The sequence below is a fragment of the Pteronotus mesoamericanus genome, unplaced genomic scaffold, assembly GCF_021234165.1.
Source record: "Pteronotus mesoamericanus isolate MK-2021 breed Mesoamerican mustached bat unplaced genomic scaffold, CSHL_Meso_final contig_169, whole genome shotgun sequence".
Classification (NCBI taxonomy): Eukaryota; Metazoa; Chordata; class Mammalia; order Chiroptera; family Mormoopidae; genus Pteronotus; species Pteronotus mesoamericanus.
This window is the reverse complement of record NW_026555068.1, coordinates 228,320-516,677: the sequence shown is the minus strand read 5'-3', so window position 1 is coordinate 516,677 and position 288,358 is coordinate 228,320. Positions and strand designations below refer to the sequence as shown.

The 288,358-nt window shown below is 41.0% G+C and overlaps 2 protein-coding genes and 1 pseudogene across 6 annotated transcripts; 1 reads left to right on the top strand and 2 right to left on the bottom strand.

Annotated features, from left to right (window-relative positions):
• Positions 1 to 71,138: 71,138 nt before the first annotated feature.
• On the bottom strand, positions 71,139 to 83,274 carry TEX29 (testis expressed 29). The gene is given in 6 exon segments (XM_054565861.1): positions 71,139 to 71,179; positions 72,484 to 72,563; positions 72,565 to 72,642; positions 73,495 to 73,564; positions 80,270 to 80,380; positions 83,217 to 83,274. Coding segments are annotated over 6 exon segments (438 nt in total).
• A 7,922-nt stretch (positions 83,275 to 91,196) lies between these two features.
• ARHGEF7 (Rho guanine nucleotide exchange factor 7) lies at positions 91,197 to 226,214 on the bottom strand. Of its 5 annotated transcripts, XM_054565856.1 has the most exons (22): positions 225,730 to 226,214; positions 195,793 to 195,879; positions 172,181 to 172,265; positions 170,099 to 170,229; positions 162,357 to 162,558; positions 156,758 to 156,846; positions 141,392 to 141,486; positions 141,036 to 141,131; positions 130,148 to 130,270; positions 124,137 to 124,275; positions 123,345 to 123,404; positions 122,465 to 122,611; positions 120,381 to 120,467; positions 117,313 to 117,391; positions 116,974 to 117,113; positions 114,350 to 114,574; positions 111,501 to 111,594; positions 107,264 to 107,353; positions 103,971 to 104,147; positions 96,019 to 96,118; positions 95,601 to 95,655; positions 91,197 to 93,965 (listed from the first exon to the last, which is right to left on the bottom strand). In XM_054565856.1, exons 1-22 carry the CDS (start codon positions 225,892 to 225,894, stop codon positions 93,843 to 93,845), a joined length of 2,589 nt encoding a protein of 862 aa, XP_054421831.1. In that variant the 5' UTR covers positions 225,895 to 226,214; the 3' UTR covers positions 91,197 to 93,842. The 5 variants fall into 5 exon arrangements, with proteins under 5 accessions (XP_054421831.1, XP_054421832.1, XP_054421833.1 ...); XM_054565857.1 differs by lacking the exon at positions 103,971 to 104,147; XM_054565858.1 differs by lacking the exons at positions 195,793 to 195,879; positions 225,730 to 226,214 and adding an exon at positions 174,404 to 174,431.
• Positions 226,215 to 249,692: 23,478 nt separating this feature from the next.
• Positions 249,693 to 250,955, top strand: LOC129064667 (elongation factor 1-gamma-like; annotated as a pseudogene).
• Positions 250,956 to 288,358: the final 37,403 nt, after the last annotated feature.

Genomic DNA, 288,358 nt, shown 5'->3' with positions numbered 1-288,358 from the left:
CTCAAATTTGTGCTATTGTCCACTGTAGGGCTCTGAAGGAAGAGAGGACAGAGGAAACAGCCATCAATCCCCTCTGACTCCTACCCAACAAATGGTGTCTGTTGTCCCTTGGGGATCTGCCTTTGCATACTTGCTGGCAAGCTGGAGAAAGAGGGGAAGCAGGGCAGTTGCCCAGTAGATTGACTATGTTCATATATACTCTCTCATTGTGCTGGGCTCATAAGCCAAGTCAGAATTAAGGGAGGCAGCTAGGACTCTCATATCCAGGGCAGATGATGGGAGAGGAAAAGTGAATTCCTCACCTTGTCCAGGTGGTTCAGTTGGTTGGAGCATCATCCCCTACACCAAAAAGGTTGAGGGTTCAATTCCCAGTCAGGACACATACCTCAGTTGTGGGCTTGATCCCTGGTTGGAGCATATATGGGAGGCAACTGATTGATATCTCTCTTTCTTTCTCTCTCCCCTCTCACCTCTCTCCTTTCCTCTCTCTCTCTCTAAAATTAATAAACATATCCCCAGGTGAGGATTAAAAAAAAAAAGAAAAAAAAAAACCCTCCTCATACAAATCTGTGCCACACCCTGTAGGGCCCAGAAAATGCCTTTTTCATAACATAAGCCTGAACTAAGTCATTAATCTTTCCCAGAGAGCTCCTGTGAAATGTAAAATCCTCAGAAACACAGAATTGCCTAATATGTAAGCACAGGGAAAAAGAATCAGAAATCCAGCGAAGTGCCTTCCCCTAGGTGGGAAATAGATTGAATATTAGAAGAAAGGGGAAAACAAAATGTCTGTTTAAAGAGAACACTTCGCCTAAGAACAACTTATCATTGACAGGGGAAATATAATTTACAGAAATATGAATACATGGAGAATTTCTTTATAATTGGCAATTAATATAGGCTCATTATGCTAATCCAAGAATTAGGAGAAGGCCAGGACTGCCTTTAATGACTTTTAATTGGGTTAATTTGAGGCTGCTAGCTTATTTCCCACAGAGTGGGACTGCAGTTGGGGGAATACAGTGCATAAATCACATTGGGGTTGGGCGGAGCCTCCATCTTAAGGACAGAAGGACGGAAGAAAAAGATGGGAACACACTGTCCCTGTGACTTTAGCCAATACCCCTCCGGAGCCTATGCTCAGTCCAGGGCAGAGGAGTCCATAACACAGCTAGTGGCAACAGTGTCATGGACCCCTAGACAATGACACTGTGTGATGGGGGCAGAAATGGAGGAGTTGGTACAAACAAAGCCCTCCACAGCCTTTCCCTCACTGGGTCATTAAACAAAAGGCACTTAAGTCTGTGAACTTTGTCGTTCTCTGGAAACTGCCTCTCACAGTGTTGGGTTTATTAAAATCATTGGTTCAATTGACTAAAATTTGCATGTCTCCCAAACATGCCTTTTTATTGGTACCTACACAGGCCCATCCACACTGAACATCAACATGTAGACTTGCTGAGGGTAGACTCTGGGCCAATGACTCTGGTACCACTTTACACACCCATTTCACCATCCCCACAACAGCTATACACTGATTGCCACTTGAAAGATGAGAAAAATGGGGTCCAGCCAAATTCTCAGAGCAGGTCAGTGCCTGAGCCAAAATGGCCTGCTCCCTTGGCCACTAAGCACCTCCACCCCTCACCTAGAGAGTGACCGCCTTACTCCTGAGCCTTGAGAGGCCAAGTGTTCCTGCTCACCTTATCTTCTGTGCTGTTGACCCAGATGCTTCCTGCCTGGCCCCTATCTACCCCCTAAATCACAGAACTAGGAGCAGTAAGGTTCCATCTGTGGCCCAGATTCATTATGTTCCAAGAAAGGATGGCTGCAACGATTATAATAGGTTCTCCCTTCATAGGAAACAGGTGCACAGGCATGATGACTGCATATACCGGGAGAAGCAGGAAGACTCTGTGGGATCAAGTACGGTGCATCCCAGCACATTCTATTCATTTTGGCAGAATGGGCTTGGGAGGAACAGGGGCATCAGAGAAATGAAGGCCAGCCTAGACATGCTAAGTTTGGACTGCCCAAATTTCAGAACATTTGGCCGAATACATTTACTAGACAGTAGGAATATAGAGCTGATGCTTAGCAAAGAGATGAGTCTAGTGATAAAGATTCAGGGTGAATTTAGGTGCAAATTAGAATTGAAGGCATGGGAATGTAAAGCAAAAAATAAAGAAGGCCAGGGATGGAACCTGGAGAAGGAGAAATTTGAATGTTTGCCCAAAACCACACTTTGAGGCCAACTAGTCCCTGATAACCTAAATAACCTAACCTTAGCCTTTGCTCTTCATTACTTATTTAGACCCTTATGTTTGCAATAATACATGTGACCTTTTTCCTACTCAAGTCTCAAATTTTGAAAAAAATATTCATAGGAGCAAGAAAAGTTGTCCTCTTTAAAATGAGAACTTTTAAAATCTGGGATTGCATTACATAAAAAGACAGTGGTATGTAATGATTATACTATCCCCTCTCAAATCCTTAGGAAAGATAAAATAAAGACTTCCAGGCAAACAGAGAAAGAAGGCACAAAGGCCACCCCCACTGCTCACCTCCCACTGCAGCAGAGGTTGACACCAACCTACCCGACATCTCCACATGGTAATCAGTAGTTAGCATGTGCTGGGAGTTAGGGAAACAGTCTGAAAAATGATGCAAGATCTCCTCAGTATTTAAAGAAAAGGAAGAACTACAGCCTGTTAACTCCCATGCCACAAATATCAGATGTTTCATAAAAGTCATAGCTAAGGTCACCAATAGTTCCTTTGCTTCTACATCCAGTGTCCTTTTTGAACACCTGACCTGACTGCCAATGTCATTTCACAGAATAAGAGTCCCTTCTGCTCTTTGGGTGTTTCTCCTTCGTGATTTTGGTCAGTTTCTTCATTCCACCCATTAACTTCATGTCAGTGTCCTCAGACCTCTTTCCCAAGCCTGTTTTTGTTTTCACAATTCATGCTCTCCCTGACTGAGGGAGTCACTCTTAACTTTCCCTCAATCACTCAATCTCCCCCTATACTCAATCAGTCACCAAGTCCTGTTAATCATAATTCCTAAACATTCCTCATATCTGATCACTTTTCACCATCATAGCTGTTGCCCTACATTAAATCAATATATCCCATTTGTTTCTGCAGCAGTTTTCTCATTCATCTTCTGTCTCCAGCCTGGCAGCTCCATTTCAGAGCTCCCTTTTCATCCATTCATTTATGTATCTATGTATCTATGCATCTATCCATCCACCTATCTACACCCACTCATCCACCCATGTATCCACTCATTCATCCATCTACCCATTTATTCACCAGCCATCTACCCATCCATTCACTAATCTACCCACTGATTCACCCACCCATTTATCTATCCATCTACCCATTCACTCACCCATCCAACCACTCATCACCCATCTACCCACCTAACCAAACATCCACCCACCCATTCACCAGTCCATTCATCCATTCATCCACCCATCCATCCCCCCATCTATTTACTCATCCACATATACATTCACCCATCTATCCGTCCATCTATCCAACCACCCACCCAACTACCCATCCATTCACCATCCACCCACTCACCATCCACGCAATCATCCATCCGTCCATCCATCCATCCACCTATCGACATCCACCAACTAACCTGCCCATTCATCCATTCCCTTCATCCACTCATCTACCCATCCATCCCCCATTTATTCACCCAACCATGCCCACACCCACCTATCCACCTATCCATCATCTACCCATCTGGTGGTTATACCATAGCCAGTGTGCCCCACCTAGAAAGAGGGCTTACATCTTTTCCCACAATGTCTCTTCACTACTCTCAGATGGAATAAAACTTTTCAAAGTGATAGACAATGTCCTTTATGGTTTGCCCTTGCTTACTGTCCTGACCTCATCTCTTACCATCCTTCCATTTTTGCTTTCCAAGCTCCACACAAGTTCATCTCATTCCTAAGCAGGTTACACTCTGAGACTTTCACCTCTATCCAGTTTTCAGCACACCTGTTATAAGGTGCTATCTTGATTGCACCCATGCCCTAATAGTCAGCTACAAGGATGGAGTGGGGGGAGAAAAAGAAATCTTAAGGTCAGATTGAGGAAGCCCTTGAATTTTTAATTAAGGAAGTTGGCCACTTTTAAATTAACTACCTAACCTTATTTATGGAATTTCATACATTTAACCTATTTTTTTCTAATAATAAATAGTGTGTTAGAGTAAACTTATACATGAAAACTTTCCACAGTGCACTTTCGGTGTTAAAACAAAGGTTTGTGGAGAGATTCCACACATGCAATGAGGAAGTCTAGTAAGTGTTTTTCCACTAGTTTTTTGATTAGCCAAGTAAGCTTCCCTGATCATGATGCAAGGCACCATCTGAGATGCACCTGCGGAGAGGAATGAGCAAACAAATAAAGGCAGTCACATCTGCACCAGATGCTCTTCTGCATAACACTTCATCCAAGGAACATGATAAAGAGAACACCAGGTACAGATTTTTTTTTTCAGTATTTCCAAAGCAGAACTCATTTGAAGGACCTGACTGTGGTATGATGCTCAAATGTGTGGTATTGCCATTGTCAGAGTGCATATGAATGGCTTCTGTCATAAGGTCCCTTTGGCTCCATCTGACAAAACCTAAACAATGCCTTCCCTCTCTCCCTGTGGCTGAGGGTAATCTGCAAGGCTGATTTTCTCTACTTCTTTATTAATGCATATTACAATGATGCTGGATATCTAAAATTTATTTTCATTCCAAACGTCACATCTTTTTTCAAGACTCCCTTCAAATTCAGCACTTTTAACAACTCATTTTAATAATTAATGAGGTCAAAAGTGCTAACTCATTGAAGATATTATTTCCATCTTCACTAAGATTTCCCATGGGATCCAATTCGATATTGCTAGTATGACTCCACAGAGACATTTCCTAAAGACTCAGAAGAACATTTCATATTCAAGTTGAAGCAGATTGTCTATGAAAAACAAATAAGCAAACAAAACCCAACAAAAAGTATGCTAAGGCTTAGTGGTAGTGGTTACAAACTATTTAAATATGCAAAGGTGCCTGTGTCACAAAAACAAGTAAATCACAGAATGACCTCTCTTCTGTTGGAGGTGGTTTATATGGGGTCCTCCATAATGGTGGGAAAATGAATCGTTTCAAGTCTTTTTAAAGTAGTTGATTTTCTAATAACAGCTGTCATTCTGCTGACATTTTCTGTTTAATCCTGTTATATAAATTTTTCAATCATGCTGTAGGTCATTAAGTTTTCATCCAGCAAAGCCTTATTGAACATCAGCTATGTGTCAAGTACTAATCTAGGTGGGACAGACTTAAAGATGATTAAAAGATAAGGACAAGTTGCTAGGTAAGGACAGTCTACTGGGCAAGACCTAATGTAAACAAGTAATTAAAGTCTGGTAAGATGTATAACCTAATAGAGGCTGGTATGATAAAGTGATCAATGCTTGGGGGAAGGGCAGGGAGGGAAGCAACCAGTAACTGTTTCACAGAAAAGAAAGGTTTGGCCTGGTACTGGCCATGTTAGGCAATAGCTATTTACAGGCAGATGGGAAAAGACCAGCATGGGCAGCACCCAGAGAAAAAGGAAGCTGGAATGGGCATGTTACATTAGGAACAATAAGTACTGCAAAGCAAACAGGTCATGGGGGTCATTTGAAAGAGCACAGGAGATGGGGTTGGGAAGGCCAATGGGAAGTCTTTGATGTCAGCCAACCCAAACAACCCAGCTTGCACCAGACAGGAAGAGATGAAAGAGGTTTCAACAGAGGAGTAAACTAGGCAGGTTTGCACTGGAAACAGCCACTCCAGAAGCATAATGGAGAACGGACTGGAGTAAGTGAGAAGTACACTAGACATTGAGTCAAATTATGAGACCAGTAGAATTGCTGCAGCTAGAGTAGGAAAAAATAAGGCAGCAGCTGTCGGAAGAGGAAAATATAGGGACTTGATATGATGCAACTAAACTTGCATGATTTTTTAACAAAAAAAAAAGTTAAAACTTCAAGGTTTGTTACAAACAATAAAGTCATTGAGATAAGTAAAGACCAGATTTTGATACTGCAAAAGAGAGAGATCAGAATAAAGCTCAGTGGAGCCAAAGGTATTAAGTATCAAAAAGTTGAATAATAAGATGCATGGAAAATAAGACCAGCAACACTGAAAAAGAAAAGAAAAGAAACCAACAGAGACAAGAGGGAAGGAGGGAGGGCTGGGCAGGGAAAAGGAAGGAAAGGGGCAAGTCAAGGAACATATAGCAAAGACTCATGGACAAACCCAAAGTGGGGAAGCATTGAGGGAGAGAGTGGGGGAGGGGGGCAGGGGGAAGTTGTTGGGGGTAGGCGGAGACAAATGTATTTGAAAAAATAAATTAATTAAATTTAAAAAATCTACCTTTGATGACAAAGATAATTTTTAATTAAAAGTAATTCTATTTTCTACAACAAACATTTTAAGAAAAAGAGATTTCTAAAACAAATATTTACTTCTCAAGGTTACACTTCAACAGATTTTGGAACTAGTAAAACAAAATTTTAATAAACGTAGGTGTCTTTCTCTCTTCATAAACAGATTTAGAAACTCAACTTCATGATAATAAGACATGGAATACATATGGTTTTAACTTGAATTTTTAAAACAACAATTATACAAGTAATCACTAGCTTATTCCTTATCTTCTTAACAATATACAGTGACTATCCCAAGATTTGTTCTCTCAGAGCAAGTTCTTCATTGTTTCAATGAGCTTCATCAAACTTCAGATTAGAATTATAATTCCTAGCCAGTGTTAAATTAAAGATTCTAGGATTTCTGACATTATGTTCATAACATAATATGAAAGTTGAAGAAGGAAGAGTCTAGAATGACTCTAGCTTGGATAACTGGGAAAATGGCAGTACCATTAACTGAGAGAGTTAATAGAAGAAGAACATGAAGTTGGTAAGAGAATAACAAGCAATTCAGGTTAGGTGCTTGCAGACCTTCAAGTAGAGAAGATTGGTAAGCCTTTTTGACATTCAGTCTGGAGTTTGAGAAATCTGGACTGATGATATCTATTAGGAAGTTGTTAACCTAGTGACAGCAACTAAAGGCATAGAAGTAACTGAGGAGCTCAGGATACAGTTAAAATGAGAACAGAAGAAGGGGGCAAGCTGACCCAGTACCTTAAATAAGGACCAGGTATGCGAGAGAATCATCACTCAGGAGAGTTGGGGAACAGTAGAGAGAAAGAAGGAATCAGACTAGAGAAAGTCGTACCACAGAGGCCAAGGAAAAAGGAGTTCCAAATGTAGCAGTGGGAATTGTAACCCACCCCGCCATTCTTTTCACATTGTTTCTGTAAATGCTGACTCTGATTAATATATAACTTGTAGATGAACAACATGTTTGTATAAGAATTCTAGGAACTAACTTCAAAAGATACAGACTCCAACCTTTAGTCATCCCAGCTCCGGGAGATTTGCTGGCCTTCAACCATAAAACCAGAATGAGGCACACCAGACCATCGCTTGACCAGTTTCAAGGTCCTTATCAGGATGGACTGTGCTGGTCTGCATGCAGGGAACTTTACAACCCACCCCTCCAATATCTTTTTTCTGCCTTCTCTCTCCCTTATTAAAACCTCTGCCAGCACAAAGATGTTAAGATGGGCTTTGGGATACAAGTCCACCATCTTCTTAGGTGGCCAGAACTCAGATAAACACTTTCCTTCTCACCAGTACCTGTCTCACGAGTTTGGCAGCCAAACCTGGCTTTGGTTGCACAAGGACAATGTGGTCAATGGGGCTGCAAGCTCTAGAGCAGAATAGACATGAGAACTGGAAAGTCTCCATAGGGTGCAGCAAATAGGAGGGCATTAGTGACCATAACAACACACAGTTTAATTCATCAAAATGTCCTTTCCTGATGTCAAGTTTTGTTTTTCTGGGAAGGTGAGCGGAACTGTAGATCAGCTTCAGTTCCTGGCTGCCAAAGATCTCATGACCATAAGGTAACGCAACAACTGAACAAATTTCATAGGCTCCCCCGATGGCCAAATCTGGAACAATTTGATTGTCAAAATAAATAATAATAGTTATGAATTATAACTCATTGACTAAAGTAAGAATTTAAAAATCTGTAAAGATGTAAATCAATAATAAACAAATGGGAGAAAGAAAGCTCTTTCTGAGAGTAGAATGCCTGTCTGTCTCATTACATGATGTGATACGATATGATATGTGATATATTTTATTATGTTGCATTATATCATATCTTTTATACATATATTAATACCTAATAATAGATAAAGAAGAAATGAGAGGGTTAGAAAATCAACAAGAGATATTAAAATTAATGAATAAAAATTGAATGAGGAACAGAATATATCTAGGCTCAGTGAATGTCACCACAAATTACTAATTAATTTGGGTAACATGTAACTCTACAGTAAAGAAGACTGATACACACATTAACCAAGTGTTCAAAGCCAGTACCACCAAGATTGGAGCAACCAGGGTCAGTGTCTCCTGGAGGCAGACACAGCACACTTCCGTGAGCGCCTTGCCCCGAATGCAGAGCTTGAATCCAGTCAATCGGGAGCACCAGAGAAATCTAAGGAATGAGCTGACCTCTTCAAAATCAAATGCATCAACGTCAAGAAAGACCAGGAAAAGCTGAGGAATTGTTCCAAATTGAAGAGCTCTAAAGAGACAGAACAGCTAAATGTACCTCATAATCAGATTGTAGGTGGGGAAAATATGGATATAAATGATGTTGGGTTGCTTGATAAGGTTTGAATATTGCCTGTGGATTAGACCAATGGTTCTAAAATCCTCCCTGCAGCAGAATCACCTGGAGGCTTGTCAAAATTAAGCTTTTTGGGCTCCATCACTAGCATCTCTGATTCAAAGGGTCTGGGGTGGGGCATTTCTAACAAGAATATGCTGATGCTGATGGTCCAGGGAACCTCACTTGGAAAACCACTGGATTACTAATGTAACTGGGTCAATATTAAATCTCCCAATCTTGATAACTAAACCATATAATGTGAAAGAATGTCCTGTTGTAGTAAATAAACATGGGATAGACGGATTTGACTTAATTTCATTAATTTCACATGGTTCAAAAAGTATGCGAGTGCGTCTGTATAAAAAGAGAAGAAACAATGATAAACAGAGGCTGCACAATGTAAATAACTGATGAACTTAACTAAAAAGTATATGGAAGTTTATTGAACTATTCTTTCAGCTTTTCTTTAAGATTGAAATAATATCAAAATTAAAATTTGCCAAAAATATTTTTTAAATAAAACATCATTCCTTGTGTAGTCCCCAGCAGTGGTTAAAGCTGATTGCTACCTGGCTCCACTAACATGGAATCAAATACCTGCACGGGAGGTAATAGAATTGTGTTTTGTCTACTTCACCACTGCAGTTAAAGTGCTCTGTAATATGTAAGAACTTCAACAAGTCTATAAACCCTTCTATTTGTAAGCAACACTGAGTTTGTGAATACCTTTTTCTGGAGAGAGGGTCATCAGTTTTTGAACTAAGAATATCACACTACAGTATGTTTAAAAAAAAAAAAAAGAATTACTGCACTACAGAAAATACCATAAAGTCAGCAGCCCTTCTTGCCCTCTTAGCTCAGTAAGACCTGGCTGGGAGAGCTGACGATTATTTGAGAAGCTGCTGTACCAATGTTCACTGCGGTCATCCTTTCTGGCTAGTGGGTGCCCAGGCCCTACCAGTTGCTGAATATTTAGAATATCACCCTAGCATGTAAGCTACCAATTGTGCACCCAAGGAAAAAAGCAAAGGACTTCCTTTGCATACATAAAAGTCCAAATAGGTAGGCAAAGTTTTAGTTAATGACAAGCACACAAGACACAGGGTGAGTCTGCCGCCCTCAGTGAATTTAGATAAGTCAAAGAATCTGAATGCAGTGATGTTTGTCCAAGTCCTCTGCAGTTATCTCAGTCATTCCTTAAAAGATACAGGAAGGGATAAATCTCTCATTAATGCCTCCGCATTTAAGTATCTTCAGGTGTATGCACAGACCAGGCTGTTCTGTAATTACTTGGGAAAGAAAGGGAATTTGCTGCCTAAAATATTCTGTTTCTCCAGTACCTCCTTTAATACCCCCAGCGCAGAACATTATAAAGGCGCTTGCAAAACACAAAGCATTTCTATAACCATTTGCATCATACATCACAGTGGCTGGCTAACCTGCAGGCACCGAGCAGGCAGCGCAAGCTCAGAGGAGCTCCATTTCCATAATGAGAGGCCACTTTATGCCTCGAGAGCCTGGCGGTTCTAAAACAGTTGGAGTGGACACTTGGGAGTGCAACTTCTTAGTCGAGAGTCAATTTCCACTTCACCTGCCCCCCCTGCAATAATTATGTAACACCATTAATTACCTGCCCTGTTATTTTGCTGGCAATAAATGAGAAGAGAAGTCCTGCTATTTTTATATGAACAAACTACCTGGTCCCCATTCCCTGCAGTGGGGTAAATTCTGCCATTTTCTCTCTGCTACTGATATTACAGAAGCCCTGAACAGGCTGAGATGGATTTTTTTTGTTAAACAGTGGCCTATTAAAAATTTGGTGTTTAACAGTGGATGGAAATAAAAGCAGTTAGAAAGAGCCCATGGCTGTAAACCTGGGCCCAAATAGTCAAATGATTATCTTGTAGGGTTACTTAACTTCCCAGGAGAGGCATGTGTGAGGTTCTAAACACCTTATTGTACTTGGGGAAACTTGAGTGTTCGTCTAAGGCCCTCTCCACCATGAGCAAGTTTATCCTTTAACAATGTAAAGTCATCTTTCAACATGCTATTTAAGCTTTACTTTTGATACCCACCACAGGTTACATATCTAATAGGTGAGTTTTTGTCACCTATATTTTTCTTCAATTTGCTAGATAGAAAACAGAAGAGAAAAACTGAGGTTGGAAAAACTTTTTTCCCCAAAATGTATCTTTCTTATAATTGGAGAGAAAATGCAATTTTAGAAAAGTATGATTTCAGTGCACAAAGGGGAGCCGTGGGCTGGGACACACCACAGTCAGTTCAGTCAGAAGTCCCGTGGGACCGACCCTGAGACCTGGGGTTATTCCTGATTCCTGCACGGACCGACGGTGAGGCCCAGGCAAGCTCAGGATCTGTCAGCCTCTGTCTCCTTGCCCATGAAATGCAGGTGACCAGAGCAGCATGTTACTAATAGGCTGCGTGGATTAAAGAAGATAACATTTAGCAAAATGCCAGGTGGATATTAAATACTCAATAAATGTGAGCAATTGTGTTTTTTAAAACTGGGCAAGGCTGCCCATGTATCTCTCCATTCCTTGTTGACTTCAGCCACATTTCTTTCCACAGCGGTGCAGGCAAAGTATCCCACAGCAACCAGAGGACCCGTCTATCCAATAACACCCACCTCTGACGGAGTCCCTACTTCCTTTGGTCAAAAAGTCTGAGATTTTAACAACTGAGGTTTTCTTTAAGACAGGTGAGCCCCATACCAAATGCCACTGTAGAGACAGGGGCACTTCTGGGTTCTGTGAGTGGTTGTTATGGGGCAGGAGGTGACTGGAAACACCAATTGCCAGATAGCAGGTCCCCCCAGCAGGGCTGCAAGGACTGGAGGGCGGGGTCCAATACAAAGTGCCCATCAGCTGGAGAGCTGTGGGCACACAGATGCATCAGGGTCCTCAGGAATTGGAGAGAATTAAAGAAAGAAAAGTGAGAAATCTCACAGACTGACAGCCCCATCTCACTCTCTTACCTGTGATTGTTCCAAGCCTATAACCCACCCCTCATATTACTCACACCAACTTTCAACTTCTGTGATGAGTTAGTATAGTCCACGGAACACACTAATCACAGAACATTCTCCAAGGACTGGGCCTAAGAGGTCTGCACTGTCCAATATGGTAGCTGCCAGCCATGTTTGGCCAATTAAATCTGAATTAATTAAAATTAGGAACTCAGTTCCTCAGTCATATCAGCCACATTTTAAGTGCTCAGAAACCACATGTAGCCCATGGCTATTGTAGTGGACAGCACAGCAAGAGCATTGCCATCATCACAGAAAGTTTATTTACTACATAGCACTGTTACTGATCCACAAAAATACACAAAACAAAATGTGAAACAGTGCCCAGCTGGAAGGACTGAGGGGAAAGGGTAACAAATGAAATAAGAAGATATAGCAGGCAGAATAATGGTTTATTTAGATTTTTCTCTTCTTTCTTCTTTTTATTTTATTTATTTTTAGAGAGAGGAGAAGGGAAGGCGAGAAATATTGATATGAGAGAGATACATCATTTGGTTGCCTCTCATATGTGCCCAGGCCAGGGACTGAACCTGCAACATAGGCATATACCCAGACTGGGAATTGAACTGGCAGCCTTTCACGCTGAGGGACGACGCTTCACCAACTGAGCCACACCAGTCAGGGCTTCTTCATCTTCTCCCAGTTCTTCTTTCCTCAGAATTTAATTAGATTTTATGTATGATTTATTTCTAAAAAAAAAGACATGGAATATAAAGGAATTTTTTGAGGGTCTACCATGGGTCAGGTGTTTTCATGTTCAGTTTATTCTTATTATTTGTGGTATGTATGTTGTATAAAGTTGCCTTGCAAGCTGAATTACCCCCAGGAGAAATACAGGGTAGGTGCCTACAAGGCTCTGGTCACAACGTTTTTTCATCAGCAGATCAATAGATGGTCATGTATTTATGTGTATTTCTTTTCAAAGATACACGATGGTTAATTTTATGTGTCAAATTGACTGGGTCATGGGTGACCAGATAATTTGGACAAACATTATTCTGGGTGTGTCTGTGAGGGTTTCTGGGTGAGATTATCATTTCGATCAGTGGTAAAGCAGAGTGCCCTCCCTAATGTGGATGGGCCTCATCCAATCAGATGAAGGTCTGCATAGAACAAAAAGCTAGGTAAGAGAGAACTCCTGCCTACAGAGCTGGGATGTTGATCTTTTCCAGCCTTCACATGCCAACAGAAACATTGATCCTTCCTGGGTCTCTAGCATGTTAACTACAGATCTTGGGACTTCACAACCTCTATAATCACATAAGCCAACTTCTTATAATTTGTTTTCCATATATATATATATATATATGCCCATTCTTGTTGATTCTATTTCTCTGGAGAATCCTGACTACTTCAGACACTTTATTTAGTACATACTGTTGATTCGTTAACATGGAACTCACAGTCAACAACACTGTAACAGATTATTGGACAAAGTTTATTTAACATATATTTTCCCTGCAAGGACTACCACGGCCTTCCAATGTTTAGGAATACTAGACAGCACTTTAGCACTATGCTTGGAGACCAATTTAAGTGACTAAATTACCAACAAAGTTCATGAACATGTGACAAATAGCACTAAATAAACAACAAAAACAGACTGTCTCCTTCAAAGTAGGCACCTTGGGACCTCACACAGTTCTCCCAATTGCAACACAATGTTCCTTCTGCTCTCGTAGCAGAAGCCATGGAACAAATTTTGCCACAACATGATTCATGCCAAGAGCCTGCATCAAAATCTCAGACACAGTAGTTTTGGAACCCCTAGATCAGCCTCTGGTTCTTGCACTGTCAGTCACTGATCTTTGTTGATTATAGCCCGTAAACAGTCAATATTCTCAGGAGTTCTGCTTGTTGCAAGCCTTCCAGAATGTAGATCACTTTCAACAGATTCTTGACCATCTTTGAAGCATTGTGCCATATTTTCACTTGTGCTGCACTCATGGCATTGTCCCTGAAAGCCTTCTGAATCATCTCAATAGTTTCTGTGGAGGAATGTTCAAACTTAACACAAAATTTGATGCAGGTTCATTACTCTACTCACTCAGTCAGTCATTTTGAATGTGATGGCCACACAGTAGACATGCTCACTCAGAAGCATCTACTGCCCCCACTGACTAGTGCAGTGAAGTTGTCATTGTTCATGCATGCACATTCTAGTCCACTCTCCTTGGCTGCCAGGTTATATCAGTGTTGTGCAAACTGTTCTCATTATATTAACAATGGCTGGTCTTTTTCTGGACAGACCTCATTGTATATTGGGAAAGTATGCAAATCCTTTTGCACGCAGCTCTGTATCACTCCTCTCAATCAGTATTAATGTCAGTGCTCCTCTAAGGTTTTCTTTCCTATCCAGGTGACCCTGAAAATTTCTAAGTACTTACAGATGAGAGTTTAGAAAAGGGTACACATGGAGAACCTGGCACACAGGAAAGAATTGGAGATCTGACTTTTCTGTGTCCTCCAAGTGACCTTCCCAACATCAGAGAGACCTGGATCTCTTCAACCTCCACCCTTTATGTCCAACACCACTCCAGTGAGGGCAAGCCCCTGCAGTCTGTCCAGCATCACAGACCACACACTGAGTCTTGCTCAAAATTAATAAGGTGGTGCCATTCTCTTTTCTTGGGTAGTGGCCACAGAGCACCTATTTCTCATTTTCTGCAGAAAGCATTTTTTTGCAGCTTCCTCAGGAACAGAATGTGGCTCTTTGGAGAGAAGGAACCAGGTTCTCTGATGGTAAAGTGCAGCAGGGGCAGAAACCAGACAGGCTGTGTAGAATGTGAATGCTACGATTCTAGTGGGAGAGGAAGAATACGTGGGGTCCTGAGGGTGCTGCTTTGAAGGAGTTTAGCACGTGAGTGAGTATAACCAGTAGCCCTTGACAGCACTGAGCCCTAAAACAGGGTGAGGTGGACATGAGAAGCTACCCTGGAGGTCTGGCATGGGCTGTCCTTGTGTTTGGAATGAATGAGAAAGGTGAGGGTTCTGAGAGAACTTTTGCTTTGTATGCAATGCTACATCCTTAGTATAGTTGATCTCCTTCCAAGGAATGAGTGAAAGATTTCAAGTCAATTATCTTCTGTTTGTAAATTCTGTTTCTGCCCAGGACTGAAGACAAAATGTTTTGTCCCTTTCAAAATAGAGTAATTTGTGTTTTCTTGAACATGAAATTCTCTGGCAATGATTGTGCAGTTTATTGCTTCAAAATGCTGTTTGCTCAACATCTTAGTTTTAATGATTTGATCATCATATATCTAAACACTCAATCCATCATTCTCTTTACCTGAGCATTTCAGGGAAATGGATTTTGGAAGACAGATTTTCAACAATAATTAATTCAGATATCTTTCCCTTCTCAGAAATGTAACTAATTCTCAGATTAACGAAATCATTCATTGTTGAAGAGTCAATCAGATTAACCATATTCCAGCAAATCCAAGATATTACAATTGAGACATCCTGATTTCAAAAATATTAAAATCTTTAAACAGTCATGTTAGAATGGGCAATGACAATAGCCAATATTTAATAAGAGCTTATCATATACTAACTGTAATTCTAAACACGGTGGATATATTAGCTCATTTAAACGTTAGCACAAGCCTCTGAGTTAGATCTTATTGTCTTCCCAGTTTCACGGATATGTAAAGCCAGGCTCAGAGAGGGAAGCTGGTAGAGCTGGGGGTACCCAGACAGCTGGGCTCCAAGGTCTGAGGCTTACTGTTCCCAGGTCAATTATTCCTGCTACCAATTGAAGGGATGTCCACTCTCTATGGGCAATGTTATGCTTAAATTCCAACATCTAGTTAAGTTTCAACAAAGTCAGTTTGTTTGCTAAATGAAATAAATACCATTTTGAAGATAAATAGCCCTTAATAAGAACAGTACTTCCCAAGAGTTGAATAACTATAATATCAAGACTTCAAGACGCAAGAGAGATGCAGCCCACAGTTTTGTATTCTGACCTATTTTCTAAAGAATGACAGAGCTAAAGAGATCATTGATTATCCTTAGACCAAGAACAGAGGGTGGTCCCTGCCCTGGCCACCCTCTAGTCAACCCACCCCAATGGACAGCAAGTGTCTAAGAGAACATGCTCACTCAGATTGGACCCTCATACCACATTAGGGTTGCGAGGACCTCAGAATTCCCTGGGTAAATGGACACAAGCCCCATTCCTGGGCCTGCACAGACCATTGCCTCACCTCATCTTCCCAAAGAAGGATTAAGACAAAGCTGCTTGTGAGTTACATAGCTGAGATTTTCAGGGCAGGAATGGAGCAGCTGGCTGTGGCTCTGCAGCCAATTTGCCTGGACCTACTAGGTTCCTGCACCAAGCTCCCAAAGGTTTAGATTCTACATTCATACCAGGCCTTCAGGTATGAAGGTATTTCATCAAGGTAGGAGGCAGAATCTACGTGTGTTAGCTTCATTTGTAACTGAAATGTCAAGACATGTAATGTGTGGGCCTCCATTTGTACTCTAGCTTTGGGCCCACACATATTAAGGGCTGAGAATGCAACTCTGCCTGCTTTGAAGTATGGCTATTTGAGTGCTGTGTGTGTGTTCATTGAAAACAAGAATTGTGAGAATTTAAATGACCCCAGGGACCAGTGCAAATAACTCCTTTATTTTCAGCCAAAGGTCATAAGGCCCAGAGAAGCAGCTAATGTCAGGAATGGAAAAGATGAGTGGTTTCAAATAATAAACAAATCTGAAAGAAGGAAAATTATCAATTTATATGCAATGGTAATAAACCATTTTTTTATTTTTAAAGAATTAAAATGACCCAGGGGGAAGGGACACTCATGCTACCAGACTGCATACTTAATGCTCAGTGTTGTTAATTGAGAGCACTGGTAGAGTTTCTTTAATTATTTTTCCTTTAAATTTATGTTTTCAAATCTCTACCTCAAATCTACTGTAGGTTAATGACAAAAATGTTTTTTAGCAGAACTCAACTACAGTTATTTAAATAAAACCAATTAAGTCCAATTAGATAGATGATATATGTTATAAAAGGCACCCTGATACACATTCTTTAAAATTAAAGCTACCTGCCATATAAGTTAATACTAAGAAAAGAATAAAAAATTAACTCTAATTATAATTAAAAAACATTGTCTACAGAAATAATCACACTTGTAGGTCCTTAAACATCAATTCTTTTGAGTGAGGGACACTCAAAGCCATGATGCAGCAAATAATTGTTCTCTATATTGGAAATCACACTAGATATTTCCAGAGTGATTTAAACCCATTCTCTAACTGAATGCTTCATATCTGGCACCAGAAATTTTGATATAACAACTACATCCAAAAACACTATTTTACCCTTTAAAAAAGAAAAGAAATAATATTTGGAAAATTTATCCAATAATTTCCAAAGAATGTCAGAGTCATTTTTTTCACTTTTGAGATAAAAACATTCCAGATACCTAATAGATGCCATCCTCAGTAGTGTACACTGAGGCAATACTAAAACTGGGTGAAATAAATGATTGCATATTTTCAGGTTTGTCTTTCAGTAACTTGCAATTTTTCAGAAATAGCCGGAGAGAGATTCAGCCTTTAGATTTATGAAATGTGTGCTTGGGGTGAGAATACAACATAAAGTGAGACTTGTAAATCTTATCTGTTGGCAGTGTACAGGAAGCAATCATCTGTAAATAAGCTCTTAATTTTCAATAGCACAATGAAATCGTCAAAGTCATAACAGGCTTTGTACCAGATCTTTGACCTTTAGAGATGTGATTTGCATAGGGCAGTAGAAAAGCATTTAACCTAAGCCCTTAAAGTTTCAGAGAAGATAAGGTCAAGTAGTGCCAATTAAAATATTTTTAAAAAATAGAAACACCAAATTCAATTTTTGACAGATAATTATCTGCATAATATCCTTTGAAACAGTTGATGTTGGCTGTTAGTTTTTTAAAAACTGCCTATTATGCACCAATTTGTATCTCTACCCTTTTTCTAATGATCAAAAGCCATCATTAGTTTTCATCTATATTCTGATTCCTTAAAAAAATAAAAATATGAATTCAAACATTTATATTACATACTTAATACACTGCCTTGTCTTGTAGAAAAGCTACTCTGTCCAAGGTAACCAAAAATCAGGGCTAATCAAGGTTTAAATGATGTTAATGAGAGAACAGAGGTCGATGAAAATAAATAATAAAATGCCTTTAGACTTCATTGACATTCACCTTAGTGCAAATTTACATTATTTGCCCTCACATTTATAGATCAGTTCACCTTGTGATAGGCAACATTACTGAGATGAGACAAGTCACAATGGAACATTTCAATGTTTTCCTCCAAGGATTTTTACCTCTTTTGCTTTCTTCCTCCATCCTCCACCTTTATAGTCAGTTCTACCTTTAAAGTAAAGATCATTAGAAAATCAGCCAATCTCTCAGTGCTGATCTAGGTCACCTGCACAGTGGGAGAGGCAAGTGACTGTCTATGTTCCATGGAGCAACCTCCCCGTGATGGGGGGTCAGCCTCCATCCCTTCATGGAAACCAAGGAAGCTGCTGCCACTCATACTGGTCTCAAGAGCAGGTGGCCCCAGAGCATGAGGTAGGAGCTTTGAGGTGGTAGTGGACACTCAGCCCTAACGGGCCTGCAGGTTGGAGACCAAAGACTTGGTGTCACCATACAAGATGAGATTAACATGATGCTCCTGTGTCGCATGAGCTGGGGCGGGTCTAGAGGAACTGGCAGAATCTAGAGCAACAGACCTAACCAGCAGTTGGAAGGTTTACCCAGACAAGTTTGTGTCTCACCTGAGAAAACTCAAGATTAAGACCCTGCCTTGTCAGTGTGTCTGCCCTCTGAATCCTTGAGCCACTCATTCTCCTCACCCTGTCTGCCCTGGGATACCCAAATTTTCAGGAAAAAAGAAATAGCTCCTCTTCCAACAGAGACGGGCACTCATCTCTTGGGTGTGAGACTGCCATGGGGGCCTCAGTAGGAGGACGAGTTTCCTTATCACCAGATCGAGGCCAAAACCAGAGTAAGGATAGGAGTGTGGGTATAGCACACAGCTGGGGAGTGAAAGAACTGACTTCAGTGGTCAGCAGAGAGGGAGAGAGGACATTTTTACATTCCCCCCTCTACTGTTACACATTTTATAGACAACACTATGCATCCAACTTGTCTGGTAGGAGACTCACCCTCCATGGTGACATTCAGTCTATGCTTCCAGTCTGAAGGCTGCTTGGGTGGAAGGTCCACCATGGCCTTCAATGCAGCCTGTTTCTCGTGCTCTGAGGCAGATGTAAGGGGCTGTGCTGGGATCGGTAGGGCATGTGGACACTATCGCCTGTAACAGCTTATGTCATGACATCATTCACTGCCAAGAGATGGAATGCAGGGAAAAACGCACTTGGCCATTCAAAGCAGGGGACAATAAGTATAACCAACTTTTCTCTTTTTAAATAACTGGAGGGAAAAATCAGACACAAGATCAGAGTCCCAAGCACCAATGTCCTCCTTTTCAAACACCTACTCACTGACTAGGCTCCCCTCCTGGCATCGTTGAATCCCCATAACCACCCAACAGAAATCTTTTACTTCCCCTCCCCTTGCCACACAAGTGTCAGGTATAAAAAAGCAAAGCCACTGCACATTAAAACAGGAATTAATTATTAAAAGGAGAACATTTCATCAAGGCCAGCAAATAGTTAAAATGAAGAAAATTATAATTTTCAAGTTGAAAGCAGACTATGATATTTTGTCAATGGTTTCCATAATGAATAAACTCTATTTCTTCATCATTTCTTCCATAGTAAAAATACCCATGAACTTTTCTTTGTCATTTCCTTTACATGAAGCTGAAAGGTAATTCTTCGACAATTAGCAATCTTCTCTTTCACATGGATTCAACTTTAGCATAAGAATAAAGCCACCATGCAATGCAGCTCTGGCAGTGGTAAAAAGTAAGAGGAACTTGTCAGGGGGTTTCTGACAAAATATATAATGAAAGCCAAAAGAATCCTGGCTTCTTTCCCCACCAAAATGAATGATAGATTTAAAAATCAAAATGTATTAAGGTGCTCAAGATTCTGAAAAGCACAGAAGACTAACTGCAGCAGATTATAATATGTACAATTAGAATCCTCATTTTTGAAGACTAATGAAAGTCATATTTGTTAGAATTGAAAACACACAGAGGTGTGTTAAGTAAAAGCATAAAAACATACACTCATGTAAACTAATTGGATAATGGCATATATTACCTCGACTGTCAGTTTCCACTGTGCCTTTAAAAGTTCCTTTTGTTAAGCACACAATTTCATTGTTAAAATATCCAAACAACACAAAAATACCTGTTAGCCAGCATTAAACCTAGCACATATCCCTGCCATATCTGAGTGCAAATAAACACTCTTCTAGTCTCTCATTTTCTGTTTTCTGATTGTTTCCACAGGATAGGCTTACTGTTTATTGATTCAGCCTCTTTGAAACTGTCAAAGTTTAGTAGTTTAAAACTGCACGCTGTGGTATTCATTTCAATTTCTCCATTCTTCACTTCTGAACCAAGAATGGAGTTTGCAGAACCTTGAGGCTAAGCCAGAAAAATATCCGTTATTCCCTAGTACCCTCACAAAAAACGTAACCCAGAGTGAAACTATCAGTGGACATAAAAGGACCATTGTCCACCACCAAACAATCAAAATTCAATGAGAATGACATTATTCTGACCAGTGTTAACCTGTCCAAACCGCCCCATACAATTCTCAGTACTCAAGGGTTTTTTCCTCTCTCTCCTTCTGTTAGTCCATTGAACTATTTTCAGATCCAAGAAACTGGAACTTAAAAGGCAATCAAAAATGATTCCCAAATGAACAACTAAAGCATTCTATCAGAAGGAACCTCAGTGGTCAAGTTAATGCTTCATTACAGCTCTGTGTTAAATGGTAATAGAAAATGACCTCCTTTATCTGACTGGCCCAGTCCTTTAAATCTGGGTCCAAGAACACCATGGCTATTTTAATAATCCAACATAAAGAAGGGGCTTGCACACATTTTTTTCAATCACCAGAACCCAACTTTTTACCAACTTGATAGAGAGAACAAAAGTCACTATTGCCTAAGTAGCAACAGTCAGTGATGAATCTATGCATGGCGATTCCAGCCCCACCTAAATCCCAGTAGCATGTTCCTCCTACACAGAGGGGCTTCCAAGCTGAGTTCAGCAAAGACAGATCTCACCAGAGAGTCGTTCTGCCCCCAGGTCACACCATGCACCCAGGTTCCACCAGGTCTTCAAGGGCTCCAAGCGTGGTCCCAGTGGCCAGCAGACATGCCCACGGGCTCCATCAAAAAGATCCTGCACCATCTCAGCAAGAACCGTCCTGGCTCCACCTGTGACCCAGTTGGAAGTCACCGCAGTTCAGACAACCAGACACTCTCTCCCTCCACACCTCCCAGCACTCAGTGAAAAGGCACAGCAAATTGTTCCCCCAACATTCACCCCTCTTCCCATGGAGCCCGAGGACATCCTCCTCCTCCTGCCGCCTACCTCCCGTGCCCACATCCAGCAGCCTGTCTGGTCCAGGGCTCTGGGACTCCAGTCCTCGTGGGTGCTGAAAGCCAGCTCCTGAGAATTGCAAACGTCCTGTAGCAGCAGGCTGGGTCTCTAGCAGCCGCAGCAGCCGTGGCCGTGATGAGCACAGCTGGAGACCAATTAACCAAACATTGTATGGCAGCAACAAATCAACAACGAAAACCTGTGCACAAATCAAGCAAAGTACCATTTCAGAGGGATGCTGAAAGCTGAAGTCACCGACCGCTACATTTCTTCTTCAAGATCATTCCAGCCAGCTCCTTCTGCTATTTTTACTGTACCATAATGCACTAGGTCTGGCTTTTACCCTATTGAAAGAACATGAATATATTATTATCCACACAAAAGAGCAGGTTATTGTTTATGAATTACCAGCCTTCCCAGCAACAAAGGCTATTTTCATAAGAAAACTCAATTTCATTTTAGCTCCAATTTGATTACCAGCTGAAGAAAAGAAGCTCTGCTCCTAACCCTCAAAGGATTTTTATTCATACCATTGAATGGGCTTTATTGCTTCCTTTTCAAAACTGACGTAGAAAGCTTTTAGAGTAAAACATTGACAAAAAATTATTGCGCTGCTATTTTGTGCAATAACAGAGCTGAAGAGGGCAATGATTTCTCAGCCATCCTTCACTGTACTTCAGAATAGCAAAGGCTGGAATTAATGACAGACCAGAGAGAGGAGGCAAGCTCAGGTCTCACAATGCACGTCAAATCTAAATGATCACTATACATTGAAAGGCCCCCAAAAAAGCCCACAGCTGATTGATTCATGGCTTTCACAAGAAAGACAGGCTTGAAGAGTTTATTGCACCACAATTTACTCGGAATTATCATAAAAATAAATGTAGAGGCTGAATGTCACCCTGCACACTCCAAAACACACACCCAGGGACAAAGTTCACGCAGGCATTATCGTGTGCACACTGTCGCAGCCGGAGCTGAGGCTGCGAGGGTGTCCATGATTGGGGCTTAACTCGCTGTTGACATGTTGGCCAGCTTCATTTGGACTCTGTGGAAGAGAATTTTACTGCTCCACTAGAATATTTTTTCCATCTTCACAATTTAAATGGGAAAAATCTGCAGCTGCAAATAATAGCCTGGTGTCCCAGTGGCCAGGCCGGCTTGCTTCACACCTGGACTGTCCTGAGGCTGCTCTGGAGTGTGTGGGTCTGTCGGCTGGTTTGTTTTCATTCCCCAAGGAAGCTGTAAGTTTGCAAGAACTCGATTGCCCACAAGAACAGTTTGGGGGTAAATGTTTAAATGATACAGGTAATTGTCGCTTAAATGGCTTTCTCCACATGCACAGCACTTCTCTTTTCATTAAAATTTGAGTAATAATGGCTAAGCTAGCAGGGTTGCCAAAGAAACCTGCACTTGATATTATGCAAATAGAGTCTACTGTGTAATAACTTGGTGTTCCATGTGCCTCAGCCAATGGCCTTGATCACATAGGTGCCTCAGGGAGGGCTAAACCAACCAAAACTGAAAGGATGTTCTTAAAATCTCTTTATTAGCCAAGAGGTGAATTCCTCTACTTGCTTATATTTCTGACATAATTGGGATTTATAAGTGAAGAATGTGCCACTCAGTGTTGTAACAGCAAAGCAATATTTATATTTAAAAACAAACAAACCAGTGAAAAGTAAACTACCCCAGTTGGCCATGTCATTTTTTAAAGAATATTGAATTCATAAGTCAAGTGATGGTGTTTTGCACTTCTTTATCAGTCGTGATCTTAGCTTCACTGTTTAGTAGGAAATAGGAAGATTTCCAGTTGTTATTAGTCATTTTCAATGACTCCCCCCACTCCACCCCCTTTATTGCTCCAGAGCGGCCACTATGTTGCAACCACTAGCACTGTACATCAATAATGTCAAAGCTGATATTTAAAAAACCAAACTTCCATAAGGCATTCATGTGCTTACAGATAGTGCTCAGCTTTGGCTTAACAACAAAAAGCCAAATAACTAATGTATATGTTGCACCTTTCTTTAGGTTTCTTGGCATTCTGCATACACAGCCTGTTCAATTAAAAATATACATCAATTCTACTGTCGAATATTCAAGGTAGTTGTTCGATAAAGCCACCGTGATCAATGAGTTAGCAAATACTGTCCATGGCCCCTGGAGAAATAGAAGTTTAGGTTCTTGTGAGCCTCTGGTCATAACATGTTCATCAACCAATCACATCATAACCTTGTTTTACATGTTTCTGTTTATTATACAGTGTTGATTCATTAACATTGAACTCTATATGAGCACCAAAACTCATGCACGAAAGAAGCTTATCTAATACACACATTTTTTCCATGAGACACATCACAGCTTCTTGACTTAGTAACACCAGACAGCCCTTCAGCACTATGTTTGGGCCATTTTAAACAGCAAAAATCAGCCATAAAAAAAACAAAGCACAAAAATTTGAACAGTGTGGCACTAAGACTGAGAAAAAGACATGTGTTTACCGCACTAGAACTGAAACAAGAAGGGAAGATATTGTCTTGTTCCACCTCAGCTAGGAACTTCCAGAAGATCAACTCAGATTTTTTCACTATACACACTACACATGTCCACAAGTAACCTCAAGAGCTCTACAACTAGGACGTTGGGTTGCAAATAAATTTTAGCAAGTAGGCAAATTTTTAGATAGAGAACCCATGAATAATGAGGATCAACTTGATTTCTTTTTTAATTTAAGGCCATTTGCTATGGATTGAACTGCGTCCCCCTAAAATGCATACGTTAAAGCCCTAAAACCCAATGTGATTGCATTTGAAGGTGATAGATCCTTCAGGAGTTATTTAAGGTTAAATGAGGTCCTAAGTGTGGGGCCCTGATTGGATAGAATTGGTGGTCCTATAAGAAGGGGAAGAGAAAGAGAAAGCTCTTGTATTCTGCATAAATATACTGAGAAAAGACCATGTGGGGACTCAACAAGAAGACAACCATCTACAAGCAAGGAGAGAGCCCTCACTAGACACCAGCCCTGCCAGCACCTTGATCTTGGACACCTAGACTCCAGAACTGTGAAAAATAAATGTCTGTTGTTTAAGCCACCCAGTCTATGGACTTTTGTTAGGGCATTGGAAGCTGATTAGGACAAAAGCAAAAAATGGAACAGAGATGTGGCATTGTCAATCAACCAATAATTGCTAATTGAACTACAGTTTATGGTCCACAATGAGAGGATAGGAGCAGGCTTATTGGGGGGTTATAGAGAGATGTAGGTTGTACCTTAGGGAACATGCTGGGCCTGTCCTTGGAGAAAAGGTTACACTTGAGGCTCATGTGAAGGAGTAATTGCTCTGAGAAAAGAAAGAGCAGCAGTGCCCCAGGTCAGGGTCTTGAAATGAGCGCCCTCTCAGCACCAGTAGTTCATTCCTCACCTGACCCACACCCACCAGTGTTTACATACCCTCAGCCAGGTAGCTCGCAGGAAAGTACACTCAGGTGTGTTTATTGACACTTAATTGAGAAGTCAGGATGTTCTTAGTCTTTCACAGTTAACTTCCAGAGGCAAAGAAATGCACTAAATAGATGGGCAATACACTCCCTAATCAATGGTTTTATGCTAAAAGTGAGTACAATAGAAATATTGAAAATGGAAGGAAACTTTTTTCCAAGGTGTTGCTGTTTTTCCAGAGAGTCGAAAAAGATCATATTTCATCATCAGACCTGCAGTTTGCTTGTGCCCAATTTGCTCAGCCTCTTTGTTAAACTATGAACTCCTCAAACATCAGGAGCCCCTTTCATTTGTCTTTAATTTACAGAACCTAGCACACAATCAGTGCTCAATGAAAGTATTAAAATGAAAAGGCTTTAGGCATTATAACTCAGCTAGAGATATAATAAAGATAAAATCCTGAGCATCACATCTTATGTTGACTAAGGCCAAATGCCAAAAAGTAATATAATTAGAGAAGAGACCATGAGTTTGTGACCTAAAAAAAAAGAGATTTAAAATTATGAGGTCCCACGTACATTTTCAAACAATTTAGAACTCCTTTCACTCACACTGAATTGGTTTTTTCCCCCTCCTTCCTCATTATCCATACATATATATAAGCCTCCATTCAACTGAAAACTTTCTTCTGACTCCTGTAATTTCATCTGACTTCTAGAAACACTGATTGACAAGAAAAAGCCTTATCCCATAAGCAGCTCTTCAACTATATGAAATCAATAACCATAGAATTTGGCTTCCAGAAAGTCAAATGATCTTTGAGAGGTTCAGAATGTTTTGCTACTCCTTACATTTCAGCCCTGCAAGCAAAATTGACTCCCATGAGAATCCAACCTCTCCACCAGGTTATAAGCAAGGAAGCTAAGGAAATGAAATAACCATATTTTCACAAGGGTTAAAGTCCCTGTGAACCCATCTTCTGAGTGGTCGCATGCATCCTAGCTGACAGTGACATGCATTAATGCCATTATTAGAACATGACATAATAAATCACACTGTTTCCTCCAAGTCTCCAAGCCTCCAAGAAAACAAATAACTTCCTTGAGAAGATATTTTCTATAAGTCTGACAATATCATAGGAGATATTCAATGGTCACTGAAGAGTTAAGCAGGTAAAACTGTTGTTAAACTTGTTATTCATCTGCTGCTCAAGAAGAATATTTAAAAATTACTCCAGGATGAAATCACTTTCAATTCTTTTATTGATTGGCCACCTTTTATCTTAATACACTTTTGAAAATTATGATCTAGACGATTTAAGTCTATGATTTGATTGCATACGTACCCCTCTATATTCTCCTTCCTCCAATTATCCAAAGATAGGGAATCTGGCCTCATGTCACTGGCTCATGGGCTCTTAAAATAAATGTTAACAAGTTAGAATCCAGATGGGTATGAGCCACTTTCATCTTTATTTACATATACAAAAGAGTAATAAAATGAACCAGACTCAACCCATAATATAAATTTAGGAAATTCTAACTGAAAAGCCTTCTGAATTTTGACAAGAATCTTTTGAACTTGGTCCAGTGCTGTTGCTCCATTGATGGGCTAGGTTATTGGCTCAAAGTCTTCTCAGGAGACACATGAGAACATGTATGGCCATCTTATGCTCTTCCAATAAAGTACATACCGAGCTGTATAGATCTGCAACCTGAAGGGAGAATCTTGCCCAAAATGTGTACTGGATCTGTCCTCATTCTCCCTTTCCCCCAGAACACGCATCCAAACAACCTAAAGAATGGCCACTGAAGCCTCAGGAAATGTGTTCCCAAGCACCCACTTCCACTCAGCCCCTCAGGAGCCTTGCTGCTGAGTTAGAGCCTAGCTTGGCCTACTGATGGGTTTCAGGGCAAGCACTATTTTAATATGAAGAACACACATGACTTGGGACTAACAATGCATAGTATTAACCAGCCATGGAGCAGTCATATTTTTATCCATTATGTTGTGACAGCAATTCTCCAACATCAACTGGGTATCATAATTCAACCCAATTCTGGCACCAACTACCCAGAATTAGCTTATACCCCATAGGTTAAGGGCTCAGCCTCAAGAGACTCCCCCACCTCAGATGCCAGTCCCACTTTCCAGGTCTCTAGACCGCCAGCATTTCTGTCCAACTAGCTACAAAATTAGGGTTCCTCCAACCCCGCTTTGGGTTCAGTAAATCTACTAGAACAACTTATGTTACTCAGGAAAACACTGTATTTAGGATTATGATTTTTTAAATGAAGGATACAAATGAATAGCCAGATGAACAGATACCCAAGGTGGCAAGGTTTGAGGGAGAGAGGGTGGGCAAGAGCTTCCATGTCCTGTCCAGGCACAGCACCCTTCCAACCCATCAATGTACTTACCCTCCAGGAAAATTGCAGAACCTCCTGAGGGCAGAGTTTTTACATGGAATTTCATTACAGGAGCTTGACTGACTGAATGCTAGCTCCAGTCCCTTCCGTTCTCAGAAGTTCAGGGAGTAGGTCTGAGAGTCCTAACCCTTTTATTGTCTCATCTGTGGCTGGTTCCTGGAGACACAGAGGGGCTTATTATGAATAATAAAAAGCACTCCTATCACTCTGGAAATTCCTAAGGTTTTAGGACCCCTGTGCCAACAACTGGAGCAAAGACCAAATACATTTTATATTCTACCACACCTAGGCCAATAGCTGATCCCATATCCTTGGAATATCTCCCAAGCACACAGTGGGCCTCTCTGAGCATCCCAACAAGGCTGGCCTAACTTGAGGTTTTTAGTAACATGAGATTGACACGAAGAACAGAAGTGGTTCAAGTGGGTAAATTGAGGGTTGGAGCCATTTTGTCTTGGAGGCAGAATCTTCTCACTGCCTCTCCTTTCCTGGGTAACACGCCCTGTCCCATCAACACCTCCAGACCCATTATGGCTGACACAGGACTGGTTACCTGTGTCCCATTTCATGCTTCTCTCTCTCTTCTAGTTTATACCCATGGGCATGAGGATGAGGACTGGCCTCTGTGAGAGGGGCATGAGATCTAGAGTCCCCTCAAAATGCAAAATGACACCCTCATCTTATTGGTCATTATTTCTTGTATGGGTCCTAATAGAGTGGAGTTGTGTGGACATTACAGGAGAGCTGGAGTTAATGCCAAGTACTCCCAAAATAGTAAACTTCACCAATATTATAGGGTGAGTCCTATAGTGTATTAGTCAAGGTTCTTTAGAGCTAAAAGGATATAGATAACACAGAGATTTATTATAAAGTATTAGCTCACACAATTATGGAGGCTGAGAAGTCCCACCATCTGTCATCAGCAGGCTGGAGACCCAGGAAGGCCAGTGATATTCAAAGGCCTAACAGCCAGAAGACCAATGGTACAGATTCCCATCTGGCTCTGAAGGCCTGAGATCAGGAGTGCTGTGGGCAAGAGAAGATAATATCCCCACTCAATAGTAAAGCAGAGAGAAAATTCAGCCTTCCTCCTCCTTTTGCTCTTCAGGCCCTCTACAGATTAGAGGAGGCCCATCCACACTGGGGAGAGCAATCACTTCAATCAATCTAAAAATTCAAATACTAGTCTCATCCAGAAACTCCCTCACGAACACACCAAGAATATTGTCTAACCGGACATTTGGTCACCCTTTGGCCCAGTCAGATAGACAGGCAAAATTAACCATGATATGTGTGCTATGCTGTGCTATAAGTGCTTTATGTGTCTTAACTCATTACTCTCACAACAACCCTGCCATTCCCCTGTTTTACAGATAAGAGTCTGGGTGCAGAGGGTAAGTTGTGCAGCTGAGAAGTGGCTGCTATGGGATCCCCAGGAGAGCCACCCAGCAACCTGCTCTAGTTCAGACTCTGGCTTGGAAATTCCTCCTGGGTGTTGGTGCTCCCCTAGTCCACTGGACCCCACAGCCAGACTTAGCTTTAGTATTACTTCATTGTATTCGCTTGTCCTCAGTCCCTTCCATTGTCTCTGTTTGCTGGGAACTACCTGACCAAGGTGGCTTTTCCCACTACAGAGGTTGCATGCAGCAGTGCTCAGCAGCCTTCAGAGACTAGCAGGAGGCAGGGGCCCCACATCCCCTTCTCCCTGACCTGCACCAGAAGGCTGGTTGCACATCTATGTGCTAATGAAAAGCAAGCATGGAGCCCAACTTCCTGGCCTAGGAGCTCAGGGAAGGCCCAGCTCCCATCCCTCAGAAGCTCCAGGTGCTCTGCATAACACTTTCACTCCAAGGGGACAAGGTTCAAGTTCAGTCTCATCGAGGCCTCTGTCTGGTAAGTGTGGGAACCCAGAGCCACAGACTGAAACCTTCACTGAGTCACAACAGAACCCACACTCCCTCTAGACTTGATGCTACCAAAGGTGCCTTTATAAATTTATACCTATTTGAATTGTGCCAACTAAGGGATACTCCACATTATCATGTGGTAAAAGGTACTGGGAGATGAGGTCCTGTGACCTCAAACGCTTTCTCCATCATCCTCCCAGATGTGTGCTCCATGAAGTCCAACTGGAGTTAAGGCCCTGTGCAGTCTGTGCATGCGTCCTGCCCTGGGCCTGGTGAGGCCAAGAGGGTGGTGCTCTTGAAAGCACATCACGAGGGCCTGGACTGAATGGGAGGGTACTATACAAGGTGCTCCATGGGCCCTGCTGGGATGGACAGCCACATCAACAGAGGGGCCAGCTGAACAAGGATGAAAAGGGTATTTGGTCAGGATAGAGGAGAGGAGGCCCTGAGAGCTGAGAGGCAACATTCTGGGACAAGCTGAGGTCAGGTCAAGCTGTCCAGATATACCCGTGGGCTTTGGGGAGGATGAAACATAGGCCAGTGTCTTTGATTGTGGCATCCAGTTAATATGCTTTAACAGTGCAAACAAGCCCCAGGTTGGCCAGCCAGGTGCACCTTTTCCCAGAGCATGATGGATGGGGCCTGAGGCGTTGGGCACGAACAAAACTGGCCTTGAATCTGGCTTTTGGTGGCCTTTTTACATCCACAAGCCAGGCATCCTCAACAGTGAAATAGTCTCCTGTGGTCCCCTGTGGTCCAATTGTGGCTCACATTTCCCCTGTCCCAGGGACAGAGTCCCAGAACTGTTACTCAGCACTTATCTATTCTTTCACCTACTTTAAGAAGAGCAATTTGAGTGCAGGCTCTACTCACCCTAGAGCATTTCACATGGAAGAAGCAGTGTGTGGTCCATATTATCAGCGGAACTGCCCCATCCTCCAGAGATGCGGAATGCAATAGACATGCTAATGTGTCCTCATCTTGGACATACCTGGCACTGTGGGTCACTTCTGTGTTCAGAATCTCTTTATATCTGAACACAAGTTCATTCTGAAAATAATCAGCCAGTACATCAAGAACAGCTAGTTAGAGGCATTTTCTTTTACTAAAAAAAAGATCAAAAAAGCCTAGAGCAAGTATAAAAACCAGGGACACAGAAGAATAAGGATTTGGAAAGAAGAAACAAAGGCTCAGATATAAGAAAACATTGACATGGGACAAGAGTACAGGGAAAATATTGGGGGTGGGAGGTGAAGGGCCGGAGAAATATTAGGAAGCTCATGAAGACCAAGGGCCGAGGAGAGGGATCAGAAAGAAGGGAATATAGTATGATTATCTCTTAATGGGGATGGTGTATGTAGACCCCATTAAGCATAGGAGAAGGCAGCAATCACTAACAAAAACATCTCTTAGAGAAATCAAAATATTACTGCAAAAGTCATAATCCCCCTTGTCAGTTAGGCTTACAATAAGAAAAACCATGACTTAATGGTCAGCTAGCATAGAAATAGCTGAACAAAGTATTGACACCAAGTTCATTTTCATCACACACACACAGAGCTTAGAAAGAAAGTACTAGAATTGCTCTTGTGTATCCAAATCAAAGAAAGGAAATAAATATTACTGAAGGTTTTTAAATGGGGAGGCAAAGCTGTTAGAGAGAATTAAATGGCAGAAGCACAAAGCCTTTTACAATGTAGAAAAAAGTAGCTGTCAATGGGAGGAATATTCTAGAGGAAAAAGAGGGGATAAAAGGCAAAGGAAAGGTTGGTTCAAAGAGGGCTATGGTAAGTGATGGCCTGAAACAGATGTGCATTGTGGAAAGTGTCTTCAAGAATAACAGAAAAGACCTGCCTTCTACAAAGGCCTCAAAGCAGAGTTGGAGACACACCTGAGTCCTGCCTGCAGAGCTGTTCCAAGATCATCTGGGCAAAACTGGTGTGATAATGCCTGGGAACCCAGTGAAAGCTGAATGAAGGAGAATCTTAAATTTCACCTGATAATCCGTCCCCAGATGAGACAGCTACCTTGTCTTATTGCTTATGCATCAATGGAGACGTTAACGCCTGACCCCAGGTTCAAGGTTCAGGCTCCCCTCTGTATCATTTGTTCAGTCAGCAGCAATTGAGCAGCTACTATGTGAAACCAGCACCCAGCCTTCAAGGCATTGAAGCATTGTCCCCATTTTACAGGCAAGGAAACCAAGGGCTCTCACCGCAATATAACAGCATGATTCTGACTTGGATCACCAAACTCCAGGCCCAGCACAAGAGACCTCCCAAAGGAACCCTGCCCTCTGTCCTCCACTCTTTTCTGGCCCCACTGGATTTGAGGGGCTCTATGGTGACCAAGTGGGACACCTTAGAGAATATAGGGGGATACAAATGATCACACCAGGCATTAGGCTAGAGCCGGGACTGGCCTGGGTGACCAGAGGTGCAGGGATCCCACCCACAGCCCAGATGCTTCAGCCCAAATGGAAACGGGCATTTCCCTTGCTGGCCTCTGCAAGTTCTCAACACACATTCCATTTTGCTTGTGTGTCAGAGTGACTTGAGAAAAGGGAAAGATGGAGGCTTGGGAGAGGCCAAGCTGAGGCCCAGCCCAAACACGGACACAGCTGGCTGCCATGCAGATGCCCTCCCAGCCCAACAGTCACTAAAAGCAGGGTGACAATCAACATACTTCACAACCATTGGCATAGGCACTGACCAATCAAAGAAAGTACAGACACTGTACAAAACCAGGGGCCTAAGAGCCCTGATTAACCAGTTATTATGCCTCCAGCTGCCCCAGGGGTCCCAGGTGATGTGGTGGCAGAGGAGTGGCGACTCAGGGGGCCTAAGAGACTGTCTGTTACCACCATTGCAGGAGAGTTTCAATGTCTAACAACCAGCACAGCTGAACCTCAGTCACTAAACTGAGATAAACCAGTAAAACATAGGCAGCAACCTGCAATGGTCAGTTTTTGCCTTATAAAAAAACAAACAGTGGCTTACACAACAGCTATTGATTTAGATTAAATTATGGTTGAAGGAATCAGCAATCTGGGCAAGGCTCAGCTGGGTGGCACATCTTGTCCTTCTGGGCCCTGTCACACATCTGCAGTCAGTGATCATCAGCTAGTACTTCTGCAGGTTGGCCAGCTCGGGGCTGTGTTGGATGTGGCTGAGCTTGGCGTCACCACCTCCAGCAGGAGAGCCTGCGGGTGTCCACAGGGTGGCGGCTCCCTTCAGGGAGGAGGAGGAAGAAGCAAGACCTCCAGAGGACTGGACCCAGGACAGGGACAAGGACAATCCTACCTCATTCTGTGAGCCACAGTAAACCACAGCATTGGCCCAGATGCAAGGGATAAAGAAACAGACTCAGCTTTTGTGGGAGGAGCATTGTAGAAGGAAGACAAGAACCATCTCTTCAATCTATCACAACTTTCTAGAAACAAAAGATGACCCTGTAGCCTTGAGACTTAGTGGGGTCACAGAGAGGATAGCAGGCAGGGCCTGATGTGGAGAGCTATTTAATTTTCAAGTCAAAATGTTAGAAAGGGTTAGGAAGAGGTGGTTCTTCTGGATATTTCTGCCTGGAGACCAAGAATAAAACCTAAGGCCAGAGAAGTCAATTTTTGTTCAATGTATTTGTTATTTTTTCTTTTACTTATTTATGAAATCAGCTGAGTCCAGGAGTAATTTTCTTCCTGTTTTCAAATAAGGCTTTTAAAGGGTGTGCCCTGGGCTTTGTATTTCCTTGGCAGAGCCACTGAACATCACTTTGCAGAGTTGAGGGTGTATTTATATTTAATGCAGTCACATTTGATGGGTATTTGGGTGAGGGTTTTTTAAGTAGAAAAAAACGACTGGGTGTACAAAAGACCAGAAAGGACATGCAAAGCAAAGGCTGAAAGAGGCATAAAGAAGGCCTGGGATTCCACGTTTGTTCTTCAAGTGCATTAAGCCCATTATGACAAAAGCGAGTTTTACTGCTCTCTGTCCAACCTAATGAAACCAGAAACTCTTGACAGTGGACAAAGCCATTTTTTTCTTAGATAAAACAAAATTCTTCTATTGATTCGTTTTGCATTTAACCTGAATAAATCAGTTTTTAAAATGCATTTAGTTTGATGAAAGATTCACCATTTCATGTAGAAAATGGTTGCAGGCAGTTGGGATCCTGTTGGCATACCGGGGAAGCATTTTTTTTATCTGTGTTTTAATCACAGCCCTCCAGTTAAAGACTATGGCACCTCCAGATTGCAGAGCATAATGCCAAAGGCCAGAGATGCCCCAAAGTCCTGGAAAATGCCCCTGCTGGTGCTGCCTGCGGGCATGGCGTGTGTGAGCTCTCCTTCCTATCACTGCTCTGTCTGCTTCCCAAGGATGACCTCAGACTCCGGATCCATGACCAGCCTGAAGAACACACCGTGACAGTTCACTTCAGCAAAATGTCCCCAAGCAATGTTTATTTTTTTTTCCCTTTAATTTGATTCCATGAGGTGATTATCATACAATTCTATCCGGGCTGGTTATGTGTCAGCATAGAGTGTTCTGCCTGAAACGGAGGCTCTGAGCCATGGGATTAGCTCAGCGTGCTCTTGGGAGACTCTCTGTGAGCCCACTCTCCAGGAAGGGGCACTGCCCCAGACCAGCACCCAGCAGATCTGAACGACTGGGTTCTCTAGCTTCACCAACGACTAAATGTAGATGTAAGTTTTGTTTTCCCTCTCGGGGCCCATGTTCTTGATAAGATGAGGAGCAGGCAAAGAACTCCCTGTCAGTCTCATTGCTCTGGGAATTTTCTCCCAGGGATGTTGACATCATCCTGGCCAACTTCTTGCAAAATCATTAGACACAATGAAAACTTTCAGCTCTCAAAGGGTTAGTCTTAGACACCTGAGCTGAGAGGATTTGTGGACATGGCCTTTGTCTAGTACCTTCTCCCATCTCAGAAGGGATAAATGGAGGCTCAAAGAAGTGACATGACCTAATCGAGTGGCCCAATTTCTCAGACAAGAGCATGGAAGAATCCAGCCAGTTTTTTATTCTGCATGGGGGCAGGCACCTTGTTGGGCTTAGTCTGACACTTCGATTTTCCCAGGGTGGTTGCCCACATGAAGTACAGAGCCATCTGTGGGCACGAAGAGGGCACCCCGACCCTGGTTTATGAGACAAGGACTTTGTTGAGAAGTGACCAGGGGGTGGGGCCTGAAGCTTAAATAAATTGGGGAGTCCTCTTTTAGGAAATAAACCCAAATTGCAAATACAGAATCAGGCACAGGCCTTGGAGAGGGCCTGAATTTTTCCATATCCATAGCTCCATGGTAAATCCACTTCTGAAAGTAATTCAAAGTGAGAGCGAGGGAGAGAATCGGACCAGGAGTCAGACCTATCATGTGAATATAAAGAGCAGTCATCTTCAGATATAAGTCCCTCAACCCTGAGAAAGGAAAGGAAAGCAGCCCTGACAGTTGGATTGGCCCACAAGCAGCCAGGTGGAATGTTCTCCTGTTGAACATACACAGGTCCACAGAACAGCAGATAAGCCAGTGATGGTCAAGAAGGAGCTCGAACCACTCAGTGCTCATGTCTGTGCCCAGACAAAACGTGAGCATGGCCCAACAATGACAACACACCCTCCCATCCTGGTTAACATGGGCGATGCTGCTTCTTCAACAATCACAGCTTCAGCCTGCTCTGGGCTTTCCTCCTCACAGAACAGGCTTATGAAGATTATCCCTGCTTCCTGACAGGATCCAATCCAGAGCAAAGCACTTCCTGAAGCCCTCCCTAAAATCCTCAGTTCAGTCTCCTGATGAGGCCCTCTAATCCCTCTCACCAAGATGCCCCACAATTCCCCACATACGTGCTTTCTGCAAGGAGGGCTCACCCTTCTGTGCCTCACACCACCTCAGGTGTGCACTGAGCTCTTTGCTGAAGGTACTAACACCACAACCACTATTGCCAAAGCCAGCAGAGGCTGGCTTGCCTGACGTTTATTTGAGCCTTATCCCACCCCCTCAGAGTAAAAAGGAAAGAAAGGAGAAAAGGGAAGAGGTAGGAAAGGAAGGAGAGGGGAAGAGATAGGAGGGGAGGGAACGGGAGGGGAGGGGAAGAGGAAGAGACAGCATTTCCTGGACAGTGGAAGAGCGAGGAGTACAACTTCCTGGGGCACTGCGCCACCCCACCCACACCAATGTCCAGGACCACCCACACCCAGAGAAGACCACAGGGCATGCCTCTCCCCTCGCTGACAGACAACCCAAGGCTGAGGGTCTTCCACCTCAGCTTTGGCACCTTAAGACTTAATCTGTCCACTAGAACCCACAGCATGGCCTGGAACGATGCCTGATCCCAGAGTTTTGGAAGACTTCCAAGGTTAGCCCCAGCTCCCAGACCACTGCACTCCCAGCCTCTCTGGATGGGCTCTATTGGACCCTGTGTGGGCTCCTCAAACACCCCTTTCCCATGAGACACCGAGCCCAGTTTCCCTCAGATGGACGCCACCACCCAGAACCCCCGCTCTCATTAGAGCCCGGACCCTCCACTTGCCCACACACCTGGAGGTAACTTTCTGATTAGGCCAATTCAGAAGCCCCAGGGCAGAGCAGTGAGGAGGATGGATGGCGGAGAAAGCTAATGTTCGAATCCTGAACTATGTGGCTGTGGGACAGTTTGTTAGCCTCTCTGGGAAGTGGGAGTGATTTTTGTACCATATCTCATGGGCTTGTTGTGAGGATTAAATTAAATAATAAAAGAGGAAAGCCTAGGACAGGGTCTGGTGTTAAGGAAGCACCTTAAATGTGTTGGTGGTTGAAGCCATTATCAGAAGGGCTATCATTGCTCTTCCTGTCAGAGCTATTTATAAATAAATAACTTTTAAGATCACATAGTGCTGATGCTGTATCAGCTCTTTGTCTTCTCGCTCATCTTTCCCCATTTTCTCCATGATCTCATCATTGCATTCTTTAGGATTCATCCCACCCTATTCAGTTTCCACTATGCCCAGGGGACTGTGGTTGACAGATTCAATCCACCTGGATTCTGGACGCCCTGTTTCCAATTTTGATTCTGCCATATAGATGAGCAGAATTCATCCTCACTTCTTTATGTCTCAAATTTTCCATCTGTGAAAGAAACGTCATTCCTGCCAAATACCTGTCCTCCCAGAGATGAGGCCAGAATGAAACGTGTCTGCTCAACAGCTTGACATTTGGGAACGAAAGGAGCCACAGAAGCAGAAACTATTGTTTGCATGTGTGAGGGGTTTGGGCTTTTTGTTTTTAACAGGATGGATGTATCCTGCAGAAACAATGTGAATGGCAGTCTTTACTACCACCTCATTCCCATGGGAGAGCGCTGGTCCAAATCTAGCCTCTCGCCTCAGGAACCCTCCATGACTTAGGTTGGGACATGCCTTCTGTGCCACAGACTGGACGCTTGCCCCAGACCCTGGCCAGAGACTCCCATCAGCCCTGGCCATGAGATGATACAGATGACATTGAGAACATGGTTGAAAGTTCCTGTCCTACTATTAACAATCCTTAGAGCCATCTTCACACACACTCCTACTGTATGGCGACATTTCAAGACCGTACATTATGACATCTCACATGCCATGAGTTTCACCTGCACATTTTGAAATTCTAAAACCATTCATCTTTTCACTTACTAATTCAGTGCTAAGCATATTGCATCTTTCTATTCCTGAGGTGAAAAAATTCAGGGTGAGTACCTTGGTCCTCTATAGATGGAAAAGTATGCTGGGCCTGACCTCACAAGTCCTGGATTACATTCTCTGCAGTTCATAATTTACTCAGCAATCTCTTGTCTGATTATCCTGAGGTCAATGAAGAATCTTTCAAAAACCTACCTGTTCTTTTTAGGCGGTTGACCAAGCTGACGAACTGTTGCCCTGACCTCTTCCCCTGGAGCTCTCTCACATGTCCACACCCTATTTGTTACTCCATTCTGTGAATCTTGAAGAAGAGGAGAAGGAGGAAGAGGAGGAAAAAGAAGAAGAAGAAGGAGGAGAAGGAGAGGAAAGAAAAGAAAGAAATAGAACAGGGCCCCAAAGTCTCTATTTTTCAAAAGCACATTTTTGTTCTTGGAGGAACAGATTCGGTCAACGTAAACAATGCCAGGTTCTGGAGGGAGGCATCACTCGTTATTCTTGGCCTGCATGAAGCACACTACAGTGCTGTGTGCCATGGAGTAAATGATGGTTTACTCCATGAGTTACCCCAGGAGTTACCCCAGCACACAATGAAAAGCAGAGTCTGCTACCTTCCCTCATTGGCTGTCTGGGCTACATGTACTTCTGTTCCTAACAGGTGAGGTTCTACTAACTTCAGGAGCAGAGCGAGTGGGAGGTTTGTGGTCAGCAATTATTATAGAAATCATTTAAAAAGAAGATAAAGCAGCCCTATGGAGAGAGCAGAAGGGTTTGCTCTCACACCATTTATTCTTCTGAATGTGAGAGGCATCTCTGAGGTACATCCTTCAGGGTGTGTCCAGAATTTACACGCTGACTTGGCTTCACTCAAACGAGTGCCCATGGGTGCCCATTGGACTGAACTGACAAGAGAAATTAAATGAATGAAAAGGCAAACAAAGGGGGAAAAGGAAAAGGAGAAATCAAGTGGACAAAGAGTAAGAAATGGGAAGGAATGAGATGTGTATACTCCTTTTGCTATAGCCTATAAAATTCATTCCTCCTAAGAACTTAAATCTGGGGCCCACGTTGAAATGTGAGCAGGGCCCCCTGGCTCTTATGCTAACAGAAGGCAGTAGCTCACCCTGCAGTACTTTCATGCTTACCTTTTTAGGTTCCTGTCACCTCTCAGTCACAAAAGCAAACAATTGTATAATGGTGGGAAAGAAATCTGTTAATGGATTAAGAATTGAGATCATATCCAACCCTCTAAAATTCAATACAAGGAATACTGTAATATTTATTAATGAAATTCATAGTGTATTTTCTTTCTTTTTGTGGGGGGTGAGGGGTCAGAAGCACTGGGTTTTACAGGATCTCTAGCTGTGTTCCCATGTCTGCAAATTAAAGATTTATTAATTTTTTTTTTCACTTAACACAGTATTCTACATGGTGCTGGGGCCTGGAGATGGGTAGGGGATGGGGCAAAAAAGGAACAAACCACAGTTCCTGATCCTAACCAACTTAGAGATTAGATGCTTGAAAGTTTATATCCAGGTCATACAAGATGTTGCCCAGGAATATAGATAAACAAGAAAGCACATGAGAGTAGAGCTGGCCTGCTAAAGTGGGGTGGGGGTGGAAGGTTGGACCTACAACTCAGGCATTGGGGGTTCTCTCATCTCTGCATCTCCAGGATCCAAGAACCCTTAGGGTTCCTTGGGCAGTTAGGGTCTTCAAACTGCCAGTCAGCTCACGACAGTGCTTTGTTAGGAATCTTGTCACTGCCCTTGCAAGGTTATGTGCAGTCAGAAATGCCATTCATCCTCACTGCCTTCATGTATTGAATACCATTGGATTATGTCTTTCATTTGCAAGTGACAGAAACTCCTCAAATATTTCAAGTAAAATAAAATAAACAAATAAAAAAGAAAGTAGAGAAGACTCATTTACTCATGTACCTAAAAAAAAAAAATTAACAACCATGTTACAACTTTGTTAAATTAATATGTTTGTATATCTACATATGTGTATATATGTATATTATTAAATAACATGTAGTTAATAGTTAATACTGAACTTGAAAATTTTTTAACAGAAGGACAACCTTGGACCACAAACTCCCCAGGTGACAGCAGTTTCTTCTGACTTTTCCAAGGAAGCCCTATATAGATAGAACATACGAGAAGAGAAGCCTCATGTATAAAGCGTTTTCTCCTTGACTCAACTAAGAATGCTCCAGAAAGCTTGCCTTACCAAACAGGAATTGCAACTGTGGAGGTTCCCTTGCCATGAGAGGCCTCTGAACCCCTGCACTTACGCAAAGAAATCCTCACCTCCTTGGGTCTCAGCTTCTCCTGGCCCCGATCTTGACATTAACCCTCCAGCGCAGATCCCTGGAGGCCATCTGGGGTGAGCACAGTCATGTCCAAGCACACAGCACAGGAGTCTTTGTAGGCAACTTGAATGCCAGGCAGTCCTGGACAGAAGGAAAAGCCTCACTCTGGACTCCCACAGCCTGGCCATTGTCACCCACCCATAAGACCAGACCCCGCATTAGCCTTGGCAAACCCTCGCCACAGAGTGGCACACCCGCCCTTCCTGCCAATGTGCTGTGCTCTCAGGAATTCAATCCTTTGTAAATATGAGTCATGAACTCTTCCTTAGATGGTTGTTCTGAGGATGAGAAAGAATGTGTGGAGTGTGTGTGGTACACATCTCACCCAACACTTGATGGTATGTGGGATAATGGAGCTCTTTCCTCCTACTTTCAAGAAAAAGTCAGTTGTAACAAAGCTACCTCTTCAGTGGATCTCAGCTCAGCCCAAAATATTTCCCTAATCCAGTCGGTGCCCAGAGCAGGAGCATCAAGAGCACCTGAGATCCTGTTAGAAATGCAGATTCTGGGGACCCTCCCAAGACCTGCTAAGTGGGTAGGGCCCAGCCATCAGGTTTTAATGAGGTTAAGGCAATCTTGAGTTTGAGAGCCTCTTCCCTAACCCAAGCACCTTCTTATAATTCATACAAATTTTAGAATCCAGAGAATGTCTTTCCAAGGATAACTCCTCTGCTTATCATTTCTGTCTCCATCTTACTGCAGAAGCCACAGAAGGCAGCTGTTGTCACCAGGCCACAAACAGAATGTACAAGGCTCCAAAAGCAAGGTTTCTTCACTTTTCATCAGCATGGACCACTCTGGGCAGGGCCTTGTATCCAAGGAATGTTTAAACTCTTCATTTACATTTACAAAGCATTCATCTCCATAGTACCAGGCATTGCAACAGCAATCATACATGAATGAAAATCTATTTGTCAATGTTTTAAGCCCCCCTAGGCGCTGGGTGGGCATTAATTTATAAATAAAAGATTAAACTGCTTTCTAGAAACCCTCGCAAGAATAGTCACAGAGCTGAGATAAGCTTACCTGGGTTTCTGGATCCACAGTGGCACCCTACTGGGTGCTGCCTCAGGAGATAATAAGGGGCCAGAAGTTTGCTAGGAACCTTGTCCTTCCATTAGCTTGTGCAATGCTATCAGCAAGGAACCAGTCAATAACATCCCTGTGAGGGATATTAAGCTGCATCCCTGGTCTTGCCTTCTCCATACACCCTCATTTTTAACATAATAATATGACCAGGGAGGAAGCACACAGGAGAAGGCTTTTCCCTGTACCTGCACCCAGAGGTTCTTGAACTGAGGACTGACATATTCCTATATCACTGAAAGTTAAAAAGGAAAACTAAAGGCAGTGACAAGTGTCAAACAGGGAACCTGACCCAAGCTCGTGGTCAGATCTTGGTGGTCCCTAATTAAACTAGTTGATCTTTATCACAACGGAGGCTCAGTCAGGAGGCTATTTTGACACACCAAGGAGTGCTGGAGCTTGGTTGGGCTAGAGCTGGGAGTGCAGATGGGGAGGGGCAGGGACACCCCAGAGAGGTGGGGGGAACCCTCTCTTTCCTTTCTCCACTGCAAATCTGGACAAAGAAGTTAAATACACATTGTCTCCAAATAAAACTGAGGGCAAATATGTAGGTGTTTCCAACTGTTCTACAACTGAATTATAAAATCATGTTTCAGACATGGAACAGCATCTAGCAGTGGTTTTCCACTCAAATGACCAAATGCCCCCATTTTTATGACAATATTTTGTAACAGCCCCTTTACTGTCTTGAAACGAAAGTTAACAATATGTCTGCCTACAGATATAGGTCCAAATATATATATACACACACATATATATTATAAACAAATATATATTTTATATATAATCCTGTAATATAATATAAATACGAAATGAAAGTAATTCACAGTCAGATAACACGTGCACCCAGACCCAGGTGTACCCCAGGCGTAACAAAGGGCTTGCCCCAAACCTGTGCGTGCTATCACTGCGCATGCGCTGACATGTCCTTGCAGGAGCAGCTCTGCTCCCGCGGACACTGTACGGCGCTGAGTGACTCCTGGTCAATCCCAAACAAAGCATATCTCCATTTTACTATAACTGCATTCTCAAAAAAGAAAACTAGTGCATGTTAAAAAGTGTGCAAAAATGCCTTGTGCGCATATGTGAGATGCGGTTAAATTTTAAGTTCACCTAAGGAACGACTGTTTATCACCTGCATGCATATCTGGCAGAATTGTCAAAAGGCACGAGGGATGCAGAACAAATCTGTTTTTTTCGACACTGCCTCACGAGTTAGCTGAGGTCTGGCATGGCTGAACTCAACCCACTACATGCCATTTCAGCCCACCCCACATCATTAGAACATCCAAAGTATACCCTATGGTAAAAAGCACTGGCCCAAGCCTGTCGTGGACATGCAAGGACACGGACACCCAGAAAGTGAGTGATTTGTCCACGGATACGCAGTTGCTCAGTGGCAGTGCTGAGACAGAAACACAAACCTGCCTTCCGTCTCCCAACACCTCCCCAGAGTCTTCCAGTCCCTCCCACCCACCCCCAACCCGTGCTGACCTCTCCGGTGACACATTGGGAAGAGGAGGAGCTCCCTGATATCCCGGGAAGAGGGAAATGTCAAGCACTCAAATGTATCACTGTTGAACCCCTGATCCTGGAAATACCAAGTGTGAAGTGGATTTCACACAAAAGACTTGGGATTCGAGTTCTAAAAATGTTTTTTATGTATTATTTCTCATTGCAAAATAAAATGTGCTCATTGCAAAAACAATTAGAAAATGCAAATATACAGAAAAAAATCACAAACAGGTAAGTATTTTGTTGTATTTTCTTTTAATTGATCTGAGAAAGAGAGAGATCGATTTGCCATTCCATTTGTTTATGCATTCATTGGTTGCTTCTTGTATTTGCCCTGACAGGAGATTGAACTCACAACCTTGGCTTATCAGGACAACACTCTAACCAACTGATGTATTTTCATGCATATTAGTGTGATGGTTAATTTTATGTGTCAACTTGGCTAGGCCATGACGCGCAGATGTTAAGTCAAAGGTCAGTCAGTCTGGACATCTCTATGAAGGAATTTTTTTACATGTGCTTAAGATTGAAATCAGTAGACTTTGAGTAAAGCAGATCACCCTCCATAATGTCGATGGCCCTCATCCAGTCAGCTAAAGGTCTTCCGAAAAAAAGACTGAGGTTTGCAAGGAAGAGGGAATTCTGCCTCCAGACAGACTTTGCAATTGCACCTGGGCTCTTTCCTGAGTCTCCAGACTGCCAGCCTGCCCCGCAGAGTGTAGACTTGCCAGATTCTATAATCATGTGCTCCAATTCTTTAAAATCTCTCTCTCCCCTCCGCTCCCTAATATGTACATATGAAATATTATATTATATTATATTATATATAATGTTAATTAAAGATACATATTATATAGCCATATGTCTATTTAACTGTAGACAAATATACACACATATTCTATTGGTTATGTTTCTCCAGGAAACTAGAGAAAAATAGTTTCCTAACTCATACATACATACACACACATACACATTTTTTAATAGAAATAGAATTTTATTTTTCCTGTTGAAGTAAAACTTGTTTTATTCATTTGAGAGTAATGTAGATATATTTGTTCATCAGGAATGGTTCTCCCCACCTTGCTTATTTCCAACAGCTGCATAGAATTCAACTGCATGGATATGCCAGAGTTGTTCAACCAAGGGCCTACTGATTTTACAGATGACTCTGCTTTCCTACCTTTTTTCAATGTTTCTTACAAACTCCCTTTCAAAGCTGACAAAGGGAAAGCCATCTGGGGCCCAATTTGAATCAGCACAAGGCTCCTTCCTGCCTAATGTTGAGGTGTCTCAGAGTTAGTGGCTCTTCTGCCCTTCATTGATTTTGGGAGCACAGGATATGGAGTGGTCTGAGGAGACCAGTTCCTTCCATTGGCACCAAAGTTCCCCTTCATGAAGCACTTAGACTGGCTGCTTGACAGGTTTTCCCAGGTAGGTGGTATGCACCCCAATGACAGTCTATACCTAGACTGCACCCTCATTGATAATGTAATTATCAGGAGAGTCATATTGCTGCACACACACCATTTTCAACCATTTATCACAATGTTGATCTTTATTTTAAATATAAATCAGGCAATCATTTATGTCTTTTATGTTCTTTGTATTTATTCAAGAATATTTAACTGTAGACAAAAGGTGACTTATTCATTATTCATCCTGAACAAGGCAAGTATAGCAATTTGAAAAGGCTGACATTTGAGCTTTTTGCCAACACTAGCAAAATTATATCCTTCCCATTGTAAATCAATGAAGTAGAATCATTGTGCACAAAGGAATTAAATTGCCTTGTCACTTTAATAAGGCCACCTTATATACAACCTTCAACCAATGCCATTGTGTAGAGAAAGGGTGAATCCTCGTCCTCAGCTGCCTCAGATCTCAGCTGGCTTTCCAATTACACGGGCATCCTCTAAGTCCTTCTCTTTCCTAAAAGACCATGTCAGAATGTCACAGCACAACTTGCTATCAGTGACAGGCATGCATCAGAGCAAATTAGCATCCCAGCCATAGCCTTTCTTGGAATTCTGTAAACGTGTTCAGTAGGTCTTCCTCGACTTGGACCCCTCTTCTATCATCGTCTCCTACTTCTTCCACCCATGAACATCTCTCTCTCTCTCTCTCTCTCTCTCTCTCTCTCATACACACACACACACACACACACACACACACACACACACACTTATCCACTATTAACTCATTTTTTATTTCATTGAGAAAGGTCCAAATTTTCCAGGCAGGAAACATTTTGTTAACAACAAATGACAACCTCCCAAAATTAAACATCTTAGGTACATAGTCCAGAAAAAAGGGAAAGTAGGTTTGAGGAGCAAGGCAAAACTATAAAATAAAGAAATCTTGATGGCAGCACAGAAAACAGCTTCCACTTTAACACAGAGCAGAAACAGCCTTCATCCCTGCTCCTCCCCATTAAATTCATCACAACAGAAGGGAAAAGAAGGGCACAGCAAGGACAAAGGGTATGGAAAAGGCACTGTTAGCAGATACCCGCTATCAATGCATTTTTGAAAGATGGCAATCAGGCAGATAACTGACATAGAAAAATAGATAACAGTGAGATCTGAGAGCCTCCAGAGTGGAAAAGGCAACGAAAGCTAGCTGAGTCATCCCACAGGACCCCAAAAGGCTCAGGAATTGCAGATAACTGTGTCTCTCACAGAAGAGGTATGAGAAAGTGTTGAGGACAAAGATTTGTTGAAATTCTGATGAGACATATTTAGGCCCCAGATCCTTTTCTCTGGCTTCCGCCACCAGGAAACAGATCCCTTTCCACTCCAGCACAGGGCAGGAATTTCAGTCTCTGAGGAGGGCGAATCAATAAAATCTAGACTGAAGAACAAGAGGAACACCTGAGGGTGAAGAATGTGATAAAAGACATTGTTCAGAAAACAAAAGAGAAAATATGAGGCTTTTTCTTTTCAAGTGAATTGGAGGAATAAAGATAGAGAAAAAACATTCAGATAATGGAAAAGACATGGGAATTCAGAGAGAAAAAGTTCAAGATCACTCCAGGAACTTTAGTATCTGATTTCAATTAGAATTTAAAAAATAAAAGCAGAGAAAGGGGTGGTGAAGTGTCCCCTGTCCCAGAGAGCTGAGGCCTGAGTCCTTGCTGGGGTGTGAGTCCCCCGAAGTCACATCCTGGGCGATGGCTTCTCCACTCCAGGCCAGAGAGAGTCTGAGCTGGGGACCAATTCTGCCACCCTGCGAACTCCCTATGTGGTGACTCTAAGCATCCAAATTCCCCCTCTGGGCCTTGAGTGCCTCATCCCAAAGCTGGGGGCGGGTGCCAGCCCCTACACCTAACAGATAAGCAGCAGCGTGCTGAGGAAAGGGAGGGTTCCCCCGGGAGGAGCAGAGGACGCAGGACTGTTTTCTCTGCAACAATGAATTTCACTTTGGAACCAGGATGGCTGTGAGGATGGGGGGTTGAGTCACATCTGCTGGGTGAGTGGGCTTGCTCGGGGACATAAAATAACTTGTTCAGGTCACCCAGTAGATCAAATAGGAGTCACCAGATATCATTTGAAGCTAATAAACAGAAAATAAGGGATGCCTAAATAAGAGGAAAGCAGACTAAAGGCATTATAAAAAGTTAAAAGTTTTAGTATAGAGTATGAAGAAATAAGCCTTCTAAACCAAAAGAAAACAAATTATAAAAACAGAAATGAATAGAGTGTATTATGATATAATATGCACATAAGTATAACATTTAATAATAAAATAGAGTTGAGATCAAACATAACATTGAAAACTCAAGATTTTCAAGTTGGTTCACAAAGTAAAACCCAACTATATATATACAAGAAACATGTCTACATGAAGTGTTTCCTACTGTTAAATCAGCAAATAGTTACCAGTACATGCAACCAATAGGAAAGCAGAGATGTGAACAGTAACCATAAAACTGAGAACATAGTCCTCTCAAATGCTCGTGGAACAGTCACAAAAATTTACCCCACATTAGTCACAAAGAGAAATTTAACAATAAAATGCAAACATAAATAGAAATGCAAAAAGGTTAGAAATTAATACAGAATGAAAATACCAAAAGGCCTTTTCTCTTGAAAATTAAAAGAAAAAACCAACACTGTATTAAACAACAATAGACCAAAGGCAAAAGTATGAATAAGAATTTAAGAATTATTAAAAGTTAATGTGATAAAAAATACTGTATCAGAATCTATGGGATACAATTAAAACAGTGATCAGGGGAAATTTTATAACTTTAAATAATTTGCCAATAGAATAAAAGAATAAAAATAAAGAGCTTAAGTTCCTAACTCAAAAAGCTGAAAAAATAACTATAAAATAAACCAAGAGAAAGCAGAAGGAAGAAAATAATAAGGCTAAAAACAAATGGGACACAGAATAGAAACTTAATTAATATTTACTTAATAGTTATTAAATAATATTAAATAGAATTGATAGTTGTTTTTAACAAATTAACAAATAGACACTTATAATTTGCCTTATCAAGAAACTAATTAAAAAAAAGAGAAATAATAAGGGAGAAATAACCATGAAAAAGATGAACATAAAAACCTCGTAAAAACTATTTGGTACAACTCTATGCAAATTTATTTAAAAATCTACAACTTTTTAGGAGAAAACAATTTGCTAAAATTGACCAAAATAAAGATACAAAGCTTAAACAGACCTACCTCCACAAACAAAATACAGAAAATTATGAAAGGACTGTCTCATAAAAAAGGACCAGACCTAGATGGTTTCGCAGGGAACCTGCTAAGCAAAGATGACCTGGGTGTTATGTAATTTGTCCCAGAGTATACAAAGAAGGAATCTTTCAAATTCTTTCTTAAAGCAAATATAACATGATATCTAAGCCAATAAAGGTAGCTACAAAAAGAAAGCTATGGACCTAGATTTTTTTATAAATAATGCAAAAAATTCTAAATAAAACATTAGCACACAGAATTCAGGAAGACCTTAAAAAATAGTACATCATGTCCAAGTAGAACTTATTCTAGAAATGTGAGACTGAATCCGTATTACAAAATCCATTAATACAATTTGGCATACTAATAAAAACTATAAGGAAAATTATATAATTTTCCCCATAATACTAAAAAATACCTTCAACAAAATTCAACAATAATTCCTAACAAAAAATAATCAATAAGAATCCATGGATACTTCCCTAAATATACATATACACAAACCTCTATCTATAGCTATATATCTATATACACATGTATATGTATTTACATAGATGCATGTATGTATATAATGTATTCATAAAATCAGCCTTTAAGTCTTAATTTCTCAATAGGAAAACAATAAAGGTATTTCTCACTAAGGTCAGAAACAAGGGACTACTATTTAACACTGCACTGAAAATAAAATGAGTACAATTAAATAAAGAAAAGCCATTATAGAATTAGAAGTTTTGAAAGAAATAAAACTTTATTTGCAACATACAATAATAAAAGAATTCCAAAAATAGAATATAAAATTAATCTATAAAATAAATAGTATGTGAGAGTCTGTGTTTATATATAGACACAAGCAATAAACAATATAATAGAAGAGAAACTCTCTTTGTACCAAAACAACAAAAAGGATAAAGTACTTAGGAATATACTTACAAAAAAAATGCAAAGCCCATATGAAAATAATTTCAAGTCAATTATAAAAAAACACAAAATGACTTAAGCAATTGCAAAACATCCCTTGTCCTTGGATAGAATAACTCAATATTAAAAAAAATTCCTTCTAGAGATAATATATACATTTAACAAAATTAAAATAAAACTCCCAGGAAATTTTTATTCTGGACTAACACAAGTTGATTCTAAAATTTAAATGAATAATTAAGCACATAATAATAGCTATAAAAACTCTAAAATAAAAGCAATGAGGGAGGATTAGTCCAAATAGTAAGCATACTTTAAAATCTCAATAATTAAAACTGTGGTATTGGCAAATGAATAAACAGATAATGAAAAAGTCTAGGTAGAGACCCAAGTGAATATGGAAATATAGTGCATGATAAAGGTGACATCTCAAATCACTTAGAAAAGATAGACTTTTTGACAATAAAGAATATTGTGATCACTGGATGGTCATTTGGAAAAAGGTAGAAATGGGCACATACCTCACAGTGTACAAGGCCTACCCAGAAAAAGTTCAGCCATTGTTAATATATCAAGAGTTGTTTGTGTGACATCAAAGTAACTTGGCAGCCAAGGAGGGTGGACTAGAATGTGCATGCATGAACAATGTCACCCTCACTCTACTAGTCACTGGGGGCGGTAGACACCAATGAGTGAGCATGTGTACTGTGTAGCTGTCATGTTCAAAATGACTGAGTGAGTACAGCAAAGAACCTGCATTAAATCTTGCATTAAGCTTGAACGTTCCTCTGCAGACACTATTCAGATGATTCAGAAGGCCGCAGCTATGGGCAACTGGTGATTGGCAGCTTCATTACAACACGATGCCAGCTCATGCATCATGTCTCATCCTAAGTTTTTTTGTGAAACGTCAAATCACCCAGGTGACTCAGCTCCCCTACAGCCCAGATTTGGTGCCCTGAGACTTCTGGTTTTTCCCAAAACTAAAATCACCTTTGAAAGGGAAGAGATTTAAGACCATAAATGAGATTCAGAAAAACACGACAGGGCAGTTGCTGGTGACTGGAAGAACTGTATGAGGTCCCAAGGTACCTACTTTGAAGGAGACTGAGATGTCATTGTCCTATGTACAGTGTTTCTTGTATCTTGTATCTTCTTCAATAAATGTCTCTATTTTTCATATTACATGGCGGTATACCTTCTGGACAGATCTTGTATACCAGAATAAAGACCAAACGGATCAGTGATGCTAATGAAAAAACTTTAGGAAGAAAACATGTGAATTATCTTATAATCTGGATATGATGGATGTAAAGAAAGGTTTTAAACCATGACATCATTAGCCCTGGTTGGTGTGGCTCAGTGGATTGAGCACTGGCCTGCGAACCAAAGGGTCACTGATTCAATTCCCAGTCAGGGCACCTGGGTTGTAGGCCAGGTCCCCAATGGGGGGGATGCTTGAGAGGCAACTATACCTTGACGCTTCTCTCCCTCTCCTTTTCCTTTCCTTCCCCTTTCTCTAAAAATAAATAAAATCTTTTTTTAAAAATCACATAATTAATATGCAATGAAAGAAATAAACTCTTAAACTTTTTTGGAATTAATTTTCTATTTCTTTTTTTTACATTTATAAATCATGTTTATTCTATTACAGTTGTCTCAGTTTTTACCCCTTTACCAGCCTCTACCCATCCCAGCCCCACCCCCCGCTCCCACAGTCAATTCCCACTCTGTTGTCCATGTCCATGGGTCATTCATACATGTTCTTTGTCTAGTCCCTTCCCCTTCATTCCAGCATTGTCCTCTTTCCCTATCCCCACTGGTCACTTTCAGTCTGCTCCATGTTTCCATGCCTGTGGTTTATTTTCTTCATTAGTTTATTTTGTTAAATAGAGTCCATTTACAGGTGAGATCATACAGTAATTGTCTTTCCTCAACTGGCTTATTTCACTAAGCTTAATATTCTCCAGTTCCATCCATGTTGTCACAAAAGGTAGGAGTTCCATTTCTCTCTCTTTCTTTCTTAAATGCAGATTGATTTTATTTTTATTTTTTAAATGTCAAAGTTAATTATAAAATATTTTTTAAAATTTTAAACCATTAGAAAGTCTCAGCAATTAAAACAACATGACACCAGCACAGAAATAATCAAGTAGATCAATGAAATATAATGAGTATTCTAGAGAAAAATGTATATATCTGTCTAACAATATATGATTAAGTTGATATTTTGAATCAATGGGTAAAATAAGGCTTATTCAACAAATAAGTGCATGGGTCACTATTTCTTGAAATAAAACAAATATAGAGCCCTATTTAATACATTATGCAAAAAAATATTCAGGTGAGTTAGAAATCAATATGTAGAATCTAAAGAGTTTTAGAAGAAAATAGAGCTAATATTTTTCATGACCTGAAGTAAAATATTCAAACCCAGAATCTATAAAGTAAATATTAAAAATATGACTATATTAAACATTTAACTATATAGTAATATAAATATAAAAAAGTTAAAGGACAAGAGATATAACAGAAAAGTATTTGCAACACATCTAAAACATGGGTAATAGGCTTTTTGGTTTTTTGGGGAGGGTTTTTTGGAAAAAAGTTCTACAAACCTTTAATCAATAAATGGATAAGACTACCAAAAAGTCATTTAAAGTTTTTTTTAAATAATATAAATAGGCAAGAAATATACTAAAGCAAGTTTAGTTTCAACAAATAGTAAAGGAACAATTAAAATGACATTGTTGTCACAATCAGATTAATGAATATTAAAAATATTGGTAATATCAAGTATTGGCAGCTCTGAAAGGAACTGGGTATTCATAGAAACTTTTTCTTCATCTTAAAGCAGTCCCTTTAGCATATTTTGCAGTGCTGGTTTGGTGGAGGTGTATTCTTTCAGTCTTCTTTTGTCTGGGAAACTCCTTATTTCGCCTTCCATTTTAATTGAGAGCCTTGCTGGGTAGAGCAGTCTTGGTTGTAGGCCTCTCCTTTTCAATACTTGGAATATTTCTTGCCATTCCCTTCTGGCTTGCAGTGTTTCTGTTGAGAAGTCAGATGCTAGCCATATTGGGGCTCCCTTACATGTTGTTACCTCTTTCTCCCTTGCTGCCTTTAGGATGTTTGATGTTTGCCATTTTAATTCTGATGTGTCTTGGAGTGGGCCTCATTGGGTCCCTCTTGAATGGGACCCTCTGTGCCTCCTGGACTTGTGTGACTTTTTCTCTCCTCCAATAAGGGAAGTTTTCCATCATGACTTTTTCAAACAGGTTTTGTATCCCTTCCTCGTCCTCTTCTCCTTCTGGTATCCCTATTATACGGATATTATTACATTTCAAGTTGTCCTGGATTTCCCTCAACACCTCTTCATTCTTTTTGAGTCTTTTTTCATTTTCTTGCTCTTTCTGGGAGCTTTTTCCTACCTTGTCCTCCAGCTCACTGATTCAGTACCTGAGCTTCATTTAGCCTACTCAGTACTGGATTCCTTCTACTGTGTTCTTCAATTCAGAAATTGTATTCTTCATTTCCTCTTGTCTCTTATTGAAAGTTTCTATGTCCTTTTTCATCCTGATATAGTTTGCAGTAAGTTCCTCATAGTTTCCCTGCAGTTTTTTGTAATTCTCTCTGAGCTCACTGAGCTCATTGAGCTTCCTTAGAACCATTGTTTGGAACTCAATATCTGATAGTTCACTTGCCTCTATTTCACTTAATTCTCTTTATGGGGATTCCTCCTTTCCCTTCGAGTGGGACGTATTCATTGTCTTCCCATTATTTATAAGACTCTTTTTTTTTTTGCTTCTGATTCTTAAGTTGAGCTCTCTTGATTTCTTGACTTTGTGGTGTGAACTTCTATGGTTGGAGACCGCTGTTTTTTTTACTTTGCATCTGCCTCTGATGATGTCAGATGTTGACCCTGTCTGACCTGAGGCAGTCTGTTTGAGACTTCCAGTAATCTACTGTCTGTGGCTGTCTCTTTCAGCTGTTAATCTATTCACTCTGTACTCAGCAGGCCACCTTAGACAGCTCAGGGCTAGACGGAGTCCCCCCTGAGAGTGGGGTTCTTGGGTCCTTTCACGCTGCCGCCATATGGGGGAGAGTTCCGCACTGGGATCCTGCCAGCTACTCTCTCCCTTCTCTCCCCAAAGCCTCCATCCCCAGTCTCTCCTCAAGTGTCGTCAGACCTCTGTGTGCCCCCTTTAGCCAGGGATCTACTGTCTGTGGCTGCCACTCTAAACTCAGCAGGAGGCTTAGACAGCACAGGACAGGGTGGAATCCCACCTGGGGATGGGGCTATTGGGTCCTTTGACGCTGGTACCGCTCAAGGGGCGTGGTCTCTGCCTGAGCAAGATGGCTGCTGCCGCATGGGGGATGAGTCAGCATCGAGATCCCGCCGGCTACTCTCCCAGTTCTCTCCCCAAAGCCTCCTTCCCCACTCTCTCCTCAGGCATCTCTAGCCCACTCTGCCCGGCCTTTGCTGGAGACCAGGGTAAGTGGCTACAGACAAAAATTTATGAGTTGGCCCTTCAAGCAGTTCTTTGTGTCTCCACCCGCCTGTCTCTGACAGAGAGCAACCCTGCTGCTTTTTGCAGCTGGCCGTTTTCTGTGTACTTTTTGGGCTCTAGTGCTGTGGGCTAGAGATCCCTGCTTTTGGTTTATACCCCACTCTCCTCAGGAGGATCCAACTGGTGTTTCAATATCCTTCTTGTGCTGCCGCCTATGGGCACCCTGCCCGCCTTCTCAGGTCTGTACCGCACTCCTTACCAGTTAGATTGCGCTAAAGCCAGTTCTTCTGTCTCCAAGGTTACAAGGCTCCTCTCTCGCTATTGTTCAGTTGTTTGTGCCAGGTGATTTCTCCACAATTTAGTTGTAATTCCAGGTTCGTCCTGGGAGGAGGTCAGTGTGACTTCCACACACTCCTCCACCATCTTGATCTCTTTTAAACTTTTTAAAAAACACTTTAAACCAAGTCAAATACCAAGAGAGAACCTGGTAGAAAGTCTGTGCAATATTTCTCACAAATAAAGTGCTAATCTCCCTGATAAAAAAAATTCTCAAAAATAAAGGAAAAGAAAGATTAAAAAATCCAATAGAAAAAATGAACAACACACACAAACAGTTCACAGAAAACAATATACAAAATGTTGTTAACATATGAAAAGATGCTCAACTTCACCCATAAATAAAAATTAAAACTATACTGGATACTATCTCTCACTTATCATGTTGGCAAAAACTCAAAAGTGAGAATACGCACCCTGTTGGCAAGATTATGTAAGAAACAGGCAGCTGGATACATTGCTGGTAAGAATGCAAAATGGTACCTTATCTATGGAAGGGAGTTTGGCAACAACTAAGAAAACTATGCATTTACTCTTTGAGAAATCCCACTTCTAGAAACTGGACTAGAAAATATCTTCACATATACATGCCCAAAGTTATTCATTGTGGCAATACTACAATATGTAACAACATAAGTGCCCATTTATAGTCAACAAGTTACATAAACTATTAGCACAGATGCAAAATGTATTATACTAAACTCGAAAACATTACCAACTAATACAGAGAGATTTCTAGGATACATTTTAAGTTAATAAAAGCAAAATACAAAGGAGTATATATAGCATACTACCTTTTGTGTATAGAAGAAAGTTAAATAAGAAATATATATAATATGTATATAATATACACATATATTCATGTATATACACACATATTTACACAGAAGGATTAACCAGAAACTAAAAATATAATTATTACTCTAGAGGCTGCTGGATGGGAAATAAATGAAAGAGATGTAAATGGGAATTAGAATTCTCTGACTATAATTTTTCATATAGTTCAATCTTTGGAACATGTAAAAGCTTAACATGTTCAAAAAGTCAAGTGTGATGATAAATGGCATACTTAAAACTGTAAACCCACAGAAACTAATGAACTTAATGGCATAACAAACTGATAACACAACCACATAGAAATAAGAATTAATGCAAGTAAATTTCTAATCAAGTTCCTTGACTATTCACACTTTGTGTTATATATTCTAAGGACAAAAATTATTACAATGAAATCTTGAATTTTTCTTTACAAGTTTGTTGTTAGTAGTGGTTCTGGTATAGTAATCCTGAAATGAGTTTGTGTATGCAAGAGCAATTGGGTGAAATATATTAAGCTTTCTGAAACCCAGAGTCTTAAGAGAAGGGAAATAAAGATAAGGAACAAGAGACAACTTGTGGTATTGGACATTGAATTGGAATATCAGCATGGATATTTTTATCTAAAGGGCCAGAAGCAATGACATCCCAGTTGTAATTAGCACATCTAATATACCCAGATCTTTATTTATAAAACCACTCCCCACACAAAGTAACCAGGAGTCCTGAGAAAATTAGCAAACTCCAGGTCTTATGCAGAGAAAGGGCAAAGTGACGTTGAACCATCTTTTATGTCAGGAAGCAAAGAAGCATTTCAAGATGAATGGGTATGTCATAAAGATATAAGAACCTGACTGAAGAGGCTCCTACCGGCCAAACTTGGAACAACTTGATAAAAAAGAATAATGACTGTAATCGATTATAATACATTGAATGAAGGAAGAATAATTGAGTCTATAGTGAATTAATTTTTTAAAAAATTGTAGAGATAAAGCTATTCTTTATGGAAGAAAGTTAGTTAATAAATGTGGGAGAAATGATAGAATTCTAATATCACCATTCCACAACCATAATTGATTTAAACAAAAATCATTGAGTAAAAGGTTATTGGGGAATAGAATATTAATACACTTCAATTTATCATCCTACAGACCTCTTACCAATTATAAAAAGGAAAAGGTTTATACACTACAGCTATCTGATAGTCATCCTAAAAAAATGATTAAATATAACAAATTGTTATACACTCCTAAAGCAATGAGACAGGAAGTACACAATATCACCTATGTAGCAGTCTTGCCACAGTATTTGACATCAATCAAATTATAAGGATATTACCAAATAATCCCTATTGCAGACATTAATCAAGACAACTTTCAGGGCCTTGATGTCTTGAAAGGGGGAAAAAGGAAGGGCATGGGTACAATTCTAGAGACAATATAAACAACTGTCATGTGTGATCTTTAATTATACCTACATTGAAAAAATATATAAAAGATATTTTGGGGCCAACTGAGTACATTAGAGTATGGACTGTCTATGATTTTTGGGGATGAGACTAGCGCTGTGCGTTTGGAAATGTCGCTGATCCTAGGAGACACAGGCTGACTATTTTCAAATGATTCAAGAATTGTGTGTGTGCCTCAGCCTACAAGTGTGAGAGACAGAGGCAGACAGTGACAGAGAGATACCAAGAGAATGCACAAAGATGCACCAATCAGAGTTCTATATAGGAAAAATAAAGTGAAGGAGAAGTATGAGAATGGAGGATATGAGAGTAATCTTGACCTCCCATGACAATAAGTCAATACCTAATATACAACACTGATAAATCAAGAACACTGCTGCCAGAATGTCGGGGTTCAGTTCCCCATCTTTGCCTTTCACTGTGTGTTTGGGCCACCTGCTTAACCTCTCTGTGCCTCAGTTTTCTCAGTTTTCAATTTGATAATACCTACCAGATTGAGAGAATTGATAGTTATGACATGTAAATAACTTCGGAGACTGGTACAAAGTAAACAATGGTGAAAGAGCTACTTAAGTAGAGCTAAGTAGCTATTCAGGGAGATTGTTTAGAAATATGGAGACAAATACTGGAAGCCACCACTGAAAACAATTAGCAGTAGCTGCCCCTGGAGAGCAGGACCTAGGGTGGGAAGGAAAGGGGCAGGGGCCTGCTGTTTCTCATTATTAACTGCAGAGAACTCTTTGCCTGTTAAACTATGCTCAAATATACATATGATAGAAGGTAATTCTTAAGAAAGAGGAAGCACAAGATTAGAGGTGCAGCTTTCAATACCATCTGTATAGAAATTAGCTCAAAGCCTGAGGCACCTCTGTGCTTCCATTTCTTCCCTCAGAAAGTAAAAGGGTGAAAGATCTGAGCACCAAGAACAGAGCTTAAATGGTTCTTGTTGTGAGAAACAAAACCCCATAGAATATTTAATATTATATATATAAATATAATATATATAATATATATAATATATATATAATATATATATATATAAATATATATAAATATATATATAAATATATATATATATATAATATATATATAAATATATATAATAATATATATAATAATATATAATATATAATATATAATAAATATATATATATATAAATATATATAATAATATATATATAAATATATATAATAATATATATATATAAATATATATAATAATATATATAATAATATATAATATATAATATATATAATAAATATATATATATAAATATATATATATATAATATATATATATATTATATAATATATATAATATATATAAATATATATAATATTTATAGAATATAAATATTATATGAAGTCTTGAGATTAAATAGAAAACAACAACTACAAAAATATATTCTATTGCCTGACCCACTGCAGGCTTTACTGTAACACCCAAAGTTGTCTGGTCTGCCCAGCGTCACCTGTGGTTTCAGCTCTGTGGAAGTCAGCGCCTCTGGAAGCCACTCTGCCCGCAGGGTCATCTTCCCGATTAATTGGTCCCAGGCACCCTCCACGTCTGACAAGAGCAGGGTGCCTCTCTCAATCTCAGCCCACACTGGGATCAAGGAAACGGCAAAATGTCATCATCAAAAGCCAATAAATCTCGCCCTGCCACCACATGAACCAAAATAAATATATATAGTTTTTCAAATTTAGAAACACACATACATATATGTTGTAGCATTAGAGCTCTTTCTACTCTCAGTATTTAGTCCTGTTTTGAGAGTTGCCTGAAATTACATGACTGAAAACATAGACCCACAGAAGGACAGTATGTGGTGGCAATGTTCTTAACACTACTTACATTGCTAGTTTCCGTTGGAAAACGTTAATACCAAATGACCTTTTTCTGAAGGGTATTTTACAGAGACAAAGCAATTTTTTGTAATATGGTTACCATAGTGATTGGTCCTTTTAAAAGGCTGGAGGAGAAATGATGTACATCTGTAACCGACAGCCACTGAAACAACAAATGGTTTGATAAAGCCACATTTGGGGATTAATTTGAAGCAGAATAGATAAGTGGGTTTTTAAAAAGTCAACCAAAAAAAAAAGAAAAAAAAAAAGAACTCTGTGCTGCTGCACAGCAGGGCTTGGTGATGGCACGGACCTCTGCTCGGGAAGAAAGGTAACAGCTTAGGGACCCAGGCAGGGCTCACTGACGCTCAAAGGTCAGTGGGTTCCCGCAGGTGACTAGTCAGCAGCGTCCTGCCTGCAGAGTAAGGAGAGACCCTCCTGCCCCCTCACCTAGCCGAGTTTGACTAGAGCTGGCATCTCCTCTGTCTGAATACAGGAGGCACCACTAAAAGGAATCAGGGCTTCCTGGAGAAAAGACTGATACCAGGGCTGGGGACAGGCAGGTACAGGAGGAGCCTGAAATGTTGTGTCAGAAAGCAGGAAGCTGCTCAAGGAATGGGAGCCAGCTTGCAGGGGCTTCCTCTGACCAAATGTGAGAGGATTTAAGCATGAAAATAAATAATGATAGTAACAGATTATAGTCCATTAATTCATCGCACCATGAGTCCATATGGATTGAATGAATGAATGAATGAATATACAAATTGGAAGTTTATTGAGAATACTTACACAATTTCAAAGTACCTACACACAAAATACTAAATAAGAAGGAGAAAAGAGTAGCATATGATGCATTAGCCTTGGAGATGTCATCTTAATCTAGTGATTGAAATGACAAATACTGTATGATTTCATTTATATGCAGAATCTGAAAAACAATATAAATGAACAAACAAAACAGAAACAGACTCATAGATAGAGAACAGATTGATGGGTGCCTGAGGGGAAGGAGTTTAGGGGAATAAGTGAAGAGACTGAGAAATACAGATGGGTAGTTACAAAACAGTCACAGGGATGTAAAGTACATCATAGGGAATAAAGTCAACAATATTATAACAACTATGCATGGCATCAGGTGGGTCCTGAAAATATCAGGGAGAACACTTTGTAAAGTACTTGATTATCTAACCACTATACTGTACATCTGAAACTAATACAAAATAATACTGAATGTAAACGGTAATTGAAAATAAATAAAAATTAAAAGAAAATAAAATGACCATCACCAGCAATGGATCTACTTAAAAGTGATACCCGATAGACGCAGATTAGACACAGCACCACTTCTGTGATATTCACTACAAAGATGTGCAGCCTAAATGTATTCATGAGAGAAACATCAGACAAATCCAAAGTAAGGAATCCTACGGAGTAAGTGATCTACACTCTTCACAAGTGACTTTTCTATGGTGGTCCAAGCAAGCCTGAGGAATGCTCCAGCCTGAAGAAGACTAAAGGGACCTGACAGATAAATGTAAGGTGCGCCAAACCAAATCCTTTTGATATAAATGGCATTTTTGGGAGAATTGGAAACATTTGAGTGGGGTCCAAGGATTCAAATATCCCTGGATGGTAGTAAATATCAATGTTAATTTCCTGATATTGATGGTTGGATTGTTGTTATACAAGAGAATATCTTTGCTTATGGGAAATACACATTAGAATATTTGGGAAGAAGGACATTATTTCAGCAATTCTGAAATGGTTCAATGGAGAAAAAAGTTTTGTAATGTAACTTGCAACTTTTCTGTAAGTTTGAGTGTTTTGAAAAATAGATTTTAAAAAGGAGGGAAATTATTAATATCAAGAATCAAAGAAAGGACATCACTACAGATCTCATGGACTTTGAAAGGATAATAAAGGAATACTATAAAAAACTTTATGCCCACAAATTTAATAACCCAGATGAAATGGACTGATTCCTTTGAAGAAAATCTAGAAGAATTTATACAAATACTCATGGAACGAATAAGCAGTTATACCAAGGTTGCAGGGTACAAAGTCAATATGGAAAATCCAATTCTTATGTATCAGCAATGAACAAATGGAATTTGAAATTAAAAACACAATTTGAAATTAAAAACACTAATTTCATTAGTACCTCCTCAAATGAAATAGTTATAAATCTAACATAATATGTATGTACAAACCTATATGAGGAAAAACTACGAAATTCTGATGAACAAAATCAAACTTAATAAATGGACAGCTATTCCATGTTCATGGATAGGAAGTCTCAATATTGTCAAGATGTCAGTTCTTTCCAAATAGACCTACAGACTTAGTGTAATCCCAATCAAAATCCCAGCAAGTTATTTTGTGAAGATTAACAAATCTAGTTGTAATCTTTTAGTTGTAAAGTTTATGTAGAAGCCAAAAACCCAGCATAGCCAACACAATATTGAGGAAGGACAAAGCTGGAGGACTGACACTACCTGACTTCAAGACCTACTATGAAACTACAGTAACCAAGACAGTTTGGTGTATTCAGGGTGATCATTTTCAGGGTAAGTTATATAAATGTCTAATCATTATGTTGTACACCTGAATTGAATATAATATTGTATGTCAACTGTAATGGAAAATTTTTTAATTTAAAAAAGTAATAAAAATTAGAAGTGTGGAGTTGCTAAATGAATAGACAAATAGTTCAATGGAACAGAATAGAAGGCCAGACATAGACTCACATAAATATAGTCAACTCACCTTTGCCAAAGGAGCAAAGAAAATACAGTGGAGCAAAATATCCTTTTCGAAAAATAGTGCCAAAACAACAGGACATTCATCAACATGCAAAAAATGAATTTAGACACAGACCTTACACCCTTCACAATAATTAACTCAAAATGGATCATAAACCTAAGTGTAAAATGCAAAACTATAAAATTATTATTTTCCAAGGTCCTTTTATGAGAATTTCCTCTGTACATCCTTAAGCCCCCACCCTTCCTCCTTCTATCATTGTACTCGACTGGCTAAACTACAAACCTACTTGATCCAGTTGTACATCATGTCCTCACTTGCACCCACAAGGCTAAATGAGCTGATGTAACCTGCAACTCCACTAACTCATCTTGCTTTAAATTCACAGCCACTTACCTTGCAGGTACTTGGAGACACTTGGAGTTCCTACCTGTCTATATCTATCTAGTCCCTACTTTCCTGACCCAAGCAGGCAATTGCTGGGGACACTTGTAAATGCACATTCTGACCTTTCTGCCTTGTGTCGGCACTGGGGGCCAGCATTTCTAACAAGCTCCTAGGTGACGCTGATGCAGTTGCATCCTGAATCCACACTTGGTACCCAAGGTCCTAGGTGGAGACTTCATGGGGGCCCCTCTCCCCTGAAACTTCCAACATCACTGTCTTGGTTTTCTATTGTTGTCATAACCAATTTCCCAAGATTTAGTGGAACAATACAACACAAATGTGTTATTTTACAGTTCTGCAGGTCAGAAATCCAACATAGTCTCACTGAGTCAAAGTAAGGGTGTTGACAAGTCTGTGTTCCTTCCAGAGAGACTCTGTGGAGCATGTTTCTGCCTTTCTCCAGCTTCTAGAGGTACATGCACTTTTTGGCTCCTGGCCCTTCTTCCATCTTCAAAGCCCACGAGGAGACATCCCTATGCCTTCCTTCCGTGGTCACTTCTCTCTCTGACCCCCATCGGGAAAGCTCTCCACTGGTCAGGACCCTTGTGACTAGTTGGGTTCTGCCTGGATGATCCCAGATTATCTCCCTACCTCAAGGTCACGATCCGCCATCACATCTGTGAAGTGATTCACATGTTCACTGGATCCGGGCATTAGGAAGCAGACACCGGAGGGACACTTATTATGCCTCTTGCCTGCCCTCTCTCCCAGGTGAGGACAGTGCCTTATCCTCAGGATGCAGGCAGTTTCTCTCTCACCCCTGTGGACCTGGGTGTGCTCTGTGTTTCCCATAGATCTCACATAGAACCTGGCATACGCAGCCGCTTCATCAAAGCTGGTTCCTTCACTCATCTGAAAGGGTTGATTCTGTGCTGCTCTCAGTCAAGATGAAATGGTCTGTTTTCAGCGACCAAGCCAGTGAAAAGGCTTCACTCCACCTCACCCCACATCGCCCATTGGCCTTGTTCACTCCCTCCTATGATGCCACAAACAATACCCCAGACCTGGGGTTTCCATACTGAGCGTCCCCAAAACCTACCTCATCCCATGCCTCAGCCATTTGCTTGCTTCTCTGTTTCTGTTTAAAGATATATCCACAGACATGAAGATACAAACCATGCTTAGTCCACTTCCCAACCACTCTCAGAAAAAAGAAAAAAAGTCTCCAGGTTAAAGGGAGGACAAACCTTTCCCAGCAGAGGGACCCCTGGTGACCTATGTTCTAAACATCCACATTTAATTTATAAAATTCTCTCTATGAAGGCAAGAGATTGAGATTTGTATTTTTAAATCTATTTGCAAGCTAAAAACAATTTTTAAAAACAGACTCTGAAAATTGTCAGGGGAGGGAAGGAAGGGGTTAGAACCAGAGAAAAAGCTCTGACTTTATTTTTCTTTATGAAGAATCAATAGCAGACTCTGAGTGGATTAGACCCAGAAATTGCCATGTCCCCATGGGGTGACATGTCAATACACGTGTACACACAGAGAATGGGGGGACTTGCCGAACTGCCTGAGGCAGTTAAATGCACTGGGTCCAAATTAAGACTTATCAGCAAGTTCATTATCTAAAAATAAATCAGCTTTTCTTTGCTTCATCAAAAGATCAGATTATAGTGTATGTGCAGCCTTACTTTCAGAATAAAATGCTTTTATTCTTAGACAAGCGAGGAGAGCAAAAATTATTACATAATCTGTTAGGTACTGTATGGGCGTGAAAGGAGACTGTCCCCCTAAAAGAGGGTTATCTGATATTTTCCCCCACTGTAAAAGTGCAACAGACTTCAGCAGTTAAAACCAAAAATAATTCCCAAGTTCAGCATGTAAAATAGAAAACATCAATTGCAAGCATCGGCTAGGACTTCAGATTCCGTTCAGTCACAGACGGTCCTGATGCACCAAGGTCAGACGTTGGTCCTCTACCATGTTCTGCATGATTTTGGCTAAGCCTCCTTTGTGTACATTTACAAACCTGAGATGACTCTACCTGGACCTGTCCCCGTCCAGTATGATGAGAGCAAAAAAGAAGGTGGGTCTATCTTCCCACACTGTGAGCACGAGCCAATCTCTGCATAAGCATGTATGTCTACCTCCTGCCCCAGCCAGTGGGTGGGGCCAGGCAGTAAAATTACTGCACAATGTGACAGGGGCTACAAGGGACTCTCATCAAACTGCACAATCTGAGAAACCAATTTCCACAAGATTGCATCATTTCAGGTGCCAGTGACACATCAGGGGGTCCCCAGACCACCCACACACGGCAGACCAGCTGATTGCAAATTCGAGGGTCTTCACTATTCGAGAGACACATCACTCATGTTCCGTAATTTGCTAGAACAACTCACTGCACTCAGGAAAACACTGTAATTATTACTTCAAATTTATCATAACAAAAGGATCAAATAGGACCCAGCAAAAGGAAGGGTGAGGTGGGAGAGTCCCACAGGGAAAGCTTCCATGTCCAGAACACATCTCCTGGCACAACAATGTAGATCACCAACTAGGGATGCTCAGCCCAGCCTCAGTGTGCAGGGTGTTTACTGGGGCTTCATTCTGGGGACATGACTAAGTGAATCGATGCCCATGTATTTGAACTCAATTGCCAGCCCTCTTCTCTCCCAGAGATGGGGCTGATATCACCGGTTGGTCTATTTGGTGTGACCATCCCCCATCCTGAGTCATCTCATTAGCATAAACTCTCTAGGGGCCCACCCTGAGTTACAAAAACACTCCTTGCATGAGAGAAACTCCAAGGATTTAGAGGTTACCTCCCATCCATGAGGGGGAAAAGGCCAAACCTCTCTTTGGATTGAGGCCAACTTCTTTATTACACAGCAGGTAAAATGGTCAGCATTCTCCAGATAAAGACGACCAACAGGAGATTTATTTATTTACTTATTTATTATGAGAAATTGACTCACACAAATATGGAGGCTGCAAAGTCCCAAGGTCTGCAGTCAGCACACTGAAGACCCAAAAAGCCAATGGTATAAGCTCCAGTCTAAAGGTTGGCAGGCTCTAGACCCAAAAAAACGCATGTTTCAATTCAAATCAAAAGGCAAGAAAAAGCTGGTATCTCAGTTCAAATGTTATCAGGCAGGAAAAGTGCCCTTCTACTTCTAAGAAGGTCAGTTTTTATGTTATCTTCAGGCCTTCCGCTGATTGGCTGAGGCTCACCCACAGTGAGTAGGACAATCTGCTTTCCTCAGTTTACCAATTTAAATGTTAAACTCAATCAAAAATGGCTTCACAGAAATACCCAGAATTATGTTCAACTAAATATCTGGGCAACCCCTGGGCCAGTCAAGTTGATAAGCAAAATTAACCATCACTGGGGACAAAGACAAGTGTCTATTATTTTCCCAGAGGACAGGATAGACTCAAAATGATGAGCTGTTAGGGAAAGAATAAGCAGCAAACACCACGTGCAATCAAATATTAACTATGGTCGTCTGAGATCCTGGGAATAATTTATTTTTATCTTCTTTTCTGGATTTTTCATTTTTCTTCTTGAGGGCAGTATGGCAAGTAAAAGAAGTCAGAAGAAAAAGGTAAATACCATATGATCTCATTTATATGCTGAATCTAAAACCAAAAAAAAGAGCTCATGACTATAGAGAACAGATTGGTGGTCGCCTGAGGCACAAGTTGAGGGGTGAGCAAAATGGGTGGAAGGAGTTAAAAGGTACAAATTTCCAGTTACAGAATGACTAAGTCCTGGGAATGTAAAAAATATTCTATATCCTCTTTCCCAGCTTATAAGTTCTAAAAAGGCAAGACCTTTGTCCTAATTTTATCCTGTCCATTATGGTATTTTTCATTCACTCCATCCCATCTCCTACTGCCAATTTGAATATAAACCTATTCAAATTTATGTGACCTTACTAAAAATTCAAACTTAACTTAAAAATTAAATTTGACTTGTAAATCACAGAAAATATTCCCAGTCAAAAGACATTGCTTCCCTTCTCTATCAGAAACATCTTTCCCTCTGAGCATACATATACTAGCCACACAATATTTTGTAGTTGTTCTTTCCAGCTTGTGTTATGTGTGGGATTGCTTTACAGACTTGAGTTTTTTAAGGCCAAGAATGTAATCCAGTCTTGACACCTCTCAGATCTCTGGTGTTCTTCATGTTATGGAAAAGGTATATTAATTCATGGAGGTGGCCTGTGAGAGCTCACATCACATTCTAGAATTGAATGGACCTTGTTTCCATCCCCAACATCAGAGGAAGACAAGAGGACTAGGCTACTGTTTGCCAGAAGACTCACACTTTTCAACATGTTATTCCATTCTTTGTGTAGCTGATGTCTCTGTAGCGTTCATTTGAGTGCACTCCAAACAAAGTAATGTGGACATAAAACACTGCAAGATATTTCCCACCTTCAAGAAGAATCACTGCAGTTCCTAATCCTAGGGGAGATCTGAATCAACCCTTGGAGCTTCTGCCAACATTCCAGGCTCCAGAATCAAGTGAGATCATGGTCCCAGTAAATCTGGAGACCTATGGGGTCAGCTACATAGCCATGTTGCTGTCAAGAAAACATTATCCACCCCTGGCTGGTGTGGCTGAGTGGATTGAGCGCCAGCCTGCAAACAAAAGGGTCACTGGTTCGACTCCCAGTGTAGGGATGTCTGGGTTGCAGGCCAGGTCCCCAGCAGGGGGCGCATGAAATGCAACCACACATTGATGTTTCTCTCCCTTTCTCCCTCTCTTCCCCTCTTTAAAAAAAGAAAAAAAAAATCTTAAAAAAAAAAAAGAGAGAGAAAGCATTATCCAGCCAACTGCCCTCTTCTGTTCTAAATATTTGCAAAATTGTCAGAGTTTCATTCCCCAAACACCCAGATATTCCATCATGCAGTATTTCTTTGCAGTATCCTCCTCCAGTCATAGGATATCTCTTAGACATAATGAAGTTCCAACAATTTGTGGCTTCTTGAGAAGTGTTCCACTCTCACAGGCTTTCTTTAGGATAGTAAGTTTGCAGGCAGTTATACTTTCTACCCTTCTGCCTCTCCTACTACCCACAAGAAAAGTGGCATGTTTCCTTGTTAATAATTCTTTTATCCTTATTGTGTAAGTTTCCACATTACCACCTAATCAAATGTCATTGCAAAATCTCTGGCCCCCCTATTTATTGATGTTTTCTTCTTATGCAATGACATTTTACAGATTACTTTTTTTGATAAGTAAATATGTTTTTGCCATCACTTAATTTGCAAAGTTAAAATATCTAAAGCAAGTTCTTCATAAAGGATTTACCATAAAAGTCTATTTATTCTGAAGTATTTGGGAATAGTTTTGGAAACTGGGAAATATAAATCACCTGCATTGGAGTTACAGTGAATGTGATTCTAGATGTATTGAAGGGGAAGGTTCAAGTACATAGGTAGCCCATTGTTATGAACTCAGAGTTCACAGTCTAAGAAAGAAAAAAGAAAGAAGCAATGTTCAATGTACCAGGCTGAGTTTGATCATTTAATTAGAAATTGAATAAAAGCAGGGTCAAGATAGGACACTAAGGTACGTTATTACAGAAGTGACAGAGGAGAAAATAAAGACACTTGGCAGGAGGTAGGGGAAGATAGGCAACATTTGGGTCAATGGACATATAGAAAAGAAAGGCCGTGGACTAAAGAATTTTTACACAGGGGTCTGAAATCTTTTATAGAAGAGCCTTTTAAAATTTTTTCTTTTTATCAACTTCATCAATATGAAAAGATGCTCAAGCATAATTAGTACAACAGTCTAAATGTGGAAAGATTTTTCCTTCTTTCCTTTTTTGCAATATTGTATCATAGTGAAAAGAAAAGATGCAGGATGATTAAGGAACGGTGAATGATTGCAGGGAACTCTGTGTCTTGTTAAAGATTCATTGCTGACTTCTAAAAAAATAAAGGATTGTGTGGGTAGGATAAAAATCAGAACTCCGCTCCAGGGAACAAAAAAGACATATGATAACTATCACATGTGTTTGTGTAAGTTATTAGAATTATAGTGCAGGCCTGTATTTTATCATAGTAGTTTAATTCTCCTCAGATTTGCAGCTCTCAAAATGTACAGTAATTAGTACCTTCCTTTTGCTATTAAGACGAATATCACACCCATGTTTGTGATCTCTATAGACTAGTTTCATGCTCGTTGACTTTGTAGAACATTATGGCCATTTCATTGGCTTTTTCTTCTATATCAGAAAGAGTTCTTTTAACATTTTTTAACTTTTTATTTTGAAATAATCATAGGTCACAGAGGTTGTATAAATAGTACAGAGGGGTCCCTTATACACTTTACTCAGATTCTCCCAGTGGTTACATCTTACATGTCTATAGTAAAAAGTCAAAACCAGGAAAGTAACTCTGACACAGGGTTTGTGTGTGGAGCACTGCGCCATATTATGCCATGTGTATATTCATGGGACCACCACTGAAATCAAGACACAGGCCATTCAGCAATCAGAGACCTCCTTTGCATACCTACAGCTTTCCACCCCACGCAAAACATTCCTAACCATGGCAACCATCTCTGCAATTTTGTCATTTCAACAATGTTATCATCTGAATGAGATCATACAGTATGAGACTTTTTGAGGTTGGTTTCTCACTCAATGCCTTTGAAATCCATCCAAATAATTGCATAAAGCATTCATTTTTCTTTTTTTTATTTATTTTTTCAAATACATTTGTCTCTGCCTACCCCCCACCACTTTCCCTTGCCCCCTTATTATTGCTGAGTAATATTCCCCGGTATGGATATATACCACAGTTTTTTTTTAATCTTTCACTTATTATAGGGCCATGTTTCTAATTTGGGGCTATTACAGATAAAGCTGCCATGAACATTTGTGTACAGTTTTTTTTGTATAAACATTACACTAAGTTTTCATTTCACAGGAGCACACTTGCAAATTGTGTGGTACATGTGTGTTTCAATTTTTAAGAAACTGCCAAACTATTTTCCAGAGTGGATATACCAGCAGTCTAACTGAAGAATAGAAACTGTACTTCCCTTTTTAAAAATTTTTTATTGTTGTTCACTTGCAGTTGTCCCTATTTTCTATTGCTCTCCCCTGCCCTGTCCACCTCCCCCTCCACCACATTCAATCCTTCCCCACCATTGCCCTTGTCCAAGGGTCTTTAATGCATGTTCCTTGACTTGACCCTTCTCCTTCTTTCTCCCATTATCCCCCTCTCTCCTTCCCTCTGGTCACTGCCAGTTTGTTCTTTATTTCCATGTCTGGTTCTGTTTTGCTCACTTGTTTGTTTTGTTGATTAAGTTCCACTTATAGGTGAGATCATATGGTATTTGTCTTTCACCACCTGGCTTATTTCACTTAGCATAATACTCTCTAGTTCCATCCATGCTGTCACAAAAAGTAGTAGTACTTCCTTTTTTATCACTTTGTCCTCATCCATTGCTGATTTTAGTTATTCCCTTTACATACACTGAAAACAACATTATAACAGTGTTATAATTTTTACTTCAACTATCAAACATAAATGAGAAAACTCAAGAGGAGAAGAAAAATCTATTTTTCCCATTGCTCTTTCTTTCTCTCTGATGTTCCAAAATTCCTTCTTTTACAACTTCCTTTCTATTTATAGAACTTCCTTATCCATTCTTTTAGGGTAGTTCTGCTACAGACAATTCTCTCCATATTTCTTCCTCTAAGAATGCCTTCATTGTCCTTTCACTCCTGAAAGATATTTTCACTGGATATAAAACTCTGTGTTGATGGTTCCTTTTCTTTCAGCACTTGGAAAGTGCTGCGTCCCTTTCTGATGACCTCCATGTTTTCTGATGAGCAGTCTCTTCTCATTAGAATCATCTTTCCTCCACAGGTAAAGTGGCATTTCTCTCTCACTGCTTTCAAGGTTCTTTTATCTTTAGTTTTCAGAAATATGGGGTTCATTCAGCTTCTTGAATCTATAGGTTTATAGCTCCTGCTAAACTTAAAAATTTTTGAGGCATTATTTCTTCAAATACTTTTTTAGTCCCAATCTCTTTTCCCTCTTCTTCTGGGACATTGATGACATGGATATTAGATCTTTTTGTTTTATCTGACAGATTACTGAGATTCTATTTTTCATTCTATGTTCTCACTCTTGTTCATATCGGATCATTTCTATCCTCATATTCACTGATTCTTTTTCTCTGTCCTTTCCATTCAGATGTTTATCCCATCCACTGAATTTTTTATGTTGGTTATTATATTTTTCAGTTCTAACTCTTCTTTATATCTTCTCATTTTTTGCTGAAATTTTCTATTTTTCATGTGTTTTGAGCATGTTTATAATTCCTCATTAAAGCATTTTGCATGATGGCTGTTTTAAAACTCTTGACAGGTAGTCCCAGCATCTGTATCATGCCCATGTTGGCATCCATTGTCTTTTCTCACTGATGGGAAGATTCTTCTGCTTCTTCATATGATGAGTAATTTTCAATTGAATCTTGGACATCTTGGCTCTTATGTTAAGATTCTCTGGATTTTATTTAAGTCATGTGTTTTAGCACCTTCTTCTGATGCTGTGCTGGTGGGAGTTGAGGGGCATCACCTTGTCATTTCCAGATGGGAGTAAAATCCAGCTTTCTCTCTCAAATTCCATGATGCCATGACATAGGAGGTCTTGCAGACTTGTTGCTGCTGGCCTGGAGTAGAAGTCTAGCTTCCCCTCTCAATCTCTGTTGATCTTCCACCAAACTGAATGCATGGTTCATGGTTTGTCAAAGAAATAGAAAATATATTCCCTTCCAACACTCTCTGGGATGGACAGAGGTGCCTTTTCACTGTGCCTTATGTGGCCTCCATTGACTGTGTGTGTGTGTGTGTGCGCGCACACACGCGCACATGCAGTGGGGAGCACTGGGTCGTAGTTAAAGTCCAGCCAAATGGGCTAGAAATAGGACTCTCCATGTGGTTTCCACTGACACTATGGGGGGTGGAGGGGGGGTCTCATGACCTCCCAAAAGGAGGAAAGTCCTGATTCCCCACTTGGCCTTCTCCAACCACTGCCCCCCACCCAATAGGTGCACCTAGTTATAGCCTACTGGGGTGGAAGTCAATTTTGCTCATCATTATTGCTCATTGTAAAATACTGGATAGAAGAGAAGTAGTTGAAATAAAAAGCTAAAATCCTTTGGGGAAATCTCTGAGAGTATTAATTATATATGCTAATGTATTTCAGAAGGAGTGAGAGTTGGGGAGCAATTTGGTATATACCCAGTGGGTGACATGGTATATTCCCCAACTATTGTAGAAATACAGACAGAAGCTGTATCCAGCCTACATTACCATGGCAAAATACTATGTAGTATTAATTAGCTTTTGGTACTTATGAGAATTTTTGGACCTGTATACAAAAGTAATAAATTATATTTAAAGTGTTACATCTGGATTACAATAGTTCTCCCTCCAGAATCTTTAATCATTCTGAACTAAGCATTATCACTGCTCCTCAGTGCATGATAATATGAAACATGATATAAGGATCAAATATTTGTTTCAAATAGGAAACATATGTGAATAAAGTAAAAGACTTAGACAACACAGCAGTGGGTTGTATTGAGCCAAGCCACTGGGCCGTGTGCCTGGGAACTGGAAGCAGACGTCATTCTCGTCTTTCCAGATGGTCCCAAACACCACCAGACCCATGGCTAACCATCCTCCCAGAATTGCCCTCCCAGGAATCAGCCCAGCCCCTCTCCAGTGAAAACAGCTCCCTCAAGGCCTTTTGCTTACAGTTCCTCCATTGAAGAGGAGAGCTGAACCATAGGCCTGACCAGAAATGGTGTTAGAAATGATGCTTCGAGGCTACCATTTACCTGATGGATGTACAACCCTAAACCCTACTCCTATCCCTTTCTCAATTATGGGCAGTTCAGAATTTCTTTTTTTTTTTTTTTTTTCCTTCTCCTTCTCTGTGTCTAGCTAGAAATTGTAACTGATTTAAATGTTTAAAACATATATTTACATACTTTGGCATTTTAAAAGTGTTACTACTCTTTATAAAAATGCTGCTTTTGTTAACTAATCACCTGTCATACCACGAATACAACGCATAAACAGCTGGATAATTCTCTGTTGTGGGGCTGTCCTGTACACTGTAGGATGTTTCGCACCTACTAGATGCCAGCAGTGCCTTCCCCCAGTTTTGACAAGCAAAAATATCTCCAGACATTTCCAAATGTCCATTAGGGAGCAAAGTTGCTCAGGATTGAAAACCACTCACGTAGAGGAAGGTGAGCAAAGATGGGGATGCTGATGGATATTTTATAAGCCACTTGTTCAATCATACCTCAAGAAGAGAACCAAGGGCACATGCCATTCACACTGGCATAAAAAGTGCATCCCAAAAAAGCTCTTCGAGGGCTGCCCTGGGCAGGAGGTAGATGAATTAATAATGTAATTCCTGATCTTTTTGGAATAATGGGATCTCAGCATGGAAAAGTCTATTGGCAGCTAGCAGAGAAGGTTGGGCACAATTACAATAAGCTATAGGAATAAATTGACCATTAGAGGGATCACAGAATTGGCTAATTGTGGAATCCCTAGAAAAAGATGGGCAAAAATATAGAGTTGTCAAGCCATGGCTTGCAGGCCAAACCCAGCCCATCACCTACTTTTATATAAAGATTTACTGGGACCTGGCCACATCCATGACTTTCCATTGTCTTTGGCTACAAGCAGCGTCAAAGAGTTGTCAGAACTTATGGCCCACAAAGCCTAAAATAGTTGTTGCCTGGTCCTTTACAAAAAGTATATTGACACCTGATTTAGGCAAATATTAGGGCCAATGACTAAGGCAGTAAGGCTTTGACCAAACCACCATTGGTCACATGCATTGAATTTACCAGCTAGGGGGAAAAAAAAATATATATATATATAAAAAATACCTACAATGTATGAATATATGAGTCATAGCTGCTCTGCAGAATGCAAGCTTCCAGGGTTAAAAACAGGTTCTCCCTGGGACAGCTTGCATCGCCCACGGCTGGCATTGCCAGTCTTTCTGGAACACATGTGCATTCTGCCCTGGATGAGGGGCTTTGAGGAAGAAACTGCAGAGGATGGTTCTAGGCCTCTCAGGAACTGACGCTGCTCCTCTCCCTAGCTCAACTTACTGCTGGGCAATTCCTGAATTTCCTGCAAGTCTGACTGACAATTGTACCCTGTGAAAGTGTAGCCTGCCTTCTGAAAAAGGGGGCCTTGGTAACATCACCTTGTGTCACTGCTATAAGCTGACTTGATTTTGGTATCAGTAACAAACAGCGCCATTGAAAAAAATCAAAGCTTCCAGTAATGTTCTCACACTCCAAAGTCTTTCTCTCTCCTGAGATAAAAATACAGCATTGACAAAGGCAACATGAAACAAAAGCAGTTAAAATACCTTTATTTTTCTTTTTCCTAATTTGGTACTCGTTCCATCACACACTTTAACAGTGGTTGACCAGCTCCACCATTTCATTTGGCTATTTCTGCCATGCTCCACATTTTCCTCATCATGCATTTCAATCTTCAGTTTCTTCATCATTCATTATTGTCACCGTTGCTGAATTTAAAGCAAAAATAAGTGTTTTTTTTTTAAATGGCATGTTCAGCAATGCCAAGGAAATTTCTTCAAGATCTGTGAATACGTCTATATGGCCTACAACTGGCCATGACTTGCTCAATTATGTTTGGTAGGTGGGTTTGTCCTGCCCGTCTCCCCACACATTCCTGGGGGAGACCGAACTTACTGAGGGGATAAACAGGCACCCCCTTGTGACCCCACTTTAGGGAAGCACCCTGAGAAGGCAGCATCAGGCCCTGTGGGAAAGTATCCTTGCACAGACACAACCTCAGTTAGGGGAGAGCATCCAGATCCTAAAGGACATTTGCACAGGCCGCTTCTCCCTGCCTCGTCCTTTTCCCATTTGCTCCAGTAAAACCAAGTCGTTGTGACTAATGGATAATAAGATACCTTGATAAAGTTCCCATACAAACATCACCTTAGACTAAGCTGATCATTTGGGATGTTTTCTTCTCTACCTGGCAAGTTGCTGACCTGCGAAAAGCATCAGGCAATTGCCAAAGCCTCCTAAGAGTTCATAACATGCAAGAAACTTTGTTTCCCAAAAGCCAGAGGTGTTCAAAGACCTAGCTGTTGTTCACATCTCTTCAACCACAACCACGAAGCCGTCATGAAGCCACAACAGGAAGTGGTGCTAATCAGGCACTACAATTGCTTCCAGGTGCTAACTGGAAGGTGCCAGGAAGCACCTTCCCTAAATTTTCCGGGGTCACAGATACATGCCAACACCACTGCTACCCCTGACCCATGGCCCAGCCACACAGCTGGCCCAACTAGGGAGGCTGGGATGACAAAGAGGCAAAGAGAGGGGGAAGAAAATGTAGAAAACAATATCTATGGAAGGAAATGTGCCTTTATTTTATGTTATTTATTTATTTTTAATCCTCGCCTGATGATATGTTTATTGATGAGAGAGAGAGAGAGAAACATTGATGTGAGAGAGAAACATTGATTGGTTCCCTCCCACATGGGCCTTGACTGGGGATGGAAACTGCAGCCTTTTGTTGCTCAGGATGACGCTCCAACTGACCAAGCAACCCAGCCAGGACAAAATGTGCCTTTAGTGCAGGAAACCCAAGCTGAGTGCAGATTCTACCTTATAAACTAGACCCTCCTAGTTGGGAAAGGATAGATTATAAGTAGTCCAAACTAATAAATAAGTGCAACTCTTGTTGAAGGACTCATGTAGCTGCTGAGTGCCATTCACAGATGAGATCTTTTGAATGGATAAATCTGTGCCCTTTGCCCTGAGTCCGGGACAATCCACATGTCTTACCACTTACCATCCTTCCCTTCGGGTTCATCACTCTTCTGTGCTTTGCCAGTCTGAGCCTACAATGCCGCCTGCTTCCCGAAGGGGGTCTCCCTTAGCTTTACCACTGGGCTTGCATGACAGAGGTAATTTTGTATAGACTTCCTCTTCTCTCCTCTCTTGAACAACTCTGAAGGGAAGAGAGTTTTTATCACAATCAGAGAAGTCGAAGATGGAAAACTATGGGCCATCCAGTCCTCCTCCAGGATGTCCCTCCTAAAAATACAGGGTTCGTGTTCACACTTGTAGAAAATTTGCCATGGTAAATGCTTTGCCTTACTACTTCCCATTTCAGTTGCTTGTACAAGCCCTGAACAGACGGTCTGTATGTGGCATTGAGACTTGCAAGGACAAAAACAGGAGTGGGGAAGGTGCATATTGTGTGCAGGCTACAGCCAGGTCAGTCACTCAAGATGCCGCCTAGCACCTGTCAGAGCACGAAAATAGTTTTCCTTGTTGCTGGACAAAGTGACTCATCTAATCTCAGTGGCTTTTATTCACGTCACAGCAAGAGACTAGTGGTAGGAGACCCCCGAGTCAGAAAGCTGAATTCCAGGCCTGCCTGTGGGCAGCCACCAGCCTCTGCGGCCTTGCTGGGTGGGCGTGTCTTCACCATTGCAACAAGAAGAGGAGGAGTCAGAATACGTCTACTACACGTCTCCATTGCAGGATGAAGGGACGTGATCAGCCTGGATTGGGCATGTCATCCAGCCAGGGCCCTGCAGACACAGCCAGGTTGAAACCCCCACTGCTGTTTGGAGGAGGGCTGTGGAGTGAAGTGTTAGGTGCTCATTAAATACTGGCTGGTATTATTATCAAGTTCTGGAAAAAAACCCTGGATTCTCAGGCCAGCTGGCTCACGGCCCTGGCAGGCTGTCCTAGGGGCCCCAACAGCACTGGGGGGAGGAGGGGAGTTGCCCCAGTACCCACTCCTCTCCCATCCAAGTTCTGCGTAGGAATTTGAAAGAATAAAATGACTAACCTGTAAATAATGGTGAAAATAAAGGCCATGGCGATGATCACAATCAAGGCAAAAAACACTTTCACATAAGCTGGAAAATAATGTCCGTTTATCATGATTTGGGTTAATGACAAAAAGGCAGCCTCCACCCCCCACCCCCAGGCGGGCCATGGCCCCCCACCCTGCTGCCCTTCTCTGCCAGTCATCCCTGAGCGCTGCCTCTCCCCACACCTGCTTCCCCCCTGAGACTCCTCTGTGGGATCCAGGTCACCCACAGCAAATGAAGGCTCCACATGAAAGGTACTCAAGGTGGTGGCTGGTGGCTACCCAGGTGACACCGAGGACCATCCACTGAGGGGAGCACTGCAGAGATGGCTCCCTCATCTGTTCTCCAGGAAACGGCAACATTGGCCTCCCATGATCTGGGCACCTTGCACTGCCCTCAACTCCATGAAAATGGTTCCTTAGTATGCAGATCAGTTATCCCCAAACTGAATATAAGGAAAATAAATGCTTTTTGGATGATAAATTCCATAAGTCTGATTTCAAATTTTATTGACTGAGTTTTTCTGTATTAACAAGGGGCTTCCGCTGTGCTCAACTGCTCACTAAACCCATCCTCAAGAGAAGAATCCACCCCCAACAGAAGAACCAGAGCCATCGAAGTGACTCCTAGGGGGCAGCCTCTATTCCCAGTTCCTGTGCATGGTGGTGTCAGCCGGTATAGACTCGCGGCCCTTCTCCACTCCCAGGGAAAGAGTGGGAAGGAGGACTGGGCACAGCCCACCCCCCTGAGCTTTCACCTAGGGATATAGCCAAGGGCACAGAGAAAGTGCATTTTAAACAATGTTGAATGAAATGAATTGAAATGAACACAGTTCACTTCATTTGAAAGAGGGAAATTAGAAGGTTTTAAGGTACAAGAAGGTAAACCTCAAATTCTTGAATTCCCGGGAATGTGTGTTCCTTAATATGATCTTGTGTCTTGGTTCATGAAATAAACTCAGGATTAATATGTGAGTGAAATCCTGTTAGAGAGAGACACATATTTAGATGACATTTTAGTATTTAATTATAAGCATATCTTCTATTTCTTTGTATGTACAAGCATTTTTGGTCCTTGATATCAAGCTCCTGGAGGCAAACACTAAACCTCTCTGATTCTATCTGTACAGTGTCTGGCCAGCATACTACTTGTTATAAACAATATGTATGGTTTTTAATAAATTCAGAAATAGCAGCAACTGAAGAAAGCATTATTTTCTTCAAGTAATATCTTGGGAAATTCCCCCCGCAAATATACTTAAACAAAAGTTTTGAAACATCTCAGCAAGTCTCATGAAGAAACTGAAATCAAACACTTAGAACAAATGACATGTTACATAATCAACCCTAAGTCAAGACTGAAGAATGAATGCAAGTCACTGTCTTTGAATCTCTTGATTCTTTCTCAAAGATCTAATGCTAATTCCCCAAGTTCATATCCTTAATAATACAGATTATGCCACAACACAATGTGAACTTCAAACCAGCCAATTTAAGAAGTTGGTGAAAGGTTTTCATAACATGGAATTATGTGCACGAAGAACTCATAATACCCTGTCACTGAATACTACAACTTACACAGCACAAAGGTTCATTCACTGTCTTGAATAAGTAAGATGTCAAAGAAATGAGAAATAATTTGAGGGCACAGTGAGAACCAAATGTAGGGCTCACTGCCCAGACTCTTCTCACAGATGGCCCAACCCTCACACTCGAAAGGAGTCAGAAGGTAAGAAAAAGCCTAACCCACACAACTCATGTGTTAAAATTGAAAGGCTGGAAAGAGGATTAATACTTGTTCTGTGCAAAAATGACATACCTACTTACAGAACAGTGGGCTCTCTACAAGGAGGAAAAAATTTTTGAGAGTCTGTGGGGGTTTTAGTGGAAGGAAAGTGGTCCTTAAAGACATTAATAATTAATGTGCTGTAAGGAATGTCTCATTTTTCAAATAAATGACAGCCATAAGATGATTATACTAATTTAAACAATGTGTGTTATACATACTAACATTTACGAATGGCCAAATCCTACAGAAAATTCTGATGAGAAGATGCTCAGAGGAAGGGACGGCTGGGGGAGAAAAGGAGCCGCAGCTTGGATTTGCATCCCCTGCCAGCTGCAACCTTCCTTGAATGATGTTTCACCACTTCATGCTGTTGAGTCTCTGTTTCACTGGGATATGAGAAAACTGAGATAATTAATGGCCAAAGACTACAACCCAGTTCTATCACTTACCTGGAAATTGAATGTCTTCTACATCTTTAATATGTAGGAGATTGAAAGAACAAACACAAATACCCTTTGGGTGTAAATGTTTCCTGCTTTTTTAGAAGCTCCAGTAGTAAAAGTCTCAGAAAAAATAAGCTGCATAAGTGCCTAGGATACTGGAGTTCTCTAAGAAGCAAGCCCTAGAATGGAAATGAAGTGAGCTGGATTGTAACCATCTGCTGCTCTCCACATAGATGCATGTGTCAAACTACCAATACCACAAAACAGAAATAAAAAGATGCTAAGTTCCAAAAGCAGCAAGTTATGGCCAAAGCACCACCTAGTGCCATGAACTCAGCTCTGGAGTACCTGTCACATACTCTAGAGGAGAAACTGTTAGAATGTGTCAATAATAGGCCATTTAACATTGGAAGACCTGGAGCTCCAAAAGATCTCTCAAATAAAATTCTGGCTAAGGTTGGGGTTTTACGATGAGATAGGTGAAAGATAATGAACTCCTTTAAGGAGAAAAGGACGATGTCTTGTAGCTCAGTTGTGTACCCAGTTATGTACAACTGAGCTAGAGCTTCATTAAAGCTCAGAATTACTTTTCAGGGTGATATCAGCAAAAATGCCTTACAAGAAATACTAAAGGGAGTCCTTCAGGATAAAAGGAAAAGACACTTGACAAAAACAAATTCACATGAATAATAATTTGATAAAATCCAACATTCTTTCTTGATAAAAAACACTTGAGAACTAGGAAGAGAACGGAACTCTTTCAACCTGATAAATGACATCTAGCAAAACCCATAACTACCATCGTATGTAAAGGTGAAACACTTGAATACTTCCCCCTCAAATCAGGAATAATATGAGAATGTCCATTTTCACTGCATCTATTCACCATTGTACTGGAGGTCCTAGCCAGGGCAACTAGGCAAGAAAATGAAATAAAACCACCTACATTAGAAAGGAAGAAGTTAAACTTTCTCTATATGCAGATGATAGGATTTGTATGTAGAAAATCCTAAGTAGTCCACTAATGAAGGTCACAGAATATACAAAGTAAATACAAAAAAAATTGTATTTCTATAAACTGGCAACCTTTCAATTCCTTGGGTATGTACCTAGGATTCTATATACAATCTAAAAATAAAATTAAGAAGACAATTCCATTTACAATAACATCAGAAAGAATAAAATACTTAGAAATACATTTAATTAAAAAATACAAACTTTATAAAAAGAAAACTACAAAATGGTGCTGCAAGAAATTAAGGAAGACCTAAATAAATGGAAATACATCCCCTGGTCATGGAGCAGAATACTTAATATTATTAAGAAGGCAATAACTCCCAAATTATTTATAGATTCAACACAATCCCTGTCAAAAATACCAAATGGATTTTTTTTTTTTTTTTGCAGAAATTGAAAAACTGATGCTAAGTCCATACGGAGATGCAAAAGACACATAGTAACTAAAACGATCTTAAAAAATAACAGAACTGAAGAACTTACACTTCTCAATTTCCACACATGACAAAACTACAGTAATCAAAGCAATGTGGTACTCACTAAAGATAGCTTGATATATAGAATAGAACTGAGAGTCCATAAAGAAATTCTCACATTTATGGGCAATTGATTTTCAACGAGGGTGCCAAGACAGTTCAACAACAACAACATCTTTTCAACAGATGATGCTGGTATACCTGCATAGTTGCATACAAAAGAATGAAAATGGATCCCTGTCTCACACCATATACAAAAACCAATTCAAAATGAATGAAAGACCTAAATGTATGAGGTAAAAAGATAAAATTAAAAAGCTCTTAGAAGATATTACAGTTATAAATCTTTGTGTCCTTGAATTAGGCAATGGTTTTTTAGATGTAACACTGAAAGCACAACAACCAACAAATAGATAAACCAAACATTATCAAAACTAAAAACTTTTGTGCTTCAAGGACACTATCAAGAAAATGAAAAGCCAAGCAATAGATTGGGAGAAAGTAGTTGCAAATTATATATCTGGTAAGGGTCTGCTATCCAGAATATATGAAGAGTTTTTACAACTCCATAAGAAAGACCCAATTAAAAACTGGGTTAGGGATTTTTAAAGATTTTTCTCCAGAGAAGATATACAAATGGCCGATAAGCATATACAAAGCTGCCCAATATCATTACCAATTAGGGAAATACAAGCCAAAACCACAGGCTACAACTTCATGCACATTATGATGGGTATAATAAAAAAAGACAGACCACAAGTGTCAATGAGGATAGGGAGAAAGTGAAACCCCCATATACTGCTGGTCACACTGTAAAACGGTGCAGCCACTTTGGAACATAGCTTAGCGGTTCCTTAAAAATTTTAAAATAGAGTTAATATATGATTCAGTAATTTCACTTCTGTAAATACCCAAGAGAATTGAAAACATGTTCATAAAAATGTGTACACATCATATTTATAGTAGCATTATTCATAATAGCTAAAAAGTAGAAACAGTCCAAATTTCCATCAACTGAAAAATGGATAAACAAAATGTGGCATATCCATATGAAGGAATATTATCCATCTTTTAAAGGAATTAAGTACTGACACATGCTACAACCTGGATGAACCTTGAAAAAATTATATAAATGAAAGAAATGAGACACAAAAGGCCACATATTGTATAATTCCATTTATATGAAATATCTAGAATAGGTAAATCCATAGAGACAGATCAGCTCTTGTCAGGGGCTGGAGAGAGATAGTAATGGGGTGACTGCTTAATGGGTACAAGATTTCTTTAGAATAATGAAAATGTTCTAAAATTTATAGTGATGATGGTTGCACAGCTTGGTGAATATACTAAAAGCCATTTTTGAAGGATGTATTTCATGGTATGAGAATTTGATCTCAATAAAAATTATAACCAACTAAGAAGTAACTTCCAATTGTTTCTGTCTGCAGGTCCGGGGGAAGGTGTGGGATCCCAGGGAGGCTGGGGTCTCCAGAGGGTGGAAGATGGGAAGAGTAAGGAGATGTGCTGCCAAGACTTCTAATTCAAGATCTAAAGGAGAAATTGCCCTCAGAAAATCCTCCCAGCTATAAACAGCATTCCTTGTGACCTCTTATCTGCCACTTTTTGAGAAGCCATACTTCCTTTTTTTTTTTTGCCCTGAGGGCCAAATCTTCACCATGAAACGACAGATGCCCTTCCTTTGGGTGATCCAGGATCCTACTAATACTTTAGCTTCTTGAATCATTTTGCCCAGAGCATCACTTACTTCTTAAAAGAGCTGGCTTTGAGTTTTGTGTCTTTGGGATTAGGCAGCCCCGTGGGCCAGAAGCTGGTAACACTCATCAGCCACTTAATGTCTCTCGCTTTCTGGGCTTTTTGAGTCCAGGGATGAGAAGGCAGACTCACTATCTTGTGTCTGAGGGGCTCAGCGGAATTGGGACTTAGAGGAGAAAGAAAGAGGAAATCCTCCTGAGCCACAGAGCACAAGCACACCATTAGCCACTGTGGGTGGTGAGGATAGGGGAGCAGCCTGGAACAGGGAGGGCCCAGGACACACCTTTCCACAGCATCGGGGCTGGTGAGTGCCCCCAGCCAGCAGCCAGCTTTTCGTATCTGCAGGGACGCTTTCCTCCTCTTTGGTGAGGTCTTGTGTAGGCCACCCTGGTCCATGGACTTGTTTGCTACCTTCCCAAACAGCCCTGAAGCCTGCTCACCCTCATTTCTGAAAGGGTCACAAACAGCAGGAAAACGTATCGACCATCAAGTGGAATTTTTGAGCATTTGGAAATATTAATTTAGAAAATTCCACAGTCACAGAAGGCCAAAGCTCTGAAGTGTGAGAAAATATCCAGAAGATATATTTAGGACATCCCTTCAGGGCCAGGCATCATGGCTTATATCCTCCTCTGCACCAACTTCCTTCCCCTGCCCGCTGATTGCTTCCTCTCCATGCACCTCCCCTGGTGGACTGATGGGAAGCAGGCCCTGTTTGGAGGATGACAGACCCTCCACCAGTCCCACAGCTTCCCCATTCCAGGAGTGCCTGCTGGCCCTGCCTCCCCAAGCACATCTCAGACTAGAGTGCCTGTCAGGTCTGTGTCTTTGTTCTGACAATGATGAACCACAGGGGTCCTCCATCACCCTCATGGGCCCAGCTCTGCACTCTGGCTCCCGCCCTGGTCAGGTCTTACCTTTTGCACAGCTGGCAGTCAGCCCCCACCCTGGACCACGTGCTTTCCCAGTATTGTGTCCTCAACACCCCCCAGAATGACGCAGGTCTTCCAAGGAGGAGGGATCTCCATTGGTCTTCTTCAATAGCAAGTCTGCCCATCTGGGAGTGGACTTTCTCTGGTGGCCCAAGTCTTAGTCTCAGTCCTTCAAAGCCCTCTGCTCCCACTACTGCAGAGAGATGTGACCCGGGAATGACACAAGGGCCTGTCCAGAAAGGGAGACCCAGGACAGGAAAGCAGGCCCCTCCTGGGCCTCTGGGCCTTTGTCCCAATGGGTGGGCCTGGCCCAGTACTTACTGGGAACTGATTTTTCATAGCAGATGCCTTTATGATAGCAGCACCCAAGTCTCTGACACCGATCTCTGCTGACATTGTAGTCACATATCTCGTAGAGAGGAATGTCACACACTGGAGAGCACAGGCACACACAGGGCAGTTATCAGCAAGAAAACAGCCACTGCTCGTAATTCTAAAAATCATGGGACTTGGACAGGACACTTAGGGGCTTCCGTTGTGGGTTTTGTTATGTTTTTAATTATGCATCATACAGACCTCACTTTGAGACTAAGATCTGGAATAAATTGGGTTGCTGAACAAAATAATGTCAAGTTAATTACACAGAATAATGCAGAGTCCGCTGATGATGAAGGAGATACTACATCTCAGTGGGGCGCTCGCAAGGCTCAGCGCTCTACAAAGAAAATGAGAAACAAAGATCTAATACGATGGATATTTGGGAGTTCAGGTTATAATGTGTAATTAATTCACTTGTAAGTAGACGGTGAATTAAAATTATCAATATGGGCTGAGGATTACTTTAGAATTTAAAAGTTGAATCAAAAGGACAGAAAGTTTAATGCCAGTTTTGACAAAAAAGAATACAAAGATAATGAATGTGCAATACACTGTAGGGGACAAGTTGACTATTTTCAGCAAAGCTCAGCTACCTAACATCTAAGAACACTGTTAGCTTCGGGACATGTGATTCCCCCAGCTGGCAGCAAGCAATGTCTGCCCCAGCCCTGCTGCTCTCTCTGCCACAAGGGCAAGGGGAGGAGGGGAGCCCTCCCTGTCTTGGACTTCCTGGTGAACTCCAGTCGTTCTCCTACAGTTGATTTAGACTTTCACACGAAGGGTTTCCAGAGAAACCGCTGTCCCTTGTGCCCTTCCCTCCCTTTCCAAGACCCCCGACTCCAGGTTTGCCCAATACTGTTGCCACGGCCGCCCATGCCCATCAGAGAGGTGATGGAACTGTGGCGGCCTCTGAATGCACTGCAGCCCCAGGAGCACACGGCTGGACACGCCCGCAGAGTCAGAGGATGAGAGACCCAGCTGTTAACCTTCTGCACCGCCGCCCTCTCCTAAAGCTGGGTCCTAGGGGCGAGAGCCTGGCTTGCTGCCCGGGAGGGGCGAGGGAGTGGGGGCAGGCAGAGAGGTCTGCCCTTGGCACAGCCAGACCGGAGTGGCTCAGAGCTGGCCCCAGGGGGACCGTGGTACGCCGGCCTCCCCAGGGGCATCTGTGGTCACTGATCTCTCAGTTGTTCTGCAGAGTGCCCATCGGTTTAAGTGAGTGGGAGCTGTGCTGGGTTTTGCTTCTGGTGTGGTCCGGGCTGCAGGGAGCCCCACCTAAGGCCCTCAGGGAGGTGATGGCGGTCTCAGGGACACAGCACAGGGAGCACCCCATGCCCGCCTATAGCTCCCACAGAATTGAGATGGGGCTGCTGATGGCAGTCATGGTGGCAGCAAACATGGCGCCTGTGCGTTCAGGTCCTCAGCCTCATCCAAAAAGACCCAGGAGACCCAAGACCACACAGCTGGTGGGCAGAGCGGGAGGCCCCTCACCCCCACTATTTCCACCCCGCCCCCATGGGGTGGAAACACTGAAAATACACATACACCTCCCCATAGCCTAGAGGATGAGGGTTCCGAGACGTGCTCTAGGTGACAGAGGAGGTTTATTTCAGCAAACACCATGGGCAGGAAAAAATTCAGTAAGAGAAACATTTGTGTTCATAGCGATTGTTCTCTTTAACATCATCACACAGGTGAGAAAATCTTGTTACGTATTTTCCATTTTGGCTGCCTTACATGGGATATTTTGGAACAGCAGCTGGTCCCCTACCCCGACCATTGTGGAAGCTCAGTCTCCCCATCATATCTGAGACCCCTGTGAGCCTCCCTGGCCTCCTTCTGCCCACTGCCCCCAGCAACTGTTTTATTTGCCTGGACCTCCCATGATGATGTCTCAATGCATCTCTTTCAAGTCGCCGCACAGAAGAGTCTCTCACATCTCCATCCCTGGTCACCCCAGGAACCTCCCTAGTCAGTCCTTGTTCCAAGCCAAAAAACAGAAAACCAAATTTCTTTTCCTTCTATTTCTTTATCTTTCCTTATGACTCTAGTCACACATGAAGAAAAGCTCAGCTGAGAAAAAAATTCAAGAAACACACATCTGCACAGTGGGAGTGACACCTCCCCCTTCTGATTCCCCAGTGGTCTCACTCTCCTGGGATTTTTCTCCACATTGTTCTAAGTGACTGCAATCAGACTGTATCTACACACTAACCACGTGCCTCGGAGAAAGTCACATTTACATAAAGTTTCCTTCAATACCCAGGTACAAGTGTCCAACTTCACACCCTGGGCGGGGCTGGGGAAAGGTGAACTTTGCTGTTAAGAAACATTTTTTCCTAAAAAAAAAAAAAAGAAAAAAAGAAATCACTCTTGCCCTGGCCAGCGTGGCTCAGTGCATTGGAGAGTTGTCCTGTAAACTGAAAGGTTACAGGTTCAATTCCAGGTCAGGGCACATGCCTAGGTTGTGGGTTGCATCACCAGTCAGGGCATGCGTGTGAGGCAACAGATTTGTGTTTCTCTCACACAGCGATGTTTCCCTCCCCGTCTCTCCCTCTCCCTTCCCCTCTCTCTAAAGTCAATAAACATGTCCTTGGATGAGGATTAAAAAAATCTCTCTTGCCGTAAAAATTATGAAGTAGCTGAAGTATGTTTGGCAAGTCATATGAAAACATCTTTAACCTTTAGCTCCCTGGGAAATAAATATATATCTTATGCTGAAAACCTTAGGTTCAGGGTTTTTTGCAATGAAATTTTAAGAAAATGAGGACTTCACAGTATTTTCCTACATTATTTTAAAAAACAAGTTTCTTTGCCTTTCCTTCTCAGCCTGGTGACTAATTGTCAATACCTTGGGTTGAAATAGACACCTATACTGGTCTTTTCTTGTTACCTGCAAATTTCTTCAGGGGATGCGAGGGGGACCTTTTGAATTCTGACGCATATCTCATTGTAGCTGGTGAAGGGCGGATGAGGGTTCAAGGAGACTTGGGAGAGAAGTTGGCACAGGCTGGGCCTTGCGGCGGCAGGCTGACCTGGGTCTGAGTCTCACCTGCTGATTATGTCCCTCAGCTGAGCCCCCAGCCCCACGTCTCCCAGGTGCACTCCAAGCGGACACCTTTTGAATCCAACAGGAAACTGACTACCTCCTCCCTCCCAGTGCTCCTGGCCAGGAGAGTATGGAGCCAGTGACTGGCCCACCCCACCTGCCGTGATGTCACACAGCCCCATGACATCACACAGAGGGCAGGACTGTGATGCTGGCCCCTGTAGGGTAGAAAGGACTTTACAAGGGCCAAGGGTGGGAAGGAGGGCCTTAGAGCAGGCATGGCATCAAAAACCCTGCCCTCCTCCAGACCTTGCACCCAGCCCGTTCCTGCGGCTTACCAGCCCTCGTTGCCCAGCCAGGCCTGGCTTTGGAGCCAGGGTTTGAGCCCCGCCACACCCATCCTCACGCCACACTTCTCCTTGGAGAGCCCACTTCAGCTGGCACTGCTGGAACCAACAGTGAGCAAAACAGAAGTCCCTGCCCTCAGGGGCGTATGTTCTCGTGAAAGCTGACAGGACAGACATGTCAGATCAGATACGTGCTGCGGAGAACAGGACAGCAGAGCACACTGGTCCGGGAGCACCTGGGGCAGGGAGTGGCTTTCTGTTTTACAGGGGTGAGCAGGCAGCCTCTAAATTAGATGGCACCTGAGTAGGTTTGGAAGGAAATGAAGAAAGGCATTATGTGGGTGTGCAGGAAGCATGGGCAAAGCTTAAGGAGCAGCAAGTGCAAAGGCCCTGGGGTGAGGCAGGCCTGGTGAATCTGAATACCCAGAAGGCGGCCAGTGTGGCCTTGAGTAAAATAAGACAGAGATGTCACAGAAACTAAATCATGAGCAAAGGAGGTTACTCTTCTCACTTTAGCCTCCATGCTAAATGAATAGGGCACTAGGACAGGATTTTATGCAGAGGAGAAACTAGATAATATTTTTTTATAATTTTTTTTGTAAGATTTTATTTACTTTTGGGAGGGGCAAGGAGGGAGGGAGAGAAACGTCAATGTGTGGTTGCCTCTAGCAAGCCCCCTACGGGGGACCTGGCCTGCAACCAAGCATGTGCCCTAGACTGGGAATTGAACCAGTGACCTTTCGTTTTGCAGGCCTCATTCAGTCCACTGAGCCACACCAGCCAGGGTGCAGAACTGGATTATATTTTAACAGCATCATTCTTGGCTATGCTGAAAATACATAGTAAGGAGGCAAGAGCAAACTTGGGTAATCATGTAATAATCTAAGAGAAAAATAAGGGTAGGACCAGAGTAGTAACAGGTTAAATGTTTTTTCTGTGTTGTTTTAGAGTCAATAAGATTGGCTGACAGATTTGTGAGAGGAAACAAGTCAGTGATGAATCCAAGGATTTTGCCTAAGAAGCTGGAAGGTGGACCTGCCAAGCAGACACTGTATGTGTCTCTGGTTGGGGCTGAAGTCCCAGCGAGGCATGCATGGTGGGCAGCTGGAAGAGAGAGCCATCAGCACACAGGAGAGCACCCGGGGGGGGGGGTCTGCATTGGAGAGGGTGCCCTGGGCTGCCAGGGACAGAGAGCCTGCAAACTGGAAGAGGCAGCCGGGGGCCCAGGGGGTGGGAGGCACAGTGTGGCGTGGTGCTCCAGAGACAGAAGAAAGCTAGTCTGCGAGAAGAGGAGGGAAGGACGCACATGCCTGGACCAGATGAGGGTGAGGCAGCGATGAGTTACTGATGAGGAGGGGAGGCAGGAGAATAACAGGAGGGGCAAGTGGAGGGACCACCACCCAGAGAAGCAGGCATGGCTGTTGGTTGACATGTCACACTAACCGTACCACTAGGGTGAGGAGCAGGGACACTGGACTTAACCAGGGTCAGGGTTTCTGCAGCACAGGGCTGGTGGTTCTGGCAGGATTTCAGCAGGAAGGAGATGCAAGGACAGGATGAGAGGTGGGTGAATCCATCGGAGGGGTTGCAGAGAGAGAAGAAACTACCTAGCCTCATTACCCAGCTATCCGAGTGGCTGCACCTTCTTACAGTCCCAAACTAAGGCAGTCAGGGTCTCTCCTGGGAACCTAAACCTACAGCAGCACACACCCTGCCAGGCGTCGGGCTCAGGTTCCTTTCTCAACAAGCCTCCAGGGAATTCAGAGAGACAGGGAGTCCAGCACGGACCTTTAAGGTCCAGGTTTGCACCAGGAGGCTGAGAAAGCCCTCAGGTGGGAGGAGGATGCTGACAACAGGCTTCCAGGAAGAGGCAAAAGAGGACCGGAAATTCCAAAGGATTTATTCAAGTGAAGACAGACCAGACAGGGCAGCCTGGGACACTGTAAGCGACTGCACTGGGGCAGGGAAGGCAGGCAGCCTCCCAGGGAGAATGCTGCTACACTGGGGATGGGTGGACCAGGAGGAGGAAAGAGAAGGGTTGCTCCCCCTCCGCCATCTGAGTCCACCCGCAGTCATGGGACAAGGACATGCCACTTCTCCCCTACCTGGACGGCCAGAACCTGCAGAGTGCCACTGTTTAGGGAGACACCCCCCAACCCTGCCCCAGGCATGTCAGTGCCTGAAGCCATTGTCCACTTTGGTGACCGACCAGGCCAGGCCTGTGGAGGATGGAGGCTTAAGAGTCCACAGGAGTGGGAGCCAGAGTGGCTGGGGCTCACCTCTCCCTGTGTTGGCCCCGAGTCCTGTTCCCAGGTGATAACCAGTGACTGCATCTCCTGATTTCATTTTAGCTCAGAGCAAGACACTTGCTGCCGTGGGTTCTGTCGTCTTCCCATGGGGAAATGTAGGTGTGGCCATGGGTTTTCTGAAACAGGAGAAGTACCTTGGGATCCATTACAACCTTGCAGACTCCAAAGACTAACCCTTCATTAGGTAACACCATAGTGGGATTTAAACAGCAAACTTTAGCAATACTGGGGCCTAACTTCTGGAAGGGCAGGTACTCAGGTTAAAGTCAGATTAGGCCAATGCCCAGACAGGAGAGTCCACTTTCCCTATTCTTATGAGACTCCAAAAAAATAAAAATAAAAGAGACATGTTGGGAAGTCCTGAGGCCCTGTACCAGTGCACATGGCCTTATGTAGAAATAGGGTGTTTACAGATATAATCAGGTCAGGATAAGGTCATACTCCAAGTGGGCCCTAATCCAATGACTCGTATCCTCCTGAGAAAACAGGCACACAGAGGTAGTGGCCTTGTGAAGACACATACACAGTAGACAACCATTTGCCAACGGAAGCAAAAAATGGAGCGACAACACCACAAAGAAAATCGGGGACTGCCGCAACCACCGGAGGCTGACAAGGCAGGAAGGATCCTCCCCTCGGCCTTCCAAGTGCGGGCCTGCCAATGCCTTGGTTTCAGACTTCTGGCCTGAGAACTGTGCAAGAGTCAAGTTCTGTTAGAGTCCATCCAGTTTGTGGCATTCCTTACAGGGGAAACAAACACGCCTGGGTTAACAATTTAGCTGGGACAATAACCAAAGAAGAAACACCCGTGTAATATTGCTATTAGAAAAGAAGACAATAAGCCCAAAGCATGTGGATTAAAGGCAGGCCTTGATCAGACAAGGGTCTGCGACTTCTGGGCCCCCTCGGGCACTGTGGGCCACCTCAGCCTGGGGCCCACAAGCCGGCGTGGTCTTAGGCCCAAACAACCCCAAGCCCTACTCCCCCACCCCCCTCTCTCCATGCCTCTGTCAACCACACATCACAAGAAAGCCAATCCAACTCACCAGCTGTAAAGTGACAGCAGATCGCCAGCTATGTCGACAGACCTCACACACCACTGTCACTGAGTGGGGCGTCCATGAATAATTCCCTCATATTATGCAGCCGCCAGCTTTTAATTTTGCAACACTCAGGAGTTGCCACTTGCCTACCTCCTTTCAGTTATTAAATGCCAACCTGTTTGGTTTATAAATAAAATCAAGTTAATTAAAGATTGCATCTAAGAAAGTCATTAAAACAGCATCCATCTCAGCCCAGGCAGAGCTCAGATGAGCAGCACCCAGCAATGTGTCATGGAAAAGACATCCCTGCAGGGGGTAACTTTTTAGAAGGGCAACACTTCATTTTGTCCTGTGCTGCTGCTGGAGCAGTTTACAGGGACAGGGCAGCATCTGGCTCCTTGGCCAGCTGTATAGCTGACAAGCTGACTAGAGGGCCTGGCTTCAGAGCTGCTGTCCCATGGGCTTGCTAACACCCCTCTTGGTAAGGACAGTCACATGGGCTTCCTGGGGGGGCCGGAGCCCCGCCATCCCCACCCTCCACCCTGGACGGACAACAGCAGTGTTCACTGTAGGTGAGCACACTCCAGCATCACAAAGATGACGACTGTAAACATTTTAAAAAAAAAAAGGGAAGAGGACCAAATCCGGTGGCAACAGAGAACGTGCACATCATTTGCAAGTGTGTAGATTCTTCTGGCAACTTGCCTTCAGCTCACACAGTCCTTCCCCAGGCAGGCGATGGGACGATGATGGGGAGAAAAGCAGATGCCACCCGAACTTCAGGGGGTAAGAGAGAATCCATAGAAGCATCACAGGCACATGCATGTAACCACCCCTAGGAAGGAGGGATGTGAGGACTGAGCTGGGATATCAAGGAATCTGGGTCCACAGGACTTGCAGACCGTCCCCAAGGGCAGGGAGGAGCAAGGCAAGCTCAGAACACACACCAGTGAGCACAGCTGAGTGGCGGCGTGAACCAAGAACTGAGGGAGCAGGAACACTGTGTACACATCTGTGTCATATGTAGACCCAAGCAAGGTCACCCGATGAGCACAACAGCAGCATGTCCTCGGCAGATGATGGGGGCAGAAGCTGAACCGCCGACACGACTAGAAGGGGAAGCCACGAAGTTACAACAGCTCTGCGAAAGCATGCTTAAAAGCCCATGGACACGACTTGCTCTGTTTACAGTAAGGCAACCAAGGCTTCCCCAGCACCATGAGGAGTGGAAGCCACCGCTCGCTCCTCCCAGCAGCCCTGGTCACAATGACAGCACTCTTGACAATCAGTTCTTCCCGACCACACTGGGAACAGGTGGCCTGCAATACTGACTCCTGCAGAGCAGTTACTATCACTTCATTTTCATATGGGCTTAATATTTTCCACAGGAAAGAGTTAAACACGAGAGCACCAAGAGAAGGACTTTGTTCAGTGGTTGTGTTCAGGAAAGAGGAATAAAGGGGCACGTGAGGTTAATGAGGTGGGCAGGGGTTGCGAGCAGGGCTGGCTAGGGCGAGGGCTCACTCTTCCTCTGAAACAAGAACAGGGCAGGCACAGTGCCACGCCAGTGGGTTAGGTTTTGTGGGGGGGGTTTTAATAAAATCTGGTGAGTTGTGTCACATTTAAGAAAGAGGTTTTTAAGTAGGCACTGAGAGCCAGAGACAGAACTACCAAAAAAATAAAAATAAAAAGCCCCATTTCATCTCATCTTCCCCCTGCTGCTGAAAGAACTATGACATCTTTAAAATTTGGACACACCTGAGAACCGAGAACCCTCTGCAACTGCAAGGGGCACTACTGTTCATAGGGACACAGCACCTGAGCTTGAGACACAGCAGGCCAGCTGTTAAGTCCTCTTCCACGTGCCTATCAGAGAGTAAACACACACTGACCGCACGCAGAAACGTGGAAGAGCTGAACAGGTCGGCCAGCCTGTCTGCGGACCCCACTTTTCCTCGGGCTTCCCAGGTAACTCCACAGAGCACTGGGCGGTCCTCAGATTACAGCCTCAGTGACCGTCCCCTCTGCCTGGCACCAGGCACTGACTTTTTCCATCAGCACCCAGGAACTGGGGAGGAGAGCAGCCCGCCCAAACCTCCACTTGCTGAAAACCTGTTTTAGAGGAATCTGGCAAGGAGAGAGGCAAAGCTAGAGATAGATTCATGGTGGTAGACAGAGGGCTCGTTTCATTGGCTTTATAAAGATAATGACTGCAACATAAAATCTGATGAGACTAGGGGCAAAAAAATACATACTGTAACGACCACAACCTTCTTTCCCAATGGCATGTTTATCATAAAGTTGGGAATGAAGCAAAGGTTTCACACAGCATTTATTACCTCAATTCCTTTTTTGAAAAACTCTTAAGGGTAAAACTGGCAGTGTCATTTCTAAAACATCTTCTAGGAATTTGGCAAATTCTATCAAAATCTAAAAAATGCACAAACCGGTTCTAAGAGTTAATCACATAGCTACACTCACATGGTTGCACAGCTGTTTACACTAGCAAATTCAGTGGAGCATTTTTTGCATTAGGAATAACCCCAGCCAAGTATTAAGTGACCAAAATAAATGCAATCCATTCAATCAACAAAGTATTTTTGTAGCTGTCAAAACCACAAGGTCATATAAATTCTTTTTCTAAAATTTGCAAGTTGTTTTTCAAATGTAGGTCTTTAATATATCTGGAATCAATAATTTTTGATATAGCATAGGGATCTTTTTTTTCCCCACATGGATTTTTTAAAAAGGTAAGAACTGACCTCATTTGTGGAGAACAAAATTGTACACACACACAACTACACACATTTGCATTTGCTGAAAAGAGTAATACATAAGACACATTGCATTGGTTACTTTTGTGGAAAGATATTGGGAGGGAAATACTCTTTTTACTTTATATCCTTGTGTAGTTTGTATCTTCCCTACAAGCAGGTATTTTATAAAGACTAGCAAGAAAAACAAATGCCTAAATTGCCCCCCTGAAAGATGAATAATTCAAATTAGAGGTGTCTAATATACCATGCATTCTATTCACAATGCAATTCAACACAAGTGATTTTTTTTAATGCAATCTCGTTTTGGTCAGAAATGGAAATTCTCTATAAATTTCAGATACCAGCTGCATTTGGGTTCTCAGCAGCCCCCTCCACCCCCGGGCTACAGCCACGCCACCCCAAGCAGCTGCGAGCTGAGCCACGTGCGTGAACAGACTGGGCAGAGGCTATTTCATCTTGTTCTCAGAAACTCCCTTCCAGAGACACGGATTACCCCACGTCCAGCAGGGACACCAGGCTTCCAGCTCCAGGCTCCTTCTTCCGCGTTGGAGGTCTAGACTGGGACGCACTATCATTCATAGCTGCGGGGGTGGCCTGGCTCTCTGTCCTCACTACCTTTGCATCCTACCTTCTGGAGAGTTAGAGGGGGCATTAGGGGACTGTGAAAAATCTGAACCACCACTCAGATGCAACTTACACCAGCATCGAGACAGAATGACTTTTCCAGAAGACACACATACTATCATTTGTCTCCTCAAAGTCTGGTAGAAAGATAACAAAATGGTGGTCACTGTTATCAAACAAAACTAAAGTGGCTGAGATAACTGCTATCAGCTGCATTCCATAGGTTTAAGGGTAGAAGTTCTGAGAGGGAAGAGCTTTCTACACACCCCCAGCTTTGCAGTTTAACTCGTGGCTTTTCTTCCGTGACTACTGTTCTCCCGCCTAACAGGACAGGGAGGCCCCGCCTGCAGGAGTGTCAGGAAAGGGCAAAGTTGGTAACAGACACACGAGCTTCGGTGTTGTCATGACATTCCTGTAAGAAATCCTGAAAAATGCCTTCACTTATTCAACCCCACATCATCATTTACTGACCATCTTTCAGGACAAAGTCATTATTCTACAATAACAAAGTGGAGGCCATACCTAATAGAGTCAATTCCATTTCTTAATCTACTATCTTCAAATACTCCCAAGCCCTACATTGAAAAGGCAAATGTGGTATTTTCCAATGTCAAAAATATACCCCAGAATTAAAAAATATAAAAGTCAAAATGAAGTGTAACGGTTACACACATAAAAAAAAAAAAAAAAAAAAAAAACACATCGTGGAAAATAAAGTGACATATTTGTAACGTAAGAAAAATAATCAGTTTAATAATTACAACGTAGCATAAGTAGTCAGTGCCAGGACAGTCTGTGGCATTTACGTGAAATGTCCCCATGGCTGTAAATGGGGCCTGTGTGTCCTGGAGACATGAAGAAGTGAGGGACATCAGAAAGTCCACGCAGAGCCAGGAGGTCTCCGAGGCCCGAGGCCCTGGCACCGGTGGACAGGCACGCACCGCAAAGCACAGTGGACAGGGCTTCTGATGCCACATCGCAGCATCGCGTGGAACTGAAAGTGCTTCACATCTCAGGGTAGGAATGGCTTCGTCTCCTCGTCCATGAAAGGTGAGAGCAGAGAAGTGACCCTTAGGGTAAACAGTGGCCCTTTCTACCTTTCCCATCAACCCCCAACACCTCGGAAGGTCACATGGAGAAATGTACGCAGTCTATTTACAAAATAGGGCAGGTTTGTAGAAAGAATTGCTCTCAGATGCATTTTCTCCACTCCCTAGAAAGCTTAGTAATATTTTGGATCCACAGGAAGGAAAGGTAATGCATTACAGAGGCATCTCAGCCTTCGCCCCCACAGGGGAAGGGACAGTGAAAACACAAGTGTGCTCATCTGTCACTTTAATCAACAGTTAAGGCAGGTTCTGTAAGAGACCCGTCCAGGATGCTGACGGCAACACTGTCGTCACAGAGCGGTGGAGAGATCAGGTGAATGAATGTTATTCCTGAGTTAAAATTTGCTTAGGACAGCAAACTTCAGTACACTCGAATTTAATTGTTTTTCACTGCAATGTCTTATGCATCACCGAAAAATACTACTGTAAAAATAGGGCTTACCAAAAAAAAAAAAAAAAAAAAAATCTTTTCTAGTCCTAGCACTAATGAACAAATGCTAAGTACAGAAGATTGGCAATTCTAGTTGAAAGGTCACATGTGGGCAGGTCAACACTGGGCCCCAAACACACCCACTCAGCTTGCAGCCTGGAGGGGGCCCAGCTCAAGTGACCACCTTCGGCAGGGAGATGGGTAGGGACAGGACCGCTTAACAAGGGCATGGAACAAGACCCATGGACAATGAGAAAACCAAATAGTTATAAGGTTGCCCAGTTCACAGGCATCAGAAGACTCCAATGCAGTTAAGGGGCACGTGACCAATAAAATTGATCGCAAATCACAAAACATTGCGTATGATGCCAAATGGGTGTTTCTGAGAAGTCTCTAACACAGAGTATTGAGGTTTTTCTTTTTAAAGATATAACACCTGTTCTAACGAAGAAGTTACTCACTTTAAACCTCTTTAGAAGAGGGAAATGGAAAGCTCAGTCCCCTGTGACATCATGATCCTCTCTCCAAAGCTGGAGGATGAGCGGGGCTCCACGGCTGACCTTCCTGCCCAGGCTGTTGAGGCTTCCAGAGCCCCAGCCCAGGAATCACTGGAGCCAGACTTAGGACTGGCTTCCTCCTCTGCCTGCTCTGCCATTCGGACACGGGGCAGGAATGGACCCACATTTAAACTTTCATTGCTTAGGTGGAATTTAAGGTGGCTATTGCTTTATTCTTGCTGGAAGAGGGAAACACTTCTCTTTCCCAGTGAGCACTGCAGCAATGCTTGCTGCACCCTACGGTTCAACAAAGCTTAGCGTTTACGTTGGCCTGACAAATCCTACCCAGCCAAGTCAGCTCACAGCATTGCCTCGATTCGTCTTCATCAGCTGCAGTGATATGTAATAATACATTTTATTTACAGGTTCTAGTGAAGCTTTCTCTTTTGAGGGAAGGACAAAACAGTGCACTTTGTCAAGTTATTAAACTAGTCTACACATAAAAGTTATGATCTCTCCAAGTGCAGTAAGTACACTCCGATGATCTCAGCATTCACAAGCAGACAAGAGCGCACACATGTAGCTGGACACGGTGGTGTGTGTGAGGCTTCCTTGGGTTCTTGGCTGAGGCCCAGGCTCTCCCTCAATCAGCCAGAACGTGGCACTCAGAGCCACCTATGTCGGTGACGGCAATACTGCTTCAACAGAAGAGTTTCAAATGGCATTCAAGTGTCTCTGCAGCTATAAATAAGGTTAAATTAGTTAGGCATACCAAAGTCGGAAGTATTTTCAGAGCACTGTGGACACTATGGCGGTGGAGAGCACTCAGGCATCCACCGAAAGCCATTCGGACGCCCTCTGCATCTCTGCCGTCCATGCGTCATTAACACGACTTCTACTTCAGGGGCCCAGAAAAATTAGTGGGGATGATGTCCTAGCATGGGTATCAGCCCAGATATAACAATCATGGATATGCATTCAAAATGGGATATTCACAAGAAACATGTATATATAATATTTATATATATTCAATAAAAGCCTGAAAGACCAGGATTTGTAGTCAGTCACTGCACTTATTGCAAAATGAGGTAATTAAGATGTTACCAGAGTAAGATTAATGCAGTTCACCCTCAGTGTTTACACCTCATGTTTGGATTCTTCAGGAACAATGTGACTGTTTCTATTCACGTGATGAACTCTGGCTTTTGCATGCACAGAAAGCAAGACGACTTTCATCAGCCCTGCCCTGTGGTCCTGAATGTTAATCAGCTGGTGTCACGGAGCTCCCAACTTGGTCTCGTAACTGGTCTTCAAGAAAGAACCAAGGACGTTCCTTAGAGGTTGGTCTCGTCCCAAGCAGGGTCGTTCATATTCTTTAGAACTTTCCTCACTAGCTTTTCCAGCTCTTTGCGGGCTCTCTGTTCTTCCTCCAGAGATTTCTTCATCTTCTTGTTATCCTGAAAATGAAGCAGACAGGACATTCACTCTGTTTGACACTGGGGAGGACTTTCTTTTCCCCAGGAGACGTGGGGGCCTCGCCAACTGAAATCCTGGGCTGGCATCCGCCCTGCACTGTGGTCATGAGTGTATTCAACAGGACTGTCTAAGTGTCTAAACAGACACTCGGGGCTTCTTACTGCAGTTGTTCCTGGAAACCAAGACAAATCACAGATGGAAAAACAGCCCTAACATCCCTTACAATTTAAGTTCCAACTACTGAAAGAAGAGAATCTCTGTATGACATACCATAAGCAAATGGCTTAAAATAACAAAAGAAACAACTTGCATCCCACCTACTCTTCGCACATTCGTAAAGATCTTGTGGAGTTATGCAAGAATGGAAGTAACAGCAACAGAATGAGTACGCAAGTGAATGAATAAGCGCCTACTTCCATACAGTCTGCACCCAGTCGCTCCTCTGCATGGAGAAGATGCATACACAAAGAGGTATCCTACTGCCACTGGGGAAGCACAAATCCAAAGGGAAGTACTTGACAGCAGGCCTGGACACTGCTGAGAATGGCTGGGAGGGGCAGCTCTGAGTGCATGCCCAACCCCTGGCTAAGCTTCACTCCCATCTCTCCTCGGCCTCCCCTCTAGTGGGGCAGCACTTACGACTCCCTCCTTGGAGAGCAAGGCCATGTGCACAAATAATATACATATACAAAATATATTTTGTCTGACTTGTTTTGGTTTCTCAAAAACAAGGACCATGTGTTACACCAGAAAGTGGCAGAGAACAGTCATAGTGGGTACTTAATAAACGTTTTAACTAGTTGGAATTTTAGATATTTTAAATAATTATTCTATCAGAATTTGAGATGGTTTGTGATGCCAAAAACAATAGAGTAAAAAGACTGAGTTTAAACAAGTCACTTAAAGATTCATTTCCTGGTCTATCACATTTACCGAAGACTGATGATTTGATCTACTGAAATTCTGAAAGGCAAGGTCTCCTTTTTATGTTATTGAGTTGGCCAAAAAGTTTGTTTAATTTTTCCCCATACAGTGGCTCTAATAGTGCTTAGTTGTCTTTATCTTTATTCAATTTTGTTAGATTGTACTGTGACGGCCATCATATTAGCGTGCATTTAAGAAAAAACTGAAATCAGTGAATTTTTGTGCAGCCATTTTAACGTTGAAGATGGAGAAGATATGCAACATTTTCAGCGTATTATGCTTTATTATTTTAAGAAAAGTAAAAACCCAACTGAAATGCAAAAACAGATTTGTGCAGTGTATGAAGAAGATGCTGTAACTGAGCAAATGTATCAAAAGTGGTATGCGAAGTTTCTTGGTACTACTGACTTTTTAGCCAAAATATTCTTTGCTGTGGAGCTCTCTTATGCGTTGGAAGATGTTTAGCAGCACCCCAGGCCTCTACCCACTAGAAGCCAGTAGCGGAAGAGAGCTGACATATTCAAAATATCCAAATCAATAGAAAAAATCTTTTATTTTACAGAAAAAACTAAATGGACTTTCTGGCCAACCCAATAATTTGCTTACAGAAAACTGACTTCATTTTTAATATAGTGTTTTCCCCTTTTCCCCCATAAAAAAACAAAAAGATTAAAAAACTGATTATGCTTCACCTGTCTTAATTCTTGGACTTCGTCCTTCAATGCATAGACAGTATCAACAAGACTCCTAGAACAGAAAACAGAATGAACACCTGAGCAAGGGTGAGAAAGGAAGGAGATCCAGAGAAGCACCTCACTGGGAGACACCAACGCCAGACAAAATAAACTGGGCTGTCCCGCCCTACTTACTAAATATCTAAATTCATATACTTTGGAACAATCAACTTCTTTCTATGGGAAGTTAGAGCCTGGTCAATGTTAATTCCAATCTATAAGAACACAAAGTAACAGTTTCTGAAGCCACACCCCAGCCCTCCTGGGATTCTTCTGACACCAGGATCCACTCCTCCCCGCCATCCCCGCCTTCCATGCACACCCCCTTCCCTCCAAACACACACACCCTGTTGTAAAATACTGGAATACATCTTACTTTTCTTCTATCACTGTCTGACCATTGCTTTTAGTTTCTTCAACTATTATTTTTTCTTCTTCTGGAAGCAAAACTTGTGGAGCAGATTCTTTACGTGAACCTATCATCATTGAAGAAAAAAAAAAAACCCACAGGTGAATACCACAGCAAAACTAAAAAGACTTTAACTTCACAATACTATTTAAATATTAATATTGAATTCCAGGGACTGTGCATTAAAAAATTACTTTCTATATAAAATAGAGAAAGGCAATTTTTACCAATTTTCTCTATTTCCATCTATTGAACCCCATCTTTTTCATTCCTAAAGTATTACAGAGGAAAGGAAACAGCCTTTTTCTAATTTATTAAGCTTCAGTATCTAATTCTGGATTATGGATCTATTAAACTCTGAATTTCTCCACAGACAGTAAGTTAAAGGTTCTGACCACAGTGCCTTGGGTATTTGGGAATAAATATCCAAATCAACCAAACTAAGCCATATTATTCCAGGAATCTTAGAAAGATGTGTCAGACTGTGAAGTTCATATATACTGAGTGTTTAATAAATTTTTAAAACTGGTAATTAAAACATTTAACACTGTAGTGACAGTTAAAAGCACAGCAGCTTGCCTAGGACAGTGTCTCAATAAATGTTTGCCACAAAATAAGTGCTTTAGAAATTAACTGAAAAATCCAAATATTTATTTTAAAAGGAGAATCAAATCTTACTTAAGGATACAAGGAAGAAAATCTTAAAGAAAATATTAAAGGTTATATAACACTAGAACACGCATCATTTATATTTTTTAAAAATTACATCAGATGCAATTGAGGAAGGACACAGTCTAGCAGAGAACACAAACACCTGCAAGTGGCATTGTGATAGACGATTCTCCATTAAAATAATACACTTGATGTTTGATACATGCTAATCACAAACACAGTGGCTCAAATTGCTTGATCTTGTTTTTCCTGGTTTATCTTTATTTTGCCTTCCTAAAAATTCATCAAATTATAAGATGGCACTTATTGTACATCCTTGTATTATGCGAACATTCAGCACAGTACCAGTGTTTTAACAGTTCAATTTTAAAGAATAATTTCACCAGCATTGCATTGTAAGATTTTACTCCTCTGAATGGAACAAGATTAACAACTACTAACAAAGCTTGATGAGAAAAGAGCTCATAAAACATTACTGACGTCCAGAAAGTACCTCTATTGTTCCCACGGCAGCACGCCACAGGAAAAAGGACTGGAGTTACAGGCCTCGGGGCCATGGCCAAGTCTCTGCCTGCTGCCTCTTGGACATCTGCGAAACTCTCCGTCCCAGCCTCACAGACTGGGAAGGGCGTCAAATACAAGCATGCTGGGAGACCATAAGGTCCAGAACAGCACACAATTAAGATGCTGACCTCCTTCTTTGTTATCTTAGATATAAGAAAATTAAGGTCTGGGTAACCAAATACAATTCTATGTTACACAGCACAGGCTTCTATACACATATTTTTTTACACCAATAAAGGGAAGGGCCTTTTTGCAGACTGAGAATCACTTTAGTACTATAATCACACGTCATACTTAGAATTTTGTCACAAGCCTTAATGAACTGGTATACAGAAGTATGTTTGTTTGTACATAGGTTTGTCAAATACTACTTCAAAGATGACCCTCTATAAGTGTTTCTGTGTCCACATGACGCTGCAAATCCTGGACCGGTAGATCTTGTTACTGTCAGGCAGAAGGAGGAGCTGCTTTGCTTATACCCCCCTCCCCGAGTCGTTCCCCCCCCCCCCCCCCCGTTAAAGCCACACTCTACCTTTTCACACAGTGACCTGCAGGGCCAGGAAATTACTTTTTTTCAGACCCAGGCTAATGTCCTTCAAGACATGATCCCAGAAGGAGACACAACTTTAAAGATTTTATTATGCTGGCAACTATCGGCCTCCCTGGGTACTGCCTGCTCCAAGGTGCCATGGAACCATGAGAGTCTGTGGGCACATCTTCTTCTAGGCCTTTCTGGGTTAATGGGGAATGCTGGTGGGACATCTGGGTTACTTGGAGAAATATTGCTTAAGAAGGAAACTAGTGTATGAAACAAATTACTGAGAAAGTACAGGGATACCAGCCAGCTAAAATATTCTGAAGGCTAAGGAAAATCCTGTGCTTCTGATACAAATGCAAATGTTACCCACATTTTTATAAGGAACTTAATTCATATGCTATTTTCCTAGAAAAAGAGAAAAGCATTCATAAAGATTCCGATACGTGGAAAACAAATTTAATTTGCGCTGTGAAGAAAACTGATGACATCAGACAATTTAGATGGCTCATAAATTTTCTGACTGGTATCTGCTTTGAGTCCAAACAGCTGTTGACTGTGTTACAGTCAAATCAAAAAAGTTATCAGTTGTGTTATCTGTCACATTCAGTTTGTAATAGAACAAATGGATTAATAAGACAAGAGATTGAAAGTGTTTATAATAGCACTTGAGGGAATATTAAATTCTATGCATTTCAATTATTTTTGCATCTTCTAGCTTCCTAGGCAACCTATTTATGTTTCCAGCATTAAAGTGTTCAAATAACATACAACAGGATCACAAGGGATGTCTACTTTGTGCAGAGGGCCAGGCAGCCGTCGGCGTCCTGAGGAGATGCGCACCCACACCCCACCTGTGCGAGTCCCACTCAACTCAGGCCCCTCGCATACACGGAGCCACACAAGTCCGTTATCGGTAAAATAGAAAAACAAAACCAACCACCTCTGCAGAGAGGTTCTGAGGATTAATTTAAAAATTACATTTTATAAATGTCTTTTATCAGATGAAGTCATAAAGATAAAAGCCTTAAATTCCATTATTAACACTTATCAAAGAAATTAAAACCTGTAAGAACTGGTACAACAGTTGCACATGCATGACGTCGCTCTGATTTTTAAATACACTTAAAGTATACAAGAAGAATTTAACAATATAAAATGTTAAGTTTGAGAATACTATAATAGATAGATGTGCTCATAAACTGCTTGATTCCCACAACATGCCAATGAAAAAAATTGGCATTTGCTGATCTGGTGGTGAGCCAGGCAGCTTGTAAATGAATATTATTTATTTCCTCCAGAGAAATCCATGGGATGCTAATAATCTGCCTAGATTCAGTATAATATATTTTCCTAAGATGACTGAAAAAAATGTTAGTCTTTCAACAAAATAAAGGAATATTCTCCAGCCAGATTAATAAGTTCACCACTTAAGAACAAAGTTTTAGAAAGTGAACAGATTTCACAAGTTACCTCAAAGACTACTGAAGTATTTTCAGAGGTACCACAGAACGTTTCACATTTCCCTGAATTACTTAGGTTGGAAAAACAATTTAACAGCGCAACTACCAAAAATGTTCTATCACTTTACTGAAAATCCTCTAAAAGGTCTGAAACACGGATAAAGAGGTTCATGATGGTTTCAGTACATTCAAGAACTGTTTCCCAAAATCTGTGTTTTATAAGAGTTAACAGGGGTTTCTGCAACACATCATTTTGGAAAATGCTGACTGCTACAGCTACCTCTTAGAGACTCAGTGCACATTTTTTAAGATTCTCAGAAGGTATGCAGTAAAAATACCTGTTGAACTTTAATTCAGCCATTTCCTAAATTCACCTGAGCACTGTTAAACATTTTTCAGTTTTCTAGGTAACAATTTGAAGAGGGCTAGACTAGCCTAAAATACATACACACAAATGCTGGTTGGTTTTGTTGTACTTCAATATGGGGTGAATATAAAGAAAGAATAATTTATACTTAGCACCAATCCAGCATTTCCCAAATGTGTCTGCACATGCTTGGGATCCAGCCCCTCTAAGGGCTGCTGACATACAGGCAACAGTTCCACACTGCCACCAGCAGGGGTCAGGCTGCACCACACCGCTAGAGAGACAGTAGGCACTGGAGACCCTGGGGAGTGCTCACTCAGCAGCGTGATCCAGAAGCTGGAGTAGATACGCTTAGAACCTTGCCCCCTAAAATTTTCACAGATCCCCACAGCTTAGAACCCTGTGCTCTTAAACATTCAGAAACTACCCCGCCCCCAACAAGAACTATGGGCCTTAGTTTGAAAAACACAGATTGATCAAACATTTCCATTTTGTAGACAGATGACGCCCAGACAGCAAGAGTAGGATTCAAGCCCCAGGGCACAATCATCTTGGCCGGTGGGACACCATTTAGGTGCCTGATCTCATAAGACAGGACTGTTAAATCCAGGGCATGCGTACCGGTGTATGTGCATGTACGCGAGTGGATGTGCTCCACCAAAAGCCTAGAAATAGTTTATCAGAAAAGAACGTCTGCCTATCTGGCCGGGGGTCTGGTGCATTTGTAGCAAAACTCACTTTTTCAATTTCATAGTCTAATATCTGCATCTACTTATACTCAACTGAAATTAAAATAACATTCAGAATAACGAATTTCACTTTAAAAAAATCTATTCAAAAAAATCTCTCCAAAGGGCCACTTTGTTACTTATTAGATTCTAATTTGTTTTCCTTAGGAAATGAAAATGTGAGGATTGTCTTCAGAGAATGATTGGCATTTGTTCTTTTGCAATTTGCCCTAGCTCCACACTGGCACAGCTACTTCTTTTCCTTTCCTTTTCCTTTGCTTTTCCCAGTAAGCTGTGCATGCACTTTAAAAAACAAAAATAAAAATTGGCCTTAGTCTAAATAAAAACACTATTAAAGTTGGGCTTCTTTTTTCTATTTATGCAGGCACAGCTTCCCCCAAACCAAAAATGAGAATGCTTCGTTCTGAAGACAAACCTCCCAGTGATTGAAAACTTGTTTAAAAAAAAAATTAGAGGAAAATAGATGATATAAAAATGCACTGAATGTACAAAGAGTGGCCTTGTATTGTTTAGAGCATATTTAACCTAAGAAGTGCAAGCTTTTCCATCAAGGCAGAGAGAAAGTGCTCTACTGCCTGGCCTTCCACAACAATGTTCAGGAGAACAGCCGAATCATTTTAAACTGCAAACTGTGCTACTCCCCTCCCCCCATGTAACAAATATTAAAAGCCACAGGCTAGCAAAGGCAAAATTTATTTCAACTGTACATAACAGATGTCTTTTTTTTAAATAAAACAAACACTTCATTGCCATATGCAACCACAAACAATAATATGATACTGTACAATACAATGCAACATTCAGGTATACATCCAACTGAGTCTTCAAATGGCAGTCACCCACTAAAAACGGCTTTCCCATTCACAGATAAAAAGCACAATATATAAATTTTTTCCAGGTCTTATACCACTATATACATATTACTGTGTTTTGGCAATTTTATGCAAAACACAATATAGCTTATATACTTGTGGCAAGTTAATTCAATGGGAACACCATCTTGGCCATTTGCAAAGGGCCTAATAATGGCTTAAACCTACCTTCTAGTTCAGATTCTTCATCCTTTCATTATAATACTAACTGTACACACAGATATTACAGAATTGTATAAACATAAAATACTATTGCAGCGTGACTAAAGTTCCACAAAAGTAAAAATACGGCCCTTTAGATGCCTTATCCACTGCCACACAAGAACTGTTTTCAGGCCTGTGGCACTAATACTTCCAACCAGGTCACAAGAGCTAATGGTGCCAGACATTCAAAACAAATCCAAACAAACAAAAAGCCAGGCTGTTATTGTGCAGTGATCTTGGCATCAACAAAAATCATCGTCCAAATGGCTTTAACTGGTACAAAAAGAAATGATGGGAAAGTGTCAAAACTTTGGTGTATAAAAAATGACAATGTCTCATCAAGACAACCCAAGAGATACTTAGTGTTAAAGAAAACTCCAAGTGCAGCAACTGTACTTCAATGCTGTGGTATATACAGCACACGACATAGGCAACCCAAGTCTACTAAGGCATGGCAAAGGCATCGAGGCCAATGCACCAATTATTATAGTCTCAAAGCAAACAAAAAGTGTTCTATTAATATTAGAAAAGATGACTGCTCTACATGATATAAAACAAAATTGCCTCCAAATTTCTGGCATGATATTGAGTAAGCGTATGAACTTCATAGTTCTCCAAAAATTCCATTTGCAATCTGGCTTAACATATATAAACCCTATCTCTAACATGGGTTAATAGGGGGCTCTAATTTTAAAAGACTGCTCCTCAACTTTCTTATTTATACTAATTGATACAAAAATATGAAATCTCCAGATGGCATAAGCTTGGAAACAGATAGATATTTGGAATTATCAGTTTCCCTAATGACCTCATTGCATGCAATACTGAAGCAGTCTGACTTTCTAAGCAATATGCTACTGCCGGGAGTTCACTAGCACCTCTGGGCTCGTGAGCAACAGGACCCAGCTCCCAGGAAACAATGACGTAGTGCATCAGAGATCTCTCTGTGCAAACGAGATCAGAACACTGAATAACATGGGGTTGGCGAAGGAGGTGTGGTGAGGGAAGAGCATTCACAGCCACCTGGAATTACAGCCACCCTGAAGAAAGGAAAAAATGTTATTCCCAATTTATTAGGCATCTTGTTTTCTGAAGCTGGTTTAATGAATACTTAAAACACAACCTTAAGGTTTCATTTAACACCAAATATAGCATGCAACGGAGAGAACACAGTTCTTCCCCTCTAGCAATGACCAGATGTGGATTTGGATGCTACAACTGAATGCAACATGTCACATTCAGTTCTTTTTGAAGCAGAAATTAGTCTGGAGTGAGGCCAGTGAAACCTCCTTACAACAAGTCCCGGGAAAGTGGGGAGTCTGCCCCAATCTGAGATTTCCTAATAAGTGAGTTACATGGCAACTTAGTAAGTCTTCAGTAGACTCAGATATCCCCCATTACAATCCAGAATGAGGATGACATTGGACAGGGTTGCTGTAAATGGAGTTTCACTGCAGCTAGTTGCTGAAAACAAACAATGTATCCATCACAGGCAGTATAAGTATGGATGTCAGGGTAAGCCAGGTTGTGACTGAAGCCAAGCACTCGCATTTTTAAGTATACCACATGCCTCTCTCTGAAAGTAGTCTAATCTATACTTTCAGAGGCCGGATGCTTCAGAGTTTGGACTTTAAACCTTCAGTAGAGTGGTACAGGCTTGCTAAGTGCCATTTAAGAGCAATTATTCCAATTAGGGAAAGTTTGGTGTGATGACAGTGTCTGAGCTCTGACAGTAATTTGGTCTTTGAAGAGGAAAACCCCCACCCCATAGGCCAATGTGGGGCACGAAGACGACCATATGTGGCATTCAGACAGGCACAGAGCTGTGGGGGTGCAGACAAGCTCTTCTGTGCTGCCAAGGCCCAAAACCCATGCCAACACATGGTTCTTTGCGGTCACCAAGCACCCTGAGGAATCCTCAGAGCGTGGCCGTCTGGGCTGAACTCACAGTACTTTTGTTGCATGCTTTTTTCTTCTTATCTCTCCACAACTGCTTGACCAGTATGTCCATTACACATAAAAAATTTAGATCCCTATATATATAAGGCCAGAGTCTCTGCCATGTTACTGGCACTTAGATCACAAACCTGTATGGTTTCAGTATAAAATATCAAAGTGTTCATACAGCTGTATCCAAAAAAGAAATGAGACAGTTGCTACACTGAGAATAAAAAACAACCACCATTTGGGGCTATAAAACCACCACTACCCACTAAGAAAAGAACCCTTAGGTATAGGCTGTGTGAATTCACCATCTCCTTCAACAATCAGTAAGTAACTTCAAATGGATATTTGAACTGGCAATTAAGCCTCCACAAAGTACAATGGGAAATATCAGAAATGCTCTCAAAAGTTGTTAAAATATCACATAAAAGAGACAAGGAACAGCAAGAAAACATCTAAGAAAAGCAGGCTGCGATACAACAAGCGTTTGTTAAGAAAGCTCAGAAGTGCATTAGTTCTGGTGAGAGATATATGAGCAACAGCTCTTACGAGATGTAGAACCCATTCTGTAACTATGGGCTGTCCATATACTGTCATAGTCAGAGTCTTCCGAGAGGTCTGAAGGCTCCAAACGAGAAAGGCTACTGCGACGACCCAAGGAGTCTAGACTTGATTGGTCATCATCAGCCAAGACGTGATTATGCATCAGGTCAGTGCCTTGCCATGCTAAGACAGGGGTGGGACGGAGTGACAGGTGTAACAGGCAAAGATGGGATGAGAAGGAGGACGGACAGGAAGAGCCACAACCAAAAACATGAAAACAAAAGCAAAAGGTGATGGGAAGAGAAGGAAAAGAGAAAATACTGTTAAAAAATGGCAACAATGTTCATTTATTTCTCCTTATTTATGGCTGAGTTTTAACAGCAAAGTTTTAGCACAACTCTCAGAATAAAACCAGATTATTTTAAATAAACCTAAAGCACGATACTGTTTCCAAATTGTTTCTTTTTAAAAATAGTGTTAAGTTCTCAGTTAAATCCTTTTCAAATTAATGCCATGTCCACAAATGATTCTATATATATCTAACAAGTAACCAATTCCATTCCACATTCTATTGACAAATAATCTCACTGAGGACATTATTTATAAAAGGAACCATTTATGTAGTTAATTAAAAATTGTTTCCTACTTATTAACTGGATACTGAATGCAAAATAGTTTCAAAGGATTTTTGACTTACTTCTTCAGCTATCTCTTTGGCAGACTACAAATCACCAGAAGTCATCTTAATGATGGGGGAAGGGAGTTGTCTAAAACTTACCTTATCAAACTATAACCACTGTAAAAATTTCAGAATGGAAAAAGGAATTAAATAAGGTCCACTTCGCTCTCATTGCCCCTTTCCCATCACCCCACATCTCCACTCCTTACAGCTCAGCCAGTGGATAATGGATAAAGTGGGAAGCCATAATCTGTCCAAATGTTACAGACCCTGATGCAGACCCTTTTACTGGCAGGAAGACAGACGTGAACTGGAAATGCCACGATGTTAAAAGGAGGACAACTGAAGAAAGTGGGCACAAAATGGGAGAACAGAAATAAGCCCATGAGTGGCTGGCACCTGTTAGCAATGACACTGGGCAGGCAGTTATGCAGGAGACATGCAGGCTCGTATGGGCTAGGGACAAAGGGTGCTAGAAGAACACACTCAGTGGGAACCAGGGGGCCCCTCTGTGATGGGGAATGGCACAGACAGCAACCACTGGACCCATCCTGTTTCTGCTTCTGATCAAAGTTAATTCCATTCCAAACTCATAACACGAACAAGCAGTGGACTGGTTTGGATTTCTTCAATTAAATCCCTATAGTCTATAAAGGTCATTATCTCCTTGAAACAGAAATCAATACCAAAGATGTTTGGTTTGCAGTCTTATTGGCATCTAAATGTATACTGAACTGAGCTGAATTTTAGGCAAGATACAGTATCCTAACTGTCTTCACTAAACATTTACTATGAAAAGAGCTGCTTTCGCTCTCATCCCATTTCCAAGTGTATCGTGGGTATCACCAGCACAAAGGATCACTTCCCCCATCCGACCTGTTCTTAGTTAGGTTTACGGCCATATATGATTGTGTACAGGAGGCTCCAGAGTGGTTGGCTTGTACTATCAGTTAAAAACAAAAACCAATTTTTTTTGTCCAATGCTTTTCTTGCACAGGAGAAATGGAAACACGTAAGAAAAGATCTGCACAGACTATGGGCCATTCCTTTCAGGCAGCCAGAAGCAAGGCCACAGGCACATCACAGGGCACTGTCTCTTAAATGAAGAAATGCAACTTGCACAAAAACATACACAAAGCCCAGATTACCTGGTCTATTCACCTGAGACTACCAGGTTAAAATTTTATTTCAAATGATTGAAGTTGAGATGAGTAATTCTTTAACATCTCAAATTCAAAACCCAAAAAACTATGGCCACATTTTATAGCTTATTACTTAAAATACAATCTCTTATCAAATATACGAAACTGTAAATAATATCTTAAATGACAATAATCTGTATTTACAAATTACTGCTTGATTTTATGCACATATACTCGACATTCATGCCTTTCCATTTCTCTCCTCTGCTGACTATAGTCACTATGAAAGGCATCTTCACTAGAGAGAGTATGGACAAAAATGTCATAAGGTCATAGGTGGGATATGTAATATACTCGCCACCAGGGAGTTTCTAGATTATCTGCAGGTGCCACTTGGGGGTTAATCCCGTTAGCCCTACCTTCATCTTTAACAAAAGCTAAAGCAGCTGAAATTCCTTTTCCCACCTTTTCTTTTTCTTTTTTTTTTTCATCATTAGTTTAAAAACAGGACAGGACACTGATTCCAATCACTGCACTGCAGGTAGTGAAAATGAAGGTGAAATAAGTGATTTTCTACATGTCAGCGTGGAAAGAGAACCAAAAATACAAAATCTAATAGAAGCCAGTTTTTATGTCACAAGTAGTATATTAACCATCCAGTTCTCAAAAAAGGGGGGAAAAAAAGCCCATGTAAGAAACAACAGTACCAAAGGACACACTGTGATGCCTGTGGCTCTGGCACCGGTAAAGGGCAAACTTGGCCCCGTCTTCTGAACAAATAGCATGACTACTCCATCTGCCCCGCAGTGGTGCACTCCACGCTCAAATGCCGGGGAAGTTTTTTAAAAAACAAAAAAACAAACAAACAAAACCAAACCCTTTTTATTGTTCTCACAATAGATCAAGATTTTTTTCACTTAACACATCATGCGTAAGATGCAGGTAAATTCAGTGGTACTGAAATCTAGTAAATTTATTAGTGTCTACTTCTAAAAAAGTTTTAAATGCAATCGTTTTAAAAATGGGGGTAGATTAAAAGAAATCTTGCTCTACGTTTATATTTTTAGCAATAATGCTAAGAAGCTAATAAATAAATAAAATCCCACGACCACACCAATAGCTTAGCTGAAATAATTGACCTGAATGAATCTTCCACTGATGTCTAAATACATTTTCTTTAAGCAAAAAAAATAAAACAGCTTTTTAAATTCTGGCAGTACCTTATATTTAAGGTGTTCCCAGTAGGGCCTTCTGTGAAATCAATTATTTTACTGACAGCTCGGACCCTATTCAATGATTTAGGGATGTCGGGCTTAAGCTGTTCTATACCAGGGCAAGCCACAGAACCACCACTCTCTGAGGACCATTCAGGCAGCACAGAGGAGCCGTGCACAGGCCTCCACAGCACAGGTTCCTTCCGACTATGAGTTTAAACAAAACCAACCACCACAATTACAGTACATTACTGTAAAACTTACTTGAATTGAGTGTTTGCCGTGTTTTGGCGCTTGTGCAGTAAGCTTCAATGACTTTCAGAATCTGCGCATCTTCTTCCAAAGCAGCTGTGCCTGTCGAGGGATACACAACACATCACAATCGAATTAAAAACAAGTATACCACATCGCAATCCAAAAATAACTAGTACCAGTAAGTAGGGCAATGCGAAGTCATCAACTCAACCAAAATGATGACAATCAAGACAATCTCTCCTTTCATTTTCTTGTTAGATAACTGTTTTCCAATATTTATAAGACAATTACATTCAAAATTATTTTTAGACTTTTAGAAGTATGTTTGGTCTGCAACATATCTCTGACAAAGATATATAATATCTTAAATATATAAAAGTTATCTTACTAATCCATAAAAAAAACATTATCCCACATCCTCAAATTGAACAGGCAAGAACTAGAAACAAGCAATTCACACAAAAAGAATACAGCCTGTAACAAAAGATATTTAATCTCACTAAGACATGAAAATTAAAACGAAGCATCAGGTTTCCACATACCGCACTGACAAAAAACAAAAAAGCCTGACAATTCTGTGTGTATGTGGACAGCAGAATGAAAAAGTCTTCCCTCCGTCCACAGCCGGTAGGAATGAAGACAGGCAAAATCCTCCCGAGAGGTGACCTGACCATATTTCTCAAAGGCTTTAAAAAGAACATTTCCTCTGATCCACAAATTCCTACTAAGAATTTCATCTAAGAAATGTGTAAGGCACAATCTAAAGCCTGAAGGTGCCATTCATTCCAGAACTCTTCCTTAAACAATGGATTATTCCAGGCACTGGCTTCTTACTCAGAGATCACAGGCACAGAGAGCAGAACCTTCCAGGCTAACAGCACATGGTGGAATTAGATGGGCACAGAGCCTCACACTCAGCTTAACCTCATTATGATTCTATGGTTAAATTGTTTCTCTGGTTTGTTTTCCTAGATTTTCTGTATTTTTCTACATTTTCTAAGCTATTACTTGGATATATACTTTTAAAAGGCTCACCTACTGTAATAAAAATGTGGAAAGAATGAAAGGTTAAATATGTATAAGCTGCATAATAAAGCCTCAACACTACATTATGATAGTAAGGTAGACATTTACAAGGTAAGCCAAATATTCCCACCTAAAATATAAATTTCAGTACCCAGAGTTTAAGAGCAACTGAGAAACTGACTTAAATTTCAATAATGGGGACCAATCATTTAACAGGTTTCCCATAATAAGCTCCTCTCTTAAGGAGTAGGAAAGATAACGTTTAACTAGTTTAATTTCAGGACATGTTGCAAGGTACTTGCACGGACAGGCCATTCTCTCTTGGCCAAAAGAAAAAGGATCTGTCCAACCGATTTAACTGGATTATTATTTTCAGACAGGGGTAAGTACAGTTGTATCATCCTCAGTGCCAAGGAAGCATGATGATGCCAGAAAGGGCACTGGCTTCCCTGGGAAGGTTGAAAAAGGGAAATCAACGAGAGAGCAGCACACATTTTCTTACAAAATTTCTTAGTCAGGTTTAGTAAGTATTTGCTTGCATGGGTACTAGTTACATAGAGGTGCACATGGATAAAGTTTCTCCTCCAACCCACACAAAAACCCTTGGTTTTCTTATTACCTCCTGCTTCCTCTTCTGCGAGCTCCTTAACCTCACTCATCTCCTAAGACTCAGACCCTTCTCTTCTCCATTGGATCTCACAGCTGGAGAAACCATCTTAGCATACAAATCAACTGAAATTCTCACCACTGGCCCAGACCTTCCCCTGGGCCTTGGAATCCTGTTACTCTGCCCTACCACAGGACCTTCAGGCTGAAAAGCTCGCTCTCACACCCTGGGTCCAATCCAACAGCACATCCTGTGGGCCTGGTTTCTCAACTGTGGGTGGCACTACTGACATCGGAAACAGTAAGTCCTCATTTAACATCAACAGGTTCTGTGACTTTAAGCAAAACGATACATAATGAAACCAATTTCACCACAGGCTAACTGATATAAACACGAGTTCCTATGACATCTCATCAAAATTGTAACAAAATGTTGTTTAAGGACCTGCTATAATTCTTTGCTGAAGGGCTGTTTTGGGTGCTGTAGGGTGTTTAGCACCATCCCTGACCTTTACCTGCACCCTCACCTGGCTGTGACACCAAAATGTCTCCAGACATCACGAACTGTCCCCAGCAGGACAAAGTCATCCCTAGTAGAGAACCGCAGCTGAAGGCTCCACTTCCAAGAAATCTGAACCCTGCCCATGTTTCACCTGTTGCCATCACCGTGCCCAGGCCACCGTCATGTCGTCATCCTGCCTGGACTACTGCACAGTCTCCTAACCTGGTCTTCCTGTCCCCACCTCTGCCCCTTTCTGTTCTCAACACAGGAATCGGCAGCCCTATTAAAACCCAAGTCCCATCAAGGTCTCTGGTCACAACTGGACTGGTTACAAGTTCGCTCAAAGCACCTTTGCGAACCATCTCCATCTCCCTGTCACCCTAGCCACCTGAACCTCAGGCCAGGGACTCCTTCCTTCCCTTGACTGTACCTCGGGGGTTCCTGGCTTAGGGGCTCTAGAGCCAGTGCCTGGAAGCTCTCCCTTAGACAGCTGCTCAGCTGGCTTCCTCGGCCTCTTTAAGCTGCTTATTCAGACAATACCTCCACACCCATGCCTCCCAGACCACGCTGTTAAAGAGCCCCACCGCACCACCCTCCCCTGCACTTCACACCAACACGCTATCATCTGCCTGTTCGGCCTTCCGTCTGTACCTGTATCTTTGTACGAAAACTGAGCTCCACGAGGACAGGGGTTTTCATTTGTTTACTGCTGTGCACCTGGCACACAGAGGCACTGAATAAATCTCTGTCAAGGGAATGGCACCTCATCTGTAGCCTGCCCCAATGCCCAGCACAAAGCCTTCACACAGAACAAGTGCCTGCTGACAAAGGGACCCACCAAACACTCCCCAGTCACAGCTGCTCGGTGTGGAGCAGGTGTTCGATCCTAGCTCTGACTCTCCTCACTAGAATGCACGGCCTTGCCGCTCCATTTTGTGAGCTGTCCTGGAGGATGGTACTGCTCTACATTGTTGAAATCTGAGGGAAATGACCATTGGGATGGCAAAACGTGCAGCGCCCACTGCAGCCGATGCCAGGTGTCCGGGGTGGTGAGAGCTCAGGTTCACCGAGCAGTCTCTGGGCCACTCGAGAGCAGGCTGTGGGGCCTCCAGGATCACTAACAGCCACTGCCCCCTCCTCTGGGTGATGTCTGCCACCTATTCGGACTGAAAACATCTCTCTTGGCAGCCTTCTTCTGGAAATGAATCCCTGAAGGGTCCCAAAGGGGTGTGGCAAAAATGAGGAGCAATGCTGCAGAGAATCAGACCTGTGACAAATCACAGGGCATGTGCGGAGCAAGGAGGTACAGGGATGGGCAGGCTGAGCAGGGACAGATGGGTGGGGAGGCAGAGCCCCGTCAGGCAGATCCCACAACTTCCCTAAGGCTCCACTAGGCAGGGCCATCTCCTTATCGAGGTTCTCCTGCAGTGCCCGACACCCCCCAGCCATCTGCTCACACGAAACCCTCCCTGCCTGTGGCAGTGGGAAATGGGCTCGACACTGGAAGAAGTGGGCAGGTGTATGCTGAAGCTCTTCGATCACTTGCTTCAAGAAACAGCTCTACTTACTCACACTCTGTCCAGTGAGTATCTCCTGTGTGTGAGGTGCTTCCTGTGAGAGGCTGAGAAATCCAGAGCTGAATTCGATGCTGTGCCTGGCATTTCACAAGTTAACACTTGAGCAGTGAAAGATGTGTGAGCACACAGGCCTGGGGAAAATGAGTCCAGTCCTACAGTGACAGACCAGTGGGGGAGTACAGCCCTGTCACATGAAAACCTCAGGGCAAAGGAGGACAGGAAGAGCAGAGGGTCCCAGGTCACTCTGAACCCCTGGACTGGTTTCCCAGACTAACTGATCAACACAGAGCCCAAGAGACGGCCAATGGTTCCACTAAGGGGAAAACCACACCCATGCTTCATCACTAGTGTCCCTCTCCTGCTTATGCGTATCTGCGCTGGTTTGTTGCGATCGCTGCTCAATTTCCTTTAACAGTGACACTAAGGCTCAGACCCTGACTGTGTTTGAAGTCACTGAAGAGCCACCTCCCTATCCCATGAACACTGTGCTGTGCCTGTGTGAGGCAGACTCGAGACTTTGCACACATGTACTCACTTTTCCTCAGTGCAAACTCTTCGTCTGAAGGCTTCCGCTCAGGTTTACGCTTAGGTAGCAGCTTTTTCATGGTCTTGGGACTCTTACTAAGATCCTAGGGAAAGAAAGAGAGAAAAAATGCCGACTATTCCCAAAGGCAGTAATTTTTACTGGCATATCAGTAAGGGTCACTGTGAAAGTGTGAAAAATTAAATCACTACAACTACTACTGTTAAAGAGTTTCCTACTTCGCTCCTATATTGATTTTTATTTGCCAACTGCTGAGCAATAATTTAAAGTCAATAATGAGGCAATGATTCTTAGGAAAATCCTCATGTTACTCATATCCATCAGCATGGTCACAACACAAAGCAGAAGTATTACAGGCTTGCAGGGAGGCTGGCAGCTTTTGGGGAAGAAAGGACAGCTGGCTGCTGCATGCACAGAGATCCACGCATGCTGCTAATTCTGGAGCAGACCCGTCTGCCGCAGCTAACTAGAAAGAGATAAGGAAACTAAGGCTATTTTTAAAGGAAAGATACGTAAAGAATGACCCCTTTAGGAAAACATTTGAAGCCTTAAGGGAGAAGAAAAGGGGGGAGTAAGAACCGATCAGCCAATCAGCCTTGAACACAGATGCACAGACCAGACACTGGTTATGGCATGTTCACGCTAATTCAGAACTATGTTCACAATGTAAAGGTCTACCTCTTGCCTCTATAATGCAACTTCTAAAAACTGTGCAGAAAATGAAGGTGCAAACCTGACAGCAGGACAAAGTCCAATAGAATGGGAGATGTTTCAATTGTCAAACACGTATTACATATTGATATCATTTAAATTACAAAAATCATTTGTTTCTAAACTTTACAGTGAGAAACCAAGATTCAGAAGGTGATGTGTGCTATGGGATGAATCAGACTGAGAGTACAGAGGGAGCAAAGCTTGATTTTTAAAGGTATCTCTTCAAAATATCTTCCATAAAAATTAAAAACCTTTTAGATATGCAGCACAAATCAATTCACGAAGCAATAAACACATAATGTGTTCCAGGTTTTCCCTGATTCACAGCAAATAGAGACGAGGCTCCTGGCAGTGCACCAGACAAGGCACCACATGTGCAGAGGGCAAAATCCACGCACACCGCACCCCGACTCCTGGACCCAGGCAAAGCTAACTGCTCCATTTTTTGTAACACTCTAAGATTCCTTTTCACTAGGTGTTTTGACGTGCTCAGTAATAGTACTGTACAATAATTAAGAGTATGAAACCTTTTGTCCAGCATTGGGTCCAGAAAAGCAACTGCAGCCAGACTCACCAAAACCAGACGCTCATGTTCACTGGCACACCTCTTCCCTTCCCTTTCTGTTCCTTTACTTAACACATTTATACCAATTTCCCGCCCCAATAATGAAATCTCCACTGGTGCTAGCCTGTGCTATCTGTAAACACTAAACTATGTAATAAAGTACATCAAGATTATTTAAGTAACTGCCCAGGATAAAGAAATTTCTGACATGGGCATATGAGCACGAGCAAGACATGGATCATAAAAAAACAAAATCTGCTAAGGAAAAAAACATGTAAAGAATTGATTATAATTTATGTAGTACTTTTCTAGGTGTTTTAAGATACTTAGGACTACCAGCAGGGATGGAGGGAGGGTCTGCTCCAGATTCTTTGGCAATTCGGTCCTTGACTGGATGTGGAGACTCATACCAAGCAACAGCGCTTCACCATGCTCATGTGCACACCCATGATAATCACAATCATGATAACCACGCTCACAATAACCATATTCACATGTTCACACAATGAACATACTGACGCTCATGATAACCATACGCATACTCACACTCATAAGCATATCCATACTCATGCTAATAACCACTCACACTCCTACTCACTCACCATCCTCACCCACAATCACACTCATAACCACAGTGACACAATAACCATACTCTCACTCACAATAACCATACTCACACTAAACAATAACTATCCTCATACTCACAGTAACTGTATTCACATTCATGATGAACATACTCCCAATTCATACCCAAGATAACCACACTCATTCACACCACTCACACTTGTGATAACCACACTCATCATTTCAATTATCAAGCTTCCTCGAGTACTAATATTTCTCAGAACATTGTTCTCAAGACACTTTCCTCATCAAAGCTGGTTAAGTGTATGAAACCTAGTATGAAAGTATAGGAAACTGTTAATACTTATCTATGGGTGGGAATAATATTTTAACTGCACATAATACATATAAAAACATTGGATTAGAATGGAAAAACAGCAAAGTGCATGACCATTCCTAACACAGAGAAAAGCTGTCTTAATTTTCTTTCATTGTTATTTATAAATGTTTTCATTTAAATAGATTCCAGGTATGCAGGGTTCCTGAGCAAGATCTCAAACTTGACAACGGGTTATTAAGGCACAGCAGAGTAGTATGCATAAATAAAGTGAGACCCATCACGACCAGAGGCTGGAAATAATTTCAGATTCAGCTAGAGCTCCAAAGGAAGCAAATGTGACGCCTTCTAATATCTCAAGGCAGGGCCACGGTGAGCACAGAAAAGGCCCCTCCGTGAAGGACATAGAGAGGTTCCAATGCTGCACTAGCACCCCCCAGTGAGGGTCTCTATGGCCCTCTCAGGCTTCCAAACAGCAGAGAAAATGAGAAAAGAAGAAAAGCAGACCATTCAGAGTTCAAAGAATCTGATCTGTATTTTTTATGCCACAGACAGAAATACATGATTTTCTGTATTTCTGAATCCACTGGAATGTAGCACAGAATGACCAACCTAACACGTCCAGATGTCAAGCCACGCTCGCTTTGTCTCAGACCTCACCTCCTTGTAGCACAGAGCAGCCGAAGGCCGGAGGGGAGGAGCAGGTCGCAGACAGCTCAGGCTCCACGGCTTTGGGGTCTTCGGAGGCTCCAGGGGCCCCCAGTTGATGGTGGTATGTGGAGTGCCATGGTGGGAGGGGTGGGGCAGTGTGTGGTAGGCAGGTGTCAGTGGCACGGGCTTGCTGTCTGCGTGCTTGCTGGATGGGGTGATTGAATGGGAAGGGAGCTGCCCAGGGAAAAGAACAAGAAAGAGCAGAAACAGAATATTCACTATCAAAGACATCTCCATCAAACATACTTAATTCTGCTGATTTTTAAAAATGCACCCAGTGAAATAACCCCCAGATCATTATTCCTCTTTAATCTCTGACTCCAAGCAGTCAGACTCCGGGATGCCCCATGGTTCTGCTCCAGGCTGCGACCAAGCTTGGGTTAGGAGGCAACAGAATGCTGGGGGCCTAAGACCTGGACATTCCACCGCCCCTTTTATTTGCCATGGAGTAACATCTGCAAACAGGTATTTCATTTAATATAGGTGTCAGAATTTTATGAAAGAACAGGCATTCCTGTACCAGGAGTGTGGTTAGGGAGAGGGTAATCTTCCCCAGTCAAATATTACTCAGTGCCTGGTGATTTAGGGGCGGGCAAAGCATATATTTAACAAAAAAGTGACACAGAGAGGCCCATTTCTGTTGATAGCTGCTTTTGCATTACAAAAGCAAAGTACAGTAGCAACAGAGACCAGGTTGACTGTAACGCTGAAAATATTTACTATGTTTCTTCATAGAAAAAATTTGCCACTCCCTGGAATAAAGCAAGTTTTCACACAAAAGTTTAATCAAGACAAAGTTACATAAATTTAATTTCTCAGAAGACATTATTAATGGGGTTTATATTCCTGGAAAACCCATCACACTGACAATTAAATGAGAAAGTGTTAAATAAATTATATAATTCAAATTAGCCAATGACCTCAAATTAGCCCAAAGCAGTAAGGCATGCTTAACTGGAGAAAGAATTCAGTGGTTCTGTGAGCTGGAAACTTGAGCGAGGCCATTATTAGAAAGAACAGAACAGTATTTGAAACACATGCTTAACATAAGGAAACCCTAGCTCTAGCTGATGCCTCGGTACTCAGGAACAGAAAAATAAAGTTTCTGCAGAAACCACATGCCTGTCTTGGTGTATGAATGAGTACCTTGTGATATGCAGCACTACTCCTACAAAATGTTTTCAAACTAAGTAATTCACAAAAGGAGAAAATTGTGCAAAATACCATTTCTAACAATAATGTAGTAGAAAATATTTGGTGGTGTTTCTCCTTACTTGAAAAAGTCAAAAGAGGCATGTTTTGTGCTAAAATTAGAGTAATATTCAAGCTAGATAAAGCCAGATCACAGGGAGAATACATAATTACTCAGAAAAGCAGCTCCCTAAGAATGCACGTATCAAAAGCCTGGATGTGAGGAACAGTCCTAGAGGACAGGGTGCCTCCCTTGCCACTGAGGGAAATTAAAAGGAATATGAGAGGCCAGGGTCCAAATACAGAACAAACTTTTATCTGATACGAAATTTTATAAAGTTTAGTTTCAGACTGTTATTGACAATCTGAATAAAAAGACACTTCCATTTTTTTTTTCTTTATAAACGTATACGGACATACCTATGTCTTTGGAATAAATTTAGTACCATAAAAGCTAAACATCTTTAGTATTTTTTTAAAGTACAGAGAAGTTAAAAATGGCAGAGCCATTCAAAATGTAACATCAGCTAAAGCAAATGAGTAATTTTAGCCTCTAAACTGCTGAGAGATTTCAATAAGACTATGATACCGTGATCAGAATGTTATGCTACAGCCACCCTTCCAGAGTTAAAACATTAATGCTAAAGACAACAAATGCAGAAGTAAACTATACAGTAGGAAAAGTCCTATTAAAGATCACAAGAATCTAATAAAAATGAGAAAAACCTACCAACTGGAAATGCTATGTAATCGTTAAGTCACTTGTAAAAAAGGTACGCATGGTTCTTCAATATTATTTGATAAAGATGACAAATGATTCCGTATTTAAGCAGAGAACACCAGTTAAGAGAAGTTTTAAACACTGACACTTAGGTACTGACCTATTTTGAGATGTCTTAAGTATCTAAAATGCTGATCAGCTGAGCTGTTGAGTTTTCTAAGTGGATTTTTTTAAATCAAAATGAGTCAAAAATTACATTTTAATACCTTCAACATGAATCCAGTCCTTATCACCTTCATATTTACTAGTTTTATTTTTTATGAAACATAATAAGTACAGTTAAAATGCCTAGGAAAAGCATCAAAGTACCAGCTATTCAGTCTTCAAAGCCCACTCTGAGCAGAGAAGCAGCCTCCCACCCAAGTGCCACTGAACTATATGTGACAAAGCACAATTTAGGGCTGTTTCACAAGAGTGATCACTGTGTGGCTATTCACTATTCAATGGAGATAAACAAGTATCTGCAGAGAAATACAAGGTAAGTATTGTACATTATGGATCCAGATATTGATAACTCTTTAAATTACTTGACACTTCCTGACAACTCAATCAAAAGCTGACCCTAGAGTTTGGAGGCCAGGAGAAATATGGGGGTCCTTACAGTATGAGACGGCACAGAATGAGGCTTAATTGGGGGGTTGCTGACAGATGTGACTTTAGTTTGCTTCTGTAGATGATCCACCCATTCATGGAGATCCTGCTGGTTGTTACATGACACTAATATCCGCTCAATCATGCTGCCTACAAGAGATGAGAAAAACAGAGTGAAATGGGAATATAGGTACAAAACATACATATGCACATACAAACACCCAGAGTATAATTCAACAAGATTTAAACATCAGCCCTCTGAAATAATCAAACAAAGGAATCTGCACACAAATGGTAAGTGCCTCTCATCACCGTGACAGATAGCATCCACAAAGATTGTGCCTATCACCTGATATTTCAAATGCATTTCTATGATTTTCACTGTCCTCAAGCTTTGTGATTGTCATTCCTGTCGTTGGTAGCTTTCCCTAAAAAAGAACCCCCCACAAAAAAAAAAACAATTAGTGCTTTTCTAGAAAAGAAAATACCATTATTAAATACTAAATTATTTTAGAAATAGCAGAGGAACTGCATTTGTAAACAACAAAAGCTATTTTGTTTGTCCCAGATGCATGCATAACACAAAAACCTCTATTGCAAATGAGTAATCATAATAGTATAATCAAAAAATTAAAGCAGCAAAAAGGTACAGAGCAGCAAACCAGAACACAAATAAATTCCTAGAACACAAATTTCAACCAATGAGTTACTCTAAACATAAACATGAGAACACAGAAACATTACACGTTACGATTAAAAAAAAACACACAAAACGAGACTGTGGTAGCAATTTTAAATGACATGTTTATGGAATGGAAGCGCTGATCTGCCTCACAAAAATGCAGAGAAAGTCCATGTTTGAAGGCAAAATAAGGAGGAAATTTGAGCAAGAGGAATTATACAACAGTTATACTTGGTTGTCCGCCAGACAGGAAGTCAGTAGCTGTGCCGAGCACTGCACAAAATGCAGAACACAGCAGCCAACTCATTCATTCTGAAAACAGAGGATTTGGGAACCAAAATGGGAAATGTCACTGGAGAGATACCAGAAAAGATCTACAAACAACCTTGCAGGACATTTGGTCCTATTCAAATCATCCACTGAGACATCTGGTTCACACCAAAAGGTCCTTGAAATTTGGTCCTGTCAAAAACATCTACCTTTAAGAAAATGTCTCTGGGTTCAAACAGCCCATATCATTTATTTTTACTTTTGGTTTACTTTCGGGTTACTACATAAAAAGTTATCATGTCTTACTGGTCCAATGACTGTGTTGTGGATAGATGGCCAATGATAACTCTCCTTGCCTTGGTAGCTTAGCTGGTCACGGCAAGTGAGGTTAGGTAGATGGGTGGGTGTGGACAAAGTATCTCCATGGATACACCATGGTACCTGGTGACTGACCAAGTCTTTAGGAAAAGTCCCTCAGTGTTTAGGGCCAAGCTGCCTGTGAAGAACCTCCAAAAGCAGCAGTTCCCAGTAAGATCAAAGGCTGCCCTGCAGAGGACACTGGCCAAGTCATACAGCTGTGGGTGCTACTGATACCTATAGAGATGCTGCTGAACATCCTACAGTGCACGGGACTGGAATGAACCAGTCTACCACATCAACAGTGTCCAGGCCAAGAAAGCCTGTCCTGACATTCGGTAGGTGGGACATCAGACAGTGCTTGGTCCTTCAGATAAATGTGAAAAACACTATACACTCCTTTCCAAGATTCATAACACACAGAAGTGCAGTAGTAGCTTTGAGAAATCGTACAGAAATAAAGCTGCATGACTGCATCTAACCTAGCAAATCGACACCAAGGGACAGAATGTTCTGCTTGTTGCTAGATTTAATGTTTCTTAATGTCCCTCAAAGCCAAAAATAAATATTCACAATACACAGGTCACAGCACTCGGAGACACGTCCCAGGATATTGTGCAGAGTGAAAAAACAGGTCCTACTGGTGGCATATCCATGCCTACCTCCACAGCAAATACACCAGTCTCGTCACTTGGGGCCTAACCTAACCCAAAGAGCAAACTGCTGCTTCCTCAAGTCAGAGAAGGGCCCCATCTCAGCCTCTTGAGGCAGAAAACATGAAACCAGAGAGCACTGATGAAAAAGGGCTCAGCTTTATGTTTATCAGGGTCATTTAATAAAGCAGGAGCTGCCAGTGTGAGGGAACTTAAGTAGCTGCTGTATTAGTAATAGGTATCTACTCAGAAGCAGCCTTACAAATTAAGAGACACTATTTTTCTGGGTTGTTGATATACACTGGCTTTATTAATTTTAAAGTACTCCTTTTGGAATAAAGTGTGATGACAACTCCTGTTTGGATGGCAGGCAAAGCTTTCTGAAGATACAAACAAGTTGTAGACATTTAGACTCAGGATTCACTAGTGTTTTTGTTGAGAACAATACAAAACAACACACTATGTTCTAAAAAATGAAACTCAGAGGAGACAAAGTGGTGGTTGATGCTGAAGCAGTACGGTGATTAGCCAGGCCCTTACATGTTGATCGGAGAGGTATAAGTTTTTATAACTGCACAGGGGAAAAAAAAAAAAAAAGGCAATAAAACCTTGCCAAAAGCACCTACTAGATATAAAGGGAAAATATAATCTACTTAATACCACCATTTTACATTACAGTCGGACCTCCGTATCCATATGTTTCACATCCACAGATTCAACCAACTGCAGATGAAAAACAGTATTTTCTATCCATGACTGGGAATCTGAGGATGGGGAGGGCCAATTGTATGCATTGTCCTATGCCATTTTATATGAGACTTGAGCAGCACATGCAGATTTTGGTATCTGAGAGGGGATCCTGGAACCAGTTCCTTGCAGATACTGAGGGCAACTGTCAAAAAAACAAAACACCAAAAAAAAAAGGTCTCCCCTTGCATTTTCTTTTTAAATCAGCTCTCACATCCTCTCAAAGAAAATCAGTGAAATTATTAAATATAAAGAGGTTAAACGATCACACACTACTACTTCCATCACCTGACATCAATCAATGTCTCTTACAGCTGACGTAACATCTCGTATATCGCTGATGGAACATCTCAGCCCGAAGAACTATCCCACTCGACCCAGACCACAGGGGCACCCATGATGGCCCCACAATGACCAGGAAAGGAGTAGCAACTGCAAGACATGACTTCAGGGGGTGACAGAGCTGGCCTTGTACCTCAGTATCTGTGTCCTTAGGAGATAGCTCTATAATGTAAAGTGACATCAAAATACAGAGACAGGAGCTGTGTCTCTGTATTTGAAGGTACAACACTATACACATAACAGTACACACACACACACACACAAATAGATAAAGGTAGTATTTCATGAAAAAATTTAAAATATGTCTGGAAATGATTCTCAGATCCACAATAAACAATAAAATACAGATTTAAAATTGTGTTTTACCTGATAGATAAAACCACTCATCCTGGGACTAGCAGACAACATTAGCAAAATATTTGGGAAAAGTAGAAGATATCTCTCATTCTTTTCCTAATAACAAATAGAATACAAATAATTTCTTTAAAAACATATACTTACATATATGAGAACATATATTTAAATTAAGCCTTAAAACACACTATATTTCTTGTTTAGATATTTCTCTCTACCAAATTACATTAGCTCAATTAAATGGAAACAAAATTACTATGAATTTTACTATGAATAGACTCACAAGTAGCCAATGTAACATCTTTTTTAAAAAATTGGTTAAGGAGTACAGCTCTGCCATTAACTCTTTTTAATTAAAGTTTCCTTTTTGTGATTGAGAGAAAACAGAACAAAAGAACCTATAAAATTTTAGTATGGGAGGAGGAGAATAGGTGGACATTTCACGCTAAAAGATGAGTAGGATAAAATTTTAAAATCAATTTTGGTCTATTAATAATTCCTAGCACATACCTAAAACTCCCTGTATTATCAATTTAACGATGTTTGCATCCATCCTGTAAACTTTAATCTAGTTTACATGAGAGACTTAAAAGTATTATTTATGTATTAAAAATTATTCAGTTCCATAAGGTAAGAAAAGCCTGAGATGACAACTAAAGGACAAAAATTCCCAGAACCTAAAAGGAAACACAGAAAGAAAAACACAGAAATCTCTTATCACAAGCTGCCATTTAACTACTACCCACAAAAGTTAAATAATGCTAGGAAGCAGTGTCCCCAAGCAGGCTCCAGAACATCAGCCACATGCAAAGTGCTTTGAAAGGGGGGGTTCTACACTCTAAAAAGTCGTTGAAAACAACTATTCTATACCCCTCTTAAAGATGCACAACATACATTGTGATTATTCAAAGCACAGCTCTGAGAAACCCTGTCAAAAACAAACCTTCACAACTAATTATCTCTTCAGTCATGATCAAAACGTTGAATCATTTTTTGACTGGCACCTATTAATGTTTTATAGATCTAATATTACAAAAAAAAATTTTGAGAAATGTTTTCATAGATTTTTAAATAAAATTTAAAAGTACATAATTTAAAAACAATCTGGAGGGCTGATATCATTTTTAAATTTCATAGGCAGGAAATAATATGCTTGTGAGTGTAAGTTTCAGGTTTTCTTACTGTCCTAAAAATCTGATGTTTGAAATGGGTCATTAGCAATTTTGATCATGTTAATTATTTTTTACAAAGGTAGAATAAAATTCAAAAAGAGGTACTAGCTTAGTGACCCAATGAACATAAAACTCATGTGAATGCTGAAACACAAACTGCTCAATTTCATTGTGTGAGGGATATATCACAAGAGTCTGGTTTCATCTCTCGCTTAAACCAAACCTGTAAGATAATTCTAATTCCCATAAGCAAACACCAATTAGTATACATAACAGAAAAGTATAATGAACTAACCATCAAAAACAGTAGATTTCTTAGAATGTCAGTATTGGTAAAAAGTCCATGGGCAGAGAGACACATACTTCTCTGTGGCAGATATCTGCAAAACTGGACTCCTAATGAGAAATCTAACATCCTGTTTGGACACCACCTGTTAGTTGATACTGATACAGACTTTGATCATAACTGCTCTTTGGCTAATCTAAACTGGTTAAGTAGCCCACAATCAGCTAGGCCTCTCTAACATACCAGAAACCACTTTCATATTTGGCAACGACAAAAGGTAGACAACAAATATAAAATAGGAGTCCTATTAAAATGTCGCCATCACTTGATATTCCTCAGAAATCTTGTATTACACAATCATAAAACCATAACATTCTAAAGTATTTATAATCTTGACTGCAACTGAGGAAACTTAAAAACCATTTATAAAATAGAAATCACATTTAATGCAAGTTATGTTCAGCTCTTAATTTTTATACAAGGCATTTTAACGACTTCAGGGGGAAAAAACAACTGAAAGATGGAATAAGAACGAAGTCCAACAGCACATGGCTGGTGTCCCCTCATGTGTTTCCTCCACTGCTGTTCCCATCTACCCTCTGCACAGTGGGACAGAGTCACAGCATGCAATGCAGTACCTCACTTCCAGCACACTGAATCATGACCTGGGACATGTAAATGACATTGCCCAGGGTCTTGATGTCATCTCCCTCCCAGCTCCTGATGGCTTCTGTCAGGATCTGCAACTCCAGCTCTTTCCTCTTCCGCACATCTTGACACTGGGCCTGATGGACATAGAGGAACACTCTTAAAAGAGACAAACTTCCAGGATCATTAAGTTTTGGCCATACTGTTTTGTGTCTTACTTCATCGTAAAACAGGTAATCTACTGAATGATGTGTTTAATTCACAGGTATGGAATCAGGTCAAGAGAGGCGAAACGCATTACCCTCCCTGGAATAAGAAACACTGAATGTTTTAGAAAAATATAGATCTTGCCACTTTTAGAAGAAAAAAATGTAGACTGGACAAGAAAAATATTTTCTGATTTTATTAGTATTTGCCAACACAGAAGACTGAAAAGAGGGGGAAAAGAGTAAGTAACACTTGTGCTACAAATAAGGTGCATATCTCAGCAACGGTAGAACAGCATGACAAAAAAATAAAATGGAACCATCAGGACTCCATTTCACACCCCATCACTTAAGACACTGGATGGAGGTTAAAAACACTGTTTTCAAGTAACCACGTCATCAATTACGTGGTACCCTTTAAAAGGTTAAACAATTATCATTTCATTGTTCTAGTGTCCAAAATCTAGTAAAGCATGAGAATTTATCAGTTATGGAATAACTACTATATGTATACTTATTTTTATTTCATCAAAGTAAACCTGAATTATACTTCACAGGTAATTTTTTTTTATTACCGAACTTTTTTAGCTGATAAACAACTTTTCTACATTCATTTGCCATAATAATATCTGTAAAAACACCCCATAATATCTTAATCACTTACTGAAAGGTTTTTGAAAGCAGTCATGGATTTCTGAATATCTTGTCTGTCTGGGTGATAATCCTTTGAATAAAAGAACACACCATTAGCTTTCATAATGAAAAGATTTTTTCTTAAAAAGGCACTATCTATAGACTATCTTGAATTTTCCAAAACTTTTCAACCTATGATATGTCCTATTTTTCCCAGCACTGAAGTGCCACCTCTTATTCTTTAAGGGAATTATGGAGCCAATGTACTTAGGGGAACAATAATTTGGAAGAGAGAAGCTGAGGGCTAAAGTCAGGGAAACTTCTGCTGTGGTGAGTGGAAATAGCACACACCACGCCCAGTCCTTACACACAGCCTCTGCTGCTTCGGCAGTTGTGGAGGAAGAGTTCACCAAACCCTAGCCAGTTAAGTCCTAATCCAGATTTCTGCAAGGTCAATAGCCTGTTATTCAGAAATAAGATAACAGGTATCTTTAATTAAATGATGGTTTTAACATTAATATTACTCTACAACTTCTGCATTTTATATTTGTAGCTAAATTTTCCTGATGTGATTCCTCAATGCTATTAGCATCTTCTATCTTTTGGACCTTTTTCTGACAGCAACAGTGGGTGAAAGAGGAGATAAAAGATCTGGGATAAGAAGAAAAAACTCAATATTTAACAAAGTCATTCTGAAAATCCACTGAACTAAAAACCCTGGTAAACTCTTGCTGTTGGTTCTGACCTCTAAAATAAATCATTAATAATAATTTCTTTGACAGTGGCTAACAGCATCCAAATGAAGACATATGATAAGCAGTACCTCCATGTGCCTCTCCAGCTCCTTGAGCAGAGTCGGGTACTTATCCAGGCGCATGAACGGTTTGCTGAGGCCAGTCGTCAACACGAGAATCCCAGGACTGTTGGCACCTTTCATCTCCATGAACTCGCCCAACTCCTCACTGAGCAACAAGCAGCCAGCAATAAAAGAGTAAGACACCGCTGTTAAAAGAGTTCAGCATGAAGACGTTCTTTTATCCCCACTAGCAATCACAAGAATATGAAATATAACAGGGTATCTTTAATATTGTTAAAACCGCCACTTTTCCAGCCAAACATGTGCTAGTTATTTCCAAACACCAAAGGGGAACCCCCAGAAGGTTCACATTATTTCTCTCATTATGAGCAAAAACAATCGTACATAATATAGAATACATGTGGTTTCCTATGCAATTCCACTCATGAAAGGCCATTTCAGCAAGTCAATCTCATTTGGAAGTGTTCAAATGTAAGCATGCATTCTTAGAGCTAGAATAGATTTCAGTTATCTGGGAACTTCAAAATGGTGGGGGGGAAAATGTAAAGAGAGAAGACTCTAAAACTACAATAAACTGAATCATAGCATTAACACTCTAGATGCTTATCAGTCCAACAAACGCCCCCGAACAGTGACTGCACCCTACGGCATTCTGTGAGAGGAAAACAAGCCTTTCCTGACCTTCAGAGTGCACAACGTGGAACAATAAAATCATTAATACTTATTCGGGCTTTAGAATTTCCCAAGTATTTTCACACCACCATCCATTTAATCCATACAATATGCAAAGAAGAGAGTTACCTCCATTTATTTAGTGTTGAGGAAACTTGACTACATATTCAGAAATTCTGAAAGCTTAAAAAGAAGTTTTTAATATTTTACTATTCCTCTTTCTCTATCAACTTCACTATTATTTGTGAACCTTTTCACAACCAACAATGCCCTCCTGAGGCCTCTACTGTTATGCACACCATGTTTGTCCTGAGCTGTCCAGTTCAGCAGCCGTGGCGTTCAGAATGACCCAGGAAAGCCAGAAGTGCAGTGGAGTCAACCTCTGTCACTGACACATTTATGGCTCGTATCAGTGACTGAAGCTCTGCATTTCTGTCTCTCCACTGCAGGACAGACATGTTTAGGGTCCATGCGAGGACCTGAGTCTGTGTTCCTCACTGCTGCTGCACATGTCATTCCAGACATAGGAAACTGAGGGACAGGACAGACAGGCTGGGACAAAAAGAGGTTGCCCACTGGGAAGAGAACAGGGTAAACTCTGGGTCCCCATGTCACCTACTGGGAAGAGCATCCCTCCCGCTACCCAGCTACACTTGGCCACCTGCCCAAACTTCTTGGGAACATACCAGCCACACTAAGGGATCCTAGTAAAAACATATACAATATTTAGGTTAAATGATTTGAAACTGCTGGCTTAAAAGTGGTGAATGTAACAGTCTCCTATGGTTCAACCTAAAATCACTTCATATGGAAAGGTGTGAGAACAAAAATTGGTAGCTGTACTCCCTGTTACCTCACCCTCAACTGATAATCTAGAGATGATTTCTTCTTACCTAACTAAACTATCTTAGAAATATAAGGTTTCAAATATCAGGTTGAAAACAAATTAATGAATCACTAGGAAATTAGCCTCACATTGCTTAAGCATGTAAAACCTCTTTGGAAAACTACTTCTATCTAAACTCAGGTTTGTGGAAACTCAGGTGGCCTGGTAAGCAAGGTGCACTGCATTTATAAAAAGAGTGCATTTCTGGGCTGCATTAAAAAACACAGTAATAACGTTGTTAATAGTACCTGCTAACTATCTACCACCAATACATCACATATTTTTGGTATCAACTTTATAAATAAATATACACACATCTACAATTAGCAGATATTATCAAAATCAAAGCAACTTACAAAAAAAGTGAGAAACATAATCCTAATTATAAAAGCACATATATAATAAACATTTTTTCATTTCTGTTAGAAATAAGGGTTAATTATGATTTCCTTACTGTAAGATAGCCATCATGGTGATACAATTCAAAATGTTACAACCATAAAAGCTGTCTAACTACTTTTAGGGTTGTGTGTGTGCTTGCTTTCATAATCAACACACAGTTCAATATCTCTGTGTATACAGCTTTGTGCTTTCTAAGAACAGTTTTTTCAGGAAAATCACAGGGTTGAGATTCCTGAAACCAAGAATAGTGATATTTCAGAACCTTGCTCTGGATTAGTCTAGTGTTTATCCCAGAGGTCATGGTGATTGAAAAGCCATGAACAGTATCTTGGAGTACCTGTTTGTACAGTCTTATCATCATTTTCCATTTTCCCTTCCTTAGCATCAACTTCTTCTCACAAGAGATGGGTGGGGTAAGCGAAGAGTGCTCCAAAACCAACTTTCACCTGCTGCCTCCTCTCCCACACACCCCCAGCCCTCTACTGAGCTCAAGCAAGAGTTAAAGCTGCAGACAGAATGGTCACAAAGGACTGAGGAGAAGGGAAAGACACTTCGGGACAAGCACTCAGTGCTGGGCATCAGAGCAAATGCTTCTGAACATGACTCTTGCAAACATCACTCTGGGCCTGTGATGTAGTATTGTCGTGATTCTTTACAGATGAGGACACCCAGGGAAGGCCACGACCTCTGTTCTCATTTCGGGCAGGACGGCTGAGCCCAAGCAGAGCCCCAAAGCCTGAGGAGACACACGGCGTCTGGTCTGGCCCCCCTGACCGCACCATACTGCTTTGTCTTTCGCACTCGCTGTGCCCTCCTCACATAAATCCTCACTCAGAAATGCTCCTCTTCAAATTACTCACTCTGTCAATCCCTAAAGCATGAGTAGAGTAAAATGATGAATTTAAGAAGGAGCTATTTATAGTTTTTATATGCATTTCTCTAATTATCGAACAATTCATCAAGCAAAACCCCATAAAAATGAAACTTTATGGTACCAGAAGTACATTTCAAATCCTTTAAATATAATATATGCAGGGCCTTTTCTAACACGAAAAGTCACAGAAATGTCTATTCATGTTGTTTTTTACATTTCAGAATTATATCTTAAATTTTGTACTATAGTTATAGCAAAGAAAAATTAACAAAACTAAGTAAGTTACCCTTATTACCCTCCCTCCAAAACCTTACCACTTAAATGTAAGTGAAAATTTTTGCACACAAAAGTAACTTCTTTTTGTAAAACACATGACATTTTTGTAATGCTAGAAGAATATGTATGGTTAAGAAAAAACAGAACTTTATAAATCTTTATAAGTTACTTTCATTTTTTAGTTTTTTTTAAATTTAGTACAGTAAAACAAAACAGTTACAGCTATTTTGACAAAACAATGGCTCTTTCAGCTTAATTTCTACTGATGTGAGCAATCCTTATACAGTGTAGCTCTTCTGTATTTACTGAAACGACACTATGGGCTGCAAGAAGGCAAAGAAAAGGAACACTAATAAAGAGAACTATCGTATAGCCAAGAAAAAAGTAACAATGTGCTAAAAAAAAATTCATTTCAGAGACTAAATTATGAAACCCATAATTCATTCAAAATAGGCAGCCATTAACCTACGATGTCTACCATCATATGATAAGGCAGAAAGTACATATCAGTTATAATCCTAGAATTGGTGGTTCTGTAAATGCATTCACAAGATTCACACTAAAAATTTAAACTAACCCATTAAGATTGCACATAGACCTTAAAACTTCAAAATACACTTAAATCAATCCTTAAAAAAACATATTCAAGCATAAAGATCTATTAATCTACCCATAAGTGTGGCAGCTTTAACACTTTAACAAATATAGGGAAGCAGGAAGGTGGTTACAAGTTAAGATCCCAGAATGAAAAGTGGTGAACGCTGCCAGAGGCTGCCAGCCAACTGCGACCTCATCTCAACTCATGGACTTACGCTTCAGAAGCGGGGTCTGAACTGTGAACAGAGCGGGGACTCTCACTGCTCAGGGACCTCAGGAGGGCACACAGGCAATGCATCCTGCCATGTCCACTCTTGGGGCTTACACTCCCAGAGCATGACCTCTGTCCACCCACCTCCCAACACTGGGACAAGCCCCATGGAGGAGGCAGGGTATCCCCCCTCAGAAACTTATCTGTATTCTTTCCCTGTTATTTTGGGAAAATGCTACACTTAGATTTCAGCTATGGCACAGTCATTAAAGTAATAGTACAGAAGAGAGGGTAAACAGCACATACTTGTTAAGTATGTCCCTTGAAAGTATTATTTTAGGGAATTTTATGAGTCTGAATGTCCTTTCAATGTTATGTTCAGGACAAATCCTCACTTTCATGGGGAAAATATTTAGTTAGAATTCTTCCCTAAACTTGTTCACCTCCCTCCATACTTCCAACCGAATCCTAGAGACTCAATCCCCTAAAAAAAGAGGGAGGGAGAGAGAGCAAAGATAAAAATTATAATTTTGCCCTAACATTCTATTTACTTTCTGTTTCTCTCCCTCATCACTGCATCAACAATTCCAAAATTTTTCAGAAACACATTTAATCCTTGCATTTCACTTTTGTAAAAATTTCACTTAATTTGTAATTCCCAGGAGTACACAGGAGAGAGCATAACTGAATACATGTTTCATGGTTTCAGAAAGGTGCATGCTAACACAGCCCACCCTCCCGGAAAGGTGAGGAAGGGTGAAGTAATGGGGGAGGGTCCGTTTGGGTTTTCTGTCCCTGTTGGACACTGTATATCCTAATGCCCCTTCTCTTCATCACCATGTCAAAGACTGCAGCTGCATTTCAGGACTTTTATCATGCTTGTTCACTTCTGATTAGTTTATATGTTTTTTGCTTAATGCTTACAATAACCCTACGAAATAAGCACTTTTAGAGGGGTTATGTGACCGAGGCCCACCAGCTTAAAAGTCATAGTTAGGGCTCAAACAGGGGTGACTGATCCAGAAGCCCTGTCACCACTTTTATACTCACAAGGACACTACACTTGAACTTCAATTCAATCTCTAAACAGCTCAGCAACACTTGCTTACCAAGAGTTTCTAGGTTTTAAGGTGAAATATTTAGAGTAAGATGAAGTTAAATATAGAATTAGAAGCACAGCGGCACTTATCTTGATGCTACTAAAACTATTTTTCCATTTATGGTTTAAAAGATATTCAAATGTTTTCAGCCCTGGCTGGTGTGGCTCAGTGGATTGAGCGCTGGACTGCGAACCAAAGGAGCTCTGGTTCAATTCCCAGTCAGGGCACATGCCTGGACTGAAGGCCAGGTCCCCAGTTGGGGGCATGCAAGAGGCAACCACACACTGAAGTTTCTCTCCCTCTCTTTCTCCCTCCCTTCCCCTCTCTCTAAAAATAAATAACTCTTTTCTAAAAAATAAAATAAAAATAAAAAATACTGAACTGTTTTCAGAAGAAAACCATAAACATTTTTCTAAAACACTTATTAATAAAAAATCTGTGCCTCTGTACCTTCTAACATCTGCTCATGATTGCAAGGTTCCCCAGTCTTCCTATAATTTTCAGGAAATAGACACAGCCTTGTCTTAACAAACTGGCAGAAAATTTGTACACTCTGTTTCAAGTGTTTTAATTTTGCTTCAGGTCGAAAAGCTAAAGCTAATGGTGTCCAATGTAATGCTTAATATGCCTATAAAACCCAATCTTAATTTTGAAATGGAACATTTTCTCTTAAAGCAAATCTAATTCAGCCTCATGTACTTCCAGTTTTATGACCTTAGAGAAATGTAGCTTGCAGCTACATTCGAGAAATATTACCATCTCCTTCAACCCACTGACCAAAGGGCTCTATGCTGAAGGGGAGACTTCAAAAAAATATCCTTTTCTATTGCAAAAATACTAATATGCATTTCGAAGACTTATTACCAGTACTTTTCAGGCACTAATTTTAAGGAGTAACTAAAATTTTCATTGTTGAATAATCAAATGATTATTAGCATTGTTTTGGAAGGAACCCCAAGAAGTCCTTTCCCTTCAGATAAGGTGTCTAAGTGAACGCACCTGTGTTCCGTGAGAACATTCACTGCAGATGGGTGATTGGCACAATATGCAAGGTACAAGGTTTTCATTTGTGGCATCAGATTTAAAAAGCAACCTCCAACTCTCTGCTGAGTTTCAGGCATCCTGGAGACATGCAACACAAAGAAAATAATCCTAAATTTTACAGGTAGAAGGAAAATTGCTAAGTAACAAACACAGAGTATTTTGAGTAAGAAACACCTCCTTGTGTACCAACCTATGAAAACAAAATATACAAATCCCAGAATATATCTGTTCACAGCACAGTTATAGCAGGGAGAAGCACCTACCTTGAAAGCTGCTCTGCTACAAAACGGTGCACTAATGCCCTACTTTTTCTCCAGCATTCAGATGCCAGGACCTGTGCACAGCAGAGCTACAAACCCACAAGTCCAGGCTTCTTTGGGCAGAGATAAAACAGATGTCATGAAGCCTTACATTTTGCATAAAACAAGGAGAATTATAAAATGTGGCTATTTGGTTAGTAAGTTTTTCTACCAAACTAGCATCAAGATAGGCACACAAAAAAATACAAAAGCCCCCTTTCCTTTCAGATGAAGATTGGGCACTAAGCACATCTAATAAGCCCTCTACTGCCCAAATCCACACTATGACGGTTGTCTTGATTCTTTAGAAGGCATAAACTGCCCTAACTGGTGTAGCTCAGTGGACCGAGCACTGGAGTGCGAACCAAAGGGTCATCACCAGTTCAATTCCCAGTCAGGGCACATGCCTGGGTTGAGGACCAGGTGCCCAGTAGGGGGCACATGAGGGCCAACCACACATTAATGTTTCTCTCCCTCTTTCTTCTTCCCTTCCCCTCTAAAACAAATAAAGGATTTTTTTTTAAAAAAAGAAAAGAAAATAGCATGAAAAGGCACTGACCAACCCCAGTCTCCTTTAACCACCAGAACTCCAGAGCACTGACAGGAAGGATTATAACCTTCTAAGCAGGAAATCTGAACAGCCTTCTCTTCTCCCAAGGAAATCTGACCCAAAGAAAAAGTAATCAAAAAATAGTAATACTAGAGGTACCCCAACAAAACAGTCAATAAGTTTTAACCCAAGGCCAGCACTTTCACTTGTGTTTATTGCACCAATGTTATTACAAAAAGACACAAAAATATGACCAAACGCTTTTGGGGGTGGGGGAAGCAGATATCTAACAAGAATGAGAAAGGGAAAAAGGTAAGCGACAGGAATGGGGAAAAAACACAATAGTTAAGTATTCAAGGAGCACAAAAATATTCAAAGAATTGTAATTAATCCTGGGAAAAATAACATAAGATCTATGAAAAAAGAAAAGGATGCTTCTGTGGATGAAAAAAAAAAGGTGCTCTACACAAAGTACCTCACACGGGTGATCCAATCAGAAAGTCCTAACTGAATAGGTCCTGGTGGGTAGTCATGCCCCAGGCCCAAACGTTTTTAGTAAAAAGTTTACCTTTCCTTAAGCAAACTGTCCATGGATTCCGTGTAACAAGTTTGACCCCACACATTTTAAGTAACCACCCTCACAACACGTAATCTTGTTAACTATCCTGCAATCCAGTCTCCACCTTGCTTTCTTCCCACAGACAGCAGTCTTCCTTAGTTCTCTCTTTAATCTCAAATGCGTAAAAAAGAAACTACAAACTCTTATTCCCAAATGCATTTATCTCAGTCTGCTGACAGGATATTGCTTCCAGGCGTATCCTAGGTTTGGCTCAAGGAAGTTTTCATGAAAATTCTCTACAGGTTTGGATGTTCTTACATTGACACCTTGAAAATAAGAACATTCAGGACAAAAATAAATGAGCTTTTGAAAACTGAAATGAAAGAGCAACTGAAAAAGTCAAAGGAAATCTGAAAAATGAAGTTCTGAAATCTCCCAGATTGATAAGGAAGAGAAGATGTGAAGACCAGGGCAAGCAGTTCCAGGTCAGGATAAAAATTCCAGCTACAGAAAACAAAATAAACAGAAGTAAATTGAAAAAAATGACCATATCATCTGTCAGACTAAAAGACATGAATCTCCAGATGGGAAGAACTCAAAGTGCCAGCAGGAGGGATGCAAAATGACCCCAGCCAAATGAGGCAGCTTCAGAGCTCAGAGATCTAGAGACAAAGACCCTAAATGCTTTGAGGGAGAAACACAAGTTTCAAAACAAAGAATCAAGAATTAGAATAGCCTGGGACTTCTCAACACTGAACTTTAACAGTGGATGGAAGTATCTTCTAACAATTCTATCTCCACGCATCATAACTGGTATGAACGTGGATTAACTGCTTTCTGTGCATTCTCTCCTCAGGACATTCCTAGGAAATAAGGGACCACAGCAACCAGAGAGAAAACACCAGCATTCAACACCGAGGAGGTAAAATGCAGGACGCCAGTTAAGGGAGACCCCAAGGCCATGCAGCAGGGTTAGAGATGAAAAACCAGCAGGCTCCAGAGTGACTTCTATCTTATGAGTATAACATTAATAAGTACCTAATAAGTACCTAATATATATGAACATACTGAAAAAAATGAACAAAAGCCAAAAATAAATTAGCGATAAGTATAGAAAAAATAGAAGCAAACAAGAAATGAAGGCAATTATCTCCATTACGATCCTGCCAGAAAAGAGCGGGCAAGGCACAGTAATTCTGGCGCAGAACATGGCCCAGCTTGTCCATAGTGTTTACCTAATGCAGTAACTATCTAGCCCTGAACACACTTATCTGGAGTTGTACTGTTTCGTCCATTTATCCTTATCTGAAGTCAAAGTAACCTGGCATCAGCACTGCTAGTAGACTCTTTTCCACCTGCGAACTCCTAAGTGGGTTTCTAAACAGCCTTCAGGAATTAGCCACAGTTCTATCTGCAAGATAAACAGTCACTGACCTAACAAATAAACCTCAACTATTTATTCAGACTCTGGGAATTGATTAAAAAGAGTAAGAAATCTTCTTTACCTTAAAAGTGGCTGCAATCTTTATGGGTATATCAAACAAATTTAAAAAAAAATGAAGGAATATAAAACAGCCAATGATGCCTCAATTTAATGAGCTACAAACTGCTACCAGCCCAGAGAAGGAAAGCACACACCCTCCAGAAGAAGGTACAAAGGCCAGCACCCGTTCTAAGTCCCCCAGAGACCAGTCATCACACATAGCGAGGCTGCTGCACATCGGACCACCTGCTTTCTATCAGATCCAGACACCTAAGACATAACTATTTTGAGACTATTACACACTGACATTTGAGCAGGTGATATCCATACTCAGGGACACAATGAAACAGTAGAGCCTGGCTTCTAGAACAGGAGGAGTCTAGCAGGAAACCCCGACTGCCTAGCTGAGGAGATTGAAGGTAACTGCAATGACGGGATGACAAAGTTTATGAACAAGAGAAGAACACCGTCAGAGATGTACACATGAAAGTGATTAGATTATTATGATTGCATGATGTTGCTCAGTACTATGCCATATACTATGCTATGATTTCACATCCCACCTGGTCCAGTCCAATACCACAGCCCAGGGGTGCATTCAAAGGAATATGTACCTAAAATCTGGATAAATTGAGTTTCATTTTTTATATTACATTGCTTAATTAAAATTAAGTTACATGTTAGTATGGCTTATACATGAACAATTACTTCATTATAGAAGGTTTTCTTTCTTCCTTTCTTTGGCCCCCCTGAGCCTGGCCCTATAGTTGTATCACTTCTCAAACCAATTCTGCAAGAATTCACCATACCCGCCAGCACCATATAAACAGCTTTACAGTTCATAAAGTCGCCATGATCCATACTCACTAAATGGCACCAGCAGACGGAGCTCAGAAAGGTTACATGAGTCATCCTAAGACTGGAGCCTACATCATGTACCAACATGTCTCACACACCACACCATCTAGGATCACTAAATAAACAGAACAAACAAGCAAAACTTACAAAGATCATCAGTGAAGCATATGATAAGAATTAAAATTAAGGATGCTCATTTTGGTTCTCTTGTGCTCCTGGAGGTTGTTTTTCAGAGAATGATAGTATTTAGGCAGGGCATGCAACATGGTACTCAGGTCAGGTACAAAGGAACAAATGGTGCACAAAGCTGTTATTGTTAGCAGCTTCCACCTGGCCTTACGGTTAGTGCTAACAGCCAAAATCTGATCATGAGAGTGGTGCCATTAACGGTCTGATAACAGGTGGGGTGTTATCAATGATCTAATAAAAGTTGTGCTGACGCAAACAATCCAGTCGTAATATTTGTAATAAGAGTAACAGCAAAGGGTACAAGGGGATAGGATGCCCAAAGGGCCTTTTTCCTTTCCCAGGGTGAAAATGAACAAATCCCCAAAAGAGCTTCTGAGAAATCATAAAACTGCTAAGCAGTTTTCTCCCATAACACATTTATTCCTGTTAGTATTGCTAACTAGATAAAACATTCGCAGTTCACAATTCACTGTAGATTTCAGAGGGGAAACTAAGATCAATGTGAAGGTATCACTAAAAGCTGGGTAAACCTCAGTACACTTCATTGTTCTCAAATGAAGCCACAGGAGTCTGTCCGTGATTGACAGGCAACTTCAAGAAGAGACTGCGTAAGCAGCCTCAGGTTCCCACTCAGGGAGGGGCCTTGAAGGCCTCGGGGACCATAGCCACGCAGAAACCATGGCAATGGCTTCAGACAGTCCTCTCTGGGGCGACTCAAAACTCTAAAAAAAAATGGTAACTCTTTCAAGGATGCTAGAGCTGCCCTGGCTGATACGGCTCAGTTGGTTGGAGCACTGCCCCGTAACCGAAAGGTTGCGGGTTCAATTCAAATCAGGGCACATACCTAAGGTTGCGGGTTCAGTCCCCAGTCTGGGGGTGTACGGGAGTCAACCAATCGATGCTTCTCTCTTGCATCAATGTTTCTCTCTTCCTCCTCTCTCTCTCTCTAAAAACAATGAAAAAATGTCCTCGAGTAAGGTTTAAAAAAAAAAAAAAAAAAGAATGCCAGAGCCCCAGGAAGGCAGCAGATTCTGAGACTCCTCTCAGAGTCCTCTCTTGAGCTCCTTCCCTGCCTGGGTAATGTTTGTGTCCCCTGCACATGCCACTGGTTTGCCATCACTTTCTAAACTCCTAGAGCCATAGCATTCTATCACTGGAAATGTGCTTTGAAATCATGTTTCTATGGAATCATGGAATCTAAACAAATACATAAATTGTGGAAAGAGCTACTCAGGGACTTCCCGGGTGACAGTGCTTGGCAACCCAGGGGCAGAGGGCAGACACTGCTTCCATTACTGACACGCAGGAGGTGAACCCTACAATCTGAATTACATGGGTCAGTGCCTGCTTCTACAAATGTGTATAATTAACCCCAAATCATCTCCAGATAAGCACCAGTCCTACACTTGCTTAATAAGGACAGCACAGGCTCAGAAATGTGCTCTGGGTCCAAGCGAATCTGCTCTCCAAAGTTAAATATTATTTTTACATCACCCAGGCTTGCTATTATTTAGACAGTTTAAAAAGATCGCTTTTACTCTGGCTGGTGTGACTCAGTGGACTGAGCACTGGCGTGCAAACACAGGTTCACTGGTTCGATTCCCAGTCACGGCACAATCCTGGGTTGAGGGCCAGGCCCCCGGTTTGAACCACGCGAGAAGCAACTACACATTGATGTCTCTCTCCCCTTCTCCCTCCCTTCCCATTTCTCTAAAAATAAATAAATATAATCTTTAAAAGAAAATAAAAAGATAGCTTTCAAAAAAAATAATCAACTACATTCTCTAATTTAAATCTGTATTTTGATAATAATCTAAAACAAATACATACTATTTTACTATATAATATGAAAACCTTACTATAACAGTCCAAATATCTGTAAAAGTGAATTCATTTATATCTCAAGATAAGCTTTATAATTAACTTTCAAACAAAATCAATGGTTATTCAACCAATATCAATTAATTAAATACTTCAGTATACACTATATTAACAATTTTCTTCAATAAGCTGAATTTCATCTGTCATATATAAGAGAACTCGGTCTACTGATATCTATTATACATTGAAAAAGAGTTTGCAACTAAAATAAAACCCAAACACGCATGTGAACAAATGCACAGGAAGAAGAATGGCTGTGACAAGAAGTGATCTATGTTCACTGGGCCTGAAAGATAAGCAGGATATAGTAAGAGGATAAGAAAATAAATCCACAGGAAAGGAATGGTAGGGAGAGCTGGGTGGGAAACCACATATCTCGACCCCCGGGGGGAGAAAGAAAGGCATTCTTTCTGAGATAAGGCACAAGGAGGGGAAGAGACAGGAGAGAAGTCTGATGCCATTGGACAGACAGGAGCCCATATGAGGGACTACCACAGATATTAAAACTTTGGACCTGATCTCCTAAATCAGCTTTTACCCCCAGAAGCTGTCCCATTCAAACATCTCAAAAACTGGTTTCTTAACACTGCTGTGAATAAATGAATGAATATCTGGGAGCCATCCAAAGTTTCTGAATAGAGTGTTGACCTAATGAGGCCCATTTCAGAAAGAGCCTGGGTGGGTGGAGAGAGGGATGCACAGGGGGCCACCTGGAGGCCAGGGCCAGGTCATAAAGTTGTGTGCAAGGACACAGCAGGGATGAGGTCACTTAAGCCAGGGCAAGTGTTAACAGTAAGGGAGCACAGGGGCAGAGCCAAGAAGACAGAAAGCCTTAGAGAAGTGCCCAGGGTTTCTAGAAACAGACAGGTGGGCAGTGGAATCTTTAACCAAAATAAGGACAAAAAGAGCGGGTAACCACAGGAGAACAAAGGCAGGGACAACGATGTGGACCCCTGCTGAGCTGACTTGAAAGGCTCCAAAAAGATTAGCACAAAAATATAAGCAGACGACTGGAAACACAAAATCAAGAGATTAGATCTGGAAAGGCAGATTGAAGAGGCAGGAGCAAGAGCTGGCTTTGATACTCAGGATGGTGGCCACCAAAAAGCAAGAAGAGGAGAGGGCACAGGGCAGAGCAATGAGGATATAATGCAGCAGGTAGAATGGGCCAGAAGTAACCACGTGAGAAAAGGGAACAAGGTGACTAAAAACATAAAATAAAATTTCTACAATTCATCACTGACTCCCCAAATCACCATTTATAATGTATCCTTAGTCATCCCAAACATTTCTTTCCTAAATACTTAGTCATTTTCTCTTTCATATTCCAAGTGAAACTCTCCTAACTTTAGTATATGACAGAGACACAGCCTCCAAGTTAACTAATTAATACCTGATGAAAATAAACATTAAAAATACTTTTTGCTACTTTCTACACTCCAAATATAGGTAATGATGGTTTTAACTAGCTGACGGTTAAAAATGAGTTGTATTCTCTCCAGCTGTTTTAGGACAAAAATAGTAAAAACATCCACACTAAAAAATAAAATTTAGAATAAGGAACTGAATTCGCATTCCAATTCATTACATCACTGAATTCACTACAGTATTCTCCAGCTGCAACCAGATTCCATGGCTAGTCACCTACCTATTAGCTATCTCCAAAAATCATATGGTTGCCCTGGCCGCGTGGCTCAGTTGGTTGGAGCATCATCCTGTGCACCAAAGGGTTGCAGGTTCAATCTCTGGTCAGGGCATATACCTAGGTTGTGGGTTCGGTCCCTGGTTGGGACATGTATACAGGAGGCAGCCAACTTGTGTTTCTCAATCACATCTATGTTTCTCTCTCAAAAAAAAAAACAAAAAAAACCAATAAACATATTCTTGGTGAGGATTGTAAAAAAAAGTTACAGCAAAGAAAAAACAAAGAACTGAGGAAAAAAAAACACAATTTTATCACCATCTTCTACAGAACCATTTGCCCAGGTAGAGATAGTAATATCTAAAGTCATATATCCTACATATTTCCTTTAATGTCCTAAATTAGTCTGAGGACAGAAAATAAAACTAACTGAAAGTAATGCCTAAGAACCGGAAGGGTGAGGGGGAAAAAAAGTCTTTCAATTTGAAGAAAAAACTGACCTTTCCTTCAAGAATGTCAGTGGACATCCAAAATCAGTGTTTCATATATTACTAAATCACAAATGGGTCTAAGAGAATTGGGGGGAGAGTGTTGCAGAATTAAGAAGAGTGCATTTCAACATAAAGAAACAGCACAGGCAGCCACCACCACCTGCTGACTTTTATTTAATCCTCACAGTACGCTCTACTTTGCCCATTTTACAGAGGAGCAAACTAAGACATAAAGAGGCAAATACCCCTGGGCCACACTTCTTTTGCACATGGTTGAGTGGGATGGGGTGGGGCACAACATCTCCCAAATCTCCACCTCCAATCTTCTGTAATTCCAGGGCTGGCCAACTGTCTGTGAGACATCCTCACTAGAAGGTACACAAGCACCTCAGAAGGAACTTTCTGCTTTATCTTAAGTCCTTTCCCTGTCTTTACCTTCATCTGCCTAGTGACACCAATATCCCTCTCAATCAGCTGAACTCAAAAATCACAATGTTTTTTAACTAAAGTAGTTCAAACAACAAACGTGCCCAGAAACTATCCCTAGAGAAGTAAATTCTTACTTAGGCTCTATTGACTTGATAATCTAAGACCATCTATTTATTGAAAATTTACTACATGTTAGAATTTATTAAAAAATAACTGAGAATATAAAGAATAAGACACTGTCTTGCCCTCTAATAGCACCCATGAACGACAATTCTCCAAATGTTGTTCCAAAATGGATGTTGCCCTTACAGTCTTCCACAGATAGTAACATTCTATAACATCCATTTCCAGATAGCCAAGGACTATCATCTGTTAGTAACTTGGCAGAACCATTCATAAACCTGTGTGAACCTTTATGATGAAAAGGTGCCCCATGTATCACATTTGAATATAAAGCAACAGCAAGGAAGCCATAAGACATTTTCATTAACACAACTGAGTTGTATCTGATTATTTAAACTCAGATATATTTTGTGAGCCCTGAGTGTCACAACAGGGGCCAAAGAAGCATGAAGTATATGCAAAATAGAAGAAGAAAAAGGACGGACCTTGTAAATGTGAACAGAGAGGAAGTGAAAACCCCAGCACACTCAGGGGCGGTGAAGTGGTTCACATGCACCCCAAGCAACATACCTCAAGTTACATACCAAAAAAAGGGGGGGGGGAACCCAACACACACAACACATTTGAAACGTTCCAGGCACAGGACTAGATTTTGGGGTCAGCAAGTCAGGTGCACTCTCTATCTCAAGAGCTGCCTGTCAAAGGGCAGGTGCAGCAAACCCAGTTATCTGCTGTCTGCATCTTGGCATCCATACCTAACAAGAAGCTAATTTCAATGGCTTACATTTTCTACCTTTGTAACTTTCTAAACAAACTATCATTGATATTTGAATTCTTGGCTCTGAATTCTCAGCCAAACTTAAGGACTGAGGTCTAATATCTGGAACCATTTGCCATTACCATTCCTTTACCACCCTGAACTTCAGCTTTTAAATCTAAACTGTGAAGCTAGTAATAGCTTCCTATTTCACAGGACTGACAAAAGGCTCACCAGAGGTGCTGCAAAATGTACTACATAAATACTAATTTATTTAGTCTACATAACCTATGGCCAGTGGGAAAGGAGAAGCAAACATTTACTTCCATTTTGTGCCAACAGGGCTAACCTCTTGCAAAGACCCCAAATTGCTGCCAAATGATCTTCATTCACCAAAAGGAAAAGCAAAGTGATTCTCAACCTGCTCTTTTAATGATCATATAAGTAATGTCATTTTATGCAAACCAAAAATACTGCAAGAACAAAAACTGTGGATTTCTGTTTGAGAGCTAGTGTTTTGTTATGCTGACACTCAGCTTGCCACTCACCACAGCCTTTGACAGGAAAGGCCTCAATGAGGCCTTGAAGCCAAAGTTTGGGAAGCAAACCTACTGTCCGCATGGCAAACTGTTACCAATTTAAAGAGCTGCTGGCACAGTGGGCAGGCCACCCTCCCTACTTCCAAGACTGAGAAAGACACAGGCAAAAAGCTGGCAGCAAAACCACAGACCAACCAGAGAGAAAAAACAATGTTCTGCTCCTTCTGGTGACTACAAAAATAAAGATCATGCAAAAATAAAATGTGCTGCCTTCCTTTATCAAGCCCACAAATAAATAAACATCAAATATAACCGGGTAAACTAGAATCTCAAACTTTTCACATGCACCATGACTTTAAGTCCCCCAACACCCAGCAGGCATTTCATACATATCCTTTAATGTTTGCTATTAACAAAGAACATAAAATAGTCATGCAGAAAAAATAGTCTCACGTCAGATCATTCAGAACACACCTGCCCCCTACCCCAGGAGGGGGGACCGGGCGGGGGGGGAACAAATCTTGGAAAAGTGACAAAAGCAAGTCCTCAATAGATCCACACAGCACATTATGTATGTAGTCCTTTACAATTTCTCAGCTTCTTGAGGCCAGGAACACCACACGCTGGAAGACGACGCTGAGAAGACTTGGCCTTCAAGGGTGTGTGCACACGTGCCTCCCCACGTAGCACATGGCAGAACGTACAAAACTAAGCCACTGGCACCTCCACGCTCTGTCACATGCCATCCTCTCTTCTACTGGGGTTATTCATCACCTACTTCCCCCCACCCCAACACCTTAAAAATCATCACTCACATGAAAACTTCTCTTTTCTTGACTAGTCAGTAGATCCCTTCTTTAAAAACCACTAAATTTTAAATAATGTAAAACATAGCTTTTACTATAAAAGCTAATATACCTAAAAATTTCAAAATAAGCTAGTTTTCATCTTTGGAAACGTAAGTTCTAAAATTACGTTAACCATAACCCTTTAAGTACCTGTTATACCAATCTGAATGTTGTAAATTTTAGCATCTTACTTACTTGGTGCATTCTTCTAAAGACTGTACAAGCATTTGCTGGAAAGAACATATTTCTTCTAGATTTCCCATTAAATATGAAGTGTTTGCTGAACTTAACCTAGAGCCAAGAAAAATAACAGTAAAAATATGTAAACAGTTTTACTTATATTCCTCTCCTCTCCCATCCCAATGCCCCATTAAAGTCTTAACCTAATAAACAAATTGCTTATGTCTAAGGCAAACTAGTATACTAAATTCTGCTCCAGTACTTCACCCTCTATTCTATGAAAATACAAGGGAACACCTAAGGTGTTCAAAACGGAATGAACTGTTTTGGTGAATGACTCTACAATTAACACAATTTATCATCTAACTTACTTCTCACTGGTCTGCAATGGCCGTAGATAGGTTGAAAGCATAGTCTGAAGTTCTTTAGAATATTCATTTTCTGTTTCCAAAATGTTCTGTAGCACCTATAATAAATGATGAATAAGCATTATTTGACATTAAGACTTAAAGCTTTTGAAAGTTCATCACCATTGTTCAATTCACATTGTTGCTTCCATATAATATTAATGTGTTCATACACAGATCCCTACAGTTCACTGCCAAATCCACTTAATTACTATTACCACAGCTACACCACTGACTTCATCTTACTGCCAAGCATTTGACACAGGTATACCTAGAATGAGGCTAGAATGAATTCCTTCATCAGATAAGTAATGCCAAGCCTATAGATAAAAAGGAGAAACCATTGATAATCACAAAAGCACAGATACATGGATGAATCTTTAAACCACTGTGTTGTGCAAAATAAGCTATTCACAAAAAGCACATCCTGCATAGTCCACTTTTTTTAAAAAATCCTCACCCAAAGATACTGTTTTTCATTGCTTTGAGAGAAAGAAGAAGAGAGGAAGAGAAATATCAATGTGAGAGAGAGAGAGAAGCATCATTGGTTGCCTCCCATATGCATCAGGACCAGGAGTCACTAGCTCCTGCGCCCAGAGCTGGGATCAAACCTGTAACCTTTTGGTTTTGGGATGATGCTCCAACTAACTGAGCCATACCAGCAAGGGCTACGTATTCCATTTATAGTAAGTCCAGGAACAGGCAAAACTAATCTACAATGGCAGAAATGAAATCAAGAGGGGGGAAGGGAAAGTAACAAGGGGAAAAGGGACATGAGATAAATTTCTGGGGTGAGAGACATGTTCTAGATCATAATTTGGGAAGTTGTTACATAGACATATACACCTGTCAAAGCTCATTGAACTGTAACCTTACAATCTATGTATTTTAACATATATAAAGTCTATTGCAACTATAAAAAAAGAATTTGCTCATTTCCTAGATCACATCTAAGAAAGCGAAATCAATTTTTGTGAACTACAGACCTTCATTAGAGAATATGACAGTCTCAGATCATCCTACCCACAATTATTAAAAATTAAAGTTCTACCAGTATAAAACAACCTTTAAACAGCCACTATAGGCATACCTCATTTTATCAAACTTCTTTTTATTGTGCTTCATAGATTGGGGGGGGGGGGGTGTTTTTAACAAACTGAAGGCAAGACCTTCCTCAACCAGCAAGATCACAACTCACTACTGCAATCCTCGCTTTACTGTGGTGGTCTGGAACTGAACCCACAATATCTCTGAGGCATGCCTGTATTTTATTTATAGATAGTAGATTAATTATAAATCAACCTTAAAATTAAAATGTTTCTTGGTATCCTATATTACTGTAAGCCAAAAATCACTTAACTCCTAAAAATTGAGAGTTAAATATAAAATGCAAAACAGCTGAACTAAAGTATGAGCCTCTTTCCATCTGTAATCACCAAGAGCAAAGGCTCCTCATAGGACAAGGTGAGAAGGCACCGAGGCCTGCAGATAGAGCGGGGATGCGTGAGCAGGCCTAAGACTAATTACTGATGCATACTATATTCCCGGCACTGAGCAGGGTGCTCTACACAAGGTATCTCTAATCCTCACAAAACCTATTCCCTTTATGAAAGAAAAGACTGGAGTGTAGGGAGATTAAGTAACTGATCCAAAATCAAACAGCTAGTGAATAGCAGAGCCAGAATGTGAGCCTAGATCTGACACTACAGTGCCCAACACTGCCTTCTCCAGCTATCAGACTAAGGGAAGGAGTCAAGGCTCCTGTGGGACCTGACATGAGTAAAAAAAGTGAAATCCCTCCCTCCACTATTTTTTTTATTCCCCTCTGTTCAGAGAGCCAGCATCTTTTTTAATCAGGAAATCATATTACATGTTTCTTCTGAGGATCCACTGACAAGCACTAACACATGCTGTGTCTTCCAAAACTAACCAATTATTCTAAATTAACCATACAAAAAAAACTTTACAGAATAAAGCTATCAAACACACAAGTTTTATCACCATCAGTTTTGATACTCAAAATGTGTGTTTAAACGTTTAAGAAAAAAAGTACTCATTAAGCTAAAAACTTAGATTACAGCATTAATAAATGCAACATGGATTATTATACTGTTCACTACTGTTTTCTGTGTACTCTGAGGAAAGACTACAGTCACTCATGAGTAAATGCAAACCTGATTAAATAACTTACATACTACACTATTTAATTTGAGGAGAATCAGAGGTTCTTTCACTATGACACTGAAAACTGGCTCTGCCCCTGAATGGCTCTATTCATGGAAGACTGGTGGAGTGAGCCAGAGGGAGGAGGGGCCACTCCAGAGTTCATTCCTTTGTGGGGGAATCTGGGTGCTGATCCTATGATTATAATGTCTTCCTTCGAAGAAAAATACTCATTAGACACAAATGTCAAAGGACTAGTGGACAGAGAACCAGCCACTACATTATCAGAGAATTATACTTAAACTAGATCTTACCCTTCAAAAATAACGTGAAGTAAGCCAAGTATAATGGATCATTGAACTAAAAATATAAATAAAAATATCACAGGCATGTACAATGAAAAGTCCTTTTTCAATGTTAAAACGAAGGTTAAATTATATGATTTACGTCTTAATTACAAACATTAGGAATTATTAGCAAAGCTAATTAGAGCATACTTGAAAACCTAAACACCTATTTTATAAAACAGAAAACAGTTCCTAGGTAACATAAAAGGAAAACTATGCAAGAATACATCACTCGTATGAGTAGAATAAAATGGCGTTTCCTCAATAGTAGCATTAAGCACAGTAGGCAAATGTAAAAGCTTCCACAAGAATGTACCAAAAACAATCCTGTCAAAAAGCTACACTTAAGGCAGTTAAAGTTGGTTCCTTTCTACTACGAGTCATAAACATTATCTTCAAATAAGTGCTAAAAAGAAGTTCTAAAATACTCCAAATCCAAACAATCCAAGTTACACTTAGCTTTTTCCACCAACACAGGACCAAAACTTGGCTAACTGAGTCATCCTGACGCTGACTGTCCTCTCGGCCCGGAGGCCACACAGCCCTCCTCCCTATGCTCCGCAGCACATCTGTGTACGCCAGTCATCACCTTTCTTCCCTTTCTTGACTTCTGCAAACTCTGGCTGCTGCAGGACCCCATGAGACCTAATAGCCTGGTTGCCAAAATTCCATCACATGAAGGCAGGATACCAGCGAATGCGTGCCGTTTTCACAGAAAGAGCAGCCTTTACTCCACAGCCGTGAAGAACAACCCCGCCTGAGCTCAGCCAGCGTGAGCTCTCCCTGAGGCATAAGGCGTGGAGAACCAAGTCCAGTCAAACAATGGTGCCACACAGAAGGAGGACATCAGGCAAGCCACAGAGACAATCCCTGAACTATCAGCCACTACAGCAAAGCAAAACAAAGGATGGCTGATTTCAGTACCTTGCAGACACACAGAAACTCATTTTATTATTACCATCATTAAAGGAGCACTTAGTATCAGTGATTTTATAAATGAGTTACAACTTTCATTGCAAATCTTGGTAGGTGTCATGTTTTATTTTACACGGCACTGATTGTCCTTTAAAAAAGAATAAACGATCTACATATGAGGAAAGAAACATTAGGTAATTTTTAAAGATTTGATCCAGATAAAAAATTATCAGCATAAACTAAAACCAAATTTCAAAACCATAATACTGGTTCATAAGCACAATGGGAAAAATGAGAGAATGGTACAACTGATCTAACCCTCTCTCCCACTCACCTCATCAGCCCCTCCCCATACAAGGAAAAATAATCACTGCATGTTTCCTTTCAACCCTGTCTATTTAAACTGTATTTAGTACTTAAATTTTCAAACAGTATATTATAAGATAGGCCTCGAGCCACTAATAGACTATCAGCCTCTAGGGAAAGGAGAGGAAGGAAGGGAAGGGCAGTGCTGCCGGAGGAAGCAATTCCTACAGCTCCGCCTGGCTCCACAAATCCAGAGGCCAGAAGAACACAGAGGAGCAAACCCACTCCCACACCCCGGCAATCACTGTTCTAATGTAGTTTGTTGATCTCTGCACGTTCTTAATCCTTAAAAACATTAACTCTCAAAAAGCGGTGCCATGTAAAATGTTTTATGTTACTGTAGCTATTGAAAGTTGTTATGTAATTATATCAGTTCTAAATTTGGGGATTCACAAGGTCTTGGGATGCTGTGTCTTCCACGTAAGCATTACTAACACAATAGCAAAGGCTGCAGGTTCACAATGATATATGTCACAACAGAAAGTTGGCCTTAGCAAGCAAGCTGATGTGCATGACTGCACCATGATGTGTAAAGAGCCGGACTTGAGAGCGAAAGACCTGAGCACAAATCCTGGCTCTGCTACATCCTACCTTATCTACAGACCTATTTCCTTTTTTTATAAAAAGAGATTCCTTTCCTTAAGTGTCATGTCCCTGACTTAAGGTAGAAAGGAATCTTACACACCACCTAGTACAGCCTTCCAACCCAAACCTGGAATCCTATTTGGAGCTACTTCTTACATAACTCCATTCTCCAGGAGGTAATTATTTCATAAGCCAGTCTGTTCCACAATTAAATAACTCAGTTATTCCTTCACTCATTTACCAAATGCGTATAGCTCCTACTCTGTGACATGTTTCTACTACTACATGAAAACCTTTACGTAGATCTTGACCAATATAAAACAAGAAAATTACATAAAAACAATGGGAGCAAAGTTTGTCAAAGATGTCTGCTGGCCCCTCACTGTCAATATGAAATGTGGGCAGGATACAAAAAAGAGGGCAACAGCTCTCTAGGAGAGACAGAGGGGACAAAGCTGTACACCCCTCTATAATCCCTAGGCACATGAGGTAATGAACCTTATCCACACACAAGCCGGGACAGAGACATCAGGTGTCAAAGGACTGAAAAACAATCCTGGTAAAGATGGAGGGAAGCCAAGGGACAAGTAAAAGATAAACGAAGCCCTGGCCAGGTGATTCGGTTGAAATGTCATCCCCTATACCAAAAGAATGCAGGTTCAATTCCCACTCAGGGCACATATCTAGGTTGCAGATTCGATCCCTGGTCAGAAACATGGGAGGCAATGTTTCTCTCCCTCTCTCTCTAAAATCAATAAACATATCCTCAAATGAAGATTAAAAAAAAAAAGAAAGAAAGAAAAGATAACCTCAAAACTAGGGCTGAGGTTAGGCTGTTCAATGCACACATACGATGTCAGGTCAGAAGCTCAGGCATTTTCCCTGGCCCAGCACGCAGAGAGGTTCATGGCAACTCAAAGAGGAAAGGGGAAAGACATATGTACTATTTCTCTAGAGCACAGAAAAGGTACATGGAAGTTTACTATAGGATTTTACAAAAGACGCACATCTATTTTGTACATTTATTAAAACTAGTGATTCCTATCTATTGTATCATATTTACAATGTTTCAAGGCAATAGCTTCCCTGACTTTTCATGATACTTGGCATGAATGGAAGGATAACTGTTTGCTCTTCCCATACATAAAGAGTACTGACATACACTTTTAAGTCAAAGTTTTCATTCAATAAAACCTAGAAAATAAACCACAATGTATCCCTGAACATGTAAGATCTTAAGAAGCTGTAACTTCCTAGATCAACATATTTAAGAGACCTCATTCTCTAATGATGACTGAGGAAACTCCTGATCCCTTAAAAGAGGTGACTCCAGACCTTTCATGCTCTAGGGATGGGCATCAGCTTCTACAACAGAAGTATTTTCTCTCTCTCTCTCCTTTATCAGAAAAGATGTCTATTACCATCCTGCAAGTACAGTTAATGTTCTTTCATTGTCAAAATCCATCAAGCTCAGGCGTGTCACAAACATTTTTCTTTAATTACATGACCCCATCATCCTTGACTACAGCTCTCCCAGGTAATCCTCAAATGGAATGCGTGTTTGCAAACAGAAAGGTATAATGGCCTCAGTGATGCCTAACATCCCAAATGGTCCTAAATACGTTTCCTAATAACCTTGGAAACCTCTTAAGGGCCAAGTATTTTGCCAGACACCTTAAGACCAACTGCTAATCCTCTTAACAATACAACAACGCTAAGGCTAGCACTATCAACCTCATTTTACAATGAAGTGTCTATACAGGCAGCTAGGGGCTTCTATCTGGCTAGCGCACCAAGAGGGCACACAAACACTGCACGTAAAACCTGAAACCCACGCCCACCCCCACCCCTCCCCATCCCATCACCTAAGCAAGGGCACTCCCGATTATTCATTGCCCTAAGTCACTGAAAATATACTGATTTCAAATAGTTTTCACATTTGAAAATAAAAGTAACAGTGGTGGCTGACTTTGTACAAAAATTAATCTACTCTTAAGTATCTTGGATTTTTTTCCTCCCTTCCATTATCATTCCCTAAGTCTGAGTCCCCACTGTCCCTAACCATGGTCTCTGATGCCCTAATTCCATCTTCAACAGTCTGGTGCCAAAGTAATCTTCCAAAATCACTACCACCTGTATTACCAAGCAATAAAATTCTGCCACTCAAACCATTCTCTGGCACTCTCCTATTTTCTGATAACACTTCTACATCATCACATTATGTATATAACTTAATAATTCTGCTTATTACACTTACCATAGAAACATTTCTTATATTTTTTAAAGTACATTTTTAATCATTATAAATGGATGTACCTCTGGTTACTTAATCGTTCCTATACTGCTATATATTTAGGTTGCTTGTAACTTAACTACTATAACAAATAATCCTATGAAAACAACTTTGCACAAACATTTTTAAATACATTTTAAATAATTTCTCTGGGATAGATTTTAAGAAGTATAATCACTAGATTAAAGGGCTTGAGCACTTTCAGAATTCTGTATATACCTGCCACATTACTTTTAAGGAATCCTATACAGATTTACATGTCCACCATTAATAGAACTGAATATTCTCTCTTTAAGTCTCTGCTTACTGTATACATATAATGTTGCAATCAAATTTTTTATGATAAGCTGAACCATTTTGTCAGAGTGGTGTGGACTGAATGTTCGTGTCCAAGATGGAATGTGTTGAAGTCTAAATTCCCAATGTGTTGATATTAGGAGATGGGGCCTTTGGCAAGTAATTAGGTCATAAAGGCAGGGCCCTGATGATTGGGATTAGTGTCATAATACAAGAATGAAAAGACCAGAGCTTGCTCTCTCCACCAAGTGAGGGTACAACAGAAGGTAGCCCTCTGTAAACAGAGAAAAGGGTCTTCATGAATGACCCAATCTTGCTTCCAGCCTCCAGAAGCTGTTTAATCCACTCAATCTATGGTATTTCTTTAAGAGGAGCCTGAACTGATTAAACACAACCACCAGTATTTCCCGAGTTTTACTTCCTTTCCTATTTATCTATTAATCTTAATGTATTTGTCTTAATGAGCTCCTCACACATTGAAAATAATCTTGTGTTTTTATAACTGTTGCAAATAATGTTTCAATTAGCTTTTAATTTGGTTTACATTGTTTGAAGGCAAAAAATTTATTAAACTTTTACACTGCCTAATCAATTTTGTTATTTTCCTTTATGTTTCCACTCACTGTTTTTAAGTTCTATAAAGATTCTACCCTCCCCAGCCCTGTGCTAATGCATTATTAACCAAACACGTATAGAACCACTGGCAAAGAATAAAACCCTGGTTAAACATAATCTTTAAGCAATCTTTGGCTAAATACTGAACTCTGTTGCCCTGAGTGTAAAATTAGGAAGCCGAGCTTAAAAAGGAAGGAGAGAAGGAAGGGGGGAAGGAAGGGAGGGAAGGAAGGAAGGAAATGAACAGTGCCCATCAGTGACTGTGGGGGGAGGTAAACTACAGAGTTAGTCAAAGACACTAAAACAAACAAAAGAACAGTAACAAATCCCAGTGAAGGTGGAGTTCAGAATCTGGAGTTGCTAAAATCTATCTCCTAAAAATGTCCAATTTTCAATGAAAAATTATAAGATAAGGAAAGTACATGTGGCCCATGCACCCCAAGAAGCAGCCTGGTCTATAGAAACTGTCTCTGAATTCAACAGATGGAAGCCCCAAAAGAGCTATTGTAAGTATGTCCACGGAGATGTCCAGTTTCTGGTTCCATGTATAAGACACTTACGAATCACAACACCTTATCCTAACAGTAAGTGAAAAGCTGAACAGACTGAAAAATCAACAGCTCTCATCCTGGATCCAAAAGAGAGAGGAGGACACAGGACAAATCACCGCCTCCAAGACTGGAGAGACCAAAAGGAAAATACAGGAAGCCACACTTATATCAGACCAGTATAGAAACACGAGCAGAAACCCAGTGGGAACCAGTGCTGAGGTTGGAAAACCGTAACTGTGACCGATGAATTGCTGGAGCACACTGTGGACAATCTGAGAGCTGACAACCCTTAGGGGACCCAGTGATATGGAGGCACTCAACAATACTGGGAAATTTACCTCCAGAAGCTTGACTAAATTCCCAAAATAAATATCAGAGAAAAATGTCCTTGGGCTTCCAAAAGAGGGAGAGGAAAAGGAACCATTTTGTAATACACCAGAGCACTGTTCTTAAGAAGGCCTGCCCTCAAGAGAAATTAGGTAACCAGAGCCTAACCTGCTGGGTATTATCACACTAACTGACCAGAAGAGAAATTACCTAACTCCAGCTAGCTCTAGCCATCCTGTCTCACCTAAGCGGGGAGAGAGAACACTAACACTTGTGAGGTTCACAGTCAGGAGGCATAGGCTCACTAAAATCTAATCAAAGGGTTATGAACACTTCCCCTTGCCTCACCTCTCACCACATTATTAAAGGCCTATCTGCAGCAGTTCCTTTTATCCAGTATACCATGTCTGGCTATCAAAAACATTACAAGGCATAAGCATCAGAACCAGACAGGTAGCTGGATAATTCTAACAGACTGAGAATTTAAAACAACTATGATTAATATGCAAAGGGCTCTAAAGGATAAAGAGAACAGCCTGAAAGAACAGATGTATAATGTGAGATGGAAATCCTAAGGAAAAAACAACAAAAAAAAGAACTAGAGATCAGACACACTAACAGAAATAAAGAATGCATTTGATAGAATTAGTAGACTGGACACAACTTGAGAAAGAATCACAGAGCTTCAGGTAATATCAATAGCTACAGGTAATATCCAATCCTCAAAAACTGAAAACAAAAGAGACTGAAGACTGAAGGAAAAAAAAAAGAACAGAATATCCAATAACAGTGAACAACTACAAAAGGTACAGTTATACATGCAATGGAAATATGAGGAGGAGAAGAAAGAAAGAGAGGAACAGGAGGAATATGTGAAACAATGATGACTGAGGATATCCCCAAGAAAATGTCAGACACTAAATCACAGATCCAGGAAGCTCAGAGAACACCAAGCATATAAATGTCAAAAGAAAGTACATCTAACCATAATCAAACTACAGAAAATTAAAGGGAAAAAAAAATCACACACCTTATTAAACCAAAACATAACAAAGAACTCTTAAAACTCAACAATAAAAAAAGAAAACCTGATTAAAAAATGGACCAAAGACCTTAACAGACACCTCCTCAAAGAAAATATACAGATGGCAAATAAGCATATGAAAAAAATACTCCACATCATATGTCATTAGGAAAATACAGATTAAACCAACAATGAGATACTACTACATACCTATTAGAATGGCCAAAATCCAGAACACTGACAACAATAAATGATGGTGCTGATGTGGAGCTACAGTAATAGTCATTCACTGCAGGCAGGAACAAAAAATGGTGCAGCTACTGTGGAAGACATTTTGCCAGTTTCTTACAAAACTAAATATACTCGTACAGTCTCTAACAATCATACTCCTTGGTGTTTACCCAAAGGAGTTAGAAGCTTATGTCCACACAAAACCTACATGCAGATGTTTACAACAGCTTTATTGATAACTGCCAAAACTTGGAAATAACCAAAATGCCCGTCAGAAGGTGAATGGATAAACTGCTGTACATCTAGACAACTTAATATTAGTCAGTATTAAAAAGAAATAAGCTATCAAGCCAGGAAAAGACATAGAGGAACCTGAAATACATATTACTAATTGAAAGAAACCAATCCACATAGCTACATCCTGTATGATACCAACTATATAACATTTCTTAAAAAAAACCAAAACTATGGGGGCAGTAAAGGTTGCCAGGGTTGGGAGTCAAGAGGAATGAGGTGACAAAGCACAGAGGATTTTGTAAGGCAGTGAAAATATTCTGTATGATACTATAATGATGGACATATGTCATTATACATTTGTCCAAACCCGTTGAATGTACGACGACAAAGAGTGAGCACCAAAGTAAACTATAGACTGAGTGATTATGATATTGTCAAAGTAGGTTCATCCTTTGTTGTTGTTTTTGTTGTTGTTGTTTTAAAGTACCACGTTGGTGACAGATGTTGATAAATGGAAAGATTATACTTGCATGGGGGGAAAGGGCATGGAAAAATCTGTCTCTTCCTCTCAATTTCATTGTAAGCCTAAAAATGCTCTAAAATAAAGTTTTTTTTAAATGTTCAAGGAACTAAAGGAAACTATGCCGAAAAGTATTAAAGGAAAGTATAAAAACAATGAGTCTGTATTTGACTATAAAAATAATCAAATGGAAATTATGAACTGAAAGGTACAACAAATAAAATGAAAAATTCACTAAGAGGCTCAGTAGCAGATTTGAGCTCGCAAAAGAAATAATTAGCAAACATAAAAAGAGATCGGTAGGTTATTAAATCTGAAGAACAAAAATTAAAAATAAAGAAAAATGACTCAAAAAATTAAAAATGGATCTGCCTTTTGACCCAGCTATCTCACTTCTGGGAATATATATGGAGGAACCCAAAACACTGATTTGAAAGAACATAAGCATCTTTATGTTCATTGCAGTGTTATTTACAATTGCCAAGATATGGAAACAGCTTAAGTGTCCATCAGTAGATGAGTGTATAAAAGAACTATGGGACATTTACACAATGGAATATTACTCAGCTGGAAGGGGGGGGAAGAAGAGGGAGAGGGGGAGGTAAACAGGAAAGGAGGGGTTGGGAGGGGGAGGGAGAGAGAAGAGGAGCGGGGAGGGGAGGGGAGGAAATTTTACCCTTTGTGACAGTATAGATGGACCTGGAGAACATTATGCTAAGGGAAATAAAATGAACAAACTGAACTAACAAGGAAAATGGGGACAGATTCAGAGATGGAGAGCAGGATGAGAGCTGGGGGATGGCGAAGGTTCGGGAGTGGAGGCATTGAGCAAAAAGGAAAAAGGACTCACAGACATGGACAACAGTGTGGTGATTGCTGGGGGTCGGGGGGTGGTAAAAGGGACTAGATGGTAATGGGGAAAAAATACAATAAAGATTAAATTTGAAAACAAGAAAAAGAAAAATGAACAGAGCCTCAGAGACCTGTGGGACACCACCATACTTACCAACATGTGTACAATGGAGTCCCAGACAAAGAGGAGAAACAGATGGTGAATCTGCCATAATAACAATCATAAATCACTAAGAATCACTTTTCACTTCCCAGTGTTTTCTGGTTTGTCTTGACCATTATACACCAGCAGAAAGATACATATCATCCCCATTAACGCTTATCTCCTTTTTGTCTTAATTTCAAAATGTTTGTACCTCCACCCGTTGAGAATCATCCCACCTGGTTTCAGAGACTGTAGTCTGGCAGATACGCAAGAGGACCCCAAGGCAGAAGCTGAGCAAGGAGGCCTTGGAAAAACAGGCCACTGAGGAGACAAAACCTGTCCCCCTGGCAGGGGCGCAGCCCCTGCCTCCCTCACATCACCCTGCTTGGCACCGGAGGATGGCTGGTTAGTCAGTGATGGGTAAGACCCCTCGATGGCAGGGGCAACCTAAGACAGGCACAGTTGTATAGGGGCCATCAAGGAAGGACTTGGGGGACATGAAGAAAGGGTAAAAGACCCTCACCCCTTGGCCTTGATATGGCCAGAGTCCTCATTCTGTCTGAAAGAAGCCTCCTTATCTCCTGGCTGCTCTGCTCCCCCTGCCTGGCCCACGCTTGAAACACTACTAGAGGCAGCCCTGGGCAGGATCAGTTGGTTCCCAAGGGGAAGGGAAAATCAGGCCTAGAAGTAAATTCCCTGAAGCATGCTTTGTTTTTTCCCTCAAAGCTATGATAACCAGCTCATGCTGGGAAGGAAATTCACATTATTCACAGACCCTGACCCTAAACCATTTGGCGCTCTCGCTCTTACGTTTACTTGTTGAGTCCCGTGTAAATCGGTGTGTTCCTGCCATTTGTTTTCTTCAAAACATCATCTATTCTCTGTAAGCATTAACATACAGATGTAATGAGATTACCTGTACATTCCTACTACCTATCCTCCATTGATAATGCTTTCAATAAAAGTCATTGGACACAAGGGCTCAGGGCATTCTCCACTAGAGGGAATTGCCACCCCTTTTCCCTGGCAAACCAAGAAAAGTGTCTGGAACAGCTTATTTTTATTTCCCCATCCATGACAACCCAGAGCGGCTCTGCGGGACCAGAGGCCCGCTCCACCTCATCCACCTAGAACACTTTTCTCACTGCTCTCCACTGATCTCAAGTTCAGACTTTGGTCTTTCATGTAACTGCATTTAGTAACATCAGTCCATCAGTGCTCTTACCTCTTTGAGAGCCTTATCTTTCAGTGGGGTTAAATATACCTATACCTTAGCAGTTTTCTGTGAAAACAAAACTACAAAAGTTCAAAAATGACTAACATGTTATCTACTATATTTGTTCTCTGTGTTGTATATCCTGCCCTATATTTCACTTTTCTGTACAATTTAGAAATACAGAATTCAGAAAAGCTGAAACTGATTCCGGGTGAGTCACTAATCACTGTGTCACCTTGGACAAGTCCTTTAACCTCTAGAGCTTACTCATTGTCTCTCTTATAAAATAAAGAATGCTATATCAAAAGTCGATTTTCTGTTAATTCCATGAGTTTATGTCCAGCCATAAAAACCGCAATTTTAACATTTGCTATTAACTAATGTAGTGTATCTGAATTACCAGCACCACTACTCTAGCACTTTGGGGCCATTATTAAGTAAAATAAGGGTTACTTGGCCACAAGCACTGTGGTATTACAGAAGTCAATATGAAAACTGAGACAATGGGTAGCATATACAGCACCTATACGCTGAACAAAGGGGTGATTCCTGTCCTGAGCAGGACTAAGCGGGACAGCAGATTTCATTACGATACTCAGAACAGAGCACAATTTCAAACTTATATATTTTATTTCTGAAACTTTCCATGTAGTATTTTCAGACCACAGTTGACATGGCTAACTGAAACTATAGAAAGCAAAATGACAGAAAAGAAGGGACTGCTTTAAACTCTAATTGCAAATAAGTACCTCCCTCTTAGGAACATCACCATGGTTTATGACTGAATTATTCACCACATGAAACCCTCGTTAATAAAGAAACCAACATCTCACATAAGAATGCATAAGGAAAAAGAAGCTCCATGAGTTGAAAGTTAAGTTTACCCACTGAGAAACCCTGAAAAATCATAAAGCGACTCTCTTTTTTGCTATGCACACAAAACCACACAAATAACACATTACATACTAAAAAATAAAGAAGTTAGTGGAATCACATCCCAGGAACAAACATTCAGTAGGCACAAGACTGAAGAGGACGTGCAGAGCTGAGCATAACCAGGAAAGGATGTGCTGAAGAGTCCCATGTCCTGAAAGTCGACAGAGTTAATGTAGAAGTCAGAGTCCAGGTGAAACAGGTAATAATTGGTGAAAAGAAAAAAGAAACCAGGGAAGCAGAAGCAGCAGCTCAAAAGGAGGATTTAAGCCTTTCCTTCTCAGGAAAGGAAGATCTGGAGTTGACCAATACAAGGAAAAGTAGTCAAAGACTGCTACTGGCACACACTCCACAGTATCATTCACAGAGCCCAGTGAAGGGAAATACAAAAATGGATTTATGAAAAAGGGCAATGAAATGGACACAGGAAGTGAGAGGAAACAATTAACTGTATCCATACACCAGAACATAGGCTGACAAAAGAAAAATTTCTGCCATTTCTATTCATATTATGCCCAATGCCTTTAACAAGGCCTGGCAGAGTTAACAGTAATTTGTAAAGTGAATGAATTCCCCTGAGGCCAGCTTGCTCTGTATTATCTGGAGGCAAATGGAAGGTAAATGCTCAAAATAAAGCTGAATATACAGACTCGCAACAAAGACTATGGCAGTAGGTCAGTGTGGTAGAACTGACTCATTCAAATCTGTCATAACTTTTCACCATTTCTTAATACATGTACAGAAAATTAAACATTTTAAAAGGGGCTAAAAAAAAAATTCACTAACCAGTTGTTATTTCACTTCAAAAAGTCAAAGGCCTCATGGCCACAGATTTATACATCCCCGGATCACAAAAAAGAAAAAAGAAAAAAAAAACCCTGAAAGTAGGAGAAAAATAACTAAATAAATGCACACTTTCCAAAGAATTCAAAATATAACCATATTTTAAAAGTTTACTTTGCTAATTTAACATACTAAATATATGTATAACAGCAATGTAAAATTTTATCCAAATAAATATCATTTTCTATATTCTGTACAATGCGTAACTGTGTAGGCACAGAGAAGGTTTGGATTAGATATAGGATTTAATACCACAGATACATTTTTAAGCTCACAAACTGCTCATGTTAAGTTTCAAAATGCAGTAAGTTTTAGGACTCTGAAACACTGTCTTTACTACATATGATGTATAGACACTCTACTCTCATTTCATGTTATTTTGATATTTTCATATACACATATCTGTATACAAACATGTACACACACACACACACACACACACACACAGCAATACCAGGAGAGACTATGTTAAGATATAAAGAAACTATACTGATCTAAAGTACTTACAATCTATTCCAAATATAAGCATAATGGCATTTGATGCACACAAAATCTTTAAAATACATTATGTACCTTTTTAATATCTCATTTTTGAAGACTTGGTATGGGGATATGATCATAATACCAAGTTATGTGACAAGAACAAGATACAATTGCATATATACAGTATTTAAAATATATTGAAGATTATAAAATATTGAGAAATTAGAAGGAAACATACCAAAACATTAATGGTGGTTACATGTGTGGGGCAGATAAAGATTTCTGTTTTTATATCCATATCATACTCAGTAGTTTACCTATCTACATTGCTGAGTTTTAGCGACATTCAAAAAACAAGGTGTTTTTTAATATTTTGCAATTACTCACCACATTATAATAGCTTTTGTTAATGGCAGTCGTATCAAATCCTTTGGGAGGGCTCTTCAATGTTCCAGATTTGGGAGACACAGGTTTTTCTGAAATAAAAATGTATCATAGTTTTACTGATCAAAACTAGAGACAACCAAATGCACCAGCGCCCCACAGAGCCCAAAAGACTGATCCAGCAACCTCATCAGAAATCATCCAAAAAGGCGAAGCTGAACAGAAGGCCTGCATGCCTCCAGGAGGCATCACAGTCTCCACAAACCCTTCTCATGTTCAACAACCTGAGTTCAGGCTGAAAATCTCTGAAAGATTATGCTCCACTGTTGTCAGCAAAAACCACTAAATTGTTAGCTATCCATATAGCTTAAGAATGTAGTAAAGGTAAAACATTACCCAAATAAAATTAGAGAAAATGTTGGCAGATGTGTGACAAAATTAACACATCATGACCCACGATCTGAACTATATTTCAGGGATTCTGATCAGTCAGAATGCAAGTCTCTCTAAACAATAAGGTTTGGCACAAAGTGAGAGACAAAGGAGAAAGATCACTCCAAACAGCAAAAACCAGGAAAAAAAGCCTCTCTTCCTTAATAACTTCCACATAAGTGACAAACAACAATGAAAGCAGTCATGAACATTGCAAGGATTAAAGTAGTTTTAAACTGCATGGCTTTCATTCAACATCCATCAGGCATAACTGGTACTGAAGAAGTGCTTGCTAACTGAGAACAAGGCTCTCAGAATGTGTATGTATGTGTCTGTCTGTCTGTGTGTCTGTCTCTCTCTCTCTCTCTCACTGGTTCTATTGGTAGAGGTGTGTCTGTCTACCATTAGTTCAATGTGTGGGTTTGCCTATCATTGATTCTATGGGATTGGTGTATCTGTCTATCATTGGCTCAGTGGAGTGGGTGTGTCTGACAGCTAAAAAGTAATACAATTCACTATTACTGAGCGGTGAGGAAATGATGAGAACAAGTAATTTATTGCTACCTTTCCAGGGGTCAACTGAAGAAATGGGTCTTCCCTTTCTTGAAATAAACTATAAGAATGCTGAAATCAACATAATTCAAACACAGATGTGCTAAAAGAAAAAAGGGATAGGGACTCTCTAGGGGCCGAAAATTAAGGGTATGAAAAACACTGGCAATGACAGGGAGGGGGCATGTGTGGGGTGGCCCCAGGGACAGGGGTGCAATCAATGCAGGAGTAAGACACAGCCCTAGAGCAACTTGGGCAGAGTAGAATGAGATGAATCTCTTGGTGACCTGTACGAATGATGAAAAGAAGCCTAGCAGCCTCTATCCAAGCTTCCTCTCTGCTGGTCCAGAGAAAGAGCCAAAGACATACGCAAGCTACTCAGGGATTAGGTACACAACCACTGAGAAATCGAAACCCAGAGCCTGACCCTACCATGGTGTCCATCCCAAATCTACACCATGGTCCCACATGACCTCCAGGATTTGTCTACAGCAAGAAAACTGCTGGGAGCCCCTGGGGAAGCACATCTTACTCCTTTCTGTAGGAATACTTCTGCAACCCAGGGTACAAAGGTATCCCACTGAACAACCATCCGTTCCACACCAAAGTGAGAGCTGGAGAACACTTTATTTCCAGCAATATGAAAAAAAACAAGGTTTTGTATTACCTTTGTCCCTTTCCCTGAACAGAAAATATTTATTTCAAACACTGTTCTTCCACAGCAAAATTAATAACTGTGTCCAACAGCTCGCATTTTATGTCACTTTTTGATGTCAAAGATAAACAGAAAATAGTAACAGTGACAAACTTAAGAAGTGGCAATGTGAGTGCTCATTAAAGTTCTGTGGAACAGCAAATGATAGTCACACCTACATTCTTACATCACTGCCAAGCATAGGTTTTTATGCATCTCAAGCTAACCAGTACCTATCAAAATTTTTTTTAAAGAAAAGTCTTTACTGTACACAGATAATAAGCTCCCTAGAAATGTGAGAAATTAACACATCAGAAAAAATCATTTGAAAGAAAACTGGCGAGTTTGTATGCACACATGAAACTGTTCTTGTGAGAACACAGAACATGATTTGTTCACTCAACCAGCTTAGCCCTCAATGGGACGCATTTTCCAACTGCACGCTCCTCCATCATGCTGCCCACTGGTGACTGCGAGCCTCCGTGTTCACTTGGTAGGAGCAGCAGCCACTGTCACTCTCAGAATCAGCCCTGCTGCTTCTCTTTTCTTGCATCTCCCTTGAATGTAAGAAATTCTCTACTGTGTGTATAAAACATATAATATGTCTGTGTATATAAAATGTGGTAGATATTCATGGGTTTTACGTATCAAAACAATGTGTATTGAAAATAAATGCAAAATAACAATAATATATCTCCCATAAAATAGTAGATTCAAGAAGAATACACAGTGTGTTTGCAGCAAGCATAAGGAATACCCTTATGCAGACTCTTGGAAGATACTTGTCTTTAAAGAGGAGCAATTTCAAACAACAAGCCACAAACAGGTCAAAGGCACAAATACATGAAACTTGACCAGAACACTGCCATCTCTCACTACAAGAGGACAAATGATCAGCAGCTACTTATATTTCCCCAAGAAGTGGAAGAGAAAAAATTGGACATGCTTGAGAACTTAACTGGAGATACACAGGCCAAAAATATGTCACTCGAAGGTAGGCCTTAGTTTTGTTTAATCAATAAAAATATTTGTAAATCAAATCGAAAGAGAAATTCACAATTTAAGGGAGTCGGTGTTTTTGTTTTACAAGGAAATGAACCTAACATGATCACCAGTTAGAGGAGTCTGTATGTTTAGGACCTGGTACCTTTTGCTTACAGAAAATGAAGCATTAATTACACTATAAAATACAAGGCTTACATTATACACAATTTTCAAAAAACAAAACCAAAACCAAAATCAGAAAGCCACATAAATTACTGAAACAATGCTATACTGAATTGTTATTGTGATCCTAGCATTTTAGTCTCAACTATTATAAATACGGTAAAATATGTGGTTTTATGTATTTCTGTCTCAAATGCCAACATTTAAGATCAGGCAGAGATAACCTTCCTTAGCATATGCTCAGGTAATTTGAAAGCACTACAGATGGGAAGTTATTCCCAAAAGAGACTATTCCTTTGGTTCAACTGTCAGGTAAAGGAAAATTAGCATGGTGGACCACCATTTTGAGCCAATGTTATTCCTTATACCTTAAAAAACAAACAGAAAAAAAAAAATGTCCAAAGTTCCCTGAATGTTCAAACTAAGGAGTCCATGTGTTCCCCATCAAGAGCTCTTGAGCAACAATGCAATTACACACACTTGTTTCAAAGGGTAAAGGGTATCCCTCTCTTTCCAAGGATGTCTCTCTCCCTCCCTCTCTCGCCCACCCTCAGAAACCCAGGGTAAGATGAAAATTTCAAAGAGAACAAAGTGATGCAGTCACTATGCAGTGGCTGGTTCTAATTCTTAGGGCTGCATCTGTCTCCACCAGCTCTCAGGCACTACACGCCATTCCAAAAATGGGACCTGAGAGCAAGATGTCCATGCTCCACTGCTGAACTTGAAAAAGGGAACAGTGTGCTATGAAACCAACTGTAGTTGATCCTTGAACTACATGGGTTTGAACTTCTCCCAGCACAGATCCACTTCTGTGTGGATTTTTTTCAATAAATACTGTAAATATGTATTTTCTTAATAACACTGTCTTTTCTCTAACTTAAGAATGCAGTACATGATACATATAACATATAAAATATGTGTTCATTGACTGCTTATGTTCTCAGTAAGGCTTCTAGTCAATAGTGGGCTCCCAGTATTAAGTTTTGCGGGCGGGGGGGATCAAAAGTCACTTGGATTTTCACCAGGGCAGAAGCTGGCATGCCTCACCCCCCACACTGTTCAAGGCTGAACTGTACCAAGAGATGATGGTGATGACATTCAAATCAATTTGAAAATAACTCCCATAAGTCAACTGAAGAGAACTTTGAGACCCACAATCTCTATCTTTCCAGTCTAACTTGCAAATGTTAAATTTGAAAACTCCATGAGGAGAAATACCTGAAGTAAAAATTCATTCATGTGTATTTTTATTATCAAACCAGAATTTCCATTTAAATGAGTCATTCTCAGCAGGATTCAGAAAAGCCCAGATCCAACAGACATCTGCCCAATCACCAGGTTCCTGATGATATGTACTCATTACCAGCCCTGTGACCTCCCCACTACCACCTCTGTGACCCCTAAATTGTGTGTCCATTACCAGCTCTGTGACCACGTTATCCTCAATGGTAAAGGGAAAAACCACCTCACCTTCCCCCTTCCTTCTGGGAAAGGCCCAAGTACTACTCTCTCATCCCCAGGAGTAGAATGCATCACCAGAATGTGTGAGTAGCAGAGAAGCTGCTCTCAGAGCCCGCACTCAGCCTACCCCAGCCCTCAACCAATGAGGGCCAGCACCAAGACTGCCAAACTGTCCCACAGACTGACCAGGTGACTACTAGTAAGTCCAACCAAGTTACAGACTGAGCCACACTTCCCAACAGCTGTGTCTATGAAGCCAAAATGACATTTGCATCCTGATCAATCTGACACCATTGCCACACTCTCCACTGGTTCTACACTCAGATAGATTACGTTTATTATTTATTTGTATCATATGCCCTGAATATCCCAGCAATACTCCACTGCTAGGTATATACCCAAGAGAACATAAAGCAATGACTCAAACAGATATCTGCACACCCATGTTCACAGCAACATAATTTGTAGTAGTAGCCAATAGATGGAAACAATCCAAATGTCCAGCAATAGATGAATAGATAAACAAAATGTGGTTATGAAATAGAAAATATATACAATGGTCTCTGCCTCTGGCATGGCATGGAGAGCTAAAGGCCTTGTAATTTCCTAAGTAGTAAGAGCACTGGGAGCATCTTTTGTTCTATTGAGTTGACTCTTGAGTTGGCTGCTGGATGGAGACTGGTCACCAGAAAGATCCAGCCATGATTAGAAGCTTGGAATTTTCAGCCCCACCCTCTACCCTCAGGACAGGGAGAGGGGCTAGAGATTTGAGTTATTGACCAAGTATGTATATGTGATAAAACCTCCATAAAAACCCCAAAAGTATGAGGTTCAGAAAGCTCCCAGGTTGATGACCACATCTACATGCCAGGAGGGTGGCACAATCCAACTCCACGGGGACAGAAAGTTCTATGCTCAGAACCCTCCAGGACTTCAATCTACGCACTTCTTAATTTAGCTGTTCATCTGTATTCATTATTATATAATAAACCACAAAAAGTAACTAGTGTTTCCCTGAGTTCTGCAAGCCATTCTAGCAAATTATCAAACCCAAGGAAGGGGTCATGGGAACTCTGATTTATTATGAGTTGATCAGAAGTCAATGTGGGGGTAAAGTAAAAAACCACTTCTATGCAACAAAAAAGAATAGGAAAGAATTTGAATACTAGCCTAGGGTCATTCACACAAGTTCAACTGAATAAAAGCACTTAGCATATATTCAGCATGTTTCATTTCTTTCTGTTCCTTTTCACCTAAAAGAAGAGCATCGGTCCATTCTGCCAATGCTCCACTTACCACTGGGCTTGATCTCTCGCACATAGTTGCTGGGGAACCAGCCAGTCCTGCCGTTGTGCGTGCCTTCCCACCAGCCCCCTTCCTCCACTCGGGTGACATGGATGACGTCTCCTTTTGAAAAGGAAAGCTCATCTTCATTTGTCTGCTGGAAGTTAAACTTTGCTCTTACTACCAGTTGATTGTTGCTATTATCGGTCATGTCCTAAAAAAGGGAGACGGGAAGAAAAATTTCAGGAAGGATAGCCTACATCACGAAATAATTAGATAGTTTACCATTATAAATGCAGCACGACTGCCCTCAATATCAGGGGAAATTTTGAAATCAAGAAATTTAAGTTTCCTATTTCCCGCAGTGCACCTTGACCCCACCACCACCCCCATTTCCAGCCCTGGAGGAAACTCCCTTAATGGTTTGAATAGTCTTATTCCTGCCGTTGTTATGTCTACCTATACACATTTCCACATACATTTTAGTGGAATTATACATACTTCTGTACAATTTATAAAAAGTTAATATACTGTAGTGATTGTTTTCAGCAGTATTTATAATTACTTTAGTCTTAACTGACCTTACAATAATATATTGTATGGCTAATTCTCCATTGGTTAAGTAATGTTAAATTCAGGTCAGAAAACATGTATGACATATTTCAAATTTTATTACCTATTTAAAAACTGCCCTCCCAAAATGTTGTACAAGCTTACATTACACCAAGCTACATTCCAGCCAACAGTACCTAAGAGTTACTTCTTCAAATACTCACCAATACTAAATATTGTCAAGTATGTTTATCTTTGCCAAACTAATGGGAAGAAATGGTACCTCATTTTAGTTTGCATTTTTCTCAGAGATCAGGCATATTTTCAGACCTCTGAAATGTGGGAAGAGAAAGGCAGACTGGCCAGTTTCTTTTTCTCTCTCTCTATCCCAGAGTGGGTGCTGGAGAGGCTTATAACACAGAAACACCAATAAGAGTACACAAAAAAGAAAACCCCCAAGGAAACTGAGCCCTCCTGACCAAAGGAGCAGCAAAGGGGTGGCGTGCACTGACAGTGATGCAGGCACTCAGCCTGCATCTGAGTATCCGTAGGGACGGAGCAGGACATCCCACACCCCACAGAGCTCCAGCACTACCTTAGCAAGTGACAAAAGCAAAATTCAGACAGGGATTCCCAGCCCCCCACCAGGTGGCAGCAGGCTGCTACATCTGCCCACAATGCATCCTCCCTTACCCTCTTTCCCTCCTCCTAACCTTAGGAGACAACCCAGACCCAGAATTCCCATACCTTCCATCACACCTCAGGGGAGACCAAGGTCCCAAATCGCCCCCACCTCCTCCCAAACCCCTACCCCTGTCCAGCAGGAACCTCAGCAACACCAAGAAATGAGCCTGACCAGACACCACTGGAAGGGCTCTGGAAACCAAGTTGTCCCTGGGACCTAAGCCAGGACCACATACTGAACCCAATCAGGACCATGGGCTGCTACGACACAAAATTTAAGTAGGATCCAGCATCTCCTACCTAATACACTCTCCAAAGTCCAGTCAAAAACACTTCTTATTCCAAAATCCTGGAAAATCACAGCTGGAATAAGAAAAGACACTGATACCAACAAGATGAAGCAGATGCTAGGATTATCAAAATGGGTTTTCATCATCAAAAGGTTTCAAAAAGCAATTACAAATTCTCTCAAAAGAGAATAAAGTAGAAAATCTCAGAAAAGAGCAGAAATTATAAAATTTACTAAAACTGACAGAGTGAAAAAAAAAATGACAAGAGCTCCAAGGAACTTGTAGGAAATAACAAAGATGTGAGACTGGTACCATCGGAGTCTTGGAGGAGATAGAGAACAGTGGTGAAGTGGTGTAAAAAATGGCCCAAATTTGGCAAAAGACACAAACATACAGATTCAAGAAGATGAACCCCTAACAGGATTAGCCTAAAGAAATCCAGACCAAGTCACATCATAATTAAACTTCAGAACACTAAAAACAAAAAAATCTTAGTATCAGGATTAAAAAAAAACCTGCGGATATGCAAGATCTCAAAAACCTGACCTCCCGTGCACCCTTTCTCAAGAAGTTAGTGAAAGATGTGCTCCTCCAAACAGTGGAATTACCCAAGAAAAAAATGATGATGAAAAGAGGGAGAGGGAATGACTTAGGTCACAAGGAATCTACCAGATGATGATGAAGAAAATCGCAGAGACGGTAGCTGGTAACAACCTGGCTGAGAGACCCAAGTGGGCCAGAAGACTTCAAGTTCCTTAGAGAAAATGAAAAATCCTAACATGTCTGACTGTACAAGAGGAGATTACTGAAAAAGGCAAAAGACTAGGATTGCAATCTGCAGAAGGTACACAGAAAACTAAACAAACAGGCAATAATTATTAAATCCAGAAAACAAAATGTTCTGAAAGGAAGGATAGTCACTGCACAGATCATGGTTCCATTATGAGTCTTAGTGTAAAAGTGCTATTGGAAGCAATGGTCCAACAGAAGCCACAACGGAGGTCATGAGGGAGAAGAGCTGGGGAAGCGTATATGCAGGTAAGGGGCCCAGGGGCAATGCAAGAGTCCTAATTCCCCTCTTCCACTGCAGGAAGTCCACACTGATAACACTTTAAGTTTAAAAAAAAAAATCGAACTTAATATAGATACTTTATTCAGAGACTTTCAGGCAAATACCTAAAGAATCAAGGAAAAAGAATGGAAAATTGTTTTCCCTTCTGATATTTTTCCTAATCATAGGTCTTGAAAAATTAATTGCTAGGTACTTCAAGCTAGGTATATGTAACAAGAGACAAAAAATAAAAAAGACAAAGCACAAACACAATGTTAATACAGATCTTAAAGAAGAGGAGCTAACAGAATTCCTAAAATATTTAATGCTTATGTATCTATTTAAATATTAACTATTTTATTATTATAGTATAAATATATATTATTATATAGTATAAATATTTAATAATTCAAAAGAACATTAAATGTTTAATGTATACTTAATATTTAATATTTAGAATACTCAAGGAAATATGTCTTCGACATCTGGTGAGGAAAGCTCTGGCTGACACTGTCACCTCAAACATAGTACCTGCTGGCACACCCGAATGGCGAGAGGTGGGATAAAGCTCACTTGCCCATGTGAAACTCGCATTTGGAAAAATGGTACATGTTGTCCTTGTTCTGGTTCAGTGAAACATTACCAGGCTTATTTACTATGGCTGTATCAGATTCTCTCTTTCTGCAAACCATTGTCCTCCCTCATCATCAGTTGACTACTATGATCTTCATTACATTCTCCTTTCTTGTGGCTTATCCTGGCTTTTTGTAAAAGCACACAGCCAATCTTGGTGATAAAGTCTCACAACACGTAACAAATAAACTCACAGAACAGGCCCCTAAGGAGGTCAAACTGCCCCTGGGGTGACCCTGCTGCCAGCCATCCATCTCAGCTCAGCAACCAGCACCGAGGCCCTCTCTGCACACAAGTCTGGCCTGAACCCAAGCTGAGGCATGGTGGTATCTTGCCAGGACCTTACAAACAAGGTAAATTACCTTCTCCCTACGCTTACGATTTCTCTACACTCCAGGCACAAGTTAGACACACACCACTGACACCATCTCTGCTTTAGAAATAAGACACTACACTAAGGAAAAAACATGGAAATGTCTGAGAGAGGTGGAAAGAAAGACACGGTATAGGCAGCCAGTCTAGATTCATTTAAAATTTCTGATTCCACAAATTTCCATTCCTTCCACATTTACTACACTGAAGGATATACAGGTTTTTTACAATGTTTTAAAGAGTGCTGAATAGAGGGCAAAATGCCAAAGACAGGCTGAAAGGAGGGTGCACTATGAAGAGCTGTACTCCAGTGACTCCCTACAACGCCGATTCCAGCCTAACACTGCAAGCAGGAAAGAGTGCTCTGGTCACTGTCACTCGTATCACAGGAATCTGGAGGGGTGTATTTAATCACTATCTTATAACTCTGGAATTTTTTTCCTTCCCTTTTTTTAAATTTCTCCTGAAACTATATCTCATCATCTATCTGGGCTCAACAAGACACTCCACAACAGTCTAAAATATAATGAGCTGAGCGGAAGGGGCCAGTTATAAGATGAGTGAGTGTATGCTGTGCAATTCCATTTACATAAAATACAAAACAGGTAAAATCCATGTTTACTATTAGCAATCAGGTCAGCAGATGCCCTTGGGAAAGCAGACATAACAAAGGCAGGTGGTGCCAATCAAGTTCTGTATCTTGATCTACCTGCTTACACACAGGAAGTGGTCAACTTGTGAAAATTCATGAAGTTGTTTGATTAGGATACATACACTTTTCTATATGTACATTACACAACAATAAAAGTTAGCAATGAGAGGAAACTGAAGAGGGAAAAGGTGACCCCTCCACAATCGTTCTTCATAGCTCTGATTCCTATAGTCAAAGCACCACCCATCAGTATTATGCATCTATAACTTAACCAAGTACTTTATTTTATCTGATGTTCTGAAATTATCCTAATAATCCAAAACCAGGATATCCTGGTGAGTTACCTTCGCACAAACTCTACCTTCTCCTCCATTCTCTAAAAGTACCTATAATTTCATTTAAAGAAGAAAAGGTTGTCAAGGAGTGAAAGACCCAATTTCTACTCCAGTGGTTAACTACTTCCCAGTCTCGTGATTGTGTGTAAGTATCCTCTCTAAGCTTCAATATTATCATAATGTATTTCAGAAATATAAGATGTCAGAAATTAGAGAGTGCCCCGTGGTTTTATATTCCACCAAATACTGTCAATTATGACATCAACTCTAAGACATGCTACTTTCAGACATGCTAAAGGTCACAGAATCGATTAAATACAGTACATTAGAGCAGCACAATATTTCTATGTTTGTAGTAGAGATGAACTAAAAAAAATTTTCTTCAAATGTGTAGTATATTTCACTGCCTTGCATGCCTTGGAAATACATTCTGTGAACTCAATAGCCAGTGCTGGGCCTGGTCCCAAGAGGCAGTGGGGACTATAGGGAGAGAAAGTGCTTTAAGAGCTCAAGTCTCATCTCCAATAAGCAAATGGTCATGGGAGCAACAACCCCATAAATACTCTCCCGAAACTTCGTGGAAAACTTTGAGAGCCCAAGGTCATGCTTATCAGAAGTCAAAAGATCAAGACTTGGAGCACATCAGAGACATAAGAAATCCCAGAAGCATTCAATAAAAGTTATTTAAGAATAAAAAAGGATGGATTCAACCTTAAGTATGAGAAAAACCACAGCCCAAGCCAACAGGCTGGGTCTGCCCCATCTCTAATTCAGTGATGGAGTTGCTCTTTCTAGGGGTAAAAGGCACATCATGTAACACAGGGTCAGATAAGGAGCTCATTTTAGTGCGGGGCATTGGAAATAGGGTAAAAATAAATCACCCCCAAAAAGGGAATACTCAGCAACTAGGAAGTGCCATAATAAATTTAAGACTTCCATTTCAATGCAAACAAAACACTAGAACTTTTCGAATCTGACTTCATCCCAAGTCAGGAAATCTCTCTGAAAACAGACAGATGATGAGCTCACAGACACTGAAGCAGCATTATGGGAACAACCAACATGAAGGTGGTGGTTAGGCGAGACATTCTTAAATAGAGACGCAAGCAATTACAACAGCATCTGGAAAATGTTGATCTCCTTGCTTTGGGGACGGTAGTGCCTTACACAATTTCAAAGCTAGGCTTTATTTTAGTGAGATCGCAAAATGTTCAAGACACTACAAGTTGCTTTTTTAGCTTAACTTTTTTATTATGGAAAATTTCTAACACTAAAGTAGAGAATGATAGGTATACTTCCATGTTACTATCACCCAGCTTTAAAGAAACACTTCGCCATTCAGGTTTCATTGTAAATTATTTTTAATCCAAGAAAATTACCTCAAAGTACTATCAATGACACATACAGAAAAATCTCAGGGCAAATAATTATTCTTACCCAGCACGGTAAGAGAAGTCTTGCCGTGTTCACTTCACTACCAGGTACCTGTGTCTATGAATCACAGACACAAAAGCCAGGGAGATGACTGAGGTCTTTCTATTTCTGGTGTAATTTAAAACATTCCTCTAGCTAATGGAAAATTAATCCTATACTTAGTAACATTCTTAATCAACATTACATTTAACTTTATTTTACTTCAAATTATGTATTTGCAATCCAGTTCTTACTCAAAAATAAAAAGATGAAAACTGCCATGGGTAAGTGGATGAGACAGCAAAGGTTTCTTCACCCAAAGTTTGCTGATTTCCCTTACACTTTGTTCATGTATTTAATAAAGCTAATTTAAAGTATTTTAAGTGGTTTGTATGTTTTTTTTTCCCTCAATTTAGAATCATAGCTCTTCCAATACTCTATGAAATTCCTCTACCATTAAGCCCTACATTTCATAGGGTCGCTGTAAGGGTTATTTGAGTTAGTCCAGGTAAAGCACCTAGAACAGTATCTGACACCGGGAAAAACAATTCAATGCATGTTGTATGCTACACAAAATGAGAGAAAGGGTAATGGGACTTTTCTAAGAGGAAAAAGAGTCAAACATAAACAGCAATCAGAGTTAGCTTGAGTTCAGAAGTTCAGGAACATGTAAAATCTATATTCCTTCTATTGCTTCCAGTTTTCAACACAGCTTCGTGAACTAAACTCAATTTTCTTTCCCTCTACAAAATATACCTCTAACCAAATGAATTTTTACTTCTTTAGGATCACCATTAGCTTACTTAACAGTATTTCTTTCTGTAACATTATTCCTGTCTCTGTTAAAGTAAATAGAAAGCTATGGATTCCTAAAAGCCCTGGAGGAATCGGCCTCTCTTCAGACTCAGGTTACAAGACAATTTGTGTCTAACATAAAATAATTTACTAAAATGTTGCATGAAACAAAGTCACATTACTTGTTAATCAAACTAAGTGCCAATCACTCATTAGCTCAAAAGAGGGCTTGGCATGTTTTCACAATGACAACAGGGAGCAGCCTTATCCTGGTCAGCTGATGTGGTGGCCTCTTTCCACACTTTCTCCATTCAGTACTATATTTAATCTTTTCCCAGTTTCTTAGTAACAATTTCACTGTTAATCCTGTGTTCTCTGCTCAGAGCCTGTACCCTGACACCTTGTAAATGAATTTTTCTTCACTTTACAGGACGACTGTTAGTCTAAGTTCCTTACCCATCTCACCACCAGCCATTACAAGGGAGTCCCTCCTTCATATACTGCATCCTGACTCAGTAATGCAATCTAAGTCATGCCTTCATTAAAAGAAAAACTTCCCTTAGGTCTTTTCAGCTGTCAGCCATTTCTTCTTTATACAGCAAAGTACTTTTACAAATATATGTTTCTTATTCCTACAGTTCTATATATACATACCGGATGAGAAAATACTATGTGAGTAGCCAGGGAAATATTTTAAAGTACACATCTCACTAGATTAAACTGATTATGCATCTTAAAATATAATGCCCAAAACACGCAAGTTCCACAGCAGCAGTCATTAAGCAATCATTACGAGTAGTCACTACACCTCTGGATAACTTGGTGATGACCACCACCAAACCCAAGTAAAGGAACAACGGGGCACCAGTCCTCACTGTGCAACTGTTACCAGAGGCATGTGCATCATTCCAGACACACCTACACACTCACTTCCCCGACATTATTTCTATTTTAATAACCACCTCTCTCAAACTTACCAAACTTCGATACTGGCCCTGGAACAGCTTTGAAGTCCGACTGTGGGAAGGCTGGGATCCCAGGGAGTCAAACGACTTTGTCCGATGAGACGAGGGCCGGGCACACACAGAGTCACTTCCCAGTCCAATGTCTGAAAAGGTCGTAGAAGGAGAAAAGAGTGAGCTGAGATGCCTGACACCATGCACCCTCACTGCACACCAGACTCTAAACTGGGGCAGCCCCCAAGGGACGCACCGCAGACCGCAACAAAGCAGGCCATTTATATGCAGTAAACAAAGCACAGATTCTATCTTTTACAGAAATGACTTGCACACTCGTTTCCCAATCACCTTTCCAGAAATTAAGTGGTGATAACTACCACTTCCTCTCTATTATAATTTTCAATTTTGTGAAATGTTCTGTAACCTGTTTTTAATAATTTCCCTTCATCTGGAAAAAATAAACCTCTCAAATTCAATTACTCAGCAGAGCACCACCCAGTACTCATTCCCAATACATCACCAACCATACGCCCACTTTTCCAGGATCACGCTTCTCATCGTAAGCAGCAAGAATTACTTTGGCACAAAAGAAAAAGACTCACTTAAACCCAACAGAAAATCCCCTTGTGTTTTTCAGACAGAGACCCTTCTGAGGATTATTTCCTCAAAATGAAGACAGCCCATGTTTTACTCATCTCACAAAGTTGGTGAAAGGATCAAAGTAAACAGCTATTAAAGGGCTTAGTTTTCTCTCTAGAGTCTCTTCATGATTAGACACTCCACTTAGGCCAACCGATAAGTAAATGTTAGCAACCCACTTCTTCAAAGTAATTTAATTTTTCTAAAAAAGGAGGCCGTGAATAGTTTCTAAGGAAATCACTGTTCTGAGATGCTCGTGCCTAGCAATTTCCTAAAGCTACATTGGGAGTCTTCTGTAAAAATATCCTTAAACTGATGGTCTCCAGGTCTGTTTTCCTGGCAAATGTCTGGATTGGTTTATATAGTGTCTTATAACATTTCTGAATTAGTTGTCAACAACTAAAAGTCTGACGACATCATAGGGAAACACAAATCTCCAGCGATTCTTGAAGCACAGGCAGCCCCTGCACAGCAATTCCAGCAAAAAAGTGCCGTTGAGGGACACCAGGAAGAGTTCCTGAGTGCAAAGACCTCCAAACCAGGAGTGTAGCCTGAAGTGTTCTGACTCAGTTCTTCCCAGATACAGTGAGGTGAATACACCCCATCTGAAGCGCCAGGACAAAAAAGGGAAGAGACCGTGACAAAAATAAAAAGGTCTCTGATCAAAAGAGACGTATCAAGGTCTAACTTTCCCCCAGAAATCTAAAACTAAAGTCTATAAATGGAAAAATACAGATTACTTTGAAACAAAGGAGCCACTAAGTCCTTGTTTTAGATGCACAAGATAGAACTTCTCAGAGCTCATGGGACAGGCATAGAGCCTCCCTCAGAGGAATGTACACAGGACCTCTCATTGTCCTCACTTGGGTCTGGAGCCCAGAGGGGCATAATACTATGTCCCTACCTCCACTCACCCCTCTCCATGAGAGATGACTGGGGCTCAGAACACGGGAAACCAAGTATCCTGAGCACATACCCTCATAGCCCTTAGGAAACCTGGCCCAGGTAGGTGTTTACTTTAGCGGCCAATTCACTGGCTACACCACTGTCATGTTCACACCTCAAAAAGAGTCACTAGATCTGCTAAAAATTTGAGTTTTAATCAGCATAACAAAAATCCAGAGAAGGGTGCTTCTAATTCCAAAAAAACCCATGAGTGTAGCCACATGAATGAGGCGTTTCTCCTCTGCTATATTTTCAGGTAATAAGTGCTCTTCTCATATTTAAAAAAAAATAAAAATAAAAATAAAACCTGATAGCCACCTGAGGACCTGAAAAGGAAGATTCTGTTCTAATAAGAAAAAAAAATTTTCACAGCAAAAATGACAACCAAACATTTAATGCAATAAAAGCTTGTTTTTTGAATTTGATAATGCTCATTTTGTCTTGCTCAAAGAAAAGCAAAGGTTTTTGCCCTTTTGTCTTCACACCCCCTCAAATTCAATTTAAAAAAGGTCTTACCTGCTGTTACTTTATTTAGAGTCACTAAGGAACTGAGGACCTTGTTAAAATTCTGCCCTTGATACAAATCATTTGCATCAAATGTCTGAAAAGAAAAATTAAACAAAATTAATAGAGTCTTATGTTGTATACAAGATAAACAAAGTTCTCACAGCAATGAGAGAACCACATGTAGGATTTCCAGATGAAATCCTAAAGATGCAGCACAATCTGAAAAAGCAGGACGAGTGAGCTCAGCTTCTGGTCTGGGGGGTGGGAGATCTAACAGAATTCCTTTAAGTGTACCCTAACCCTGTGCTCGAAACCAACTCCCCACACTCGTTCATAACCTGGATTGGGGGCCCCTCCCAAGTTAGGGAGCCAATTCTGCCAGCACTCAGTGAATGCTAGAGTGGTTTCCCAATCCTTCTCTCCTTAGATTAAGGCAGAGGTTGCAGGCCAGGCATACTACAGATTTCCCCTCCTAGTCAGTCAATTCCAAAGCTAACAGCAGCTAAAGAGAAACACGGGCATCAGAATGAATGAGAGTAAAATGAGGGGAAAACAAAAAATGCAGATTCCAGAAGGAGGACAGGTATGAGGAGAAGGGAGCCCTCAACCCTCAGGGGAGAGAGCTGAGGCCAGACGAGTGATATCTAACCTGAAATTCCTCCAATCTGGGCAGCCTACTGACAAGGGGAAAAACGAGTCAGCACCAGTGAGAGTGTGTGAGCACGTGCAAGCATGTAAGCATGCACACACACACATACACACACACAGAGGAGCTGAAAAATAAGGCACATTAGATTAGCTTGTTCAGAAGCCTTACAGTGAGTCTACAATGTGTGTGTTCACACACACACTAAAACACAAATCATTCCCAAATACTATCTGAAGATTACATGTAGTTTTTCATCACCAAATAACCCCCACAAAAAAAAAAAATTTCAATAGATCATCCGCAACTCTGCCAGAAAAATTATGAAAAAATTTCTTTTAAGCATGCAAATAACGGAAATATACAGTATTTAGATACCAAAACGTACATTGTTATTAACATGTCAAAGTTTCTCTTAGTGGGACAGAAATAGACAAGCATGACTAGACATCTAGGAATGGATTACCAGCAAAGGAGGGCCCTGACTCCCTCTCCCCACTGACTGCCACCTCCTTCCCCATTTGATGAGTTCCCCTATCTCACAGGTCCTGCCAGAAACACCCCCACCTCCTTCCTGCCTTCTGACTCCCACCCCCTTTCCTGGCGGACTCTTACTCATCTTTTTCCCAGCCTCACTTCCTTAACCAAGACTCAGGTCCTCTAACCAGGCTCCACCAGCACATTCATCACAAAGACAACTTTATATTCAATGTGTATATGCCACCCTAGACTGTAAAATCAACAAAAACAGATTTTCCACACCCAGTATCTAGCAAAATGGCCAGCACACGGTAAAAACTCAAACATCTGCTGAAGAAAAAATGCACCAATCCATCCACCATTCACATAAAGAGCAGCTAAGAAGAGCCATTCCAAATCTGAATAATTATTGTTCTCTTCCTCAAAAATCATCTTCAGTTAATGATCTTCTGCCTTTAATTTCTAAATGAGTAAAAACTGTCATGATGTATGTTTAAACATGAACAAACAAACAAAAAAGAAAATACAAAAGTTGAAAAACTTTAGAAAAGAGGCCACTCAAAAATCTTGAGTGGAGAGGCGCTGAAAACACAACTCACTTTTCCAGAAAGCTTGCGGCTCCATTTACTTTTCTCTAAAAACTTAACAGAGCCACGAGATTTAAAAGTTGTGAATATGCCTAAGCATTCTGTATACAATTACTGATGCCTTCTTATATAGCTGAAACACAAAAGAAAGCTAATTTAATGATGCCAGATCCTTCCTATAAAAAGAGGAACACAACAGTCTTAAGAATTATAATACACAACTTAATTCATTTATTCTAATATCTATTTTTTAAAAAGCTTCAAGTCGAGCGAGGGCATTATCTAGGTGACATATTCACCTACACTTTTTAATGGGTTACTTTTTTTTTAAAGAATTAAAAGCATTAACCTCAGTAGGACTCCGTTTCCTTACATGTAGAACACAGAGGTTCCCATACTTGTAAAATTCTAGAGGAGGTGATCTGCGTGTCTTTCAGCTCTCAAGTTATAATTCTAGACCCTGGAAAATTAAAACTGTGGTATTCTACAACAAGAAATATACATAAAACATCTACTAACCTTCATTGTGGTGAGGCGGCGAGTCATAAAACCCAGAAAAACAGGATGTTGAAAACTGAAGTTTCCTGTTATTCCAGAACTATATATCTTTCTTACTTGGATACCAGGAAGCGTCTGGTTGGCTAAAACTGCGCACGAATGGGGTTCAATGTGACATCAGAACTTAAGTGAATTCACATATATCCCACATTTCTTAACAGGAAACTACACAATGAAATGAGACAAATGCTTGCCTCTAAGAGGAAAAAAAAAATGCATATTCTGAATCAATAAAAGGTTTTGACTGAAGTGCTTCTCCAGAGAAAGATAATAGACTATTTCCTGAAATAGGAATCTATTCAACAAAAAAGCAAAACCAGAAAAATCTTAGGGCACTGAGAGTTTGTACTATGGAACAAAAGGGAAGTCCCATTAGGACTTTTACAGAAGTATCTCTGCAAAAGTAATTAAGTCAACCTGTACATAAGAATGACCAGGACATTCAGCACCCTAAACTGTGCCCTGGATCACTCATGCTTAAGGAGATGAAAGCCCCAGGAGCCTGGCCCACCTCATGACCTAACAACCCCTGATGCTCTAACAGCAGAACACTCTCTCACCCGTGGCCGGAGTGTGGAGCAAACAGGAAGGAAGGAAACAAACCCAGAGGTCCCTTTTCTTCAGGTGGTATCAGGAGAGTGACTATGAGGAGAGGCTGCACATTAGGATCTCCTGGAACTTTACGAAACCAAGATTATTTACAAAATCAAGCCACATTTCAAACCAATTTAATTAGAATCTCTTTGGAAGAGACCCATAATTAACATGGTAATGCTCTCCAGCTGATTCTGGGCAACCAAGGGTGAAAACACCTCCCTGGAGACATGAGAAAAGTGTCCTGAATCCTCTGCCTAGGCAGGCTCACTCTCACACCCATCCCTTACAAGTACTGTAAGGAGAACACACTCAGTACCCCATAAATCTTAGAATCTATCCAGTTGGAATTATCAAAAACTCACTGTCACTTTGACATTTAAGTGAATTAAATGTGAAGCAGAATAATCCAATATTTTCAACAAAATAAATTATCCTACCTACCAAAAAAATCCTCAGAACATTGAATATATTATTTATGTTTAATATTTTACTTTTAATAGAAACAATACTATATCATGAAATACAACAATTACAAACCATATAGACATCAGGATAGGAGGGGTCCAAGAGTATTAAGAGTGGGACACAAAAATCTAAGAACTCTTCCGAGTCTCTCATGAGGGGAGAGCGGTGGGGCTGAAATTAATGTGACAAGACACGTAGTGGGAAGAAGACAATACTGTCCAGAGGATAGGTAACCCTTCTGAACTTGAAGACTGCCCTCTGCTGGTTATTTTCTGAGATATAAAATAACTACCAAGAGGAAAAAGGCTTCCTCAATTACCTATAGGGAATTGTGCTCAAGAACACCTTGAATACCATCCAGAGAAGGGGCCACAAGTCTCCATACCCTGCACTGCACACATCACAAATACACACTACTTCTGTAGCACACCCCACACACTGTACAAGCAACACATGCATTTGCTTTTGTAGCACAGCAAACACTGCACCCTGCTTCCACGGCACACCCCACACATTGTGCCTGCAGCACATGCAGTGCTTTTATAGCACAGCAAACTCTGCACACACACCACATGCACACTGCTTCTGTGGCACACAGCACGCTGCACAGCACATACACTCTTCGGTGCCAATCTCCACTAATGTACATCAGCAAGAATCCGGCTTATACTCCAAGAGGCGAGTGCCTTATTCCATGTCAAACTGCAACAGCTCCCATCCAGAATTCCCACTCAAGCTGCTACTTCTGACACAGACCCCGGCTCCCACATTCAACTTTCGATATCAACAGCCTGTATCTTTCATCACTGCAAGGCTCATGAAGGGAAAGACAGACACGAGCATGAAAGAGGAAGGATGCCCCCACCAGTGAGCACCCTGCGTCTGCCCAACACTGTGGATGTGACAAGCTGTGCCCGCTGCCCATTACCAAAACAGCTGCCCCACTTGGGAACACTTCTGTAGAACTGTCACTCCCCCCTTACCATCTGTCTGACACTGAATTATCCGAAGCCTTTTCTACTAACTCCCAGAGTGCAAATCATGGCCGACCTCCCCTGAGCCCATTTTTAAATATAGTGTGAACAACGCAAAATCACAAAATCCATGCAGTGCTGTCAACAAAGGTGGGGGTATCGGACAAAGTTTGTGGCTTTTATTACCAACCAAAAAAAAAAAAAAAAATAGGAAATGAACTATTTTAAAGGGAAAAGTTCTAAAATCCAGGATGATGGAAGTGAATTCCACAAATACAATTACAGACAGAGATACGTTAAAAGAAACATGCAAGTACAGACATGGCAGAATCACCCCAAAACTAACAACTTCCTTTATCAGGGAAAAGTACCAAATACCAAAAAGATTCTAGCCAAGAATGTAGCATTCTCCTTGAATGAATAAAAGCAGGGCACCGCTATAATCTTCTAAAAGTATCAGCATAAAGTTTGGGGTTGTTTTTCTTCAGAAGCTTGGCTAACTTCCCCACGCAGGCAGGGAGCACAGGGAGTCACTACAGTCCCTGCCTGCAAAACTCAACTTAGTGCCCAAAAATTGTCTTAAAGACAAAAAGAAAGAAGAAGCTCTTACTTGTGGCCTCTACTTTTTCCTCCAGTTCTCTCACAAGCATATATATCCTTACTCTATTGGAGGAATGCAGAACCATATAATCCAGAGGGTTACAACTATCTATGTAAACAAAAAAGAGCACATCACTAACCCAGCTGATACCAAACCTAGTAACGAAGGCTCCAGGCTGGTTTTTTCCAACATGGGCTAATCCTGGATATCATCTTACACATGGCACAATTTGAAGAGACACTTGGAGGAAAATTTAAAGGACCACAAAAGGGCTCTGAATGTAACCAAAAGCAATCCAGCTGCCTGCCTCTACAAAAGCCAATAGTCAAGAGGCAGGTTTATTTTCAGGTGCCAGCCACTTAGAAGACGGGGGACTCGTGTCTGAAAGCCCATCTTCTAGGAAGATAGGGGACTCATGTCACAAAGCCCATCTCCATATCTCAGTGCAGGCAGAGGTTTTTATAAGGAGGGAAAGGGAAACAGAATAGAGAGATCAAGGGAGGCGGATGAAACGTTCTCTACGTGCAGACGAGCACAGTCTATTCCAGTAAGGCAAGTGATGGTCCAGTGTGCATCATCCTGGCTCCACCACCGAAGGTCAGCAAATGTCAGGGAGCTGGGATGCCTGAAGGTCAGAAGTCTATCTTTTCAAGTTAGTTCCTAGGATTCTTATACAAACATGCTGTTCATCTATAAACTACATATTAGTCAGAGTCAGCACTTACAGAAACAATGTCAAAAGATTGGTGGGGTGGGTTACACTTTCCCACCATTACCATTTTCCACTGTTACATGAACACAGGAACAGCGCAGAGAAGACAGAAAGTCGAGACTAGAAGGACAGTGAGCCAACTGGACATAGTAGTCGCTGCAGGACACACTGGACTCACCAGCCACACTGAGTCACTTTGAGAGAACGAGAGCTCTATCAGAAAACACTCGAAGACAGCTGCCGCCCCAGAGAAACCAGGCTCTACGTCCTCCCACTGGATTGGGAAGTCTCTGATTTCCCATTCCAAGCCTAAAAGAAGGGCGGGAGGGGTGACAAGTAAGCACAAGCCTTCCAAAGGCCAACCTCTCTCTCAGCACAGACGCCTGTGGACAGGTCACTGCACGCCCTGGGCACCAATGTCTTCACCTGGTAAGGGAGAGAAGCACAACTGGCTGACCTTTCCAAGGCACCTCTGACACAGCGCACTTTTTAAAGAATTATTGCAGACTTTCGAGCAGGGAGAACCAGGGTCAAGAGACTTAGCAGAAGGGAAAACGTAAGGTGTGGGAAATTCAGAAGATGGCCTTCCTGACATGCTTTTGCAAAGAGTGAAGTAGGGGGAGAAAAAACAAAAAACAAAAACTGGGAAAAATGAGTTACAGCTCCACGAAAGGTCAGGTGTTCCTCTGTTCTAGAGCTGCATCCCCTACGACTAGGTTCCAGAGGGGAAATAGACTCCAGGCTCCAGATGACTGGGAGAGGGACAAAAGAAACTGCTGCTGGGCCTGGTGAGACGAGGAGGCCACCGGGTTCATATTAGTCAGCACCTTCCCAGAGAGGACACTTCTGAAGGCCTGGCAGGATCCTCTTCCTGCCTAGCAGGCAAGAGAGATGCGTACCTAAGCTGTGGCCTGCCCCAGAAGAGACGGGGGGCTGCTGAGAGCCCCAGTCCACTGGCAGTGTGCTGGACACTACAACTCAAGGAGGAAAGAAAGCACCGGCCCTAAGTCTTCAGAAAGGGCTTTTAAAAGACGCTGGCTACTGTGCATGGTCTTGGCAGATGTGTAGACACCCAGCTAAAGACAAAAGGCAGAGAGGGGAGCTGCACCATCTGTATCAGAAGGACACCATCTGCCTTGAGAGGCTCTCAACCCTGTCCAGTGTTCTTCCCTAATCTGTCCAGCAGTGGCCCAGAGTCACTAGCTCCTCAGAGCACCCGCCACTCTGACCACTGATCCACCATAAAACCACCAGTGACACACCAATGAAAGGGCTAAAACTGACCACCAAAGACTTGGCAATCTGGCCCAGATTTAACTTTTGCTAGTCCCCTAAAAGTACCTATTTTGATATATTCCTTATTTATATGGTCACATTTAATATCAAGTTTGGTTCCTAAACTAACACCTAAAATAAGGATGGCTCACCTATACATAAGGAAAATGAGGTTGTGTCACACACATTAACCAACTGTCTGTCACCAATGCCCATTTGGCAGGGCGATGCTATCAGGGGGACCACCCCCGACTCTGCGTGCATTGGTGAGAGCTCCCACATGCATGAACCTTTAGCCAGGCAGACGATAACTTTGAGTTAGCAGAAATGTGTTGAAAAACAGAGGTTTCAAAGGCACAAGTTATAAGAGCTAATGCTGATCCAATCTAGAATCTTCACATTCATCACATTATTTTTTTTCAGCTTCCTTTGTCTCTAATTCAAGGCACTACAGCTCACAGTGCCATTGCTTTCTTCCATTCACACCCCTCTCTGGAATAGAGCTGTGCATCTTCACCAACTGCATGCCCTCCTGTGGGCCCCAGCCAAGGAGATATGAGCGCACATGATATGCACCAGCTCTGAGCAGGATGGTGCACACAAGCTCCACGCAAAAGTTTGAGGAGCCTTTGAGTATTTCTGCCAATCTCTCTGTTCTTTCCCTTAAATGACCAGCACACCATAGTTTGTGAGACAGAAGTCATCGGTGCAGCCCAGGGAAGGGGGCCAGAGCCCTGCCCTTAGCAGGGAGGAATATCCAAAAATGTGAGGACAGTGCTTGGACCACCAGCATGTCCACCCACTATGGGAGTCCTACCTTCCCATGCCATGCTTTTCTCTTTAAACTGAGTTAGCACTCCTTCCAATTGGATAAATCAGATAACAGATCCACTCTGCGGAGTGCTGATACACCTGACAAAGAAGTGGAACAGGGTTCCCTATGGTAATTGGAAGCCACCTGAATCACTGAATTTGCCTCACCTTGGTTTCACCTGAATCCTAAATGGGACCTGGAAGGCTCCCTGTTATCACTGAGTTTGCCTCACTTTGACTTCCAAATTCACAGATGGTATTAGAAATTAAAATTATCTTCCCCATAAAAGTAGGAAAATAAAACTTTACATCACAAAATAGATTGCGTTATATATCATATAATGAGTATCTTGTTAGCCAGGAATCTTTCAACTGCAAGCAAGTGAAACCCAACTCAAATTGGCTTAAACAAACAAAAACTTTTGGCTCACATAACTAACAGGTCAAGAATGGCAATAGACACAATACAAAAAAAGGAAAGCTTAAGGCCATCTCTTTACTCTGCTTTCCTCCATGTAGGCTGCAGCTTCAGGAAATGTTCTTCCTTGTGAGGCACCGCCACTTGCCAGCAGCCCCAGACAGCTATAGCAAGCCCACAACCTCAGCAGCACCTGGCTGTCCCTGACGCACTCCAACTGCACAGCTGCTTGCTGAGGCAGAGCATCAAGTGAAGCTGTGCAAGTTAATAACGTGCAAAGCCTCCCGGCAAACCTGCGTACACAAGTAACTCATGGTGCAAGGGGGTAAGGCAGCTGCAGACCAACGGGATCAATACACAATAATAATGAGCATTATCACAACTGCTTTCTCACACACTCTCCTCAGAGTCTCATCAATAATCATAGCAACCTGTCCTGATCACAGAAACCCAGACATCACTAACCAAAACAGACTGTGACCCACCTGGACATACTGACATGAAAGCAAAAAGTACATGACTCCCCCCTAAATGAGGTCTGGTAACACCCATAGGTATACCCCAAAAGGAAAATGCCAAGGAATGTGGAGAGAAAAAAGTCTTCTTTCCATCATCTCTGTACTAATGGAAAGACCTCTACAACATAAGGCCAACTAAGTGCTTTCTCAATCACGCAGCTAATATTCCAAATGGCAAGAATCAGGTCGGCTCTTACAATGAGTTTATGAGGAAGCTATTCTTGACACAAGAAGTTGTTACTTTTGGCACAGTTCTAGAGTGTGGTTCATGAAGTTTAAAAATATAATTTTGTCCTATCACATTGTCAAATGGAATTTGTGATTTTAGAACAAGATGGGTATAAATGAATCTTAAATAAGTTGCATTATTTAAGTTTAATGCAAATGGTCCCTATTGTTGAGATATGTGAAAAACAGAGATTTAGCAGTGAATTTTCTTTCACCTTCTTGGCTTCTGTAGATGTTGTACTTAATTCCACCTACTTCCACTCCAGGGATAAAATTAAGGTTTGCCAAATATTTTAGGGCTTGGGGAGCCCTTCTTGGAGAATGTACCTAAAGTCCTGAGAAGGGAAGCAAGATGATTGAGCAATGAAAGGGTTTAAAAAAGTCTCAATCACAAACAGAAATGACCAGAGAGGCTGAAGCATGGGCAAGAGCAGAGAGGAAGGACAGAGCACCCACCAAGAACAAGGCCCCAGCGTGCCGTGCTAGAGACTTCATGCCAATTTTATTTCACAAACAGGTGTGGAGAGGAGAGGTAGACTGGCTAAGGGCTTCAGAACAACATGGCAATGGGTCCTCTAGATTCTCTTTTTGCTTCAAATACCCCGGACTAGGCGCTAGAGAATCCTGCAGCCAAGACATACCAAAGGGTGCAGACAAAAACATCCCAGAGAAAAGCCTGTCCTCTCTGGCCAGGGCACCAGGAAAAAGGCAGCCCAACAGACAAGAAACTTCTAGACAGCCACCTTACCCACTGTGACAAAGTAAGTGTCCCTCCCTCCAGCCTGCCCACCATGCCCTGTAGAGTTCCTCATCTTTCATACAGGAGTAAAGATGAAGATGATATATCAAGAAACACAGGTTTCTGGTAGAGTATTTAAATTTATTAAAGTAACTCCTGAAAAATTAAAAATCACCAAACAGCACATTAGTAAAAACTGGTATATAGAGGGGTTGTGAGGGAGGAGGGAGGCAGGGCAAGTATACTAAATCCTTCTCTTTCATGGAGATCTAAATGAAGGAAGCCACAGGGGGACACACAGGAAGTGAATCAGAAGAGGATTTTAGAGGGCCTTGGCTATTACAATGATACCATTGTAATACAAGTACTTTATAAACTATTCAATGCTACGCAAATATAAATTTCACTATGCGACATGAAAAGTTCAAAGGAAGTTTGAGTGATCAGAAAAGACAGAATAGTAGATGGTGTTTGACATGTGGCTTGAGGGTGGATGCCATCAAAACATCTAGATGTTCAGACGCTTTGAGAGAGAAAGAAAAACATAAGCCTAAGGCCAAATATTTTCATTCAGCACATCTTTGTTTTTTGTTTGTTTGTTTGTTTGTTTTTAAATTAGGACCCAATACTTTAAAATGCCAAAGAATGCTATCTCTTTGCCTGCTCTTCTCTATGTAATCTCTAGTTTCCAGTATATGTACACTGTGTACTTACTTCAAAGTAAGTGCCAATTAATAAAGCTTGCTAGCATAAGTACAATGACACAACGGGACTGCTGGCTTGCTGCATCGCCAGCCCTCTTTATCATTTACTGGTCTTAGTTCTACCTTTTACAGCTTTATTTGAGCCCCTAGTGCTGGGCCCAATCTCTATTAACTTTAAAAAATGTATATGCTTTCTAAAATGTTTAGCATCTGTCTCGGCTGAGCATTCCCCTTCCATGCCTAGTATAACCTCCAACATATTAAAATTTTCCCTGCAAAGTAAGAAGTTATCACATACCCCAAGCAGTTAGGCCCCAGAATGCCAAAATTCAGATTCCCTATCAATTCCTATTTAGGATAATTCATCACATCCAGTACACTTTGTTGGTTCAACTCAACAAATCAACTGGAGAAGACTGAAGGCCAACCAGGAAGCAGTGACAGGCTTGCCTCCTGCCCTAGGTGTTTTGTCCACCCATTTTTTCAAGCCTGGCCATCTGAAAAGTCTCTCCCTCTCTCTAAATCTCAACCCCATGTAACTGTGCCTCTTGCAGCGCTTACAGGAGCTGCCTATATCCCAGTTACGTGGATTCATTTTAGTTGCTACACAATGCTCTTTAATGCTTCCAGCAGAGACATCTTCTGCATCTGTGCACTCCCTCAGGGCAGGGCACCACACAGGTATGAGGAATGTCCTCATAAATTGTATGCAGACTGACTAGCATCACCCCAAGAAACATTTCCCTATTCTCCACTCGAATGAAATACAAAATTGCTCTTCGGTATCACATTTTTCAGAACACATTCAGAACACAATAAATGCTCTGGTAAAAAAAAAAAAAAAGAAAGAAAAAAAAATACCATGTTCTCATCCTATGTGAATGATGTAGCAATCATTCCCAGTCATATATGAAATTACCTTCCATTCTTCCATGGGCCAGTTCTTAACTAAAATTCCAACAAGCTGCTGAAAACAAGGAAGGAGGTAAGTTTCCAGATCTTGTCTTGGTAAAGGGATCTCATATTTGAAGTTGGGACAATATGAAACTTCTTACTATGCAAACTTCCAATCCCCTAAACTGCCTTGTCCTGATTCTTCAAACACCTTCATTTAACTGATGTTCTTTAAACTCCTGACCATGATCCATAATTAAAAAAAAAAAAAAATGCATTTTACGTTATAACCAGGACACACACACACAAAATAAAAGTTGTACAATTTAAATTTTTAATAAATTCACCACTAACAGATAAAAAATTAGCAAATGCAACAAGGACAGAATTTACTCAAGCTTTAAAAGTTGCTAACGACCCACTGGCTCTAATTTCTTTATTCTCCAGGTTATAAATCCTTCACTATATGAATGGCTTTAACCAAGTTATCTACTACACCCAAAGTGATAGGGGATATATAGAAAACTAACAGTTTACAATTAAGCATCCTAACTCTTAAATAAATTCCATCTCAGTTGCATAATGGAGAGTAGTTAACACACGTATTAAGATTTCAAAATACATGAACATTATGGACACTACATTTGCCTGGTTCTCTGAAAAGATCAACTCAAGGGTTATCTTCCCTCAATCATCATCCTGTTTACAAAGCTTCCACCAACTGCACTGCCACCATCCCCTTGTTTCAGTTGATCTTCAATTCTAAATTTAGAAGTTCTGGGATTTCTATAAACCTGATAAATACCAACCTGACACTTAGTAAATGACACATATCAGGCATATTTCTTAACCTCTCTAGATCTCAGTTTCTCCTCAGTCTACTAAGGCTAACAGCACCTACCTTACAGCATTGCCCTGTGGCTGTTCTAGTACTTACGAGCCACTCAGCAAGCATTTGATACTACTATTAAGCTGCTGGTATGGAATTTTTAAACTTATTATTGCATTTCTACCTCTTCTGCATTTCTATCATTTCTTTTCATTCATAAAGTAGAAATGTCCTTTGTTCCTTCCTGTTCAATTAACTTTTTGATTATTCACATCTGAAGTCCACATGGATAAAACTGAGCTCGTGGCTTCAGTATGAGTCAGAGACTGATGGGTTGCTTGATGATGAAAAGCATGTACAAAGGCAATACAGAACTCAGAAACAGGTGACTAAATTTACAAAACATAATATTCAGATTCTTGAAAGAAGAGGTAAGGTCTTCTCTTCCACATGCCAAAATGCACAAAACTTTCTAGTTTACATGCCCAACACCACCCTCAAATGTCCTTTCCTGAACAGAGCCTGAAGTCCCAAAGGCAGACTCATATACCATCTGGCTAACACCATGAGAACGTAACTAATTCAGGAAGGATGATCAGGGGGTTCTAGGAGCAGCAGGTGAAAGGTTCTGGGGGGCACCGCCCATAGAATACATATTAAGGACAAAGGAAAAGGGCATCTTTACAACTGAGAGGTCTTAGACCTTAGCTAAGTGAGGGAGCTTAGCACTGGCAGTATGGAATGTGTTGACAGTAAGCTCATTCTGATATGACCCAAGGGAACATAGAACATCACTAACGTAGAATTCTTGCATAAAATGTTTAATCTGAATCAGATCCTATGTAGACTGTAACACTCTACATAACAACCCCTGTAGTCTTCAAAATTGTCAGTCACAAATAATAAAGGTAGAGGAACTCTTCCGGAAATGAAAGAAACTAACAAGACATGACAAACCAAATGCAATGCATGACCCCTGTTTGGAGCCAATGCTAAAAAAAACCCCAAAAACTACTGTCACTTGGAGCCCACTGTGGAAGTGTGAATACGGACTGCATGTGACATAGTACTACGAAAACAATGGAAAAGGTCTCGGGTGTGCCAACAGTATCTTGGTTATATAGAAGAATGTTCTCATTTAAAAAATATACATACTGAGTATTTAAAGGCAAGCATCACGAGGTCTATCACATTCGGGGGTGCCCAACTTTTTGGCATCTCTATGCCACAACTGGAAGAAGAGTTGTCTTGGGCCACACATTAAATACATTACAACACAGAATCACCAAAAAAATCTCATAATGTTTTAAGTAAATTTATGATTTTGTGTTGGGCTGCACTCAAAGCCATCCTGGGCTGCATGCAGGTTGGCCTCCCCTGGATGGTTAACAAAATACAAATGTGTCAAAACACTCAAAGAACAAAGGGGCAAAAGTGCCTATACAGCCATCTAAGTGAAGGCATAGGATGTTTAGACTAGTCTTCCAACCTTTCTGTTAGTTTTAACTTTTTCTAAGAAAAAGGGGGTGGGCATGTTATGAGGCTCTCTCTAGCATGTCCTCACCACCCCAATCCCTCTTCTAAGTAGAAAAGCATTTCATTCATCATCCATAGACCTTTCCTATAAATAAGAACTCAAATGAACCATTCTGATAGGCTCAACATCACTTCTTCAAGATCTCAATTGTTGCCACATGTGTTTCTCTCAAATTCCCACCACAGTTGGGCTGGCCTGGTTTTGCAATGGGAAGGATCAAGAAAAGCGTACTTTCCTCTCTGCCTTGCCTAATCTGGGCAGGATTCTTGGCTCTTCAAGCATGGGAAAATTGTGTGGTTCCCTCTCCCAGCCAGATCTCCCTGACCTCAACACACCCTAATTTTAATGATCCAGCTGGGTCAGCTTTACACACCAAACTGATTAAATCAAAAACTATCCAAGGGTATCCTGGAATCAGTATTTTATTGTAGAAGCTCCACACTGTGCAACCCAAGAGGATACTACCCATTCTAACCTCTAAATCTTCCCTGAAGAGGAAGTGTACACGCTCCATTAGCATCAAAGTAGACAATATCAATGGTCACAGGAAGTAATACTGTATCACTGCTTAACTCAAGGACCAATCAGTTGCTCTAAATTATCAGAGAGCACACCCAATATAAAGTAATATAAATATTCTAGTTGGAAAGTTATTTCTTTTAAACATAATAAATACAGACTTCACATCTAAATATAATCTGAAAGGCCTTGGATTTTGTTTTGTTAGTTATTCACGGGAACCTGTCCTTGCTAGTTCCTAGGATGTAAAGGAATTCTTTACGGACATAAACTGCTACAGGTCAAGTACCTGTCAGGAAAAAGAGAGGTGAGAGAATCTGTCCTTCCTACAAGACCAACTGGGATCTTCTTGATTTGTTTGTAAGTAAAAATTAAAAAGTGATGACTGAAAATCAAAGAAATCTGTTGTACAAGACTTTAAAAAAGGTAAGAAATAAGAAGAGGAGAATGACATCAAAAGGCAAAACAAGACTAGAATTTCCTATGGACAGAGAAACAGGCAGTCATCCTATCTCAGCATTCTCAAGACCACACCTGCACATATTCCAGCTTCATACTGTTCCCACTTATCAGTCATGATGGATATTATTTCATTTTTCACAAGGCCTTACTGGAAAATAAGAACATGAACCCTTGATAAATAATTTTCCCCACCGAACTGTTTGGTGTGGCTCAGTGGATTGAGTGCCAGCCTGCAAGCTGAGAAGTCACTGGTTCAATTCCCAGTCAGGGCATATGCCTGGGTGGCCAGGTCCCCAAGGCATGCGAGAGGCAACTGATCCATGTGTCTCTCACACATTGATGTTTCTCTCCCTCTCCCTTCCCCTTTCTCTCCCTTCCCCTTTCTCTAAAATTAAATAAATAAAATCTTTAAAAAAAATCCCCCCCCCGCAACAAATTGGCCAACATTGGACATTCTTGTTCAATTGCAAAATGAAAAATACACCTGTGACCTAATAATATTCAAAATAATGCATGTTTCATACATAAAAAACACACTTCCCCCCGCCCCCACTCTGGGCCAATGATGATGCATCTAAGGCTAATGAGTAATGAGGGTCCTTCCCATCAATATCCATACATGTCCATGTGGTCAGCTGAGCCAGCCCAGAAAAACCAGCAGAGAGCAGCAGCAGCACCTAAAGTGACAGCTGTAGCAGACAACTGGCTGCAGAGTCTAGCACAGCCCCGCACCCGCCCTCAGTGAGCACAGCCCTTCTTACACTCAGCACACATGCAGATGCATCATATCCAACACCTGACACATCACACCTTGATCAGGTGCCTCTACCTTACTGTTTCCAAAACCACCAACAGACTATGACCAGTTTGTAACAGGAGAAAAAGATTCTAGGCCCCTTCCAGTGCAGAAACAAAAGGTTGGTAAGAGTCACACATGGAGTTCTTCAACACACAAACCTCCCCTTCCCCAGATTCTCCTACAGTCTCCCACAGTGGGGACTACAGAAATTTTCTCTCCTTGTATAAGGAATCCGAGAAAGCTCCAGACATTTTGCGGCATGTCTCCCCCAATGGAGGCCTGAGGGAAAGAGGCTGCGAAAACTTCTGTTCCACTGCTGCTCTCTATGGGACATCCTCAGTTTCTCTCTTAACAGATCTACAGAAAGTTGTCAAATACAGTTTTCTAACCTGCTCAAGGTCCTTCCTGATCTTAAAACTCTAGGATGCTAAAAGCAGAACTGCCAGGCCCCGCGGCTGCCTCCTGCTGTGTTCTGCAAAAGGTACACCATCGCTAAGAAGAGTCAGGACCCATAACAACTCCTCAGCTACAGTCAGGCTACACAGCATGGCTAGCTGCCCAGCCTCTCAAGCTGACCCTTATTTATTAGGATCAGCTGACAGCTCCTTCATAAAATGAGGAAAAAGGCTACTTTTTCCATTATACTTTAGTTAGTAGTAGTTCATGAAGCAAGGCCCTGAAAGAAAAAATTTAAGAAATGGTGAGAAAAAAGAAAAAATGTGAATGGGGGTGGGAGGTGGGGAAAAAAGGCTAAATTGTGAGAGAACAGATGGGGCTCTGCAGACATGCTGAGCCCCTTTACCAGTGGTCTGGATGGGGCATCCCACAGGGCTTTTACCAGTTCAACAAATTATCTACGCGGTGCCTGTGAAATGAGAGACACCAGAAACACAAATAGTAACACACAGAACCTACCCTCAGGGAGCAGATCAGGAGATGTAGGTGTAAGTGATGATGTTCTATTGACAGAGGCAAACAGCAAAAACAGGCCGAAAGACCTTGGAAGCCACAAGGAGGTTGGCCCACTTGAAAGAGGAAAACTGCGCAGATGGCCACCTCAGGAAGGGGCTCCTGGCACAGAGACAGGATGGGTATCAGGAACGGCCCCCACGGTAGATGCAGGCACAGCCCGTTTGAACCTGGCCCCACCACTCAGTAGCTAAGTGACCATGGCTCTATTCCTAAACTTGTCTTCTAAACCAAAAGTCACTACAAGGTTTAAACAAGTTAATACATGTGAAGCCACCAGAACAGTGCCTGGCACAGAACACAGGTCACTATTTGTAAAATTAAACAATTAACAACTACTACTTGGACATCTCAAGTAGTCTGATGTGCCTGGAACAGAAAGTCTAAGAGCATGGGGGAGGGCAGGTAGGAATGGACAGAGTTCAAGTCATGAGAAGTCCCACCCACTACGGCAAGGATCCTGGGCACAACTCTCTGAATGATGGGGATCAGGGAGAGACAGACCAGCAGGACCCCAGGCTGGAGGCCACATGGGCTATCCCACAGGTGGCGGCACTACAGGAGAATATACACAGTAGGTGGAATCAATACCAAAGACCAAGAGAAAAGGCCAAGTTTTAAAAGTTTGCTTCTGGGGTAGTAGGAGAGACAGGAGCTGTTTCCTTCTAAGCCTTGGAGTATGCTACGTACACATCTTTCTTGAACAAAAGGAAGTTTTCAAATGCGACCGATGACGTGTCCTTGGCATCCTCTAAGTCCTATGCCTCTAGCCCAAAGGTCATATTTTTGTGGTAGCAAAATAGCCTCGCTATTTATTTAACTACATATGTTAAATAATGCCAGTACCTGCCAAAAACTAATTAAGATACGAGTACAGACAACTCTTAGATGAGCCTGCATTGAAACAACTTATGATAGTTACCCAAGGAGGCCTGGCAGGCAGACCTGAAGTATGTGCCCTACATCAAGTGCTAAATTAGAATCAGGCTAGGTCCTGTTACTAAACCAGCAGCTAGTGGAGGAGGTAGAAGTTTCACTGAATACTACAACCCTGGCTTTGCAGAAACCTTACAGATATCTGGCCTGATGCTTAACTCTAGCTAACTCCCCTTCATGGAGGCACTGGAAGAGTTAGACACAAAGTGAGGAGAATGTGCCCCAAGAGCCTCATCCTCCCCTTTCACCCTGAAGTTCTCCCACAGGGAAATGCATACTGGCTCCCACTTTCTACCTTATCATCCCAACACCAGAGGAAGGCTTTCTAAAAGGATCCTTAAACAAAACTCTGAGTCTATAATACCGCCTGTCATCACACTAACAGCCAGGTGGAATCGTGACTGCCTGGGAAGGTGGGGCAAGTTTTAGTACACAAAAGATATTATCTTGAGTTCCTAGCAGCAGCACTCTCACAGCGGGCATGGATGTGGACTGAGATACTGCATCATGTCTTATTCTTGTTCCTCTACCTCCTCTTGCCTGGGATCAGGAACACAGTTTATTAGGCTTACCCAGCCTGCCTGGACTTTAGCCTTATTAACAGCAGATAATAAGAACCACCTTCACTTTTCCCTTTTTACACTTAATTCCAACTTAATCTATTCCTGTGTCTCTTCAAGGTCTTCATTGTTTAGAAGTTCTCTAGCAAGAGGGGACAGTGAAATGTTCTCCTGGACCTTGAACAGGTGCTCTACTTCCCAGTGCCTTAGTTTTTCTAATCATAGTTTGGGGATAACAGCCTAATAGAGCTGCTTAAAAATTGAGTTTATTACACATTTAGAACAGAGTCCAGGACATAAAAAGCATCCAGAAAATGCTGTTTTTTTCTTGTTATCTATCATACACCTCTAAGAATAATGCCACCAGGCTAAACCAACTACACAATTTACATGGTCCAGCACAAACTGAAAATGCAGAGTTCCTTGTTCAGTATGTCTTAAGAATTTGAGACGAGGACAGGAGAGCATTACACCAAGTACAGGGCCATGTGTCACTGACTACAACGGTCACACACCCACAAGACCAGCCCTGCCACCAGCCAAATCCTCCTGAGAAGTTACCTATGGTCCTTGCTAGGAGTCAGGCTAACACAGTGCCTTACAATCATTAAATAGTTCAACTACCTCCACTCCAGGTGGCAGCATGCTTGCAGGAGCCCAGTCTGTGGAACCATGGGATCCAAGTTCAACTCCTGATTCTTTTATTTGTTGGGCTATGACTTGGGACCTCTTAACCATCCAAAGTCTCAATCACCTCATCAATGAAATGGGGAAAGTGACATCTTCTTTGCAGGATATTTGGGAGAATTAAATAAAATAGTATAAATGAAATGCCTAGGCACATCATTTGCGCTCAAAAAATGTTAACCCCATTTAATTTCAAAGATGACTATTTCTCCAGCCTCTTCCAATGATCTAGACTTGCACTTGTCCAATATGGGACCACTCCCTGTGTAAGCTGTTGAGCACTTGAAATGCTACTAATCCATAGTGAGGTATGCTGTGAGTGTGACAAATGCAAACCAGATTGTACAGACTTAATGTGACAAAACAAAAAAACAAGCTCATTAATATTTTTCTATTAACTATGTGTTGAAAGAACATCATTATGGATACAATGGATATGGGTTAAAGAGAACTCATTATTAAAATTAACTTCATGTGTCTTTTTACTTCTATAATGTATTAGAAAATTTTTAATTACAAGTATGGCTTGCATATTTCTATTGGATAGTGCTGATCTAGACAGACAAAGACACACCCAAAGATCTGAAATGGGAGGGAGGGTCTAGTTATCTACACTGGAAAAGCAGCCTAGACACACAGGTGACTAACTGCTCACCCTACAAGATAGTTTGACAAGAAACTAAGATATAAGACAGAGTCAACTTTGACACTTTTGTCAAGAAAAATTAAAACAGAATTATACTATGTGAGCAGAATTTGGCTTTCTTTGCTTTTAAGTACCTACAAAATGTTTAGAGAATACCCTTTTCACCTTGCAAATGATCCTTTTCTAATTATGTAACTTATAACTTCTTCAAAAGGCAAATTCTGGTAAAGGCATAAACTGACTTCAAAAGTTTATTCAATATATCAATCAATAAATACTATGTCATTACCTACTATTTCTAGCTTACCTCCTAGTCAATAATACAGAAGATGACTAACTAAGAAGAAAGACTGCTGTGTGGCCTCATAAACCTTCCATGCAAAGCTGCAGTAAACAGCTTAACTATCTGTCTAAATCTAGAATGAAGGTAGCACTTGGGTGGGGTATCCCATCCCAAGGGAAAAGACTATAGATATACTTCTGTCTTTATTCAAATTAATTCTTAAGCCTGCATCAACAAGTTTTAAGTTTCCACCTAAGCATGTGTTATTTTAACAGTATTTTAAAATATTCTTTTGGATAACATCTCAATCATAATCTTGGCTGAAAATCTAGGAGAGAACTGAGCATTAGGGCAAAGAAGGATCATAAGTCTGTCTCTCAGGAACGCACATGGAATATGGGTGTTTTAGGAACACGTAAGGCAATTTCTTTCCCAAAACCTCACCCTAACTCACTAAATCAGCTCAGTTGATTACAGTACTGGAGAGCCCACCTGAACATGTTTCCATACTCTCTCAACGTAAAGAAAATGAAAAGTCATCACATACAAAAGGAAACAGCAATTGTGCAAACAGTCTCAAGATGGGTTTCTAGCCAGAGTTCCCACCTGTACAGAGCAGCCACGGAAATACCTCTGGCCAGAGTCAAGGCCAGAACTTACTTGTGAGAAAGGTGGAAGGTAACTGCAAATGTCTGAAGTTTTCAACTTAGATTTCTTATTCTAGCAGCTTTTCTTTCACATCCTCTCTCAAAAGTCCTGTGCAGAAAATCCTGAGTGCCTCACATTTGCCTTAGTTTACCATGTACCTAGGAATATAGGCACTGTCAACAATACAATAAGAGGCAAAATGTGTATCCAAAGAGGTTCTCATCTTCCTAGGTGAAAACAGGAGAGAAAAAAAAAAAACAGTACGAGCAGTCACAGGTCTAGAAAGGAGTGCTTTCATACTGCGATTGGGCAAAGACAGAGTGATAGAGATGTCTCTGGAGACAGTTTGGCAGTGAGGTGTTAAAAAGCTTTAAAAGCCCCTACCTCTGACCTACCAGTGCCCTATCATTGTTGATTATCTTTTAAGAAGAAATTCTTAAAAGATAATCAACAATGATAGGGTTTTGTGCAGATATGTCCATTGCACAGCTTAATGTTTAAAACAGTGAAAGCTTAGAAATAACCTCTACATCCAAAAATGGAAATTACCACTAGGAACGGTAAGGTGCCCTTTAAAAATAAGTAGGCAAATATTTAACATGAGAAAACAGTCACACTCTATTAATTCAAAACATGCTACAAAATATTATGTATACTAGGATGTCATGGATGTTTTAAAAGTACATTAACATTATGTGTAAAGGGGGGAAAAAGACTGAAAAATATTTAATTTAACACTGGTTATCTCTAGATGTAGCATTATACTTTTTTTTAAAGATTTTATTTATTTTTAGAGGGAGGGGAAGGGAAGGAGAAAGAGAGGGAGAGAAACATCAATGTGTGGTTGCCTCTCACGAGCCCCCTACTGGGGACCTGGCCCGCAACCCAGGCATGTGCCCTGCCAGGAATCAAATCAGCGACCATCTGGTTCGCAGGCGGCCACTCAATCCACTGAGCCACACCAGCCAGAGCGTATTATACGTTTTTTAATTTTTTCCTTACTTATCTCTATTTCTTGAATTTTATATAATGAATATGGATTATTGGGTAAAAAAGTTTTTTTAAATACACAGCACTATGGTTCAAACTACCAAAAAAAAAAAAATAATAACTATTATAATAATAGCTACTATCTATTTAGTACCTAAAACACAAGGCACAGTTCTAACAATAAATGCAAACTGTACAATATTCCTTTAAAATTAAAACTCCTTTCATGATCACAACAACTTGTTGGGGCATAATACCTGATTTTCTGCAGGTAATTAAGATTACCTGTAGAAAACATAACATAACATAAGGCATTAACATAACAGAAAGAAATAATTATGATGTTCTGTTCCTCTTTTCTTTAAAAGAAAAATCTTAGGACAGTTTAAAATGATGGCAAACAAGAAAATACATATACCAAAATTAGTCTGTTACAAAGAAGTCTGCCCAGACAAATCCCTGGGGAAAAAAAAAAAACACTCTTTGACACTTATAACTATAAAACAAAAACTAATCTAGAATACATGCTATGAATTCTAAGCTTTGTGTTTATAATTTCAAAAGGTTTGTCAGTCTTCCAAAATTTTACAAAAATGTGTAAAACCTACAACACATTTCAAAAGTGCCAAGGTCCTTCCTCACTCACTTCCTTTCTACATTTTCCTTTAAAATCACTGGGAAACTGCTGCACTGTCGTCCAAGTGCAAGGCCATCTTCTAAGGAACAGGCCTGTCCCTTCACACCACAAATGAGAAGAAGCCTGGAAACCCAAATTGGGTCCACACAGACTCCTTTTTCAGGGTAACTTCATAAAAACCAGACTGACAATTTATGAGGTTTTTGATGTGTTGTTTTTTTAATTTTTATTATCTCCAATGTAATTAGGAGTTTTAGGTGTGACTTACAACTGACCTTGACAGAAGGATAACAAAATTTGCCTCTATTTTAAGTTTAATGGAAAAGATACTTAGTCTTTAAAAACAGCACAAAGTCAGTCATAATTTCCCTTTAACTTAAAAAATATGCCATCAATAAATTATTGAGGGTCTACTCTGTGTCAAGCACTGTTCTAGACCCTTGGGATACGTCAGTGAATAAACTTCTCTAAAACATGTTTAAATAAACTTAATTCTTTTTTTTTAAAAAAGTCACTATATGACATTTTAACAGCAACCTCTGGAAAACTAAGGATGCTGTGCAAACTAAGTTCCAAACTTACTATAAATAAACAAAAGTCATTAGTTTGAAAAGAATAATAAAATCCCACAACAAAGGTTAAGAAAAAGCAAAAATTGCTACAAGCAAAGCATATTATCACAGCCCAATAAGGAAGTTCAATGATTAAACAACAAAGCCCACTGAAGAAGGGAAAAGGCCCTCCTGAACTAATGTCTCCCTTCCTAGAAAGCCCCATGGTCTTTGGAATCTCCACTAGGCATTCTCACTTATCTGGACATGATTTCCTCATAGCCACCAAATACTACCATCAATAAAATATCTCAGTTTGCAATCATCCATAAAAGCAGTATTTTCATTTCTATGAATTCCTACGTGTCAATTTCAAATAACCGATTAGCTTTCCTTATAACCTTCCCTTATAGAGTGGATGACTTCTAGCTTTTTTCCTCAATAATTGAGACGTCCTTCTGGGACTATCCTTCTGGGACAGAAAACCTTTATGGGTCCATCTTATATACTAGGTTCTGTCAGAGATGCTTTCACGTACTGTTATCTAGGAGCTTAGTAAAACACTCACTTCTCAGATAAGGAAACAAAGGCTGAGTGTGGTAAAGCAGAAATGGCAGAAAAGGCCAGATTTAAACACGGAACTGACTAAAGCTACATCAGCCTGTAATTGTGAAGTAAAAGTACAGCTACACTTCTGGATTTAAAGCACTACCTCAAGATTAAGACAAATCACATGTTAAAATAAGATGAAAAAGAGAAGTTTCCAGAGCTTCCCCTGAAAGGCTGTATTTAGCATAGTGACAAAACCTTAAGCAACCTAGAAGGTAAACCCAGACATACACTCAGTCTGCTCCCCAAGACATAGGTTAATATTTCTCTAACCTAAACATCAAATATTAGAATAAAAACCACCTAATTTCTGGGAGAAGGGAAAAAAACACATTAAGGAGTGAGGCTGGAAGATGATTTGGAGCCCATTTTATTGCTGTGCAGCTTTGCCTTCTGGGGATTCTAATACGCTGACCCAGACTTAGCTGCGAGCAGTTGGATAACCCCTAAAAGCAATTAAAACTAAGGCAGATGCCAAGGAATGAGATAGTACCCGTGACAAACAATTGTAGAAAATGTGTACCACCGGCACCACGAGCTACTGGAACCACTTTTCCTCGTTGCAAAAAGGGCAAAGTATGGGGCTCCGTACAGCGGCTCCTCCCTGCCCTGCGACCGCACTCACAACCTGGGGCGGCCAGCGAACCGGGTCTCGGGGCTCCGCTGCTCCGGGCCGATACCCCGGCCGCCTCCCCCCTGCCAAAGCCCGCGACCCCCTGCTCCGCCACCCCTGCGGCCGCACCCGCTCACCTCCAGGCGCAGGGAGGCCCCGCAGCCTCGCAGAAACTCGCGGATGTTGCTCAGGCACTCGCTCTCGCTCCGGGGCTCTGGGTAGACCTGCAACACAGAGCACAGAAGCTGAGCAAAGCGGAGAGGCCGCGGACGTGCCCCGAGGCGAACCCGCAGCTGCCCCAGCTGACGCTCCGGCGGGAGAATACGGCTGCCTGCAGCGCCCCCGGTTGCCCGGCAGTTCGCACGCTCAGCCACAGCCTCTCCTCACCCTCTTTCCTTCCCCCGTGCTGCACCAATCTCAGGTCCCTTTCCCTCACCAGGAAGTGGACGAGAGCAGGAAGTGACGTCTTCAGACCGCGCCCCGGACGGCCCCACACGCGACCTTTTCCGGTCCTCTGTCGCGACCTCGCAAACGCGGCCCACCTGGCCCAACGCGCAGCCTTCTCTTCCGGGCACGCTGTCCTCGTCCTCCGACTCGGCCCACCTGCCGCGACCGCGCGCGCCCTCCTTCTCTGGACACCTGGTGCTCCACCTCAGACCTGGCCCCCTTGGACACAGACTGCCGGCTCCAGAGGAGCCCGCGTGAACTCGGCCTCGGTGGCATGAGCAACCTCAGTGCGGCTGGAGAGAGCCTGCTGTTTTTTGAGTCCTTCCCTGCCCGGGGCTCAGGGGAGAAAGGAGCTAGCATTCTAATACGATTTTAAGTAGCTAGGAATATCAATTATGCTTTTTGGAATCACAATGCAACTTTCTTTGCCCAAGTACAGCCCATGTGCTTCATGAATGATTAACCATAATAGCTGGTTATAAGTCGGCGAGTAAGTCGGCTGGGGAGAAATTGGGGCGAATGCAACCTCCACAACAGGTAAAGAGCAGCAAGGAGGGCCCCTGCAGGCTGCCTGGTGCTTGGTCCAAGGTAGAACGCTAAGGGCCACACGTGTAGGTAATTATTGGCAGCATCCCAACGCAAGACACATTAGGGAAACCAGGAACTACCAATTACACAGAAAAATCAAGGGAGAAGTCTGAGGCATCAGAAGAGCTTTTTGTTGTGTTCTGAACTGGATATGAAGACTTAGTCTTGGCAGTTAGACTAAACCGTCATCCAGAATTTCAGCATTTTTGATGACACTGAAGGCCTTTTGTACTGTCCTCTAGGGGAAAATCGGGACCTTCCATCAGGCCTCTCAGGAATACGGTGGTTTCAAAGTGCTCAGGTCTTTTACAAATCAAAACAAAACCAGCGTGTTGAGAGATGTGAGGACGGAGGAAATGAGACTTTTCCTCACCTACAATTTGAAAATTCTTCGAAGAAAGTGCTAACATATTTCCCTCCAAATTGAACAGATTTGTTTTTGTAGAACAGAAAAACTAAAGTGGCCTCCTACTTCATTTTGCTTCTCTTCCTAAAAGAATGGAAAAATCTAGGTACCAAATGTGTATTTAGTATCTAACATCTTCGTATTAAATAGTTGCAAAGTATTAATTTCTGACATCCTGATGACATTTTAAAACTAAACTGTTAAACATTCTTTTTTAAAAATATATCCAATAGACTCTAAATACAATATGACATAACACCCGTTCTCCACCTAAGGAAAAAATACTGTGAACATGCTCCTCTTTAAAAGTCATAAATTTCACATTAATTTCTTTCTCCTTTAACTAATTTCCTTTGAACTTTCTCCCAGAAAATTGTGTTCTGAGGTGGTATATACTTGTGCTTAAAAATGTTACTGATCTCACTGCTTTTTGCAAGAGCCCCACACAAATATAGTTAATACTCACTCACTGATTGTGTTTGCAAACTCGCCTATTAGGTAAAATGTACATTTAACCCCAAAATCAGTACTTGTGACACTCTCAGTTATTTACGGACATGTGCACAGATGTGAAAAATTTGAATTGCCTTATGCACACATTCCCAGCTGAACTTGAACCAAGGCCATGTTCTGCACCATCTTGTTTTAGTCACAATATTAGGTGAATGTCCTTTTCACAATCAATTCATGTCAGATTTTTCACATTTGTGTGCTTTTTGTTGATTTCATTGTTTTAAATGGCCCCCAAGCTAGTACTAAAGCACTGTCTAGTGTTTCTAAATGCAAAAAGTCTATAGTGTGCCTTGCAGAGAAAATACAAGTGTTAGATAAGCTTTATACAGGCCTGTTATACTGCCACTGGCTGTTAATAAATCAACAATACGGTATATCCAGAAAAAGGATGAGGAGATTCACCAATCTACATGAGGCTGCTCAGAAAGTGCTAAAGTAACATCTGTAGTACATGATGGATCTATAGAAAACATGGAAAAGCAACTTAGTTTGTGGATTCATGAAATGACGACCCAAACAAGTGTAGTGGACAGCATTGTGAGGCTAAAGGCCAAAGAAATTTATGGTCATGTTACCCAGGGTCAGGAAAACGTTCAACCTTTCTCTGCTACTGCAGGCTGGCTTGCATGTTTCAAAAGGTGAAACTACAGGAAATATATTGAATTTGCAGGCAAGACAGGTTCTGCAGATCACGAGGCTGCAGAAGAATTTTTAAAATATCTGCTAAGCATTATACATGAATAGAGTTATATGGAAGACCAGGTTTTCAATGCTGATGAGACAGGCTAGTTTTATAAGAATGTTGGCAAACGAATCTATCTATGTAATACAAATGGCCTACAAAACTCCTGGCTTAAATCATGCAAAGACCATGCAACCTTGCTATTATGTGCCAATGCCAAAGGAGACTTTTAAGTGCAAATGCCTAATGGTACACAGAGCACAAAACCCACGAGCACTTGGGAAAAACCTGAACCATATGCCAGTCCATTGGAGGTGGAACAAAAAAGCATGAATGTAGTCCAAAATATTCTGGGATTGGTTCCACAACTGCTTCATCCCAAAGCTGAATGCTATTTCCAAGGCAAAAACTTTGCCTTCAGGGTTAATTTTGGATAATGTTCCAGTTCACTGCCATGAAGAACTCGAAAATGCCCACCCTGAAATAGAAGTTCTCCTCATGCCCCCAAATACCGCATCTTTCATCTAAACCCTCACTTGGCATAATAAAAGCTTTTAAGGCACACTACACCAGGGAGCTTTATAGCAATACTGTTGAGGCTCTTGATGCCAAAGAGGAAACCACCATAATGGAATACTGGAAGTCAGTCACTATTCACAATGTTATTGATTATATTGGCAGAGCCTGGGACAACATCAAGCAGGCTACTATCAATAATTGTTGGGGAAATGTTTGACCAGACTGCATGAAAAATTTTGAAGGTGTTAGAGAAAATATGAAAAACAGTGTCAAAAGTATAATGCATACTGCAGAGCAATAAGTGGAGAAGGTCTCAATGACATGAAGGAAAGAGATGTAGAGGAAATTTTGATTGGACAGCAGTAGAACCCACCAACAAAGAGTTGGATAACAGAAGAAACCTGTATGTTGAAATGGAAGGAGTTTTATGATGTAACTTGATTCTTTGAAGCCTTCTGAGTTACACAGCCAAAGTTCAGATATAATCTATCATAAATAAAAAATTTTAAATCATCATATAACAGTTTGATTAGGGTGCCTTGCAGTTCTGTGAAAGCTAGGAAGTAGAAATCCCTGAGCTGCAAAATTCCAGTCTTTAAAGTTACCCACTTTTCAATATCATGGATACTTTTAATTGTCCCTTTGTTACAAGGCCTTGAGGTTTTCCATCTTGCAGCACTGTACCTCAGGAAGACAACATATGGGTGAATGGTCTGCCCTTTTATGTGCTGTGGGAGAAAGGCCATTGTGAAAGTGGAGGTGGGAGAGCTGAACCAGCACAGTGCCCTCCCTGATCACGTTCACTTCCCAGTCTAATCAATTTTAGGTGGGTGCATCCACAAGTTGAGGATCTGGAAATGGATTCCCTTAAAACTATCCCACGCCTTCAAAAGTCATTATGTACACAGGTGTTTGTGGCTAGCTACTTCAGTGAATACTGTACCTCAAACAACATACCTGTTTGGAAAACTGTAATGTGAAAGTCAAAACTTTATAGTAAACAGTCCCTAACTGTAACGTAACACGCTGACCTTGGATAAGTCACTGGACACCTCTGGATCTATGTCCTGATCCCGAATTTAAGGCTAGCATATTCAGCCTTTCTCACAAAGTTTTTGGGAGGAAAAAATGGAATTGCAAAGAAGAGTGAGACAAGGTCCCTGCCTTCAGTGAGGCAGGCAAGAATTGCATACAACATGACAAGTACAACCACGCAGATATACACTCAGGACCATGGAAGCACAAAGAAACCAATTTTATAGACACAGCGCAAGGAATAAGGTTTAACCAACCCAAAAGGTGACATCGAAGTTGGGGATAAGAGCATGAAGATGCAAATGGCACTGCATTTTCAAAGGTGTGACATTTAAGAAGTCCATGGTGTTTTGAAGGCTGGTGAGCAATCAAGGGCAACTGAGATCCTGGGTAAAACTAGAGTAGGAAAAATATATATGTGAGACATGATGGTACAAAAGAAGATACTTGAAGTCCCCCTTATTTCGCTAAAAAAGCTATAAGAATGGTAAGTACGTGAAAAAGTGTTCGTTATTGGTCATCAGGGAAATGCAAATTAAAACCGCAGATAATACTATACACCACCAGAATGGGTAAGATGGAAAAGGCTGACAATAAAGTACTGGCAAGATGGAAAACAATTGGAACCCCCTTACATGACTGGTAGGAGTGTAAAGCAGCACATTTGGAAAACTGCAAGTTTCTTGCAAAGTTAAACATACCTATGTCCCAGCAATTCCTTTCTAGGTATTTACCCAAGAGAGATGAAAACATGCCCACAAAAAGGCATGTACAAGAATGTTCATAACTTTATTTGTAATCACCAAAGGCGAGCTTTCCTCAGTGCACTCTCCAAGGTATTTGGAGAACTCTGACCAACAAGTGCCCAATTCACTTTCCAGAAATCCTGGTCCCAAGTTCTCCACATTAATAAATTCCAGGCTTAGCCCTGGCTGGTGTGGCTCAGTTGATCTCGTAGACTGAAAGTTCACAGGTTCAGTCCCCAGTCAAAGTGCACAGAAGGGGCAACCCATCCGTATTTCTCTCTCACATCAATGTTTCTCTCCCTCTCTCCCCCTCCATTCCTCTCTTTAAAAAAATTAATAACCATGTCTTCAAGATGAGAATAAGAAATTTAAAAAAAAAAAAAAACCTTCAGGCTTTTCCATCAAGAGCTCTAATCAGGCAGAGGCATAGGCAGACCCAAAATCGCTGTGATTTTCCTTTCAAACATGGCTTTTGTACTTAGTAGTTGATAAAAGGTGTGTCTGATGTTCTGAGAATATGCTACAAACTAAATCATGAAGCAATGTTAAGGTCAGGCTTCAGACACCTCCACAGCTGTCCATTTTCCTTCTCAGCTCTTCTCTACCACCCACATCATGCCAAGAACAACCTGCTCCACCCTCAGTCCACACAAAGTGCCAATGAAGGCAACTGCCTTCTCTCTAATTCTGAAAGTTTAGAGAGTCTGAGTGTAGAGAAACCGTATGAGAAAAGAGAATAGGCAGTTCTAGCAAGAAAAATAATTAAACAAGTTCAGTGTTACACAACAACAATTAAGATCAACAGTATAGAAAACACAACTTACACTACCTGGGAAACACTTAACTCTCCAGGTCCCTAGTCCTCAAAAATTCTGATTGAGTAGGCCTGAAATACAGCCCAGAATTCGGTGTGTATGTGTGCACAAGTATGTGTGAAATTCCCATCTGACTGACTGTGCATGTGTGTGTTTTTTAAATACTCCATTTGACTGATTTTCAGCCAAGTTTGGAACCACTAATACTGTATGTATAATTCAAGTGTTTCTCAAATGGACAGATGCATCAGCATCACCTGGAATAACAGATTACTAAGACCTGCCACAGAGTTTAAACTCTAAGTCTGCGATGGAGCCCAAGAATTTGGATTTCTGACAAGGTCCCAGAAGATGCTGATGGTACCAGGACCATACTTAGAGAACTAGTGGTATAAGTAGGCTGGCTATTATGGACATGTTCTGTTTTTCTCCCATTGGAAAAACAAATTCCCAAGTACAGAACAAAGGCCTTCCCAGCTCTCTGCCATCAAAAGCCTCATCACCCCAGCTATAAAGATCAGATCACTTCCTCTGAATACCTGTGGTTCTGTCTGAAGCCCCCACAATGTAGCTGGACCTACTTGTGCATGTCTTATTTTCACCATTAAACATAAACTCTCTGAGTGCAGGGGTCCATAGCATCTCCTGTTAAATAGACTAAATGACCTACCAACTTAGGTCACCAAATTCACTAATCACAGAAGTGAGAAAACCTTAGTGTAGAAAGGTTCTACATTCAAGGCAGACTGTTATTTTACAGATGAAGACAAAGAGACTCAGGATAGATGACTTGCCCAAAATTATGCAGCTTGCATACTTCACCTACCTGCTTTGTACTCCAGGACGCTAACCTGTGAGGACTGCAGCAATCAGGGTGCCCAGTGCATTAGCTTCTGGTGGGATTCAGCCAACCAAGCAGGCAGCCACCCTGCTGAGCAGCTGCCTGATACAGCTGCAGTGATGTGCTAGAGCTGCTCAGAAAAGCTGACTATGTGCTTCCCACCCCAACTCTGAAATCAGTAACAGCACCTTTGGAACTTGGAATCAGACACAGGGGAAGTGTTTACACCACAGAAATTGGCAAACCCTACAAATCAGGGACTCTCAGCACAGAGTGCCCATTGTTAAGCCTTTACCAACACACCACTGGCTGTATTCCTCAACTGAAGACCACAGCTCCTACCAGGAGCCTTCTCCTGTGGTTACGGCTTTCACTGCCTCCAGGAATCTGCTTTCCTCACTTTTCCCTGCGGGCCTAGGGGAAGAAGTGGCTTCCCAGAACACTCCCATATCATTACAGGTTGCCCTTATCCCTGCCCACACTGTGTAAATAGCCTCTTCATTAAACTCTCCCCAGCCACCCATGTTCAGCATGCTATCTGCTTTCTGCTGGGACCCAAACCTACTGAGCTGCTAGTGATACAGTTAAAAATAGAACAGTGTCACAGCAGAAGATGGGAAATAATTTAGAGAAAGGGTTGAGTCAATTATCACACTTTCACAAAACAGACCACCACCTACCACACAGCCTTTTAAGAAGAGTTAGTTTTATATACTAATATGTTACAATCTCCTAGTTACAGTAAGTAGGGGAAAGGAACATAGGGAACAATACATATAATGTGCTTCCTTTTGTGTAAAAAAAGAAAAAAGAAAATGTGTGTAAGAGTTTAGAAATGCATGGAATATCTCTGGAAGCACATGTCAGACACTTTTAACAGGGCTTACTTGCCTCCAGGGAAAGGAAAAGGGGCCTAGAAGATGGGAAGAACTTTGCTTTTTACTCTACTTTTTTGTACCTCTTCAGTTTTGTACCACATGCAAGGATTAGTAAGTAAATACATTTTTAAAAGGAAGAAGAAGAACAATCTAATGTTCTCCTCAGGCCGTGGTGCCTTCCCAGTCCTTAGTAAGCCCAGCCGTCAGTGTGTTGGAGTCCCTGTAGGACCAACCTCCACCACTCCAGGCCAAGATGCAATGCCATGTTTAAAATCCTGAACTCATCTTCTAAAAGTCTAATTAGCACTTATTAATGCATCTAATTTTTAATTATCTGGTAGCCATTGCTTTCTTCTAATTAGACTGAAGCTATCTCCTGGTAAGGATTGACTGAGCTCTTACATAGCACAGTGTGCTCATTCAACAGTTAGTGATGTTCAATGGAGTGAAAATGTAGGTTGATAGAGCCCACTTGGCAGTCTACTCGGCAGCCCTTCCTCCAAATCTACTGGAAAACAAATGAAGCACCCAGCAGAAGTTTCAAGGATTTAGTTGCTAAATATCTTCCCAAAATGCATAGCCGAGGGTTACAAGTATTTTACTGAAAGAAACTCAAGCTTTTAATAAAGTATATTTTTCTTTTGTTTTCCTCCTTCAACTTATTCCAAAACCCAACTCTTCTATGGATGCTGCAATCAGCTGGGGGAAAAGAAAATGTCTTCTGTCAGTTTGGAACTAGCCAAATTATAAAGGGCAATAAGAAATATGAATGTACAAAATCTCCAGTTCCCAAGCTAAATTCAGATATCTAAGACATGTGAAATGTCAAGGAGAGGCCCAGCAAGACTACACAAATTAACTCCTGTCCCTTGAGGTTTGGTTCCCAGAAACTCCAAAAGCATATTTTATGTTCTTCAGAAATGGTCACACCATCCAAATTCATACCAATGCCAAAAATGGACTTTTTTAAATGTAAGCATGAAACATTCACCAGCCAACCTAGAATAAACTCTACTGAAGTTATATTTTGTTCCCTCAACAATGTTAAATCAAAACAGGCAGGTAGGTATTAATCAAGTAAGAGCACTCTGGAAAACAACACATGCCCTGTCTGGCTATGATCAGGGCACAAGGAAAGTGTAAGGGCATGGAATGGGCTGTTGTTAATGTCCCATTACATTCCCTAAGCAGATGCCATTTCTTATGCCTTTGAAGGATCTTGATACAAGAACACAGAAGAGTACAAATTCATAAGACAGCTCAAATCAGGCCTGCGGTCAGAGATTTTTTCTTACTGGGAGTTGTCACCTGTTCATATGGAATAATAATTTTTGTTTTTTCTCTCTCATTCTTATGTTTGCGACCTAACGAAAACTGGCCATAAATTTTGTCACAGCGTTTTGTAAATCTGAACCACTGCTTATTTTCTTCTTCAGCTCTATTTCTATGTAGTTTCTGATCCTTTGACATCCATTTCCTCTCCTGCTGAACACATTTCAGAATGGTTGTAGTATCTTCCTGTTATCCATCAGTGGAAAAGTCTGTGGAGAAGGCTTGTGGTCTTGTGTAAAGGTGCTAAAAATATCTAAAGCAGGAACTTGCTGTGTATCCTTATATTATCATTATAGCAAGGGGTTGAGAACCTCCTAGGAGGGGAGGAACCCCTGCAGTCTGCTCTCTGAAAGGGACACTGGTGGTGGCTTGGTCTCACAAGTATCACAATGTGACATTCCTATCTTTGACCAAGACAACTCAGGTTAAAACATCAACTCCTACCCTACAGGCACTGGGGGTATTCCACCGTTTAAATCTGTGTTCTCCAATATCTCAGAGGGTTTTATGCATGCCCTGCCAGTCCCCATTTGTTTCGCCCTGCTATTCGTGCTTGCTTCTGAACCCCCTTCTCCACGTCTTTCCCACACACAACAGAAGGGCTGCAATAGAACTACAGAGCACTGCCCTGCCTTGTGCATGACCCTCTCGTCTAAAGGATTTTCTTTTAAACTGCCTGAGAGGCTGCATTCAAGGCAAGAAGATTAAACACTGACCACCTAGGAAAAGATTCTGTTTTGAACCACATGATAGCATGTGGGAGGTTTGAAGGCACGCAAAGGGGCTGGCTGACTTTGGAGAGTGACTGGGAAGCAAAAGGGAGCCTTCATTTGAGGAGGAAGCCTGAATAAGGGAATAGAAAACAGCTGAGGACATTCGCTGGCAAGCATGCCTCTATAAATAGAAGCTGAGACCCCCCACCTCCCTGGAGGAAAAGGCAAGGGGAAGGAAGTCACCACAGCTTGGAATACTCACTGCTGCAAAAGCCTCTTACATGAAAGAACTCAGCAGCCAGTCAAGACTTCCATTCTAACTGTGAGTAATAAAAAGGTGATAAAAAGATCATTATCTCTCAAAACTCTTAAGAATCAGCGGAGTATGGCTGAAATAAATAGGGCTGTAGCTGTGAAGAAAATGTGTAGCTGTCTGTATTTGGAAAATATGCTTTCAAAAATCACTTAGAAAACCTGACCTTCATTAAAGATAAGGCTGCCAATGTATACTCAGGAATTTTCTTTCTTTCATAGTACTATAACTGGAATATCTCACTTCATATTTATAATTTGCCTGTCACATTTGAGCACTCCTGTACTTAAAACCCTCAAATGTGCACCATCTCATTCTGCAAAAGCCAAAGTCCTTTAATAGAATGAAAAGACAAGTCACAGATAGGGAGAAGATACTTGCAAAACACACATCCAATCAAGGACTTATATCCAAAACATACAAAGAATTCCTAAAACTCAACAATAAGAAAACAGACAACCCAATTTAAAAATGGGCAAAAGGTCTGAAGGAGACACCTCACCAAAGGCATACAGATGGCAACTGAGAACATGAAGAGATGCTCCATATCATATGTCATTAAGAAAATGCAAATTAAAACAGTAAGAGACGACTACATACCATTAGAATGACACCAGTCCAACAGAGACACCACCAAATGCCGGTGAGGATGTGGACCAACAGGAACTCTTTTATTCATTTTTGATGGGAATGCAAAATGGTACAGCCACTTTGGAAGACAGTTCAAGCTGTTTCTTACAAAACTAAACACCCTCTCACCATATGATCCAGCAATCACATTCCATGGATAAATTTGCTTTACCCAAATGAGTTGAAAACTTATGTCCATGCAAAAACCTGCATACAAATGTTTACAGCAGCTTTATTCATAACTGCCAAAACCTGGAAGTAATCAAGATGTCCTTCCATAGATCAATGGATAAATAAAGTGTTACATCCAGACAATAGAAGGGCATTGAGCACTAGAAAGAAATGAACTATTATGCCACTAGAGACACGGAGAAACCTTAACTGCTTGTTACTAAATGAAAGAAGCCAATCTGAAAATGCTACATAATTCCAATTATATGACATTCTGGAAAAGACAAAACTGTGGAGACAGTAAAAAGATCAGTGGTTGCCACAGGTTCAGCAGGGAGTGTGGGATGAATAGGCAGAGCACAAAGGACTTTGGGGCTAGAGAAACTATCCTGTATGACACTGTAATGGTGAATCCATGTCATTATGCATTTGCCCAGACCCACAGAAAGTACAACATAACGTACCCTACGGACTTGAGCTAATAATATATCAATATTGGTCCATCTGTTGTGACAAGCATACCACATTAATGCAAGATATTAATAACAGGATAAAGACGGGGGGGAGTGGAGAAAGAGTATATGGGAATTCTCTGTACGTTCTGCTCAATTTTCTGGAAACCTAAAACCACTCTAAACAATAAAGTCTATTAATTTTTTTTAATGTCAAAGTCCTTTTGATAGCTGGACAGACTCTGCACAAGCTGCTCCCTTGTTCCTTCATCACTCAGCTACTCCTTCTCCCCCAACTCACACTGGCCTCTGCTGTCCCAGACTTACCAGGCTAACTCCCACCCCAGGACCTTTGCACGGGCACTCCCTCTGCCTGAAATCCTCTTCTTCCAGTCACGTCACACCTTCCCTCATATTCAGCAAGTCGTTATTCAAATGTCACTTCTGATGTAAAATTGCAATATCGCCCTAATTGGTGGCCCTCCTCCTCACTCCATCCTCCTCACTCCATCCTCCTCACTCTCCTGTTTCTAACACTTATCACTGCCTAACATACTATGTAATCTACTTATGTACTATGTATGTTTACAGAACACCTCCCCGCACTATGAAATATATGCTACATATGCAAAGTATTTGGTCTTTTAGATGACTCCTATATCTCACACCCGGCATACACAAGCACTTACTATTTGTTCAATGAGTTAATGAATTAATTAAGGACCTATACCTATGACGCTAATCGATGGCCATAAATTATTTGATTAGTTTAATGAAAGGGAAGTTGAGTGATATTGATATAGCACCTAGACCCAAAAGGAATATAAAATGGTTTAATATGAGAACTGAATATTTGAGACAGAAACTATCTTGCAAAAAACCTGGAAATATAATCACCACAGGCATATGATACAGAGAAAAGATGCTCTTGGATTTTACCATAAAATCCTCAGCCCCTTTCTGTCCTGACTAACAGATGCATCTTGTTACTGCCAGCTCTGCCTGAGGCCAGCTGCCCAGCTGCTGCCCCGCTCTCTCTAGGGCTACCCACATTCAGTGTCCTGGGCTCCATTTTCTCTTTGTGTGTATCAGGGCGTCAGTTAGCCGGGTGCTGTTAAGAGCCGGCACTCTGGTTTCAGCTCTCATCTCTCTATCACTAAGGAAAATCGCTGGCTCTAAGTTGTTTCCCCGGAACCAGCTGGTCTGCTCCCTCAGGCCTCTTTAGGCTCCTGTTGGCCAACACTTTATGCAGCCGTCCACAGACCTGCATGTTTAATAAGGTTGCTTTATATTAGTTTCCTAAGTTTCACGAAGGGGCTGAAACGAGCTGATGAAGACCTCATTTGATTCTGACATTTCAGAGATGAGAGCCAGACAGAGACACACAGAACAAGAAAAGGGAAGGGAATGAATAAGGGCAATTGCCAAAACTGCAGTTATGTTTGTTACTGTTTTTGTTATTGTACATTGTCATTTATTTTGTCTCATGATAGCCTCAGGGAGAGTATACAACTCCTTAGCTACTGACTCATTTTCCTTCAGACTGTTTTCTCTCTTCAGATTGAGCAAATTCCATCGATGAGTCCTCACTTCACTGGTTCTCTTTTCTGTCATCTCCACTCTACCTTTTTTATTTTATCCTCCCCTAAGGACGTGATTATTGATCTTAGAGAGTAGAAGAGAGGGAGAGAAACATCGACTGGTTGCCTCTCATATGCGCCCTGACCAGGGACTGAACCTGCAACCGAGGCATGTGCCCTGAGACCAGGAATTGAATCCACAACCTTTCAGTTCAGTTCAGTTCAGTTCACCGACTGAGCCACACTCGCCAGGGCTCTACCCGAGCCCATCCACTGAGCTCATCTACTGAGTTTTATTTCAGTTATTCTATTTTTCAGTTCTATAGTTTCCATTTGTTTCTTTCAAGTCCTATTTCTTTGCTGAGATGTCCTACTTTTTAATTTGTTTTGAGAGAATTTGTAATTGTTTTTTAATGCTGTCTTAAAAATCCTTGTCAGGTAATTCCAACATCATTCACTGGAAGGAGGAATGGTTGCTAAAGGTCACCTCAGTGATGACATCTAGAAAAGCAATCCTCTAGAAAAAGCAATCATTGAGAGAAAGAGCTTCCTGAGACCAGGCTTGGGGTTGGGGAGATTGTCAAAAATTGTCATTGTTTTCTCTATATTCAGTAACAAAATGAATTCTTAAGTGGCTACTGAATTGAAAAGCACAATGTGGAATGAAATCAAGGCGCTTGTCCTCAGTGTTGGTGGAAGGCTGGTGTGAGCCGCGCAGCCTCCTCCAGACCTTCAAAGAACAAGGAGGCCCAGTTTAAGGGCCACAAACCCACCACCCCTTAGAAGCTGCCTTAGAATGAATCCAACAGCTCAGCTAAACTCCATCACTAAACAGCAGCGGCTGCCTGGTTATGTTTTGATACATTCCAGACTATTTCCAGAGGCAATTCCCTAACCCCACAGCCCAACATTGGCGATTTACTTTTCCCTTAAAAGCACTGTGTTAAAGGAGAACCCTTACCTAGAAGTGTCTCCATATGTCTGGGTAGCTTTTCGTGACTCATCATCTTAGCCACAGTTCTTTTTTCCAGGCCTAATGTCAGTGTTTCAAGGATCTGTCCTTAAGTGCCTCAATTTAAATAATATAGCCATCAAATCTCATACAAACCTCCTGAGCTGATTTCTTCATGGAGACTGTGTTTCCCTCCTGTTTTATATAAAATTTTTCTACATGCACAGAAATATGTGTGTAATTCCATTTTTTCAGGTATATTATGAGTGTCCCCTCCAACCCCAGGCAGGATTTCTTTCCAATTTCCAACCTCTCTACCTCCAGGTTTAATGCTCCAAAAGCCCACAGGGCGGCAGCATGGGAAAAGGCACTAATTAGGAAACGTCTCAAGCCTGAGGGAGTAATCCAGGTAGGCAAGCAGCCAGTGCTCCCCTGTGGGAAAGCCCCCAGCTTTCTGTCTTCTGTCTTCTTAAAGGGCCATGCATGCAATCTGGCCAGTCCAGCTTATGGTACTTCTGGGCTGATGAGTTCAGTAGGCTGTCTGTGGTTCTCAGATGTGGTCCCCTGGACCAACAGCATCAGCATGACCTGAGAACTTGTTAGAAATGCAGATTCTCAACCCCCACCCAGACCTACTGAATCAGGAACTCTGGGGTGAGGCCCAGCAATGTGTATTTTCACAAGTCACCTGGTGACTGATACTCATGTAAATGTTAGACCCATCAACCACCTAAAATCAAAGGTACAAAATGATGGAAAGTCCATCATTACTTGGAAACAACTTGAAATGCACATACTACTAATTCTGATGTCAGCAATATGACTAACATTTTTATATATAATGGACAAAAATTAATGTTGGGCAGCTATGCCACATTCAGCCAGAAGAGAAGAAAAACCAAACCAACCCAAATATTTTCAGTCTGTAAGCTCCTCAATGAGTATGTGTGTCTCACACGTCCCTCAATATCCCCACCCCTACTCCCAATAACACTCTCCCCGCCATTCTCTCAAAAAAAGAGGATTAAGAAGGGAAAAAACTGGTGAACTTACTTCTCCTACATGTGGAAACAAAACTGAGCAGTGCATTTTTATTGCTTTGAACTGGAAAAAGAATACCCAAAGCTAAACATTGCTTCCATTTATTGTGGTTATTTAGGAACAATATGTCTAATAAACACCATTTGATTTACTTCCCTTTATTTATTATATGTAACAAATGGCTAGCATTCTCTAAATAAGAGAAAGCACACCCCGGAAGAGACACATGTATATTCATAAAATTATAATACAAATTGTCCTCAAAATGAACCTGAACTTACTAAAAATTATACCTGTATAACCTGAAAATGCCTTATTCTGCATCAGATCTGTATTTTCAAATATCGACTGCAAAACAGAAATACAGAAAAGAGCAGTTTGTTTTCAGCAGTGTCACCAGCCTTACCTCGAAGGCCATTTACTGTACACTTAAGATAAGATGGAAGTCTCAGAAGTGCTCAAAGTGGCAACTGTTTAGCCTCAACACAACACTCATTGTATTTAAACAAATATGTTAAAACATATAGGAAATACAAGTAAAAAATACGATAGATATATTTCCCTGAAACTATTCAATAGGATACTGTTTAGTTCTAGAGTCTCCCTTATCAAGGTAAAAAACAGGTGATGGTCAACTTCCCCTTAATGAAATTTTCAAGGGAGTTGATAAGCATCCTAATGTCCTGCTCGATCCCCTGCAAAATCACTCGACATTCATACCCCCACATAAAATAGGCTGTCAATGGGCACCCAGCCATCCAATCGCTCTCCCTGAATCATCCCACTCACACTCCATACTCTATTTCCAACATTTTCTACTCCCCTCAAAGCTCCGCTATTTTAACAAACCTCCCTCCCTACCCCGCCTCTCTGCCATGAACCCACCCTCACCCCAACCAGGTGCCCACCCTCATTACTTCAAACAGGTGCCCTTGCTAAGGTCACCAATGCCTGCGGAGACCACTCAGTCAAGCTTGCCCAAGACAGTCCAGTGCATTCCTATTGTCCTAGAACAATTAATAATAGTGGCCTCTTTCCCTCTAAGCACATTGCCAAAGTTGTTTCGGTTTTTTGAAGCACACAGTCTTGGCCATCCTCTTCCACTGGTCACCATCCTCTCTTCTGACTTAACTGCCCTTTGAGCGCCATCCTCAGCCTCTTCAGGCTCATCAGCACTGCCTGGCCGTCCATTTCCAAGTTCTTCAGGGCCTTCTCACATTTTCACTCTCTAATTTCCCCATAAGAAATCTCACCACCCCTACACTTCAGTTCACATACCTGTAGTGTCACTCCCAAATTTATATTTCAGGTAGGTGTCCTCTCTGAACTCCAATTCAACACATTCTGCACTGAATCCATTAATGATCATCTCATACCAAACCTAGGCCCCAATCTGCCTGGCCCATATCTGTCTCTACAGGTGCCCTTGCAGCCAAATTACAGCCTCCTCATATAAGACCTCAGCTCAAGTACCACTTTCAGAGGAGAGCCTTCCCTAAAACATCACCTGTCCCCCTCTGCCAAGCAGTTTCCTCTGCTACACACTTAGAAATCTGCTCCTTGCCTTGAGAGCACATATCTCAATTTGTAAAACAGTAAGTTCATATAACTACTTTAATGTTATTCTCCCCGACTAAGAGAGTATGTGAGTTTATTTTTGGTAATCATTAGATGTGCAATGTCTTGCACAATTCTTAAACCATTGTAGATACCAATAAAATTTGTTGAGAAAATAAACAAATAAATAAATGAGCTCTCTGGCAATAAATCTAAGTATACTATTTACCTTTGTGTGTTAAAATTCTATACATGGTTTCTGGATTCACAGTTAGGTTCAAAAGTGGGGTACTGGCAGTAAAATGAATTAAAGCTCCATTATACATAACAAAAACTTAATTATAGCGAGTGTGAATACTTTTATAACAGATATTAAGATATGATTGACATACAATAAAGTGCTCCTATTTAAGGTATACAATTTGATAAGTTTTGATACGTGTACACTTTTGAAACCATTACCAGAATTATGATAATAAACATACCCATTACCTTGGAAGGTCTCCTTGTGCCCGTAAAGTGTCCCTAAGCACTGATCTACTTTGTTACTACAGATTACACTGCATTTTCTAGAGTTTTATATATCATGCAGTATGTACTTTTTTCCTAGCTTTTTTTGGCTCTACATAATTTTCCTCCATTCCCTTTTATTGCTGAGTAGTATTCAGTGGATATATCATACTTCGTTTCTCCATATACCAGTTGAAAAACATCTGGGTTATGTCTATTAAAAACAAAGTTTATGGCTATTAAAAACAAAGGTGCTATGAACACTTATGCACAAGACTTGGTATGGCATGTTGTTTCCACTTTCTTGGGTAAATACATAAAAATAGATTGGCTCAATAATTAGATAAATGTAGGCTTAATATTTAAGAAACTGAAAAACTGGTTTCTATAGCAATCGTATATTACATACTCATCAGCAGTTCCTTCAAATCCTTACCAATACTTAGTAGGATCAGTCTTTTACATTTTAGCCATTCTAATAGGTGTGTAGTGGTATCTCGTTGTCATTTCAGTTTATATTTCCCTATTGACCAATAATGTTGAACGTTCTTTCACATGAGTGTATGAGGTCTGTCCAAAAAATGTCCCACCATTGTTAATAAAATGAGAACAGTTTGCACAACAACAATGTAACCTGGAGGCCAAGGAGAGTGGACTGGGATGTGCATGCATAAACAACAATAATTTCACTGAACTAGTGAGTGGGGGCAGTAGACACCATTGAGTGAGCGTGTGCACTGTGTGGCCATCACATTCAAAATGGCTGAGTGAATACAGCAACAAATCTGAACCAAATTTTGCATTAAGCTTGAACAGTCCTCTGCAGAAACTACTCAGATGATTCAGGAGGCTGCAGCTATGAGCAACTGGTGATTGGCAGCTTCATCATGACAATGAGCCTGCTCATGCATCATGTCTCGTGCAGAGTTTTTTGACAAAACATCAAATCACCCAGGTCACTCAGCCCTCCTACAGCCCAGATTTAGTGCCCTGCGACTTCTGGTTTTTCCTGGAAACAAAATCACCTTTGGAAGGGAAAAGATTTCAGACCATCAATGAGATTCAGGAAAATATGAAAGGGCAACTGATGGCGTCTGGGAGAACTATGTAAGGTACCAAGGTGTTCACTTTGAAGGGGACTGAGGCATCATTGTCCTGCATACAATGTTTCTTGTACCTTGTATCTTCTTCAATAAATGCCTCTATCTTTCTTATTACATGGCTAGATATTTTCTGGACAGATCTGCTATATCTTCCTTGGTGAAGTGTCTGCTCAAACTATCTGTCCATTTTTTAAACTGGGTTGTTTGTTTCCTTATTATTGACTCTTTTTTTTTTTTTTGCCTTTCATTCTTTTCTTTTTTTAATTAATTTATTTACTTTTTAAATACATTTGTCTCTGCCTTCCCCCCACCTCTTTCCCTTGCCCCCTCCCACCTTCCCTCCCTCAGCTCTTCCCCTTTGGTTTTGTCCATGAGTCCTTGCTATATGTTCCTTGACTTTCCCCTTCCCTTCCCTTTCCCTGCCCCCCCCTTCCCTCTTGTCTCTGTTGATTTCTTTTCCTTTCAGTGTTGCTGGTCATATTTTCCTTGCTTCTTTGCATTGTTGGTTAGGTTCCGCTTATAGGTGAGATCATATGGTATTTGTCTTTCGCCCCCTGGCTTATTTCGCTTAGCATGATGCTCTCCAGTTCCATCCATGCTGTCGCAAAGTTTAGTACTTCTTTTTTTCTTTCTGCTGCGTAGTATTCCATTGTGTATATGTACCATAATTTTTTGATCCAGTCATCTACTGATGGGCATTTAGGTTGCTTCCAACACTTGGCTATTGTATATTATTGACTCTTGAGAACTCTTTATATATTTCTTAATTGTTTGGTAGATTTCACCAGTGAGGCCATCTGATCTGGAATTTTCTTTATGAGAAGATTTTTAACTACAAGTTTAAATTCTGTAATAGATAGAGTAGGGCTATTAAGAATATCCATTTCTTCTTGAATAAGCTTTAGTAGTCTGTGTCTTCCATGGAAATTGTACATTTCATCTAAAGTGTAGAGAGGGCCCAAGATGGTGGCAGAGTAGGTAGAAGCTTCACTAACCTCCTCCCAGAGCCAAACAGGAATTACAACTAAATTATAGAAAAATCACCCTGAATCACCAATTGAACACTAGCTGGAGAGAAGCCTTATAACCAAGGACTTATGGAAGAAACCACATCACCACAATGAGACTTGAGGAACTAAGGAGAAGGTGCAGGAGAGCCGGTTGAGCTCCCACTGGCAGCAGCTGAGGTTCCAGAGGAATATTTCAGCACCCGGAGGGTGGCAGGGTTTCTCCTGAGAAGTGTGGGGTCTAAACCACAAGATGGGCTCCCCACCCTAGAGCACCAGAACTAGGAAAAGAACCCAAATAACACACACTGTGAAAAGCAGCAGTTTCTGTCCCAGGGAGAGATGGCTAGAGACACCAAGAGCCTCTTATTAAAGAGCCAATGCATAAAATTTGTTCACAGCCACTTACCCTGGGCTCCAGCAGAGGGAAGGCAGACTGGACTACAGCCTTGTGAGCAGGGTCTGGGGATGGTGGCTCTGGGCAGAGAATTGAAGGAACAGCAACCAGGATCCCTGTCTAAGTCATTCCCCATACTGCAGAAGCCATCTTTCTCAGGCATAGCACTTCCCTCCAAGGGGCATCAGCCTGAGGGGAAGCAATAGCCCTGACCACAAGAATTACTCTCGCCCCACCCTGTGGAACTTAAGCCCTGCTCCTGAGAAGTACCGCTGGAGGACTTTCACTCTTTAAACCTGAGAAAAAGCCTGCAGTTGGAGGCAGATCTCTGGGAACTCTAAGACTTTAGCTGACCCTCCTCCAGGCTCAGTGCTGGTAAAAGCTAGCCTTGGTGTGCAACTTGGTTCTTTCTGCACAAACCAGGCCCAGCAGTGGGAGCCACAAACTGTGGATCATTGATAGCTCCAAATAGGTTGCCCAGGGCCAGTCATAGGCAGCATCTGACACAGTTCTGCACTCAAGTAATTGCAGATCTACCTAATACGTAGAAACAAACAAAGAGACAGCCAAAATGGGAAGACAAAGAAACAGGCCTCAAATGAAAGAAGAAGAGAATTCTCCAGAAGAACTAAATGCAATAGAGGCAAGCAATTTATCAGCTATGGAGTTTAAAATAATGAAAAATGGCATTAAAAAAAAAAACACATAGAAACCATCTAAATTGTAGAATTTATTGGTGTTAAAATATTCATAATAATCCAATTGTTATCCTTTTACTATGTGTATTGTGCTTTCTCTCCTTTTTTCCTGTTTAATCTAAGAAGTTTGTCAATTTTATTGATTTTCTCAAAGAACCAGTTTTTGGTTTTGTTGATTTCCTCTAGTAATTTTCTGTTTCCTATTTTACTGATCCTATTCTGTTACTCATTATTATTCTCTTTTGTCTATTACTTACTTTGGGTTTATTTGCCATTATTTTTCTAGCTTCTTAAGGTGGGAGCTCCATTACAGACAACAAAAGACTTAATCATGTGCAGCGTAAGTACCTTCTCACCCCCACAATATTATTTTCACAATTCATAAACAGCATGCTTTCAACTCACACCAGAAAATAAAAAATAAATAAGAAACACAATTACCATTAGTTATTTGAAGAGCCAACCTTGCATTGCTGACATGGCATTTACTCAGATTCAGTCTAAGTGCTTTGTTTGAGGTACAATAAATGAACTCTTATTCTCCATTTGTCTTCAGTTGATCAAGTCTGCAAGATACTTCATTCCAGTCTCTTGTCACTTAAGTGTGTCTTCCATGGTACTTTCTAGAAGTTTAACCTCTGCCACAAATCTTTCAAGAATTTGATCACATTCTATTTGTAAAGCTTGTTTTCAAAAGAAACAAAAATGCACTATCAAATAGAACTATGTCCAGAAAATTTCATGTTTTGATGAGAAGAAATCTGTTACTAGCACCAATGTTTTATGGCACTTATTGACAAAAACACAGGTCTTAAACCGGGCAATTTCTTTAGCACCATAGAAATATCACAATGAAGTTACTCAAGAAATAAAGACCTAGAATAAGATTCTGTATGTTCTGATGGTCTCTTCCTTCTCCTGAAGAGCCAACAACAGAGGTGAACAGCACCAGCATAATTTCTCTGAAACTCCTAATTTTCCATCAAAAGCACTACAACATTCTTCCTTAAAGTGAGTGACACAGTCATAATCTTTTGGCATGTGTTCAGAAAGCAACAGGCTTTTTCAGAAAATCTGCATTCCTGACAAAAGACTTCTGAATAAATCTGCTAACTGCAGTTGGATACTTAAAAGTCTCCTATGAACTTAAACTACTTTAAGGACAGGAAATACATGAAAAAGCATCTCCTTGGCATAGGATGTGAGTAGTGAGACACTCAGAATTGAGGAAGAAAGGCCATCCCAGGCCAGGGTATTTATAAATAATCCCAAACTTGACCATTTTAATGAAGGCGTTACTAACAAAAATCATACTGCCAGAACAAGGCTTCACTGCAAGACACTATGCAAATTCAAAGCAAACTTGAAATTGTGTGTTCACATCCTACTAGACTAAAACAATATATACTGAAAGAGGCTTAAATTGCTTCTATATACCCTTTTTGGGATTCTGAATTGCATACAGCTTCTTTGAAGAAAAGACAGTATTATTACAAGTCCGTTTTTAAAAAGCTGCTCCAAGTATAACAACAAAGTTATGCACAAAATTCCACTTCCACTCTCTATCCTTGTACCCATTATCTATTGCCACAGAAAGACTGAATAACAAGCAGCCAAAAAACCTCAGTGGCAGGTTGAAATAATATGTTTGTGTTTACGAGACCACAGGTCACCTGGGCAGTCCTTCTGCTTGCTTGAAGGACTTGCTCATGCAGTACTGATCAACTCTGGTTCGGGTGGCAGCTCTGCTGATCTTAGCTGGGCTCTGCCCAGTGTTTAGGGTTGGTGGGCTATTGTTGGGTACAAGAGGCCTCAGCAGGGACAACTTAGCTCTCTGCCATGTAGTCTCACATCCCTCAATATCTAGGCTCCAGGCCTGTACTCAAGTGGATGCAGAGTCTGAGAGAGTTGGAAAAAATGCAAGGCCTCCTGAGCCCTGCGCTAGGAACAAGCACCTGTCACTTCTGCCACATTCCACTGGCCAGCTCAGATTCAAGAAGAAAACAGGCTCCACCTTTGGATGACAAAAGCTGCAATGTCACTCTAAAAAGGGCATGGCTGCAGGAAGGGGTGGCCAATTCAGGCCACTTCTGTAATCTACCACGACCCTCCTCTAATTTGCTTTGTGCCCTAGGAGGCTAACCTCTACTGAGGCTCACCTCTATAGATCACTGACCCACAGACCTCCCCCAGCACAGTCCTGGAAACACCATTCATTTAGACTGCAGTGTGAATGACTCTCCCTAGACTATACACAACGTACACAACAATAGGCAACTGCCCTCAGTTTATCCAGCTGTAAAATTATGAGTTTGGGCTAGATAACCTTTTGAGAATTCCTTCACACTGAGAATTCACAAATGCTTTCTACTTAAGACCCAAAGGCCCTGGTTGGGTAGCTCAGTTGATTAGAGTCATCCCAACACACCAAGATTGTGGGTTTGATCCCTGGTCAGGGCACATACAAGAATCAACCAATGAACGCATAAATAAGTGGAACAACAAATCGATGTTTCTTTCTCTCCCTTCCTTTCTCTCAAAAAAGAAAAAGAAATCCTCTGGTTTCTCTTATGACCTGCCTGAAGAGGTTGTGCAGAAAACATGCATGTGTGGGCCGGTGTGTATGATGTAATACACTAGCAGCATGGACTTAATATGAACCCAATAAACACAGGTGTGTTTCTGTGCATAAGATGTGCACACTAGTACATAGTGTGAATAGTAGGAACCAAATAAATACTGCGTTGGCCAAAAAGTCCATTTAGTTTTTTCCATTAAAAAAAGACACAATTTTCATTTTCACCAATAACTTTATTGATTTGAATATTTAGTATGTCGGCTATCTCCCACTATGGGCTTCTAGTGGGTAGAGGACAGCGGTGCTGCTAAACATCTTCCAATGCATAAGACAGCCCCACAGCAAAGAATTATTTGGCCTAAATGTCAATAGTACCAAGAAACTTGACAAACCACTTTTGACACGTTCAATCAGTCACAGAGTTCTTCATACTCTGCACAAATTTTTTTCTGTGTTTCAGTTGCGTTTTTACTTTTCTTCAAATAATAAAGCATAATATACCAAAAATGTGTATTTTCTTCCTTCTTCAATATTAAAATGGCTGCACAAAATTCGCCAATTTTGATGTTTTTTTAAAAAAAATGCATGTTGCTGTGACAACTGTCACAATACAACCTAAAAAATTGTTTCAAATGAATTTAAAGACAACTGAGCACTACTACAGCCATCGTAAAGAAAAAACGAAATGAACTTTTTGGCCTAACAATACATTAATTAGATTTAAATAATTTAAATAAATGTGTTGGAAAGGTATCTGCACACATCCCATCTAAAAACATCCTTACCCTTTCTCCCTAGCCTTTAGACACAGAACTATTCTACAAAAACAGGGCCAAGAACTACCAGTCTGGTCCATAAAACTAAAAATTCAGAGCTAAAGTTGGAAATACAAAAACATTAGGAAATAAATTCCCCTGCCTAACTTGGTAGAAGTGATGGAGGGAAAAGTCTGAAGTCGCACAGGACACGGCCCCAGGGACAGCCCAACGCCCTCCCTCCACACACACAGGGTGGCTGTCAGGCCCTCACCGCCCATCTGTCACTCCTGGCCCTTCTCAAGCATGAAACTCTATACACGTGAAACCTGAGCCCCCCAGCCTGGCCCTCCACCCCTCAGAGCCAGCAGCTGTGTACACTCAGCAGCTGCGCAGAGACTTGGTGCTAACCAGAGGGCTCTGGAAGCCAAATTCAGTGGTTCCAACACCCCAGACAATGGTGGTCTGTCAGGGTGGAAAGGAGGGGTCTACAGCTCCTTTAAGTTGCAGGAATCTATGCTGCTGTTAGAATAAAGTATTCCTGAGTTTTGGTGGCATTGAGGTTCATATCCTGGCTTAGAGTTTTCCTGGACATGGCAGGGAAAGATTTCAACGTCAATCCATACGATAATAACTACTGTCTACCGAGGACCTACTTCACCCAGCACTGCACAAAACCCCTCACATCTACTCATGGTAATTCCTTCCAGGCAAGTATCATTAACTCATGTTTAGGAGGAAGAAATTGAGACTAGAGAGGTTGGGCACGTTGCCCAAGGTGACCCAGCAAATGGATGACTGACTCTAGAGCACATACTGAGACCACCCCACCTTACAGTGGCTCCAAGAGAGACCAGCAGGTGTTGGGGACCACCGAATGTCCCAGCCCGACACTGCCCATGGCAGAGTCGAGTCCCAGAGGGATGGTGTGCCTTTGCTGCCTTTCACTGACAGTGGCAAAGACGAGGGCAACCCCAGCTCCCACACGACTCCAATCCAAAAGGCTAGACATGCCCCACCAAACAAGAATATCTCTTCCCACCACCCCTCCTATGGCCCCCAGTTCCCTCCATTTGTTATTTTTTACACTGAGCAGTTGCCTCTGAAGAAAGAAAAAATTCATTAAATATCTACATATACAGTACTTCCATTTTAAACATTTATTACATACACATGTATGAATTTGTATTTTAGTATATTGTTTTAAATCTTGGTGTGGATAGACATTCAATAAACTCAGAGTCAAACAGCCCAAGAGCCACAGTGAGGGTTATCAGAAGTCCAACCTAGAGCTTACCTGAAGTCCTTGGGGGTGCCCTCCCACGAAATGAATGAGAAGGCTCGAAGTGAGTTTTCCCATGGCCATACCCCAAGGATAGCACTCCCTGGAGCCACGGGTCCTCTTTCAACTGTCTCTGATGTCCTGCCCAGTTAGAAAGGAGCAATGCTGTTGCTGAGAGCTGCCTACCCAAACCTCCTGAGAGGCCCCGCTGTGCCCGTGCCCCTGCCCCTTGGGAGCCCTGCTGACCAGTAGTCCAAGCTGCATGATCTATCTGTGGACTCTGTCCTGTCTGCTGAGGTCCCTCACATTGTCTGGCTTTCTGACCTGCCTTGTAATTCCAGAAAGCACAACTACCTATCTTCCCCTGATTTAGCACATGTTGGGCAGCCAGCAGGTGCTCAAATAGCAGCAATATTGTCGTCATCTGAAGGATATGAGGCTCTGGCAGCAGGGCTGGAAGGTTCTGACATGGGTTGGAAAGTTCTGCTTCCATGTGCCAGCTGGGTGACCTCAGTGTTCTTATCTGTAAAATGGGTGCAGCAGGAGATGACACTGGGTCAGCAATAAGCACGGCGCCTGCAACTCAGGGCACACATTTTTTCTTCAAAGAAATCTCTATAAAGGCACAGTGGGCAGTACTTAAAGAAATGAGATGAGAAAGCCATTACAGTTATTATTTCTAGTAAGAGAATGAGGTCCTGGGATCGCACAAACACCGAATTCCTCCAGAGAGTTCACAGAGGCAGCTGCCCCTGATGAAGGCCAACTTGCAATTCTTTCCCCTGGTGTCCCCCAACCCAAGTCAGATGTGCGTGTGAGAGCATGCAAACACGTGTGAGAGTGTGTGCGCGTGTGTGATGCCAACAGCAACACTACAGCATGTCTAGCATGGCTCTCAGGAAATCACTTCAGGCATTCCCAATTTTAATTGAATTTAGGTTTGTTTGCTTGATGTTGAATGAGCCAGCAAATGTAGTTACAGCTGCCCTCTTCTTTGGGCCTAAAACCCAAAAACAGGAATCATCCTGGTGCAGGGCTGAGACCTACTTTAAAGTCACATGCCTCAAAAGCAGATGTTTATTTAGCAAAGTTAACTATTCTGAAGCTGTAAGTAGTTTCATTAGAAGTAATTCGATATACAATAATTCAGTTTGCAAGGTTTAAAGAAGTCTCTGTAAAAGCACAACAGGAGATACGTGTTTTATAACTAGAATTTTCTGAGTGCTTCACAAGCCAATCAACAGCTACAGGGCATAGGCTCCCAAATCAAAGCAAAACTAATCACCATACCACAGTGCCATCACTGGCCACAGCCTTAGGACATCAGTCCCCAACCTTTTGGGCACCAGGGATCGGTTTTGTGGAAGACCAGGTGGGGAGTGGGATGTGCAAAGGACAGAAAGTTTCGAGCTTCGAGCTTCGCTGCTCACCTCCTGCTGTAGAGGGGGGCAGGGCGGAGACAGGAGGCGCAGCTCAGGCCACTGATCAGTACACTGAGGACCACTGCCTTAGGGCAAAGGGACCTAGGAAAAGGTAAATTTCTCACAATGGGCACTTAGAACTGCTGTCCAGCAGCTACTGAGACTTCATTTCTCTTCTGACTCTCACCCCTAAACAACCTCAGGATCCTAGGGCTGATCAGAAAGCAAGACACATATTACTTAAGAAACAGAATTGTCCATTTCCTATGTTGTATCAGAATTCACTGATTTTCTGTGCTGTGAAAGATCACCTAGGGCTGTCAGACCAAAGTTTGGGGAAATACAAAACGTATTCTAATCCATATGTCCAAGAAAAAAATCATCTGAGGCTGGACAGCTCAAATACAGTCTCCTCGAACTTCTTAAATTGTTCTTTTTACCTACACCTAACTTTATGACTTTTGATTCCCTTCTGCTTCATGTGGTTCTTGTTTTTATAGTTATGTTTTCTCCTGTAATAAACCCCCCAAAAACCCTTTGTTTAGTCTTTTTATCTCCCATAGCACCTAGCACCTACAGGAAAGCAAGTGCTTAATAAATGGACTCAGTTCTAATTTATTATGCAACTTGCTATAAGATGAAGTGTGCCCCCCAAAAAGGTATGTTGGAGTCCTCATCCCCAATACTTCAGAACGTGATCTTACTTGAAAACAAGGTCTTTGCAGATGTAACTATTTAAGATGAGGTCATACTGGGGGTAGGGTGGTCCTTTTCCAATGACCAGTGTCCTTAGGAAAATGGGAGGTATGGACGCAGGGAAGAGACCACAGGGGACACCACGGGAAAACTGCAATAGTGCTGCCACAGCCAAGGAACCACCAGAGGCCTGGAGGGATCCTCCCCCAGAGCCTGCAGAGGGAGCGCAGCCCTGCCCACCCTTGGTCTGGGACATCTGCCTCCAGGACTGTGAGAGAATAAATTCTGTTGTTTATGCTGTCTGGTCCGTGGTACTTTGTTACAGCAGCTCCAGGGCACTAATACACAGCCCAGCAGTTTAAACCGGTTTAAATGCACACACACCTGCACACCCAGGACACCTAGCAAGACCATAAAAGGCAGCATCTGACTTTCAATTATATTCCACAAATATTAATTGATGGGGTGTCTCCTGTGCCACACTTTATGGATTCACGTATTTTATGAGCATAGAGAAAAAGAAGCAGGTTCCTTGAGGTTTCTTGGTGAACCAAGCAACTTCATCTGCTGATTTACAGGTAAAATTAAAGCAGAATTTCATGATTTTCACTATTTTAGTGTGTTTTATTAATCTTATAGAAATGTTCCATCTTCAAAAACTTCAAGTGTTAAATCATGAGCTCAACGCTGACAGGACTCACTGGATTCTGTGGCCTTCAAGTGTCTCATCACAGAAAGAATGAGGGAAGCAAATAGTGTGGGTAGGTCAGCAAAGCATCCTGGCCATCACTGGAGACAATCAAAGTGACAGATCCTCATACACAAAGATTTGGGAAACCTTCTAATCCCCACAGTAGAGAACACATATTGTCAGCAAACACGAAACACGCCTCTTTTCTGAACGGCTCTTGTAAAGTTTATAATCCCCTCTTTTCCCTGTCTAACCTTCCATTTTAAAGAATGCATAAAGGAGAACCTGAACAATAAACTTTTTTAATGCAAGCAGAACAATCTGAACCAAATGACTGTCCTCTTGGTTCTCCGCCCTTTTACTGGCTCTAAAACAGAACAAATGAGCATAATGCAAGAAACATATTAGGGCATGTTTTCTTAATAAAAGGCACATGGGAAATCTGAACTATCCCAAAACTTTTCTTAATTATGCACTATCCAGAGTCTAATGGTTCAAAGTTTTAAATGATAAATTCGCAAATGTTGAGCTGCAGGCTGCTTACACCGTATTAACCAGTTGTTGCTGTGCTCATGTGGCACACTCGCGTAAAGTTAGGATCCTTTCAATTCCATATGAATATTCAGTTCAGCTTCCAAATGTTCCTTTTTAAGGAAAAGTCCTCAGACTAACATTCCCACATTCCAGTGAAAGCTGTTCAGCATGTGTGCTTCGTGGCATATATTATTTGGTATGCATGCAAACATTAGAAAGTTCAAATAAATAACTCTTCTCAGAAAATGGAAAAGGCTCATGAAACTTCTGAAACCCAAGGTTTTCAGAGGCAGAGAATAGCTAATATTTTACTCCAAAAACCTACCTTTGAACCACAGAAAATCAGAAGCTCTGTCTATAATTGGCTACTTTTGATGTTAAACTTTGTGACAGTGTCCGTTTAAAACAAACCATCTGGGGCCTAGCAGGAATAAAAGGATGGCTTCAATACAAGAAATTGCCAAATATCATAGCTTTAGAATATGTTGGGTTGTTCCAATTTGGCTTCGGCAAGCTAAACGTTTTATTCATTCCCCTCTTTGTTTTGTTAGAGATGAAAAGTATGCTCCTGTGTTGTAAGAAAATAATTATTGGAGTCTGCCAATCAATATTAATGTAGTTAATATGCCAAATAACATGCAGTTTTAGTGATATGTTTTTATCTAGACAACACATGAAGTTTCTTAAAGCTTCACTCTCAGGAATGGAACAGTATTTCATGTAAGCCTATTTTGGTAAACTTAGCATGCATGCATTCCCAATTCTTTTCAACATCTGTCTTTTATTACCAGAGGTTCTGATACCCAGATGACAACAAAGTACTTTGAGTGTCTTGAAAGTTAGATCCTGCTCCTTATTCCTGTCTTAAATCATAATTCTACTGTGACATCAGGTTCATTTACAAGCAAAATTTTTATTTCCTGGACAGGCAGACAGATAGTCATTCTAAAATGCAGACTCTGTTTTCATAAAAACGTTCCAAGTAAGAAATATACCTAAAATCTGTACACATACAAAACTCAAATTAAATAAAATCTTTACTGATATTTAAATGTAGCACCAAGACCTGGAGAGACTTATAAAATTAAACATTTTACTCTTTAAAGTCACCTAGTATTTTTATTAGCAAATTGTTATTGTGGGTTGGGGTCAATACGCCCATTTAAAATATTAGTTTTTCCTAATCACGGTGTACTTCAGTTTCTTCATTTAACACCTTTTAAGTAATTTGTTGATCTTAAGATTATGTATTGGCCAAAAATATGGGATAAAATTGTAGTGTTTTTGAAATACAGGGAACGCATTGGTTATAAAAGCGCTTGTCTCCCCTCACCCCTGCTTTGTCAGCTGTGGGAGAGGAAAGCAAACTTTAATCACTCACAGAGATGCGGGTCAAGGTTCACACACCAGCCCCGGGGAAACCACCAGTCACGAAGAAGAGAAGCAGGGTCTGTGGGGCTAGGGGTTCTGATCAAAATCAGGTAGTAACCTGAAAATAAAATCTAGAATTTTAAGCCAACCTTGAAGAATGCCAAGGGTTTTCCAGTACCGTGTTTGCCATCCCATGGGCTTGGAGACAGGAGGAATTCTTTCGTGGGGAGAGTAATATATCACTTCACAGCCCAGCCCTCAGCTATTGATGAATGCATCTTTTAAAAATGCCCACCAATTGGTCAATTAAATGGGGGACGAAACTCTCATACAATACCACCAACAAAAGCTGTTCAAACAAAGCCTCAGAGGAAGCAGTGCGCCTAGCTGGAGCGTGGTTTTCTGGTCGGGTCACGGAGAGGGACGACTCCACCTTAGGGCGGCGGAGAGCGCTCCCCTTTCCGCCGGGCCTCCCGGGGGTCGTTCCCCTAGAACGCGGTCCCGGCCCCCTCCTCATCCCACACCTCACACAATGGCGCCCCGAGCTCCCGCCACTGGATCCTCGCGCCGCCAGCGCGCCCCCCGCACGGTCGGCGTTCCCGGGTCCGCGCACAAAGGAGGCGCGTGGGCTCCTCCGCGCCCCGCGCTCTCCCAGCCCCGCGCCGCCACCAGGTGCCTACGCGAGCTACCCAGCTCCCGCGCGTCTCCGCGCATCCCGGGTCGCCGCGCGGACAAGGCGGGGCGCGGGGCCTCCCACCGCCCCAAGCTCCCATCGCCGGGGCCTGTCGGCCAAGGGGGCGCGGGCCGGGGGGACACTCACTTTCTCAATGGTCCCGGGTAGCAGGCGCTCCAATAGCCTGCAGAGGACCACTCCATCCTTGAGAGACGCCTGCAGGAAGCCCTCCGGGTCCGAGATGGTTTTCTTGGGCGACTCTAGCACCCCCAAGGTAATGAGCCACGTAACGGTCTGCTCGGCAGAATTCATAGCGGCGGCGCGCCCGGCCTCCCCGCGCCGCAAGCCTGTCTCCGCGCCGTTCACCTCGGAGCGGCCGCGGCCGGGCCGGTTGCGCTCACAACCCCCTCCTCCTGCTCGCCCATGGAGAGGCCGACGACGGCGATTGGCTCGGGCGGCGCCGCGGTCCGGCCGGCTTGCGCTCCCTCGCGTGCGTCCTGGCCGACTGTCAAGTGCCTTTTCATTACAAGCACATGAACCTGCGGCGGCCGCCCGGCGCCGCCCCCGCCGCCGCCTCCTGGCTCACAGCCGCTGCTGTCGATGACATCACTGCGAGAAGAAAAGACGCCGCGCCGGAGCAGCCCCTTGCCCGGCCCCCCGGCCGCACACGCACCCCACGCTGGGGCCCCGCTGCCGTGTTCCCTCCACCCCCGGGCCGTGCACGCGCGTCCGCACCTGCGCGCCGAGCAGTGGGCCCCAGCCCCAAGGGCCCGGTGACCTCCAGAAGGCCACAGCCAACCCGCCAGAGACGGCTCGCCGGGACTCCCAATCCGCGGGCGGCGCGCGCCCTTAACCGTTTGCGCCCCGCGAGGCCCATGCGCAGCACCCTCCAAACCTGAGAGCCCAGCCAGGCTCCTCTCATTGCCCTGTCCCTTCTGCTGCCCTCTCTCCTCCTTGAAGGACTGGGAACCCTTTATTTATATTGTTAATTTATGAATGTTTAAATTATAAAATGCTTCCCAGAATCCTCTTTTTTTTTTTTTTTTGCCAGTTTTATTCCAAGGGGGTGCGGGGGGGGGGGCGGTGCTGAAAACGAGACGTTTGCTTCTCCCCGCTACCTTGCAAGCCAATAATTACAAAATACAAATGATAATTAAATGTTAACCAGATGGGTCTGATTTGGGGAGGAATTGATTTTCGGGATGATGCTGCGATCCTTGGGGGAAGAGGGGCGTGGGCACCCCTCACCAGCTGCGCGTCTGGCTGCACGCATGCCCCCTACTGGGAGGCCCACTCCTGCGCTCTTGTGGCCTCTCCAGGGATGTGGCTGGCCAACTCTCCAGGACCAGAAAGAAACCTTGGAGCGACTCCACTTTAAATTGATGGCAACGTTTCAAACACTGTGGGAGGAAGATCAAGAAAACAGCAGACCCTAAACTGTATCTGTGCAGATGATCTGGAAGAAAGGGCTGTGACAACAGCTCAGTCCAAACAGACCACTTGGCTAGACTCTTGGAGGAGATGGTGTGAAATGGCATGGGCCAGAACTAAAGAACTCAGACAGCCTAAACGACGCGCAATGAACAAGCTTCTTCAAACAACCGGCAACACTGATGTTATATGCTAACCAAGGAGGAGAGCCTCTTCCTAAAAGAAGCACGGTGCGAAGGTGTACATATGTGTCCATTCCTCCATCCAGTCTCTGATTGCTTTCCTTGTTTGCTTGCTATGACTGCCCATGGCAATTTAAAACGGAATTAGCACTACCCTACACAGAGCTTGCTATGTGCCAGGCACATACAAGTATATTAATAGAAGTGATGACAAAAACTTAGAAACCATATAAAGATTTTTTTAAAGCAATTTAACTCTCCTCTTCCATTGTCTTCTTCCAGAGTACTTCTATTGTAATCATGAGTTGCATTTATTTCCAGCTTCAAGTCAAGTGGTTAACTTTTCTTTCCAAATGCAATGTAATTCAAAGAGCAGTATAAATTCTGGAGAATGAGGGTTGATATTTCGGTGGTAACGGCTACCGCTGCCTGAGCACCCCGTGTCTCTCCCCAGTGCTTTCTCCCTACATTATGTCACCATCATTACTACAGCCTAATGAAATTTCTTTCAACGCCATTTTACTGGTCACATCTAACAAGTGGTAGAAATGGACTCAAACCTGGGCTCTGACTCCAGAATGAATACACCTTACCCATTTTCTAGGCTACTTTCCTATACATTTTCTAGGAAGCAAAGCAATTAACAGCTCCATCAAGTTTTGTGGCCAAAGACTCTTTATCAATGGACGGGTATTGACCCAAGAATAATTGTCCTCTGAGGCTCCTGTTTACTCTCATTACAGCTGAATTGGAGACATAAGTTAGACTACAGTCATTACAATTTCAAATTTCATTAAATTAGGTCTGGTGCTTATAATCTGGTAAACAAGAGTATGATTCAACTTGATTCAATCAAATGGTCCTACAGAAAGACAATTTCTAGGCAGTGGCCTTCAGTGACCAATGTACCTGGCAGCCAGTTATTGTCAGAAGGGAGACCCACAGATTTATTTTATAGCTACCAGTGGCACTCTTTTCCTTTGGATGGACGTTAACTTCAAGAAACTTTTTTTAGAAGGTATTCTAGAAAGTAACATTGTTCAGAGCTAGGTTTTTAGGTGTTCAGTTAAGCTGTTTTAGTGTCTAAAATGGGCATTTGGTTAAACTTAACTTTTTTCCAAGTTCTTATACAAAAGATACGTGTTATGAAGAACTTACTGTTATGTTATATTGGAGCCAATTAAGATTATTGTCAACATCAGCACAATCATGTATTTTTCAGTTTCCTCATCTCTCAAGAGAGGATTTCAGCCTCATATCCAGCTCAGCTGCCCATTAATGCCTGATCCCAGGCATTGTTAGGGCAGGAAAAATAGGTTATAAACGTATATGGCTGAAAAATTACTCAGGATCAGGAAACACTTTATGAATACAGTATATTATGAAACATAAGGTCATTGAGGCACTCACCCTAGTTTGGCTTCCCCCAGAAGCAGATCCTGAGCCAATAACTTGGTTCAAGTAGCTTCTTTGGGAAGTGACCCCAGGAAGGACAAAGGAAGAACATGAAATGGAAGGGAGAAAAGTGGATCAAAGTTGTGTAAATGAGCAGCTGGGTCTCCCTTCCCCTGGGGAGCTTTGAGAAGCAGGGGAGCAGGTCTCAGAATCTTTCCATAGGATAAGTAGGCTTAGAAGTATCCCTCACCTACCACCTCCTGTGACTGAGGGTCTCTCCTCAGGGTCAATGACCTCTTACTCAGCAGAGCCTAAAGTTGCAGAGCAGGAGGCACAAATCCCTCAAGTGGAGCAGTGGCAGTGATGGTAAGAGAAGCCAATGGCACTTCTACCCATTGGTGCCTGCGTGCTGCTTTTTAGCTACTGGGGGCACAATGCCATATAAAAGCCATTGGTTTAATGTATATGCCACATCTTAAAGGATAGGTCCCTAACCCTGCTGGGAGTCATCCTCAAGCTGGCTTCCTGCAAGTATCTATCCAGTGAGATAAATTGCTTATCCCTCCAGAGATGCAGGGCTCTCTGGTGTAATCACCTGGCACCAAGGGGCCAGTGTTGCCATATCATCCGGTTAGAAGCAGCCTCCCCTGGGGATAGCTAAGTTGCTCTTGGTAGAGGGAACTCACAGCATCGTCTCTTACACACCTCCGTCCCCACCACCCTGACTGGGCTGTCCATGGTCCATTGTTCAGGGCACTGGTCTGGTACACAAATCCTGGGATGGCTGCACTTGGCTACAGGCACAACTATGTGCCTGGTTGCTGGGTGCCCCTTCTTCAGCGAAGCTCTCTGGAGATTGAAGCAGGACTCAAGACCTACAGGCCTGCGTCTGTACCCACGGGTTCTTCCACCAACACCACACGCACACCTCCCTACAGCCACTCATCCTGTCTTTCACCTTCCAGGCACCCAGACAAGGAGCCCAGCACAGATGCTGTCCAAACATCTGTGCACAAAGATTACCAGCAAAACACTCAACGCTTTGCCAGTTGGAATGCTTCTCCTCACATTGGCTCTTAGCGCCACCCTGGAGTTGGGCTATAGCAAGGCAGCCATCCATATTTAGTTCACACCAAATTATCAACCAAACCTAGCCCTAAACCAGGCCTATTCCCTATCAGCTGGTCGTAGTAAACATTCCACAATGTCACAGGAAGAGTCTAACCAACAGAGGCAGATGACTTGGAGGTCTGGACCATTTATATCAATAGCGTACTCTGCCCTCAGAACATAGCCATGCCCAGTCCCAAGTGTACATGGTCTCTGATAAGGTGGATGGCCGCTGTGCCAGCTCCACCTGATCAGCTGGTATTTCTCCCTGACTGCTGACTTTGAACTCTTCTTCACCATTTCGTTTTAATTTAGAATGTGTAAAGAGCATAAGATGAGGTTTATTGTTTATGCCTATTGGAAAGTGTCCTTTTTTTTTTAGGAAAATAAGTCCATTCAGATTTAATGTGTTACCTGATATACTTAATTTTCTCCTATTATTTTAAATAAATTATTATTTATTTTACATTGGTGTAAATCTTATTTTAAAAGAGCAGCAGGCAAAATTTGAAGATTATTTCAATAATTTTGGGGGGTGTATAAATACTAATGACACTATAATAGGCAATGCTTGTTGGAAAAGGAAGTATTTCACAAGTCTGTTTTCTCCTTCATGTGAATTTCCCTTGGCATATTGATGAATGTTGTTCTCGGTGCCCTTGACTGGATACTATATAAAATAATGGAGACAGAATAGTCAACTGGGCAAGAGGACTCTGTTGATCTCTTGAAAAGTCTGAAATAAACATTGGCCTTAGAAGTGGGTGGTGCTTTGATTTTTTTTAAAGATTTTATTTGTTTATTTTTGGAGGGGGAAGGGAGGGAAAAACATTGATCAGCTGCCTCTTGCACACCCCAACTGGGGACCTGGCCTGCAACCTAGGCATGTGCCTTGAATGGGAATCGAACTGGTGAACTTTTTGGTTCTCAGGCCAGTGCTCAGTCCACTGAGCCACACTAGCCAGGGCTCATCCTCCATATTCTTGACTCCTAATTTTACTTAAAAATTTCCTGAGCTCTTTGCACCTAAACTCTCTTGCCCCTGGTGCCAACAGCATGTTCCACTCTCCAGAGTCCCGTGTCAGCTAGGGTCCCACCAGGAGAACAGACACCACACCAGTTATTTGAACAGATAGAATTTAGTCTAAGGAATTGTTGTTGAATATGGAATATGGAGGACAGCCAAGGGAAAAGGGCGTTGAGGTTACATGGGGTGATCCTGCTGGAGACAGCTGCCAGCTAGGGCTAGGATAAACAAGGGGAAGGTTGGGCTACTAGTATTGAATACTGAAGATAGGCCTGGCAGAACTGACAGACCTCTGCAGGGAGGGACACCAGGCTGCTGGCAGCTCGTGGTTAAGAGGACACTGCCAAGAGGCTGGGACTCAGCCCTCTGGAGAGAGGCCTTTCCCATGGTGCTGGAGCCTCCAGAAGAGTGCAAAAGGCTTGTTTCTAGGAGTGTAGAAATAGACTGGAGACCACCACAAACAGCCCATGCCAGCTGGAGGGATGGCAGGAACAACAAGCAAACAGGAAAGTATCCCGCATTTCTGCCTGCTGCCTTCCAGCCCGTCTGTGTGTGCCTACCTCTGGGAGACTTACCCAGGAGCAGTCAATGAGGGAAACCTGAGTTATGCAGGGTCCCAGTCCCAGCATGGCAGAGTTGGGGATAGGGGATGGTTTGTAATGCCATGTCAGGTAGGATTCCTTTTTAGGGAATGACGCAATTCAGCTCTGTATTTGCACATTCTAGATAGAGACCATCACTCTGCAGGAAACACTGCATTGTCTTCAACCTGGGAAATAATTAAGAATGCACCTGCACAGTGTAAGAATCAAAATTCCTCACTATTCCCAGCACTTTAGTCATGGTCCCTTCTGCCTTATGCTGATGTTCGGTGACAGTCATCACATAAATAATTCTGGCTTTATTTTATGTATACTTATTTCACATCTAAAATTTACCATCTCACTGATTTCAAGATGATCCATAAAGTCACTTGTCTAATTTACCAAGCTCTTTCCCAATGATACAAATATTTTTCAGTTTCCCACATTAATAAATAATGCTGCTATGAAAACGTGCATATACTATTTTTTTCTTCATTGGACATAGTTCCTTATCTTCATACTTTCCTTCTATATCATTTTACCTTATGTTGAAATTATTTGGTGTCCCACATCTGCATTTTATTAGAACTATCTCTGATTGGCCTAACCTCTCTATCTTTCCATTCTTTCCACCTTCCTTCTTAATACTTCTGCTTAATTACTTTTCTACTGGGCTTGTGCTTGCAGCCCTCATTTTCTTAACTTTTTAAAAAATTCATATTTCCATAATAGAATAAACATGATTTAAAAATAAAAAAATAAATTAAAAATTTCATATTTCATTTTGCCACATTCATCTCTACTTGAACTGAAAGAACCACTTCCATCAGAAATTTTTCTGTGGCAATTGAGGCTTCTTCACCCCAAGCTAATTTGCTCACTGTCCAGGCTGAATCTTAATGAAATTTGGCACTTGGACAAGCACATGAGGCCCTGTTCCCTAAGGGACTTCTCTATTTTCAATAATTAGTGGCTTCTAAAAATTGGGTTTTAATTAACCAAACCTATAATTTGTTTGATGTATCTTTTTCTGGAATAAGTCAAAAGAATAGAATATGGGGCAATTATAAATGTTTCCCTTTGGAAATTGACATTACATTCAAATGGATGAGGCCATTCACAAAGCAAAAAAATTTCTCGTAATATTGATTTTGTTGCCTCAGTATAAAATATGGCAGACAACTAATTATGTCACCAAATATTTGTTGGTATCTTTTTCCTTCCTTTACAAAAAATATTTCTCCAACAGTTTTTTTTTAAGTCTTACATGGAATATAGATAAGAATAACAATAGTTATTTTCAAAGAAATATCAGTCCTGACCAGCGTAGCTCAGTTGGTTGGACACCATCCCACAGAGCAAAAGGTCATCAGCTTGACTCCTGGTCAGGGCATATGCCTAGGTTGCCGTCCACTCCCTAGCTGGGTTGCGTGTGAAAGGCAGCCAATTGATGTTTCTCACATTGATGTTTCTCTCCCTTTCTTTCTCCCTCCCTTTCCCTCTCTCTAAAAATAAACAAATAAATCTTTTTTCAAAAAGAATATGGAAGATGAAATAATCAGCTCTCTATAAAAATCACCAAGCAAAAGGGAAAAAAAAAAAAACAGAGAGACCCAGATGCAACAGTGTAAGTGGAAACTACACTAACCTCCTACCAGGATGAATCTGGAATTACAACTAAATTGTAGAGAAATCATCCTGAATAACTAATGAACACTAGCTGAAAAGAAGCTTTATAACTAAGGACAGACAGAAGAAACCACATCACCACAATGTGACTGGTAGGGAGAGTGGGGAAGGGGTAAAGGGCTCACCGTGCTCCCACAAGTTGCAGCTAAAGTTCCAAAGGGCTATTTCAGCAGCCAGGAGGAGACATTCCCCTGAGAAGAGTAGGTTCTAAACCCCAAACTGGGCTCCCTAGCCCACAACACCAGAGACGGGAAAGGAATCCAGATTACATTGAACTATGAAAAGCAATGGGGTTTCTGTCTACCAGGGAGAGATGGCTAGAGACCCAGAGAGTCTCTTAAAGGTCCAATGAACAGAATTTTGTTTGCAGCCACTTAGCCTGGGCTCGGGCAAGGGGAGGGTAGTGTGGACTAGAGATGCTTGACAGAGTCTGAAGTTGGTGGCTCTGGGGAGAGAGCTGAAGGAACAGCTACCAGGATCCCTGTGATGAGTCATCCCCCATCCTGCAGAAGCCATCTTTCTCAGGCATAGCACTTCCCTACAAGTGGCATCAGCTTGATGGGAAGTGATACCCCTCCACCCAGCAGGAATTACTTTGCCCCACCCAGTGGAGCTTAAGCCCTACTGCCGAGTACAGCCGGAGACTATTTTAGTGATTAGTTTAATAACTAAAGTAGATCTCCTGGTGCTCTGAGGCTTCAGCTAACCCTTCTCCAGGCCTGGTGCTAATAATAGACAACCATGGCCTACAGCTTGGATCATTCTGCACACAAACAGGCACTGCAGAGGGAGCCACACACCATGGGTCACTGTGAGCTCCAAACAGGTGGACCAGGACCATTCACTAGCAGTATCTGACAAAGGCCTACACCTGAGTCTTTGCAGATCTACCTAATACAAGAAACAAATACAAAGAAGCAGCCAAAATGAGAAGACAAAGAAACAGACCCCAAATGAAACAACAAGAGAATTCTCCAGAAGAGCTAGATGAAATGAAGGCAAGCAATTTATCAGATAGAGAATTTAGAATAATGATTATAAGGATACTCAACAGCATGAAAAAACACATAGAAACCATAAAAAAGGACCAGTCAGAAATAAAGAACACAATATCTGAAATAAATAATACACTGGAAGGAACAAACAGCAGGTTAGATGGAGCAGCGGACTGAATCAGTGATTTGGAAGACCAGGTAGAAATAACCAACCAGGCAGAGTAGAAAAAAGAAAAAGAATTTTAAAACATGAGAGTAGCTTAAGAAATATTTTGGACAACATGAAATGTAACAACATCCACATCATGGGAATACAAGAAGGAGAAGAGAGAGAGCAAAGGATTGGGGACCTATTTGAAGAAATAATGATTGAAAACTTCCCTGATCTGGTGAAGTAGAAAGACACACACATCGAGGAAGTTCAGAGTCCCAAACAAGTTGGACCCAAAGAGGCCTACACTGAGACACATCATAATTAAAATGGCAAGACTTAAAGACAAGGAGAGAATCCTAAAAGCTGCAAGAGAAATGCAGGTAGTTGCATACAACGGAGCACCAATTAGACTTCCATCTGATTTCTCAACAGAAACATTTCAGGCCAGAAGGAAGTGGCAGGAAATGCTCAAGGTGAAGAAAAGGAAGGACCTACAACGAAGGCTCTTTACCCAGCAAGCCTATCATTTAAAATCAAAGAAGAAATAAGGAGCTTCCCAGACAAGAAAAAGGTACAGTAGTTTGTTAACACCAAACCAGCACTGCAGCAAATGTTAAGGGGCTGCTTTATAAAGGAGGAGGAGGAGGAGGAGGAGGAGGAGGAGGAGGAGGAGGAGGAGGAGGAGGAGGAGGAGGAGGAGGAGGAGGGAGGGAGGAGGAGAGGGGAGGGGGAGGGGAGGGGGGAGGAGGAGGAGGAGGAGGAGGAGGAGAAGAAGGAGAAGGAGAAGGAGAAGGAGGAAGAAGGAGGAAGAAGAAGAAGAAGAAGAAGAAGAAGAAGAAGAAGAAGAAGAAGAAGAAGAAGAAGAAGGAGAGGAAGAAGAAGAAGGAAGAGGAGGGGGAGAAAAAGAAGAAAAAGAGAAAGAAAAAAAACCAAATGAAAATAGTCTAACAATAAAATGATATTAACACATATCTATTGATAATCACCTTAAATGTAAATGGCTTAAATGCTCCTACCAAAAGACATAGGGTAGCTGAATGGATAAGAAAACAAGGCTCATACATATGCTGCCTCTAAGAGATTCATCTCAGATTGAAAGATACACACAGACTAAAAGTAAAGAGATGGAAAAAGATATTTCATGCAAATAGAAAAGGAAAAAAAAGCTGGGGTAGCAGTACTTATATCTGACAAGATAGACTTTAAAACCAAGGCTATAGTAAGAGACAAAGAAGAATGCTGCATAATGATAAAGGGAAAAATCCAATAAGAGTATATAACCCTAGTAAATATGTATGCACCCAACATAGAAACAACTAAATATGTGAAGCAAATGTTGATGGATACAAATGTAGAGATCCACAGAAATTCAGTCAGAGGTGGGTATTTTAATACCTCTTTGACTTCAAAGGATAGCTCTTCCAGACAGAAAATCATCAAGGACACAGTGGCCTTAAATGACACACTAAATCAAATAGATTTAATAGATATCTTCACAGCATTTCACCCCAAAGCATCAAAATATACATACCTTCCAAGTGCACATGGAACATTTTCAAGGACAGACCACATGTCAGGACACAAAACAAGCCACAATAAATTTAATGAGATTGAAATCATATCGTACACCTACTCTGACCACAGTGCTATGATACTAGAAATCAACCACAAGATGAACACTAGAAAATCAGGCAAAGACACAGAAGCTAAATAAAATGTTATTAAACAATGAATAGGTCAACAAAAAGATCAAGAAAGAAATCAAAAGATACACTGGAGCAAATCAAAATGGGGACACAACAATCCAAAATCTGTGGGACACAGGGAAAGCAATCCTAAGAGGGAAATTCATAGCTTTATAGGACTATCTCAAAAAAAAAAAACAAGAAAAAGATCAAATAAACAATCTAACTTTACACTTAAAGGAACTTGAAAAGAACAACAAACAGTGAGTAAAAGGAAGGAAATACAAAAGAGCAATGATTCCAAGACATGGTTCTTTGAATAGATAAACAAGATCGACAAACCTTTAACCAGACTTAACAAGACAAAAAGGGAGAGAACCCAAATAAATAAAATCAGAAATGAAAGAGGAGAAATAACAGCTGACACCAAAGAAATACAAAGAATTGTAAAAAAAAATACTTTGAACAACTATATGCCAATGAAATGCACAACCTGGGCAAGATGGATAATTTCCTAGAAACATACAATCTTCCAAAACTAAATCAGGAAGAATCAGAGAATCTGAATAGACAGGTTACACCTAGTGAAATTGAAGCAAGAATAAAAAAACTCCTAACCAACAAAAGGCCTGTACCGGATGGTTTCGCAGGTGAATTTTACCAAACATTTCAATAAGAATGAACGCCTCTCCTTCTCAAACTATTTCAAAAAATTCAAGAGGAAGGAAGACCCCCAAACTTATTTTATGGGACCAGCAGTATCTTAATTCCAAAACCAGATAAAGACACTACAAAGAATGAAAATTATAGGCCAATATCGCTGCCGAATAAAGATCCTAAACTCCTCCACGAAATACTAGCAATACAGTAACGGAATATTGCAGAATACAGTAATGCACAAAAAAAATCACACACCATGATCAAGTGAGATTTCTTGCAGGAATTCAAGGTTGGTACAACATTTGCAAATCAATAAGTGTGATTCACCATATAAACAAAATGAAGCATAAAAACCACATGATCCTATCAATAGATGCAGAAAAAGCAAGCACCCATTTATAATAAAACTCTCAGCATGGATTAGAGGGAACACACCTAAACATAATATAAGCCATATATAACAAACCCACTGCCAGCATCGTACTCAGTGGGCAAAAACTACAAGCATTCCCCTTAAGATCAGGAACAAGACAGGGATGTACACTTTCACCTCTCTTATTCAACATAGTACTGGAAGTCCTAGACACGGCAATCAGACAAGAAGAAGAAATAAAACACATCTACATTGGAAAAGAAAAAGTAAAACAGTATTTATTTGGAAATGACATGATACTGTACTTAGAGAACCCCCAAGGTTCCACCAGCAAAGTAAGCAGGATACAAAATTAATATCCAGAAATCAGTTGCATTTTTATATGCAAATAACAAACTAAGAGGGAAATTAAGAAAACAATTCCATTTACAATTGCAATAAAAAGAAAAAAATACCTAGGAATAAGCCTAACAGAAGAAGTAAAAGACCTGTACTTGGATAATTATAAGACACTAAGAATTGAAGAAGATACAAATAAATGGAAGCACATACTGTGTTCAAAGATAAGAAGAATTAGAACCCATGGACAAAACCAAAGTGAGGAAGGATTGAGGGAGGGAGGTGGGGGAGGCAGGGGAAAGTTGTGGTGGGAAAGTGGAGACAAGTGTATTTGAGCAAAAAATAAAAATTAAAAGAAAAAAGATAAGAATTAACATCATTAAATGTCCATATCTCCCAAAGCAATCTGTATATTCAATGCAATTCCTATCAAGATTCCAATGACGTACTTCACAGAACTAGAACAAATATTTCAAAAATGTATATGGAACCATGAAAGACCCTGCATAGCAACAGTGATCCTGGGAAAGAAGAACAATCTTGGAGGAATCACACTGTGTAATATCAAACTATACTATACATCCATAATAATCAAAACAGCATTGTACTGGAATAAAAACAGACACATAGATCAATGGAACAGAATAGAGATTTGACAGAGGAAGCAAGCACATAAAATGGGCTAAAGACAGCTTATTCCATAAATGGTGTTGGGAAAATTGGACAGATACATGCAGAAAAAGGAAACTAGACCACCCTCTTCCTCCACACACAAGAATAAATTCAAGATGGATTAAAGACTTAAATGTTAGACCCAAAACCATAAAAATTGTAGATGAGAACATAGACAGCAAAATCTCAGTCATTGCTCATAGCAATATTTTATTGGATATATCTCCGCAGACAAGGGAAATACAAGAAAAAATAAACAAATGGCACGACATCAAAAAGTTTTTGCATAGCAAAGGAAAACATCAACAAAATAAAAGACAACCCCAGAATGGGAGAACATATTCATCAATACATCTGATAAGGGGTTAATAACCAAAATTTATAAAGAACTTCAAAACTCAACACCGAAAAAACAAACTACCCAATTAAAAATAAGGGTAAAAAACCTAAATAGACACTTCTCCAAAGAGGACATACAGATGGCCAATAGACTATGAAAAAATGCTCAACATCACTAATCATCAGAGAAATGCAAATTAAACCACAATGGTATATCTCACACTTGTCAGAATGGTTGTCATCAACAAATCAACAAGTGCTAGCTTGTTGGGATGTGGAGAAAGGGGGACCCTTTTACACTTTTGGTGAGAATGCAGATTGGTGCAGCCATTTTGGAAAGCAGTATGGAGATATCTAAAAATTAAAAATGGATCTGTCTCTTGACCCAGCAAATCCTATTTCTGGGAACATATCTGAAGGAATCCAAACACTAATTCAAAAAAACATAAACACCACTATGTTCATTGCAGCATTATTTACAATCACCAAGATATGGAAGCAGCCCAAGGGTCTATCAGTAGATGAGTGGATAAAACAACTATGAAACACGTACACAAAGGAATACTACTCAGCTGTTAAAAAGAAGAAAATTTTACCCTTTGTGCCAGTACAGATGGACCTGGAGGACATTACACTAAGTGAAATAACTCAGCCAGAGTAAGACAAATACCATATGATTTCACTCATATGTGTAAACTGAACTAACAAGGAACATAGAGACAGACTCATAGATACAAAGCAGCATGGCAGCTAAGAGTGGGGAAACAGGGGATGGAGAGATTGAGCAAAAAAGCAAAAGGACTCATGGACATGGACAACAGTGTGGTGATTGCTGCGGGGAGGGTGGTATAAGGGGACTAAATGGTAATGGAAAAAATGCAAAATAATTTTTTTTTTAAAAAGGTTTGAGAGAACTGAGGCTGATCCTATGACCCTGATGAATATCACTCAACTCAGAAACGAGAGGGTTAAGGGGAGTAGCAATTAGTTTTAATTAAAAGTTTCAGAACAATTTTTAAAAAAAGGAAACACCAAGAGAACAGTTGTATTGATAAAGAGAAATGCTTAGAGACTCTACATTCTAAAATAAGGCACCACGGGTGCCTTGAAGCAAGGGTTCTTCCAGTTCCCCCTCATCATTCACCTCAAGGCTAAACAAGAGAAGGCTGAGAATTTGGCTGAGGGGTGGAGAACAGAGAGAGAACTTCACTTGAAAGGGGCACTGAGGCTCTTCCTCTTCCCACCCTAGAAAGAAAGGTGTGTGCTCCAGCCAAGCAAGAGAGGAGAGCTGGGAAACATGCTCACAGCTTCCCTCGCTCCCTGGCTTGGTGGGGTGTAGTAACAAGTTCCCCAGCAGCCTGTGGCTGCCTTGAGAACAGCTGGTGCCTGGAATGTGGTGGGTCAGGGAACATTTATGTTCCTCTGGGGCTGGGGAGAACCCTGTATCCAGACTTGGGTACTCCTAAGGGGACACCTCTGAAATGGACCTCTGGAAAGATGAGGTGGCACCAAAAGCAGGGTCTGTGTGTTGGGAGGGATCCCTGATGCTCAAGAGCCAGTTGCTGGAGGTGCCCTGCACACTGGGGAACTGTAGGTGAAGGGTCCCTGCAGGGCCACCTAGTAAGGACCCACACAAGCTCGACTATGTATCAGAAAATGCCAATTCTACCCACAAATAGGAACTTTCCTGTCCTCGCAGCTCTCCTGTCCTCTCCCTTAGCACCCAAACAAGCCACAGGTAGCGTGGTGACTGGGGTAAGGAGAATATTCCGGTGGGAAAGAACAAGAATCCAAACAGCCCCACGCCCCCACTTCAACTCCTGAGTCAAGGTTGGGGCTGGGCTAGGGAAGGAGAGAAGGTTAAAACTGAATGAGAAATGGAAGGTTTAATATTAGAATAGACTGGGATTTTTTTTTCATGCTGAAGAGATGTGACTCTTTGTTGGTACCTGACAGCCCCAGAAAAGCTGTGGCTTCTGTCCTAGGCCTCCTCCAGTGTTTCTGGGATGCCCACAAAGAAAGGGGGGACAGACCTGTGTAAAGGGTCTGTGAAAAAAAAGAATAAAGGTAAATTTCTGTTTTCTTCCTGCTGACGCCAGCTTATTCATAAACCGGAGGCAGTTTTCTGATAACATGGGGAAGTCAACATGAAGCTAGAACATGGAGCCTGGGGAGCAAGAAGTTGTCCTAGACCCTAGAACTGATGGGCAGGGCGTGGCCAGGCGAACAGACCTCTGCCTTCTTGGCAGCTCATGGGACAGCAGTGGACACTGGCCCGTAGAGTTTGCTGGCACTGGCCATGAGGGCTTCTCCACTGAGCGCTGCCTGTGCTGAGGCAACGCTGTCTGGGTTTCCCTCAAAAACTTCCCACAAGGGGGACGCTTGAGCTGGCAAGAAGGCTTGAATGGCTAGTCCCCATGACTATTGCATTTTGATGTTATTAAGTTGGCATTGTGAGTCTAGCTCTATCTCAGGTTTAGTTCATTTGAACCTACTCATTTCTATACATAGCCAAATTCTCGTTTCCAGTCCTGCAAAGTTTGGGTCCAGACTTCAAACAATGTCTCTACAGATAAATTGTGACCTTCTGGCAATACTCTCTGCCACCCCTTGGTCTGAGAATGCCCCACCCTCCATGTTTCCCCTCCGAACAGCTCAACATTGACACTTGCTTGTGGGTCCACCATAAGCCAAATCATGTGCTTGTGGCTGGGATAGTGGTGGGGAACACACAGCCATGTCCTGTCTGTGCTGGCCTATCTCTGCTGTCTGGCAGTTAACCAGGGACTGCAACACAAAGCTGTCGCCACAAAGTCTGAAGGACAACCTCTCTCCACTTTCCACCTGTAGGTTGGTGATCTTGGATGGCAAGGTGTCTACTGGAGCAAGGACTTCAGGGAAAGGGAGAGAGGACACAGGTTTCAACCCAGACCCAGGGGCAAGAGAACCTATTTTCAGTCATATCAACTTCTTATTTAACTCTATATGGCACAATCTCCACAGTTTCTGAATAAGCTAATAAGATGGATAAAAGTAGGATTGACCTACTCATCATCTCAATGATTTTTCTATTATATACAAAAAAACTGAAACCCAATGGACAATTTCCATGAAAAAGATATAGCAAAATTAAGGTGTGTACACCCATTTTTACATATGGAATTTATTAGTAACCCAGGTGTCCAACGCCCAGGTTTACAGAATAGGACTTTTTATTTTCATTGACACATTAAAATTATTCTCCATGTGCCTGAATATCTTACACCTTAATTATTTGTAATAATCTCTCCTCAAACTTATATTTACTATTACAAAACAATGGAAGCATTAAACACAGGTGCATTTAAAGCCATCCTGAGACTGAACCACCCAGGCCAGCTGTTTGAGAATACAATGGAACATTATATCCCAGACAATGGGCAGTGTGACTGAAGTATTTGATACCTGCCATGTTACACCCCAAAAATACAACTACCAAATGAGTTATAAGCTGCGGTTTAGAGCAGTGGTTTTCATACATTTTTACTCATGAAAAACTATTATAGCTTTGCATATTTTTAATTTGACATCTAAAAGTTCTTATTGCAAGTTAAAATTGTTGCAAAGGATGTAATTTTCAATGTATTATAAACACTGACTTAAAAATGAACTCACATCATTCTTTTAACAGTATCCAATGGAATTTATATATCATAAAAATTTCATACCCAGCATTATCCATTTTAAAAAAAAAGCAGTGACAAATCTTTAAAAGTCTGTAATTTTACATTGTATTTTTCCTTAAAATTATATCTTAATGTACTTTCTCCACAGAATTTATCTTAATGTAACATATTTTATATTTAAATTACTTTTATTGAATTACTCTAGCATACTTTTCTGCACACAAAATACATATATAAATAGTAATATATATATATTTTAAATGTGATCATAAAGCTCTAGGTGTCAAAAATATTTATCTAGATTATGTTATCATTATAACTTTTCTCAGTTCACATAGATGGAGCTATTTTACTTTTTTAGTTAGTTCACATGTCTGTGGATAAATATTTCTTATTGCTAGCCTTGGACAAAGTTCAAAATATTTGTGTTAAAGATTTCTTCTTTTCTATGAAAATTTGACCTTGGGTACCTTCCTAGTTCTCCTCCTCTGACAGCTTTACAAAGGTGCTACCTTGTGTCAATAGGTCACATTGCTTATGATGAGAATGACTGGGGATGGGTGCCCCGTATAGACTGGGAGGACTGGGAATGGTGGGAGGCCACAGTGTGGTGACAGTTCTAATTAGGCATATCCTCACCTTATGGACTGTAAGACCTAAAATTCCACATGCTGCCTGGAAGTCTCTGAGCCTCACAGGACTCCAGCAGCCCAACTACGAGTTCCCAGCTTTCACCAGCTCTGCCCCGCACCCAACAGGAAATGCTCCCCACCTGGTCTTTGATCTAATGGGTTTTACCACCGTGTCAGCTCATGAACTTATTCAACAAAGCAATCACATCTTCTTCTGGGAACCAGAGGGTGTCCCTCCTTTTATTACTACAAAGCCTGCCCCTCTCCTAATAGGTTGGACCTCTGTGGGATCAGCAGCTCTGTCCGATGGCCACAGGACCCCTCCCAACATTCAAGCTGGGAATTCTGCAAATGTGGCCATGGCCACAAGATAGACGGGGACAAGTCACTTAGGAGTATGACTTATTCTGGAAAATTGGCCTAAAGCCCCTGGTGAGTCACCGATGCTGCTGGGCTTGTTCATCCTGTTTCATGTTCCTGAACCAGAAGGGGAGGGCAGAGGTAAATGAGAGGGCAGGAGAGGCTACGACTAAGAGGCGGAGGGCCCACCCGTTCAGAAGTCTGAGCAGATGTATTTGCCTCTTCTCAGAGAACATCTGGAACTCTCAAAGATGGTATGCGTAAGAAATTTTTGTCTCCTGAAGTCCAGAAAAGGCATTGTTTGTTTGTAGTCGAAAAGAATGAATTTAATAATTCAGCTTACTCTGGAAGTATCTCTAACTTGTCAACACTCATGGAGTGAAATGGGCTTGACTAGAACATGCAGCCTCCTCGCTGTTTTCCTCGGTGTTAACACATTCAAGGAAAGATCTGGGAAAAAGGCAAACCAGTCCTACTTATACGCTATTAACCTCGGCACTCCTTCCCACATATTTGTTACTTCGGTTTCATTTTCAAACACTATTGAAAAGATATTGGCAGTGGTAACACACAGGCCACCTCTGGACAGGTGAGATGTGACAGGAACATTGCTGAGCTTCAAGATGCCTCCTTGTTCAAAGAAGAGCTGATTCTGCCGTGGGAAGTTGGACTACCTCTGTCTGTCCCAACATTGATGCTCAGTTAGGACGTGGGGTTTAATCACTGTAGCAATTTAAAGGTAATATGGGCTTAATATGTGTACGAATAAAGAATTTTATTCACAATACCTTTCCTTGATCAAGAAAAGACCCTCCTAATTTGAGAATACTCCACAAGCTAAATACATATTCTGAGTACTTGTAATTTGTACAGTTCTTATATCTTCATTGCTATTTTCCTAGTATCTAGCTAAAGTTATACTGCTTGGGAAACCCTTGAAAAGCTATATATCAAGTACCATAATAATTTCACACAACAAAAAAGAAGTTTACAATATCAAGTATTAGTAAGGATATGAGCAACTGAGACTCTCATATGTGGCTGGTGGGAGTGTAAATTGGTACAACCTTCCCAGAAACCTGTTTGGTGGTTCCTAAAACTTACATATGCATATCCTATGACCGAGCAATTCTACTCTTAAATAAATATCTATCTATACATATGCTCACAAAAAGACATATACAAGAGTGTTTATAACAGCATCACCCGTAATAGTCCTGAACTGGGAGCAGCCCAAAAGCCTGCTAGTGTGAATAAATTAATGTGGTATAGTCATGCAATGATGTATGCCACATACTACCCCTTGTAATATTGCTTCACTCAGGACATGGACAACCTCATGTACATAATGTTGAGAGGAAAAAAACAGGCACATTATACAATTCAATGGTATAAAGTTTCAAAACAGCAAAACTAACCTATGATGAAATAAGTCAAAAGAGTACTTATTCTGAGTGGAGATAATAACTGGAAAGGTGTTTGATGAAATCTTCTGGTAATATTCTATATCTTGCTCCACGGGGGAGTGGTCCCACAGATATGTTGCCTTTGTAAAAATTTTTCCAGCTGCACATTTATGATTTGTAAATTTTTCCATACATATGCTATGCTTCAATTTAAATGAATTAAAAATATATCTATATCCTTTAAAGTTTATTTGCAGACATTTAGGAAAATTAGTTTTGAGACTAAAAAATACATAACTGAAGCTGGTGAGTGATAAAAATCCTATAAGGTCCAAGGAGTTAAATTAATATTTATTTTTAATAAATGAGTTGACATTTGCGATCCTGTAATTATGAGAAGTCACAAAGCCGTTGATCAACGCCCCCTATTGGTAATCAATAGTAAGTGCAGGATAGAATCCATAAATGAAATTAGATCAATGATTGCTAGCTCTAACGCACGTTTGCTCAGAGGGGTTACAAACCGCCATTAAAGTTTAGTGGGAAAAGTGAAAAAGAGGTTGGGCTTGTAATAATTGTCTCTGATTAGAGGACAGAGTTGTAACAACTGCGGCTTTATTTCAGCACACCTATGCACCTCATTAGGTATTTAACCTTTGGGAGCTCATAGGACCAAATCCGGCTGTCCCCCATTCTGGAACACAGTGCAGTCATCCAAGAAGAAGGCACCATGAACAAGAGCCGGTGGCTGCACTCCGCTTTATTCTGCAGTCTGCTTCTGTATTAGTGCTCAGTGCAATTCAATGTTCAATGCGAGACAGATGCTCCCAGGAAAGTGCAGCCATCTGACAACAATGAGTTGTCAAAGGGAATTAAGAGTGTCTCCGGAGTAAATATGGATTCTCCCGCATCACATCTTATTAAAAGGCCCAGAAGCAAGCTCGATGTTGTTTTTCCAACGTCTGGATTCTGGCTCTTCCTTCACTGGTAAGCATCCAGCAGCTATGGGGGTGGGGTGAGGGAGTTGTTAATTACCTCCAGCCCTTCCTAACCATTAGGACAGTGTACAGGTCTTTAACTCACTGTTCCACATAAGGGCTTGATAATAGTCATAGCTTGTACCCAATGAAATGAATGGCCAATTTCCTCACATCGATGAGTTGGCACTCTGGCTTAAAGCAGCTACTTGCTTTTTTTCTCTGTGACCCTCACTGCCTGATGCCCATGAAGGAGTGTAAAGGTGCCATCCCAGGGGCCTTTCTTGGAACTTTTAGAGGAATCTGCTTGTACCAGTGCGCACCCTGCACCAAGCCCGTGGTCCCCTCCCTTCCTAATTGGCTGCCAAATACTATCTGTCAAGACTGGCCTTTGGATTTCCTCTGCATTTCTCCCCATTCCTTTTGAAATCTCTGTTGATGTATGTGGAAATAAGATTGAGGTTGCCACTCTCTTCTCACCCTTCAGGATAATTTCTAATATGTAGCACAGAAAATAAAATATTGAATAAAAATGAATACTAGGAAGATAAACAGAGAGGTGAAAGGCAAATGGTTTATATGTTCAACCGAAGAACATGGTATATGTTTATTTTTAAATTTTACAATTGTTGTAAAATATACCTAATATTAAATTCACTAGCTTAACCATTTTAAGTGTACTGCTTTATAATATTAAATGTATTCACATTGTTTTACAACCAACAGAACTTTTCATCTTGCGAAACTGAGACTCTGTCCCATTAAACAGTTGCCCACTCCCCTCCCCCAGCCTGCCCACCTCCCACACTCACACTCAAGAGGCTCTGATTCTGAAGATTCTAAGACCTCATCTAAATGTAGTCGAGTTTGTCTTTTTTTTTTTTTTTTTTTGACTGGCTTATTATTATACATTTATTTTTTATCAAGAAAGTCTTGATAGAATTTTTAATAAGCTGGCTATTTCTGTATAACCTGTTTCATAAACGCCTCTTATTCTCTCCCTTTAGTATATGTTTTCTCTTCCTCTCTGGTTAAATCCTTTATCCTACTATTTCTTCCTACATCTTGTTTTGGATACCTTTTATTCTCCTTTTCCTGTTTTTTCCTCTTTCTTCCTGTTTTCCATAACATAGCTGGACAGAAACTTTAAAGAATTAATGTTCAGCAGAGTGGTTTGAGGACTGACCAAGTAGGGTGTCCTGGTGAGAAGTATCCAGGCTTTCTCTCAGACACTCACCTGAAATCACTCCGAAGTGTTTCTCTTACCCCAAGGGGGCAGTCATCTCTCATGTTTCAACGGAAAAGGACTGCAAGTTGAGCTGCCTTGAAGAAAATGAAAAAGGCTCACCAGGGCCACTACATATTTTATTTTCAGAGAAGGTGAGACAAATGTGACTAGATTGCAGGGGCCTTCTGGGGACAGGGAAGGAGGAAAGGCTCCTGGGTCAACACTTGGCCAAGTGGGAAAGAGAAAGCTTCCAGAGGGTGGGTGACAAGTGGACACTGAGAGGGGCCAGAGGCCAACTTGGTCCTGAGGAGAGGCCTCTGCTGGGAAGGTCAGCACCCACAAGCAAGTGGGACTATGCCAATTGACAGGGCTGGACCACACAGTGACCAGACTTAGGGCAGAGAGCCAAGAGGCTGGTGGATCTGGGGCCTAGAGATACCAAGAATCTCTAGGGTCTTTACACAACCCGAGGGTTCAATAAGTAGCCTCCCATGATATACGTTATGGGCGGAATGGGGCCCCCAAAAGGGTAGTTCACACTAACTCCTGTGAATATGACCTTATTTGAAAAGAGGGTCTTTGCAGATGTAATTAGGTAAGATGAGGCCCTATTGGAGTAGAGTGAGCCTTTGATCCGTGTGACTGGAATAGAAAGTGAGTTCAGTTCCCCCACCCATGTCTTATATGTATTTTGAGGTTTAAACTCTATTGCCAAAAGAGATAAAGCTAAGTACTTTTTAGAAACATATTTTAAATAGCAAAGTAGAGAAGATATATACCAAGAGCTTCATGTTTGTTTGCCATACTTTGCATTTTCTCACCTCATAATTTAACTTTATATAACCGAGTTATGACAATGTACTGGCATTTTTTGTGGATGACAGATATGATTTTTCTATTTCATAGAGTCAACTCATATAAGCAAAGCAGCTGAGGTGGTGACTGAGCTATTTCTCTTGTCTATTATTAAGTAAAAATTTAACAAATCTTTTCTGAGCACCTGCATTTTGTTGGGGGCCCTCATAGAGCTCATGTTTTGCTCATGTTTGTATTTCATGCTTCCCCTTCTCAGTGCATATTTGCTTTTCCTTATTTTCTATGTAAACTGAGTGCTTTAGAAATTAATCATATATCATATTCTATGTAATCAAGGGCAACTTACTACTTCTCTGTTTTTCAACTTATCATAATACAAAAGTTGTCCACATGCTTTCTGATTTTAACTACATTACTGAGAGCATCGTGGTGATTTTTCTCCTAAACATTAGTTTCATATTTACTTATAGGTGATAGGAGAAATAGATCCATAATATATGAAGAGATAAAATGTGATGGTTTCCATTTTATGGAACGATAAATATTAAATAAACTGTTAAATTTGCCATCTTTCAGTTCAAAAGTTTCTACTCTTTGCAAGGCAGTTAGATGAAACCAGAGAACATGAACTCGGCCTAGTCCTGCATCGCAAGAGGAGTACAACATGGAATGAGTCATTGTCATGAAGACTATGTCCTAAAAATATGGAGTGACATCCCCACATCAAGATAGAAAGAGCCAGGAAATAGGGACCATGGAACTCTAAGTGAAGTCATCTCCTCAAAATCTTTTCTCAACATATAGCTGAGAAAGAGCCCCAAATGTGCTAAGATGACCTAATTTAACCAGGGGTGGTTTGGGGACTTGGTGAAGAATCCTAAAACATGTGAGCCAAAGGCGTGGGAGTAAGGGCAGCAGCTGTGACAACTGCAGCTTATGAAAAGAAACTGCCTCACCACAGACCTGGACCACAGAGGCCCTGGTAGATGCTTCCAGATTGCATGTGGCCTTGGTGAGCACTGATGCCAAGATTAGATAAGATGAGGCAAATCCAAAGCCAGGACAAATGGAGAACCAAACTTCCAGCTGCAAGTAAAATAGCCATAGCAGGACTCTGTGCTCTTGACATTTTCAAAACTATTATAGCTCTTTAGATAACCTTCTATTTTACAATATGTGTGTGACAATTGTGCTGGATACACCCAGCAGGGGACTCTGTCAGTTGTTGAGTATGTTTATTCCCAGGGATGCACCCAAGAAGTGGGAAAATAACTAGAACGAATCTGGGAACCCATCCTAATGATTCCTCCCTAAAAATCCCTAACATACAGGATTCAGAGTTTCCAGGTGGAGGTGCTAGGAGGGTGTGTCTCCCAGACATGCATGGAAGCTTTGTGCCCCTCCCTCATAACCATATATCTCTTAACTTTCAAACTGGGAGGCAATACATTTCTGTTATTTTTAAGCCACCCAATGTGTGATACTAAGCTAGTGAACCTCAGAAAACTAATACTCTACTTATCATGGCCATTGTTTACTAAGTGCTTCTTGTTGAATTAACCACTTAGCTAAGTTTTACACGGGTTATTACATATGCAATAACATTTAATCCTCCTAAAATCCCATGGGGATGTCCTAATGTTATCCCTACTTAACAGATACAAAATAAGAGGGTCTCAGAGGGATTAAGTAATTTGCCTCAAGTCATACAATTAATGAGTTTGTTGACCGAGATGTAAGTCCTGGTGTGCCATGCTAATACTTTGCCATTTCTCCCACATGACAACACCGCAGACCAAATCATTGTTGCTTTTGTTTCAAAACTATTTTCAGTTCTATTTTGAAGCAATTTCAGTCTTACAGACATTCTATATAAACATATTCAAATTAAGCATATAAATATATTCAATCTTAACTTGCAGGAATGGTACAAAGAGCTCCTGCGGATACTTCACCCAAGACCCCCATCTAGATTTTTTCCATCAGTTGCCCCATCATTGTTTATAACAAAAGACCCAGTCTAGGATCAGTTATTATGCCTCTCTAATCTCTTCAATCTGGAACATCCTTTACTGTCTTTGATTCTCATGACCTTGACATTTTGGAAGACCCACAGGCATATTATTTTGCAGAATGATCCAAAATGCAGGCTTATCCCACACTTCCTTATGATCAGACCGTAAGTTAAGCATCTTGGGCAGGTAAATCGCAGAAGTGTGGTATCCTTGTTGCATTCCATCAGGTGGCACATGATGTCTCTCTGTCCCATTGCTGCCGGTATTAACGTTGACCACTCGGTCAGGATGGTATCTACTGATTACTGCAAGGCTGCCTTTTCATCCTTTTTCATTAATTATTATTTTGTAGACCTCCTTTCTCTACAGAATCACCATGGCAGCTGGAACCCTGTACACATATCCTAAAAACTAAAGCACCTTCAAGGCCCTCATTGCCACTCAGTACAGCAGGGCTCAGGTTCACCTGCTCTCTGCACCACCCTACTTCCACTTTGGTCAAACCAACCTTACTCCTGAATTTCTCCACAAATTTCCTGCCAGCAAGATTCCAGCATTTGAAGGTGACAATGGCTTCTGTGTGTTCAAGAGCAATGCCGTCGCCTACCATATGAGCAATGAGAAGCTGTGGGAAGTAGTCCAGAGGCAGCAGCTCAGGTGGTACAGTGGGGAAGCTTTGCTGACAGTCACATAGTTCCCCCAGCCAGTACCTGGGTGCTCTCCACTTGGGCATTATGCATCACAACACACAGGCCACAGAGAATACAAAGGAGGAGGTAAGGCAAGTTCTGGGGCTGCTGGATGCTCACTTGAAGACATGTATTTTTCTGGTGGTTGAACGCGTGACACTGGCTGACATCAGTTGTCTGCACCCTGTTGTGGCTCTATAAACAGGTTCTGAAGCCTTCTTTCCACCAGGCCTTCCCCAATATCAACTGCTGGTTTCTCACCTGCATTAACTAGCCCCAATTCCATGCTGTCTTGGGGGAGGTGAAACTCTGTGAGAAGATGGCCTTGTTTGATACTAAAATGTGTGGAGAGCCAGCCTAAAAAGGACACTCCACAGGAGGAGAAAGGATCTTGGGAGGAGAAGCAGAAACCCCAGGCTGAGCAGAACAGAAAATGGCAGCACTTGTGCTTCCGAGTAGCGGGTGGATGAATGTGAGCCAGCTGAGCCGAGGGTCTAGGGCCACTTTGCTCACCTGCCCAAGAGTACCTTTGTGTTGGATGAATTTAAGCGCAACTACTCCCTATGGTGGTGGTGTATTTTAGGGAGCACTTTGATGAGGATGACTTCTGGTACCACTTCCTGGAAGAGCTTACCCAGACCTTCATGAGTTGCATCCTCATCACTGGAATGTTCTAGTGACTGGGCAAACTGAGAAAGAATGCTTTTGCCAGTGTCATCCTCTTTGGAACCAATAATAGCAGCTCCATTTCTGGAGTCTGAGTCTTTCGAGGCTAGGAACTTGCCTTTCCTCTGAGTCCAGATTGGCAGGCAGACTAGGAGTCGTATATGTGACAGAAACTGGATCCTGGCAGCGAGGAGACCCAGATGCTGGTTCAAGAGTATTTTTGCTGGGAAGGGGCCTTCCAGCATGTGAACAAAGCCTTCAATAAGGGCAAGATCTTCAAGTGAGCGTCTCTTGCCATTGCCTAGTTGCCTGCACCTGTCCTGCAGGGGGATGGTGGTTGAAACTGAACATTGAAAACATAATAATTATTATTATTTTGTGGAGAGATCCTTTGAGACTAGGTAAATATCCCATAACTCTCATCACACTACCTTACCGGTTTGATTTGTAAATGGTGATTTCTTGATTCCACTATTCCTGCTACTTCAGGAATTTCCTCTTTCCCTATTGATGTATTTATTCATTTGTTTATATTATTCAAACTAAATTTTTAAAAGGTTAAAACATATTGAACCACAAATTTGAAAATGGAATAAATTAACTGGTTATTCAAAATTTTCTAGTTGACTAGAATTGATTATTTTCCCTACAAAATTTTGTCTGAGAAAGCCTGACCCAAATATTGTTAATTTCATGTATTTCTGTTCCCCTCATTACCTTCACTGTCACCCCATCCATTACTAGTAATAGATTCAAGGTGTTGGTAACATAGAAATAGATTATATCACAAGTCACTCGTGTGTATTTCAAACCAATGTTTAAAAGGTAGAAGGATCTTATCCTATTCACTAGGGAAACAGGGCATTTAAATCTGTAGAATTTCTGAGTATGGTTTCACTTTTAACTGAATCACAGAGTTAATATCTATAAATAGAAAAATCCATTAGACTGGCATCTAACAAATAGCAAGAGTACATATCTTTCTTTGAGGTAGTATATTATTGATATACTGTCATGAAAGCATTTACAAAATATCTAGAAAACTTGTTTTTTTGTTCAGTACCCTTACTCCTGTGTGGCTTAGAGTTAATGCGATCTTGCAAACATTCTGTATAACATGTCCCTTTGGACTAGTAGTTTAGCAGCTTTTATAAAGTCACTTTTCTTTGGAAACTTTTCTACCACTGTTTGTGGCCAAGGGTAAGATACATAAAAAGGAATAGAATTGGTTTAGACTACTTATTTCAGTCAAAAATTATTTTAGCATAAAGAATGACTCAGATTTTTGTCAGAAGTTGAAGGTACTTCAACTAATGTGATCTAAACACATGTAAATCCCAACCAAGTTCAGGCATCAGAACTCCACGTTGTTGATTGTTTTATGTATTCATTTTCCTTTCTGAAGAGCTTAATGTTCAAAAGTGAATGTCAGTCATCACTTCACAGGGATATCAATAGTAGCTAAGAAGTTGTAGCATTCCTTGCAACGTATCCCTGAGGAATTCTGGAAGAAAATAGGTAGGAAGAGGAATCAATCCTGTGGAAATTTCAGCCTTTCTTGAGTTTATGCCTATTCTCAGACGAGATCAGGGGTGTTCAGGGTGGTATGGCCGTAGACAGTTTATGCCTATTATCAGAGCTGCCCTCAATTTCTTCTTCCATTTCTTATCACACCAAGATAGAGAAACCCTAATACTTGCTGGCAGAAAATGTGGCCTGACTTCCTTTGGTCAGAGCGAGCCCTATATGCAACTCAATATGCAGTGGAGCCTGGTGGACTGTGTCAAACTTAAGCTCAAGCTCCCCTGCCTTTTTGTGAGCTCCACTCCGTCGCTGGGCTGCTCCTTATTAGGCAGGTCAGGGAGGAGCCATGCAGACTCCACAGGAGTGCTGTTTAGGCGATTGTCATTATCCTTTCAGTGTGTGGATTGTTTTTGATATAATTTATGCAATAAATTCTTTATTAAGTCTAGACTCTTTATGGAGTCTACTTTTGCATGTATGCATAGAACAACTTAGTTTCTTTAATAATTTTTATCATAATCTTTTTATGTTCCTTAATTAGATTCTTCAATCATGTTCCTCACTACTTGATTATATAGTGTGTTTTTTTAAGATTTTATTTATTTATTTTTTAGAGAGAGGGGAAGGGATGGAGAAAGAGAGGGAGAGAAATGTGGTTGCCTCTCGCGTGACCCCCACTAGGGACCTGGCCCACCACCCAGGAATGTGCCCTGACTGGGAATCGAACCAGCGACCCTTTGCTTCACAGTCCAATGCTCAATCCACTGAGCTGATTATATAGTTTTAAAAATTATGCATTACATTTGGATTTTTTGATGCTTATTCAGTTTAATTTAACAGATACTCTCTGTACTCATTCTACTCTGAGTCTAGCACTGTATTAGGAGCTGGAGGTACAAAGAGAAATAATCTAGGAGAGGTGGCTAATCCAGGAGAGAGGCTAACCCAAAGGAAAGAATAATCCAGGAGAGAGGATAATCTTGGAGAGAGGATAATCCAGGTTTTGTCCTTGAGAGGGAGCGGGAGAGACAGGGAAATAAAAAAATGCAAGTGTATAAATGAGAATTAAGATACTAAAAATATACCCCACACAAGTGATTTTGTGATCATATATAAACAGTTATGGAATTTTTCAATCATATAAAAATGTCCCTTGACATTAACAAAGCTCACAGTTTCAAATTATTTTAAAATTTCATGAAACCCATTCCTGGATGCTAGACTGCCTCCTTTATCAGCCGGGTCCTCTCCGGTTCCCGGGCACCTCTCTCATGGCAACATGTCCATAGTGCTTCCTGCGCTCACACTTCAGCTGGCGCCTCACCTCCCACCGGTTCAGGGTAAGAAAAATATTTGACAGAAACCAGGGCATGCTTTTTTAAAACAATTGTTCTGCCTGGGTTTTTTCTTTTTTCTTTTCCCCACAGAAATAAATCACCTTTAGAATGTCAATAGCATAGTATTGGAGCTAGATTTCTACAGCGGACAAAACAATAAATCAACTCTGAGTGGATGTATAAACAAATATTTTGGAGTCAGATATCATAATTTTAATAAAAATTGTGACTCAATATAATGACTCACTATTCTCAGGGAAACAGTTTCATCGAACAGATTGTTAGGGGTGATTCTGAGACCACAGCACCCCTTGCAGCTCAGTTAATGAGGGCCCTCATGTGGGGGTTGCAGAGTGTGGGATGCACCCTTCCTCCTTCCTGTCCACTGAGGAGGTGGCTGCAGACTAAGGAGTGACCAGCCTGGGGCCACTGCAAAGCAAGGCTCCTATGAGGGCCAGTGTGAGCACTAGGCCCAGCCTCCCACTGAGGGTTACATAGTGTGTGTGAATAGGTCCTTGAGGTTTTACAGGGAGAACAATCTCTCTCTCTCTCTCTCTCTCCCCCACCCCCCGCCTTCCCCATCTCTCCATTCTTCCTTCTTCATACTTCATTATAGCTGCCTTAGTTTGTGTATTAGTCTCCCAAGGCTCCCATAACAAAGTACTGCAAACTGGGTGGTTTAAATCAGTAGAAATTTCTTCTCTGAAATCAAGGTGTCAGCAGGGCCACACTCCCTACAAAGGCTCTAGGGAAGGACCCTTCCTTGCCCCTTCCAGTTCCTTATGGCCCCTGGCATCCCTCAATTTGTGACAACATCACTCCAGACTCTGCCTTCACCTTCTCTCTGTGTCTCTCTGTGTCCTCTCCTCCTCTTATAAAAATAACAGTCACTGGATTTTGAGCTCACCCTGAATTCAAATGATTTTTATCTCAAGATCTTTTGCAAAGACTCAATTTCCAAATAAGAGTACATTCTGAGGTTCTGGGTGGATGTGAATTGGGGGCTGGAGGAAGCACTATTCAACACACTATAGCTTATAAAATAGAAACTATTGCCTTCATAAGATAGTAGGAGAAAAACTTCTGCTTTCTCTCCCCTCTTTGGTCATTCCTTCCCACAAGAGGAGGATTTGGATTGAAAAACTCCCAGATCATGGATGTTCTAGACTTCCTTGGTCTGAGAAATCTGCCTTTCTTCGGACACATGCACTCACATGTCCCTCATCAGGAAACCTATCAGGCTCATTTCTGTGGTTGTCCAGCTTGTGACTCAATGGGCAATTTCAATTTGGGGCAGGAGGATATTGTAGAAAGCCCAGACTGGGCTCAGGTCCTATCCCCAGCCTCCAGCCCAGCTTGACCAATAATACGATTCTCAACTGCCAAGTTTCTGAGAACATTCCTCAAGTAGTTGGGACTCCTGAGGGGGTAAGGGTGTGACTGAGAAGTACGGGGGTCCCCATCAGCAGCCTCCTGTCATAGTAAAACATGGGGTAGTTTCAGCTATTCGCAACTGTCCCAGCAGGCAAGAGGCTATGACATCCAAAAGAGAATTCCTAAAGCCCAGCAGGCCTCCATTTGCGCATCAGATGATCTTCCCTGCAAGCAAGGCCCTGAGGATTGGACTAGCCTCCAGGTTAAAATGTCAGGGTGCAGGCTAGGATCACCCTCTTCACAGGCAGACTGAAGTGTGAGGGTGCAACCAGACTGTAGAATGGAGAGTCTGGGAGGGGAATCAAGACATAAGCCCACTCCTATCACCGTTTTCCTGACAGTTCCCAGATTGTTTCCTCCAAAGTCCCACTGAGGGAGTTGGGGTGGGGGCAAGTTGAGTAGGGATCAGTTAGGCCTGGTTGAGGAATAGCTTGAGGGTGGAGGTAGGGGACAAAGGGCAGTTACCCTTTGTCCCTTTACACTTTTTAGCCCTCCCCTCCTCTGCCCCTCTGGCTGAGGCCTGTGATATGGAACTGGTCCCTAGTCAGGCCTATTCAGGGGCTAATTATTCTGAGTGAAGCAGTTACTTCTCCATTAATTTTGACAAAAAGGAGAAGTTGCAGGAAAATCTAGGTCCTTAGGAAATCAGGTTCTCTTCTGCCCATCTAACACGGCATGGGTGCTGAGAGCACAGGGCTCTGCAAGCTGAGCCAGTGTTTTAAAATAAAATTACATGTGACAGGATGTTTCAACAGGTTGGGAAGAAAACTCTGGTTTCGAGGTCACTGGTTCAGATCAGCACTGGGGACAGCTGGACCTATGATGCATGGTCATCTGAGCCCATCAGAGGACCTGAGTTCACACATCAGTGAGCTGGGATTTCTGTCTGCTTCCTGTTGGACAGGTGTCTCCATCACAACCCACTGGTCACAACAGAAAGGCCAAAACTGGAATGAGCCCCGAGAAAGAGCCATCTCACCCTTTCAAACAGAGCCAGTGCCTGGCATTATCCAGCATGAAGTGGCATTACTGCGAGATTTGTCATTCAGCAAAACAGACTCTCACCAGAGAAACAACTGCTAATGGTGAACAGATCTATTTTAAGATTGCAGGAATGAATGGGGGATGGCAACAGCATTTATAGTAAGAGTAGCTACCTAACCGGTCATTCTCTTAGTGTTGCCAGTATTCGAGAAGTGTGACTTCATTGCAACACAATGAAGACTCAGTCTCAATAAAGCCCATTCTGAGAAAGCCATGCAAGGTGCAGAGATAGGGTGAGGACATGTAAGCTTTCGATAAATGTTATCCATGACATTGGCAAAGGGTGAGCACTGGCCTGGGAAGCAAAACAGCAGCTGGTGTGGTGACTCTGGCGAGCCTTCGATGAGTTCACAGCAGGAGATTGCGCAAGCTCACCTGCATTCCTGAAGCACACTTTGATTGTCTGGGAAAAGTGGCCCAGAGCATTTTGTGTTCATTCTGGATTAAAACTCTGATGCACTGATTTTAAAGACTGAACAATCAAAACAGGACAAGAGACATAAAATTAAACGCTCTTTAAAAATTAAGAAAGGTGATTGATTTAAATTCATTTGGTCTATTCAATGATTCACTCTAAAGTTCTAATTTCTGTTAGTTTTCAGATGCAAAAATCAGTTACTTTATTAAAAGTAGAACTTTTTATTAAAGCAGAACTTTGTCTTACGGCCATAGTCGTCATTTGTGCACAGGGAAAGAGGAGCAAGAGCTAAGGACTTAGGAGCAGCATCTGCGAAAATAAAGGTCTCAGTTTTACAGCAGCAACATTAGAGGTCACGATAGAAATCCTTCTGAGGCTAGGGCTGAGATGTAAAAGTAGTCCAGATGGGTGTTGGATCAGTTCATTTTTCTACCCTGCAACAAATAGAAAGAAGAAAAGGTTAAGGATGCCCTTAACAGCCATGCCTAGCAATACTGTCTGACCCAGCACCACTGACCTTAAATGTCCTTCTGGCTGCTGGGCTCCAGGGCATGTGTCGAGAGGACACAGCACCCACAGACATCTTGACCAACCCTGTGGTCTGAGAGCCAGGCAAGGAAGAAGGCCTCCATGGGTGACTGAGTACCCTTTCAGCTGCATCTGTTCAGCAGGATGTGGCTTCTCTGCACACTGGGCCAGTGGACTGCCATTCATTCCCAATCGCTATTTCACAAAGACCTTGACAAAGACACATGGGGGTTTCTCCTGGAAAAGGTAGTGAGAGATGCGGGGGCAGCATGGAATGACCTTCTCAACAGCTGAATGTACAGCTGACCCTCCAGCAGCAGCTGTGCTAGACTTACATGCCAAGGGGACAACACTGAGAAGCTGGCAGCAGGAATCCACAGTTCCCATCATAGAAGTATGGGCCAAAGGCACAGAAACAAGATATAGCTGTGTACCCTCCAAACCTTAGAGCACAAGAGGACCTGGAAACATACTGGGGCTTAGTCAGAATCCCTTGGGAAAAAATGCATGCTACGCTAGTGTAAATGCAAGGTAGGAGCAAGCAGAGTGAGGCTGAAAGCATTTTGTCAAAAAAAGTGAAGAACCAAAATGAGAAGCAGTAGGACAAACAGGAATGGGAGGGAGGGAGAAGGTATACCAAACCAATGAAAAGAGGGAAAGAGCAGGAATCAGTGGGTATTAACATAATATAAATATGAAAAATATGCCTGCCCCCTGAGTCCGTCTGATCCAGAGGCTTCTCAGAGAACACATTTCTTTTGTACATCATTACATACTGTGTAATTTAGCAATAGACTTAATAATAATATCTGTTTTACAATGTGGCATTTTCTTTATTCTTCGAGCCACCAAACTCAGATTCTAAAAAACTTGGGACAGCCTATTGAAATGTCCACTGTTTATTAAACTCATTTCACAAAGGATAATGTGCTGTTTCTCTTTCTCGTGAAGCTCAGATGTTTGGATTTTTTTTTTAATGCTCTTTTGCATATAGTTCGGTTGTAGGTTGTAATTTCCAAAAACGACCCAGCAATATCTCCCATTTCACAGACTTTTTTTAAGGAGAATTTTCATAAAAGTTTATTTGAGCCAAGCTGACAACATGCCGGGGAGCAAGATGTCAAATGCTCTGGAGAATAACAGTTTTGCGGTTTTATACAGAGTCCAGTACAAATAACACCCCTTTTTTATTCCAAAACCTTTTATTACAAAATCATAAGCATGTAATTCTGTAGCATACCAATATCACATTCAAGCACACCATATGACATTTAAGGTGAAATGTTCATATTAAAACGATAAACTATTACACCTATATTATTACGCTACCAACCACACTCAAACAGGCGTTACTTCTGCTGGACCCTGTATATATGTGTGTGTACGTGTGTGTGTGTGTTTGGAATTAAGGAGAGAATGTAAGGAAGATCACATGAAGGTAGGTGAAAACAAGGTACAGTATAGTTAACAAGATTATGTGCTCCTTTGGGGGTGGTTACACCTCCCTGCGAACAAGAGGATTGCCCTGGCATTTCAAAGATGTGTTAACCTAATTGCACAAGAACAATGGACAGGGCTTGCTTAACACAAAGATAAACCTTTTTATAGGCCTGGGGGTGACTACCCACCACCATGTGCCCAGGTAGGTATTTACAATTTACTACAGCACCCCTTCTTCTTGCACAATTCTCCCTTTTTGTCATAAATTAATCTGAAGAATGCACTGATGACCAACCTTTCAGTCAGGCAGCGTGGTTTCACAGCACCAGGAAGGCTCGTTCCTAGGACTTCTCAACATCGTCTTGTTAAAGTAATGGATCAATGGGGATGAGGCAATGCTGTAACTGTGGTGTGTGAGTTGAGGCCGAATTTTTCCAAGAAGGAAGGGCAAGTAAACGACAGGCAGTCAGGGCTATGTCCTTCATTGAATAAAACACTCTGGATCATTTCTATCCTGTGAACTATCATGATCTGAGTTTTTCTATCCATTTCATTTTTCTGTATTTTGCATTTAGTATAACATTTATATAAGCCATAAAAAGAGTATTAAAGGTATTCTTTATGGTTCAGTAACCACAAGCAGTTGGACTATATAGAAAAACCCAAAGACAAGTATAAAAATTATGATTAATATCATTAGCCGACAGGTAAAGAAAATCAAATAGTTTCTGAGCCCAATGTCAATCTGTAGGTATACAGGCCTGTCAATGTTTTGGTGTGGTGGGGTAGCTGTCCACCTCTTGGGTCAGTGGGTTCTCATCCTTGAGGAGTTTTTGGTGTCTGTTATAGGTGGAACTGAGTGTCAGAGATAGGGGTAGATGTCCATTCATGGTTAGGAGCCTGATAAGCTCCCTTTCAATGAGGTTGGAGAGTGCCTTATTCGATGTCCTTTCCAGTAAACAAAACATCTTGGTGGCAATCAATGACCTTTAAATTCCTTGTCTCCTGGGAGCTCACCAAATTCACTCAATGTGAAGCTGGGAGCTGCTGGGGCTCAAGAAGCCCATGCCGGTACCTAGTCTGGGCCAAGTCTGCATGGTGGTCCTGTGTGGGCTTCTTCAGAATCCTGCTCACTACACCAAATAAAAGTTGACATAAAAAAACATCCAAACCTGTAGAGAATTTTTATAAGAATGTATGTGAGGCAAATTGACAACAAGTTGGGAAGCAAGATCTCAAGTGCATCCCCCTCCCTTTTTTTAAGTGATATGATCCTGATGCTTCTTTTAATGAGCCAAAAGTTTCCTCCACTTGACTCTGGAGAACTTTGTCACAGTCTTAACCAACTGAGTGTGGCAGAGTTGATATTATAGGACCCCAGAGGCTAGGTGACCATAAAAATGTCATGCATTTCAACCTGGCTCTTTTAGAGCACTAACTCTGTGAACCTGGCAGCCATGCTGTGAGGAAGCCCAAATTAGCCCACAATATGCTGTAAACTTTTATCTAAATTCCTTTATATCCAGCCTGTGTCTCACCTCTATTTGAGCCATGAATTTTTTTTGTAGTGATATGGGTGTAGTAACTATTTTCCCAATTATTTTTTATTTCTCCCAGAGTATTTTAATACTTTCAGACCATCTTCAGCTACATTTCTGCAAGTTGAAATCAGTTGTAGACACATGAAAGGAAAAGAAGTTGGCCTGATCTGATCTCTATTGCTTGACAACATGAGAAAGAAACAGTAATTTTTAAAGTTAGATTTTTAATAGAATTTTAACTATATAAGCAATACAAGTACATTTTAAAGCAATTCCAAAAACTGGAGCACAATAGATAAAGCTAATGTTCCCCTTGAACATGTGTACCTCACCTATCCCTGCTCCTGCTTCCCATAGGTAACTCTAATCAATTTCACATGATCTTTTCAGATTTTTTATGAAATACGTGCATGTGTTCTCATAGAAAATACATTGTGTGGTCAAACAATATAATATCATTTTAATGTGGGTTTTTTAACACATAAACTTAATGGTATTATAGAAATTGCTCTGCAATGTCCCTTATTTATCTTTTTTTTTATTTTGAAACTGCTTTATTAATTTCATACCATGAAAAGACTATTTTCTCCGAGATCTGGGTGAAATTACCCTGCTGGACAGAGTTTTACACTAAGACAAAACAATATTTGATTAAAAATTAGTAAGAAGAAGTACCAAAAGGTTTACATAAAAGTAAATCACAAACTACTAGTTTTTAGAGCACAGGACACATTACTAACCTCAGGATTAGTAATTAGAAAACCCTAGGATTCAAGGTATGAGGCAAAAGTCATGATAATCAGGTTTAGGAGTTTGGAAACGTCTATCATGTCTCATTTGCTGCTCCCTAGTCTTTCTCCTGATTTCCATCCGCTGCATTGCGATTTTTTCTACATTATCTCCCACTTCATTGTGATCAGCACGCTTGTTTGATATAGCCCATCTAAAATTAGGGACAAGTCGCCTAACTTTTATCCCAGTCTGACATTTCCTCCAGGTTTCTGGGCTTTGCCCCCGGCCAAATGGCGTGGTTCCTCCCCATTCTGCATAGGGACCTGGTGCCCTACGTTTTCCTGTTGAGCATTTCCCATCTTGAAATTTTTTACTGCTTGTTCCTCTTTGGACGCCATTGCTCCTGGGCCTATCCTTGCTGTCTGCTCCTGGTCCGGATTCTCGCCGCGAGTGCGCCGCCGCGACACTTGGACCCACAAACCTGCTCCCCTTCCGCTGTCTAATCTTGAGGCGCCCCTGGTCTACGCGCCCTCAGGTCCACTGGCAGCAGGAAACGGGAAGGGTGTGAGTGACCGCGGGCTCTCTATTTATCTATTTTTAACTGCACACTCTGACTCCCTACACTCCACGGGCCTTTTGCTGCTTTCAGAGCACTTCCTCCTGTTAAGAGAATTAGGGTTTTAAATATCTTCATAGTTTATGTGATGGAGTTTGCATTTCTTTTTCTGTTCTCTTTTCAGCTTTGGGGCCATTTCTGGGTGATTAAAAGGAAATACCTAAATTTATGACATTTCCCCTGAACTGAACATCTTTTGTATATTTTCTGTTGAGTGTGTTAGGGTTATATTCCTCATATAGTATAATTTTTGCTATAATGTGAAACATATTTTTTTTATCACATCTTCTAAATGGTTATTACTAACTTAGAAAAGCTATTTACTTAATTCTATTAATCTTATATCCATCATCTTGCTAAACTTGGAATTAAAGGTTAATGCTAAGAGGAGTCTAAGGGTTAAATAGTGGTAATCTTATGGAACGTATTATTACATAGTGTGTAATGCATTTATGTTATTTTCCTGATTTTGAAAGGTATTTTATAGTTGTGTAGGAGGAGAAAGCTATTTTTTGTAAAAAATACATACTAAAGTATTTGGGCATGTTGGAGTATCATGATCTCAATTTATTCTCAAATGGTTCAAGGAAAAAAATGTTTCATTGTACGGTTACTTGTAATTTTTATGTAGGTTTGAGTGTTATTGGGTTTGTATTTTTTTAAGGTTGTTGAAGAAATACTTGGAGGTGCCTGCTGCTAAGGAAGTGAAAACACAAGAATGAAAGTGTTTAGCCAAGAGGTTTTTAAATGCATGTAGCTGTGATGTTGTCCAATTCAGAAAAGTGGAAACATCTGGTGAGGAGGCCATCCGCTGATTTAACTCGGTCTACACAACGCCTGCTGAAGTCAGGCAGTGATGGTACCAGAACAGCCGTATGGATAACAGATGTGTGCTCATCCCCTGAAACATCTCCGATGAAGCTGTCAGCCCCACAGACACGGCTTTGCATCTCATCTCTTCGTGACTTTTCCGCTTGACTTTTCTGGAAGTTTAATCCCATAATCAGTTGCCAGGTAAGATTATTGTGTCTTGGTCTCAATTGAACTTTTTTAAAAAACAATTTACAAGTGCTCTTACAGGGCAGGCGCTGGACAAGTCACATTTTAAACCCTTCCAAATCTGTGATTCTGGAGATAAAGATTAGGTAATGAGCAGAGAGAACCCTGGGGATATTAATTCTGTTCAGCTGCTTCCCCTCCCTCCTCCACCTGCTCTGAGCCAGGATCTGTGAAAAGAAAATCACACTTAAACCAACTCAGCTTTCCTGGCAGTAGATTTAAAGATCTTTAAATAGTAACATCTGTTGCTTTCTCAAGGAAGTTTCTGGGAATGTCTACTTAGTTCAAATAATATTTTCAGATTTTCTTTAAGAATATTAAGAAGCCCTGACTGGTGTAGCTAGTTGGTTGGTCATTGTCCTGAGAAGTGAAAGGTCAATGGTTCAGTTCTCAGTTAAGGTCACGTGTATGGGTTGCGAGTTCGGTCCCCGGATGATGGGCAACCAATCAAAGTTTCTCTCTCACATCAATGTCTCTCTCCCTCTCTTTCTCCCTCCCTTCCCTTCTCTCTAAAAAAAGTAAATAAATCTTTCCAAAAAAAGGAATATTAAGAATCCTAGAATATTAGTCTCAAAATCAGTTTAGTCACATATTTAGAATTTTAGATCATGCACATTGAAAAATTGAATATACCAAAGGACAATAGCCAGGACATACATAAAAACAGAACTTTAACCTACAACCTGCCTCAGCCTGCCCGGGGAAACCAACTCCTTATCTACAATAAACACCCAGGAAGCAGCCTGCTATAAAGAGCCTGGTGGCTATCTCTAGTAACAATCCAGGATGCTAAACCATAGCTTCTGGAACAATCAGCCCCAAATGGCCAGGACTTGATCAATAGCTGACAGCTACCCTAGCTTTTGTCCCTGCTTATAATTTAGGACCAACCAGAGAGAGCTAAATGTGCTCCCCTAAGCAGGCACGTAGGATGTCTGTCTCTGGTTAGTGTCTCCAGCTTCTCCTGCCCAGAAGCATCCATCAGGGCACACATGAGCAGTCACTTTTGTCCACTATAAGTTTTTCCCCCTCTGCCTGCTTTGAATGCCTGCCAAACCTGTTATTGTGACTCCATACTCTCGTGAGCTCTGAATAAACAGGCTTTGCTTTTATAATTTGAATAGTGTTCATTCATTTCCCAATATTTTAAAATACCTTAACGCATATTATCCCACTTGACTCTCACCCAACCCTGCAAGAAGAGTAGAGCAGACATTCTACCGTGGCATTTAAAGACACAAAGCTTCAAAGGACCCACCTGAAGTTGCCTAAGGACAGGATCAACCAGAAATTAGGTCATCTGATTTTTCATCCTGGGTTCTCTCCAAGGCACTCCTTGAAGTATATTATTACTTACTATTGTAATCTTGCATCTGAGGCTACACTAAAAATCAAGAATATTCAAGATAATTTAATCAGTTTTTTTTTTAAGTTTCATTGAATTTTGTACAGGATCTTCAACTCTAAAATTCCTTCCAACCAAAAATTCCATTCTGACACTGTCAATAGAATAATCCAGTTTCCTCCATCTCTCTGAATAAATGGGAAATGTGAATTAAAACTATCCAGGAGCCATGGCTGGATAACTAGGTTGGTTAGGGCACCATCTCAATACACCAAGGTTGTGGGTTCAATCCCTGGTTGAGGCACATACAAGAACCAATCAATAAATGCATAAATAAGTGGAATGACAAATCGATGTTTCTCTCTCTCTCCTTTCTCTCCCCCTCCTTTCCTTTCTTGCTCTAAAATGAATAAGTTTTAAAAATTTTTTTAAAAGACTACTCAGAAATATAGAGAAGGACATACCTAATAAGGTTCACATACGATGTGAGTCTTATGTATAAACTGTATACCAAACGTATAAACTGTCCTTCCTGCCATTAAACTCAGTCTCATGGGTGAAAAAAAAATAAATAGTAATTAGATCAAGTCATCTTGGCTTGCCTTTGGAAAATACTTAGGGTTTCACTAATGAGTTTACAGGGTTGTAGATGCCTAACTCATAGGTGATGTTTGATGTAAATGTATTCAATATATTTTCTGGAAAGAGTTTAAATTATTTTTGTTGAAAGACAATTTTTTATAAAAGCAAAACCATGCTCTCATATAAAATGTACAATGAACACATATCAAAGACTCTAACCAGTAAAATGTTGAAGACTTTAAAGAAGAATTAAAACAAAAATTCAAAACACCACACATTTATAATAATAAAAGAATACTGAAAAGCATTTACAGATAGATGTAAAACCAGCAAAATTGGCCAATATATCCATGGCAATAATCAATTGTATCTCACCTAACAGAATTTGCATTTCTACTGATATAGATTATCTACTACCAGCTTTTTATAAGTTACTGTTTTCTATAAGTTATAGAGTTGCAAAATAGCTCAAAGCCAGTAAAAGGTAGAGATAACCTGGATGGTTAACCTACAGAGAAAACCCACAAATCCTATCTTAATTTTTTCCCATTTCAAATTATTCCAAAATCTTTTCCTAGAATCTCCCTTGTGACCCTAATAATCTCAAAGATTATTTCCGATCACAATACAAGGCTGGTCTCTGGTTTGATCTGATTATTTATGCAGATGCAGCAACAGTGTTATTTTACCTTGCCAATAAGCCTTGGTAAGATTGAATCAGAAATTAGAGAAACTATCAATAAGAGACAAGAGGAAATGAAGAATATAATTTCTGAATTGAAGAACACAGTAGAAGGACTCAAAAGCAGGCTGGATGAAGGAGAGGAACGAATCAGCAAGCTAGAGGATAAGGTAGAAAAAAGCTCCCAGAAGAAGCAAGAAAATGAAAAAAGACTCAAAAAGAATGAAGAGGCATTGAGGGAAATGCAGGACAACTTGAAACGTAATAATATCCGTATAATAGGGATACCAGAAGTAAAAGAGGATGAGGAAGAGATAGAGAACCTTTTTGAAAAAGTAATGATGGAAAACTTCCATAATTGGAGGAGAGAAAAAGTCACACAAGCTCAGGAAGCACAAAGGGTCCCAATTCAAGAGGAACCCAATGAGGCCCACTCCAAGACACATCATCATTGAAATACCTAATATTAAAGAAAAAGAATCTAAAAGGCAGCAAGGAAGAAACAGGTAGTAACATACAAGGGAACCCCAATATGGCTAGCAGCTGACTTCTCAACAGAAACACTACAAGCCAGTAGGGAATGGCAGGAAATATTCCAAGTAATGAAAAGCAAAGACCTGCAACAAGGACTGTTCTACTCAGCAAGGCTCTCAATGAAAATGGAAGGTGAAATAAGGAGTTTCCCAGACAAAAGAAGGCTAAAAGAATACACCTCCACCAAACCAGCATTGCAAAATATTCTAGAAGGACTGCTTTAAGAAGATGAAGGAAAGGAGTCTATGAATACCCACTACCTCAGTCATAGTCACCAATACTTGAATTACCAATATTTTTAATACTCATTAATCTGATTGTGACAACGATGTGTTATTTTCATTGTTACTTTATTATTTGTTGAAACTAAACTTGTTTAGGTATATTTCTTGCCTATTTCTATTATTTTTAAAAAACTTAAAATGACTTTTGGTATTCTTTATTCATCTTTTGATTAAATGTTTGTAGAAATTTTTCCCTAAAAAAAAAAACAAATAAAACCTATCAACCCTTTTTTAGATGTGTTGCAAATACTTTCCTATTCTATTACTTGTCCTTTAAGTTTTCTTATATGTATATTACTATATAGTCTTAAATGTTTAATATAGTCATATTGTCAATATTTTACTTTATAGCTTCTGGGTTTGAATATGTTACTTCAGGGTAAGAAAAAAACTATTTTATATTTTCTCCTAAAACTCCTTAGATTTTACATATTAGTTTTTAACTCACCTGAATTTTTTTTGTGTATAATGTGTGAAATAAGGCTCTATATTTGTTTTATTTCAAGTAATAGTGGTCCATGCACCTTATTTGTTGAATAAGCCTTATTTTACCCACTGATTTGAAATATCAATTTAATCATGTATTACATTGTTAGACAAGTATATACATTTGTTTCTAGAATGCTCATTGTATGTCATTGATCTACTTTATTATTTCTGTGCTGGTGTCATGTTGTTTTAATTGCTGAGACTTTATAATGGATTTACATTTTTAAATATTTTATAATAGATTTTGACACTTAAAAAAATAAATAAAATTAATCTGCATTTAAAAAAAAAGAAACTCCTACCTTTTGCAACACCATGGTGGAACTGGAGAATATTTTCTGCAGTGAAATAAGCCAGTCAGTGAAAGACGAATACTATATGATCTCACCTATAAGTGGAATCTATTCAACAAAATAAACTAATGAACAAACTAACCCACAAGCATGGAAGCATGGAACAAACTGAAAGTGACCAGAGGGGATGGGGAAGGAGGACATGGGCATGGACAATAGAGTGGGAATTGACTGTAGGAGTAGGGGGCGGGATGGGATGGGTGGAGGAGAGCAAAGGGGGGGAAATTGAGACAACTGTAATAGAATAAACATGATTTAAAAATAAAAAAAATACTTAACTTCTGTGATTTTTTTCTAGTAACATAGGAATGGGAAGTATCTACACATGGAGTTCTTATGAGGATAAACAAAATTAATATTTGCTAAGTACCTAGAACAGAACTTGGCACAATGCAAATGCCATGTATTAGCTAAACAAATATTTTTTCATACTATTTATACTTAGGAGATAAGGCAAATAAGACTCAACAAGTTAAGTATCTTAGATACCCTTCATAGCAAGGTCACAATAGGACAAAATTTAGAACACATACCACTTAAAAAGAAGATAAACAATACTCAAATATTGCTAAAAGTACACAGATATAAAATAAATGGAGTTTGAGGTGTTTGAGGTGAGGAGTTAAGGATTATATAAATGTATTTAAAATCATTGCAAAGTGCTATACTTTGGTATATATTAACATATGAAAAGACAAGATAAAGAAAATTTAGAGTTACATGAAGTTATGGTTACTGGAAATAATGATTCAAATTAAATGGAGTGCTCAATATTGACAAATATCATACATACTGTTTTTGCAATTCAGAGCCAAGTCAAACTAACTGCTTAATAAAAAAAAAAAAAGAGAGAGAGAGAAAAGAAAAGAAATTAGTAACCTTCCACAACTGAAAGAACCAGACCCACATGGTTTCACTGGTGAATTCTGTCAGACTCTTAAGGAGGCAATGATGCCATTTCTGTACAATGTCTTCCAGAAAACAGAAGCAGAGGGAATGCTTCCTAATTTAGTTCATGAAGCCAGCATCATTCTGATACCAAAACCAGGTAAAGACATTACACAAAATGAAAACCATGGTCCAATGTTTTTTATGAACATAGATGCAAAAGTCCCCAACAAAATACTGATGGGGGACTCAAATATTGGAAAAAATTTAGTTTCAGGTAATAGCTAAAAAACTTAGCAATCGATGTATGTAAAAAGCTACTGTTTGATAAACTGAAGATGGTATGAACCCCCTTGACTCCAGGAGACTGTAAGCAGTTCCACCTTTGTGCCTCAGGAGGACTGCAAGCAATCAATCTGGTATCTGAGCCATTGTCCTCCAATGTGAGATTCCCCGGCCCAGGACAGAGATAAAGACCATGGCCCAGGGCACAGACAAAGGAATGCTGCAGCTTTTATCTGATTAACTTTTTCCCTGAATTCCAAATCCCTTATCTACACTTCTCTTCCCATTATAAAAAGGGTCAGTTTAAAATGGAATTTAAGATGGTCTGTTAGGCCATCTTCTCAGATCCCGCAATCTTCTCAGATCGCTGGCCACCTGAATAAAGTGCCCATAAAGATTCAATCCCTGCCTCTTTTGAGTCTGGTAGGTGACAGGCAGCATGAACACTGGCTTTCCTGGTTTCAATACTATTAGCAAAGCAAGTCGAACAATATATAAAAAGAATTATACACCAATGGTCAAGTAGGATTTATTCCAAGTATGCAAGGCTGGATCAGCATTAAAAAAGCAATTAATATAATGTCACAGCAACTGATTAAAGAAGAATAATCATATAATCATATCAATTAATGTACATCAGACTGACTGTTGGTAAGTCTGATATGCATCCCCCATTAAAAGCCACTGGCTCGGCTGTGGCCAATCAACATTCTAAATAATGACTGAAATTTGACTGATAATCGCTGTTGTTGCCTGATACCCTAGAACTCTAATAAGGTGGGCAGCGCTATTTCATATGAGTTATAATCAGTGTCCCCTGAGATTAAACACACTGTGGCCAGCAAGAACATTGACAAATAAATCTTCAGGGACTTCCCAAGAAGCCTTCAATTTCTGAACATCTCTTCAGATTTGACATCTTTTCTCATGAAATTTTCTCATGAAATGCAACATGTCAAACTAAATTATTATGCTGAGCCATTCTCTGAAGAATCAGAGAATTATTTTCCACTTATCATTCTCTGTGATGTTTTAGGGATCCTCTATTTTAGTTATAAAGATACCCTGAAAGTTTTATCTTATTTTTTCCACATTTACGATCCGATTTGAGGAAGGCAAATATCAAAGTTGTCAGACTTACACATTTGGTTGCCTATTTAATCAAACTGACAACAAAACACTTAAAATAAACTTAGAATATACTTCAATTCATTTATAAGTAAGGACACCTTTTTATTCCCCCTTAAATAATGAAGAACATGAAGTCAGCACATGGTACTGAAATGATTTCAGTAAGACACAGAATCTCTGCTGTCTAGGGATATTACACTGAAAATGAAGAACGGCCCTTTGTATTGTAGGCAAAGTCATTAAACAATTAACCAAGGACACAAGCCCAAAGAAAGTTTGTGAATCCTGCCAAGATTTTATACATTTCATTGGTTTTTTGTTTTGTTTCGTTTTTTTCAGATTCATGTATTATAAACCCAGGTGGTTTTGCTTTTCAGTTTTTGTTTTTATTTGTTTTTTGTTTTTCTCCATTATGCTTCTAATATTCTGAAACAGATCACAGGGGCCCAGGAAGTCAGAGTTGATCTTATAATAATAATCCTAAGATTTTATTTATGTTTTGAGGAGGAAAGTAAAACTTTTCCTGGAAGAGCTTTAGGTTCTCCAGCTGGGGCCCTGTAAATTAAACTGACAAAAAGGCAGATTACCAAAAGAAAAACAAACAAGTTTATTAACATGTGCATCCTGCATACATGTGGGAGTACTCAGCAATGAGCAGCTCCGAGGGGTGGTTAGAACATGGGCTTAAATAGCATCTTAATTAAAGAACAACACATTTTTAGAGAAGTGACAAGACAAAGGAAAAGAACGTTGAGTTTTTAGGGATGACAAATTGTGATGAGGCAAATATATGGGAAAACTAATGGCAGATGATGGCTAGGTTTAGCAAGATTTATTATGTAGATTCCTCTGGTGCCATAGCTGGGCTGATAAGGACCAAGAGCTGTCTCTGTCCTTGCTACTACAGAGAGGAGAGAGGACACCTTTACAAATTTATGGCCTGTTTTTAGGCGGATGGGGGAGGGCAGAGCTTTTCTTGTAACTGCTTCTCAATTGCTTTCACCTCAAAATAATCCTTATGTCAAAGTGGCATCTTAAGGGATGGCATGTCCTGCCACCCTCAGCACTTAATGTGTTTATTATGCCATCTTCAAATGAAATAATAAGTGTGTGTTTTTAAAATTTCCCAATTTCCATTTTTAACATGGTAAAGGTGAATACTTGCAACATGATAATGTATGTAAACAAAAGTTGAGGTCCTCATTAAGACTCAAGGGCGTTAAAGGGTGCAGTGACCAAAAAAAGTCTGAAACCACTGCTTGAAAGCAAAACTACCTTTTTCCTTGCGAAAAAACAAAGGAATACACAGATGCACTTCTCTGCCACTGTTGCTGTTAGGGTGGCTTAATCAGTAGTATTTTATAAAGAAAACTGAGGGGCAAGATTGATTAAAAACTATCTGTCATACTTGAGCACTTTAGCAGACCAGCAAAGCTTATTATACAACTCCCTACAAGCCACACGCGTCCCTTTTTAACGTGGCAAAATAGAACACATTCATTAACCCGAACCAAAGATATAGCTTTTCTAGCACACAAAAATAAGCCAAAGTATGTAAAATTATGCTTAATTGAGGAGTAAAGTGAAGAAATAAAATGGAGTCACTGTAGTCAAGCAGCTAAATTACTAAAATCAGGTAGGTTGAGGCATGAGGAAATGCTTCTATTTTTGTTTTACTAGCCTGGGAACTTGAACTTTTGAACTTTCCAGGCTTCTGTCAATGCCTAGGTATGTACATCAAACCTCAAGGTAACCCTCTGGTTACCCCCTGAAGGCCTAAGGAAAGAATGTTCCCATATCCAGACCACTTGACATCCACTGTCCAGACTACTGGCATCTAGAGGATTACTATCTTGGACCAATTCATAGGCTAAGAACGCAGGACAGATTCTTCTCAAGAATGTACTTTTTACTATAGGAACTCTTAACTTCTCTTTCTTTTAGAAATTTCGGGGGTTTTGCCTCTCTGTGGTTCTGGTATACAAACTCTAAGACCCTTGAATAATCTTTATCATTTACTTGTAGCCAAAGCCCCAGACTCTTTTTGAGATCATTTAACATAATCAATGTTTCAATATACCTTACTTAAAAAGTATCTAGGTCTCCAAAAATTATCTATTAATTAATGCAATTTGAAATGATCATGAGACAGGAGATAGTTAGGAAGGAGGAAACTCTTGAGGTGCCCCAGGGCTAAGATAAAGAACATCGATAAAGGGCGGAGACCCTGTTCTAAGACTGGTAGTTTCTGCATTCTGGAAAAGCATTGAATCCTAGAGAATCAGGAATGCACCTATGCGGAAGATGCTACCTGACCCCTGCTTCCTTATAACAGCATTATAATAAATTAGCATTGTGGGATAACCACCCTAGAGGAATAAAAGCCCTCTAGCTCCTGAGTTTGGGGCTGCTGCTGTTAGACTCTGCTCTGCTCTTCTCTACTCCGCTCCGCTCAGTTGGCCTGCTCCCATGTTCTCTGTGGCTTAATAAATCTGCTTTCTCTTGCTTTCTGCTATAAACTCTGTGTGTTTGGTTCAATTTTTTGTCAGCAACCACCAAGAACCTGGTTACCTGTGCCCACCTGTGACAATCACATAATCTCGTTATCTAACAATCTTGGAAATTATCTTTAAGCTGACAATACAAAACATAATTACTGTTGGAATAAAAAGATCATTGTAATAATGCTTCAATTTACTTAAACACAAACTTATATTTTTATAATCTGAAACATTACAAAGGAGCAACATTAGCATTCTTGATCAGTAAACCTGTTTTAATTTATGAAAAGTAAACCCAAGTAGTTAAGTATTTTGCTTAATATCAATAAATCAGAGACAACTATTTTTTTAACTCAATTTTTAGATTAAATTAGTTTCATTTGCCAAGAATTTGCCTAATTTGTATACTTGGATTATTAAAGCATTTCTGAGTTAGATTTTATGTGAATAATTTCAAAAAAAAATAACACATTTAAGAATACTTTAAATTGAATTAAGCTCAGTTTGCTTATTTTCTCAAAATTTTAGGAATATTCAATTTTTGTGTTAAATTGTCTCTGTAAACCAAGCAGACAGAACTCCTTTAAGAGATTTTATAATCTGATTTACTAATATCCTCCAGACATAGGAAAACATTACACAGTCCCTCAAAAATGAAGTCATTTCTCAAATACCATATGATCTCACTTATATAAGGAATCTAATGAACAAAGTAAACCGACGAACAAAATAGAAACAGAGGCATGGGCACATGGAAGAGACTGACAGTGTCGGAGAGGAGGGGGGCAGTCTGGAAGAAAGAAGCTGAAGGGCTGAGCCAAAAACATGTATGTAGAACCCATGGACACAGACAACAATGTGGTGATAGAAGGGACCGGGGGTGGGGCGGAGGCAGGCAACGGGGTGGGAAGCAATGGGGACATCTGCAACGGTGTCAACAGTAAAAATAAAGAATTAAAAAGGAAACAAAGTTCTTTATGAATTACAGACAAATCATCTTAGAGATATATAAACAGCTGAGCTCACAGGTTCAGACATAAGATGCTTCGAAGAGTTCAAAGCTCTAGAGTCATTTAAGAAATGACTCTAGTCACATTTTATAGTCATTTCTGACAATAATTTACTATCACACGTATAGCCATAAAATGCTGAAATGAATTTATAAATAGATGCAAAACTGGCAGCACTGGTCAGTATTCCCAGGGTGATAATCAACTGCATTACACTGGGCATAATTTATATATCTATTGACCAGAAATATTTGCATTTTTCATTAGTTTTTTTTAATAATTTACAGAGTTGTAAAGTTTTTTTTGTGTTTTTTTCAGGGGTTTTTTTTTTTTGCCATTTCAAAATCCTTTACAGTTTTCCTGTACAGTCGTCAGAATCTGAAATGTGCCAAGTAGTCTAATCTGTCCTTTAGGTCTCAGCTGAAATGCCCCATCCTGGAGGACAGCTTCCCAGAGCAAGCATCTCAAGGAAGTTTCACTCATAATTGTATTTTTTTGTTTGTAGCACTTATCATAATTTGCAATCATGTTTTTATTGGAGTGTTGTTTAAATCTGTGCATTTCATAAGACAGAGATAATTTCTCTTTTACTCACCACTCTGCCCCCAGCATCTAGCATAATGTCTGGTTCATGGCAGATACCCACAAATATTTGTTGAACTAATACATAAAAGAAAGAAAGAGAACTAGAGGAGCAGCGGATAGCTTTCTGAAAGCTGGGTTCACTCCGAGTCCTTTATGAAACGGACACAAGGGCCATAACAGGTGCTACAGGGGAAGTGCTTCCTTTGTTGCTCCCACCTCAAATGAGCTCCCTCAGTTCTCACAGCACCCTCCAGAGCTTGCAGGTTGACCACTGGTCCCAAAATTCCTTTAGAGCAGCTTTCAGAGCCACTGAGGGTATTTGTGAAAGAGGAGGTCTAATGGTCCATGTTAGCATCCTAAAGCAGACGCAAGCACAGGCCCTACCTGGGTTCTGCATGTGTGCTAGCCTGGCAGTGCACAGCGCATTCTCTTAAGTCTCCACCCATCCTAAAAGGCCAGGAGAGAGATGAGAAAAGTGAAAGCTCAGAGACTCAGAAGCCAGGCCTTTTAGTTATAACAGGAGTTACTCTGAAGGTTTACCTGGCACCAGGCACTTGACACTTGTCTCACTTAAGTCTCCCAAAGGCTCTACAAGGCAGGAATTGTCATCATGTTACAGACAAGAAAACAGGCAAAGGGAAGCTCCCAGTTAGTGGGGAGAAGAGGCAGAATATGGGACCAGGCTGGTAAATAAATTCCAAAGCCTATGCCTTTGGCTGCCATGTTGAGTTTCTGCCCGCTGTACCTAAGCTTCCAGCTTCCTCTGCTCCACACTAGCAAGTCCCCATCCAGGGTCCAGAGATGCACTAGAAATCAGGAGCCTGGTCAGAAAGGAGTTATGTTTGCTGGCCAGTGGCTACTTCAGAGACTTAGCTTCCTAACACCCTCTGCTTACGCAGTCAGGAAGCCAGCAGGGACATGCAGAGCTGTGCAGGCCTGTGTGGCTTCACAGTTAATGACGCATCTGTCCTCACAGATGAGAAGAGAGGTAACAGTGAGGAACAGAGAAGCACCTCCTCCTTCCTTCCAAGCTCCGGACAGTATGCAGCCTCAGGAGAACACACCTCTACAAAGGACCTGAAGTAGAGCCTACAGCACAGGATGAGCCTGCTGCCCTGGACCCACAGGATGACCTGGTCCTCTTACCAATGACTGGCAGGCCATTTGTGCATTAGACCAGAATTAAAGTACAATATTTTTTTTCTCCCAAATATCACTAGATGTTTGATATTAATGATGGGTATGGAATGGATTGGATAGAATATAAAAGCACAGATTCTAAGTTCAATTTTTTGAAAAGTGTGTAAAATATGTCTATCTTTTAAAATTAATTCATTCTTCTTCCTTCAAAGCACAGCTTTTTAAAAAGAAACTATGGTAATAGCTTTATAGGGCTTTTTAAAATGAGGAGTAGAGTTTTTAAGAAGCAATTTTTATTCAAATGTTTTATAACCATCTACTTAATAGCTCTCTTTAAAATATCTATTCTGTTTATTATTCCCAGTTAATGGCCTAAAAGTTAGGTTTAGTTGTGAATTTTCTATTTTAAAAAATCTCAGTTCCTCAGAGACAAGGAAAAAAGGACTATATTCCTTCTTATGAATCTATTTTAAAAGACTGGCTTGTCATCCTAGCAAATTACCCATATATTCCTAATCATGAATTTTCATCCTGGCTAATTCATTCAACCAAGAAATATTATGGAGTTACCTACTACATTGTTATCTTCATTTTCTGGTAAGAAATTGATGCTGCCAGGGCCATGCCAGAGCTATCTGCCTCCACCCCACCCCGCCGACCCCGCCCGCTTCCCGCCCCGGGATCCACCCCCGCAGCCGGCTCTCCCATCTCAACCACCTAGTGTGGGGCCTCCGACTCATCAAACCCTTTGCTGACCCTGCTTGGTGGGATCCTGCTCTGTGTCGGGCCTGCCTGTCCCTTAGTGGCTTCTCCAGTGGGTCTGAAATGAGTCCTTCCAAGGCCTCATTTAACCACCACCCCTGAACTGCCCTGACCTGCTGCGGTCCCAGCTCCACCTTCCAGTCCCTCAGTTTGGTTCTGAGTGAGACCTGCATCCTGGCCCTGCCGGGACTGTCCTGGCTCCATGCAGGGGGCCCCCTTCTCAGAAGCTCCTCCATAAGCCACAAAGTCGGCCTAGTCACTTGATGGCTCCTAAGTTCAGATGGAGTTTTAGTCCCCAAAGTTGAATTTTCTGCAGTGGTGTCTATTGAGGCTTAATCTCTGGAGAAATCTTCAAATAAAAAACAAGAAGCCTCTAAGGTCAAAACACTTGGGGAAGTTTCTCTTGGAGATACATAGTACACCATCATTTCTGGGAGCTTTGCTTAGAGAAACCTGCTTCAAAATTCTGATTTTACGAATTTTTATACTAAAATGAAATTTACATCCTAAGAAGTTCTGACTTTCATCATGGATTCACTCTACATAGCCAGAACTCCTGATATCTCCTTTAAAGGCACTCTACAGCCAAAGGAATCAGATGTAGTTACCAGATAACTAAAAGGATATATTGTGCAAGTACTGAGTAGTGGTATTCCCTTTGGCTCTACACTGAAAGAAAGTTACACATGGTCTGATTTCTTGATTTCACTGATTAAATAATTTATATACTGAAGCACATTAAATCCAACCATGTCAACCCTTGTCTTCAAACCTGGCAGGTGGGCTGTGTCTCCACAAACTGTTCAAGAAAGGACCAATACGTGGGAAAGATAATTGCTTTTAAATTTCTAAGTTTTCACTTATGCCATGTAATAAAGGCAGATTTATGTGACTTGATAAGATATTTTTATAAAATCATTTCCCTCCAACATATGGTTGTTAGCATATAAATATTTACAATGAAAAAATAAGCAAAGAAAGAGGAAATCTTCATTCTTTGAGTCAGTCTCTTCCCAATGTTTATCAGAATTTTGACAATAATATTGGTCTGTACCCTCAGTGGAGAACAGCAGTGAACAATTCAGAAACATTCTGTAGCCTATAAGCTTCTATTGAAGGAGACAAGAGACAAGACATAAGCAAAGACACAAAAGGATGCTATCCGTGGTGGGTGGTGGTCATTTTAGATTGGGGAATTCATCCAGTCAGTCTCCTTTATAAGGAGGCATAAATAAATGTTAAAACATAATGACCACAGGAAAGAGATTTCTACATTTATTTTCTATAATGAAATGATCACTTAGCATATAATTAAATGATTTCTGATAGAAAACAAAACATTTTATAAATATGGCATGAATAACCTAAAAGACTATATTCAACCACCATGCTAAACCTCATTGTTCTATAATTTGCCAGTGAACTGATTAAATTACCTGCATAGTTTTTATCTGCTCTTCACTTATCAGAAGAGCTAGTTTCTACAGACGACATACTCATTTATTCTTAGAGTTGGAGTACAATCATATTTTTTATCAGTATCAACACTGAGAGGAATAAGTACATCTTAGAATTTAATTAATCCTGTCAAAAATATAGAGTTATAGAGAAAAAAATCAAGGTCAGAATATCATACGCTTTTATTTTATCGATGCATTTCCCACTCAAGATTCTTTAATTTTCCCCATTGTGTCAAACACAGAAATAACTGAGGGGAAAAAATACAAAAACAATTGTACCATGATTTCTTATTAACTGTTGGACAAACGCCAAGGTCTCCCTACTAAAAACAGAAATGAAGAGAGTAATTTTCTTAGGTAGCAACTTAGTTTCTAAGAACCAGATCCCTTAGTCCAGACCACAAAAGACCCCAACTTCAAACCTGTCAGTCCTGCAGGCAAATACCAAGAGATCCACGCCTAGAGAAGCTACAACGACGCTGAACCAGAGGAGGGGGTGAAAAGGGAATTGATGAGGTAAACTGGTGAATTACAATATTTTAGGGTGGGACATAAAAATGCCAAAACAGTAAGATATTTTAAATTGCAAACTTTTAAATTTCAATAATTCTCAGCAAAAGTATAAAAGGAACAAAAAATGAGTACTGAATATATCTACAGAGATAAATATTCCCAGATGTAGTCCCTATATATTCTATAATTCACTGACCCTCCAATTTAAGAATAGAGATTTTCAGGACATTATCAGAGCATTTAAATAAACACTTGAAGCAAGTATGAAAAATTTCTAGTTTGAAAGCAACAGTGCCTCATTCTAACTTCTTCCTTCTTTTTTGCCCCATTGTGAAGCACCAGTTCTTTATAGTTCTGGCAACTTTACCCTAAAGCCTCTCCCACACTCCCATCTACTTAATGCTGAGCTGACTCCTCATACACAGGAGGCATGATTTGTTTACCTTAGTTAGTTTATGGGGTCAGAAGTCCTGTTAGCCATGAAAAATGCATAAGGATATAGTTTCTCCAGATATTTTAGCAACAAATGAGATTTTCTTATATAATATTGCTTTTCTTTCCAAAAATAATTAGAACCTTTCCCCCAACAATTGAAAATACTTTCTACACAAATTGTTCAGAATGTCTGTAAATTGTAATAGTGCTCTATTTTTGCCTGTCTTTCCATTTCATGATAATACAAGACAAACATAATTAAAGTTGGACACCAGCCCCCACACCACTGAGCTAGTGGGCCTTATCTTTTTTTATAGCTAAAAGTAAAATGCCAACCAGTGGACCCAGAGGCAAATTTTAAGCATCCCACACCAAAAATGGCAGAGCTCAGAGGCAACCTAGAAGTTTTTAGTTCAGAGGAAGTGAGTAAAAACTCATCCTTGGGTTGCAAATCAGCCAAACCCAGAGGCAGCTGAGGTAGGACACTAAGTATCACTCAGCAGCAGGAGAGGGAGAGACAGCCTTTCCTGGAAACAGGTAACCTTGGCCATTTGAAGGAGTTTCCTGGAAGAACAACAGCCACAAAGCTACTCCACACCTAAAGTGAGCTCTGTAAAGTCTTCATGGAGAGCCTAATGCAGGAAAGTTACTGAGTAGGAGTGCAGCTGGGTCACAGAGAAATGACACAGGAAAAGCAATCTTAAGAGGGAAATTCATAGTATTACAGGACTATCTCAAAAAAAAAAAAAAAAAACAAGAAAAAGCTCAAATAAACAGTCTAATTTTACACTTAAAGGAACTTGAAAAGAACGACAAACCGAGCCCGAGTAGAAGAAAGGAGGTAATAAAGATCCAGGCAGAAATAAATGAAATAAAATCTAAAAAAATGATACAAAAGAACAATGAATCCAACACCTGGTTCTTTGAAAAGATAAACAAGATTGAAAAACCTTTAACCAGACTCATCCAGAAAAAAAGAGAGAGGACCCAAGCAAATAAAATCAGAAATGAAAGAGGAGAAATAACTGACACCATAGAAATACAAAGGATTGTAAGAAAATATTATGAACAACTATATGCCAACAAACTGGACAACCTGGACACAATGGATAATTTCCTAGAATCATATAACCTTCCAAAACTAAATCAGAAAGAATCAGAGAACCTGAATAGACAGATAATGCCTAGTAAAATCAAAGCAGTAATCAAAGAAACTCCCAAAAAAACAAAAACCCTGGATCAGATAGCTTCAGAGGGGTATTTTACTAAACATTCCAATAAGAACTAACAGCTCTCCTTCTCAAACTATCATGTTTTGCCATGTATAATGCGTTCTTGAGTATAAAGTACACCCTCGTTTTTGGCCTAAACTTTTAGGGAAAAAACCTTTCATTTTACTTTTTTCATCCTTATTTATTTATTTATATTTAGATACTTGTTTTTTGTATTATAAATTAATTTTAATTTTAGCATTTATTTTTTAACATATTATGGTACAATTTTATGTAACATATAATTAAAAAACACAAGAACAGGTACAAGGTATTTCAGGTACTAGCCATGTGTAATGTGCATCTTTATTTTTCCATCAAAAATTTGAGCAAAAAGTGTACATTGTACACAGCAAAATATGGTATTTCAAAAAATTCAAGAGGAGTGAAGACCCTCAAACTCATTTTATGAGGCCAGTATTATCCTAATTCCAAAACAAGATAAAAGCACTACAAAGAAAGAAAATTATAGGCCAATATCCCTGATGAACCTAGATGCTAAAATCCTCAGCAAAATAGTAGCAAACCGAATACAGCAATGCATCAAAAAGATCATACACGACAGTCAAGGGGGATTTATTGTGGGGATATAAGTTTGGCACAACATTTCCAAATCAATAAGTGTGATTCACCACATAAACAAAATGAAGGATAAAAACCATGTGATCTTATCAAAAGCAGAAAAAAGATTTGATAAAATCCACACCAATTTATAATAAAAACTCTCAGCGTGAATTAGAGGGAACATACCTAAACATAATAAAGGCCATATATGACAAACCCACTGCCAGCATCATACTCAATGGGCAAAAACTACAAGCATTCCCCTTAAGATCAGGAAACAAGATGAGGATGTCCACTTTCACCTTATTCAACATAGTACTGGAAGACCTAGCCACAGCAATCAGACAAGAAGAAGAAATAAAAGACATCCAAATTGGAAAGAAGGAAGTAAAACTATCATTGTCTGCAGATGACATGATACTGTACAAAGAGAACCCCGAAGATTCCACCAAGAAATTACTAGAACTGATCAATGATTACAGCTAAGTAGCAGGATACAAGATTAATATCAGAAATCAGTTGCATTTTAATATGCCAATAACAAACTAACAGAAAGGAAAATTAAGATAACAATCACATTCACAATTGCTACAAAAAGAAAAAAATACCCAGGAATAAACCTAACCAAGGATGTAAAAGACCTGTACTCAGATAATTATAAGACACTAAGAAAGAAAATTGAAGAAGATACAAATAAGTGGAAGCACATACCATGTTCATGGATAGAGGAAATTAACATCATTAAAATGTCCATACTAGCCAAAACAATCTGTAAATTCAATACAATTCCTATCAAAGTTCCAATGATGTATTTCACAGACCTAGAACAAATATTTCAAAAATGTATATGGAGCCACAAAAGACTCTGCATAGTAAAAGTGATCTGAGAAAGAACAACAAATTTGGAGGGATCGCACTACATAATATCAAACTATAATATAAGGCCATAGTGATCAAAACAGCATGGTATTGGCATAAGAACAGACACGTAGATCAATGGAACAGAATAGAGAGCCCAGAAATAAACCCAGAGCTTTATAGCCCATTGATATTTGACAGGGGAAGCAAGCACATACAATGGCTAAAGCTAGTTTATTCAATAAATGGTATTTGGAAAACTGGACAAATACATTCAGAAAAATGAAACTAGACCACATTCTTACACCACATACAAGAATAAATTCAAGATGGATTGAAGAGTTAAATGTTAGACCCAAAACCATAAAAATTGTAGATGAAAACATAGGCAGCAAAATCTCAGACATTGATTGTAGCAATATTTTATCTCCCGATACAAGGGAAATGCAAGAAAAAAATAAATAAGTGGGACAACATCAAACTATAAAGTTTTTGCACAACAAAGGAAATCATCAACTAAATAAATGACAACCCATACAATGGAAGACAATATCTGCTGATACATCTGATAAGGGGTTAGTATCCAAAATTTATGAAGGACTTACAAAACTCAACACAAAAAAACCCCAAACAACTCAATTAAAAAGTGGCAAAAGACCTGAATAGATACTTCTCCAAAGACGACATACAAATGGCCAATAGACACATGAAAAGATACGCAACATCACTAATCATCAGAAAAATGCAAATTAAAACCACAGTGAGATACCATCTCACACCTGTCAAAACAGCTATCATCAACAAATCAACAAACAAGTGCTGGCTTGTTGAGGATGTAGAGAAAGGGGAACACTTTTGCACTCTTGGTGGGAATGCAGATTGGTGCAGTTACTGTGGAGAGCAGTATGGAGATACCTCAAAAAATTAAAAATGGGTCTGCCTTTTGACCCAGCAATCCCATTTCTGGGAATATATCCAAAGGAACCCAAAACACTAATTCAAAAGAATATAACCACACCTACGTCCATTGCAGCATTATTTACAGTCACCAAGTTATGGAAGCAACCCAAGTGCCCAGCAATAGATGAGTGGATGAAACAGCTATGGGACATTTACACAATGGAATATCACTCAGCTTAAAAAGAAGAAAATTTTACGCTTTGCAACTGTATGGATGGGCCTGTAGAACATTATGGTAAGTGAAATAAGCCAGTCACAGAGAGACAAACACCATATGATTTCACTCATATGTGGAATTTAATGAACACATTGAACTAAAAAAGGAAAATGGGGACAGACTCATAGTCAGAGAATAGGATGACAGCTGCGCGGGGAGATTGGGGGTACAGCGATTGAGCAAAAAAGAATAAGGACTGTGGATATGGACAACAGTGTGGTGTTTGTGGGGGATGGGAGGATGGTATAAGTGGACTAAATGGTAATGGAGAAAAAAATACAATAAATATTAAAAAAATACAAATAAAAATAAAAAGACAAGAAAGTATTGTATGTGATTGGCATTCTACCAATTCTGAGGCAGGAGACCTAGAGATGGATGTTCGCTTTCATACTTGTGGTAACTCTACAGAAAATTAGCTCCATTCTACAGTGTCAGGACCGGCTCACAACTTTTCTTGTAGGTTTTGTTCTAACTGAGGTTTTCTTGATTTGGAGCCCACAGATATAGAATGCAGAGGGGTCTGTGAACTTGGGAGGAAGGTATTTATTTGCACTATACTGTATCTGAAATTTAGCTTTTTCTTTTATTATAAATATTAGAGGAGGGAATTCAAGAGTTAAAGATTTTAGTTCAGTCATAGTTGATAGACTTAAGTGATTAATGCATATGGAAATCTGTTATTCCAGGAACTGGAATGCATGACCTATGCGACTCTAGGAGGCTGATAAGCAATTCAGTCTCTGTGCTCCAGGTGGTCTGCAAGCCATGGAGATGGTATGTGAGCCATCGTGTTCCAGGGAGGGAATATCATTGACACAGATAAAGAATTGTTTTATTTTTTTTATTGTTTATGCTGTTCCAGTTGTCCTGCTTTTTCTCCCTTTCCCTACCTCCACCCAGCCTCACTCTCCTCTTCCCAGCTCGATCTTCATATTGTTGTCTCTGTCCATGGGCTGTGCATTAACCAATAATTCTTTGGTTAATCCTTTAACCGTCCTTCATCCCATCCATACCATCCTCCTTCCCAGCAGTTTCAGTCTGTTTTACATATCTAAGCCTCTGTTGCTATTTTGTTCCTTAGTTTATTGTGTTCATTAGATTCCACATATAAGTAAGATCATATGGTAGGATTGTTGATCAACAGATAAAGAAGTACTAGGAAAATCTTATCTAATCAACCTTTTTTCCAAACCCCTTCCTACCCTTTCTTTTCTACCCTTTCTTTTAGTTATTAAAAGGTCAGCTTGAGATGAGATGTTGAGACAATTCTGAGGGTACATAACCCACCATCTTCTCAAATCACTAGCATCTAAACAAAATGCCCATAAAGATTCAATCTTTGTCTCTCCTTATTGGTTTTGGTAGTGACAGGTAGCACGAATGCCTACTTTTCCAGTTTCAAAAATGCAAATTATAAACTAAAGTCGCTGTGACTTTGTCACAAGTAAAATCCTGTATTTTCACATTACATATTAAGTTGTTGTACATACCTTGAAATAGCAGCAATTCATTATTATTTCATATATTTAAAAATGCATATATGAAAACACCAATTTGATGTTAAGTTTGGAAAACATTGAATAGAGTAAGGTTAGACAGAGTTCTGTACTACAGAATTTCTCAGTGTCTGTGATACTGCAAAGAGGAGTATGAATAATTCAAGGGGAGATTTGGCATGCAGAGCTGGGATGGAATAAGGAGGCACTCTGAATTCCTCTCCCTTTCATCACTGCCAACCTCAGGACAAACTCTGCAGATGTCCAATTCATGTCTGGTTGGTGCTGCAGGGGATCAGAGGGTGGCTGGCATACAATCGCAAGCATTGCTGCACATCAGAAACACTGCAGATCTTTGGAAATCCTTGTGCCAACATCATAGTCATGTTAAAATTCCCTGCAATGTTCCCAAAGGCAGTCAAAGAGACATGTAGACTGAGAACCACCACACTCAACTTAGACACTGTGAATATGTGAATAAAGAAGATGTGGTGTATATTTATATATATATATATATATATATATATATATATATATATATATATATATATAATGGAATATTACTTAGCAATAAAAAAAGAATAAAATTTTGCTATTGGCAACAACATGGATAGACCCAGAGGCTATTATGCTAAGTGCAATAAGTCAGGCAGAGAAAGACAAATACTGTATGATGTCATTTATATGTAGAATCTAAAAAAAAAAAAAAAGAATGAATAAACAAAACCAAAACAGACCCATAGATATAGAGAATAAGCCAATGATTACCAAAAGGGGGGGAAGTGGAGGCATGAGTGAAATTTAAAAAATAAATAAGAAAGAAGGTGTGATGCTTGCCGTCAAAGAAAGAAAGGTGGTGTCTCCAAGAGTGGGTAAGAAGAGACATTGGCTGACACCCCATGGTGACCTCCATGCTAGATCTAAGTCCCTTTCCACCTTTTAAATCATCAGCATCAGTAATTAATATGTAAAGCAACAAAACTCTGTGATCTGACACAGTTAATCATTCCCAATAACTCTATTGAAAGCTTTCTGAAGACAGAAGTAAGAAGACAATTATACAGATTGCAGAGGCCAGAGAAAGAGAAGAGAAAGAGAAGCTCAGAGAGCCAACAACAATATAGCATAAACAGCTCAGTAAATAATAGTGTAACATCCTAGCAAATAGAACAGTTTAATACCTGAAAACATTCACACACCTGATTAAACACTGACAACATACACCATAAAAGAAGATTATACATTGTAATATGTCTTTGTAAGAAGCAACATATTAACCACTGTTTGTATACTTCTCCAATTACCTTCTTTTAATTCTTTCATTTAGAAAACAGTCTACATTATAATAACCAGCATCACTTCTGTTTTTGAAACAATTGATTATATGTATATTGCCAAATTATGGGTCCATAGCACATTTTCATAGCACGTATTTCATAAGTGAAAATAATTGCAGTCGTGCTTTAAAAATGACCTTTACTTGGGAAATTTGGTGATATAAGGATATATTGTTTAATGGGTGAAGGGTAGCAGAATATGGAACCCCAAAATATGCCACTTAGGATTGTTTTAGCTGAAGGCAATCAAGAGTCACAGATACAGAAAGAGTTCTGTGCCCTCTCCCTAAGTGCCTAAGGGTAAGGGCATAAATCTTCCTTTGTGAAGGTGACAACCTCCCGCATACCAGGAAAAAGGAGTATTCTTGTCAGTGGTGGAGATGGTAGAGATGGACAGTCGATACTGAGAGTTTACATAAAATGACCTTACTAAAATACCTCTCCTTATCTTCCACTAGTACCCCTATAAATTTCCTAGTCACATCCCTATCATTTAGCATCATCCCTTGAGGTCCAAACCCTCTTTCCTTTGTTAAAATGGTATATAAGCCTCCAAATCTAATTACATATTTGAGTTTCACGTTTTTCTGTTAACTCCCACCCGTGTAAATATTGATAAAAATTGCATATCTTGCCCTCGCCAGCATGGCTCAGTTGGTTGGGCGTTATCCTGCAAAGCAAAAGGTCACTGGTCCGATTCCTGGTCAAGGCACATGCCTGGGTTGCAGGCTGGTCCCTGGATGGGGCACAGCCATTTGATGTATCTCTCGCACATCAGTGTTTCTCTCCCTCATCAATGTTTCTCTCCCTCTCTTTCTCCCTCCTTTCCCCTCTCTCTAAAAATAAATAAATAATATCTTTTTAAAAATTGCATACCTTTTCTCCTGTTAATCTATCTTTTTGATAGTTCAATCTGCAGGCCTCAGAACCTAAGAGGGTAGAGGAAAAGTTTTTCTCCCCAATTTTGGCAACAAAAAATGGGTTAGAATGGGGAGTACCTGCCACTCTCTCTGGAGACTGTAGCCGAGGTCTTGGCATACCTGAAAAAGCTGTCAAGGTAAGAATACTTATCAAGTTAGCCTTCTGGATTTCTGCTCAGAGTCTGGTCATATGAGGGTGCTAAGAGCCACTCCTGTCTTTTCTTTTCCAAATTTGGATTCAGAGGAGAATACTTTGTAATAATTAGTTCTTTGACTACTATGACTCTTACGAATTTGAGTTTGAGTACCGTTGTTATTAATCTTTTCCTTTCCAGGAGTAGCCATTGTTTTCTTTTGTCTCTGTCTTTGGTGTCATTTGTCATAAAAAGGAGAATCACAGGGAAGAACAGCGGCATTGGTCCTATAAACCTGTTGTTCGAGGCAGCCTCTAACATCAGTGAGTTTACATATCTTACCAGGCAGGCATTCATTTGGATAAACTTTTCTGTGAGTCACCAATAAAAATAACAGATGAGATTCTACTTCCATCTTGTTTTGTGTCCTGAGAGCTTGGCCTGGATCTCTGAAGACAGAGGGACACCAAAGAGAATCCTAACAAACAGGCTTTGCTGAGTTTCCCTGAATTTATTCCACTTACCTCATGCTCTTTGACCGTTCATAGTCCTCCACAGCTGTCTACTCTTCATCAAACCTTGCATAAAAATACTTGTGTCTTAACTGTTTCTTCAGATTTTCCTTTCCTTATGAAGGCTTCCATTTCACATAAAATTTATCTTAAATAAATTCGTCTGCTTTCCTCCTGTTAATTTCTTTGTCAATTTCATTTCATACCCAGCTAGGTCCCATAAAAGAGTGGAAAAAATCTTTCCCTTCCAAGAGCCAGAGTAACCGCTACTAAAAATATCCTGTAACCTAGTGCTTCCCAAACTTTACTGTGCACATGTATGTCCTGGGAATCTGGTGCAAATGGAGATTCAGGTCCAAGAGATCTCAGCTGTGTCCTGAGGTTACATTTCTAATGAGCTCCCAGGTGATGCTATGGAAATAGACAAAGGATCTGCGGGACTGAAGAAGGAACCAGGGCCAGAACTGGGAGTGAGTAGAGGAGATCTCCATTATATCCAGGCCCAGTTAAGCATCATCCTCTTTCTCAGCCATCGACACTGACTCTCTCCCACCCCCCACACAAAGGGCAGGACCCAGCTCACTTCCTGCCATGATGTCACAAGTCCCTGGACATTCCACAGTATCCTGGAGACCAAGGAGATGGGAGCTGAGGGGTGTTCAGGAGAAGGTCCTCCTCCTTCCGCTGGAGGGAACATGGCAGCGAATAGAGGAGTGATCCTCTTTGTCCTGCTGCTGAACTGCTGGCAAGAAGCTGAGCTCCAGCCAATTAGCATGTCTTCAGGTACAGTCACAGTGGATCGTTTTGGCAGGTAGAAAATATGCTCCTCCCTGGGCTCTGAATCAGGTGGGTGGTAGCCTTTTCCACAGGTCCCTCTTCTTCCCCATCTCCCCAAATTTACCATTTATTCCCTGGGGGAATGGAGTAAGTTGAAGCCCTTTTTAAAATCCAGAACTCCATGGGAGAATGGCATACATTACATATTTTAACTTTTTACAATATTATGGAAATTTTCCAACTTACTCAAAAGTAGAGGAATAAGTATGAGAAACTCTATCACCTGGTTTCAATTATATACATTTGATGTCTTGTTTTTTCTACACACACACATTTACTGTTACTGGGAGTATTTTAGCACTGTCCAAGATGTCTTATCATTTTATGAAAATGTTTTCTTGCTAAGATAAGGCTCTTTTTAATTTATATTTATCTACAATGCCATGAAACACTGACAAGAGTAACAAAAATCCTGGAAACAATTGAATATGGGCTAATTCCTGGTCCATGTTAAAATCTCTCCCACCACCTCAGAACGCCCTTTCATAGGTGGTTGGTTCTGGTCACACCCAAGCAGGGGCCTGTGCCACTGGCTCTGGCCCTTCTGTCCTGACCACTTACTTATTAAGAAATGGAACCGTGGATGGAGGACGGCCTTCTAGGGATATGACTCGATGGTAGAGAGGTCACAAGGCAGCAGGAAGGGGGGACCTTTGTGACCCCCCTCTTGGGGAGGCCAAGGTTAGGGGAGCAGACACTGAAGCGTCATCCACAGGGTTGGTGCATCTCTCCTGAGAGCAGGACATGTGGGTCCGGGCCCCGAGCCCAGTGGTGCACTCTTCCTCCTACTCACACTGGCCCAGGGTGACTGGGGACATCCAGCCTGGCCTTGGTGAGAAGGCAGGGGTCGGTCCCCTGGGCCTGACCGTGACCTGAAAGCAGCAAACATCCCAGCTTTCTTTTCCTAAGGAAACTTAGTTTTGAGGCACTTGCCAAGGACAATGTTTTTGAGTTGCTGGGGTGCTGAAGGGCCTTGTAACAGGTGGGAGACATACGGTCACTCCATGCTGCTGCTGTCCCTTCAGCCAGATCATTGCCACTTAGAATGTCCCAGCTGTAAGAGAGAAGAGTGGGTTAGCACAGGTCAGGAGTCTAGGGACCCCACAGAGGACTACTGACACGTGGGCCTGGTCAGCTCCCCATGAGACTCTGCTCTTACCTGTAAATGGGGCCACTCAGAGTCGCTCTGCTTATGAAAGAGGAGAAACCACGGTGGCCAGTCTGTCTGGGTTCACCCCTCCCAACTAGAGAACCAAAACACAACCCCATTCCACACTTTCTCCACCTCACGTGCCTCAGCTTTCAGGTGCACTCATTGTTGGAACCATTCATAAAGGAAGTAAAAGTGTGCTTTTTACAAAAGGATTGCTGTGCCCAGCTTCATTTGCTCTCCTCAGAGCACTTGTGCGGGCAGTCATCCTTGGAGCCAGGACATTTTTTATTCTAGTGGAGGGATGGCACCAGTGAGCACTGCTTGGGAGTGCAGATGTCAGCTCAGGGCACAGGCAAACGTGTCACTCCATCCTCACAGCCACCTTGCCTGCCACTTTCCAGGTGAGAACCCAAACCCAGGAACTCTGTGCAGAGTTCTGCAAAACAGAATCTATTTAGAGAGGTCAGTGCGAATTCAATGAACATTGTTAAACTCTTAGGGTTTTTATTTCCCCACTAGATCCAGCTACCGAAATGCCACCCAGCTCAATAAAACAGGAAGATATGCCTGAGGTATTTGGTAAGGAGCCTCCGCTCATCAAATATCTGGTCTGTATCTGGATGGGGTTGGGTGATTGTCAATGGATGTTTCCCAGATAACCTGGTGCACATTGCACAAGGTGGAGGTGATTTGGTTTGAGGCCATGATCAAACATTCCCGTGGCTCCACAGCTTGTTAGTGTCTCCAGGGGACCACCCGCTGTTTCCTGCATA

Coding starts and splice junctions, on each gene's coding strand:
- ARHGEF7 (XM_054565856.1), bottom strand. CDS start 225,894: ATGAATTCTGCCGAGCAGACCGTTACGTGGCTCATTACCTTGGGGGTG. Junction 130,271..141,035: donor TCTTTAGAAGAATGCACCAA/GTAAGTAAGATG, acceptor GCATGTCTCCAG/GATGCCTGAAACTCAGCAGA. Junction 114,575..116,973: donor ATTCTGTGCCGTCTCATACT/GTAAGGACCCCC, acceptor TTCCCTGGGCAG/CTCCCTTCCCATTCAATCAC.